Source organism: Schistocerca cancellata, chromosome 3 (genome assembly GCF_023864275.1).
Source record: "Schistocerca cancellata isolate TAMUIC-IGC-003103 chromosome 3, iqSchCanc2.1, whole genome shotgun sequence".
Taxonomy (NCBI): domain Eukaryota; kingdom Metazoa; phylum Arthropoda; class Insecta; order Orthoptera; family Acrididae; genus Schistocerca; species Schistocerca cancellata.
In genome coordinates, this window is record NC_064628.1 from 248,731,224 (window position 1) to 249,019,581 (window position 288,358).

The following is a 288,358-nucleotide window of genomic DNA, read 5'->3' on the forward strand; positions in this document are numbered from 1 at the left end:
TCAAGTGAAATTTAAAAACGTAACTTGCCAGCCACTCCTTCCACTGTTATGATATGTAGATTCAATAGCTAAGGTTTCGTTATATCTGGATAATACGTGCCTAAGATCTTATAACACAAAGAGAACACTTACTTTATGATAAATATAGATGTTGTTATGTGGATAATACAAATAACAGAGATATTTAACAGCTATCTGCTTAGCCTGCTTAAAAAAACTGATTTTCATATTAATGATATGGATATAATAGAGGGAAACATTCCACGTGGGAAAAATATATCTAAAAACAAAGATGATGTGACTTACCAAACGAAAGCGCTGGCACGTCGATAGACACACAAACAAACACAAACATACACACAAAATTCAAGCTTTTGCAATCCACGGTTGCTTCGTCAGGAAAGAGGGAAGGAGAGGGAAAGATGAAAGGATGTGGGTTTTAAGGGAGAGGGTAAGGAGTCATTCCAATCCCGGGAGCAGAAAGACTTACTTTAGGGGGAAAAAAGAACAAGTATACACTCGCACACACACCCATATCCAACCGCACATACACAGACACAAGCAGACATTTGTAATGCCTCTCCCTTAAAACCCACGTCCTTTCATCTTTCCCTCTCCTTCCTTCTTTCCTGACAAAGCAACCGTGGCTTGCGAAAGCTTGAATTTTGTGTGTATGTTTGTGTTTGTTTGTGTGTCTATCGACCTGGTTTCGTTTGGTAAGTCACATCATCTTTGTTTTTAGATATGATTTTCATATTAAATTTATTATGATAAACTTTGCATGATTAAGCACAAATAATTTATATGTTTGTGGGTATAATGCTAAATTGTGGACAATTTTGTTGCTCTGAAGCATTCAGTAGAATACGGGAAGTCGTTGTCCCATTGGGGGATAAGAGTGAATATTGTTTTCTGCCTTGATGTGGCTGAGCGAACGTGGGACATCTGTGTATTATTGAACTTTATGTTACATTAAACAATCATAATAAGCCATCGATTTCAGAAAAATGGTACTGCACACAAGCAGAATATAAGATATTGGAATTTAAGTTATTTCAGCTAGATACAATCTGACATTAAAAAGTATGTAGGACTTCTTGTACAATTGATCACAAAAACTTAGTATTTTAGATATTAAATTATTATTTTCAAACTTACTTTTTGTTACAGAACCAATATCACACAACAAAAACAACAAAACTGAACTCTAGATCTTTTACACTGTGTATTTCAAATTGTTATTTGTTTTGAAAAGAAAAATAAAGTTAATACAAAGAACTGTTATTTACAGAACAGTATTTTATGAAGATAAATATAGCCGTACATCAATTCCTGGACTTCATAGTGAACTACATAGGGAGGCCCTAGTTTGGAATGATATTTACTAACAAATGGTGTTTCTTGGACATTCTGAAAGTCCTAGTTTGTCCATAAGTTGTCATAACTGAGAAGAGAATGCTGATAATCTAGTTCTAGTTTGTTTTCCAACCTTACAATGAGATCACCAGGCAATGTTAGAGTTATGCCATACAACATCTCTGCAGCTGTCATTTTCTTCTCTCACATGGCAAGGCAGTCATAGGAGAATTGTTGGAATTATGTCACTCCGTTTATTTTTACAGTGTTCTTTGATGACTGCTTTCAATGTTCGATGGAATCTCTATGTGTTCCATTTAGATTGTTTGTGGTATGCCATAGTCTCGGATAATTCAGAACAACAAATCTTAGCTAATGCATTGAATAGCTCTGATTGGAACTATGCTCCTTGGCCAGTCAGTATTTGGTTAGGTACTCCAAATGTAGTGATCCAGTAGTTATAAAATGTTCATGCCATGGTTTCTGCTCGAGCATCACGTACGTTTACTGAACTGATCAATGCACGCTAGACACTGTATGAAACCATTTGAGGGAGGCAGGGGTCCAATTAGATCGATGTGTACCACCTTAAATCGTCAGTCCGTGCTTGGAAACTGGCCAATACCAGATTTATATGCCTAGTCATTTTTTTCTTTCGGCATGGTACACACGATTTCAACCAGCTTTGGATATCTCGATTTTTGTTCGACCAAATAAATCTGCACATGTGTAACGTCACTGAAGACTTAATACCGGGATGTGCCATACTGTGGTAGCGCTGAAAAACGGAATATCTGAATTGTTGAGGAGTATAAGGACGGACTTACTCGCTGTTACATCGTAGAGTAATAATTTTCCACCAAAGGTTTCATACTGTTTAAATTTCAGTAAGGTATGAGGATAAGCAGCAGCCAGCAGCAAGTCGCACTCTTCGCTCACTTATTTGTTTTATAGTTTAATTATTAATTTCTTTGCGTGTTTTCGGGTACTTGCATAATTTAATTCACAAATTTTGGCGTGTTATAGTATCCGAGAGTTGTAGCATCGCGTTTTAGTACCCATATAGTGTAAATTCGCGTAGTCGTCAGTCATCTGTTTGTTTTGAACAGCTTGAGAGATAAAATAAAAGAAAAAAAATTGTTAGGGGTGGATAGGGACTGCGCCTGTTGTGTATGGATTCAGGGGGAATCGGCCACCGTCCGTGAACAGCTTAAAGCTGTGTTGGCTGTGGTCGACAGGCTCCAGGCTGTTGCCCTTGGCTGTACCCTTACACCTCCGTAACAGGTTTGAGGTGCTGCCCACTGCTGAAAGTACTTCTTAGCCAGCAAGGGCGGCCTCGCCTGTTGCGGCAGTGGCCGGTCTACCTGAGAGGTCCAGACAAGAGCAGAGGATGTCTTTGGGAGCTCCAATGTTAGGCAGGTGATGGAGCCCCTTAGGGATATGGCAGTTAAGGACGGGAAGAAAGCCAATGTGCACTCCGTGTGCATACCGGGGGGGAGTCATCCAAGATGTGGAAAGGGTCCTTCCGGGTGCCATGAAGGGTACAGGGTGCAGCCAACTGCAGGTGGTGGCTCATGTTGGCACTAATGATGTGTGTCGCTGTGGACTGGAAGAGATTCTCTCTGGTTTCCGGCGGCTATCTGAGTTGTTGAAGACTACCAGTCTTGCAAGCCAGATGAAGGCAGAGCACAACATCTGCAACATCGTCGACAGGACAGATTGCGGACCTTTGGTACAGAGCCGAATGGAGCGTCTGATTCAGAGGCCTAGATGGTTATGCGACCGTGTAGACTGCAGATTCCTCAACTCACGCCATAGGGTGGTGGGGTTTCGGGTTCCGCTAAATATGTCAGGTGTCCACTACACACAGGAGGCGGCTACATGGGTAGCAGTGGCTGTGTGGCGTGGACTGGGCAGTTTTTTCGGTCAGACAGTCTCGGGAAAGATCAAAAAGGGCTCCAGTCTCAAAGGGTACAGGGCAAAGAAACAACGAGAATCGGCCAAGCAACAGTCGGTTCCAGGCTGCTATTCCAGGTGAGTTTTAAATGACTGTGCACAACGGAAAATTATAAACGCTAAAATGAAGATTTGGCCCTGTATGACTACCCCCTGAAGCAGATCTTAGGATCTCTTAATGCTCTTGAACATATAAATTCCAACATAAACAGAAATGAATAATTAAGGGAACTAATTATAATAAATGATAAACGTTGTTGCTGATTATACATTTATTGTATATTAAAAACAATCTTTATTACAAATGTTTATATTTCCTAACTAAAATTACTGATCCATAGGACAACTCCGCCCTTTTATTACGACTGCGCGATCTAATTTAAATAACGCGAAATGACTGACATCATCTAAGTACCAAGCACAAGAAGACACTACTTTTAAAGATGATCTAAAATGGAGTGCAACGTCAGTGGAAATAAATCCTACGTGATCACAGCTGTTTAGCCTTATAGCCCCTAATAAGCCAAATCAATTAGCAATATCACCGCATGTACTGAGTCCGGTGCGTCGGAGTGATGGTTCTCGTACACGTCTGTGACATTGGAAGAACTCCAGCCACAAAATGAACTGTTTCAAACAGTAGGACGGCTGAAGGTGGTCCTCTGACTATTGTAATCTAATAGTGCATTCTCCTCTCTGTGGTCTACAGACGAGGAGCGCGATCTCACAGCCACAAGTACGGAGTTCAGATAACGTCTCAACGTAAGTATAGGCAGAAGAAGTGCTCTGTATCACTGAACGGTGCACACTCAGTGACGACTTCCAACCCGGAGGCGAATTCCAGAATCGTGTAAGTTCACAACAATACAGTGCCTAACCGTTCTAACTATAAAATCTCGTGAGAGCAAAGACAGCTCAAGTCCGGCTGTCCAACAAGAAGCGGATACTGAGCGACCGTCACACACGGGAGTTCAGAATGGAAGACCGCATCTCAGCACACCTGTGTGGGCCTTCCTCCCAGGGCTTCACTTCTGCCAGCCGTTTCATTTCCACTGGCGTTCCAACCTCTACTAGTATAGGCAATCATTCATTACGCCGTTTTTACGATAAAGACACTCCATCACCTTTCATGCAATAAACGTTAACAATTATTTACAAGACGTATGTGACAATGTAAGTCTCCTTTATATATTCATATATACGATATTCAACATATCACATGATACCTAATTGTGTTTTTAAATCAGGGCAAAGTATGTGGAAGAGTGCTTGTAAGATGGAAAATGTAGCCACCTTACAATACCCTGACCGAACTACACTCCTGGAAATTGAAATAAGAACACCATGAATTCATTGTCCCAGGAAGGGGAAACTTTATTGACACATTCCTGGGGTCAGATACATCACATGATCACACTGACAGAACCACAGACACATAGACACAGGCAACAGAGCATGCACAATGTCGGCACTAGTACAGTGTATATCCACCTTTCGCAGCAATGCAGGCTGCTATTCTCCCATGGAGACGATCGTAGAGATGCTGGATGTAGTCCTGTGGAACGGCTTGCCATGCCATTTCCACCTGGCGCCTCAGTTGGACCAGCGTTCGTGCTGGACGTGCAGACCGCGTGAGACGACGCTTCATCCAGTCCCAAACATGCTCAATGGGGGACAGATCCGGAGATCTTGCTGGCCAGGGTAGTTGACTTATACCTTCTAGAGCACGTTGGGTGGCACGGGATACATGCGGACGTGCATTGTCCTGTTGGAACAGCAAGTTCCCTTGCCGGTCTAGGAATGGTAGAACGATGGGTTCGATGACGGTTTGGATGTACCGTGCACTATTCAGTGTCCCCTCGACGATCACCAGTGGTGTACAGCCAGTGTAGGAGATCGCTCCCCACACCATGTTGCCGGGTGTTGGCCCTGTGTGCCTCGGTCGTATGCAGTCCTGATTGTGGCGCTCACCTGCACGGCGCCAAACACGCATACGACCATCATTGGCACCAAGGCAGAAGCGACTCTCATCGCTGAAGACGACACGTCTCCATTCGTCCCTCCATTCACGCCTGTCGCGACACCACTGGAGGCGGGCTGCACGATGTTGGGGCGTGAGCGAAAGACGGCCTAACGGTGTGCGGGACCGTAGCCCAGCTTCATGGAGACGGTTGCGAATGGTCCTCGCCGATACCCCAGGAGCAACAGTGTCCCTAATTTGCTGGGAAGTGGCGGTGCGGTCCCCTACGGCACTGCATAGGATCCTACGGTCTTGGCGTGCATCCGTGCGTCGCTGCGGTCCGGTTCCAGGTCGACGGGCACGTGCACCTTCCGCCGACCACTGGCGACAACATCGATGTACTGTGGAGACCTCACGCCCCACGTGTTGAGCAATTCGGCGGTACGTCCACCCAGCCTCCCGCATGCCCACTATACGCCCTCGCTCAAAGTCCGTCAACTGCACATACGGTTCACGTCCACGCTGTCGCGGCATGCTACCAGTGTTAAAGACTGCGATGGAGCTCCGTATGCCACGGCAAACTGGCTGACACTGACGGCGGCGGTGCACAAATGCTGCGCAGCTAGCGCCATTCGACGGCGAACACCGCGGTTCCTGGTGTGTCCGCTGTGCCGTGCGTGTGATCATTGCTTGTACAGCCCTCTCGCAGTGTCCGGAGCAAGTATGGTGGGTCTGACACACCGGTGTCAATGTGTTCTTTTTTCCATTTCCAGGAGTGTATTTTGTACTAGGATGGGGTAATTCTTACAGTATTATCTCATCCAGTACAAAGTCATATGACCATCAATTGTTTGTATAAGCGAACTAATAAGAATAAGAGGGCAGAGGAACACTTGAATCATGATATGTCCTTCTACAGTCATTCTGCATTCATTCATGGGTTTACTGCCATAAATTTACTTATTACATGTTTATTATAATCTGTCTACCCTTTATGTTTGGGACATTTTTCCGTATGTGACAACGGGAATATACAATATCAAAAGAAAATATCTAACATAAGTTTTTTATGCTCTTTCAAAAATGGCAGTTCCCATCTTTCTTTAGACTTAAGGTCCACATTCTCTGTCATTCATCCATCCCTAAGACATAGATTTAGGTAAGAAATATTAAAGTAAAGAATCCTAATCTTTTCAAAGTGGTCTCCAATAAATTACATGTGCTTCATTTATCCATTAATTTCCAAGACAAGCAGTTACGTCAATTATTCAAGAGGTTATCTATTGTTCATTATAATTTTTACTTGGTCATATTTATGCTCTAGGCCTTAATCAAAAAAAAAAAAAAATCATTTCACAAACTGATTGACAAAGTCTAGTGTTACCCTAACATGTATACTCTTTAAACATTTCCAAAATCTTATGTTCTAAAGCGTTCTTTGACGACTGCATTTACATTTATTGTGACAAATTTGTAATAAGAGTTCGGATCGACCACCAACTTGTCTAATGTGTTTGTTCACAGTTTGTTAAATGTAATACATAAAACATTAACAACTCATAGCGTCATTAACAAAGAAATGATAAACAATAATTTTACATAAATGCATGCACAAATAAAATTCTGGAAATACGCAAATATGTAAAAACAATGAAAGACATTACATCATTATCAAAGAGAATGTCAAACAATTTACATGAATACATACACAAATATTTTCTTAAGACTACCCTGAAAAATAACTACAAAGTCTTTACACAAATGGTAGACTTCAGAAACTGTTAGTTTGTGGGTGTAGCTGTTCAGTGTTCACTACATTATGAACCCTTTTTTATCAAGAGTCACACACTGATTCGGATTTCACAAGGCACTTTCGTCTTCATTTGTGTACGGGGATGGAAGCTACAGTTTTTTGTGAAGTTTAGGACACGAAGATTGCTCGATATTGGACATGTTTCCTTTACAAGTCAGTCTTTGGACCCTCAGCCGATTGTTGATCTCATCAGATTTCCAGTCTCTCTCAGAACTGATGATGTGGAAGGATCCTCGGATTATACAGGCAGGTAAGTGAGTGTATGGTTTGAAACAGCCACGTTTTCGTTGAATTTGCCCACAGTATGAGAGAGGCAGAGTCAGGTAAGATCGTTATAGGTCATCTAGAATTCTTCTGCGTCGGCTAAGAGAAGTGTAGTTGTGCCTAGTCTTCAGTTCTTCATGTTTCTTCTTTTACTATGTTTGTGTTTCTACTCTTCTGTTCTTCATATCGCTTCTTTCTCTTGATATAACTATTATATTTTAGATAAGAATAACGGTAATTGTGGAGAGGTAGGTTATCTGTTTGGTGACACTATACATGGAACTTGAGTCGTTGTGTGTGACTCAGATTCCTCAGAAGTCAATGCCAGGTGACCGCAGAAGACGGCGGAGGACCGCAGAAGAAAGGAAATACAGTTGAGAGTTCCGTACAGCAATTAGCAGTTGCTGTAGGCTTACTTGACTGTATTTTGTGTACAATTGGTTTATCTCGTCTCCATCGTGCAGTACAACAGTGGAGACAAGTCATCAGTGGCCGTTTAAATACGCATGTTGCCCCGAACGAGCAGGGCTGTTGTGGCTGCCGCCTGTTACCTGCGCCGTCATTGTCTGCCTCCCGAGATCTTCGGGTCGCCGATGAATAGCCCAGCTGTTTGCCCACGTCCGCGACCCGGTTTTGGTTTACAGATGGCGTCCCGTTCCATCCGCACATCATGTTGTTGCTTCCAGTGAGTCTCGCAAAGTTTTTTGCGCATCCTGTGGTCACTGATACCCACAATTAGCTTCCGATTTCCAACAAATACTATACAATACATAACACAATTTATTGACATTCATGAAATATAAAATTTTAAGATGCACTCACTAGTGAGATCGTCTACCTTTACATTTATTATTGTTCTATTTGTATTATTAGCCAAGACACGTATTTACTATTATTATCTTGATAACAGTTTCATTTATCAAGTTAATGTTACTTGTAAAGTAATACACCTCTACCTAAGTCAATGAATTATTTAATATCTGTCGGCACTTGTATACCTATAAAAATACGTGTTCATTAGTTCTTCATGCAATAATAGAATTAATCCTCACCAAACCCCAATGTTAATAGTTGCAAATACTACCTGCTAAACTATTTGCTAAGCTACTTGTTAACTACTTGTTAAACTACTGGCCAGTTGGATATTTATGCTACTCTAAGAACTGCACTGTCGTGGGTATCACAAGGTCGTCCAATCTCATGGCTCTTGGTTCTGTCACGGCTGTCGCCGTGAATATCTGTGAACAATAAAGTGCACGTCTGCACACACAAACATACACAAATGAATGATTAGGTGGGCCACTTCTTCATTTCAAGCTCCTGGCGTGCTTCCTGTGGACAATCATACTACATAGCAAGTTTAGTGCAATTACTGATATCTTTTATTATAATCACGCTTTCACATACCTTTTCTCCTGGTTTTACTCAGTAATACCTTCTCTTCTCTGTCCCCCTTTTCGGATCTGCTGCTGTTACCTTTCTCTGGTGGTCTCTTCTTTTCATCTTAATAAAGTTACATTTTATTTTATTAGTGGTACCTGGAAATATAAAGATTCTAATACATTATATAAAATCACTGTTCATCAACACGACTGCCATGCCCTTTGTATTATCCTCTGTGTCCTGTGCTATGAACATAACAGCTTCGTACTTTTCCTTTATGATATTTTACGTGTCTATATCCACTTATTACACTTCCATTTCATGTCCCTGTAACACTCAAATAATATTTCGGTGCAATCTTACGGAATTCCGCAGAACAGGCCAACATGTACACAATTATTCCGTCTCTTTGGATAGCAATAAATACAACTTTCCCATACAAATAACGGTGCGTTCTCGCGTAGACACGTGGAGCTGGCCACGTATTGAACGCCCGTTTGTCTGAATAATGGAGACAAATCATACTTGGACGACACACCTGCGTGTCACCGCAAACCCTACTAGCAAGTCACTCATTTAGGATCCTATTGCTAAACATGTAAAATAGACACTCATTTCTAATTTTTTTACTTACTTTCTCTCCTGGTACGTTCCACATCAAATGGTTAACAATTTTTTTATCAATTCACACATCTTTACAACATTTTTTCAGTACCACACGTCTCTCAATTTCACTTTATTCCATCATGGACAGATAACACATCTTAAACTCTAAACAAATTTTAAAATTGTACGCTCAGCTTGCTGTGCACATAGTTATAACCTACCAAGAAATATACCCTAATTTTCTTACCTACGACATCCTGCTCTTTTATGTACTGTAGTACCTCTTTTAACATGATAATATTACGGAAAATTTGATACCCCTACAGATGCCTTCAGTGTAATACTTGATTTGATAATTATACAGGGTGGTCCACTGATAGTGACCGGGCCAAATATCTCATGAAATAAGCATCAAACGAAAAAACTACAAAGAACAAAACTCGTCTAGCTTGAAGGGGGAAACCAGATGGCCCTATAGTTGGCCCGCTAGTTAGCGCTGCCATAGGTCAAACGGATATCAACTGCGTTTTTTAAAATAGGAACCCCCATTTTTTATTACATATTCGTAAAGAAATATGAATGTTTAGTTGGACCACATTTTTCGCTTTGTGATAGATGGCGCTGTAATAGTCACAAACGTATAAGTACGTGGTATCACGTAACATTCCGCCAGTGTGGACGATATTTGCTTCGTGATACATTAGCGTGTTAAAATGGACCGTTTACCAATTGCGGAAAAGGTCGATATCGTGTTGATGTATGGCTGTCGCGATCAAAATGCCCAACGGGCGTGTGCTATGTATGCTGCTCGGTATCCTGGACGACATCATCCAAGTGTCCGGACCGTTCGCCGCATAGTTACGTTATTTATGGAAACAGGAAGTGTTCAGCCACATGTGAAACGTCAACCACGAGCTGCAAAAAATGAAGATGCCCAAGTAGGTGTTTTAGCTGCTGTCGCAGCTAATCCGCACATCAATAGCAGACAAATTGCGCGAGAATCGGGAATCTCAAAAACGTCGGTGTTGAGAATGCTGCATCAACATCAGTTGCACCCGTACCATATTTCTATGCACCAGGAATTGCATGGCGACGACTTTGAACGTCGTGTACAGTTCTGCCAATGGGCACAAGAGAAATTGCGGGACGGTGACAGATTTTTTGCACGAATTCTATTTAGCGACGCAGCGTCATTCACCAACAGCGGTAACGTAAACCGGCGTAATATGCACTATTGGGCAACGGAAAATCCACGATGGCTGCGACAAGTGGAACATCAGCGACCTTGTGGGTGATGATGTTTGGTTTGTGGGGGCGCTCAACTGCGTGGTTATCAGCGCCCGTACAATTATCCAATCTTTGCTCAGTCCAAATTCGCCACTTTCCTGGATGATGATGAAATGATGAGGACAACACAAACACCCAGTCATCTCGAGGCAGGTGAAAATCCCTGACCCCGCCGGGAATCGAACCCGGGACCCCGTGCTCGGGAAGCGAGAACGCTACCGCGAGACCACGAGCGGCGGACATCATCAGCGACCTTGGCGGGTTAATGTAAGGTGCGGCATTATGGGAGGAAGGATAATTGGCCTCCATTTTATCGATGGCAATCTAAATGGTGCAATGTATGCTTTCCTACGTAATGTTCTACCGGTGTTACTACAAGACGTTTCACTGCATGACAGAATGGCGATGTACTTCCAACATGATGTATGTCCGGCACATAGCTCGCGTGTGGTTGAAGCGGTACTGAATAGCATATTTCATGACAGGTGGATTGGTCGTCGCACGTTCACCGGATCTGACGTCCCCGGATTTCTTTTTGTGGGGAAAGTTGAAGGATATTTGCTATCGTGATCCACCGACAACGCCTGACTACATGCGTCAGCGCATTGTCAATGCATGTGCGAACATTACGGAAGGCGAAGTACTCGCTGTTGAGAGGAATGTTGTTACACGTATTGCCAAATGCATTGAGGTTTACGGACATCATTTTGAGCATTTATTGCATTAATGTGGTATTTAAAAAACCTACCTGTTACCAACTGTTCATCTAAATTTTGAGCCATATGTTTGTGACTATTACAGCGCCATCTATCACAAAGCGAAAAAAGTGGTCCAACTAAAACATTCATATTTCTTTAAGTACTACACGAATATGTAATAAAAAATGGGGGTTCCTATTTTAAAAAACGCAGTTGATATCCGTTTGACCTATGCAGCGCCATCTAGCGGGCCAACCATAGCGTCATCTGGTTTCCCCCTTCAAGCTAGACAAGTTTCGCTCTTAGTAATTTTTTCGTTTGACGCTTATTTCGTGAGATATTGGGCCCGGTCACGATCAATGGACCACGCTGTATACAATACTACACTTTTTCCATACAAGCTCCCTTCAATTCTCCCTTCTTATTCCATAAATAGCTTGAAATGGCTCACATGATGGAGTCCCGATGATTTTCCTGTTTTCACAGACTCAATTTCAACCGCATTTGCGTGCGCTAGCCTTCTTATATGTACAGGGCCGCTGTATCTCTTAAAGAACTTTTGACACAGCTTCATTTGTTTGTTGGACAACCTATAAGACTTAACTAAGACCTTTTGTCCAATTACAAATTCCCTAACATGCACCTTTTGGTCTGCGCGCACCTTGCGCTTCTCATCAGCGACCCGAGGTCTCGCGGTTCTAGGCGCGCAGTCCGGAACCACTCGACTGCTACGGTCGCAGGTTCGAATCCTGCCTCGGGCATGGATGTGTGTGATGTCCTTAGGTTAGTTAGGTTTAAGTAGTTCTAAGTTCTAGGAGACTGATGACCACAGCTGTTAAGTCCCATAGTGCTCAGAGCCATTTGAACCATTTTGAACCACCGACCCGAATATTGCGCAAAGCCTCCTCCACTGTCCTCCGCTGTCGCCGCGTCCTTTGCGGAAAATCGGTCAGTCCTCGAATTTTATCTGGAGGGTCGCTATTCTTCAGTACCGTCACAGGTGGCATCAGTGTAGTAGTGTGGGGAAGCTCGTTTATCACATCCTGAAAATCTTTAAGAAACACATCCGAGTCAGCATGATTCTTTTCGCAGAGAAACGCGGGCGGACACCCAGCCACAAGGGCGGAGTTCAGATAACGACTCAACGTAAGTATAGGCAGAAGAAGTGCCCTCAATCACTAAACGCTGCGTACTCAATGACGACTTCCAACCTGGAGGCGTAGTCCAGAATCGTATAACTTCACAACAGTGCAGTGCCTAACCGTTCTAACTATAAAATCTCGTGAGAGCAAAGACAGCAAGTCCGGCCGTACCAACAAGACGCTGATACTGAGCGACCGTCACACACGGGAGCTCAAAATGTAAGGCCGTGTCTCTTCAGTGCTGGCTTCCCATCAAGGCTTGGCTCCCCATCCTCGTATTTCCGAAAACGAATCATATTCCCGGACCACGGAATATTCTCCCTCTCTACAGTTTCTTCCGAACGCCGACCAACTATATTTTAGTCTTTTGTCGTCCAGCGCGGAAGTTTGCGAGGAAAAACATATACTCGTACAATGGTACGCTTCTGAGTAAAACTCCTTGGAAATAACTCACCAATAACCCAGGTTGCGTAGTTTCCGAGGTACTGCTCCTTCGTTCCTCTCATCTGCGTCCAAGATTTTTTGCGTTTCCGAAGTATAATCCTTCCGGTTCGGCTACAAAATTGGCCGGTCGCGACTCTATTGTGCTCCAGCGCTTAGATGCTACGACGTCCGTCTTGATAATGTCCTGTGTTTAAGCAGGACGAACACACCTGTGTGGACCTTCCACCCAGGGTTTCAGTTTCGCCAGCCGTTTCATTTCCACTGGCGTTCCAACCTCTACTAGTATAGGCAATCATTAATTACGCCGTTTTTACAATGAAGACACTCCATCACCTTTCATGCAATAAGCGTTAACGATTATTTACAAGACGTACGTGACAATGTCACTCTCCTTTATACACTCCTGGAAATTGAAATAAGAACACCGTGAATTCATTGTCCCAGGAAGGGGAAACTTTATTGACACATTCCTGGGGTCAGATACATCACATGATCACACTGACAGAACCACAGGCACATAGACACAGGCAACAGAGCATGCACAATGTCGGCACTAGTACAGTGTATATCCACCTTTCGCAGCAATGCAGGCTGCTATTCTCCCATGGAGACGATCGTAGAGATGCTGGATGTAGTCCTGTGGAACGGCTTGCCATGCCATTTCCACCTGGCGCCTCAGTTGGACCAGCGTTCGTGCTGGACGTGCAGACCGCGTGAGACGACGCTTCATCCAGTCCCAAACATGCTCAATGGGGGACAGATCCGGAGATCTTGCTGGCCAGGGTAGTTGACTTACACCTTCTAGAGCACGTTGGGTGGCACGGGATACATGCGGACGTGCATTGACCTGTTGGAACAGCAAGTTCCCTTGCCGGTCTAGGAATGGTAGAACGATGGGTTCGATGACGGTTTGGATGTACCGTGCACTATTCAGTGTCCCCTCGACGATCACCAGTGGTGTACGGCCAGTGTAGGAGATCGCTCCCCACACCATGATGCCGGGTGTTGGCCCTGTGTGCCTCGGTCGTATGCAGTCCTGATTGTGGCGCTCACCTGCACGGCGCCAAACACGCATACGACCATCATTGGCACCAAGGCAGAAGCGACTCTCATCGCTGAAGACGACACGTCTCCATTCGTCCCTCCATTCACGCCTGTCGCGACACCACTGGAGGCGGGCTGCACGATGTTGGGGCGTGAGCGGAAGACGGCCTAACGATGTGCGGTACCGTAGCCCAGCTTCATGGAGACGGTTGCGAATGGTCCTCGCCGATACCCCAGGAGCAACAGTGTCCCTAATTTGCTGGGAGGTGGCGGTGCGGTCCCCTACGGCACTGCGTAGGATCCTACGGTCTTGGCGTGCATCCGTGCGTCGCTGCGGTCCGGGCCCAGGTCGACGGGCACGTGCACCTTCCGCCGACCACTGGCGACAACATCGATGTACTGTGGAGACCTCACGCCCCACGTATTGAGCAATTCGGCGGTACGTCCACCCGGCCTCCCGCATGCCCACTATACGCCCTCGCTCAAAGTCCGTCAACTGCACATACGGTTCACGTCCACACTGTCGCGGCATGCTACCAGTGTTAAAGACTGCGATGGAGCTCCGTATGCCACGGCAAACTGGCTGACACTGACGGCGGCGGTGCACAAATGCTGCGCAGCTAGCGCCATTCGACGGCGAACACCGCGGTTCCTGGTGTGTCCGCTGTGCCGTGCGTGTGATCATTGCATATACAGCCCTCTCGCAGTGTCCGGAGCAAGTATGGTGGGTCTGACACACCGGTGTCAATGTGTTCTTTTTTCCATTTCCAGGAGTGTATATTCATATATACGATGTACAACCTATCACATGATACCTAATTGTGTTTGTAGATCATGGCAAAGTATGTGGATGAGTGCTTGTAAGGTGCGAAATTGTAGCCACCTTACACGGTATTGTAGTTGTAAATTGTCGTAGCTGTGTTAGAAAAGTACATAGCTTGAAGCGCTGATAGGAAGCGCTGAAGCTGAAATCGTTATAGCAACAGAAAGCTGACTAAAGCCGGAGATACATTCTGCCGAAATTTTTACAGAGGTGCAAACCGAAGGATAGATTAAATAAAGTAGGTGTGTCTGTTGGTAGTAGTTCATCTTGTAGTGAAGTTGAAATAGATAGTTCCTGTGAATTACTATGGGTAGGGGTTATACTCAACAGCCGTACCAAAATAATAATTGGCTCCTTCTACCGACCCCCCCCCCCCCCCTACTCAGATGATATAATAGCTGAACGCTTCAAAGAAAATTTGAATCTCATTACAAATAAGTACCCAACTCATACAGTTGTATTTGATGGAGACTTCAATCTACCCTCTATTTGTTGGCGACAATACATGTTCAAAACAGGTGGTAGACAGAAGACATCTTCCGAAATTGTACTAAATGCATTCTCTGAGAATTTCTTTGAAGAACTAGTTCATGAGCTCACACGAATTGTAAATCGTTGCGAAAACACACTTGACCTTTTAGCCACAAATAATCCTGATCTAATAGAGAGCGTCATGACGGATACAGGGATTAGTTAACACAAGGTCGTTGTAGCGAGGCTCAAAAACATATCAACCAAAACCACTAAAAGTAAACGCAGAATTTATCTATTTAAAACAGAGATAAAAATTCGCTTGATTCCTTCCTAAGAGAGAGTCTCCATTCCTTCCAAGCTAATTATGTAAATGTAGACCAGATATGGCTCAAATTGAGAGATACAGAATTGACAGCAATAGATAGATTCATACCACATAAGTTATTAAGAGACGGGACTGATCCACCATGGTACACAAAACACGTCAGAACACTGTTGCAGAAGCAACGAAAAAAGCATGCCAAATTCAGAAGAACGCAAAATCCCCAAGACTGCCTAAGTTTCACAGAAACTATAAATTTAGTGCGGACGTCAATGCGAGATGCTTTTAATAGTTTCCACAGTGAAACATTGTCTCAAAATGTGGTAGAATACCCAAAGAGATTCTGGTCGAATGTAAAGTATACTATTGGCAAGAAACAGTCAGTAGCGTCACTGCGCGACGACAATGGAAATGTAACCGATGATGGTGCCACTAAAGCGGAGTTACAAATTACAGTTTTCCGTAATTCCTTCACGAAAGAAGGAGAAAGTAAATATTCCAGAATTCTAAACCAGGACAGCTGTTAGCATGAGTGACATAAAAGTAGATATATTAGGTGTTGCGAAACGAATCACTTAAGAAAGGCAAGTCTTCTGATCCAGATGGTACACGAATCACGTTCCTTTCAGAGTATGCAGACACAATAGCGCCTTTCTTAGCGATCATATACAATTGATCACTTGACGAAAGGTCTGTTCCTAAAGGCTGGAAAGTAGCTCAGGTCACACCAATATTCAAGAAAGGAAATAGGAGTAACCCATTGAATTACAGACCCATATTACTGACCTCAATTTGCAGTGGGATTCTGGAGCATATACTGTACTCGAACGTTATGAATCACCTTGAAGAAAATGACTTATTGATACATAACCAGCACGGATTCAGAAAATATCGTTCTTGTGCAACACAGCTAGCTCTTTATTCCCATGAAGTAATGAATGCTGTCGTCAAGGGATCTCAGATCGATTCCATATTCCCAGATTTCCAGAAGGCTTTTGATACCGTTCCTCACAAGCGACTGTTAATCAAATTGCGTGCATATGGAGTATTGTCACAGTTGTGCGACTGGATTCGTGATTTCCTCTCAGAGAGGTCACAGTTCGTAGGGATGGACAGTAAATCATCGAGTAGAACAGAAGTGATATCTGGCGTACCGCAAGTTAGTGTCATAGGCCCTCTGCTGTTCCTGATTTACATGAATGATATAGGTGATAATCTGCGCAGTTCAAATGGTTCAAATGGCTCTGAGCACTATGGGACTCAACTGCTGAGGTCATTAGTCCCCTAGAACTTAGAACTAGTTAAACCTAACTAACCTAAGGACATCACAAACATCCATGCCCGAGGCAGGATTCGAACCTGCGACCGTAGCGGCCTTGCGGTTCCAGACTGCAGCGCCTTTAACCGCGCGGCCACTTCGGCCGGCTTATCTGCGCAGTCCCCTTACATTGTTTGTAGATGACGCTGTAATTTACCATCTAGTAAAATTGTCAGACGATCAATTCCCATTACAAAATTATCTAGAGAGAATTTCGATATGGTGCGAAAAGTGGCAATTGGCACTAAACAAAGAAAAGTGCGAAGCCATCCACATGGATACTAAAAGAAATCCGATAAATTTTGTGTATACGATAAATCGCTCAAATCTAAGGGCTGCCAATTTGACTAAATACCTAGGAATTACACTTACGAGCAACTTAAATTGGAAAGACCACATAGATAATATTGTGGGGAAGGCGAAACAAAGACTGCGCTTTGTTGGTAGAACACTTAGAAAATGCGACAAACCCGCTAAAGAGCCAGCCTACATTACACTTGTCCGTCCTCTGTTGGAATATTGCTGCGCTGTGTGGGATCCTTACCAGGTAGGATTGACGGAGGACATCGAAAAAGTGCAAAGAAGGGCAGCTCGTTTCGTGTTATCGCTCAATGGGGGTCAGAGTGTCACTGATTGATACGCAAGTTGGGGTGGCAGTCACTGAAACAAAGTCGGTTTTCTTTGTGGCGAGATCTATTTACGAAATTTCAATTACCAATTATCTCTTTCGAATGCGAAAATACTTTGTACGTAGGGAGAAATGATCGTCATAATAAAATTAGAGAAATTAGAGCTCGAACTGAGAGATTTAGGGGTTCCTTTTTCCCACGCGCCATTCGAGACTGGAATGGTAGGGAAGTAGTATGAAAATGGTTCGATGAACCCTCTGCCAGGCACTTAAGTGTAAATTGCAGAGTAACCATGTGGATGTAGATGTAGACTAGAACGAAGTTTCTCTCACTTGAGCATCTGCCGTCTTCTCGTAATTAATTGGCAGTGCTTCTTCCAGTCTGGATAGGTTGTCAGCCACACTACTTTCTTTTCCAGAAATGTGTCTGATATCTGTTGTAAATTGTGATGTTAATTGTAGGTGATGCAACTGCATAGAGGTTGCTTTATCTTTTCGTTGTTGAAAAGCATGTGTCAAAGCAGCATGGTCAGTACGCACTGCAAATGAACGTCTTTCAAGGAGGTGCTTAAAATACCTTATTGCCATGTACATGCTGAGAAGTTCCCTGTCGTATGTTGTATATTTCTTCTGGGATGACGAGATCTTTTTGAGTAGAAACCATTTGATTTCCATACTCCTTCTTTCTGTTGCAGCACTCCACGGATGCAAAATCTGAAAAGCGTCATCATTATTTTCATTCGGAAATGTTAAAAGAGCTGCGCTGGCAAGGTCCGTTAGCAATTCTCAAACTGTTTTATTGTGTCTTCTGTCCGCTGTATACTTCTTTCATCTTTTTTTTCTTGGTATTCTTCAAGTAATCATTTAGAATAGCTTGATGTTGTGCGGTATGTTCGAAATGCCTTCGATAAAAATCCAGTATGCCAAGGAAACGACGTGATTATGACACAATTCCTGGAACTTTGAGATTAGTTACCAGTTGAACTCGTATTGGATTTGGTTTGGTTCCTTCTAGAGTAATCACATGAGCTAAAAAATTTCTTTCTTGAACTCCAAACACGTATTTTCCAGCATTACCCGAATCCTCAAACCAAATTTGTTCAATCGTTCAAACAGGATAGTTAAACATTGAGTATGCTTTTCTCGAGATCTATAAGTTATCAATACATCATCTAAATATGCAAAACAGAAATCTAAATCACTCAGACCGTCATCAACAATCTCTGAAAGGTGCTGGGTGTGTTCCTGATGAGATCACAGCACTCTTTTCCGTATCACATTCATTTAGTGGCATTTGGTAATATGCTTCGAGGAGATCGATTTAAGAAAATATTTCCTTACCCACAAGGATGGAATTTACATAATGTACTTGCGGAAATGGACAGTGCTCAGGAAGGGCTCAGTCATTAAGACGACGGTAGTTTCCGCAAACAGGACACTGACCGTCCAGCTTTTCTACTACACTCCTGGAAATTGAAATAAGAACACCGTGAATTCATTGTCCCAGGAAGGGGAAACTTTATTGACACATTCCTGGGGTCAGATACATCACATGATCACACTGACAGAACCACAGGTACATAGACACAGGCAACAGAGCATGCACAATGTCGGCACTAGTACAGTGTATATCCACCTTTCGCAGCAATGCAGGCTGCTATTCTCCCATGGAGACGATCGTAGAGATGCTGGATGTAGTCCTGTGGAACGGCTTGCCGTCCATTTCCACCTGGCGCCTCAGTTGGACCAGCGTTCGTGTTGGACGTGCAGACCGCGTGAGACGACGCTTCATCCAGTCCCAAACATGCTCAATGGGGGACAGATCCGGAGATCTTGCTGGCCAGGGTAGTTGACTTACACCTTCTAGAGCACGTTGGGTGGCACGGGATACATGCGGACGTGCATTGTCCTGTTGGAACAGCAAGTTCCCTTGCCGGTCTAGGAATGGTAGAACGATGGGTTCGATGACGGTTTGGATGTACCGTGCACTATTCAGTGTCCCCACGACGATCACCAGTGGTGTACGGCCAGTGTAGGAGATCGCTCCCCACACCATGATGCCGGGTGTTGGCCCTGTGTGCCTCGGTCGTATGCAGTCCTGATTGTGGCGCTCACCTGCACGGCGCCAAACACGCATACGACCATCATTGGCACCAAGGCAGAAGCGACTCTCATCGCTGAAGACGACACGTCTCCATTCGTCCCTCCATTCACGCCTGTCGCGACACCACTGGAGGCGGGCTGCACGATGCTGGGGCGTGAGCGGAAGACGGCCTAACGGTGTGCGGGACCGTAGCCCAGCTTCATGGAGACGGTTGCGAATGGTCCTCGCCGATACCCCAGGAGCAACAGTGTCCCTAATTTGCTGGGAAGTGGCGGTGCGGTCCCCTACGGCACTGCGTAGGATCCTACGGTCTTGGCGTGCATCCGTGCGTCGCTGCGGTCCGGTCCCAGGTCGACGGGCACGTGCACCTTCCGCCGACCACTGGCGACAACATCGATGTACTGTGGAGACCTCACGCCCCACGTGTTGAGCAATTCGGCGGTACGTCCACCCGGCCTCCCGCATGCCCACTATACGCCCTCGCTCAAAGTCCGTCAACTGCACATACGGTTCACGTCCACGCTGTCGCGGCATGCTACCAGTGTTAAAGACTGCGATGGAGCTCCGTATGCCACGGCAAACTGGCTGACACTGACGGCGGCGGTGCACAAATGCTGCGCAGCTAGCACCATTCGACGGCCAACACCGCGCTTCCTGGTGTGTCCGCTGTGCCGTGCGTGTGATCATTGCTTGTACAGCCCTCTCGCAGTGTCCGGAGCAAGTATGGTGGGTCTGACGCACCGGTGTCAATGTGTTCTTTTTTCCATTTCCAGGAGTGTATGTGCAGCGGACCAGTTCTTTGGGATGTAGATGGGCGAATTATATTATGATTCATTAAGCTCTATTCACGCTGTCCGCCACAGCACCATCACAACACGGCACCATCACATCAAGATGTATTTACACTGTCCGTCATGTCACGGCACTTCAACCCAATTAAAGTCACACAATCTTAACTCGCATTGCTGTCCTCAACTGTTTTTTACGCGGATATTGCGATCTTCGTAAGGCGATTTTCAACTGTTTTTATGGTGGAAGTGCACATACACAATGCGGTAGCTTATATGCGTGGATGCTGGAATCTACATTTGTACGAAAATGACATTTATTGCACTCAAATAGTTTGCAGCTTGCAGGGATAGCTTGTAAATTGAGAAGGAAGACAGGAGTGTAAGGCAACACGAAATGTCACGCACCATGCAAGGGGCTCAAGGAAGATGAATCTGCAGTTTATATTTTAGAAAGTCGAAGCGTCAGTTACCTCATTCGTTACGGCAAGTTGCGCCTAGTATTACCAAAAGAAACACAGGTTATTAGCTAGCATAGTATCCCATGAAAAATGGTTTGTTCTAAGTTAAGTTTAGATGCTACCCCAGTTTATACGTTTTCATTACGTCTTGTATTTGGCTTTTTTTCTGCAAAATACTAACGCGAATTCCTTACAGACGAATGGAAAAAGTAGTAGAAGCCGACCTCGGGGAAGATCAGTTTGGGTTCCGTAGAAATATTGGAACACGTGAGGCAATACTGACCCTACGACTTATCTTAGAAGCTAGATTAAGGAAAGGAAAACCTACGTTTCTAGCATTTGTAGACTTAAAGAAAGCTTTTGACAATGATGACTGGAATACTCACTTTCAAATTCTGAAGGTGGCAGGGGTAAAATACAGGGAGCGAAAGGCTATTTACAATTTGTACAGAAACCAGATGGCAGTCATAAGAGTCGAGGGACATGAAAGGGAAGCAGTGGTTGGGAAGGGAGTGAGACAGGGTTGTAGATTCTCCACGATATTATTCAATCTGTATATTGAGCAAGCAGTGAAGGAAACAAAAGAAAAATTCGGAGTAGGTATTAAAATCCAAGCAGAAGAAATAAAAACTTTGAGGTTCGCCGATGACATTGTAATTCTGTCAGAGACAGCAAAGGACTTGGAAGAGCAGTTGAACGGAATGGATAGTGTCTTGAAAGGAGGATATAAGATGAACATCAACAAAAGCAAAACGAGGATAATGGAATGTAGTTGAATTAAGTAGGGTGATGCTGAGGGAATTAGATTAGGAAATGGGACACTTAAAGTAGTAAAGGAGTTTTGGTATTTGGGGATGATGGTCGAAGTAGAGAGGATATAAAATGTAGACTGGCAATGGCAAGGAAAGCGTTTCTAAAGAAGAGAAATTTGTTAACTTCGAGTATAGATTTAACTGTCAGGAAGTCGTTTCTGAAAGTATTTGTATGGAGTGTAGCCATGTATGGAAGTGAAACATGGACGATAAATAGTTTGGACAAGAAGAGAATAGAAGCTTTCGAAATGTGGTGCTACAGAAGAATGCTGAAGATTAGATGGGTATAACTAATGAGGAGGTATTGAATAGAATTTGGGAGAAGAGAAGTTTGTGGCACAATTTGACTAGAAAAAGGGATCGGTTGGTAGGACATGTTCTGAGGCATCAAGGGATCACCAATTTAGTATTGGAGGGCAGCGTGGAGGGTAAAAATTATAGAGGGAGACTAAGAGATGGATACACTAAGCAGATTCAGAGGGATGTAAGTTGCAGTAGGTACTGAGAGATGAAGAAGCTTGCACAGGATAGAGTAGCATGGAGAGCTGCATCAATCCAGTCTCATGACTGACGACCACAACAACAACAACATTTGGCTTTTAATAGTTCAAGTGCCTTATTTGTTCTGCGGTTAGGTAGTGTAACCACATAAATATTCAGCACCAATGCTTGCAAAACTGTTGCACGTACAATCCAGAAAGCGTTCCACAAACACATATTAAAACAAACAACTTGCAGTGTCTGAAGGTTTTAGTCCAATTCTTTAACAAGTCTACATGTTCCTGATGTTAAAATACATTCCACTTACTAATCAATCTGATTCTACTCACAGCACTTTTCTCACTTCAAACTGCACCTGCGTTGGGTGTGGGGTATCTATGAGGGTAAGTCAATTATTATCCGTAAAGTAATTATAAAATTTTATTGTAATCAAATAGGAAACTTGCAAGAACATCATTTTTCGACTATATCGTTGTACAAGCTTCCTGATGCCCTCACAAAAGAAGCTTCTCGGTTGAGCTGTGAGCTAGGAATGCATCGCTTCTCTCACTGCTTCGTCCGAGGCAAATCGACGGCCCTTAATGGCTGTTTGAGTGGAGCAAGTGATAGAAGGGGCAAGATCAGGACTATATGGAGGATGATCCAGTACTTCAAATTTGATTTTCTGGAGAGTTTCAGCGGTGTGTGCAGCATTATGCGGACGGGCATTGTCGTGCAACAACACAGTACCTTTTGACAGGAATCCTCGGCGTTTGCTTCGAATTGCAGGCCTTACCCTGGCAGTAAGCATCTCATAGTAACGTTTACTGTATATTGTTGTACCTCTTTCCCCATGTTCCAGTACTGGATCTTTTGTGTCCCAAAAAACTCCAGGCATCAGTTTTCCTGTGGACTGTTGGGTCTTGAACTTTTTCTTGCATGGCGAATTTGGATGTTTTCATTCCATACTCTGTCGTTTACTCTCCGGCTCGTAATGATGGATCCACCAAAACAGTAATGATCCTGTCTTAGAAGCTGTCCCCTTCGTTACCATAGCGATCTAAATGTTTTTGCAGATCTCCAAGCGCGTTTGTTTGTGCAACTGTGTGAGTTGTTTTGTGACCCATTTTGCACAAACTTTATGAAACCCAAGTCTGTTATAAATGATTTTGTAGGCAGAACCGTGACTAATTTGCAGACGATGTGCCACTTCGTCGACAGTTAACCACTTGTCTAAGAGAATCATTCCACGTGAACGCTCAATGGTTTCTTGAATTTGTGGCGGTAAACGGTCGTCCAATTACTTCATTGTGCGTAACACTTTTGCGACCATTTACGAACTTTTCAGTCCATTCGTAGACACTCCTTGTGGTAAAACACTGTTTGCGTACTGTACCGAAAGTCTTCGATGAATTTCGGCTCCTGATACGCCTTTCGACCACAAAAAACGGATCACTGAACGTTGCTCTTCTTTGGTGCAAATAAACAGCGGTGCAGCCATTATTAACAGCACGGCAGCGATAACGAAACTAACCTAGCAGCTTGAAAATTGCAAAGATATAACAATAAATAAACAAAGCATGCGTCATCAACGTAAAACGACAGTACTATCAAAATAAACAAAAATATAAACAAATTGCGGATAATAATTGACTTAGCATCGTATCTGGCACTGTAAAAGCGTTCAGGGGCAATCTTTGCATAATCTGCAAAAACCATACTTTTTCTGCACCAGGTGGTTGTATGTGCTGAGGTGTTTCCATTCCCGTGGCTCCCTTGGCTTTCTTGGTCACTGTTCACAATTAATGAAAATTTGTGAACAGTGACAAAGAAAGCCAAGAGAGCGACGGAAATGGAAACACCTCATCGCTTCTCAACGAGACTGCCACGCCAGAAGAACAAAGTGAGTGACCTTTACAAAACATTTTTCATGCAAACATCAGTCCAGCTTCCAAAGTGACATCGCTCCTTACTAAGTTTTCCCTTCTTCCACTGAATAACCACAGCATTTACGAAAAGACTATGTAACTTCAGTATGACCTTATTGTAAAATTGTTTTTGTAATGCCATTTAGCCTGAAGATGAGGTGTTCCCTCGAAACATGTCGCTAAATAAATAAGTAATACATTAGTCAACAAAATTTCTGGCTGGTAGCGGTAATTTAAAAAACCTTAACATATTTTTTGAGACAGTCACGGTCGAAAAATAGTCAGAATGGCTTCAATTGGCTGTTCTTTGCCTGCCATGGCAATGTCACGTCCCAAGTTCTGCTCTTTTCCAAAAGATTAATGGCTGCTGTCACTGTAAGCTATCACCACCATCATTGTTGTAATGGCGCTGTTGTGTGAGTGCAAAATTCCGATTAGCCATGAGCAACATGTCCTCTCACGTATGGCTTCATGAGAAATCATGGAAACTTGTTGTGGATGCAATTTATTTGACCATATGGACCATAGTATGTCATGCCTCACTAGTGTTGGATCAATTAAGTCGCCTAGATGCCTCCAGAACTGTAATGGCGTTCTACTGCCTAGCTTTTCAGAATAAATCATCCACTGTACCTGTTTCTCAGGTGATGTGGACAGAAGTCGTTCCTGCATCAAATCTGCTCAAGACTGAAGGTGACTGAATCATGTCACTAATTTGAAACATGTAGTCACCACATAAGCTAGAAAACTTCACTGTATCATTTACGATGTCATGGCTAGCCACAATAACAAACCACGTCCGTTAATGTTCTGACTGAAATGGAAGTAAATTAGATTGAGTCTGTCGTGGTGCCGAGACATCATGGGAAACGTGTATTAGGTTATGTGACCCCAGGATGTCATTGTACAGAAGCCCATTGATCAGATGCAGGTGAAAGAGAGCACTCGAAATTCTTGTCGTGTATACCAGCTGGTTGGCTCCTACATGACTGGCGCTGAAGCACAAAGGAATGGGTGTGAGGCATTGTCGTAATGTTGTGAACTCATACGAAAAACAGAATACAGTCTTGAACTCAATTAACCTGCTTGGAAGCTCAGAGCTTAAGTTGTGTTTGAGCAGCGCCCTCTGTCAGTTCTGGCTACCTGGAGTTTGGCTGTAAGCTGTTTAAGCAGAACAGTAGGCAGCCGGAGTCTACTCGTAAAATTTTTTCTGGTGCTCTCAAGCTTCCACATTCCAGCATGCACAGCTCACTGAGTTGTGGTTGGGCTAGTCTCCACGTGATCTGTGTTTGTTTCATTCTTTTGACGTTTCCCGCCTATAATTTCATGTACACCTGTCACGTCAAATGAAAGCAAAACTGATTTCTGTGACTGGGATCTATCAAGTGAATGAAAAGACATTCACATAACCGTGAAAGACTAAGACAATATGTTTTTAGGTTCATTTTTATTATTTAATTTTATTTCCACGTTAATAACACATTTATTGTCTTGCTAAACGTTGAAGATATTTTTGTCGGCTAGCTAAAGAAATTTGGCTTTTTTAAAAAAATCAACGAAAATGAACTGTTGTTTTTCGCTGAGGCAATTAACGTAGTCCAACAGAGGGGCATACTCCAACATAATTGGCACACTGAAACCACGCTGAAAAGCTTAATACCAGATACTTCAGAGTGAATCTGGACAATCAAATGTACACTTATAAGGCATATTATACTTTTAGTGTGGTTTATGAAAGACTGATGCTCGTGGTGTATTCTCTGATGTTTTGTTTCTTTTATGGCACAATGTAACATCTGTTGTGGTTTATGAAAGACCAATGATCGTGATGTATTCTCTGATGTTTTGTTTCTTTTATGGCACAATGTAATATCTGTTGTAGGTATACTTATGGATATCCGTAAATGTACACTTGAAGGTGACTATGTTACTCTGCTTAATATATTAACATTAAACCTATATAGGAACGCTGCGAATTTGATGATGCAGCATATTAATTTCAGCTTGAAATTACACACAGCAAAAAGAGTTTTGCATCACCTCAGTTCCGAGAGTTCCGGGACCTGTACAGAAAATTGGAATAGAAATCAACATAAACATCATTTATGTCCTTTTTATTGCTCATGAAAACCACACATTGCATGTTGTACGACTATACAGTGAGCCCTTCAGAGGTGGTGGTCCAGTTTGCTGTACACACCGGTAATTCTAATAATTCTAATACCCAGTAGCATGTCCTCTTACATTGATGCAGGCCTGTATTCCTCAACGGCGATTCGGCGTAGATCCCTCAGAGTGGTTGGTGGGTCACGTCGTCAATAAACAACCCTTTTCAATCCATCCCAGGCATGTTCGATAGGGTTCATGTCTGGAGAACATGCTGGCCACTCTAGTCGACCGATGTCTTTATCCTGAAGGAAGTCATTCACAAGTTGTGCATGATGGAGATGTGAATTGTTGTCCATGAAGACGAATGCCTCACCAATATGCTGCCGATATGGTTGCACTATTGGTCGGAGGATGGCGTAGACCTATGACACAGCCATTACAGCGCGTTCCATAACCACCAGTGGCGTACGTCGGCCCCACATAATGCCACCCCAAAACAGCAGGGAACCTGTACCTTGCTGCACTCGCTGGACAGTGTCTCTAAGGCGTTCAGCCTGACACGTCTCTGACAGTTGTCTGGTTGAAGGCATATGCGACACTCATCAGTGAAGAGAACGTGATGCCAGTCCTGAGCGGTCCATTCGGTATGTTTTTGGTCCCATCTGTACCGTGCTGCGTGGTTTCGTGGTTGCAAAGATAGACATCGCCATGGAAGTCGGGAGTGAAGTTGTGCATCATGCAGCCTATTGCACACAGTTTGATTCGTAACACGACGTCCTGTGGCTGCACGAAAAGCATTATTCAACAAGGTGACACTGCTGTCAGGGTTCCTCCGAGACATATTCCATAGGTAGCGGTCATCCACTGCAGTAGTAGCCCTTGGGTGGCCAGAGCGAGGCGTGTCTTCGACAGTTCCTGTCTCTCTGTATTTCCTCCATGCCTGAACAACATCGTTTTGGTTCATTCTGAGACATTTGGACACTTCCCTTGTTAAGAGCGCTTCCTGGCACAAAGTAACAATGCGGACGCAATCGAACCACGGTATTGACCGTCTAGGCTTGGTTGAACTACTGACAACACGAGCTGTGTACCTCTTTCCTGGTGGAATTGGAACTGATCGGCTGTCGGACCCCCTCCATCTAATAGGCGCTGCTCATGCATGGTTGTTTACATCTTTGGGCGGGTTTAGAGACATCTCTGAACAGTGAAAGGGACTGTGTCTGCGATACAATATCCACAGTCAACGTCTATCCTCAGGAGTTCTGGGAACCAGGGTGATGCAAAACCTTTTTTGATGTGTGTATGTAGAACCACTTTCCTCAACTTCAGTACCACAGAACAAAAATTAACTGTGCTTTAGTAAGTAACACAAGACCACAGATGACACTTTTCTTTGTCTGGTTTAATAGCATAATAAATGTTGTGGTTGCTCTCTCCATCTAGCTCAGACGTTGCTCTCACTCAGAGAAGAGCAGTGAGTAGCACAAAGACAACAGACGAAGTAGAAGACCTCTTTATCTCAGTATTCATCTGTTTCACATCTTGCAGTGTTTACATATCGACATAATCTGAGTCTGCTTGAACTAATAGCAAAAAAATTAAATGACCATGCTCAAAGAACAAGATAAAAAATGAATCACTGTATTCACACAACAGAAACCTTCCTTCAAAAAAGTAGCCCAGTTTATCTAGGAATTCAACTATAAAACTTGCCAACACAAATAAAATACAGGTAGAACGATGTACTCGTTATAAACATTTTCTGAAGGTATTTTATGACTAATATATACCTGCAAGCATAGGATTCATGATATATAGGATTAAAATAAGTAGTGTAGCAGCTTTGAACTCTAGCAGCATCGAAGACAGCCCAGACCTAAAACCAGGTTGCAGCAATGGTATGCTCATTGGACATGACCCCTGCTGCAGTTCAGCAGATGCTGACACTACCATATAACTGAGCTCCTGTGACAATGACCTGGGAGTAGAATAGCTTTCAGGAAGCTTCGGCAGTTTGTCTGCCTGCAGTATTAATAGCCAGACACTGTTAATCGGCATCCACTCCAGCAGTTTCTTTGTGGACTTTTCTGCAAACTCAGCAGTGGGCGACAGTATTAAAACCCCCAGCTGTAGCCTGTCCTCGCTGGCACAGCCAGGTTCTCTTATGATGTATGGCCCAAGCCAGTCATCATTGTGCCTATGCACAGCTTTGGCTGTCATAACCTGACCGTGAACCAACAATTGCCATCTGCCTGCTGGCGTCCTAGCCACCAGAACACTGCTGCTGTCTACATGATCCAGCTTGAGCTGTGATTTGTGGACATTCCAGCAATAGTCACTATGTACTGCTGCTCTTTGGACTGCAGTTCCGAGTTCACCAACTGGGTAGTCCTGCTAGGCTTGGCTGCCTAGCCATAGCTACCACCTTGCTCACTGCTGTCTGTCATCTACTGTCTGCCTGCTGCAGATGCACCAGTCTGTGCTCATGTCTGATCCTTAATGAAGGATTTTGACAACAGATTGGCTGTCTACATTGTCAGCACCTCCATCAACCTACAGCTGGTAACTGCATGCCCCAACCACACCATCCCATGGCAACAACCTATTAAATTTGGTGTCAGAAGTGGGCACAGGTGAGTCTTACTATGACATACGGCCTATTACACTTCGCGTCAGAACAACTGTTGGAGTCTGCTGTGGTAGATAAATGGAGGACAGAAACGAAGAGCATGCAGCAGCAGTGGCAATCAACTCAAGTTTTCAAGTAAGTACCGACTTTTAGATTTGGTTAGGTCTGTCAGGTTGCGCTTTTTTCCTTTCCTTTCTTTTTTGCTTGGGTTTATTGTACATGATGGTTCATAGTAAGCGAAAGTGTCTGTTGGTGGGAAAGTAACAACCCAGATGGGGCTTCAGTGTTTGGCGGATGACGCCTCTAACGTTCTTGCTGATGATGAGGCTTTGCACAACAGAATAGACGGTCTGAAGGGTGAAAAAAGTTAACAGTCAATTTTTAGTGTGTCTCCACTCACTCTCAATGATGGTACTGTCTCTTTGGTGACCCATTTTCGGGTAAATTTGGGGAAGACATTTTTGTCTTTTTTGATAGTTTACATTCATACTCGAAGTTAGGGATCTGGAGCGCAGTTGTTACGTATGGCAAGAACATATTGAGTCATTGTACAAATCGATAGATCGCGCCATGCCCCATGGAGGCTTATTTCTGGAGCATGGCCACGTGGCTTGAGAACCGATGAGGTGAGATCCTTGTATTGGAAGGCTGACGTGAGCAGTGGTGAGGACAGAGGTCACAATGAGGTGAGTGGGAAGTGTTAGGCTCGAGTGTGATGTGAATGCTGGTCATGGAGACCTGTGTTGCGAATTCTATGTTTCATTGTTGATTTGTCTCCTGAACACACTGGGCATGTTTCCGAGGAAGAAATGGTGAAGCCAGTGCATCTATATGGACACACTCTGAGGGAACAAGTGGGAGAACACCATTCAGTGCACCGCCTGATTTTCAGAAAACACCAGGATTTATTCTTCAGCTGATACCTCAAAAGATCTTCCTTGTGAGCACGTTCGTGAAGTCTCATATTTCTCGAGGCCAACTTTAACAGAACAAGGGTCATCTTTGAGTGGTGACTGCATCTCAGTGCAAAGCGTTCTTAGTGCCTCTATTATTGCAGTAGTAGCCTCCGTTTTGGTCATTACTATGTGACTTCACTTAGCAAGGTGCATTGCCTCCTGGTTCATACTTCAGCTCAGCCTCCTGATTTAGAATTTTGTGGTTGCCGCCAACGTACTGTTTCCAAATTTGAATATAAAAGTCTGCATCACTGTAAGCACTGTTTCTAACCCCTTACCAATGTGTCTCACTCGTGCCACATTTGCCTTAAAGTTTAATAAGTTATTGTCATGAAGTTTGTTAAATTTTATTGCTTTCATGTCCCCTAATGTTTTATGTATTATTATTATTGAGCTGTCAGCTTCATTTCCAGATGGGGGCTGACATGTCTCTTGAAATTTAAGTCTTACAGAATTCTTATCAATTTTTGTGAACCATAATTACTACCTCCAGGCAATAAAAGCTTTCTGGCAAAACCAGGAGAAAATTCTCTAACAAGCCTTTTTCTAGTATTTACCTACACGAGCTGAGTTCTCTCCTGCTTGCTGACACATGGATCTATTTCGGTTCAGTGCCAAAGGTGTTTGAATTTATTCTGGTCTACAGGGACCAAGTGAGCATGGTCCTTTCCAACCAGCTACATTTGTGACATGAGTTTGAGAGGTTTCCTTATTATAAATTACTGTGAGTGCATTGCTGTCATTTTATTTATTTATTATTATTATTCCCAGTGGTGTTCAATGACTGTACATGTTAGTCTCCTGATATAATTGCCTTCGGTGTTACAGAGCTGCCTGACACAGCCTCTTCTACCTCCATCCCCTGATTTCAACTTGTCTAGTTGTTAATTATATTATGTACCTACATGTAGTCACACGTGTTTCTTACATGCATTTAGAAGGTGAGAGCCAGAATTCTGAGCTGTTTGATATGTTAACTGTCCTTAGTTTGGGCCAGTGACATGGGCACTGTGGATCAATTGTCTTTATGCCGTGTTTTAAATAGGATTTAGTACTGATGGCGTTAATTCCCGGTTCTTAATGTTTGCTTCTTTTCTTTCTTGACTCGCTAGTGCAATTATTGGCTCTCAGGTTGATATTATTGTATGTTATTAATCTTGGCAGACCAGTTTAATGTTTCAATAAGCAATGAAATATTTCCTTTTTAAATTAACTGGCTTAAACAGTTTGCTTCACTTACTATCATGTTTCTGATTTGGTAAATCTTTAAGTGTTCTACTCGAACTTCATACCTTGATATGTGTCCGCCCCTAATAGCTGAACGGTCAGCGTAACGGGTTGTCAATCCTCTGGGCCCAGGTTCGATTCCCGGCTGGGTCGGAGAATTTTCTTTGCCCAGGGACTGGGTGTTGTGCTGTCATCATCATCATCCTATCATCCTCAACGACTGCAGGACGCCGAAGTGGTATCAAATTGAAAGACCAGCACCTGGTGAACGGTCTGCTCGATGGGGGGGCCCTAGCCATACGAATAAATAAATAAAAACCTTGCTCTGTGTTTTATTATATATATATCTGGATATGTTAATAAATACTGTTCTGGAACTTGTCAACATTGTGGGTGATGTTGAATCCCGCCCATTCCAGTCTTTCCAGTTGCAACCAACGGGATATGGAACCTAGCATTACAATTTGTAGCAGAGCGTGGTTTTCTCTGGAAATTGGGGGATTGATGTTCGCAGTGAAAATAATCCGTAACACAATCTTAAGTAATTTTAAAATTGAAATTGTTATTCTGTAAAATTTAATGGACTTGTGTTAATTTGTGTTATTATTGGCTTGGCAGAATCTGTTCGAGTTGAATTTTCAGGTGTACCTGGTTGCATTATGGAATGACAAGCTGTGATGGGGGCGGCTACCGACGCAAAGGGCAGACCCAATATGAAAATTGTATTTACGGCCAATCAGCAGAAGGGTATATCATGGAGCTTTCTGGGTGGCTGAACGCAGCCATAGGGCTCTGGTGGAGGTAACAGTGATGCATATTGGTCAGATGAGCACTGTGCAGAGCACTATGTTGCTTCCCTGCCCAATTTAGACCAGCATATCAGTTAGCTGGAAGGTAGTGGTCCATTGTGCACTCAGGCATACCTCATGCAGGTGCAAATTGCTCACTGGTTTTGCTGTGTCAAGGATTTAAATTTGGTAACGACTTATCCCAACTGATATTAGTGTTGATCAACTCTAGAATAGGGTCATGAATTTACAGATTAGGTTGAGTGCCTTGGAGTGGGAGCTACTGAGTTAGGAAATTTGGGCATCTTTGAAAATGTCAGAGCTTCCTCTGGGGCGAGGAGTTGAATAAGAAGAATGTGCCATCCAGTTTAGTTAAGTTGAATGTGTTACACAGAATAGTACTTGTTGCCATTGATACCCAACAGCAATTGATCAGTTTCTTGTGGATTACTACAGATTTGGAAAGGCATGTTAACATCTTCAAGGCATTGTGGGAAATGTTTTTTCAGTTGATATATCCGTTGTGTCATGACTGTCTGGCCTAGATCATAGGTGTTGTTTTAGTGGAGAGAGGGTAGTTATGGGAATTACATATGCATGTGTTAAGAGAATGGTTGTCTGCCAGGGTTAAGAGTGACTTGGTAAACCAATATTTCTTTTGGATCGAACAGGGTGACGAGACTTTGGTCGAGCACATTTGTGAAGTGCGTATGGTAGCTGTCACATTTTTTCTGGACTTGTCTGAGGGTGAGCTTCTGGGCACCATTTTACAGGGGATAAGGCCAGAGGACTGTTTGTGAGTGCTATTTGTTGAAAAGCCAACCAGCAATTTGGTCAGATTAGTCATAAACATAGAGGAGGTTAAACAAGCCAGTCAGAGGAGACGGCACAGAGAGATGCTGCTGTAATCAGGTGCAGGTCCCACTCAAAGTGCGAGGTCAGGTGGAAATACTAGTTTTGCTAAATGTGGTTGCTACTGCTATGGTCGGCAGGGTCATTTTGTTCATCAGTACTGGTTCAACAGAAAGACATGCTCAAACAGCTGACGCCAGAGAAGCCAGCAGCAGCATCTAAGTTTAGTGCTGCCAACTGGGTGTATCAGAGTGACGGAAGTAACCAGCAATCCTCTCACTACCTGCACCAGCATTAATCAAGAGCCAATGTGTGCTTTATTGGATTCTGACAGCAGTGTTTCATTATTAAGCTGTAGGTGGTATTCTAGATACAGGAAAATTTGCAAATTCCCTGATTTAAAACTTGTGCATAGAACTTGCAAGACTGTGAACAGACAGGCTCTTCCCTTGGTGAGATTGGTGAATGTTTTTCTTCACACTGGGGAGTTTTCCTGAGCCAGTCGATGTGTTGATGGCTGAGGGATTGGATTGTGGATCTTCTGTTGGGATGTGACATAGGGCTGATTTTGGATTACACTGGTGGTAAGACTTTTTGGGTTTCAACCTGAGTTAAAGTGTAGACTGTGTCAACATTCTATGTGGTCCAGAGTTTGTAATGTTGATATCGGGGGCAGAGCATTTGAAGTGGGGTATTTATCATCTGGTGAATCCCAAGCTCTCCTTGATGATTTACAGAGCTTCCACAAAGTATTGACTGAAAAGCTGGGAATGTCCAATTGAACAGAGTATTGGATTCTACTCTTTGATCTGGTGCCTGTCAGACAGTCTACGTACCATCTATTGCCTCCGAGATGAAGGATCTGCATAAGCTAGTGAACAAGATGTTGGATGAAGGAATCATTAGATCATCGATATCCTCATATTCATCACTGATATTTTTGGTCTTTAGGGCAATGGGGGAGGGGGACTTATCAGACCAATGGTTGATTACGGGCTACTCAACCGTAAGGTAGTTCTGGGGTCTCTTCCTCTTTCTGACTTGCATCACTGCTTTTTTCGGTTTTTTGGGGGTTAACTATTCTCTGCCCTACCACGTTCCTCTGGCCAAAGAATCCAAGATGGCCACCACATCTACTACTGACTGGAACTTACATCTACATCTACATGGATTCTCTAAAAAACATTTAAGTGCTTGGTAGAGCGATCATCGAACCACCTTCACAATTCTCTCTTATTCCAAACTCGTATAGCATGTGGAAAGAATGAACACCTATATCTTTCTGTACGAGCTCTGCTTTCCCTTATTTTATCGTGGTGATCGTTTCTCCCTATGTAGGTCAGTGGCAACAAAATATTTTCGCAACCGGAGGAGAAACTTGGTAATCAGAAATTCCTGAGAAGATTCCGTCAAAACGAAAAACGCCTTTCTTTTAATGATTTCCAGCCCAAATCCTGTATCATTTCAGTGACACTCTCTCCCCATATTTTGCGATAATACAAAACGTGCTGCCCTTCTTTGAACTTTTTCGATGTACTCTGTCAATCCTATCTGGTAAGGAGACCATACCACTCAGCAGTATTCTGAAAGAGGACAGACAAGTGTAGTGAAGGCGGTCTCTTAAGTAGACCTGTTACATTTTGTAAGTGTCCTGCCAATAAAATGTAGACTTTCGTTGGCCGTCCCCACAACATGTTCTTTGGGTTCCTTTCAATTTAAGTTGTTCGTAATTGTAATTCCTAGGTATTTAGTTGAATTCACGGCCTTTAGATTAGACTGATTTACTGTGTAACCTAAGTTTAACGAATTCCTTTTAGCAGTCATGTGGATGACCACACACTTTTCGATATTTAGGGTTAACTGCCAATTTTCGCACCCTACAGATATCTTTTCTAAATCGTTTTACAATTTGTTTGGATCTTCTGAACTTCATTAGTCGATAAACGACAGCGTCACCTGCAAACAAACTAAGACGGCAGCTAAGATTGTCTCCCAAATCGTTCATATAGATAAGGACCTATAACACTACGTTGGGGAACGTCAGAAATCACTTCTGTTTTACTCAATGACTTTCCGTCAATTACTTCGAACTGTGAACTGTCTGACATGGAGTCACAAATCCAGTCACATAACTGAGACGATATTCCATAAGCACGCAATTTCACTACAAGCCGCTTGTGTGGTACAATGCCAAAAGCCTTCCGGAAATCCAGAATCGACCTGAAATCCCCTGTCAATGGGACTCAACACTTCATGTGAATAAAGAGCTAGTTGTGTTTGACAAGAACGATGTTTTCTAAACCCATGTTGACTGTGTGTCAATATACCGTGTTCTTCGAGGTAATTCATTATGTTCGAACACTATATATATGTTCCGGAATCTTGCTGAAAATTGACTTTAATGACATGGGCCTGTAATTAAGTGGATTACACCTACTACCTTTCTTGAAAATTGGTGTGACCTGTGCAACTTTAGTCTAGGCTGCTGATCTTCCGTCGAGCGAGCGGTTGTACAATATATGATTATTAAGTATGGAGCTACTGTGTCAGCATACTCTGAAAGGAACCTAACTAGTATACAATCTGGACCGGAAGACGCTTTTGTTAAGTGATTTAAGTTGCTTTGCTATTCCGAGTATATCTACTTCTAAGTTACTCATGTTGGCAGCAGCTCTTGGAAGGAATTTTGGAAGGTTGTGTTTAGTAACTCTGCTTTGGCAGCACTGTCTTCGATAGTATCTCCATTGTTATCGCGCAGAGAAGGCGTTTATTGCGTCTTGGCGCTAACATACTTCACATACGACCAAAATCTCTTTGGATTTTATGCTAGGTTTCGAGACAAAGTTTCGTTGTGGAAACTGTTATAAGCGTCTCGCAATGAAGTCCACACTAAATTTAGAGCTTTTGTAAAATATCGCCAATCTCGGAGATTTTGTGTCCATTTAAATTTGGCATGTTTTTTTCGTTGCTTCTGCAACAGTATTCTGACCCGCTTTGTGTAACAAGAAGAATCAACTTCGTAGTTTGTTAATTTATTTCGTATAACTCTCTCTATTGCTGCCGATACTTTTTCTTTGAATCAAGCCACACCTTGTCTACACTTATACTGTTGATTTGGAAGGAGTGAAGATTGTCTCTCAGGAAGGCGTCAAGTGGATTTTTATCTGCTTGTTTGAATAGGTATATTTTTCGTTTATTTTTGGAGGATTTGGGGGTTACAACATTCGGTCTTTCTACGACAACCCTGTGCTCACTAATCCCTGTATCCGTTTTGATGCTCGTTATTAAGTCAGGATTATTTGTTGCTAAGAGGTCAAGTGTGTTTTCACAACCGTTTGCTATTCGCGTGGTCTCTTGAACTAACTGCTCGAAATAATTTTCAGAGAATGCGTTTAGCACAATTTCGGATGATGTTTTGTGTGTACCCCCCGGAATTGTATATGTATTTTCGCCAACTTATCGAGGGTAAATTAAAGTCACCACCAGCTATAATCGTATGAGTCAGGTACATGTTTGAAATCAAACTCAAGTTTTGTTTGAACCTTTCAGAAACTGTATCATCTGAATTTGGAGGTTGGTGAAAGGATACAATTATTATTTTATTCCGGTTGACAACAGTGACCACAGCCTACACTAACTCTCAGGAACTATCTACTTCAATTTCGTGACTAGATAAACTACTTCTAACAGCAAGAAACATACCACTGCCATGTTTAGCCTATCATTTCGGAACACCGTTAGGTTTTCCGCAAAAATTTCGGCTGATCGTATCTCTGGCTTTAGCCAGCTTTCAGTGCCTATAACGATTTGAGAATCAGTACTTTTCTATTAGGGCTTGGAGCTTTGGTACTTTCCCAACACAGCTACGGCAATTTACAACTGTTATACCGATGATTCCTGTATCTACGTTCTTCCTGTGTTTGGCCTGCACCCTTTGTGACTGAAACCCTTCTTATGTTTTCCCAAGATACTCTAACCTAAAAAACCGCCCAGTCTATTCCACACACCGCTGCTACCCGTGCAGCCGCCTCCTGTGTCTAGTGGCCTCCTGACCTATTCAGCGGAACCTGAAACCCAACCACTCTTTGGCGCAAGTCGAGGAATCTGCAGCCTAAGCAGTCGCAGAACCGTTTGAGCCTCTGATTCAGCCCTCCACTCGCCTCTGTACCAGAGGTCCACAATCGATCCTGTTGACTATGCTGGAAATGGTCAGCTCTACTTTCATCTTGCAAGCAAGACTAGCAGCCTTTACCACTTCTGTTAGCCACTCGAAACCAGAGGGAATCTCTTCTGATCCAAAGTGACACACATCATTGGTACTGACGTGAGCAATCACCTGCAGTTGGCTGCACCCTGTGCTCTTCGTGCCATCCAAGAGGACCCATTCCACATCTGGAATGAATCCACCCGGTATGCACACAGATTGCACATTGGTTTTCTTTCCATTCTTGGTAGCCATGTCCCTAAGGGCCCCCATAACGTGCCTGACGTTGGAGCTTCCAACTATCAATAATCCTACCCTCTGTGATTGTCCAGATCTTGCAGGCCGAGAGGTTTCCTCTGAGGTGACATGAGTTCAATGGGGTGCCCTTTGGTCTGTTTGCTAGACTGGCTGTGCTCTGCAGGTTGCTCAGTTTGGTGCTCAGAGGCATAAAATTTAATTTCATGTATAAATGACCAGATGACATATTAATATGCAGTGTTTTGTTTGCTGAGAAATTGAAAGATTTGTGGCAGGTTTTGGAACTTCTGAGGGAGGCAGGTTTAATTATTATGCCATCTAAAGTTCCTCTAGTGCATCGGGAGATCTCCTTTTTGGGTCATTTGGTGTCTGCTCAGAGAGTCATGACTGATCAATTTGGAACGCAGGCCATTTAGAACTTTTGCCCACCCAAGACCAAGAAGGGGGTAGCCCCATTTACCAGCATGATGAAATTTTTTTCCTAAGTTTGTGCCCAGGTTTGCTGAGCTGGCTGCAACTTTAAATGAGTTGTGCAAAAAAAGGGGTGCCATTTGTATGGACTGAAGAAGAGCAGGTAGCTTTTGACACCCTAATGACTGTCTTAAGTATGCCTCACGCTGGCAGACCTCGATTTCAATCAACCATTCGTAGTGCAGTGGGATGTCTCCAACTCAGATGTGACTGCCATGTTACTCCAGGAGCAGGTTGGTGGATGCAGGCCCTTAGCGTTTGGGTCGAGGCCTCTGTTTCCAGCAGAAAGGAAATATTGAGATGGAAGCTCTGGTCTTACTATTCACCACTGAGAAGTTCAAATACGATCTTGAACATGTTGAATTTACATTGGAACAGATAAGCAACTTAGTATTACCTATTAGGCTGTGTGCATCTTGGTGAACGGGTTCTCTATGGATGGCATATGGGGGCAAGATAACGTCATGGCCAACACACTGAGTAGGATGTTCATGGAGGATGAGGTGAGCTGTGTCCCGAAGGGCCCCAGAGGGTAGGAGAGTTGGTGAAGGCTGAGCTCACTGAGGTGCAGGCCTTGTTTGGAAACCTTCATGAGCAACAGGAGGGAGATCCAGATTTAGGCCCCATTAGGGAGGAATTGAGGTCTGATGAAGAGGTATCAAGGTATGAACTGTGGAGGGGGATTCGCTGCCACCATATGAGCCAAGATGAGAAAGTTAAGATCCGTCTGCCCAAGGTGCTGGTACTGGCCGTTTTTAATACTTCCACAGTTTGGTGATGCGTGGGCACCTAGGAGCATTTCAGACCATTCATAAGATCCAGGAATCCTTGAGCTAGCTATCACTGTGCCACATCATTTAGAAAATGTTAAACCAGTGTCAGTAGTATAAGATGGCCGAATCTAACTCTGATGTTACTTCAATCAAGTTGGGTGGAGAGGCTGATGGAGTGTCTGTTCATTGACTATGTGAGGCCTCTGCCACAATCCAGGGTAGGAAACAATATATTTTTATGTTAGTGGATTGGTTTTCTAGGTTTAGCTGTTCGGTACCTGGTGGGGGGAGCAACGGCCAAGCAAAGTATTAAACATCTGACCACAATTTTTTTCTTGTTTGGGCCCTCAAGGGTGATCATTAGTGATAATGCCCCAGTGTTTGTATTGAAGAAGTTTTGAAAATCTTTTTTGCAGTTGTCGCCTTGACACCTTACTACCTTGAACCCTCTTTTCCAAGTGGGAAAATCAGAATTTAAATTCCGCCCTCATTTTATTTCAAGCTGAGGTCCAAGCTATATGGAATAGTTTCTTACCCTGGTCAAACTTTGCCTTAAATTCTGAGAAACATGAGGCTGATAAGGCGACCCTGGCATCTGGCATCCCTTATGTTCACATATTCCCTCAATTCACCCTTGTCCAACATTTGATTGATCCAGGACCTCCTGTCCAATGAAATTAGTCCGGAGATCATAAGGACAATTGGCACATGGCTACAGTCAATATTGAGTGCCTGCACAAAAGGGAAGCGGCATGGTATGACAACAGTCAATGTCCAGGCAACACTGAGGACAGAGATATGGTTTTTGTGAAGGACTTTAGTGGTTGGGACCACACGGGAAAGGCATTGAGGAAGTTGACACCATACTTTGTGCAGCTGCACTATATGTTGGAGGTTCCTACTCCAGTCATTCTGTTTTTGTCTGTGACTTAACGTGGCAAGATAAGTTGTGTCCTAGTTCGTGATTCAGCTCAGCCTCCCGATTCAGAATTTTGTGGTTGCTGTCTGCGTACTGTCTCCAAACTTGACTGTAACAGTCTGTGTTACTGCACGAACCATTTATAACCACTTTCCAGTGGGTCATATTGATGCTGCATTTGCCTTAAAGTTTAATAACTTATTGTGGAGAAATTTGTTAAATTTTATTCTTTTCATGTCTACTTATGTTTTATATTATTATTATTATTATTATTGAAGTGTTGGACTGCTTTCCAGCTGAAATTTAAGCTTTTGGAAATTTGTGGTAAGGTCTTATGGGACCAAACTGCTGTAGTCATCGGTCTCTAAGCTTACACACTACTTACTCTAATGTAATCTAATTTATGCTAAGGACGACACACATACGCATGCCCGAGGGAAGACTCGAACCTCTGACTGGGGAAGCCGCGCAGACCATGACAAGACGCTTCAATCTGTTCAGCTACCCCGTGTGGCAAAATTTAAGTGTTGCGGCATTCTTATAATTTTCATTAATCATTAATTACTACCACCCAGTAACGAAAGCTTTCTGGCACAGCCTGGAGGAAGTTCTCTAGCAGTCCTTTTGCTAGTATTCACCACCTATACATGCTGAATTCTATCCCACATGGAGATACACAGATTTGTTTCCGTTCCATGAAAATTTAATTAACTGTTAGTGTTTGAACTTACTCCGGTCTACAGGGACCATGTGAGTAGGGTCCTTACCAACCTGCTAAATTTGTGATACCAGTTGAAAAGGTTATCTTATCTAGAAATTACTCTGATTTTATTGCTGTCAGTTGATCTATTATTGATTTTCCTAATGGTGTTCAATGACTGTGCAGTGTGAGAATAGTGTCTAGCAATGGTTCTGTAACTGGTACGCAAATACTGCAATTATCATGTCAGTCTCCAGATATAATTGCCTTTTGTGTTACAGTGGTGTCAGAGATGGGCACCTCAGTCTCAGCCCTGATTTCAACTTGTCTAATTGTTAGTTATATTATATACCTACATATAGTCACATATGTTTTCTACATGTTTTGTAGAAGGTGACAGCTAGAATTCTATACTATTTGACTTGTTAACTGTCCTGAGTTCGGCCCAGCAGTGGCAGGCACTGTGGATCAAATGTCTATATATCCTGTTTTAAACACGATTTGGTGAACAGCTTTAGTACTGATGGCATTAATTCCCAAGTCCTAATGTTAATAAGTTTTCTTTTGGACACCCTGGCGAACTTACTGAATCTCAGGTCTTGATATTATTAAATTTGTTAATCTTGGCAGACAAGTTTCATGCTTTAGTGAGCAATAAAATGTTTCCTTTTTAAATGAAATGGCCCAAATACTTTGGTGTTTTATTAAATGTCTTTGGACGTTAATAAATATTGCTCTGGAACTTGTCAATGTTCAATTCCATCCCTTCCCAGTCCTTCCACTTGCAAGCAACTAGATGTGGAATCTACCATCACACATATATAATGTGCGATAAGAGGTACCGGGATGCTCAGTGTGTTGCGGAATTTTAGGAGGGGTTAGTAGATCAATACAGAAGAAAGAATAGTTCTAGGATTTATCTTGAATAACTCAATGGTACAGAACAAAAACAGAGAGAATCAGTAGAAAATTTTGGAGACCGTATCAGGAAAATCAGTATGAATTGCATTTTTGGAAATTAACCGCAAACAGCTCTTATATGATACTTCAATAGCACTACCAGTTTCACAACACTAGAGTTGCATCTTCAGGTACATCTAAATAAAGAAGGCAAGCACATGAGAGATTTTGAAATTATAAAAAATTATGAAATGGTAAGAATCTAGGGAAAAGAAAATATAGCTTGGTATACAATACGCAACTGACAAAAACAAAACTAAGTAAAGAAGTCAACTTAGTTATTTTCAGATCATTTACATCAAAACTTGAATGCAATGGATATCCCATATTTCCCAGCCATGTTAAGATAAATTCTTCGAAATAGTGATGGCCATTCAAATTTAAAACAAGAGGAATGAAGAAAATGGCAATAATAGCAGGTCAGCTCTAAACAGAAAAATAAAGTTGTAAAACCATGAAAAGGGTTTTAAGGATGAACAGAAATATTAATTAGAAGTCACATTAAAAAGACAAGATGTACTGGAAAACACAAAAAAGGGGCTGTGGAATAAAAGTAGAATGAATAAAAGAATGGTAAAGAGATGAAAAACAATTAAAAAATGTCTTACTAGAACGGATCTGATGCATGTCAGTAAGAACCATCACGGGCAGATTCCAGCAGAATACTGAGCGTGTGTGTGAGTGACAAGTAAAGAGTGGACACGGCTTATCCGGAAGAGACAGACAGCATGTAAAATTGTAAATAATCTGAATAAGAATTTTGGGAGACTTCCTTAAAATAGAGATATAATATTATAAGGTACAATAATGACTATTTAAAAATAACATGGATTTATTTGTTACATTGTAGTGCATTACAATATTTCAACTCAGTTTGGCATGTATAAAGCTGCTGTTAATCATTGTCTCGGTACAATGATCCTTCAAAAACTTGTGGATACAGCATTTTTCATGACCCAGATTTTCATACCATTTTTGTACATAGTCCAAATTACCATGGATTTGCAATAATTCTCAATTATCAAATCTCTTCTTTGTTGTGCAGATTTGTTACCTGAAAATAAGTTTCAACATCCATTTGGACAAAACCAAACAACTTCAAAATATCACTCTGTCTAATGAATACATGCACACCAGTTTAACCCACACAAAATGCTCCAATTAGTACACTATCCATCTTTCTTGGCCTTTCAAATGACTTACACATAGAGCACAAACCACAATTTGTAATATGATGTACTGCACTACTGTTAATATACAGTTATCAAAGTCGAGTTTGTTTGTCTCCACAGAAAAACCGCTTTGCCTCACCAATAAAACTTTCTCCTCTACCTTCAAAGTATCTGCATGGCTACAATTTTTTGAACTTACCATTCATGTTATGCCAGTTGATAGCCCGGCACAGTATTTTCTTTTGTCCATGCTAAGATACTCATCTGACTGATGGCACTTTTTCTACTTCTACTAGAAGTCAACAAACAAACCCTGTGATATGCTTTTCTGATGAATGACCTTCTTTGCTGCATGAAAAAGACTTTCTATCTTTATTCCTTTTATAATGCTTCAGATGTAGTTTGATAGTGCCTTAGCTAACTCTCATTTTCATCACTGCTATAGCAACACTTATACCAACTTGATCTGTTATTCTCAATTCAGAGTTTAAACAATGTTTTAGTAACTTCAGCAGATAAAGCACGCCATGTAACACAAATATAACTTAACTCTATGGGCAAATTTTACAAAATTTATAACACTGCGCTGTCTGTGATAAAGTTATTTATTCTGCTACCAGTTTCGGTCTTAAACCAGCTTCAGAGAAACCTGTACAACATACAAGAGTGAACAATGTGACAATGCAAAATTGTTGGAATTGTGTGAACAATATATTTCGTGTGTGACAGTGCAAAGTGCACTGTGTAAAATAGACCTCTTTGGCATTGTCTAACACTCTTTCTGTGCGCTAATTATTCTATTGTGTTCGCAGTAAATTTCTTTTTGTTCTTGAATGTGCAAATATAGTTATTAGTAAAATGTCCTTTTTTTCTCCTTAATACTTATTCAGCTGCGCAAATTCCAATAAAAATAAAATAAAATCAGAAAAGAAAAAAGCCATTGAATCATTGGAAATACTCATAAAATTATCACAGATTTATCACATGTCTTACATCCTTTGACACAGGTGACTATTGCCAATAAAAATGAAAAATTATAGCAAGATTACAGTATGATGGCCCCTTGACAAAAGGACAATATGCAATGTATAGCAATACAAGTCAAAGAACTTCAAAGTCAAAGATGACAGTCTTGACCAAATCCAAAGAGTTGTCATTAAACACTTCTGTGGTAATCAGATTACAAAATTGAAATATTAACAATTCTACACTTGAATGATATTACAAACAAACATTAATAAAGTAAAGTAAAAAAATAACAGGATTAATGAATATAAGAATATACAATATTTTACAATCCAGTCACAAATGTAACCATGTAAAATTCAAGCTACAGAGCAATCCTAGAAACTACCATCAGCCAAGCCATATCGGACGAAAACACATTAAAGTAAATTAATATTAAGGATATACAATTTTCAGGAGTGAAGGAAAACAAAATTTTATGCATATGCCACAATTAAACAATTATTATAATTATAATTATTTACAAAACATGGTATACATCTAAACTGGTATTAGTTAGAAGAATTGTCATACAATGTATACACAGCAATAAAATGTGATTGAAATTCCATTTATCATATGGATAAAAATTAATAGAGAGATATGGTATGATGAAAAGTCAAGTAAAACGTATGTAAGTAAGTCCTGTACATTAAGAGACAAGAAAGTGGGTTATCACTTACATTTTGTGATTGTGTAGACACTGTATGACATTCTCTTGTAACTAATTTGTAACAGTTTAGATATATACCATGTTTCATAAAAAAAAATGTGAGACTGTGGCATATGCATCATATTCTACATTCCTTTTGTTTTCCTTCACTCTTAAAAATTGTATTTCTTTGATATTAATTTACCTGAATGTGTATTTTCATCAGATTGAGCTTGACTGATTGTAATTTCTTGGACTGCTATTTAGCCTATGTTTTACATGCTAACTTTTTTGGCTGGATTGTAAAACATTATACAGAGTGCGACAGCATTCATAGCGTAATTTGACTTGCGTAGTACAATGACGTACTGCAGGAATGAGCGCCAGCTCATGCTGCATTCATGTACTAATGAGCTGCCATTTCGAATGCGACAGTGATATGGAGCAGTGGAGTGCACAGCATCGTGCCTTTGCTGTTGAAAGTTATTTCAAGAATAATGACTCTGTTATTGCTACCCAGCATCTATTTCGGCAACATTTCAACTTGGGACATCATGGGAAAGTTAAAGATGGATGGACCATTGTGAGGTGGGTATGTCATTTCGAACAACAGGTTCTGTTTGCAGTGGCAAACCAGGAAGAAATGAAAGCATTGTGCGGTCACCAGAAGCTGTGGAAAATTTTCGTGCTGCACAATTGCATAGCCCAAATAGATCCGCTCGTCGCCATGCGCAAACTGTGCATATGTCCGATCGCTCATTCAGGAGACTATTGCACGAAGATCTCCATTTTCACCCATATAAGCTGCAGATTGTTCAGGAAATTAGGCCTCGCAATTGGGTTTCACGTGAAACATTCTGGTTAACCATTTGTGATCTCCTTTGCCAAAATCCACAAATGTTGCACACCATCCTGATGTCAGATGAAGCTCATTTCGAATTATGTGGTTCAGTGAATAAAAAGAATATGCATTATTGGAGCGATGTAAACCCACATGAACTGCACATCGAGCCCTTTCACAGTTCTTGTGTCACAGTGTGGTGTGGAGTTGCTTCCTTTGGGATTATTGGCCCTTACTTCTTTGAGGATGACAGCGGTGTGGCTGCAACTGTCACCAGTGGATGCTACCTAAAGATGCTGCAAGACTTCATTCTTCCCCAGTTAGGTATGGTCGATGTAGATGTGGAACAATTATGGTTTCAACAAGATGGAGTGACCTCCCATACAGCCAGAATTTGCACGGATTTCTTGTGACAGACATTTTCCTGTAGAGTAATTTCCTGTTTTGGTGACATTTCCTAGCTGTCTCGCTCACCTGACCTTTCATGTGCAGGCTTTTTCCTATGGGGCTACCTGAAGCATGAAGTGTTCCGAACATGTGCCACCATTCCCGAGTTGAAGGATCCCATCAGAACTGCTGTCAGAAATGTTGCAGGGAATACGTTACACTGAGTTATGGAAAGCTTCCAATACTGCCTAGATGAATGTTTTGTGCAGAGGGGGCATCATTTGACAGGAGTCATATTCAAAAAGTAATCGAAGCAATGGACAATGACTTACACATTAGTAAATGGCACACCTTTAACTATTATTTGACATAAGAGGTAATAAATAAATTACAGTTACTGCCTGATGGTGTGTTTTTATTATCTTACTATGGACGCTGCTGCACCCTGTATATTCTTACACTCATCAAACCTGTTGTTCTTTTACTTTATTTTGTTAATGTTTTTATGTAATATCAAAAAAGAGTAGAATTGTTAATATTTCAATTTTGTAATCTGATTATCACAGAAGTTTTTAATGGCAACATCTTTCGATTTGCTCAAGACTGTCATCTTTGACTTGTGTTGCTATACATCACTTGTTGTGCTTTTGTTGTCAAGCCATTGTATTGTAATCTTGCTACAATTTTTCATCATTGACAGTGATGGTTTTCAGTAGTAACTTACGTCAAAGCATGTATGACATGTGATAAATTTTTTGAGTATTTCCATTGATTCAATGTTTTTTTTTCTGTTTTGGTCTTATTTCATTTTGCATTATCACATTGTTCACTGTTGTATGTTGTACAGCTGCCATTGAAGATGGTTTAAGACCAAAACTGGTAGCAGAATAAGTAACATTGTCACACATAGCACAGTGTTACGCATTTCGTAAAATTTGTATATGCTGTTGACCAGTGCATAACAAGATGTTCTTTCGGCAAAGTTTGCAAAAATCATGTATAAAAGTCACTATCTTCAGTTGGCTTGTCTAGCAAAGGAAGTTGAGTTGGATGAAATCATCTTGGGTTATTGATCGAGTCAAGGTGTTGGTCTGCAGCAATGTTTCTACAAGTTTCATATTTGTCATCTTAAGATGAAGTGTCGAGTTCGTGTCCTGTCCGGGTCTTTATAGCTGCTGGACTGCAGGCTCCTGTGCCTCATGTGCACCGGCAGCACCAATCTCGCAGCTCCGGAAGGGGTGTAATTTTTCATGATGGGGGTGGTTGTGGCCAGTGTGGTGGGGGCACCCTGCATGCTGGCAGGCATGTCCAAACCATACGCTGCCTTCGCCGGTTTTGCATTGGAGCATTCATGTTTTATTTTTGTCACTGCTGTATTCCATGGAGTGCTAAGTTGGAAACTGCTGCCTCGGTTAACGAGATTATTGTGGACTCATATCTCCACAGCCTCTTTAAAGATCGAGTCTCAGAACCCGTTCACCCTCAACAGCAGCTTTGTTTGTTCAAAATAAAACATACAACTTTTGTTGAAATTGTGTCCTGCCACTGCAGATTTCTCCACTTGGCCTAGACGAATGCTTCTTATGTATTGTGAGCAGCACTGTGATACACATTGCTGCATTTGGCTGATGTATTGTTTGCCATACTTGCAGCCAATGTTGTTTGTTCAAAATAAAACATACAATTTTTGTTGAAATTGTGTCCTGCCACTGCAGATTTCTCCACTTGGCCTAGACGAATGCTTCTTATGTATTGTGAGCAGCACTGTGATACACATTGCTGCATTTGGCTGATGTATTGTTTGCCATACTTGCAGCCAATGTTGCAGACTCCAGGTGTGTCTATTTCTAGTTTATCCTTCACTGAACCGAGCATATTCTTGATTTTGGATGAAGGGTGAAAGATGGTTTTAATGTTGCTGTTTTCTAATATTGTGGCAATCTTTTCCATGGGTGGCCCAGCATGCAGAAGGAATGCCACATGCTTAGTATCTTCTTCAAATACATCATCTCTCTTCTTCTTGCTCAGATGGAAAGTGCATTGTATCCGCAGCTTAGAATAGCTGTTTTCACAAAAGGTTTTTCTCAAGTGCTGCAGTTCAGAAGGTAGACTCCCCTTGTCGCATATGTATTGCACTCTGTGCACCAATGTGATGAGCACGGATTTGCATTGTGTTGAATAGCAGCAGCTGTTGGCGTTAAGGTACAGGTCGGTGCGTGTCTTCTTCCTGTCTGCTTTATCATGATGTCGAGGAAAGGCAGACATTTGTTTTTTTCTATCTCCACGGTGAATTTAATACTGTCATGTATGCTTTTCAAGTGGTTAAGAAATTCTTGTAGATTTCCTTCACCAAACCATGAATGTGTCATCCACAGAGTGGCACAACATCTCTGAAGTATTCCATGTATAGGTTTGTGATACATGGCACCGGGGGGGGGGGGGGGGGGATGTGGGTTTTAAGGGAGAGGGTAAGGAGTCATTCCAATCCCGGGAGTGGAAAGACTTACCTTAGGGGGAAAAAAGGACAGGTATACACTCGCGCGCACACACACACACATATCCATCCGCATAGACACAGACCCCATAATCTGCCACCACCAAACCCCTCCTTTTAATACATCCTCACGTAGTTTTTTCGAAATTTTCCCGAATTTCTCCACCCTTTAACGTGTTTTGGCGGCAACACAACCACCTAACCTTTATGCACATCGTTATCTACCTACACAAGTTCACCACAGGATCAACATAGCCCAGCTCTAACCAACACTTTTTCGCCTTTTTTCACACCAGATCTCCATTTGCTTTCTAGTTCACCTTTATCTCTCCCCATATATTTTTATATTTATTTTCATTTTCATTTCAGCCATGTTACACTTTCCACCTTCTAGTACCATGTCACCCTCACAACACCTCCACAACGACCCCATTAAGTTTTATTTACATTCCCTCCGCAAACATGCCTTCGCCCTAGCCAGATTACACTCCATATTTTATTTTCTCAGGCTTGTCTGACATTTCGCATCACCCCCAAAGGCCTCACACTTTAAGTTCCCATCTCTGGCTGCAACCCTTCTTTCCATCAGTCCCTATACCAGTTCCAAACTGAACAATCCATTGCCCTCACCCACCTAATCCTTCACCTACACATCCACTCAGCCAATCAACACACCCGTCAACTCCATCCTTAATAAAAGTCCTCAATCTTTCCTCTCCCACATCCACACCGGCTGTTCAGAGCATCCTCCTACAGGCCAACCGCAAATTAGAACAGCATGCCACCCTACACCTTAAAAAACTATCCAATCTCCTGGTTTCCCACCTCCGGAAAGGCAACTCACCCACCCTTCACAACGTTTCCAGCAAACCTCAACCTCCTCTCATTGCACACAAACCCAGTCTCTACCATCTACTCAATCTCCCACTTCCAGCTCCACTCCCTCCAAAGCCTCAAAATTCCAATCAACACAATCTGGAACCACAACACCCTAATTCAGTAGTTAACCTTTCCTCCAAACCTCTCTCCCAATCCGAAACCTCTGTCCTATCCAAAGGCCTTACCTTCAGCCCCACTCCCAGATTTAACCAAACAGCCCTCGTCAAAGATTTACTGTCCTACACCCGTACTCTCTGCTGGAAATATCACTTTGCCACGAAGAAAAATGATCCTAATCCTACTCCTAATGATCCAACTCCCCAAGACACTATCCAAATTGAACCCTGCCTGGAACAGTTCTGTCCTCCGTCACAGCGGGACCCACCTCCTCTTCCTCAAAATCACCCTCTCCTAAACTTCCACGAATTTCTGACTTCCAGTCTTGCCTCTCAATCCTCCTCCTTTTTTAAAAAAAGGTGTCTGTGTATATGCGGATGGATATGTGTGTGTGTGCGCGAGTGTATACCTGTCCTTTTTTCCCCCTAAGGTAAGTCTTTCCGCTCCCGGGATTGGAATGACTCCTTACCCTCTCCCTTAAAACCCACATCCTTTCGTCTTTCCCTCTTTCCTGACGAGGCAAGAGGCAACCGTTGGTTGCGAAAGCTAGAATTTTGTGTGTATGTTTGTGTGTCTATCGACGTGCCAGCGCTTTCGTTTGGTAAGTCACATCATCTTTGTTTGAGAGAGAGAGAGAGAGAGAGAGAGAGAGCGCAACTTAACTACAAGAGGCTATGTACACACGACAGAGTCAAGAGTGGTAAACTGCACTTGGCAACACTGCTATCCTGACGTATGCAGTTCTTTATAAATGAGCTATTTCCATTAATTATGAAACACATACTGTAGTCCAGCAAATTCTTTGTATTTGTAGAAAAATCCAAGAACAATATAGGCTAAACTGTTGATCAGAAATTATAAGGTGTACAACTTTGCTTCCGCCGTTTGCTTTTAGGTGGCGACAATGGTAAGTAGCGGTCGGAAGAAACAGATCGCAGACGTCAGTCAGTTAGCTTGGACCTCGGTCAATAAAACCTCATTCAAACATTAGTCGATTTGTGTCTGCATCATAAAGGTGGTCTTGATTGAAAATGTCAGTTTACGAGCCTAATTCTCATCATTTGTGGGGGGTGTTACTGTTTTGTTTCAATATGAAGAAAACAGCGGCTGAGTCTCGTAAACTGCTCTCAAGTACATATGTTAAGGATGTTGTCAGTGAAAGAATGTTTCGTGAGTGGTTTCAATGCTTCAAAAATGGCGATTTTATTGTCATAGGCCGGCATAGTGGTGGAAGTGAGAATGTTTTCAAAGATGCAGAATTGGAGACATTGCTGAGTGAACACTCACATCAAACTCAAGGAAAATTGGCATGATTAGTGGGAGTGACACAGCAAGCCATTTCAAAACGTCTCAAGGCTACGGGCATGATTCAGAAACAAGGAACTTGGGTCCCGTGTGAACTGAAACCAAGAGACACTGAACAGTGTTTGTCAACAGTTGCTTCAGAGGCAAGAACGGAAGGGATTTGTGCATCACACTGTGACTGGGGACGAAAAATGGGTTCATTACGATAACCCTAAATGCAAAAAATCATGGCGATAACCTGGCCATGCTTTCACATCGAGGGCCAAACCGAATATTCACGGCTCCAAGATCATGCTCTGGATTTGGTGGGACCAACTGAGCACCGTGTACTATGAGGTGTTAAAACCATGTGAAACAATCACAGGTGCTCGTCATCGAATGCAATTAATGTGTTTGAACAGAGCATTAAAAGACAAACAGCCACAATACAGTGAGAGGCACGATAAAGTGGTTTTGCAGCATGACAACTCTCGATCCCACGTTGCAAAAAGAGGTCCAATCACACTTGGAAACGTTAAAATGGGAAGTCCTACCCCAACCGCCATATTCTCCAGAGATTGCTCCCTCTATCACCTGTTTAGATCAATGGCGCATGGCCTGGCTGATCAACACTTCCGATCCCATGAAGAAGTCACAAATTGGATCGATTCGTGGATTGTTTCAAAAGATGAACAATTTTTTCAATGTGGGAGAAAGCAGTGGCCAGTGATGGAAAATACTTTGAATGATACGTGTGTAACCAATTTCTTTCTTTAAAGCCTCAAATGTTGGGGAAAAAATGGCAGAACCAAAGTTACACACCTTGTACATAGAAACACTTTCTTAAATTATTAAAAATGCATGCAGCAGAAGACAAATTAGCCTGGTTGGCAGGTAAAAGGTATAGTCTGTTGAATGTTCGAGCCCATGGCCTTTGTTAGCAGTTGGCACACGTATCGTTTTGAGTCTTCTGCGCTAAATATTAATAAGCCCACATATTAATTCCTAAGATTATCCATCTTAATGGATTATATAATTTTATTTCTTTCCATAACGATTTTACAACCAATTATACCTCATTTGATGTTTCATTTACACATTAAAACAGCAGTTGCCTCAACAATGAACGCTGTCCTGGGCTGGAGACAAATAAATCTCTTTGAGGTGATGACCATAGCTGCTTCAAGCAGCGCCTTGTTTGAAACACTTCTCAAGTAGTCTTCCACTACTCATCAAAACTAGAAATGTCTTTGTTTCAGGTACTATATGACACTTCTTGGAAGTTACATATCCAAGTTTTACATGTACAACTGTTGTCAGATATTCTGCAGTCACTGAACAGTATAAATCACTTGGAAGACTGTTTTTGATTTAATGGATGTAGCCCTATTGTCTATTCTAAACACAAAATACACTTAAGGTTGGGGAATCAGAAATTAGAAGCTACAGGAATTTTTTATGATATACACAAATAAAAACGAAGTTTCAGCATGGTGGATGGTACAGTCTAAAGCAATGAAATGAGAACAGCAGAAAACAATCCATTTCACTAAGACAAAATTATTTAAACGTGCACGTATTACCTTTTCTTTGAATTCAATGCCTGCTATTGTAGCCAAAACCAATGGAGCATAAAAAAACTTTTAAGATTAACTTCAGCTGTAAAATCTATATGTAACACAGAATATATCATAATGTTTGGAATATACACTAAAAATTGGGTCTCTGTCAACAGGTATACAGTTTATTGGCTTTCTAACAAAGATTTTTTAAATAACTTAACAATGAAAGACTTCAGTAATACTTAAAAATGCATAACAAAAAAAAACCATATAACCATGTATGTCACAATAGTAGTAATATGGTTGTGTGGTGAAAACTCCATCGTATCCAGAATTTATACATTTCAGCTTAATTTAGGCTAGTGTTATCATGTACTGTCACTTAATTTGTCACATGCCAGGTAAGTTGTGTAGGAGCCCAGTTAATTATTTTGAAAAAATCCACTTGCAGCTTTCACTTGAAGAGGAAGCTGGAACAGCACAGAAAGTATATACATTTTTGCTGTTACTTTATGATAACATAGACATACATATTTATTGATACACTGGTGTCCAAAATTAAAGCAACAAACAGAAATTTTGCAAAGTTGTGTTTACTTTGCCACAAAACAGCATAAACAGATGATAGTAAAGTAGAAACAATGTAAAAAACACAGAAGATAAACAATTGCAACATGCATAACAGTAGAAAAAAATGTTCATTTTTTCCAAATTAACGGATTCAGCAACACATTCAGACAACTGGTTAATGTGCCCAATATGGGATGGGACCATCTCTGGCAGCAGTACAGGCATGGCAATGACGGGGAATATTGTAAATGATGTCATCAATATCATGTTGAGGCAATAGTGCCCATTCTTCCTAAAGAGCTGCTCACAGGTCTTGGAAAGTGGTTAGTAGATGGTGACGTGATGCAACTGTGTCCCTAGTGCATCCCAAACTTGCTCCATGGGATTCAAATCGGCAGGCCACGCCATTCATACAAATTCTTCCGTTTCCAAGAAAATATCAACTAGCTGTGCTCTATGTGTTCGAGCATTATCGTCCATCAATATGATGTCTGGTACCACAGCATCTCACAAGCAACCCAAATTGAGGTGCCAAGATCGCGTCACGATACATGATAGCAGTGGAATCTTGCCAATTCAACCGTACAAGTTCATGAACAGGTTTCTGATTGGTCTACATAATCCCCGCTCACACTGGTCTCTTTCCACAATGTTTGGGTCCCAAAATCATGTTCCACATTTCATCTAGATGCGAATCAGTCAAGAATCGCTCTCTAAACCAAATTGGGACTCATCTGTGAAAAGAACATTGGCCCACTGTTCGACCGTCTAGGTGACATGTTGACAGTTCCACTCTAGATGTTCCCTTCTGTGGAGGCACGACAGAGGTACATGTACAGAAGGTCTCCAACAATAAAGGCCACTCTGCCTAAGGCTTCTGTACACCATACAACATGTCCAGTGGAAGCTGCGAGGTCAGAAGCCAGTTGCCGTGCAGTGCTAAGGCAGCACCATTGTCCCCTTGCAGCCAAATAAAGATCCTCTCTTTCTGATGTTACACATGGTGGTCTCTATGAACTGTCATCACATCCTAAAAAAGAGCAGAACAATTCACATCAGGTCACATCAGTTTGCGACTGTCTTGCTTCCATTCTTCGTATGTCCCTCTACCACAGGAGTCTGGTAGGCGTCTTCACTGTACCATGCAGCACCGTCTACAACTGTGTACACAACGATTTTGGATGTGTGACTACCCAGTGAACACTACACCATTTGACAGGTGATCTGACATCATCATTGGCACGGTTGTTTGTTGACCAGAATGCCATCTTCCATGTAAACACGTCATGCGGACATCTGTTGACAGTTTGTAGGATTATATCATGAATTAGACACAGGATGGGGAAATAGTGATGTGCTGCATTAATTTTGGACACCTGCGTATTTTCATCGATTTACATTACCTCCTTGTCATGCAAAATTTCTTCCCCAAGCCTAAAGCATAAATTATTCTCTTTGTAACATTTTCTCCTGATGTATCCTACATATTCTTACATAATGACTAATGATCTATGGCTTGATTTGCATCAAATAAGGCAGTCAAGTAAAAACATTAACAGCTCATAAGTAACTTAGTGACTTAATCTGAAATGTCAATAATTTTCCTTCCAAAAGCCATACTGAATTATACATGTACAAACTTTACTGTATGGCATGGAGAGCTGCATCAAACCAGTCTCAGGACTGGAGACGACAACAACAACAACAACAACAACAACAACATTTTATCGATACAGTACACATTGGCCTGATTTTCTAATCGAATGTCATTGCCATGCAACATAATGATCTACAGAACATTTTGATAATGAGGCTGAACATCTCGGAACCAGTCGTGGGTCATTAAGTGTTAGTAAAATACATAGGAAATAAACAGCAGTAGCAACAGTTATTGCACTGATGATACAGTCAAGCCTTGGTCTGTGAGGAAATAAATTAAATGGTACAAAATTGATAAAATGTTTTAAGAAATCTACTATTATTAGCAATTCCCAAATAAATAATACTGTCACTGTGTAATAGATATAATTTAGAAGTTGCACACAATATGTATTCTAATTGTGGCAGGTATCAGACTCTCATCTCTTTCTGATTTACTGTTGCTATCTAATTATCTTGTCCTATAATAAATGTCTTTCTGATTTAACGCTCCTGTCTACCTACCTTAGGTCCACACAAGTAACTCTTCCCTGCAATTGAAATACTGTTTTTTTAAAGTAATTTATGCATAAGTCAGTATTATTTCTTTTCATTATACCTCTGTTACCAAAACCATACTCTTGGCTATGATAGTCAGACTTCTTCTGTAAACTGTTGTTGCAGTTCTGATACCTTGTAGATGATGTAATGTATGTTCTTTTTGCACTACAACTGCACCACAGTTTGATGTTCAAAGGTTCCACAATACACATCATGTTTGCTACTATCTTGACACGTTCAATGAGCTATTCTTTAAAATCACTTTACTGGTATATCTCAGTTTGTTTTTAGGCTTTACTGCATTGATCCTTTACAGGTATTTCAAATCTCTATACTAATATCCATACACTATTACTATGTTCAGTATGTGTTAAGCTACACAACTCATTATCAGTTTTGTTTTTTCTGTCATTGTACAACAGATCTGAAGATTGTCACTGTTGGCAAAAATAAGTAATCTATGGACATTTCTTTGGGAGACCAACTGGATGTAAAGAGAAAAATTTCTATACTTTCTTTGTAGCTGTGTTCTTCAGTGATACTGCTGCAATTCATAAAAATATTGCTATGGAACAAAGGAGAAATGGTTTGCCCCAATTGCAAGTGGAGTCAACAATGAGTCACCATTAATTACAATATGGTGCTACTGATCCAGAGATAGGACACCTAGATTACAGCTATCAACCTGATGCTTTAGTAGGGGAAAAACAAATGAGAATGATGTTCCAAGGTTGTGACATCATCAGTTTCACATCCTTAAGCTTCGAATTTTATATTCAATAAGTAATAAAGTAGCCAACGTAAAATGAGGAAAGATAGTATACAACAAAAGACAAGTATTCCTAACATACTGATTTGAATATAATAGAGGGAAACATTCCACATGGGAAAAATATATCTAAAAACAAAGATGATGTGACTTACCAAAAGAAAGCGTTGGCAGGTCGATAGACACACAAAAGAACACAAACATACACACAAAATTCTAGCTTTCGCAACCAACGGTTGCCTCGTCAGGAAAGACGGAAGGAGACGGAAAGACGAAAGGATGTGGGTTTTAAGGGAGAGGGTAAGGAGTCATTCCAATCCCGGGAGCGGAAAGACTTACCTTAGGGGGAAAAAAGGACGGGTATACACTCGCACACACACACATATCCATCCACACATATACAGACACAAGCAGACATATTCAAAGGCAAAGAGTTTGGGCAGAGATGTCAATCGAGGCGGAAGTGCAGAGGCAAAGATGTTGTTGAATGACAGGTGAGGTATGAGTGGCGGCAACTTGAAATTAGCGGAGATTGAGGCCTGGTGGATAACGGGAAGAGAGGATATATTGAAGGGCAAGTTCCCATCTCCGGAGTTCGGATAGGTTGGTGTTAGTGGGAAGTATCCAGATAACCCGGACGGCGTAACACTGTGCCAAGATGTGCTGGCCGTGCACCAGGGCATGTTTGGCCACAGGGTGATCCTCATTACCAACAAACACTGTCTGCCTGTGTCCATTCATGCGAATGGACAGTTTGTTGCTGGTCATTCCCACATAGAATGCGTCACAGTGTAAGCAGGTCAGTTGGTAAATCACGTGGGTGCTTTCACACGTGGCTCTGCCTTTGATCGTGTACACCTTCCGGGTTACAGGACTGGAGTAGGTGGTGGTGGGACGGTGCATGGGACAGGTTTTACACCGGGGGCAGTTACAAGGGTAGGAGCCAGAGGGTAGGGAAGGTGGTTTGGGGATTTCATAGGGATGAACTAAGAGGTTACGAAGGTTAGGTGGACGGCGGAAAGACACTCTTGGTGGAGTGGGGAGGATTTCATGAAGGATGGATCTCATTTCAGGGCAGGATTTGAGGAAGTCGTATCCCTGCTGGAGAGCCACATTAAGATTCTGATCCAGTCCCGGAAAGTATCCTGTCACAAGTTGGGCACTTTTGTGGTTCTTCTGTGGGAGGTTCTGGGTTTGAGGGGGTGAGGAAGTGGCTCTGGTTATTTTCTTCTGTACCAGGTCGGGAGGGTAGTTGCGGGATGCGAAAGCTGCTTTCAGGTTGTTGGTGTAATGGTTCATGGATTCCGGACTGGAGCAGATTCGTTTGCCACAAAGACCTAGGCTGTAGGGAAGGGACCGTTTGATGTGGAATGGGTGGCAGCTGTCGTAATGGAGGTACTGTTGCTTGTTGGTGGGTTTGCTGTGGACGGCCGTGTGAAGCTGGCCATTGGACAGGTGGAGGTCAACGTCAAGGAAAGTGGCATGGGATTTGGAGTAGGACCAGGTGAATCTGATGGAACCAAAGGAGTTGAGGTTGGAGAGGAAATTCTGGAGTTCTTCTTCACTGTGAGTCCAGATCGTGAAGATGTCATCAATAAATCTGTACCAAACTTTGGGTTGGCAGGCCTGGGTAACCAAGAAGGCTTCCTCTAAGCGACCCATGAATAGATTGGCGTACGAGGGGCCATCCTGGTACCCATGGCTGTTCCCTTTAATTGTTGGTATGTCTGGCCTTCAAAAGTGAAGAAGTTGTGGGTCAGGATCAAGCTGGCTAAGGTAATGAGGAAAGAGGTTTTAGGAAGGGTGGCAGGTGATCGGCGTGAAAGGTAGTGCGCCATCGCAGCGAGGCCCTGGATGTGCGGAATATTTGTGTATAAGGAAGTGGCATCAATGGTTACGAGGATGGTTTCCGGGGGTAACATATTGGGTAAGGATTCCAGGCATTCGAGAAAGTGGTTGGTGTCTTTGATGAAGGATGGGAGACTGCATGTAATGGGTTGAAGGTGTTGATCTACGTAGGCAGAGATACGTTCTGTGGGGGCTTGGTAACCAGCTACAATGGGGCGGCCGGGATGATTGGGCTTGCGAATTTTAGGAAGAAGGTAGAAGGTAGGGGTGCGGGGTGTCGGTGGGGTCAGGAGGTTGATGGAGTCAGGTGAAAGGTTTTGTAGGGGCCTAAGGTTCTGAGGATTCCTTGAAGCTCCGCCTGGACATCAGGAATGGGATTATCTTGGCAAACTTTGTATGTGGTGTTGTCTGAAAGCTGACGCAGTCACTCAGCCACATACTCCCGACAATCAAGTACCACGGTCATGGAACCCTTGTCCGCCGGAAGAATGACGATGGATCGGTCAGCCTTCAGATCACGGATAGCCTGGGCTTCAGCAGTGGTGATGTTGGGAGTAGGATTAAGGTTTTTTTAAGAAGGATTGAGAGGCAAGGCTGGAAGTCAGAAATTCCTGGAAGGTTTGGAGAGGGTGATTTTGAGGAAGAGGAGTTGGGTCCCGCTGTGACGGAGGATGGAACTGTTCCAGGCAGGGTTCAATTTGGATAGTGTCTTGGGAAGTTGGATCATTCATTTCAGCCTAATGTTACACTTTCCACCTTCTAATACCATGTCACCCTCACAACACCCCCCACAACGACCCCATTAAGTTTTATTTACATTCCCTCCGCAAACATGCCTTCGCCCTAGTCAGATTACGCTCCCTTATTTTATTTTCTCAGGCTTGTCTGACATTTGGCATTACCCCCAAAGGCCTCACACTTTAAGTTCCCATCTCTGGCTGCAACCCTTCTTTCCATCAGTCCCTATACCAGTTCCAAACTGAACAATCCATTGCCCACACCCACCTAATCCTTCACCTACACATCCACTCAGCCAATCAACACACCCGTCAACTCCATCCTTAATAAAAGTCCTCAATCTTTCCTCTCCCACATCCACACCGGCTGTTCAGAGCATCCTCCTACAGGCCAACCGCAAATTAGAACAGCATGCCACCCTCCACATCAAAAAACTATCCAATCTCCTGGTTTCCCACCTCCGGAAAGGCAACTCACTCACCCTTCACAACGTTTTCAGCAAACCTCAACCTCCTCTCATTGCACACAAACCCATTCTCCCCCATCTACTTAATCTCCCACTTCCAGCTCCACTCCCTCCAAAACCTCAAAATTCCAATCAACACAATCTGGAACCACAACACCCTAATTCAGTAGTTAACCTTTCCTCCAAACCTCTCTCCCAATCCGAAACCTCAGTCCTATCCAAAGGCCTCACCTTCAGCCCCACTCCCAGATTCAACCAAACAGCCCTCGTCGAAGATTTACTGTCCTACATTCGTACTCTCTGCTGGAAATATCACTTTGCCACGAAGAAAAATGATCCTAATCCTACTCCTAATGATCCAACTTCTCAAGACACTATCCAAATTGAACCCTGCCTGGAACAGTTCCGTTTCCGTCACAGTGGGACCCATCTCCTCTTCCTCAAAATCACCCTCTCCAAACCTTCCAGGAATTTCTGACTTCCAGCCTTGCCTCTCAATCCATCTTAAAAAACCTTAATCCTACTCCCAACATCACCACTGCTGAAACCCAGGCTATCCGTGATCTGAAGGCTGACCGATCCATCGTCATTCTTCCGGCGGACAAGGGTTCCACGACCGTGGTACTTGATTGTCGGGAGTATGTGGCTGAGTGACTGCGTCAGCTTTCAGACAACACCACATACAAAGTTTGCCAAGATAATCCCATTCCTGATGTCCAGGCGGAGCTTCAAGGAATCCTCAGAACCTTAGGCCCCTACAAAACCTTTCACCTGACTCCATCAACCTCCTGACCCAACCGACACCCCGCACCCCGACCTTCTACCTTCTTCCTAAAATTCACAAGCCCAATCATCTCGGCCGCCCCATTGTAGCTGGTTACCAAGCCCCCCAGAGAACGTATCTCTGCCTATGTAGATCAACACCTTCAACCCATTACATGCAGTCTCCCATCCTTCATCAAAGACACCAGCCACTTTCTCGAACGCCTGGAATCCTTACCCAATCTGTTACCCCCGGAAACCATCCTTGAAACCATTGATGCCACTTCCTTATACACAAATATTCCGCACATCCAGGGCCTCGCTGCGATGGAGCACTACCTTTCACGCCGATCACCTGCCACCCTACCTAAAACCTCTTTCCTCATTACCTTAGCCAGCTTGATCCTGACCCACAACTTCTTCACTTTTGAAGGCCAGACATACCAACAATTAAAGGGAACAGCCATGGGTACCAGGATGGCCCCCTCGAACGCCAACCTATTCATGGGTCGCTTAGAGGAAGCCTTCTTGGTTACCCAGGCCTGCCAACCCAAAGTTTGGTACAGATTTATTGATGACATCTTCACGATCTGGACTCACAGTGAAGAAGAACTCCAGAATTTCCTCTCCAACCTCAACTCCTTTGGTTCCATCAGATTCACCTGGTCCTACTCCAAATCCCATGCCACTTTCCTTGACGTTGACCTCCACCTGTCCACACGGCCGTCCACATCAAACCCACCAACAAGCAACAGTACCTCCATTATGACAGCTGCCACCCATTCCACATCAAACGGTCCCTTCCCTACAGCCTAGGTCTTTGTGGCAAACGAATCTGCTCCAGTCCGGAATCCCTGAACCATTACACCAACAACCTGAAAACAGCTTTCGCATCCCGCAACTACCCTCCCGACCTGGTACAGAAGAAAATAACCAGAGCCACTTCCTCACCCCCTCAAACCCAGAACCTCCCACAGAAGAACCACAAAAGTGCCCAACTTGCGACAGGATACTTTCCGGGACTGGATCAGACTCTTAATGTGGCTCTCCAGCAGGGATACGACTTCCTCAAATCCTGCCCTGAAATGAGATCCATCCTTCATGAAATCCTCCCCACTCCACCAAGAGTGTCTTTCCGCCGTCCACCTAACCTTCGTAACCTCTTAGTTCATCCCTATGAAATCCCCAAACCACCTTCCCTACCCTCTGGCTCCTACCCTTGTAACTGCCCCCGGTGTAAAACCTGTCCCATGCACCGTCCCACCACCACCTACTCCAGTCCTGTAACCCGGAAGGTGCACACGATCAAAGGCAGAGCCACGTGTGAAAGCACCCACGTGATTTACCAACTGACCTGCTTACACTGTGACGCATTCTATGTGGGAATGACCAGCAACAAACTGTCCATTCGCATGAATGGACACAGGCAGACAGTGTTTGTTGGTAATGAGGATCACCCTGTGGCCAAACATGCCCTGGTGCACGGCCAGCACATCTTGGCACAGTGTTACGCCGTCCGGGTTATCTGGATACTTCCCACTAACACCAACCTATCCGAACTCCGGAGATGGGAACTTGCTCTTCAATATATCCTCTCTTCCCATTATCCACCAGGCCTCAATATCCGCTAATTTCAAGTTGCTGCCACTCATACCTCACCTGTCATTCAACAACATCTTTGCCTCTGCACTTCCGCCTCAACTGACATCCTTGCCCAAACTCTTTGCCTTTGAATATGTCTGCTTGTGTCTGTATATGTGTGGATGGATGTGTGTGTGTGTGCGAGTGTATACCCGTCCTTTTTTCCCCCTAAGGTAAGTCTTTCCGCTCCCGGGATTGGAATAACTCCTTACCCTCTCCCTTAAAACCCACATCCTTTCGTCTTTCCGTCTCCTTCCCTCTTTCCTGACGAAGCAGCCGTTGGTTGCGAAAGCTAGAATTTTGTGTGTGTGTTTTTGTTTGTGTGTCTATCGACCTGCCAGCGCTTTCTTTTGGTAAGTCACATCATCTTTGTTTTTAGATATAACATACTGATTTGTTTCATTTACTTCCAATAGCACATTGCGGAGTATATCATAGATAAAAATGAAATGGAAATATATTAATTCCTGCATAAGAGGAGTATTTTTCTGACAATTATTTCAGTTAGTAAGTAATCCTGAATTATCAATGGGTATAATCCATGAATACAATAGACCAAAGTACCTAGAAAAATCATGACTAAAGTTTATACTATGTACCTGAAGAGATTCACAATTCGCTACTTTAACTTGAAACTATGTAATCGTAAAACATGAAATACGAGTTTTAATAACATTTTGCTAAAATAAAAAAGATTGATGGAATTCACATATTTACCTGTATGGGTATCCATGAGCCTTTGATCTAAACATAGACAAAATTAAACTGAAGAAAGCTGCAACAATAACGAGACCACCTATTGCAATAATTCTTCGTTTTCGAACATCTCCTTTCTGCACTGCTGCTTCTGTTATGAGCACCATGCCTAAGACCACAAATGCATCTGAACACAGCTAAGGATGAAGACGATCTTGTAACATTGTTCTAGTAAACATACAAGATAGTAATCTACTATACATTCAGTTAAAATGAATTGTTTGGCTCTTCCTATCTTCCTCGTCATTTTTCCATGCCGCTTTCCTTCTCTTAGAAATTTAATTTCCTGTCTGTCGCAATGGTACTTAATACAACTTAACTACCCGACCAATCACGGTGCTTAATCTCTAAACTTATGCTAACCTTAAAGTATGAGGCACTATAGAGAACCCAAAGTTTTTGGGCTTCGAATGGCAAGGTACTTCTTTGACAACTTTTTTTTTGAGAAATGTGACTTCAAAATTTCAAATCATTATTTTATTTTAACTTAGAGTATATTTGGATGAATTTTTGTATAAATTACTTTAACTGAGCTTAAGCTGTTTTCCTTACACGTTATTTGACACTATCATATTCTTTGTAATATGGGTAGGTTTAATCTGTAGTTTGTTAAATCTTCACTGATAAAAATAAGAAAGACATAACAAATAACAATTCTAGCTGCCTTATACAAATATTTAACCAGTTATTTTGGAATTTTTATTTCATATACAGGGTGAAGAAAAATTCACGCACTCGAACTTCATAGCATGATTTGTCACATACTTGCAATACAAAATGTCTGTCATAAAATCTTTCCAACAAGTATTTCCAGCAGAAAATGGACGTTAATAACTGGCAATCTGGCAATGCTGTAATAGCATGTACAGTAACAACCTCTGTCTGCAGATAGCAATGGTGCTGTGCAGTTGGTGCAGTGTATAGCATGCTGGAGGTTGAGGGTTCGATCCTGGGTCGAAGCATATTTGTTTTTATTTTTTATATGTAGTCTGCATGGTACTGTATCTGGCATCTTAATTGTCATATAGCGACTACAGTGTGTCCTCTACAAAACATTTGCACTTACATTCTACGAACACAGAAATACAATTGTTTTTGCCAATCAGATTTTAAAGACACCTTTTACATGTCGTAGACATGAATTGTTCCACACCACTACATCTACTAGATTCCAAACCTGTTTTCCGTGTATCATCCCCCAATGGTCCCATTGATTAGTACCAACTATTATTCTTGATACATTCAGGTCCATTACATTTCATTAGGGCCTTGTGTCACTAGTAGGGCTAGCAATGTGCTTTGCAAATAATTTCCAAACTCTGTTACCATCTGTATGTATTATCACCCTGGAACCACCAATTTCGACTTTTGGCACTGAGTCAGATAATTGCATGCTGTTTAGTAAGTATCATCTCTATGCATTACTATTATTATTGTTATTAGTATCATTGACTGAAATGTGGAAACAACACGTCCATTACCACTAGGGGAAAAGTATAATTCTAAATGAACATTTCAAAATTAGCAGTGTTGGGATGATTTGTACAGAACAAAAGCTGTAAGAGAAGTGGTGCATGGTAGGCGGACCAGCCTGCTGCGGATAATGATGTGGTTTTACTGCATGTGCTGTTCACCAGACAGGGACTATCTACTAGTGGAGTAATGTGCCAGTGACAGACTCAATGTACATTTGTACACATATCGCATTTTCTTCTTGTGGTATACTAAAACAGTGTGGCAGAAATATGGCATAGACAAGCAGTGAATATGTGGATAAGCTCCTGGTTCAAGGTACATCGGGTAACAAGGCTGGTGTTGCCACTCATGAACACACTGCTAGATCCTTGTTGACATCATCCAGATAAAAATGTGTTTCGTCATCTGGAGCTTTGCCTTCGGGAAGTCCTACAGACTGGTCAGCTCCAGCTACCGAGGAAGCTGTTCTGGAGGTCATACACCAAGACCCTAGTGAAGTACACGTAGTGCAGCAAGGCAGCACTGTCACTGACGTCTGCATGAGCGTGGTCTGCACCTGTACCATTATTCTTTAATGCAACACCTACATCCTACAGACCGCCTTCTGCCAATGCAATTCTATGAATGGTTCTAACAACAACAGTAAGCCAATGATGACTTCATAAAAACTGTAATATGATCAGCTGAAGCAGCATTCACTAATGAAGATGTCTTCGATACGCACAATGCCCATCACTGGTGTGATGTTAACCTGCATGTCACCCGCGACCATGGATATCAAGTTCACTTTGGCATCAATGTCCGGGTTGGAATACTGGGATGCAGGAGTTTGGGTTCCTAGTTGTTGCCTGACCAGTTGACTGCACAAAGGTATCACGCATTCCTCTCAAACTATCCGCCTGACTCAATGAAAGATGTTCCACATCTTGGTCGGCAGAGGTTAGCAACAATATTTAGGCAGAAAATTTCCAGAGAAATGGCTCAGATAGGGAGATCCAGTTGTATTGCCTCTGCATTCACCTGACCTAAATCCCCTTGATTTCTTCCTATGGGGACACTTGAAGGAGCACATATATTCTACTCCACTGACATATGGTAGAACTAATAGCATGTGTTCATGCTGCTCTTGTATGTGTGGGTGCAGCCTTGATGCAAAGAGTCCAGAGCTGTATGATCCAACAGGTCACACAATGTTTGATTGTTTGGACGTGAAGAGGGGTCTCTTTGAGCATTTGCTCTGAGGACAATGTATTCTTTTGTAAACTTCTTGCGATCATTAATACGGAAATTAGTATTGTCACTGGTTGTCACATCTGAAATGACGTACTGCATGTAGTATAAATGATTAGTAGATGTTGAGTTATTTAACTGTGATATCCTTTTTAGCATCTTGAAATTGATATTGTTTTTGTAGTTGTTCTGTACTATGACAGGTCATTTGTTTCAACTGTGTATTTCTGACTTGTCTGAGCACATTTCTGTTATGTTCACCATTACACAATATTGTATTATGTAAATGTCAGGTACAGGTGGCTTAAGAAATGGTGCATAGTATTATATGGCAGAACTAGCAAATAAAAACAAACATGACATGGCCCAGAATCGAACCCCCAACCTTCTGCATGCTAACCCAAAATACTATCCACTGCACAAACTGCAGAGCACTTTGCATATATGCTGACAAAGGCACATATTGTACATGTGATTACTGTGTTGCCAGATTGCCTAACTTTAACATCCATTTACTGCTGGAAATATGTGCAGGATGGAATTTTGTGAGAGGTATTTTTGTATGGTTAGTATGTGAGGAATCACACTGTGAAGTCCAAGTGGGTGAATTTTTTTATCCTTGACACTTATATATGAAAAAAACACTGGTCCCAGGACAAAATAAGCTAACTTACTGGTGAAGTACGAATTAAGTGTATGACATTCAAGGCAAAACTGACAAATAAAATTTGAACATACATTACAATTATGACAAATATTATTCAACAGCTCAGAGAGAGTAGCTTGTCACTTTAGCAACTAAACTTGATCACGTCATAAGGTACACTATTATTCAAGTGCAAAGTGTAAAATGCTGCAAGTTGTTATTTTGCAATATAAGCATAGAAATCAGTCACAAAATGCCTTTATGCAGAAGTGACTTGCTGTCAATTATCGCAACTGTCACAAAAAAAGATGCAACATGCTTCCAATATGTTAAATAATTACAAAATAACAATATGTAAAGTATCTAAGTAAACGTTCAACACAGAGTTGATTTTCCTCTTTCCCTAATAAGAAATCGTAAAATGGAAGGAGTAAAAGTAACCACTCACTGTACAGATGAGGTGTTGGGTGGTCAACAGGCGCATACACACACACACACACACACACACACACACACACACACAATGTCCATTCCCTGCTGTGTATCTTATGAGAGAGAGATTTTTAGGTGGAATGTAGAATGGGTTAGAAGAGCAAGGAAGCTTGGAAGGATTGGGAGGAGGGGGGAATGCAGATGGCCCACCAAGGTGCAAGCGTATGCAGTTCAGTGTGGCAAACATTAAATTTTTTTGGGGAGGGGGGATAGGGGTGGATATAAAACAGAGGAAGAAAGAGACAAGGAAGTTCAGTGGAGGTATGGAAACAAAAGGTAGAAGCAGGTGTGGGACAGGTGCTAGCGGAGAATGAAGGGCCAAACGATATGTTGGAATGATGTTCCAATGTACGTAATTTTGAGAGGTTGGTATGGGGCAGGGATTGGGTACTGGGGCTCCAGATAGTAAGGGATGTGAAGCAAACACTAAAGAAAGCATGTTGTGGTCAACAGAATGACCTGTCACTGGCTAGTCAACTTTGTTTCTGGTTACAGTTGGCAGTGGCCATGTACTCTGGTGGACAACTACATGGTCAGGAGTCCACTACACACAGGAGGCGGCTACACGGGTAGTGGGGGCTGTGTGGGAGGGACTGGGCAGTTTTTTAGGTTAGAGGATCTCAGGGAACCACAGAAGGGATGTCCGTCTAAAAGTGGGCAGATGAAACACAGTAAGGTAGTTGTAGAAACGATTGGTATTGTAGTTGTAAATTGTTGTAGCTGTGTTGGGAAAGAATCAAAGCTCCAAGCCCTAATAGAAAGAACTGAAGCTGAAATAGTTGTAGGTACAGAGAGCTGGCTAAGTTCAGCCAAAATTTTTTAAACAATCTAACAGTGTTCAGAAAGGATAGATTAAATACAGTTGGTGGTGGAGTATTTATTGCTCTCAGAGGTAGTTTGCCTTGTAGCGAAATTGAAGTAGATAGCTCATGTGAAATAGTGTGGGTAGAGGTTATACCCGACAATCGGATTAGACTATTAATTGGATTGTTTTAATGACCCCCTGACTCAGAAGATATAGTTGCTGCACAGGACAAAGAAAACTTGAGCCTCATTTCAAATAGGTACCCCCACTCATATAATTATAGTCAGTGGTGACTTCAATCTACCCTTGATATGCTGGAAAAATTATACATTTAAAGCTGGTGGCAGGTGTAAAACGTCATCCGAAATTGTACTGAATGCTTTCTCAGAAAATTATTTTGAACAATTAGTTCATGAGCCCACTCAAAGCATAAATGGCTGCGAAAGCATACTTGACCTTTTAGCAACAAATAATCCTGGACAAATAGTGAGTATTGTGAGGAATACAGGGATCAGCGACCACAAGGCTGCTAGGCTGAATACTGAAACACCTACAACCATAAAAAAGAAACGCAAAGTATATCTGTTTAAAGAAGCTGATAAAAATGCTCTTAATTTAAGAGACAGTCTTCACTCCTTCCGATCTGATCATGTAAGTGCAGAAAAGCTGTGGAATGTTTTCAAAGAGATAGCATCGACAGCAATTGAGAGATACATATTACATAAATTAATAAGTGATGATACTGATCCCCCATAGTACACAAAATGGGTCAGATGGTTGCTGCAGAAGCAACTAAAAAGCATGCCAAATTTAAAAGAACGCAAAATCCCCAAGATTGGCAAAGTTTTAGAGAAGTTCGAAATATAGCGCGTACTTCAATGCGAGATGCTTTTAATAATTTCCACAACGAAATTCTGTCTCAAAATCTGGCAGAGAACCCAAAGAGAATCTGGTCATACATAAAGCACATCAGTGACAAGAAGCAGTCAATACCTTCACTGCATGATAACAACGGTGAAGTCACTGATGGCAGTGCCACTAAAGCACAGTTATTAAACACAGTTTTCCGAAACTCATTCACCAAAGACGAAGTAAATATTCCTGAATTCCAATCAAGAAATGTCTAGATGAGAAACATAGAAGTAGATATCCTCAGTGTAATGAAGCAGCTTAAATCACTTAATAAAAGCAAGGCCTTCGGTCCAGATTGTGTACCAGTCAGGTTCCTCTCAGAGTATGCTGTTAAATAGCTCTATATTTAGCAATTATATACAACCACTCACTCACAGAAAGATCTGTACCCAAAGACTAGAAAATTGCTCAAAGTCACACCAATACCCAAAAAGGGAAGTAGGAGTAATCTGCTGAATTACAGGCCTATATCACAAATGTTGATTTGCAGTAGGGTTTTGGAACATATACTGCATTTGAATATTATGAAGTACCTCGAAGAAAACGATTTACTGACACATAGTCAGCACGGTTTCACAGAAAATATCATTCTTGTGAAACACAACTAGCTCTTTATACTCATGAAGTAATAAGTGCTATCCACAGGGGATGTCAAATTGATTCCATATGTTTAGATTTCCAGAAGGCTTTCGACACCGTACCTCACAAGCGTTTTCTAACCAAACTGCGCGCCTATGTAGTATCGCCTCAGTTGTACGACTGGATTTGTGATTTCCTGTCAGAAAGGTCACAGTTCGTAGTAATAGACAGAAAGTCATTGAGTAAAACAGAAGTAGTATCCCGCGTTCCCCAAGGAAATGTTACTGGCCCTCTATTGTTCCTGATCTGTATTAACGACATAGGATACAATCTGAGGAGCCATCTTAGATTTTTTGCAGATGATGCTGTCATTTACCGTCTTGTAAGGTCATTAGACGATCAAAACAACTTGCAATATGATTTATATAAGATATCTGTATGGTGTGAAAAGTTGCAATTGACTGTGAATAAGGAAAAGTGTGAAGTTACTCACATGAGTACTAAAAGAAATCAGCTAAATTTGAATACGCGATAAGTCACACAAATCTGAAGGCTGTAAATTCAACTAAATACTCAGGGATTACAATTACAAATAACATAAATTGGAACAATCACATAGATAATATTGTAGGTAGAGCAAACCAAAGACTGCGATTCACCTGCAGAACACTTAGAAGGTGCACCAGGTTTACTAAAGAGACTGCTTACACCATGCTTGTCCGCCCTATTCTGGAGTATTTCTGTGCGGTGTGGGATCCGCATCAGGTGGGACTGACGGATGACATAGAAAAAGTACAAAGAAGGGCAGCTCATTTTGTATTCTGGTGAAATAGGAGAGATAGTGTCACAGACATGATACGTGAATTAGAGTGGCAATCATTAAAACAAAGGCGTTTTTCGTTGCGACGGGATCATCTAATGAAATTTCAGTTCTCCTCTGAATGCGAAAACATTCTGTTGGCACCCACCTACATAGGGAGAAATGATCAAAATAAGCAAAATCAGGGCTCGCGCAGAAAAATTTAAGTGCTAATTTTTCCCGCGTGCCGTTCGAGAGTGGAACAATAGAGAGACAGCTTGAAGGTGGTTCACTGAACCCACTGCCAGGCACTTTATTGTGAATAGCAGAGTAATCACGTAGATGTAGACGGTGGTCATGCCCACATAAAAGGCTTTGTAGAAGTTACAGCAGAGTTGGTATATGACATCAGTGATTCACTAGTGGCCTAGAATCTGATAGGGAAGAATATGCTAGTTCAGGGACAGAGAGGGTATGCTGGATGGATGCATAGGAGATGTGTTGCATAGTGATACAACTGATAGGGGAGGGGCTTATATGTGCCAGCAGGTAGGAGCAAGATATTTTGTGCACTGGATGGGCACTGGAATACCACTTCAGGTGAAGTGGGAAGGTTGTTCCTCACCTTAGGGTATTTGGTAATTGAAGCTCTTACTGAGCATTTGGTTAAGTTGTTCCAGTTCATGGTGATATTGGGTACTGGGGGTGGGGGTGGTCCTTTGCAGCTGGTTTAGTGGTTGTTAGAGAATTTGGGGCATATGCAGATATGCCACAGGGGATCTACACTCCTGGAAACTGAAATAAGAACACCGTGAATTCATTGTCCCAGGAAGGGGAAACTTTATTGACACATTCCTGGGGTCAGATACATCACATGATCACACTGACAGAACCACAGGCACATAGACACAGGCAACAGAGCATGCACAATGTTGGCACTAGTACAGTGTATATCCACCTTTCGCAGCAATGCAGGCTGCTATTCTCCCATGGAGACGATCGTAGAGATGCTGGATGTAGTCCTGTGGAACGGCTTGCCATGCCATTTCCACCTGGCGCCTCAGTTGGACCAGCGTTCGTGCTGGACGTGCAGACCGCGTGAGACGACGCTTCATCCAGTCCCAAACATGCTCAATGGGGGACAGATCCGGAGATCTTGCTGGCCACTTACACCTTCTAGAGCACGTTGGGTGGCACGGGATACATGCGGACGTGCATTGTCCTGTTGGAACAGCAAGTTCCCTTGCCGGTCTAGGAATGGTAGAACGATGGGTTCGATGACGGTTTGGATGTACCGTGCACTATTCAGTGTCCCCTCGACGATCACCAGTGGTGTACGGCCAGTGTAGGAGATCGCTCCCCACACCATGATGCCGGGTGTTGGCCCTGTGTGCCTCGGTCGTATGCAGTCCTGATTGTGGCGCTCACCTGCACGGCGCCAAACACGCATACGACCATCATTGGCACCAAGGCAGAAGCGACTCTCATCGCTGAAGACGACACGTCTCCATTCGTCCCTCCATTCACGCCTGTCGCGACACCACTGGAGGCGGGCTGCACGATGTTGGGGCGTGAGCGGAAGACGGCCTAACGGTGTGCGGGACCGTAGCCCAGCTTCATGGAGACGGTTGCGAATGGTCCTCGCCGATACCCCAGGAGCAACAGTGTCCCTAATTTGCTGGGAAGTGGCGGTGCGGTCCCCTACGGCACTGCGTAGGATCCTACGGTCTTGGCGTGCATCCATGCGTCGCTGCGGTCCGGTCCCAGGTCGACGGGCACGTGCACCTTCCGCCGACCACTGGCGACAACATCGATGTACTGTGGAGACCTCACGCCCCACGTGTTGAGCAATTCGGCGGTACGTCCACCCGGCCTCCCGCATGCCCACTATACGCCCTCGCTCAAAGTCCGTCAACTGCACATACGGTTCATGTCCACGCTGTCGCGGCATGCTACCAGTGTTAAAGACTGCGATGGAGCTCCGTATGCCACGGCAAACTGGCTGACACTGACGGCGGCGGTACACAAATGCTGCGCAGCTAGCGCCATTCGACGGCCAACACCGCGGTTCCTGGTGTGTCCGCTGTGCCGTGCGTGTGATCATTGCTTGTACAATCCTCTCGCAGTGTCCGGAGCAAGTATGGTGGGTCTGACACACCGGTGTCAATGTGTTCTTTTTTCCATTTCCAGGAGTGTATTTGTGGACTAGGATTGGAGGGTAGTTTGTGTAGGAATACTGTGCAAGGGACTGCTTACCACAGATGATGTGACATCCACAGGTGGCCACTTGTTTTGAAGTGGAATGAATTACAGCTATCAAATTTTAGGTTCTGTGGATGGCTAGCTGTACAGAGGTTTTTACAGAGCTGTCACAGAGGTAAAGTTCATGGCTCAGTAAAGTAGCATACAGTCACAAACTCTTGTGACTGAGACCGATAATAGAAAAGGTGTCGAGTCTGTTGAGTACTGAGAATAGAATGTACTGGCTATAATTACAGGTCATTACTACACCATCAATGAACCTGTATGAGACAAGGAGTTCAAGATCTTGAAGGCTTAGAACATTCCATTTATGTGACGTATAAACAGGTTGGCATACAAGATGTATTACAAAAGAAGGGGAACTTTTGATATTTGAAAATAATTATGCAGGGTGAGTCAAAAAGGACTTTAGAACTTTGGAAACATAGATATTTATTGAGATAACTTAGATAATCGACAGATGTGTCATTTTGCAACAAACAACCTCATGTCACACTCATGCAGTGCATCAGTACCCCCATTCCAGCATCAAGATCACCAGTGTAATGCACACTTAAAACGGTTACTTTCAGTGGTGCGGAGCTTGCTCATTGTGTGTTTTGGTTTCGTGAAACAAACTCTGCAACAACTGGTTGGCATAAATTTCACATTGAATACAATAAAGAAACTCCAAGCAGGCCTACAATTTAGCTCACCTGCAAAATTGAATCTATGCAGCCGTTGCACAAGTTATGCCAGATTTTCTGAAATTAGTGTGGGAAGAAACTGATTAATGGTGGGATGTTTGTCGCTTTGCAAGTAGTAGTCACATCAAACCATGGTAATACTTGAGACTTTTATGTGAAACTTGTGGTTGTTTGTTGCAAAATGACAATCTACCAATCCTGTAAGTTATCTCAATAAATGTCTATATTGTTCCAAAGTTGCACAGTTCTTTTTGATTCATTCTGTATTTGTTGGTCTTATCATAAACTTATGCCAACACTTTTTCCAGTCTCCCAAACAGTTGCAGAACTGGGTCTTTGAGATAGCTTTTAGCTCCCTCAGCAATGTTTTTTTAGTTTTATTTAGGTTTGAAAAATTAAGCCTTTTAGTCTATTCTTTATTTTTGTAAACAGAAAAGTATCATATAGGACCACATCTGGTAAATATGGAGGCTGTACCATCATTACAGTATTTTTTTGGCCAAAAATTCATGAACAAGCAACAAACTGAGAGCAGGTGTATTATCGTGGTGAATTATTTCACCACAAATCTGGGCATTGTTTTCAGATTGCTTCAGGCAAACAGCATTGAACTTGTATGTAGGATTTCTCAGTGATAATTTGATTTTATGGCAAGAGCTCCTGGAGCACTACAGCCGTTAAAATTGAAGAACACAGTAAGCATAACCTTCACATCTGCTCCCATTTGTTGAGCTGTTTTTTCGGTCTCGGGACCCTGAATTCTTCCACAGGGAAAATTGAGACTTAATTCTCATGTCTTTGTAACCTCATGTTCTGTCACCTGTTATGACATGTTTCAATAGTTCTGCAAGAGTGTTGACTTCAACTTGTGTCTCCTGAGCAACTTCCATGCACTGCTGTTTTTGTTCCAAGTTCATCAATTTTAGAATAAATTTTGCTGTCACAGGTTTCACATCCAAAACAAACACACCCACGCACGCACGCGCGTGCGCGCACACACACACACACACACACACACACACACACACACACACACACACACACAAAAATCATGGTATGAGCCAACTGATATGCCAATAACATCAGCAACTTCTCTGATTGTGATTTCACAATCGTCCATAATCATTCCTTTCAGTTTTCCAAGATCTCAGTGATTGATATGCTGGGACATTGCAGGGTGCTTGTCATCTCCAATGGCTTCATGAGCTTCATCAAAAGATTTGCAGCACTCATAAACTTTGTTTTACTCATAGCAGACTCAATAAACCAAAATTTAACATTTTTAAAATTTTCTGCATTTCATCCCAATCTTATAGAAACATTTAACATACATTCCCTGATCCACTGTAGAGTGGAACTGAACCAGCATTGCCAATCACCATCAGACATACAACAACAGTACCAATTTCTATAGAAGCCAAAGTAATTTTACTGTAACATTTTAAATGTGGTACAACAACTGAAACAACAAAATTAAAACAAGGCTACTACTGCTCCACAGCACTGTTGATTTTCATGTTCAACAACAAATAAAACGTGAAATTACAATGAAATGCAGAACATAGCTGCTTACAGCTGTTGATAAATATCAACGGGGACAGTTGAAAATGTGCGCCCCGACCACATTTGAACCCGGGATCTCCTGCTTACATGGCAGATGCTCTACCTGACTGAGCCACCGAGGGGACACAGGATAGTGACTTATCTCTGGCATGCTCCCCATGAAACCCACACTTCTAACTTACTGTCCACACACTACATTTGTAGTGTCCCTGCCCACTATACTCATGTCCCTGCCCACTATACTCATTACTCGCAGCAGTCAATCTACCGATTCCCATAAGAGTTTGAACAATGTGAGTGCATCCGCACTTAATGAGATTATTGGCCAGTAAGCCTTATATATATGAAAATACCATCTTCATACAAATAAAACAAGCACACTGGTGGACCACAGTATTCTCATTTCTGCCAATCAGTGCTAGCAATGCACTGTTGGTCCAGTTTTAAATTAACTGCAATTTCCATAACTTTTTGTTAACACACGAATTTTGCTATCTTAAAAGTAACAAATGCATTCCCTTTGCTTCGATTGTCAGCAGTGTAATTATAGTAAACTGTAGCGATCGACAATGAATGCAAATCATAGATAGAATTCTGTTTTGATGCATGAATCTCCAAGTTCACAGTTCCTAATTAACTCATACAGGTGTTAATTTTAAGTTAATGGTGATTCATGAAGCACAGGTCATGAACAATTGTATTTACAAAGAAGTTTCGGTTTCCCAGGTGCAAATATTTGTAGGTAACTTCAGATGAAGAATAAATTCACAAGCACCAGATCTACACATATAACTTTCAGGAGACCAAAGCAGGGAAGGTTCCAGGAATTGGAACAGCATGTTACATGGTACATGAGAGAAAAGAATTTGCAATTACTTGAGAAGTTAACAGTCGTAGATGTACATGCAGATGTAAATGATGGTGCTGAAGATAAAGAAAGAAGAGTTGTCTACCATCATGAGCCACAGAATCCAAAGCGAGCATGGGCTGGGACATGAGGATAAGTTACACCAAAGAACAATGCTAGCCCAGTGTCTTCTTGCAGCACAGGATAAACAGTTGTTTTCGTTTCAGCATCCTGTAATGAGTCTCACCAATATTTGCTAGGCCATATGAGCAATGCTAATTATGGTGGTTAATTTTAATATGCTATTAACTGTTACAACTGATGTAAAGGGCATCTAAAGTGTTCTTAACAAGTTCTGCAAACAAAAAGGCCAGAATAACAGTCATTCTGAATGCTGAGACAAGTTGCAGGAAGCTGACCCCCATATATGTGTTGTAACGTCACGTTGAACAAATATATCTCTAGGACTACAAAATACATGTAAGTCACAGAGCATGTAAACAATGTAAGACAAGTGTACACTGCAACAGTCAAATCAGCGCTGAGTCCAAGTCTAGCGGCTGCTCGGCTGGCCGCTTAGGTGGCGCAGCTGCCGCATGGCTGGCAGACAGCGCCGCATGTAGAGGACGCGCGTAACTGCGCGGCGGCACTTTGAAAGATCGGCGAGTCACAACACTTTTCCCCTCTTTTTGCACTGGTCTTGATGGAGGTGGCCTGTAGATTGTTAACGTCCATAGGTGTTGTTTGACTGGCCGTAAAGTCTCAAGGAGGAGGCTTCCCGTACGGACAGAAGTGTCCCTGATGATAACGGGTCGAGATGACAGGAGACGTAGGGGTCGAATCTGCTGGGGCTCCGTGCACCAATCTGCCCGTTGTGGCAAGTCCGGTTGTTATAACAGGAGACATGGGTGATGTGTCGGCATCCGTAGGAGAAGGAGGCGAGTAGAGTTGCTCCGACAGATGATGGTCTTCCTGTTCCTACATGGGCAAGTCTCCTGGTGGCGGCCGTTCTTGTGCTGGCACCGAGATGATGGTGAGAGGGCTGCGTTGTGAGTAATGAGAGATGCCAAGATCCCGAGCGTCAGGTAGAGCCCAAGGTGGTGTAGCGGCATTTGGAATTGGCGTTGCCGGCACACAAGGCCGAAGCTGGCTCGAATGGCGCACTGCAACACCTGTGTCTGTCTGGATTTCATACAGGCGTTGGCCACGGTGTCGTAAGATGCGGCCATTTTGGCCACCTGCCATATCCCCGTACCCATACAAGGTCGCCGGCGGTGAACCAGCCAAGCGAAAGCACCCGCAGCCGTGAGGTGGAAGGCCGCAGAACATGAAGTAGCGTGCGGGGCTGTCGGCCATGTAAGAGCTCAGCCGGGCTGTGGTCGCCCATGGGGGTGAAACGGTAAGAAGCCAGAAATTGGAGAAATGCTTCATCAGCAGCAGAAGAAGTCAAGAGTTTCCTCATCTGAGCCTTAAATGTGTGGACCAGTCATTCAGCCTCACCGTTTGACTGTGGATGGAACGGAGGGACCGTGACATGCATGACGCCGTGACGTGCACAAAAATCCGCAAATTCGGAAGAGGCAAATTGCGGACCATTATCAATAACAAGAGTAGAGGGAAGGCCTTCCAAAGAGAAAATGCGAGATAGAGCATTGGTGGTTGCCGCGGTGGTAGGCAACGTGCAACGGACAATGAAAGGAAAGTTAGAGTAGGCGTCCATTACGAGTAGCCAATAAGTACCTAAAAAAGGTCCCGCGAAGTCAGCATGAATACGCTCCCAGGGCTTCTCAGGCGAAGGCCACGGTGACAAAGATGACTTCGGGGCAGCGGCCTGTGACGCACAAGGGCCGCAGGCAGCGACCACGTGTGCGATTTCAGAGTCGATGCCCGGCCAGTACACATGACGGCGCGCCAGAGATTTTGTGCGAGAGACACTCCAGTGCCCTTGGTGAAGGACGCGCAAGACCGAAGCACGCAAAGACACAGGTACCACAACACGCAGCAAAGCAATGTCATTGGAAAGGAGGATAACACCATCCCTAGCCGTGAGGCGGTAGCGCAAAGCATAGTAGTTCCACAACGGATGAGAAGTCTTAGCGGACGGACGATCTGGCCAACCCTTCTGAATACAGCGTAAAACCCGGGAAAGTGTAGGATCAGAACCCGTAGCAGCCGCCAGTCGGTCCCTGGTGATGGGGAACCCATCCACAACCCGCTGCTCGGCAACATCCCGGTGGAAACACAAAAGTTCGTCCCTATCGAATGCCAGATCAGTACCCATGGGAAGACGAGACAGTGCATCAGCATTCGCATGTTGAGCTGTCGGCCGGAAATGAATCTCATAATTGAAATGAGACAAGTAAAGAGCCCAATGCTGGAGGCGGTGTGCAGCCTTGTCGGGAAGCGACGTTGATGCATGAAACAAGGAAACAAGTGGTTTGTGGTCCGTAACAAGATGAAATTTGGTTCCATAAAGAAAAACACCAAACTTATGAAGAGCATGAATAATGGCCAAAGCTTCTTTTTAAATTTGAGAATATTTTCGTTGGGCATCTGTGAGCGTTTTGGAGGCATAAGCTATGGGTTGTTCAGAACCGTCAGAAAAACGGTTCACAAGGACTGCATCAACCCCGTATTGAGAGGCGTCTGTGGCAAGAACAAGATGTTGGCCAGGTCAATAAGTAGCCAGGCAAGGGGCCTGTTTGAGCATAGTCTTCAAGTTCCGGAATGCCACATCGCATGACGCGGACCAGTGAAAGGGCACGTTTTTATGCAACAGGCAATGCAACGGCTGAGCCACCGAAGCCGCAGACGGTAAAAACCTGTGATAGTATGCTATTTTCCCCAAGAAGGCCTGCAGTTCCTTAACAGATGTAGGGCGAGGAAGGGCACCGATCGCAGTGACAGTTTGCTGAAGCAGACGAATACCATCCCGAGAGAGTTGAAACCTCAAGTACGTGATAGATGCCTGAAAAAATTTTGTTTTCTGAAGATTACACTTAAGACCGGCAGTCTGTAAGACATGAAAAAGTGTGCAGAGATTCTGAAGAAGTTCTTCAGCGGTGGAGCCAGTGACAACAATGTAGTACATGTAATTGATACACCCAGGAACAGGGAGCAATAATTGTTCCAAGAATCGCTGGAAGAGAGCAGGGGCACTGGTAACCCTGAATGGCAATCGTTGGTATTGATAGAGGCCGAAAGGTGTGTTAAGGACCAGAAACTGCCGGGAAGCAGCGCTGAGAGGAAGTTGATGATAAGCTTCTGACAGGTCAAGTTTAGAAAAATACTGGCCTCCAGCAAGTTTAGTGAACAATTCTTCAGGACGGGGCACAGGGTAAATGTCGATGAGGCATTGAGCATTTACAGTGGCTTTGAGATCGCCACAGAGACAAATATCGCCATTGGGTTTAGCAACGACAACGACAGGAGAGGACCATTCACTGGAAGTGACAGGAAGCAAGACCCCTGAAGCAGTGACACGATCCAGCTCTCGTTTGACCCAATCACGAAGGGCCACAGGAATGGGCTGAGCCCAAAAAAACTTTGGCCAAGCAGTGGGTTTGAGTGTGATATGAGCTTCAAAGTCGTTTGCATGGCCTAACCCAGGAGAAAAAAGGGACGAAGATGTCGTCGACAAGGAATCCAATTGAGCATAAGGAATAGCATCAGAGATATTGACATCTATGGAGAACCCAAAAACGTGAAAGGCATTGTAACCAAAACGATTCTCTGCGTTACTCTGGTCGACCACAAATATGGGAACAGTGCGAACGATGGATTTGTAAGATACCTCAGCATTAAATTGTCCCAAGAGAGAACTCTTCTGTTTATTGTACGTCTAATTGCTGAGTGACAGGTGACAGGATTGGAGAACCCAACTGAAGATACGTCTGAGAATTGATGATAGTGAAGAATAACTTCCATGAAAGGGAAGAAGTACCATTGACAAACAACACAGAAGCAGAATCAGTGTCACGTTCATGAACATCAGGTATGCGGTCAGATTTGCAAACGGATGACACATGACCCTTCCTTTTGCATTTGTAACACACGGCCCAACGTTGTGGACAATCTTCTCGTGAATGTTGCGTAAAACACTGTGGACATGAAGGAGTTGTTGTGCGTTTTGCTGCAGTTTCTTAGAGGTTTGTTTACGGTTAGGCCGAGGCTGCGCTTGGGAGCGTACTGCGGCCACGTCGGCCGGCCGGGACACGCTGCACGCTTCGTCAACAGTGCACAGAGGTTTTACTTCCCCGACGTCACCCCACGCCTCTATTTGCGCCCCAGCGGCGCGTGAAATTTCAAAAGACTGAGCGATGGATAGGACTTCATCTAGAGTCGGATTTGCCAACTGAAGGCACGTTGCCTAAATTCTTTGTCGGGCGCCGATCGGATAATAGCATCCCATACCATGGATTCGGCGTAGGATTCTTTGTGAACTTCAGTAACAAATTGACACTTTCTACTGAGGCCGTGAAGTTCAGCAGCCCAAGCGCGATAGGATTGATTCGGTTGTTTTTGAAAACGATAAAAGGCAACACGAGAGGCTACCACATGCGTTAGCTTTTGAAAATAGACGGACAGAAGTGAGCACATTTCATCAAAGGACAAAGACGCAGGATCTTTCAAAGGAGCCAATTGCGACAACAACCGATACATTTGAGGTGAAATCCATGACAGGAACAGAGACTTACATGTTTGTTCGTCCGCGACATGAAATGCCAAGAAGTGCTGTCGAAGATGTTTTTCGTAATCAGACCATTCTTCCACTGTCTCGTCGTAAGGAGTAAAAGGAGGTATAGACAACGATGAGACATCGCATTTGATGCCGTGACGAAATCACGAATCGCAGATGTAAGAAGCGTTTGCTGTTCAATGAGACCCTGCAATAGTTGCTCTAAAGTAACCATGAAAACCAGTGGGTCAATGACGGAAAAGAAAAATCCACTACCTCTTTGCCAATTGTTGTAACGTCAAGTTGAACAAATATATTTCTAGGACGACACAATACATGTAAGTCACAGAGCAAGTAAACAAAGTAAGACAAGTGTACACTGTAACAGTCAAATCAGCACTGAGTCCAAGTCTAGCGGCCGGTGGCTGGCTGGCCGCTTAGGTGGCGCGGCTGCTGCCTGGCTGGCAGACAGCGCCGCGGCTGCTGCCTGGCTGGCAGACAGCGCCGCATGTAGAGGATGCGCGTAACTGCATGGCAGCACTTTGAAAGATCGGCGAGTCACAACAATATGGTCCTTGGCAGGATAACTATACCAAAAGAGAAATTTCTTGCAGGCTGATTAATTACATGACACTAAAATGAATGAAGGTTGTTTGGAAGAAAATACTGGGCTATTTTCTTAACAGAAGGAGAATTCTGACAGAGGACACCTCGACCATGATGTTAAGGATCTGATATCAAAGAATAACACAGATCTAGAAATCATTCTGGGGACATGACGCCATAACTTTTTGGATGCTGTTATGACTAGACTTTCCAAGGCTCACCCGCTACAGGTTTACAGAGGGCGACTACTCTAAGTCCATATCTTCACTTCAAAATGGATCAGGCAATTGATCATTATCACCCGGAAAAGAATCTCAAGTGAATCCATAAAGGAAGGCTTTTTTTAAAAGTGTTACATTTCAGAAGTCATGAACAGTACAGAAGATGGTATAATGTGGGAGGACTGCTAAGAAAGAAGATGAAATGGCAGCAGGCTTACAAATAAAAGTTTATTCTCTTAGATAGTAAGCAAAAATGTGTTGTTAAAGCGAGAATGCTTGTGACCTTTTTTCAAAAAATTATACTTCAATTTCTATTACCAAAACAGGAACAATTAAAAAATAATAAATGCTCACAAAAGCGAGTGTTAATCTTTTCTGGCTGATCTTAAGATATCCCATATCAGTCTGTAATTCAAAGTAGTCAGAATTGGCCAAAAATCATTAGACCTCTTTGAATTAGAAGGTTGTCTCATATTTAGGGTTGCTTATCGTCACATAAATATAGTAGTTTTAGGTAAGGATATAATATAGGATACAGAAGAGATGGATGAGGCAAAGTCTGTAACTAAGGAGAGAAGGAGGAGGCAAACCAAATAAAAATATGAAGTGAAGAAAATGAGAAACACGAAGGAGAGCCAACTGACAATAGGAGAGAGTAAGTCTGATATTGTCAAACAGCAAACAACATATTTCATAGAACATATCCAAAATCTGTTCCATTACATATTGTTCTGTCTAAAATAATTTTAGTGGGTAACACAAATTAGATTTGTATGAAACTAACACTAAACATTAACTATTACAAATACACGTTTTTTCAATACAATGTACGTTCTCTCCAGATACCTCACTCTTATGACCCTACAGAAGAAAACTTATTTATCAACTTATTCTCCCATCCATCTACATTCAAACTATATTAATATTTTTTCCCCATTTCACTACCTTCCTGCCTTCTCCTCCCTAACATTTTATTCCATTTCTTGAGGTTGGTATCACATCACATTTTTTTAGTGTTCTTTTGTCTCAAGTTTTCAGTCGAGTTAAATGTCTTGTGGATGGGAGTCATTTTTGATATAATGATACTGACTGAAGCTGCTTAATGTGAATATTTACAGTATTATCAAACTGGTGTCAGAATTAAAAATGTCGATCTTTAGTGCTGTGATAACTGCCTAGAATGCATTACTGATGTGTGCTTTACCATGTTCCATCAAAAATATGTTTGTAGTGTGTTCAGACACAGGCATGACCTAGTAAGAAAACTCTCAACTTGAAAAATACTGAAAATACTGAAGTGCACAACATGAAGAAATGAATATGAGACTTAATGTCAGTGTTAACTCAGGATATCTGTTAACCCAAAGAAGACTGTTAACTACTGGTGAGGAGTGTTGCTTAAATCCTTTAGTTACCTCCTGCAAATGAGATGGCTATAGTACAGAGATCAGCAGGTATACTTACATAGCTCGGTATACACTTCTGGTTCGTAAGATGTCACTGTTGTTTGTGCCTTTTCAGAGATTGTTTTGTGTGACACTTGCTTATATGTACACATCACACACAGCTGTGTGTAGTGTTACTCAATTGCTTGCAAGGTCTGCTTGCATACTGCCTCTGCTATGTGGAAGCTGTTACGTGTGAAGACTTTGCAACTGGAATCAAATGTGTTTCTAATGACGTAATGACAGCATACAAGCATTCACAGCATAGAATGTACACTAGGTTAACACTGATATTACATCTCAGGTTGGTTTTCCTACATGTTTTGCACTTAGTAATGTCTTCAATACCTTTTTTTTTTTTTTTTTTTTTTTTTTTAGTTGAAGAGTTTCTTACTGGAACATGGCAATGTTTGTGTCTGACCACAAACTGAATACATTCACAACAGAATTTGATAAAACACGCACAGGTAATGCATGGTATCTGTATGAATACCTTTAATCATACCAGTGACAATGGGTACAATGTGAAATACTAGTTAAGCAGCACAGCAGGTAAATATTGATATTGTTCACCTTAAGTAAACATTAGTATATCAACAATAGTCTTCACTCACAGTATACAAGCTGGTGAGCCTTCTTCTTCTTTCCGAAATGTTTCTGCTTATGCAGATCACTCACAGAGCCTCTTCCAAGCTTCTCATTTCTACCACACTGTATCATTCAGCATTTATTCTCATTGCAGTCCTCTTCAGTTCGCACCATCTTTCACCTGGGTTGGATTGTTTGGGGAAGGAGACCAGACAGCGAGGTCATTGGTCTCATTGGATTAGGCAAAGAAGGGGAAGGAAGTCGGCCATGCCCTTTCAAAGGAACCATCCCGGCATTTGCCTGGAATGATTCAGGGAAATCACGAAAAACCTAAATCAGGATGGCCTGACGCGAGATTGAACCGTCGACCACTTTCACCTGGTTTCTCCATCTTGTTTGCGGTCTTCCGTCTGGTCTCCTTCCAGATTCTGTTAATTCTAGAGTTCTTCTTGTCCTATTCTTTTAATGGAGCCAAACCATTAAAGCCTCTTGCTCTCCATAGTTCCTTTTCGGGGATGGATCTGAAAGGTTTCTCTTACTGTTTTGTTCCTTATTCTGTCCTTTCTCAACCTTCTCATTCTTTGTAGAAAGTGCATCTCTATCAATTGTATTCTGTTTACATCTTTCTTTGTCCAGATCCAACATCTGATCCACAGTTCAAAATTGACACATAATATGACTTAAATATCATGATCTTTGCTTGGCATGTATGTTCCCATTTCTAATTACATCCAATACATAATAATAAAATTGTGAACAATTTTTATCCTCTCCAAGACTTGATGCTTGATGTTTCCTTTCTTGGTTAACTCACTTCCTATATATTGGGAAGCATCTACTTTTTTAAAAATTATAACTACCATCCTTCATTTTTTTCATTTTTCCTGCTGATTTTCATTACCTTGTTTTCTGTTAAGCTGATTTCCAAGCCAGCTTCTTCAGTTCCTCTCTGCTAGGTATTTAGTTGTTCTTCCAATTTCTGCTCGTTCCCAAAACCAGCATATGCTATGATTTTCATATCATCTCCCACTAGTCCATCTGCTCGTCCACATCTTGGGAGATGGGCAATGACATCAAGTAGGAGATTGCCTGTAAGGGCAAAGTAAAGTGGGGACTGTGTGCCCTGAGACCATTACAGTAGCTGTGAAGGTCCTACAGGAGCTCTGAGGGAGTGTTTGGTGTTGGAACCACACATTTGTTTTACCAGTTACTTCACTACCTTTATCATTATTAGGTATTTGGCAAAAACAAAAATGTAACACAACACAATAAGAACTATACTTATTATAAAGGATACTCAAAAGCATAACGATGTAGGTCTCAAGCACAAACTGTCCCTGGGAAGAGCCATGAATATATGCCACACCTCCAGATGACGTTTTATGAACAAATGGAGGGCCCCGTATATGGTTCCACATTTGTCCGGAAACCATTGCGAAACAAAATGACTAGAACAAAAATATTAATAAACGATGGTATTATTACACACAACAAAACAAAAATAACAACTAGAATTACTTAAGATACAACTGTGAAACAATCCATAACTGCTAAAGACACTGTATTTCAGATGACTAGAATAAACATTTAAAACTAGTCATACAGATAGCTAACTGAAAAAAATACAATATTTTCTTGTAAGTCTATCAATGTTAATTGTTTTCTTATGTCCCTTACCACAGCAATAACTGCCCAACAGTTTTTATTGTAAAGGAAGTCTAGGTTGTTACGTCGCAAATAGATAAATCCTGCAACTAGAGCAGACAGTAATACCAGTGCAACGGTACCAGAGTAATTTGGTGGCCTAAACACCCGAATCTGGAAAAGGAAAAACAAAATTCATCAAAACAAAGCAATTAATAAAAATAATACTTACATTAATGCAAGAATAAAAGCAAAAGTAGTTCACTTAAAAGTGATTTACCTTTTCAAACATGTACTGTGTAATGTCTATACAGTTTCACAGAAATGCAGTAACATATAGGGTGTTTCAAAAATGACCGGTATATTTGAAACGGCAATAAAAACTAAACGAGCAGCGATAGAAATACACCGTTTGTTGCAATATGCTTGGGACAACAGTACATTTTCAGGTAGACAAACTTTCGAAATCACAGTAGTTACAATTTTCAACAACAGATGGCGCTGCAAGTGATGTGAAAGATATACACTCCTGGAAATGGAAAAAAGAACACATTGACACCGCTGTGTCAGACCCACCATACTTGCTCCGGACACTGCGAGAGGGCTGTACAAGCAATGATCACACGCACGGCACAGCGGACACACCAGGAACCGCGGTGTTGGCCGTCGAATGGCGCTAGCTGCGCAGCATTTGTGCACCGCCGCCGTCAGTGTCAGCCAGTTTGCCGTGGCATACGGAGCTCCATCGCAGTCTTTAACACTGGTAGCATGCCACGACAGCGTGGACGTGAACCGTATGTGCAGTTGACGGACTTTGAGCGAGGGCGTATAGTGGGCATGCGGGAGGCCGGGTGGACGTACCGCCGAATTGCTCAACACGTGGGGCGTGAGGTCTCCACAGTACATCGATGTTGTCGCCAGTGGTCGGCGGAAGGTGCATGTGCCCGTCGACCTGGGACTGGACCGCAGCGACGCACGGATGCACGCCAAGACCGTAGGATCCTACGCAGAGCCGTAGGGGACCGCACCGCCACTTCCCAGCAAATTAGGGACACTGTTGCTCCTGGGGTATCGGCGAGGACCATTCGCAACCGTCTCCATGAAGCTGGGCTACGGTCCCGCACACCGTTAGGCCGTCTTCCGCTCACGCCCCAACATCGTGCAGCCCGACTCCAGTGGTGTCGCGACAGGCGTGAATGGAGGGACGAATGGAGATGTGTCGTCTTCAGCGATGAGAGTCGCTTCTGCCTTGGTGCCAATGATGGTCGTATGCGTGTTTGGCGCCGTGCAGGTGAGCGCCACAATCAGGACTGCATACGACCGAGGCACACAGGGCCAACACCCGGCATCATGGTGTGGGGAGCGATCTCCTACACTGGCCGTACACCACTGGTGATCGTCGAGGGGACACTGAATAGTGCACGGTACATCCAAACCGTCATCGAACCCATCGTTCTACCATTCCTAGACCGGCAAGGGAACTTGCTGTTCCAACAGGACAATGCACGTCCGCATGTATCCCGTGCCACCCAACGTGCTCTAGAAGGTGTAAGTCAACTACCCTGGCCAGCAAGATCTCCGGATCTGTCCCCCATTGAGCATGTTTGGGACTGGATGAAGCGTCGTCTCACGCGGTCTGCACGTCCAGCACGAACGCTGGTCCAACTGAGGCGCCAGGTGGAAATGGCATGGCAAGCCGTTCCACAGGACTACATCCAGCATCTCTACGATCGTCTCCATGGGAGAATAGCAGCCTGCATTGCTGCGAAAGGTGGATATACACTGTACTAGTGCCAACATTGTGCATGCTCTGTTGCCTGTGTCTATGTGCCTGTGGTTCTGTCAGTGTGATCATCTGATGTATCTGACCCCAGGAATGTGTCAATAAAGTTTCCCCTTCCTGGGACAATGAATTCACGGTGTTCTTATTTCAATTTCCAGGAGTGTAGAAGACAACGCAGTCTGTGGGTGCGCCATTCTGTACGTCGTCTTTCTGCTGTAAGTGTGTGCTGTTCACAACGTGCAAGTGTGCTGTAGACAACATGGTTTATTCCTTAGAACAGAGGATTTTTCTGGTGTTGGAATTCCACCGCCTAGAACACAGTGTTGTTGCAACAAGACGAAGTTTTCAATGGAGGTTTAATGTAACCAAAGGACCGAAAAGCGATACAATAAAGGATCTGTTTGAAAAATTTCAACGGACTGGGAACGTGACGGATGAATGTGCTGGAAAGGTAGGGCGACCGCGTACGGCAACCACAGAGGGCAACGCGCAGCTAGTGCAGCAGGTGGTCCAACAGCGGCCTCGGGTTTCCGTTCGCCGTGTTGCAGCTGCGGTCCAAATGACGCCAACGTCCACGTATCGTCTCATGCGCCAGAGTTTACACCTCTATCCATACAAAATTCAAACGCGGCAACCCCTCAGCGCCGCTACCATTGCTGCATGAGAGACATTCGCTAACGATATAGTGCACAGGATTGATGACGGCGATATGCATGTGGGCAGCATTTGGTTTACTGACGAAGCTTATTTTTACCTGGACGGCTTCGTCAATAAACAGAACTGGTGCATATGGGGAACCGAAAAGCCCCATGTTGCAGTCCCATCGTCCCTGCATCCTCAAAAAGTACTGGTCTGGGCCGCCATTTCTTCCAAAGGTATCATTGGCCCATTTTTCAGATCCGAAACGATTACTGCATCACGCTTTCTGGACATTCTTCGTGAATTTGTGGTGGTACAAACTGCCTTAGACGACACTGCGAACACCTCGTGGTTTATGCAAGATGGTGCCCGGCCACATCGCACGGCCGACGTCTTTAATTTCCTGAATGAATATTTCGATGATCGTGTGATTGCTTTGGGCTATCTGAAACATATAGGAGGCGGCGTGGATTGGCCTCCCTATTCGCCAGACATGAACCCCTGTGACTTCTTTCTGTGGGGACACTTGAAAGACCAGGTGTACCGCCAGAATCCAGAAACAATTGAACAGCTGAAGCAGTACATCTCATCTGCATGTGAAGCCATTCTGCCAGACACGTTGTCAAAGCTTTGAACCATCAGTTGCTTGGATAGCTGTTTTTCATCTGCCAGCTGCTATTGGAAGCTTAATATTTACTTGATTATAATGGTATTTATCGAAGAATATATTTATCTACATCTGTAAATAATGATGTCCTATGTGCAGTACATTACTACTTGCCATGCAGCTTTACAACGAACACTGCTACTTGTCATGAGGCAAATGGAACTTTTCAATTCCTGTATCGAGATACTCAGGTGATCCATTGAAAGAGTAGGGATTCCCAATTCCTTGGGACATATTATTTGGGAGCTTGTTGAGAATCTTGCTATCAGAGTAGAAATCTCTGTTCTGAACCCTTGACAAGGAGGCCAAGTCTACATGTAAACGATTTTTGTGTCTTGTGTTGTGATTGTGAAAACTCACATGTAAACTGAAACTGATTTTCACTGTGAGCAACAAAAATCATTAAGGAGTAAATGTCTTGGGGAGAGACTGCCAGAATTCTGGGATCCTTAGAAAGGCTTTTGCAAGATATACAGTTCTCTACATGTGTGGCATTACAATAACATTGATTTATGTGGCAGACAACATTCTAAGACTCTTTGAAAATAAATAAATAAAAAATATTATTCACACATATATATATAAATTGTTTTCAGCATAAATCTCCACTCTTAGATATTGTATCCCTGCATAATATGTCTTGAAGAATTTTTGCATTTAAGTAAAACAACGTAACAATATTTCTGTACCAAAAGCAAAATTTCACATTAAACACTAATCTTAGAATGCCAGAATGTGCGAAAGTTGGGAAAATTATAGTTATTTTGGAGAGACTACTTTGACTGATGGCAAAGTGGTGGAAGCAATGCGAGTGTTGAAGGGCTAAGACACACATTGCTCAGAGTCTTTGCTGTTGGGGCAGTGCTGATCTGTGGATGTGAAGTCTAACTGGAATAAAGTAATATATCAAACAATGAAAACTCCAGGTAGGAATACCAACAAAGTAGGAAAAGATAAGATTGCTACTTACCATAAGGTAGACATGTTAAGTTGCAGAAAGGCACAATTAAAAGACACTAACATAAAGCATTTGATCACAGTCTTATCAGCAAAAGGGAAACACATACCATTAATACACACAAGCAAGCATATCTCATGCACACATGACCGACAACTCCAACAGCTCGGGCTGGAATGCAATTAGAATGTGGGATGCAAGCAGCAGGCTGGAGGCAGCGGGGAAGGGGAAGGGCAGGGTTAGTAGTGTACAGGCAGGGGTTGAGATGAACACTGTGTGGCAGAATGTGCAGGGACTAGACTGCCAACAGGTGCAGTATCAGGATGTTGTAGGGCAGGGAGACGGTGGTAAAAGGAGTGAAAAAGGAGAGGAGTGGGGAATGGGCAGGTGCTTTGCCAGAGGGTGGCACACAAAGAGCATGGGAGATGAGAATGGGGAGGAGATGGTAAGACAGAGAGGGTGGAAACTGATGGGTGGAGGGTGTAGTGACAGTATGTTACCATAGGTTGGGGCTGGGATAATTAGAGGAGCAGAGAATGCATTGTAAGGATACCTCTCATCTGTGCAGTTCAAAAAATATGGTGATTGGGGGAGAGGATTCAAATGGCTCGCATAGTGATGCAGCCTTTGAAATCAAAGATGTTATGTTCAGATGCCTGTTGTGCCACAGGGTGTTCTACTTTGCTCTTGGCCACAGTTTGGCAGTGGCTGTTCATTCTGGTGGAAAGCTGTTAGGTTGTCATACCAGTACAAAAAGATGTGCAATGATTGCAGCAGAGATGATAAAGGACTTAGCTGCTTTCACAAGTGGCATGGCCCCTGATGGGGTAGGATAAACCTGTGACAGAAATGGAACAGAAGTGCTGGGTGATTGGACTGGGCAGGTCTTGCACCTTGGACTTCCTCAGGGTTTGATCCTTGTGGCAAGGGGTTGGAATTGGAAGTTGCAAAGGGATGGACTAAGATGCTTGGAGGCTGGGTGGGCAACAGAACACCACTTTACGAGGGGTGGAATGATCTTCCCTCATTTCAGGGAATGAATCATATCATTCAATAGGCCTTTGATTACCTATAATTCCCACCTCCCTGCCCTCTTAACGTTGCATCTGTTGGCATTCTCACTCTGCCATACAGCATTTGTCTCATCCACCACCCGTACACTACTATCCCTTCCGTTTCCCCTTCCCCGTCCCCTCCAGATTGCTGCTTGCGTTCCATGTGATAGTTGCATTCCAGCCCAAGCTTCTGGAGTGGCGGTCATGTGTGCATGAGATGTGCTTGCTTGTGCATATGAACAGTGTGTGTTTCTCTTTTGCTGATGAAGGCTGTGGCTGAAAGCTTTATGTAAGTGTCCTTTATTTGTGCCTGTCTGCAGCTTAACGTGTCTTCTTTACAGTAAGTACCAATCTGTCTTTACCTACATTGTTGATAAAGTAATATATGTGTTTAACTTATTTTATTTGGCCCATCTAGCTACTTTCAGTAAACAAATCATTACCTAATGCTGACAGTGGTAAGGAACTAAGCGATATCATCCCCTAGTGAGCTAAAAAGTCAACTGAAAACATCAACGTGATTTTTGCAGTGACCAGGGCCGATTAGCATTACAAAATAGCCCTGGGAACTATAGGAGAGGAAAATTTCGATAATTATTACAAAATACATAAGGGAATTTTGTTCACAAGTGCAAACAAAATCGGTCATGAGTGGAAGTTTGGTTTTCCAGAGGACTATGTCAGTGATTTAATTCAACATGTGCACTTGAGCTATGGACACTATGGACCTCAAAAATGCACTGAAACACTAAGGGGAAGTGCTGTGTTTGATAATATGGTTACATCAGTATGGAAACAACTTGAAAGCTGTGACACCTGTCAGAGCAGCACAGTTATTGATATGTTCAATATATAATACCAGAGAAGGTCACAGATCTAGTAGCAAATAGCAATTGACCTTTTTGGGTCACTGGTAACTGGATGACACGAATATAAACAAATTTTTGTAATAGTGGACGTATTTAGTAGATATAGCAAGTGGTATGCAATTAAATGAGCAACCAGGAAGAGTCTGATTCAAAAAATGGTTCAAATGGCTCTGAGCACTATTGGACTTGACATCTGTGGTCATCAGTCCCCTAGAACTTAGAACTACTTAAACCTAACTAACCTAAGGACATCACACACATCCATGCCCGAGGCAGGATTCGAACCTGCGACCGCAGCAGTCGCGCGGTTCCGGACTGAGTGCCTAGAACCGCGAGACCACCGCGGCCAGCTAAGAGTCTGATCTCCAAGTTCACACAACATTATTTTCCTTTGATTTGTGTACCAAAATCTGTTTAAAGTGGATCCCAATTCACTAGTAATGATTGGATTTAACTTATATAGACACTGCGGGGATAAAACATATATAAATCTAAGGATATCATACCTCAAGCAATTTGGCAGAGTGATACAGGAGAGAATTGGGAAGGCTCTGCAGCACATACTGTAGCAATAAACATAGTCTTGGGTGCAAAACCTAAAAGATTTTGAAACTGTAATAAACTGTGTGAGGCATAGCTCAAAGAGGTTTTCACCATTGGAGATAGAGTTTGACTCAAAACCACCAAAGCTGATCACAGAACATGTTGATTTCCCGTCACATAAAGAGATGATGAGAGAGGAGTTGTAAACATTTGTAGGGGAGAATATCAAGAAAAGAGCAAAACAAAGAAAGCAAAGACATGATAGACAGGTGAAGGTATCAAAAATAAGATTTGGGGATCGTGTGTTGGTGAGAACACGAAGGCAAGTGAGCACAACAAGGAGACAGTTTTTTTGAATTATATATGGGCCTTTCGAAGCAATGGCAATTCTGGATCCAAATGCATACCGTTTGGTTCGCCAACAGTCAAACAAAATACTTGAGCTGGAAAATATAAATGAGATAAAGTCATACAAGAAATGAGGATTGTGGAGGAAGATGAAGTGAGAGCTAAAATACCACAGCTGAAATTATTATGCATTCTTCATGTTACTTCGAGAATTGAATCCAAAACCAAAGCTCTCATTTGTGCATTCAGTAAACTTTCATTTTCCATGATGAAGTATCACAGCACAACTTCAGTGATTGAGTTTTACTTGAATATCTTAACTTTTTTCACATTTGGGGGTCTAAATAAGTGTGTATGAAGGATGGATGAACTGGCCACAGACTGAAACTGATACTGTGTTAATTTTTTGATAAGCAGTCACATTTTGTTCATGGATGCAGAGGCAGATACTTGGAACATCAGTGAAGTGGACACTGGGATGGACATACTGACACACTTATTGGAAGAATCAAGACTGATGAAACCTGAAGAATCAGTGAGTGTTGCAAGTTCATGCTGTGAATAGTGAAAGTGAAAGCAGAGTACACAAAAGGTCATAAATGTGATTTATTGGTGTAAAGTTCAAATATGTATGTTTTATAGGGTCAAAGAAAAAAACTATTTATAAAATTGACACAAACATGTCACTTATTCATCATTTTGAGAAATTGTCAACAGCATATGAGTAACTTCATTTTAAACCCATCCATTGTATTTTTTAAAAAAAATCTTACACATTTTAAAAGGCAGATTTGCTTTTTTGGCATATGGTAATTTAACATAGTATAGAAAGTAACTTTAACTATCTCCCATATATCTCGAATATAGATTAAGATTATTGCATATTTTGTACATATTTGAGTTCTATTTACTTGTTACTTTATGTCTTATGTATTATTTACTATTCATCTATTTGTTAGTGGAACGTTCACTCGGAACACATGTATACAACGATGATTGTTTTAAGTAAACTGTAAGTAAATGTATATTTTTTAATTTCATGTCCTTCAGATTAACCATTAACAGATTTTGGCCTTTGTTTGTGATCTGACCAAAATCTCTGGGGGGTAATTATAACATTACAATAACATTGTTGTATGTGGCACACGACATCCTAGAGACTCTTTGAAAATAACTCAAATGACATTTTTCCTACATATCGATTGTTTTTACCAGAAATCTGTACTCTTCGATGTTGTATCCCCACATCAACATCTTGACGAATTTTTCTGTGTAAGTAAAACAAAGTAACGATATTTTCTTAAGAACAGAAAAATTTCACATTAAAGAATAATCATAGAAGGTCAGAATGTGTGAAAGTTGTGGATATTGTTCTAGTTTTGGAGAGACTACTTTGTCTGACAGTACTATGGTGGAAGTAGCACAAGTGGTGAGGGATCCAGACATAGATTGCTCGGGGTCTTTCCTGTTGGGGCAGTGCTGGAGTTTGGACATGAATCTCACTGGAATAAAGTAACATATGTTTTAAATTGTGATTTTAATCGACCCATCCAGCTGCATTCAGTAAACAATTCATTACATAATGCTAATACTGGCCGGGAACTAAGTGGTATCACACCTAGAGTGCTAAAAAGTTAACTGAAAATGTGACCAGGGCTGACTAATGTTACACGTCTAAAAAGACTTTTTTTTTTTTTTACCTTGGGTGCAGTACCTCACGAGATAATTTCATAAAACAGGGACTGAAAATATATAAAATAAGCAAACTCCTGCCTATAGGACAACACATAAGAGAGATACTACTATGGACAAATAACACTTGCTTCGTTTGTCTACACACTGACTCCATTTTAATTTCATATCCCAATTGCACTCCAAGGGATCTGTGTTTCATTTAGTGTGTATGCCCATAGCTGTCTACTTCTGGTGCTAAAAGAACATTCCTGCTTGTTAGAAATCAGAGATATGCATCATTTAAATTAGGAGACAGAATTGCTGGCAAGTACTACCTTCAGGAGACAAAAGTGTGGTACTACCAACAGACACACATAAAAGTAAATATGACAAGCTATCCTAGCTTTCGGAATTATGGTAAACAGCTCACTCAGACCCCACACTGCATGTGGGTCACACTCATCCTGAGGTCTCTGTGACCTGCACTTCCCTTTTAATCTTCCTCTACTTATCCCCCTCTCCTCCCATGGGACAGACTTTCTAGTTCTGAAAGCTAGGATAATGTGTCACTTTTACTTTGATATGTGTCTACTAGCAAACTGGCAACGCTTTGCAATTGCCAAATATGTATGGGAACTGGATATACATCCTAATCCTCCCCCCCCTCCCCTCATTACCACTCCTCCCACTCTCTCACTCCATCTCCTTCTTTCCCCTCTCAATGTCCATTTCCCCTGCCCCCATTCTCTGTCAATCTCCTATTCTCCCTCTCTCTGAACTTGATCCCTGTTTACTGTTACTGGAAACAAAACTTTGATTGAGAACTGATGTCAATTAGAGTGAATTGGCAAATGGGTTGGGATCACTGATATATGGGGTTTGAGAGAGACCTCTCCTACTGCTAGCTCTGTGATGACAGCAGCTCAAATGACAGTATAGTTCATTCTGCAAACATTTGGGATTATAAACTTTTGGACATTTCAGATGCCGTGGTAGTATTCTAATCCAATGCGAATATGCAATAAACAGCAATTTTCAGTATCCTGTTAATACCAACTGCAAGGAAGAAAACAAAACAGCATATTGTTGTGTACAAAAGTTTTGCCTTTAAACTATGTATAAGTAAAAGAAATACATAAAGGAGAAACAATTTGTCTATGGTTTAAATGAGTTGTGATCACAGTTAAAACTGACTACAGAAAAAAAAAAACCTGCACTTCTTCACACCACAGCATTTTTTTTTCTTGCAGCTGGTTGGCAAGTGGGGTGCACTCAGCCCATATGAGATAAACTGAGGAGCTACTTGATTGGGATGTAGTGGCTCCATTCTCCACAACTGACCTATGGCCAGGACAGCAGTGTGCTAACTACATGTCCCTCCATATCTGCATCCATTGACACCTGTGGGCTGAGGATGACATGGTGGCAGGTTGATACAGTTGGGCTTTCACAGATTGTTGGGGTGGAATTTAGTTTTTTTTCCCCCTATATCTGTCTGATTATATATTAGAATATCATGTAAAAATTTGTGTGAATCTGTCAAGAACTATTCAAGGTTTTTCTAACAATGTTTTCCCTTTATATATTATATATATTTAAAAAAATATGTAACCTATGTTCACCTGAATGTTTATTAGAGTAGCATGTAAAATTTTGAAGTAAATTGGTCACGAGCTTTTCAAGATCTTTGCTACCAATGTGTCCATATTATATATTTATATTTACGTTCCATAGATGGTACTCCAGTAGATGTATAAAAACGCACATATTCTAATGCAACATTGTGTCAAAATTTTAGAACAATTGGTGAAGAACTTTCAGAGATTCATTTTGAACAAATGAACATTTGCATTTCTGTTTTCAAACAATGGAATGCACAATGGATTGTAACAATATAATGAAAAGGATAGTTGCTACTCATCATAAAGTAGAGATGCTGAGTCGCAGAAAGGCACAACAAAAAGATTGTTGGAAAGTTACCTTTCGGCCAACAAGGCCTTTGTCAAAAATAACCACCACACACACACACACACACACACACACACACACACACACACACACACACACACAGAGAGAGAGAGAGAGAGAGAGAGAGAGAGAGAGAGAGAGAGAGAGAGAGAGTCGTGTTTGCACGAGTGTGTGTATTTTGTCCATTTTTGACAAAAGCCTAGTTGGCCGAAAGCAAGATTTCCAACAGTCTTGTTATTGTGCCTTCCTATGACTCAGCATCTCCTCTTTACTTTGAGTAGCAACTACATTTTCATTTTTATAGTTTGGCAGTACTTGCCAACAACTCTGACCCATAATTTGTTGTTAGGAACTGCAACATATAATACACAGCTGTACTTATCAGGTTTCTCGATTGAATTTTCCTTTTATACAATTCATGTCTTTGCAAGATTAAGATTAAAGCTTTTAGTCTGTTGACCTGTTCTGCTATCATCTGAGCTGTCTCTATTAAGACTGAGTTTGGACCTCAATTAGTATGATTGTGTCATCAGTAAGCATAGCAGCTTTTGAATTCCACTTTAAAGTTACTGGAAGATCCTTGATGTAGGTTAAGAACAAAAGTGGACCCAGTACTGTTCATTGTGGAACTCCACATATTTACTTCCCCCATTCTCAGATTCGTTTCATGTCTGAGACATAGTCTGTCAATGAGACACTGTACTTTAAGTCACGAAGATTTCAGCCATGAAAGATGGATGCTGTTAATGACACAACACTTCAGTTTGCCAAGTAAAATTTTGTGATCCACATAATGAAAGGCCTTATAGTCCTTAAACTCAGACCGAGTGAGGTGGCGCAGTGGTTAGCACACTGGACTTGCATTCGGGAGGACGACGGTTCAATCCCGCATCCGGCCATCCTGATTTAGGTTTTCCGTGATTTCCCTAAAACGCTCCAGGCAAATGTCGGGATGGTTCCTTCTAAAGGGCACGGCCGACTTCCTTCCCTGTCCTTCCCTAATCCGATGAGACTGATGATCTCGCTGTCTGGTCTCCTCCCCGAAACAACCCCCAACCCCTTAAACTCATGAGCGAGTCACCACTCTGCCCACCCAGCTACGTCACAAGGCTCTTCTACATGTTGTTTCACATAACTGTACTGGGTCTGTCGTGGTGTACGGTTTACAAATCTGCGGCTATGCAGTGTACAGATATGTCCAGGCAGCATTTACATTTTGATAAATGCTTTAACAACATACGGAATACAAAAGACAATAACCTTCTGCTGGAACACGACATTACAGAGTAAATTGTATTAATGTTGAAATGGAAGTCAGGATTCATATACCTACTAGAAACATAGAACCAAACAGATGTTCATCTGAATGCATTCTCTTCTACTATCTCCTAAAATGATGGATATGTTCTTGCAGAATTTTCAACACCATATAGTTCAATTACTCTGCAGAATTTAAGGCATATTATTACTCTCTGTTTCTACTAAGAGAGAGAAATTTTCTTTTAAGGGCAGCATTGAAACAAAACAATTCTTGCTACATGAGAAGCGTCTAAAAAGTAACAAGGAATTTGAATATTCTATTAGATCAATTTGCACCAATTTTTTGTCACTGTGCCAGTGAAGATGCTTGCAAAATGGAAGGTTTATTTAAACCCTTCCTTCTTGCAGCTGACCAATTGACTGTTTATTATTTCTTCAAGAAGATTTCATAGTACAGTTGCTTCTCCAGCAATGTACAAAATTTTAAAATGCCTTAAAAGTACCTGCACAATGTTAGGGATGTTGGATATTTAATCTGTTCTCGGCTGTCAAACAGGTTGCAAGTGTTTTGGTTGTATCAGCAATTATTTATTTTGTATAAAAATGTGTCAGAGAATTTGTACTAAATTTTGTTATAAGAACAGAATAAAGTGTACCAAAGTTTTAGAAATGTTAAATACTGCTTTTTGTGAGTCTTCTATGAGTAAAATAAGAGTTCACAAGTGGTATAAGTGTTTCAAAGAAAGCAGTGAGGACATTGAAGATGAAGAGTACCCTGGACTCCAAGCACATCAACTGATAGAATAACGGAAAAAGTGAGAGAAATGATTATGAAACATCATCAAACCACTATCTAAAGAGTCAGTGATGATGCTGACATATCAAGTAGCTTGTGCCATGAAATTGTTTTGGATATTTCGGGTAAAAAAACTTCTGAAATTGTTTAATAATGAACAAATACAATGGCAATTGCAAGTTGCTCAGGAGTCACTAGATTAAGTCAACAGCAATACTGACCAATTGAAATGAGGCACAATAGATAATAAAACTTGAGTTGATGGCTATGATGTTGAAATTAAAGCTGGATCATCCCAACAGAAGCCGGATTGACAGAACCAAAAAATGCTCGATGTGTGTGGTCAACTGTGAAGGTATGTGGTTATGCTCATGGTGTTCTTTGATTTTAACAATATAGTGTAAACGAGTTCTTGTCACAAGGTGACACGAACAATAAGGAGTACCACTTACAAGCTACACATTGTCTGCATGAAGTAATCTGAAAAAAGCTTGTGTGTGTGGTGGAGGAATCCACAGTTTTTGCGCCACGATATACAGCATTTTGTTGCTTGTTTGTGAATTTTTGCCCAAAAATAATACTCTAATAATGCCCAAACCACCATATTTGCTCCATGTGATTACTGTTTTTATTCCCAAAAATAAAGGAAACCTTGAAGCACAATTTATTACAAGCATACATAAGATTAAAAACGCATCACTGAGGGGATTAAAAGCTGTCCCAAAGATAAGAGTTACAGAAGCGTTTCAAGTTCTGGAAAAAAAGGCTGACATAAGTGTGTAATATGTAACAGGGAATATTTAGAAGAGAATACTATTGATGTAGACTACTAAATGAACCCAGCATTATATCTAATATTCACCGCAACAATCATGTTGATTCCACTAACATTGTCAGCAACAGTGCAAGGACCCAGATAACATTTTCTATAAATAATGTTGTTTTCCACCCAATTTTGTCAGTATAAAAGGACTTTCCACCTTACTCACTTAATGTCCTTACTTATAAAAAGCCAGTCAATTTCATCAGTTCTTTCTAGCAGAATCTTTCTTTTACTTACACATCTCCTCCAAAGAAATCCCATTTCATACCAGGTCTTGCGCAAAACAACTTTCTGCCAAGGAAAACATTTTTTTTTTTGCTTTAGTGCAATAAGTAATTTTTGTAATGTCGGCATTACCTTTTTTTAAAATGATACAATAGTTCTCTATCATTTGCTGAATTTCCAATTTTTATAGCTGTCTATAATAATGGGTTTTCTCCCAAAATGCTTCGCACTTTTTCTTGGCAATTCGAGTAAACCATACGTTTATTTTCACATTTATTTCTGAGGTGCTCTACTGTGGCAAGGCTGACTTTTGTATATACAGCAGCCATTTGTATGGGACTGGAAACATTGACCAATAGTTCTTGTTTCCATTACTGAATATAAGTTATAATTATGTTAGAGATGACTGGATGCTCTTTACTCCACAAATACCTCTCCTTTGTATTGTGTACATTTTCTACCGATGTAGTATATGCCTATCCATCGCTTCTGAATAACTAATTATACCATAAAATATATAAAATGAACACGGCTACAAAATATATCAAAAGGAGATTTGTTTCTTATTTAGCTTTATCAACACTTTATTTGTGCAGACTTGTATGGTTTTTTTCCTGTGGAGAATACAGTGCTCAAACTAATACGATAACACCTACCAAGTTAAATGAATCAGTAGACCACTTTCTGAAAGACTTTTGAAGAGACTGGTTACAGTGAAATAGGTCTAAAATTGTTTGACAATCTGGAGTTAGTACAATTATTTAAGTCGGTCATGAAATGTGTACACAGTTAAAGGATTACAAAGACAGCTTAAGGTAATCCACCCAAGTCGTTATAAGATTTTAATAGTGTACTATGAGCTCCATCATCGCCAGCACATTTACTGCTTTTTAGTGTTCTGATGATATTTTTAACTTCTTTAAGATCTGTATTTTTAAGACTAATGTCTCTTGGTGGTACACGTAGTTTCTGCACAACTAAATATAATGCATCTCAATTCATTTGCTTATTAGAGGGTGCAAAGTTTGTGTGGTGTTGAAAAAATGACCGTTTAAAACTGATACCAATATTTTAATTATGAATAATTGGTATTTTTTGGTATTCATCTACTCATCATTTTTTGAGAAAAGCAGTGAACAGTGGACAGGCTAAGTTTTATTTTATTTGCCTATATAACTTAATATTTTGAATCTTTAAATCTTGAAACTAAGACAGTTGAAGTCTTTCAGTCTTTGTTCATTTTGTACATTTATTACAGGAAATAAAGGGAATAAAAAACTAGAAAATGGTTATTTAAGAAACTGGTTATTTTGAGTGGTTTTAACAGTTAAGGTAAACGTGTGTGTGGGGGGGACGACAGAACTGAAAAACGGTTGTTTCAGGGATAACAGCCATCCATAGTTGGTACCTCACAATGGCACCACAAGCTGCAGACAGTTGCTGGCAGATGCAGCCACAAATGATAGTTCTGACAGGCTCTCACAAGGTCCATACGCTGCTGCTGGAAGACTACTTATGTCAGAGCACAGCACCGCTCGTTCAGTCTGTGATCGTCAATGAAGGTAACAGCATCAACATATCTCAAATCCGGCACAGCTAGCATTATTAGCCATAAGTGAGTATCAAAGTTTAAAGTTAAATTAATAGGTGACTGTCCTTCAGTGCTAGTCAAGTATAACTGGTATTCTTCTACCCATTGAAAGTAATAAATATGAAATGTCATTCTAGTGGACAAGGACTTCATTCAAGTTATGTATTAGGGATTGAAGTGTTTTACTCAAGTTACTCATATTTTATGTGTGTTGTAACCGCTTGATCTCCTCCTGAGGTAAATTTTGGCTCACTATGATATATAAAAGTTTGCTGACAGGAAGTAACTGTTGGATTTGCTGGTCAGCAGATTTGAAAGTGTCGCTGTTGGAGCTATTTTCTAGGGGTTTCAAATTCATTTGGGCCACTATTTTGATTTGTTTCTTGTTTATAAATATTTCAAATTGTATATGTTTAAGAAAGAGTTAAATTTTCCATCTACACTGTCTGCTTTACAAATTTCTCCACACCATTCCCCCTATAATTTCTCCCTAAACACTGTTACTGTGAGATTGTTTATGATCCTAAGCTATAGTACTTTTGTTCTACAATGTGCAGCTAACTGAATGGTATATTTTATTGATTTTACAGCTAAATCATTGCATGCTGCTGGGGTGAAAAACAAATTGTCTATGACTGTGGGACCATTTCTTGCATTTATAGATGCTGCAGCTTTTTTCAATTTGTTTCTACAGAAGTGTGATATTAACTTCTGCTGAAATTTCATCTGTCCTATTATTTTCCTGTATAAACATGAAAAGTTTATCCTTTTTATTGACTGCCCAATAGTGTGACACAGTCAGCATATTTCAGTTCCCACAGTATAGATTGTTCTCTTGAAAGAACTTCTGCTCCAAGTTCTTACAGTATATGACTGCATCACAATCAGGAGGCGACATCACATATAAGGAAAACTTATGAAAGAATGAAGCAGACATGTGAAAAACAGGTAAGCTCCCCTCTTCCGATGCAGTATAACAACTTGCTTTGTCGTATGCCACATCTGTTTGTAAGAAGTCTGTAAATATTTGGTTGCATTGTGCTGCTTTTGTCAAATTAGAATGGCTTGTATTTTTACTGAGACTGATGCTGAAATTTGAAGATTGTACATGGACATTCAAAATTTATGATGAGATGAACCTACACCAATGTTTTTATTCAATTTGTATGGATTGACAGTTGCACCTTTACAGGATCATGGATATTATATGCAGCTTTTATTGGGGGCTGCCCATTTACAGAAAAAGTTCCAGCATACTGTGATAAATTGTTATTTTTATATTATAACGGTTATGTTGAATGTGCAACACTATTGACTGTAACATCTGCGAACACAGTTTTTGTGTCTCTGTGAGATTTGAAGTTTTGTTGCTTGGTGACATTGCAGTTATGGTTTCTCTTGTGATACCAATCTGTTCTTATAATTTGTGTTAATATCCCTTGGCTTTCAAAACAGAAAAGAGAAAGGAGAAGGGACATGATCAGACACGGCTGTGGTGTAAGAGCACTACAGCACATAAACACCCTAACTATTGACACACTGCAGATTTATTGCCTATTTTTCTTTCAGCGCCGTTAAATGTAACACAGATCAGGTAATCTGAAATCCATGGCACTAAATCTACTGTGCTATGCTACACTGTTACTCCTCTAGATTCTGTGAAACTTGGCATCAGGGTCATGGGCACATCTTCAGTTGTGCACATTTTTAGGAGCTCTTGCGCATACGCAACTGCCATGACATTATTGTCTTAAGGGCCAAATACATATGGATATGATACACAGCATGCACGGTTCATGGTGTGCACAGCTAGCTCTTACCACCAAACTACAAGATATATCAATGCCACCAGGTGGAAGCACACTGCAGCAGACTTTTATCCCATTTGCTTGGCATAAATCCTGCTAGACAGTAGCACACTCCTCCGTTATGTCAGTTCACTCATTATATAGTAAAATTAGATTGAACATCAACATATGTTATAGCTACACTGAAAGAAAAACCTATTTTGTTGGGCTCTGAATGGGATAGTATATTAAGTGTTAGATTTTATCATATAGTAATCCATTTGAGGCACTAAGAATCAAAGTACATCATCGACGGTTGTGAGACTGCAGCATTTATTCATGTTTCTGATATCTGTTGATCTTATGGTGAGTCAGGTTTATCTGTGCCGAGGCCCACACTGTATATATGAACATTTACAAAAAGCTGTCCCGCTTGTTTCTTTGATGTTGACTTAAATGTGGGAATGACAACGGTGTGCTTTTGGCCCCTTTGGTTCTCAGTACCTTATTTTTATTCTAGTCCAGACTTGAATTTAATCATTTAATCAAACGGCAGTTTGTATTTGGAGTTGGTTGTTTACCGTGCAGGAATCTGCTTTCATGTGTAGTGTCAACACGACATCTGTTGATTCTGTTTTAAGTGCTAACAGAAAAAAAAATTATCAGGAAAAGTTATCTGCAAAGGAACTAGGGCCTCCCAGATCAGATCCACTGACAGAGAAAGTGCTAAAATCAAATAAGCATGACTACAAGTAAATAAAGAAGTATATAATAAGCCTAAGTAGTTGTGTGAGTGAAATGTAAGAATACCTGACTTTCAGCCTACAAGTTAATTCATTAACTAATACAAATACTAACAAAGAGATAGAGGGGCTGGCCAGTACTTACCTCAGCTCAGTACAGCCGATAGATACACATAAAACAGAACCGAAAATTTACATTCCTAGCTTTCGGAACAAATGTTCCTTCATCAGGGAGGAGAGAGGGGAAAGAAAGGGAAGAAGGGAAAGGAGATTCAGTTACTCACAACCCAGGCTATGAGGCAACAGGGAAAGAAAAATAGGGAGGGTAGCAAGGATGGAGGCATGGTTGTCAGAGGGAAGCCAAAGATATTCTACTGTAAGTACTGTGCCAGCTTCAAACCAAAGAGGATGCATATAGAAGTAAAGAGGTATATAGTATAAAGATAAACACAACTATGTAGGATGAAAAGATGCGTGAATGGCTAAAGAGGAAAGGGAAAGAGGAGAAGACTGAAGAGTAAATGGGAGTGAGGTTGTTTAACGTAGGTTCAGTCCAGGGGGATGGCGGGATGAAAGGATGTGTTGGAGTGCAAGTTCCCAACTCCGCAGTTCAGAGGGACTGGTGTTGGGTGGGAGAAGCCAAATGGCACATACGATGTAGCAGGTTCCTAGGTACCTAGAATTATGCTGGAGGGCATGCTCCGCTACTGGGTATTGGGCATCTCCTAGGGGGACAGTTCGTCTGTGTCCGTTCATGCGCTCAGCCAGTTTAGTTGTTGTCATGCCGATGTAAAAGGCTGTGCAGTGCAGGCATGTCAGTTGATAAATGACATGTGTAGTTTCGCACGTGGCCCTGCCTTGAATTGTGTATGTTTTACCAGTAACGGGGCTGGAGTAGGTGGTTGTGGGGGGATGCATGGGGCAGGTTTTGCAGCGGGGTCGGTTACAGGGGTAGGAACCGCTGGGTAGAGAAGGTAGTCTGGGAATATTGTAGGGTTTAACAAGGATGTTACGGAGGTTAGGGGGGCGACGAAAGGCAACTCTGGGTGGTGTGGGGAGAATTTTGTCAAGGGATGATCTCATTTCAGGGGTTGACTTGAGAAAGTCATATCCCTGGCGGAGTAATTTGTTGATGTTTTCGAGGCCAGGATAATATTGGGTGACAAGGGGGATGCTTCTGTGTGGTCTGGGGGTAGGAACATTGTTGTTGGACGGGGAGGAATGTATTGCTCGGGAGATCTGTTTGTGGACAAGGTCTGCAGGATAGTTGCGGGAGAGGAAAGCACTGGTCAGGTTATTGGTGTAATTGTTGAGGGATTCATCACTGGAGCAGATGCATTTGCCACGAATACCTAGGCTGTAGGGAAGGGAGCGTTTGATGTGGAATGGATGCCAGCTATCGAAGTGAAGGTACTGTTGTTTGTTTGTGGGTTTGATATGGACAGAGGTGTGGATGTGAGCTTCAACAAGATGAAGGTCAACATCCAGGAAGGTGGCTTGGGTTTTGGAGAAGGACCAGGTGAAATTCAGATTCGAAAAGGAATTGAGGTTATGGAGGAAATTAAGGAGTGTTTCTTCACCATGAGTCCAGACCACAAAGATGTCATCTATAAACCTATACCAGGCCAGGGGAAGCAGCTGTTGGGTCTTCAGGAAAGCCTCCTCCATGCGGCCCATGAAGAGGTTGGCATAGGACGGAGCCATCCTGGTTCCCATGGCCGTTCCCCTGATTTGTTTGTAGGTCTGGCCTTCAAAAGTGAAGTAGTTATGGGTGAGGATGAAGTTGGTAAGTGTGATAAGGAACGAGGTTTTTGGAAGATCTTCGGGTGGGCGTTGGGAGAGGTAGTGCTCAAGGGCAGAGAGACCATGGGTATGTATCCCCCTTGTCACCCAATATTATCCTGGCCTCGAAAACATCAACAAATTACTCCGCCAGGGATATGACTTTCTCAAGTCAACCCCTGAAATGAGATCATCCCTTGACAAAATTCTCCCCACACCACCCAGAGTTGCCTTTCGTCGCCCCCCTAACCTCCGTAACATCCTTGTTAAACCCTACAATATTCCCAGACTACCTTCTCTACCCAGCGGTTCCTACCCCTGTAACCGACCCCGCTGCAAAACCTGCCCCATGCATCCCCCCACAACCACCTACTCCAGCCCCGTTACTGGTAAAACATACACAATTCAAGGCAGGGCCACGTGCGAAACTACACATGTCATTTATCAACTGATATGCCTGCACTGCACAGCCTTTTACATCGGCATGACAACAACTAAACTGGCTGAGCGCATGAACGGACACAGACGAACTGTCCGCCTAGGAGATGCCCAATACCCAGTAGCGGAGCATGCCCTCCAGCATAATTCTAGGGACCTAGGAACCTGCTACACCGTATGTGCCATTTGGCTTCTCCCACCCAACACCAGTCCCTCTGAACTGCGGAGATGGGAACTTGCACTCCAACACATCCTTTCATCCTGCCATCCCCCTGGACTGAACCTACGTTAAACAACCTCACTCCCATTTACTCTTCAGTCTTCTCCTCTTTCCCTTTCCTCTTTAGCCATTCACGCATCTTTTCATCCTACATAGTTGTGTTTATCTTTATACTATATACCTCTTTACTTCTGTATGCATCCTCTTTGGTTTGAAGCTGGCACAGTACTTACAGTAGAATATCTTTGGCTTCCCTCTGACAACCATGCCTCCATCCTTGCTACCCTCCCTATTTTCCTTTCCCTGTTGCTTCATAGCCTGGGTTGTGAGTAACTGAATCTCCTTTCCCTTCTTCCCTTTCTTTCCCCTCTCTCCACCCTGATGAAGGAACATTTGTTCCGAAAGCTAGGAATGTAAATTTTCGGTTCTGTTTTATGTGTATCTATCGGCTGTACTGAGCTGAGGTAAGTACTGGCCAGCCCCTCTATCTCTTTGTTAGTATTTGTTTCACATCTTTATATGAGATTTTCCATTAGTCATTAACTAATACGTGTGTTATGGGTCTTGTACATTTGTCCGAAAAAATATAAAAGCACAAAAACTCCCACTTACATGAAAATGTAAAATGGAAAGCAATGAAAGCCCAAACGTTATTTCGTTCTTGTCCTAAACTGCACTTAGTTATGTACAAAACAACAAAATTCCCCCAAAACAATTCTTTCTTTTTTGAGACACGTAATGTTTATTATTATTATTATTTTTGGCAGTGGCTGTAGTTGTATAAATATGTTGACAAGCGTAACTGTTATACAGCAAATGCTATATTAATCTCACACTCTTCATATTTATCTGAATCCAAAAATTTGTGAACATCCAGACTGTATACTCACAAGCCACCAACAGACATGATGTCTTAGCTATATGAATGCTGCTGTTAGTAGCAATTCTCTGTGTTCCATAACCACTCTGATAAAGGATACACCACTTACAGCTGGTTTCAATAAAAATAATGGAAGCAGTAAGTTCAGTTGAGGCACTTTTGTTGACAAGCACGTAAAAAAATTATTGTCACTGTTGACCTTTCAGGCAATGTTATCTTTCACAGCTCACACACATAAACCCCGACAATTATACAGTCTTAAAGCTGCAGGTTTGGATGAAGACACTTGTGCGAAAACTCAATAATGTCTCTTTTTTTTGATGGCTTCATGTCCCATACATACAACTGGTGGTTACCTTCACTCTTTTCATTATTTGCATTCCATCCAACTAGCTGATGTAATGGAGACTATTCATTACACAGCTAATTATTCATCCATTTCAATGTGTCACACACATTAATTCACTAAGAATTTTAATATAAGACTCAATGCTTGAAATAATGCACTTGTGACGGAGATGGTACTTTCAGAAATAACTTGTAAGATATGCTTAGGAGTCTCTTTTCCAAACTGCTTGGGATGCTCCTTAGATATTCACACAAGTGAGAATACAAGGGAGTTCCAGTTCTGTGTTATCCTATGAAGAGAAAGAGAGGCACAGACCATTGTGATTTGACTTGTTCTTCATCATGGTGTCTACAGACAATGTTTGAATAAACATATGAATGAGTGAATGAAGACTTGATGATGTGTCTGGTGATGGACCATCCATTCCCTATTCTTCCTCACCACTGACTAACAGCATGAGAAGCCTTAGCAGTAAATGATTAATCGAGCATACAAGTAACAGACATCTGAGGACAGACATATGAGTATATCAAAATAACATTATTACATAACATTATTACATAACTGGTCTGTATATGTGTGGATGGATATGTGTGTGTGTGCGAGTGTATACCCGTCCTTTTTTCCCCCTAAGGTAAGTCTTTCCGCTCCCGGGACTGGAATGACTCCTTACCCTCTCCCTTAAAACCCACATCCTTTCGTCTTTCCCTCTCCTTCCCTCTTTCCTGATGAGGCAACAGTTTGTTGCGAAAGCTTGAATTTTGTGTGTATGTTTGTGTTCGTTTGTGTGTCTGTCGACCTGCCAGCACTTTCGTTTGGTAAGTCACATCATCTTTGTTTTTAGGTATATTATTACATAACTTGTAAGACGTGCCACAGGCTAATGCTAGTTGACTGTTTAAGGAGACCAAAGAGTGAAGGTTGCAGTCTCCTAGTCAACCTCCTTGCCCCTACCCCTGCCCTCCTCCCACAGCAGTAGCAGTGTACCCAGTCTACCTGTGTACAGAGAAAATTCCATGTGCAAGTGTGAAAACGTGTTCCTATATATTTGAGTAGCAAGTATCTGAGGCAGAACTTGGGAACCAGCCTGTTCATCTAGTGGAATGTGGGAACTGCCTAAAAGCAATATCCAAGCTGACTGGCACACCGACCCATCATCGTTAATCCGGCAGACGAATTCAATCTGATGAGGGTCATTATGTCCTGTTATCAAGATTAACTTAATGCATTCCCTGACAAAAATGTGAAGCACCCAGAAGGGAAGGAGGAGACGGAAAGAAACTTCTTTATAAAAATTTTCAAGTATGACTGCACTTACCAGCAAAATATTACACTTCCTGTAACCTGGATACATACACTGATTCAGTTGCGAAGGGTGTCATAAAGCTGTTGTATCCTCTCCTGAGTCAAGCTGGTGCACAACTGTTGTAACTGATCCTCAGCATACCAGATACTAGCAAAGGGTTGGAGTTGACACCTGAGTTGGTCCCACACATATTCTCTCGGGGACAGATCTGGGGAGCTTGTTGGTCACAAGAGTACCTCAACATGACACAGACAATTCATAGAGACAAGTGACACAGTGACACATGCCAATGAGCAAAGTTCTATTGAAAAATGGCACAACAATACTGTTGCATGAGAGGCAAGAACTCTGTGGTGTGTAAAGGGATTGTAAATTGTGCTCTGGTGAAGTATGTGCCAAGTAAATGGATTAAGGACAGAAAAGACTAACCATGGTTTAACAATGAAATTTAGAAAATGCTGGAGGAGCAAAGGCTGTTCCACTCTCGATTCAAAAGAGAACACGCAAATGATGACAGGCAAAAGTTAATAGAAATTCATGCATCTGTAAAAAATATTGATGTGCAAAGCATATAGCAACTACCACTGTCACACCTTAGCAAAATATCTTGCTGAGAACATAAAAAAAAATTGTGGTCTTACGTAAAATCGCTAAGTGGGTCTAAGACTTCTATCCAGTCACTGTTGACCAGTCTTGCGTGGCAGCAGAACATAGTAAAAGGAAAGACAAAGTTTTAAATTTCACATTTAATAAATTGTTCGTGAACAAAAGTCAAACAAACATACCATCATTTGAACATTACACAGACTCCTGTATGGATGACTTAGTATAAGCATCCCTGGCGTAGAGAAACAACTGAAAGAGCTGAAAGCATTGGCTCCTTATTTTGGTTGCAAGCTTGCTTTTAACACAAAGCGGTGCAAAGACCCAAGTAAGTGGAAAGAAATGCAGGTGACTCCTGTATATAAGAAGGATAAAAGAACAGACCCGCAAAATTACAGATCAATATCCTTAATACCAGTTTGCACTAGAATTATTCAACATGTTTTCAGGCTGAACATACTAAATTTCTTTGAGACGAAAAAGCTTCTGTCATATCAGCAGGGTCATGGAAAGCACTGCTCATGCGAAACTCAGCTTGTTCTTTTGTCATGTGATATCCCGTGAACTATGCATGAATGGCAACACGCGGATTCCATATTCCTATTTAAAAAAAAATCATTTGACACGGTACCCCACAGCAGACTGTTAACAAAGGTACGAGTGTACGGAATAGGTTCTCAGGTATCCAAGTGGCTTTAAGACTTCTTAAGTAAAGAAGCTAGTACATTGTCCTCGATGGTGAGTGTTTATCAGAAAAAGGAGTATTGACAGGAGTGCCCCGGGAGGTGAGATAGAACTGCTGTTATTTTCTGTATACATAAATGATCTGGTGGCCAGTGTGAACAGCTATCTGCAGCTGTTTGCTGATGATGCTGTGGTGTACAGGAAGGTTTTGTCACTGAGTGACTGCAGAAGGATGCAAGATGACTTATCCACAACAGGTCAGATTAAATGAAGACATTGAAGCAATTCAGAGGCAGGCTGCTAGATTCGTTGCTGGTAGGTATGAACAACATGCACGTATTATGGAGAAGCTTTGGGAACTCAAATGGTAATCCTTGGAAGGAAGGTGACATTCTTCTCGAGGAACACTGCTGAGAAAATTAACAGAACTGACACTTGAAACTGACCTCAGAATGATTCTATTGGCACCAGTGTACATTTTGCTATGGACCATGAAGATAAGATAAGAAAGATTAGGACCATAACGACATGATAAGAGAGATTAGGGCTTGTACAGAGGGATATAGGCAGTTGTTTTTCCCTCGCTCTCAGAGTACCCTCAATCACTACCAGCCATATCTAAAATCATACTCGATGACCCGAAACTGTGAGAACAGGAGTAACATCACAGTGCCTCTCCAAAACATTGGAGGAATGGGACATTTTCCCAGGTTGCAGTCAACTGGCTGACGAAGGTCATTCAAGGTAATGCAGAACGGGGATTCATGGCTAAATACAACACCAGGACACACGTAAGCAGTCCATGCTTTCTCATCAAGGCTCCACTCCAGATGCAGATCTTTGCATTATGGGAGGGAAATTCCAAACTCTGAACATCTGCTAATCTCTGAACAATAGCACAGGAAGATGCAGAATGGTGAACAGAGTCCATTACTTGTTCTCAGATGTAAGATGCAGGTGTGAAGGGGTTATGGTGTGTTTTGTGCATGATGTGGTGACCTCCCTTGCAGTGGTTAGACGTGGTCAACAAGAACCTTGACCCTTCACTCTTGGACTCGTGCAGTCCAATAGTCAACCACCGTCACAGCTTAGTGCCTCACAAATCTAGGCATTGCAGCATCCAGTCAGCAGACCAAGTGGAATCCTACAATTAGGCCTCTTTCAAATACTGTCAGGTGCTAATAAATGTATATCACATCACTATGCAGCATCTCTGTGTCACCCACAGTGATCACTCAACATCTGTCACTGTTCAACCCCATATGTAACATACCAGATCTGCTAACAATACTAAACTTGAACAACACTAATGCACTCTGGTAGCTGTTGTACGTCGCACATAGAACTGGAACTCAAATCATTTACATACAAGGTGATGGTATCTGTGTACACAATTACGTCAATATCTGACCATGTCTTCTGGATGCTTTACTTTTTGTTATAAATTTTGATTTTCATATTGATGTCTATTTGAACAGCAATGTGAGTACTGTAGTGTTATTGTCATTAAAACAGGTAATTTTAATGAAAGAAAATGAAGACAACCTGAATATCTGTCCTTTCACCAATCCACTTAGCTATCGCTTCTGCAGCAAAACCAACTCGTTGGATATCCATTGTATCACTCTGCTTAGGTTTGCCTTTGGGTGGAAAATGCATAAATACAGGAGCTGTATTCAGACGAAGCTGAAAAATGGGAGCAACTCAGTTAGGAATCTGTCAGATAGTTTAAAACAATAAGACAGGCATATAGCTACAAATTTTACCATTTGAAACACATCTGGACCTTCATCAAAATCTACTAAGGCAAAGAACAGCTTATTCGAATAGATCTGTGAATAACGGAAAGAGTTTGCAACAATTTGGAATTCATCATTGGCATGCCTGAAACACACAAGAACATGCAACAAAATTTTATGATTATGTTGAGTACTATATTACATTAAATATAATGATGTCAAAGGAAGTAACTGCAGAAAAAAATTTAACTACCTGCAAATTGCACATTGTCTTTGTGGTGCCATTGCTGTAAACATGACAATTACAGAATAATTTCGAGGCGTTGCTTTAACAAAATCTCGAAATCTGTTTCCATTGAATCGTATGACAGATCTCTTGAGATTCATATCAGTCAGTTGTTGAACCCTCTCTCCCAGACTGAGAGCCTGTAAAATGAAAGGAGTTGAACACTGAAGCTGCAACAAATAATTTAATATGTAGGTACTCACACATACTTAGAAATAATACCAACCTTTTTTGAAAATCTCCTACTGTTTTGTGTGTATGTACAAGTAGAAGCATATTTACTGGATGATATATCATTCCTCTTTCAGAACTTTGCGACACCCTGTACCCATTGTCTATAGTATCTCTCACAACTCTGAGTAATAGATTATTTTCCACTGAAATTTGTAAAAGGTTAAAACTACGAGTTGAGCTGGGATTTTAATCTGACCTTTGCCTTTCGCATGTAACATGCACAATGAAACACACAAACATATCACAAAACAAACTATATTCTGGGCAGCCGCAGCTGTTGAAATGCATGATATTAGGAGTACTTCCTAACATTATGCATCACAAAACTTTGGTAACGACAGTTCTGGTGTTAATTGTAGTCTTGCAGGGTGACTAGTTCAACTTCGGGGGAAAAAAAAAAAAATCCTTGAGAGGAGAAAGATGGCATCATAAGACGTTCCTGATATTTATGGTAAGTGGGAGGGATAGGGAGGACAGGTGAGCGTCGATAATTTATGTGGAATAATACTCATATAATTAATATCGGGCTACTTTGAAATACTAAGTGTTTTAAATTTTGTAATTCATATAAAACTCAATAACATTAAATTCCAATACTAGGTTGAAAACACAGAATTCCCTGAGGTTTTACAAAATTCCCTGAGATTTCCCTGATTTTTCCAGGTAAAACATAATTCCCAGTTCTCCAGAAGACTTGCCACCCTGTCCCTAACACTGTATTAATCTATCACGAAATTTCATGACTGTGTACAACCCACAGTATAGTAGAGGGTTCATTTTGGAAACAACTCCTCGGCTGCTGCTAAGTTGTTTGCTGCTATATTTTTTCCTCCCAAGAATGCAAGTCCAACAAAATAAGTTGAAGAACTTATGTGGGAATTGAATGTGTCGAGTTACAGATGGATTGAGGCTTTGAGTTAGGTTCATGTACAGATGACTCAGTTGTAACAAACATTACCGACAAAATGTTAAGATCTAGGTTTGAGACCCACTTCCGTGCAGATTTTGAGCTTGGTTGAATGTTTAATTATGGTGTACACTCCAGTACAGAGTTAGGTGTAATGTTCTAGCTACCTCCATATATGGAAGACACACAACTCGCAGTAGGCCTATAGGATTCCTACTACAAAAAAGTTGAGGCTATCACCTATTCCACAGAACTTATCAAAAGGTGATAGTAGGCCTGCTTCTTTATATATACACCTAGTATACAATCGTATTACACATTGACCGACAGAGCGAGGTGGTGCAGTGGTTAAAACACTGGACTCAGATTCGAGAGGCCAACGGTTCAAACCCACGTTCAACCATCCTGATTTAGGTTTTCAGTGATTTCCCTAAGGCACTTCAGGCAAATGCTGTGATGGTTCCTTTGAAAGGGCACGGCTAACTTTCTTCCCCATCCTTCCCTAACCCAAAGGGACTGATGACCTCTTTGTTTAGTCCCTCTCCCAAATCAATCAATACTGGCTTGCTGTACCATCTAGTAGCAAGAGGGTACCAATAACAGAGATGGTGAAGGAGGAACTCTTATTAGACTTGTGGAAAGGAGGAGGGTGTGGAGACAAAGCACATTATCTTATAAAATAAAACAAGACCTACTGAAAACTGACGTTTATTTGTTATTGAACATACTAATGTGGGCACACTGGACTTAACAAAGATTAGTGAGGAGGAGGGGGGGGGGGGGGGGGGAGGAAAAGTGGTAATAGCTCTCCCATGCCCCTCAACAGGGTACATCATTGCCTAGTACGCATCAAACCTATAGGATGTTTTTCCTATTACATTAATGATGGCACAGTGAAAGAGATGATATTTATAATATCTGGAATACTTGATACTTTATCATAATCTTTAAATTTTTTTGTGATTGGCATATACTGGCTGCATGTTTGATGTTGGTATTGGAGATTAGAGTCTTGTGTTTTCTGTATAGTTGTTCGTTCTGCATAATCTGTCATCTAAATGAGATAACTTGGATGCCCACCCGGGTCATTACAATTTACGTACCTACGATTATAACCACACAGAGCAACGGAGCGTCAGGTATATCTACGTTACAGCATCGAATGACCATGCGCATTAACTGCATTAACACTACAAAACCATTGAATTTGGTAATTTAGCAACCGAGATAGCAAAGCCTGAAAGGATATCGACATATTTTGTTCTCAGGATTCGACTGTGTCTACGTGTATGCGTGAATCCATGTAGTATGTGTATTAAAGGGCACACTCTGTGATTCTGGTCACGTTCCCAACCACTTAATCTAATCTTCGATGAAGTTCAAATAACACACAAAAATATCTCCCGAAGGAAACGAGGACATGGATCGAAGGTGACAATGTCAACATGGATGAAGCATAGCTTTTGTGTTCTGTTATACATACCTCTTTTTTCCGTGCTTGAGCCTCTACCGAATGAACAACACATATTGCTCCTATAACACATACTATTACTATTATTTTTGAACACTTCATGTTTCCCATACTTTGTTTACGTGTCCGGCGTGAAACTAACAGCTGATGGTCGCCATATTTATCTTTTGCGAGCCAATGCAAAGCTACCATCGTTTCGATTGGCCACAACTACGCGCAGATGCGTGCCGCCAAAGTACTGGATGGATGGAAGTGGTAAAAGCATTTAAGTTTGAAAGCAGGCCGTTGAAGACGGAGAGCGAGCTAGTGAATAATCTTGTTTAATTGTGCGTTGACGGAGAGTTGAGATCAGGAAATGTCTTTTCCGCGAGCGAAACGATTTACGGAAAAACCAAGTAAGTTTTTAATTCAATTGTGTATTGCCTTCTATCTCAAAACATGCAGCAATTGAATTCAGAAATAATGATATATCATCTGTTTTATTACATCTCATGAACTTTACCGAAAGTGTGTATCAGACAAATTGTTTTTTGTAAGACAGTTCAAAGTGTGTTTTATTGGAAAAGCCTGTTCTTGACAGCTGTCAGCAATGTTGTCGATTTCTTTAAAGGACACTTTGACGAGGCACTCGGTATTCACCTCAGTCGTCTACTAAGCCATCCATTTTTATTTTTATTTTTTGAATATCAGCTGCGGTTATTTCCCCAGACAAATAATATGTTATGAATTGCCTATTTCTATGTTTGCTACGTATACGTTTATCACTCCACAGCGTGTTATTTACAATTCATGTTACTGTACTGCGGTACATCGCAACCGCGTTTCTTGCCGCAAATGAATTCTTGTATTATGAAAACCAATTTCAACATATGGATTTTCGCCTGACATATGAATAAGCGCAAGAAATAAACAACTTGTGATACTCGTAAGTTGACAGACCTACGGATACCGAACGAAAATAGAGTAGGGTAACCTAGTAGTATTTAACAACAGAAAATTGGGTATACAAATAACTGTACAGATGATGATTTGTTTAAATGAATCATATTGGTAGAACATATTACACGCACCTAAGGAATTCTTCATCGAAACTGTTACCAGAATTTTATATTAACCACTAGTGCAGCTCTTTGCAAGTCTAATAGGTTTTATTTGCTAAATATGCACGACTTGGAAATATATGATTTTGAACATTTGGTGAACAGGCAAACAAAATGAAATATTATTCTTGTGCACTCAGGAATGGTTTTCTTAAGAGCTACAACTTGAATAATGGGCAAACTTTCATTTACTTCTGACACCTCCCAAGTGCATAGTGATTAACTGTCGTTTGTTGCACTTCACCCACTCATCCTGAAAAACTACTAAGATACAGTTAAGAAGGAAGATGTGAATTATGTTTTACTTGTTCTAGAATACTGGTACTTAGTAGTAGACACACTGTGCAGAGTAAAATGGTCTTCGCTGCTCAGCAAAGGATGGATAATGACTATAAAAGAACTTCTCACCTCCCTGACATGTAGCCTGACTTTCAGGCTGACCATATTTTTTGTCAGTGTGTACGTAAGATAATACTTAAATGCTTTAAAGACTAGTAATTTAATGTCATCTCATTCTAGAAGAATTACTAGAAGTAGCTACTGGTATTCTTAGCTACTAAAGTGAATCATTCCAGGTGATCACTTGTGACTTATCTCAAGAGTCTCATGAACCTACAGTAGATTCCAGAGATGTCGTAGAGAACCTTGGAACGTAAATTCTAATATTATGCAACTTCTGTGTAATAAAACCATCAGGAATTAAAACACCTAACACACATTACTTGAGCAAAGATTTGTTGGGTGTTATAGAAATCAACAATGTGTTGTTCTTCACAACATACACACGCACACACACCAAATAACCAGAAAAGCATTTAGCAGTGTCGGATGGTAAAAGATGGTTGAAATTCTGAGAAAAATAGGGATAAGCTGTAAGGAAAGACGGGTGATCTACATCCATACTCCGCGGAGGGTACTTTGAGTACCTCTATCGGTTCTCCCTTCTATTCCAGTCTCATATTGTTCGTGGAGAGAAAGATTGTCGGTATGCCTCTGTGTGGGCTCTAATCTCTCTGATTTTATCCTCATGGACTCATCATGAGATATATGTAGGAGGGCGCAATATACTGCTTGACTCCTCGGTGAAAGTATGTTCTCGAAACTTCAACAAAAGCTTGTACTGAGCTACTGAGCTTCTCTCCTGCAGAATCTTCCACTGGAGTTTATGTATCATCTCTGTAATGCTTTCGCAATTACTAAATGATCCGGTAATGAAGTGCACTGCTCTCCGTTGGATCTTGTCTATCACTTCTACCAACCCTTTCTGGTTCGGATCCCACACTGCTGAGCAATATTGAAGCAGTGGGTGAACAAGTGTACTGTAACCTACTTCCTTTGTTTTCGGATTACATTTCCTTAGGATTCTTCCAATGAATCTGTCTGGCATCTGCTTTACCAACGATCAACTTTATATGATCATTCCATTTTAAATCACTCTTAATGCCTACTCCCAGATAATTTATGGAATTAACTGCTTCCAGTTGCTATATTGTAGCTAAATGATAAAGGATCTTTCTTTCTATGTATTCGCAGCACATTACACTTGTCTACATTGAGATTCAATTGCCATTCCCTGCACCATGCGTCAATTCGTTGCAGATCCTGCAGTTCAGTACAATTTTCCATTGTTACAACCTCTTGATATACCACAGCATCATCCGCAAAAAGCTTCAGTGAACTCCCTATGTTATCCACAAGGTTGTTTATGTATATTGTGAATAGCAACAGTCCTACAACACTCCCCTGCGGCACACCTGAAATCACTCTTACTTCGGAAGACTTCTCTCCATTGAGAATGACATGCTGCATTCTGTTATCTTGGAACTCTTTAATTCAATCACACAATTGGTCTGATAGTCCATATGCTCTTACTTTGTTCATTAAACGACTGTGGGGGAACAGTATCGAACGCCTTGTGGAAGTCAAGAAACACAGCATCTACCTGGGAACCCATGTCTTTGGTCCTCTGAGTCTCGTGGACGCAGAGCGCAAGCTGGGTTTCACACGATTGTCTTTTTCGAAACCCATGCTGATTCCTACAGAGTAGATTTCTAGTCTCCAGAAAAGTCATTATACTCGAACATAATACATGTTCCAAAATTCTACAATATGTACAAGAGCTAAGAGGGAAGAAAAAGAGCGCAAGACCAGAAACAAACTATTTGGATTAAAATGGGTATATGACAATGATGTAGTCTTTCACCTGTACTGTTTGATCTATACACTGAAGAAGCAGCAACAGAAATAAAAGAAAGGTTCAGGAGTGGAATTAAAATTAAAGATGAGAGGATATCAATGATAAGATTCGGTGATGACATTGCTATCCTCAGTGAAAGTGAAGAAGAATTACAGGATTTTCTGAATTGAATGAAGAGTCTAATGAGCACAGAATACGGATTGAGAGTAAGTCAAAGAAAGACAAAAGTAATGACAAGCAGCAAAAATGAAACGGAGAGGGTCTTAACATCAGGACTGATGGTCATGATGTAGAAGTAGTTAAGGAATTCTGCTACCGAGGCAGCAAAAAAACCAATGATGGACGGAGCAATGAAGATGTCAAAAGCAGACTAGCACTCCCAAATAGGGCATCCCTGGCCAAGAGAAGTCTACTAGTTTAAACATAGGCCTTAATTTGAGGAAGAAATTTCTGAGAATGTACTTTCGGAGCACAGCATTGCATGATAGTGAAACATTGTCTCTGGGAAAACTGGAAAAGAAGAGAATCAAATCATTTGAGATGTGGTGCTACAGAAGAATGTTGAAAATTATGTGGACCGATAAGGGGTGAGGAGGAATTTACGAGAAAAGAGTATATGGAAAACACTGAAAATATCAAGGAACAGGATAGTAGAACATTCGTTAAGACATCAGGGAATAACTTCTCGTGTACTACAGGGAGCTGTAGAGGGTAAAAACTGTAGAGAAAGACAGATACTGGAATACATCCAGTAAATAATTGAGGTCACAGTTTGTAAGTGCTACTCTGAGATGAAGAGGTTGGTACAGGAGAGGAATTTGTGGCAGGCCACATCAAACCAGTTGGAAGACTGTTGGCTCGAAAGAAAGAAGAAAAGGGAAAAAAGAGAAAAGGTGGTGTTCAGTATGTGAATCTTGTGCTTGTGAAGCAACATTGATAGCGTAAGTTAGATCTGAATGTTTCCAGTGTAAAATACAAGAGACTACCAATAATCCCTGCATCATTGTCTTTTGGATATGCATTTTGATTAATCGCCGCACAATTTCCAAATCTTTGGCTTTGAAAAACTAGATAGCAGTCCATTTTGTTTACCACATTATCAAACTACTCTTGTAATTGTTTGGTGCAATTATTAATCATTTCGTCAGATCCCATTATCCACATGAAATAAAAAGATAAGATTTTCATTGAAACACATACGTGGATCAGCACTGCTCTCCTGTAAGTTGGATTTCGTAAGATATTCTGTCACACACTTATACCAATATTTTACTGATTTTCAATCTGTACAAGTGTTAAAGCAATCTTCACAGACGACCTGTACCATCATCATAACCCTGTATCTGTTACATGTAAATTTCTTTCTCCAAAGAACCATTCTGGAATGCCATTTTGACGCAGTGAAAGAGATGATATGTATAATATCTGGAATACTTGACACTTTATCATAATGTTCCAATTTTGGTGAACAGCAACACATCAAAATGCTGTCATTGTTTCATACCTAACCTCAAGGCTAAATGTTTCAGAAAAATAGACTCCTGACTAAACCCTTTTGCAACTGATCTTGCCTTGTGGCAGATGAAGCTATTGTTGTTATCCAATTTTGTTGCAAACACTCATCAACCCAGCTGACTAGTTTCCAGATGCAAAACTTTTAATGTGAGTGCATTTCTTCATCCATTGCAGCTTTCCTATTTTCTGCATCTGAAGGGTTCGCTGCTTTGTCATAATCATTTGTATCTTTCCTCAATATCAGCACATTTGGTTGCTCAGATTTATCTTGGTGATGTATTGGCCTTCTAATCATGTGACTGTTTTGCAAAACTTGACATCCATCTGTATTTTCAGCTCCACTTGGAGGTCATTTACATCTTCAGTCACTTCATTATGATCATGATGATATTAGATGGTGTCACACTTGTAAAATCATCCACAGTTGAGATGTCAGTTAACTTAGCAATATCATTCTTCAGTGGTGGTTGTAAATCTTACGTCTTGACTGACAATGTCTGAATGTCTGTCAGGAAGGTATATAAGACAGCCACAGTCGTTATAGCCAAAGATTTGGCATCTAATTTCTTCCAATCCTGTGCTGCAATCCAGACAAAACATTCTGTCCCAAATACTTTCAGATGATCAGGCTGTCTCTTCTTTCTTAAAACTAAACTTTCCCTTAAACACTTGATGACCTGTTAGGTCAAGAGTATGAGATGCAACAAGTACAGCTTCACCCCACAAGGCTTTTGGAGTATACCTTGCTGACTGAAGTCACGAATGTACCATCTCACACAGAATCCTGTTCTTGTTTTCAGCTACTAAATTTTGCTGTGGTGTATACGGCACAGGCAGAAATGTTTCAACTTGATTGACTCGGTATATCTTTTTACATCATAGTTATCAGCCTCATTGCCACCATCAGTTTGCAGTTCTTTAATATTCACTTGAGCTTCTGTTTTTATTGTCTGAATGAATATTGGTAACTTATGTCTGTCATCTTTTTGCCACAAAAGATGTCACCCTTAAACCAGGAACTTCATCCTTAAAAACAAGAAAATATCATAGCTAGCGAAATCCTTTTCTTCCATTGGACCACAGACTTCGGCAAAGACTAAATCTCCTGGGCTAGTTGATTTATGGTCTGTTACTGAAAACTAGTAGACATTGTTTACGTTACACACAATCCTCACAAAATTCACCATTGACTTTTTTATCACTACTATATGCTGACACTAGTGATTGTACATGACATTTATTCTGATGCCCAAATCTCTCATGCTACATTTGAAGAATATCAGTAGCTCCTTTTACAACAAGACTTTTCATGCTGAATCACTGGTAAATGTTTTTACATTGTTGGTGGTTTGTTTTTGCATGACATGTAGATGTTAATGGTGTGATAATTAATCAGGAAGTGAAGACAGCCAATCAGGAGTCAGATGCAGATAGCCAAATAAGATTCTGCTTCATTTGTTTTGCTGTGTAAATAAATGCACATTCTAGCTATTCTTTCAACAAGATTGTAATACCAGACACTGTAAGTGCACTTCAACATAAATATGATTGAAGCTGTGCTATTATGTTCCTGAAAGACCTTATCATTGAAAAGAAATCATTGAAGGATATCCCACAAGCTATGCATTAATTGACATCATTCTCATTGGGTGTCAACAGTTCACTCATGATTGGCCATCTTTATTTCTCGGAATTCATCTACACATTGTGCAAAAACTGCCAATGTGCATTTTGACCAAATAACTGTCACTGCTAAACAGTAAAGTTCATTCTTGCTTTCAGATAGAGCTACAACAATTGGTATGTTGACCCTGTATAACCACATATCTTACTATAGTTTTGATATTTTCATCAATACTTGTTTTGCATCCTTTCTAACAGAGAGTAAATTACAAGCATCATCTGGACAGCACCACAGATCTTTGAAATATTGCCTAGTCCACTATCCCCAACAAAAGTTTCAATATCAGTATGACCACTTCCAAATTCTTTGATGTGCACATTATTCTTAGTGCTGACCATTTTATTTAGTGCATCAAACGGATTCTACAAAACATACCAATCGCAACAGTTAGTTGCATGATGTGTAGCATGTCTGTTAATAGACCGTTTGTCATACACTGATATACCTACACTTGTAGCTAAATCAGACATTATGGACATCATCGCCGGCTGAAGTGGCCGTGTGGTTAAAGGCGCTGCAGTCTGGAACCGCATGGCCGCTACGGTCGCAGGTTCGAATCCTGCCTCGGGCATGGATGTTTGTGATGTCCTTAGGTTAGTTAGGTTTAACTAGTTCTAAGTTCTAGGGGACTAATGACCTCAGCAGTTAAGTCCCATAGTGCTCAGAGCCATTTGAACCATGGACATCATCTTTCTTGGACTGAATTCTAATATTTTCATCCTCAATAACATTGCAGAACCACCATGACTAGGACTGTTTGTGGATAAATCGACCATTACATTTGCGTTTAAAAGACACAAAACACTATTTTATTTTTGCCCCGATGCTTTGATGGTATACTTCCCTTGGATTTTAGAAACACTGCAGATGCTACATTTGTTTAATTCTCTCCCTTGTATTCGCAACTTGTAATTCAGACATATTTTCTACAAACAATGGAAAATCCAGGATGGAATAATGACAACATTCATAAAGGACAGTTTCCACCCACTCGATTCTATCACCTCCTTCCCCTTCTCACCTCCCATGCTCTTTGTTTGCAACCCTCTCCAATGGAACTGCCCATCTTTCCCTGCTCCTCTCCCTTTTCGCTCCCTACTCCCCCCACCCCAACTCCCTGTCCACAATCTCCCTAATGCTACACCTGTGTGCATTCCAGTCTCTGCACATTCTGCAACACAGAGTTCACCTCATCCCCCACCCATACACTACTATCCTTTCCTCTTCCTCGCCCTCTCCTGATTGTTGCCTGCTTCCCACATGATAGTTGCATTCCGGCTCGAGCTGCTGGAGTTGGCGGTCATATGTGCTCAAGATGTGCTTGCCTGTGTGTGTGAGAAGTGTGTTTTTCCCTTTTACTGATGAAGGCTGTGGCTGAAAGCTTTATGTAAGTGTCCTAATTGTGCCTGTCTGCAGCTTGACACATCTTTACAGTAAGTAACAATCTCTGTTTTTGTACATTGTTGATCATACACTAAATTCAGTTCATCACAGTCCTCCGGAATTCTGAGCCTCCATAAACAAAAACTGACATTTTTCAACTAAGATTTCTGCCATGAGCTAAAACATGAATCAACACACAAGTTCAGTATATTCTCCAATCGACAATCCCACTTTATAGCACCATAATGGAGAAAGGATGTCACTAATCTCTGCAGTGATAGACAAAAACATCTAGAAATGGACATATCAAGATCACCTGTTCCTTCCGCAAGGACATTCAAATTGAAACTCATTTCTTAAAAAATTGCACTGGTCCATAAAAAGATTTGAAAAGTTTAACAGTGGAACTTCCTGAGTGATTAAAAATATGGACTGGACCATAATTCAAAACCAGGACCTTTGCCTTTCATGGGCAAGTGCTCTACCAACTGAGCAACCCAAGCACAACTCATCACAGACCCTAGAGCTTGGGTTGGTTGAGAGTCAAGCTTGGATATATCAGTCGTTAGAACATTTGCCCGTGAAAGGCGAAGGACCCAGGTTCTACTTCCGTTCTGGCACACAGTTTCAGTTTGCCAGGAAGATTCAAATCGGTGAACACTCCACTGCAGAGTGAAAATTTGTTCAGTCTTTCACAACATAAATAAAAACAGTCACAAAATTGCGATAATCCTGTAATCATTAATAGACAAATCTTGTGTGTTGCTTCGAAGCCATAAGTTTCTCAGGTCAATTACATTCCATCTTAGGATTTATTATCTAGTCTCCACAGCACCTCAAGTTGAACTGGAGGTAATGAAACCAGTAATGAAAACAATCCACCAATGGAGAAAGTGCTGAAAGCAACAATGATTTTTCAGTACAAGCACTCTTACTTTTCTCACTGGTATGATAAGTTAACCCTTCTGGAGATTGGAGGTCCATAAACCATATTCACAAACCACTGCACCTGTCAGCAGAATGCTGCTGAGCTATCTGAACATGCAATCAGTCTTATATACAGGATGTATAGAAATGTAAAATAGTTTGGATTCAGACAAATTCCTAGTTATACATGGGTTTAGCAGCGGTGTCACTGAAGGCCATTTTTCTGCTAAGCAGCCTTTTACGTACATGAAGTTTCTCTGCATTGAGTATCACACAGGTTACAGCACACTGTGTCAAACATTTGAGCAGGTTATCCAAGATATGACAGGTTCATGATAGCACCAAGCTATCACACAAATGGTGACCTGTCTCCAATTACTTCAAGGGAAATGCTGGGTTGGTACTGATCAATATCTCTTGAGAACCCATTTCTAGTTTGCTGCAACTCAACTTACCTGGGCACTTCAGTTTAGTTAACCCCTCAACACTTTGTACTAGGTACATCATTAATAACTTAACTAACCACTCTCAATAATAATCTACACCACATACACACTCTGCAACACAGAATAAATCTCTGCTTAAGCAGCACATTTGTTAGATATTTTAATTTCTGACATGGTAGCAGATGTGCACAGTTCTGCTAAGCACATTAGTTTCATTGATAATAGAGATGTTTAATTAAATAAGGTGTCCTGCCAGATGAGGAATTCACACAGGCAGCTTGTGATGTTACATTGTTGTTGACAGTTTACAGTCACTCATCATATCTCTCTCTCTCTCTCTCTCTCTCTCTCTCTCTCTCTCTCTGTCTGTCTGTCTGTGTGTGTGTGTGTGTGTGTGTGTGTGTGTGTGTGTGTGTATGTGTGTGTGTGTGATATAAAGACAGGAAGGGAAAAAGGACTTCAAGTGATGTAGGTGAAAATTAATTGGTGAAGAAAACTGCATAACCTAGTGTATTCTCATGTAGGTTACTTTGGAACATGATGCAGTTTGTGACATGGTAAGTGGTATTTTAAGCCAACCAGAAGCAAATGTTGAAAATCACATTGCAAAATTAGCTACATGAATGCAAGCAAATGCCAAAGTGAAAAACTGTCTCTTTTGCCACTAGATACAAAACCATCACTTTGATTTGCCACACACGAAACTGTGAAATATGTATAGGATAATTTGCACCAGATCAATGATAGTCAATCTGTGTGTTCCATAATACTGAATGGTGTGCAAAGTGATTCAGCAAAATTTGATAAAAGTCTAAACAAAGATGTCTATGCTAAATAAACCAACAGATGAAGCTGATTTGTGTACACATTTACTTCAGACATTGTCAAAAGGATTTGATCACATTTACATGATTTAGCTTGGTCTTTCACTAGATCTGCTAAATACATAAGCTTTTGGCCAAAAGCCCTTCTGAACTGGAAAACACACATACAACATTTACACAATTGCAACTCTCACAGACAATGTGTGTGTGTGTGTGTGTTGTGTTAGCATGAATGACTGTATATGTATGTTAGCTGATTCAGAAGAAGGCCTTTTGGCAGAAAGCTTACTTGTTGACGGGTCTTTTTGTTGGGCCTTTGCCTGCAACTCAACATCTCCACTACATGGTGATTAGCTGCAGACAGGCACAATTAGGACACTTACATAAAGCTTTCAGCCACAGCCTTTGTCAGTAAAAGGGAAAAACACACTTCTCACACACACAGGCAAGCACATCTTGAGCACATATGACCGCCAACTCCAGCAGCTCGAGCCGGAATGCAACTATCATGTGGGAAGCAGGCAGCAATCAGGAGAGGGCGAGGAAGAGGAAGTGGAAAGGATAGTAATGTATGGGTGGGGGACGAGGTGAACTCTGTGTTGCAGAATGTGCAGAGACTGGAATGCACACAGGTGCAGCATTAGGGAGATTGTGGGCAGGGAGTTGGGGTGGGGGGAGTAGGGAGCGAAAAGGGAGAGGAGCAGGGAAAGATGGGCAGTTCCATTGGAGAGGGTTGCAAACAAAGAGCATGGGAGGTGAGAATGGGAAGGAGGTGATAGAATCGAGTGGGTGGAAACTGTTGGGTGGAGGGTGTGGGGACAATATGTTACCATAGGTTGGGGCTGGGGTAATTAGAGGAGTGGAGAATGTGTTGTAAGGAAAACTCCCATCTACGCAATTCAGAAAATCTGGTGGTTGGGGCAGAGGATTCAGATGGCTTGTGTAGTGATGCAGCCTTTGAAATCAAAAATGTTATGTTCAGCTGCCTGTTGTGCCACAGGGTGGTCTACTTTGCTCTTTGCTACAGTTTGGCAGTGGCTGTTTATCCGGGTGGACAGCTGTTAGGTCGTCGTACCAGTATAAAAAGATGTGCAATGATTGCAGCAGAGATGATAAAGGACATGGCTGCTTTCACAGGTGGCATGGCCCATGATGGGGTAGGATAAACCTGTGAGAGGACGGGAACAGAAGTGCTGGGTGGTTGGACTGGGCAGGTCTTGCACCTTGGACTTCCACAGAGTTTGATTCTTGTGGCAAGTAGTTGGGATTGGAAGTGGCATAAGGTTGGATTAGGATGTAGTGGAGGTTGGCTGGTCCTCAGAAACCTGGTACTGCAAAAACACGTCTCCATGGCACAGGCATCCCAGAACCACCTCTGCTCTCTCCCCAAGATACTACTACTCTGCAATGTGTATTCCATACATCACATCTCTGAAACTGAATCCCTTGCTCTCCAGCACTTGGAGGAGCATTCTAGACACCAACTCCATAAGTTATCCAACCTGCTGACATCCTACTGCCACCTTAGGGCACATATGTCCATCACCTATCGTACCCACACTGTTCCTCTTTGTCCACCCCTCATGGCAGAAAAATCCTACCTAACTGACTTTTTCAAGTTGCCAAATCCTCCAAAACTCCCTACCAACTCTCCACCAAATCCATAGCCAAAACATTCCTGAAACACTGTTGTTAACCTCTTCACCAAAACCCTCAGCTCCACGGAGGCTCCTATCCAGTCCTCACCTTTAGCTCTGCACCCAAATTTAACCTCACTGGGCTTGTCAAAGCCCTACTCTCCTTCTCCTGATCCCTGCAATGGAAGCACTTATTTGCTGCCAATCCCTCCAACCAAAACCAGACTAATTTCAGGACTGAACCCTGTCTTCCAGTTTGTATCACTATCCAACCATGATCTCCCCCCCCCCCCCCCCCCCACCACTTCCCCCATAACCACCCACTGGTCACCTTCCAGGAATTCCTTACCTCCAGCTTAGCCTCACCATCCTTCCCCAGGTCCCTTCCTCAAAACACCAACCTTTCTGTAGAAGAAAGAACAGCCATACATAACCTCAAATCTGACTTAATCATCCTACTTGTTATGAACTGCAGTGACTACCTGGCAGAAGGCCTCTGCTATTTATCTGGCTCCTCCACCTACAAACCCTGCCATGCTGATCCTATCCCAGAAGTTCAATGTAAACTCCAGTCCCTGCTTCAAGGCTTAGGCCCTTCCCAGAACCTCTCCTGCGAATCCATTTCTATCCTCATCCCTATGTCAGTCCACACACCCACCTTCTACACGCTTCCCAAAATCCACAAACTCAACAATTCTGGATGTCCCATTTCATTGTGGCTAGTTATTGTGCCGCCACTGAAAGAATTTTGGATCTTACTGGCAAACACCTCCAACTAATTGCCCCTAATCAAACCTCACATGTCAAAGACACCAACCACTTCCTTCACCAACTCTCCACCATCCCCACCGCTTTACCTCCTAGATCCCTACTCACCATGGTTGATGCCACCTCCTTATACACCAACATCCCTCATGCCCATGGTCTTACCGCCATTGCACACTGCCTTTTCCAGTGTCTTCAGACTAAAAACCCTCTACCTCATTCACCTTACTAACTTTAATCTAACCCACAGCTACTTCTCATTTGAAGGGAAGGTGTATAAACAAATCTGTGGCAAGGCAGTGGGCACCCGCATGGCACCCTCCTATGCCAATGTTTTTATGGGCCCTCTAGAGGAGACCTTCATAGTCTCCCAAAATACAAAGCCCCTTGTCTGGTACAGGTTCACTGATGATATCTTGATGATCTGAACTCTGAGCCAAGACACCTTATCGTCAGTGCTTCACAACATCAACACCTTCTCTCCCAGCCACTTGACATGGTCCTCCTTGACAAAACGTGCCACCTTTCTGGATGTTGACCTCCTCTCTGATGGCTCCTTCTGCACCTCTGTCCACATTAAACCCACCAGTCACCAACAGTACTTGCATTTTGACAGCTGTGATCCTTTTCCCACTAAAAAATTCTCCCCCCCCCCCCCCCCCCCCAATACAGCCTGGCCATTCAGGGATGGCGTATCTGCAGTGACAGAAACTCCCTTACTCAGTATACTGAGTGTGTAACAAAGACCTTGAGACAGGCACTATCCCCAAGACCTAGTCAGCAATGCTACAAGGATCATATTGCTGTGGAAGACCCAGGTGCAAAACTTACCCAGTTCACCTACCCAGCACCTCCTATTCCAGACCTGTCACAGGTTTATCCTAAACCAGGGGCCAGGCTACCTGTGAAAGCAGCCATGACATTTACCAGATCTGCTTCAATCATTGCACAGCTTTTTATATTGGTATGACTACCAACCAGCCATCCACCAGGATGAACAGTGACCGTCAAACTGTGGCCGAGAACAAAGTACACCAGTCAGTGGCACAACTTGCAGCTGAGCATAAAACACTTGCTTTCAGTTGCTTCTTCAATATTTGAGCCATCTGGATCCTTCCCTGCACCACCAGATTTTCTGAATTATGTGGATGGGAGTTTTCCATACAACACATCTCCTCTCCAGTAATCATCCCAGCCTCAGCCTGTGGTAACATACTCTACCCACACCCTCCATCCAACAATTTCCACCCCATCTGTCCTCATCTCCACCTCATTCTCATCTCCCATGCTCTTTGTGTGTCACCCTCTGGCAATGCGCCCACCCACTAGGGACTCCCCTCTCCTCTTCTTTTTCACTCCTTTTTTTTTTCACCGTCTCCATGCCCCATAACATACTGAAAATGCACCTGTTAGCATTCCAATCCCTGCACATTCTGCCACACAGAATTTGTCTTGGCTGCCCACCCAAACACTACTATCCCTTCCCTGCTCCCTCTAGATTGCTGCTTGTGTCCCACCTGATAGCTACATTCAGAACCAAGCTGCTGGAGTTGGCATTCATGTGCCTACTTGTGTGTGTGGTGTGTGTGGTGTGTGTGGTGTGTGTGGTGTGTGTGGTGTGTGTGGTGTGTGTGGTGTGTGTGGTGTGTGTGGTGTGTGTGGTGTGTGTGGTGTGTGTTTTACTGATGAAGGCTGTGGCCAAAAGCTTTATGTAAGTGTCTTAATTGTGCCTGTCTGCAGCTTGATGCGTTAAAGTAAGTAGTAATCTATCTTTTCCTACAGTGTTGATATTGCTACCTGGAGTTTCCGTTGTTTGATTAGTGGATGATCACATTTTTTGAGCCCAACTCTACTGGGGTTCCTGTTGCAGTACTGATATGTGTGGTAAAAAGTGGTAGCATGTGTTGATATCCACTAATTCTGCAAGAAAAGACAGTTTTGCTGTTGAGCTTCTGGATGTAATATATAGATTATGTTGTATTATAAATTGGGATGAATAGCTACAAAACCTGGAAATTCATGTAGGTACAATAATACACATGCACGCCAAGTCTGCAAAACTAAATCTACGAAGTGGGATGATGCAGTGGTTGACAGTAAACTCATTATTGGACAGAATTCAGTTCCCTATTTGGGTGTCCATATTAATATTTCTCTAAACCACTTCCCAGCAAATGCTGAGATGGTTTCTTTGAATAGACTAGATCTTATTTCATTCCCAGTCTTTTTACAACTGAACATATGCATAGTCTCTAATGACCCTACAGCCAGTGGTTCAGTAAACTTTAAACTTCAGCAAGATTTTATGTTAGGTCATTAGGTAGAACTTCACATAAGGTGAGGAATCTAACAGAGAATTTCCTTGGTCCATTATCAGTACATCATCTCTTTGTCCACACCTTATGCCATAATTCGCTTTGCAATACTCAAATTCTATCGTCATTTTTACTTGATTGTCTTCTGTTTTTCTCTTTACTCTGACAAAAATTGTTCCTATCACCCACTATGCGTCAAACCTTTCTATGACTTATACCTTAAGTCAGTTCTTGCTGTAAACTGAGAATTAATTTTCCAATACAGAATCAATTTTCCCAGAACTTAATTGATTCAGTCTTCTGCTTGTTTCTAGGCCCTCAGGTTCATGACCTTGATGGATATGTGTGTGTGGAAAGCCTGGTGCCCCAAGCCATTACAGTGCTCCTTCTGTACTGTAATTTCCACACTCCTGATGACCGGTGGCCTGGTGCAAGTCTTTTTAGTTGACGCCACTACAGCGACTTGCGTGTTGGTGGGGATGATATGATAATGAAGACAACACAACATCCAGTTCCTGAGCGGAGAAACTCTCCGACCCAGCCAGGAATCGAACCCAGGCCCCTTCACCCAGCATTCCGCTGCACTGACCACTGAGCTATCGAGGTGGACACTCTCCTGGTGACAACCTAGCGGTCACGTGGATCTTTTCTTGGCATGTTCTTGGACTCCTTGCATTACTTAATATCTTCATTAGCTTTCTTTTGGTCACCACCCAGGTTTGACCGTGATTCTTTTTCAAATTTCTCCGAAGTGCAAATTTTGTAAAAGGTGCAGCCAATGCAGTACATGTCTTATCTGCCTAGACGTGACCACTCTGACACTCAGTTCTTGGCACATTACATGCCAAGGCTAAAACATATCATGGTAGACAGTCCATATAGAGTCGGGTGAATTGCCATGTACTTGCACAGTTCTAGGCCTAGCAGTCTCTTCAGGTTGGAGCTCTCACTATGATACTTGCCAGTATAGCCTCTTCACAATGCCATGCAAGAGGACAACAATGTTGATACAGGGATCTCTAGTCACTACAGTATTTAGTCTACACTAGAATGGTTGGCGAGACCTCAATAACATCCAAATCTCAATTCTTCGTGAAACACAATGGAGGTAAGTTGAGTGGTGGCAACATTGCAGGAGACATCGAGCATCTCCATCCAGATCAGGAAGGAAAATTGCGCTTTGTCTCCAGCTGGCTTTGCATGTCCTGGGAATATAGTCCCTTTTTAAGTTAAAATAAATAATGCAGTATCAACTATAATGTTTTGGCTCCTTCTGGATTTGGCATCTGAATTGCCCTTGTCATTGGTCCAGATTGCCTCGTAGTTCATGTGAATGCAATATCAAATCCCAGCAAAAGATAATGCGCTGTTTTTTGTTTAAACTAATATGGAGAGTAAAAGAATGTGGAATATTGCCTACACAAATACATGAAAATAAGGCTGGAGACAAAGCGGAATTAGCTTGATTAGCCGCTGAGGAGTGGATATTGACTCGGATCATATTTTGGTAAGAATCAAAACCTTAGAAAGGATTGCATTTAAAGCCAGAAGGGCTGGGTTGGAGAAAAGTAAGGTCTACAATGTGGAGATGATCAAAGATCAGACGAAAAAGGAAGTGTATAGGAACAAAGTGCAAGAGAAGTTGCAAAAGGTAAGTGGGATGGAGGGAAAGGATATCAATGTACTATGGGATGAAACTAAGATTGCTTTAAATACAACAGCTCAAGATGTCCTTGGAGAAAGAGAAAAACAGAAAAGAAATGGATGGTTTGGTGAGGAGATGTCAAAGGCATTAGATGATAGAAATCAAGCTCGACAATGTTACAGAGACCTACACAAAATAATGTGGCTATGTTTAAAGAGAAGAGAAGGATAGCTAAGAATTTAGCACAGATTAAAAAGAGAGTACAGGAAAGGGAAAGGATAGATGAAATACAGAAGAACTTCGAAAATAAGGAGGGGAGGAAATTCTTTTATGGGGTGGGACAGACAGATAGAGAGAGGATATCAGCCAAGGATGGATATGCTGAAAGATGAGACAGGCAGTTTGATAGTTGGAAAGGAAACAATAATAGAAGCATGGGCACAACATTTTGAAATGTTACTGTCAGACACATTGTAATTGAAGAAATAAATGGAGGGGCTGGAGAAGAAACTGAAGAACAAGAGGTGGAGAGAGATGGAGAGAGATGATGATGCAATGGACACAGAACCACCATCGATAGAAGAGCTAAGAGTAATTATAAAGCAACTTGGGAATAACAAAGCTCCTGGACACGACCTGGTAATGGCGGAGATGATAAAACACGGAAGTGAAATATAAGTACGGAGGATACATAAAATAATTACAAAGGCCTGGGAAACAGAAAATGCCAGAGGTCTGGAAGTTAGCAACCATCTGCCCTATACATAAGAAAGGATCACACATGCAGTGTAAGAACTACCAAGACATATCTCTGGTTAGTATTGTCTACAAAATCCTTTCTACGGCTATAACAAGGAGAGTAAGTAGAAGAGCAGAAAAAATTCTAGGCAAGTACAAGGCAGGTTTTAGAGCTGGGAGGTCTACAGCTGACCATATCTTTACAGCACATATGATGCTGGAGAAGACTTACGAATATATGGGCAATTCCACAGTTACGGGTGTTACATGTGCACACCTTAAAATCAGGAAAAATAATGTAAGGAAAAATATTTATTGAATTTAATATTGAAAACTTTTAAGGCTTGCATTATATTTCATGTTAGAAATGTTTATACTGGAATTGTTTTATTGTTCTCCTGGTTATTAATCAAAAAAGTAGTGTTACGGGTGTTACCAAAAGTAGACCTGGCCCCTTATATGAGTTAGGGAATTCTCTAATTTCTGCAAACTTGATGAAGCTTTTATTCTTGTAAAACAACTGTTAAGAGGTATTGCCTCAAATTTTATTTTGAAATATAAATGTTTATTTTTTTGGACATCATAACTCAGTATATATATATTTTTTGCTGTTACGGGTGTTACATTAAATGTTACGGGTGTTACATAGATGCATCAGATTTGATTCTTGAAGGAATAAATTTACCTCTTACAATTGCATAAAAAGAAAAGAAGTATTGTAGTTTATTTGGAATAAAAGTATGTACTTAAGAAAACATATTTGAAGGATAAAGGTATTTATTACACAAAAAATTTTGTTACAATTTTATACTACAGCTAGGCCAAGATATCGTAACTTACTTAACATTTACCTCATTTTGTAGGCCTAATAAATTTATGACAAAAATGTTTTCTTATTATTGATTGGTTTAAAAACTTCATTTAATAATCTTTTTCAGCAACATCCAACTCAAAATTGAACTCTTAGTACAAACGGTTACCTTGTTGTTTGATTTCTGGTGTTGTTATCTTAGATAGTACTTGACTGAATTTCACAAAACAAACATCAGTTTCATCTAGTTTAAAAAGTGTTTTACTTTTTCCTACTGACTTCAGAAACATTATTTTCACATCCTCCTCTTCATCAACCTCACTCTGGCAGATTCCCAAGTAACGGTATTGAGTTTTGGATAGGGTTGGCTTCTTTTTGTCACTTGGAATGTCAACCAAGACAAATAACCCAAATTTTAAATCAGACTTTTCAATTTTATTAGTTAGGCTTAACTCACAAGCACTTCCAATATTGTCTTGTGATTCAGATAGTGAAACAGTCTCCTGATCTGAATCATCAGAACTGCACACTTCATAGAAGTTTATGCATCTTTTGCATGTAATGTTTCAACTTTGGCCTCCTCAGTAATAAATGCTTACACCCTTGTCATTAATGACTGCGGTTTTTGAAACCAGCAAATCAGTTGTGTTATAAGGCCGAAAGTGATGGCAGCCCTGGATTTGAGGAATTGCTTGTAAATTTTTCCACCTTTCATCCAAAATAGGAATGTTATGCTCCACTGTTATTTTATCGACCCATAGTACTTTAATTTTAGAAAAACTCGTCAGTGTGTAGTCATAAAAGTCAATTGCATTGTTAATAATAACTTTCCTAGATCTAACAGCTGTCCACACGCTCCTCTTCAGTGCCCCTCCAATGCCATCCATGGCTCCTTTACCATGTGAACTGGCAAAAAAAAATCCACTCAACTGTCAATCCAAAGTCTCTCTCAAAATAACATAGATTGGACAAAGTATATTTATTTTTGAACTGCCCAGCACAGTTGTCAGAAAATGTAAAAACTCTTAACTTTAGGAAACGCTTTTTTAATCTTCGTTATAACAGTTTTAAGAAAAGTCCACACAAAATATTTTGTGTGTGAAAGGTCGTTACTGATGACTGCATAGGACCTGACTTCGTGGTTTGCAAACCAAATGCAGAAAGTGCAAATAGTTATTTGTGAATGCGCCCAGTGTGCACTCTGTACCTCATCTTGTGTAATTAGAGCATAATTCTCTGCAAAGTCCATTTGAAGAACACATTCTTCGACATCAAGGCTGTTTTTCTTTCCTTGGAAGAAATCACTCTGCTTTATCTTAATGTAGCAATGTTTTTTAAACTGAAGCAATTTGTCAACCAGTGATGCTAAGGCATCATCACAGCTCCCTGAATGTTCACTAAGACAAGGACGATGTTTCGTATCATTTTCCCACTGCTGCCAGACAATCTTTTTAGTTAAGTCAAAGCCTTCTGGGATAAATTTTCTCAATTTAATTTGACATTCCTGGCATGACCCAAAAACAGTCTTTGTTCTGTGAATTACAACTTAATTCGTTCAATAATTCCTTGTGATTGCTTGGAATAGACGGAACAGCTTTTCTCAAAGACTCAAGTATGCTTATGAAATTGTAGGCTCTTTTGAATGACTAGAATTTGCCTCAATAAGCAGTTTACTGGGCCTATATAAAAATTAAAACTGAGGTTAGCAATATTGTTGTTCTTGGAAAAGTTAGAATGGAAAACATAAACTATATGTAATCTAAAGAATTTTGGGCTTAATTAACTTTTTAGGAGAATGTCAATTGAGTCAGGTTAATGCCCCAATTAACTTTTATAATGTAGGTGTAGTGCTCAAACAAGTGTATGCAGAGGAATAAAAATTTTTGTTTTCATGCTTAAAACTGATTTAATATGTAATAAACATAGTTAAAAAACTTTTTTCATTCTTAATAATACCCTTTGGTTATAATTTAAATGTAGGGCCTAGGCCTACTAAAGATGAAGGTGGCATTAAACCTTCCAATTCAAGTTACGGGTGTTACACATGTCTTAAGTAACACCCGAAACAAAAATTAGTAACACCCGTAACAGCTCTAAGAGTGTTAAATAAGATTTCAAAATGCCATGTAATGGTATGATATTGTAAAACATGTGCATAACCTCACTTTTACAGAAAGGTATTGTACAGAACAAATTTACTAGATTACAAATTAAACTTTTGTATCTTTTTTGTTACGGGTGTTACAAACTGCACATATATTATAAAACTAACAAAATAAAGAAATGCAATTAGCTTAGCTCAACAAAACAAATTATTATGAGCTATAACAACGTTGACTTCAATATTCTTTGCAACAATAGAACAATCAGCCATAGATAACACAACTAATACTCATCTGGAAATAGCATAAAACATACCTCTCTGTGGCGCCACAGAGTAGTGCACTTTAAACACTTAGTGAAGGTACAAATTTAATTTTTTTATAGTCATGATTACTTTGCAATGAACAAATGTACTTTTAACTTGGCATTTTGAAGATTATATTTGAAATATTGTCTTTAACATGAAATGACCCATATCGTAAGATTAGAACATCTGTTTATAGACTTTAAACAAGCCTATGACAGAGTTAAAAGATCAGCACTGTGGGAAACAATGCAGACATTCAAATTTCATAGGAAGCTAATAAAATTAACTAAGGTAACTCTGGAAAACAGCAAAAGTCAGGTTAAAGTTCAGGGATGTCTGTTGAGATGGTTCCCAATGGAAGGAGGATTAAGACAGGGAGACTCATTATCTCCAGTACTATTCAACCTGGTATTAGAGAATGCAAGAAGATAAATAACCACAAACCCAGGAGGCAATATTTACAATAGACTTCTATGCATATGATATAGTAATAAGTGCTAGAAGTACAGAGGTGCTCACATCAGCCTTCAAAGAGTTTGAAGCTGCTGCCAAGAACCTTGGCTTTGAAATTAGTGAGACAAAATCTAAGTATATGGTAACTGAGAGAGATAGAAGAAACAGATGATCTATAGTTAGAAGGGTACGTCTTTGAAACAGTAGATAGCTTTATTTATCTTGGCTCCGGGGACATGTCTAGAGCTCCAGATGATGATGATGATGATGATGATGATGATGATTGAAGAAAGAGAGGACGACCGCAGTTGAAATGGCTGGAAGATGTGGAAGCCGACCTGAGATCAGTGGAGTGAGGAGGTGGCACAGGCATGCTGAAGACAGAGATGATTGGGAATCTGTGATTGAGGAGGTCAAGGTCCTCAAAGGACCGTAGTGTCATGGAGTCAGTCAGTCAGTCAGTCAAAAGAAAGGATATTTGAAGATCTATGTCTTCTTCGTAGGAATGCATACTAAGATTTATTTACATATATTTGAAATGACACTAATATAAGTCCCCACTAGTAATCTAGAATCCCTAATCCACAAATAATGGCCATATGGTTGTTGATTGTCCAGGGTTGCAGATCCCCATGTCCTTTTTGATATGATCTTCACTTCATCAATAACAAACAAAAAAAAACTTTGAATAATGTTTGTTACTGTTCAGTACGAAAGAAAGAGTCGTGCACTGAAGTATCTCAATCCATCAGTGTTGCCACCTTCATGCTAGGAACACACAATGCAGTGCAATTTTCAAGAATACACACATCTGTAGTTGTTCTACCTGTCAACAGCATGCGTGGACTCTTAACAGCTGCTGCTTCCCACCTTGAGTTGAGACTGCTTCTTTTATTGTGATGCCTTGTGACATTATTCTCATGGAATCCAACAAGCCCTAAGTCCAAAATAAGGTGTTTTTTAAGATTCAAATTAAGTTTTAGAAAATTTTAAGTCATGGTGATGGTATATTAGATAGACAAGTCAGACAACTAAATGGTGTTAGGAGTCCTTCACAACTTACCAATTCTGCTGTTTGTATGCAAATTGTGGTTTCAATCTGTTGATGAACCATGTCAGAACTGTCAAAACAAAAATCAATGTTATTGTGTTGTATATCAATCATTTGGTCACAGGATTATAAAATTAAAATTAGATTTTGTATTGGTAAATTATTGAGAGACACTCAACAGGCAACAATGTTGACACCAGAGCATTCACCTGACTTTTGAGGATGATTGGCATCCAGAAGTGGTAAAAATCTTGTTTAACTGCTGAGTTCTGAAATTGTGTTTCCCACCCCTGACGTGGTGCTTTAAATGCCAATGCTTTGGTCATGTCTCTTCCCAGTGTACTTATGAACCAGTTTGTGAAGACTGGCTGGTCACTAAATGAAAATTCATCATGTGTGGTAACATCTGTCAATTATAGGAATGACTGCCCTCTCTGGTACCCGAAGTGTGCTACCCTGAATAAGAAACACAAGGTCAGGATCAGAAGTCTCTGATCGCCTCTCAAAATTTGAAGCTCAGAAAAAATACTATTGTTAATATCCTGTCTCCATGATAGCACCTTTTGCCTCTACTGTGGTCAGGTTGTCTGCAGTACCTGGCATCTTCAATCTGGCTGGAGAAGCAGTTTGCTCCTCCAGTGTCTACCAGTGGCAGCTTAATTTTGAAGGGCCATGCAACATCTGAAGTGATATCCTTCGCAGACTTCCCTTGTCACTTTTAAGCATCTTCATGCTAAGGTCCATTATCTAACTAAACACAGTAGTAGTGAATGCTGGGAGTGCAAAGTCTCCTCCTTGGGAATGAATACCTCTTCATAACAGGTGTAGGCCAAGCTCCTTAGTCTACTATTCTGCTAGAGATAAAAAAATGTTGTGTCCTTGTTGACACGGTAGAGTCTTGTACCATAGGAACAAAGGGATATGATGTTTTTTGATGGCCTGTATCCTCCTCCTACAAAACTGCACACTGTTCTTTATTTACATGAACGGGAAGCTACTTAACTTCAAGTCCATGTGTTGTGCTACAAGCTGTTCACTAATGATCCACATTAGCCTCACAGCTGGTGAGGTACAAGTCCTGCTATGCGATGAATGACATACGCCAAACTAGAATGCAAGTTAATGTGCCAGTGACTGAGACTGAGGCCGGCTGCTGTGGTCGAGCGGTTATAGGCGCTTCAGTCCGGAACCGCACTGCTGCTACAGTTGCAGGTTCGAATCCTGCCTCAGGCAGGATGTGTGTGGTGTCCATAGGTTACTTAGGTTTAAGTAGTTCTAAGTCTATGGGACTGATGACCTCAGATGTTAAGTCCCATAGTGCTTAGAGCCATTTTTGAACTGAGACTGAGCCCATTATTCCATGGCATTAATCTTAATACGTGTGGGCGAGAGGGCATTTGCGGTGTATTACTTGAGAGTCTGTCTTTGGCCTCTCTCCTGATAGGCGTGCTTGATCCAGTGCCTACTATTGATCTTCATGCTACATCTTTGTGGACCAGTGTACCGACGACAGCTTACCCCAGCACATTCCCCCCCTCCTCGAAATGCTGCGCCGATCCTCCCCAAAATGCTGCGCCGATGTGTTGTAGGGAGGATTCGAACGACAACAGGGAGGGAGGACGCTGGTTGTAGAGATGAGTTGGGAGCCATGACTGTGGCGGATGGCCTGCTCCCTACCATACCCCGCTATCTGGCTTGCGAGACAACAGGAACATCCTCCAGAAAACTGCTGCCAGGGCACATGTCCAGACCTGAGGGCGTGTCAAAGGGCAATGACGGTGATGGTGGGTCCAAGTTCATTGGGTCGGTGAGTGAGGACAGCGGGGGCAAGGCTGCAGCGTTAATCCCCTCTACCTGGGGTGCCCTGGTGGCACCACCGAGCAGCTGTGAGGGCCACGCAGTCCTGTTAGGTGGTGAATCTGGGGGAAGAAAAGCAGCAGAATCATGGGGCAAATGACGTGCATGAATTTGGTTCTAGTGGCAGCACTGCAAATCATCAGGACATGCAAAAGTATGTAAGTGCCAATGCATTCCTGGATCACACCTCTTCCCCAACAACCGCCGTAGCCATAAAACCTGAAACGAACAAGATAGCATGGCGCAAAGTGATACTTCAGGACCATTTGGCAGTGCTGGATGCTGCAGTGGGTATAGCAGCGTCCGATAGTGGCGGCCATGCAGAATTTCCATTAGTGATGGTCTGTCTCGTGGGTGGGGGTGATAGGAGGTGACAAAAAGTTGCAGCGCCTGTTCCTGTGTGTGGGTGGTGTGAAGCTTGGCCATCTGTTGTTTGAAAGTGCGTACAAAGCGTTCTGCTTCTCTGTTGGACTGGGAGTGAAACAGAGCACTTGTTAGATGACAAATGCCATTTTGTTCACAAAACTGTTCAAAATTACATGAAGTGAACTGTGGTCCATTGTCCGACACAATTATTTCTGGCAAACCTTCTATGCAAAACATGTAGGACAGTGCTTGAATGGTGCTATGTGATGTGGTAGAAGTCATAGGCACTGCAAATAGGAATATGCAAAAAGCCAACGAGTGTTCCAAAATGGTCCTGCAAAGTCAATGTGCACTTGTCGCCATGGCAATTGAATTGTAGGCCAAGCTGCAAATGTCTGCGGTGGAGCAGATTGGTTTTCCGCACATGTGCGACACAGTGACGTCATGTGTTCATTATGGGCATCCATGCCCTGCCAAGTACAGTGCCGTCACGCTAGCTATTTAGTGTGAACGATTCCCCAGTGTCCTTGGTGGAGCAATCGCAATGCATCCTTTTGCAGTACTTTGGTAATAAGCACACATGACTGCCCCCTTTCATTTTAAACTAGAATCATACCTTGTTGAACGGAAATGTTATGTTGACGTGCAAAATATCGGTGCACAGCTGAGTTCTGGATACTGTTCAATGAACTAGGCCATTACATGTACAATGTAATGCATCAAAATCACGAGATCTGGGACTACTTCTGTGGCCTGTACAATTTTTCTGTAGTACAAGGGAAAAGATTCCAGCAATTCAGAGTTCTGCCCATCAATTTGGCAACAAGATGCATAAAAATCAGAGTCTGGCCCAATTGGAAGGTGAGCTAGGGCATCTGCATTGACATGCTTTGCCATATGTCTGCACAGCATTTCATACTGATACTGTGAAAGCAACAAAGCACACAATTGCAATTTTTGAGCAGTTCGTGTAGGAACTGGCTTTGACAGGTGAAACAAGGACTGCAAAGGTTTGTGATCTGTCACTAAAAAGAACTTGTGACCATGCATATAGTGATAGAATTTTGTCACACCATACCCAATAGTGAGAGCCACATTTTCTATTTGAGAATAATTGCACTGAGTTTGAGTGAGCAACTTTGAGGCAAAAGCAATGGGTCTGTCTTGTGCATAAATTCTGTGCGAAAGCACAGTGCTGATTCTGTAGGAAGAAGTGTCAACTTACAAAACTACCTGCTTGGCAGGGGCAAAATGCACTGAGCAAAGCATTCCTGAGTTTCTGACATTCATTTTGCCAGTCTTTAGTCATCACAAAAGGTACATTTTTTTGATGCAAGTGATGTAATGGAGCCACGATCTGAGCGACATTCGGTATGAGCCCAATGTAGTGTGTCATCTTGCCTTGTACTGACTGCAGTTGAGACACACTGTGAGGAACAGGCAGCTCACAGATTGCAAACAAATGAGATTGGAGGGGGTGCACACCCTGTCTATCACATGACCTAAGTACTGTAGTTCATTTTGAAAAAAGCCACACTTTTCAAGACAACACTTGAATCCTGCTTCTGAGAACACTTGAAAAAGAATAGGCAAATTCGCAATGTGTTCCTCTGGTGTATGGCCTGAGACGACAATATTGTCAAGGTAGTTTGAACAAAATGGCACTTTTGCAGTCAGCTGTTCCAAGTAACATTGAAAAATGGCTGTTGCGGAAGCACTGTCGAAGGTCAAATGCAAATACTTGAACTGTCCTAAGTATGTAGTTACACCAACACTTTCCGTGATTTTCATCCAGTGGATTTTGCAAGTAGGTATCATGTAAATATATCTTAGAAAAGTAACGTCCTGCACCAAACCTGTTCATGAGTTCATCATGGCGAGTTAACGGATAAGTGTCAACTACAGTCTGTGGACTGACTGTTGACTTGAAGTCAACACAAATGCTAATGCGACCAGAAGGCTCAGGCAACAAAATGAGAGGATTTACCCATTGACTAGTGTGAATGGGAGCAACTACACCATTATCGTGCTATTCTTTCCGTTCACAGGCTACTTTGTCTCTTAAAGCAGTCGGAACGGGGCAGGCCCGGAAAAACTTACGTTGTGCATTATCTTTTAATGTAAGATGCACTACAGTGTTCTTAGCTTTTCCCATGCCTTCTGAAAATAGCTCAGGAAATTTTGTAAGCTAGCTAGCGACAGTGTCTTTTGGTACACAGGCCGATACTTCAGTCCGGAACCGTGCGACCGGTATGGTCCTGCCTCAGGCATGGATGTGTGTGATGTCCTTAGGTTAGTTAGGTTTAATTAGTTCTAAGTTCTAGGGGACTGATGACCTCAGCAGTTAACTCCCATAGTGCTCAGAGCCATTTGAACCGGCCGATACTGAAAGTACATTGTCTTGGATGTTAATACTAAACAAATCAAAGGCATCTAAACCAAATATGTTCTCACTGTCTCTTGATTTCATCACAGTAAAATTCACTTTCCTAGTGTGAGATTTGTAAGTGGCAGCCAAACTACACTGTCCAAGCACTGGAATTTCCTGTCCATTGTAAGCAGTGAGCTGCTTACTAGATTAAGAAAGGCATGGTGAGACTAAATGTTTGTATGTGGCATGATTAAGCAAAGTTACTGAGGCACCTGTGTGTAACTGAAAGTTCACATGACAGCCAGGAATTCTTAATGAGACAAATAGTTTGTTAGAATGGTTTTGCACAGCACTAGGTCAAGGAGGTGGCACAACCTTAATCTAACTTTTGTCAGAACCTGTCATAGGTTTTGAAAACACAGTGTTCATTGCATGTGCACGACCCTGTTTATTCTGGGAGCGGGGAAACTTGATGTTTTTGTGCTGCTGCAAACTAACTGCTTGGACATGGCCTTTTTTCCCATACGTGTAACATGTTGCATTACGTGATGAGCAAGACTTCACTAAGTTCACAGGTCTGTTTACCTGTCTATGTGGTGATCCTTGCAGTTGTGTATGCGCTCGTTGTTGTGGCTGCTTGGGGTGAGCAAGGAGCAACTCGACCTGACAAATCGGGGCCTTGTCCAACTTCTCGGCTGCTATGACACTCTATTCATATTTCTCTCTAAGATTTGCAGTACTTGAGGAAGTCACGAATTGGAGTACTTTAAGATTTATTCCCATATTCAACGGTGTGGGACATTGAATATTGTTGCATCCCTTATCATTAAATCACTGTAAAAATTGCCCCAACTACATTTAAATTTACACTTCCTAGTCGTGGCCGTTAATTCTGTGTACCATTGTCGGTATGTCTGTTCCGGCTTTTTCTGCAAACGAAAGAACTGATACCTGGCTGCAGCTACTTGAACTTGCTGGTCATAGTACTGAGTTAATGCAACGATTACTTCGTCATAGCTGAGTTCGTTGGGAGATGCCGTTGGAAATGGTTTTTGGATTAACCTGAACACTGTGGACCCGGCAACTGAAAGGAAGTGTTGTAACTCTACAGTACCTTGAACATGATGAACTTGACAACGTGCATGGGACTGAGTCAGATATTTGAGCCATTCTTCTTCTGTGTTGCTAATTGCCGGAATGGTGATATGCTGGTCGCCGGCACTAGTTCAGCTGGTTGGTTGGTTGGTTGGTTGGTTGGTTGTGTGGTCGGCACAGCTTGTGCAGCCAGTAGTTGTTGTACTGTCATCAGTAAAGCAGCAATTTGTTGGTTCTGAAACTGAAAAGCTTGTGTTAGATCCATCACAGTGGCCAGCTGCAGCTGAGGTGGAGGGCAGGGGGGTGGAGGGGGCAGGGTAATCATGGATTACACAAATATGTTACAGCAAAAAGGTAAGCAAAGCCTCTAAAAGAGATATTTGATTAGTTCTGCAGCTCCCCTTGTGGAATACGTGCAAGAACACAACAAAAAATTAGCAAAATGATCACCCCTGCAAGTTAAAACACAACAGAAGCAAGCAAAATCTTAGGCCAAGTTGATAATCTTCAATCTGCACTGAATTATCCTCGTTGCCACTGTTGTGCCCTTGTTGACACTGTAGAGTCTTGTACCATAGGAACCGAGGGAGAGAATGTTGTTTGGTGGCCGGTATCCTCTTTCTGCTACACAACTGCACACAGGGTTATTTATTTACGGAAACAGGAAGATACTTAACTTTGAGTCCATGTGTTGTGGTACAAGCTTTTCACTGATAGTCCACGTTAGCCTCACTGCTGGTGAAGTAAAAGTCCTTGCTATGCGATAAATAAGAACGCCAAACTAGAATTAGAGTTAGTGCGCCAGTGACTGAGCCCACTGGTCCGTGGTGTTGATCTAAATACTTGTGGTTCAGAGGGCATTTGCGGTGTATGGCGTGCTTGATCCAGCTTACGACAGCACAAAAAACTCTTCTGGGTATCCTCCTTGGATCGGTTCTGGCGAATACATTGTGACCAATTTTGTGACAGTGTCTGTGTGCGCTCCTTACCTGGCTATTTTTTTTAACACATACAACAAGTTTGATGTCTCCCTATCCTTTACCCCCATCACACCAAATCATATAATGAACCTTTCTCTGATTGGAAACTCCTTCAGGCCCTTGATTCTGAGGCATAGCGCTGTATACCGATCTTGCCTTGGAGGCGGTTAAGTGGGAGATGTGTCTCAGAGCTGGATAGTGACAGATGGTGACGCGAGACTGGACGCGCATGTAGTTTATGTATCAGCTGAAAGAGGACAATATTGGATAGGAGGATTGTGATTTTAGTTTAGATTGTGCCCACTAGAGTGCACTAAAGTAATAGAATGTTTTTCATAAACTGTTCTAGTATTTTCATAAAGTGTTGTTATGTCTTTTTGTGCATGTAAAATGCTATAAATGTGTTTTAGCAGTATGAATGATGTGTGAGTGTGGTTTAAGGTTAATATGAAGATAATTGTTTAATGAGTTACGTAGTGGGATTTTATGTGGGAACATTTCGAAGAAGTATGGATGTGGACAAAGGGAATTTTTGTAGAATAGATTTGTAAAGTAAGTATATGGTAAAGGGAAAGTTAATTCAGGTATAAATAACAATAGTAAATAACTTTATGCATAAACAAAACTTCAGCATATTAGATCATTATGTCGGTAAAAAGTGCAGTCGTTAGGTTTACTATTTTGCGATTGGTTATTGATGAAAAGCGCGGACTGACGCGGGAGAATGTTGTTTTGCTATTGGCTGTTGAGCAAAGTGACCAATGGTAAAGCAATATTCTTTGCGCATCTTTCTCTGGTGGTAGAGAAAATTTAGAGTATTCTAGAGAAGAGTGGGAGCCTAGCCATGAAAGAGTTCGGACGTGTGTAGTAGTAGTAGTTCTGATGAAAACAATAAGTTGCCCGATCTAGCAGTGTTTTATACATCAAAAGTGTGGTAAAGTGATGGCAAAATTATTCCGATGGGCGTGTAGAAATTTTGGAATTTCTAAGTGAATTTTGTGACGAGAAAAGTCATAAATTCTGCGTGGCGTATTTAGCAGGTCGGTGGCTGAAAACTGTGACTGCATTTGGTGCCGACAGACGTAATATTTGGCGAGCATTATCAATCAAAAACAATCAGTATTTTTGTAGCTATTACGTTTTCGGGAAATGAAACACCATAAACTTGCTTACGTGAGAGAAAGGGATTGTGAGTGACTGTGTTAAGACTAGCACGGGCCTGGCAGTGATACTTGTTCACCTAAGTTTCAGAATATATTAATTGAGGACAAAATTTCCAACCTTTCATTTCGTGTGAAAACTCTTCCGAAACGTAGATTAGTGACTTTAATTGCAGCCTGGTTCATGTCGAAGTACAGTAGGTTTTGCTCGGCTTACCTACTGATGATATGCTGAGACAATGTTCACAGGTAGGTGCAGGTTCGTAGTAAAGGGACGGAAAGAAACGCGCCGCTGCAATTCGTCACATGATATGGTCCCAGGCCCTAATTGGACGCATAATCAGATGATCCAACATCTGAATGTTACTCAAAAACTGCATGTGCTCAGGATCTTCAACTGTATTTGGGTACCTGTTTTCCTTTACAGTGGCAAGATAGTATCCTCATCTCAGTCTTGAAACCAGATGAAAACTCAGTGTTCGGAACCAATTAGCCTCAACAACAAACACTGAAAACTGCTTGAAAGGGGGGTGGCCTATCGATTATGCCGGGTTCTCAAATCATGGGGCCTTCTGTCCCCTTATCAATTCACTTTGTGATAGGGATAGTCTAAAACTAATCATCTTGATACGCTGGAAACAGCAATCTGACAGGCTTTTTCTAAATGCCAACATCTCATTGCAGTCATTTTTTCCCCACATGAGGCAGGCATATGGCACTGCTTACCTTCTACAACTGGTGCTTTAGAGGCTGCTTACTGTATTTACTTGAATCTAAGCCGTACTTTTTTCCGATTTTTGTAATCCAAAAAACCGCCTGCAGCTTGGAATCGAGTGCAAAGTAAGCGGAAGCTCTGTAAAATGTTGGTAGCTGCCGCCACAACTAACTTCTGCCGTCGAATATATGTAGCGCTACACAGGCATGCTTTGCAGGCACAAAGATAAATAATGGCGCCAAAACCTCTGAGTCAGTAAATAAATTAAAAAAAAAAGGTGGAAGACAAGCTTTTTTTCTCCACCCCGAGTTTCGACCACTGCATTTTCATACATTATCCAACAAAGTAAATACAAATTCCGTATTATTCATCATCGAATGTAGCAGCCTTTCAATGTACTACGAAAATCCGACTGGGAAGACTATTTGGGATGTTGGTCAATATGGCCAACTTTACGTTCTGAAATTTTTCCTACCTGTGACAAGAGATGGTTGCTAATAGTAACTTTTATGAATTGTAAAGCTTAACTGCTAAGCTTACTACTCAAACCAAACTACTGTAGCTGTATCGTCATTCATTCGACCTAAATTGTGTCTCATATTACAATGGACCAACTTTGTTTCGATTTGGAGGTGCGGCCTAAAACTTTTCTCCCCCCTTGAATTTCGAGTCTCAAATTTCAGGTGCGGCTTAGATTCGGGAATTTTTTTTTTCCCTCGATTTCGATTCTCATTTTTCAGGTGCGGCTTAGATTCGAGTAAATACCGTACTAATTTTTGTTAGCTTTCATCACACTTGCTGTTAGAGGTTAGGGTTGGTACATCACTCAGTCCCCATCCCATGGGTCCAAGAGAACAGCATGCTTCATTGCTCCATTCTGATGTTACTTTTCCTCATCGCCATCAGTGGACTAGTTTCTTTGGTCAGACCAGTGATCATGCCTGTGCTGTTTTTTATGTCGATCATTTCACTGCATTTGGTACAGCTCCCAATCTGCAGCCCCAGTTCCAAAATGCCGTCCAAAGGACCTCTGCCTTAGCCCTCTCCCATGGCTTTCATTTCTGTCATCATATTTTGGTCAAAAAAATCTACTTGTGTACCCAGTTCTTGGACATTGTTGTGCAATTTCCACTTTTGGAACTACTCTCTGATGAAAAGCTGACACGGCTACCCCACATTTGTCAACTACGAGGGTCATTTCAAAAGTTCTGCACAGTGCGCTTGCACAACTGTTACGGTGGCGTGATCAAGTTGAAATTCATGTCAGTTGTGAGTGAGACCTTACATGTGACAATCTCATATGTGGATGCTGGTTTGCATGTCTGTGTCATGAATAATTCAGTTTTAAAATGCAAGCTGAAGCCGTCAAGTTTGAGTATATGTAGTGACCAGATTTTCTACATCAAAATTGAATCCCTACATGAAAAGAACCCAACAGAAATTTTCAATGCTGGAGAGGTGTGTGGGAATAGTATAGTGGCTCGTAGCACAGTATCATGGTGGTTTGCTCCCTGTTTCTATGAACTGGAAGGCCGTCAACTGCAACAGGCTATGCCTCTCAGGCCATTGTTACTGATGGTCTGAGAGGATCTATGAGAAACGTATGAAGAAATTGCATATGAGGCCACAATGTCTATCACTTCGGTTGACAGAATCATAACTGAAAAATTAAAGATGAGAAAAGCTATTGCTAGGTGGGTTCCATATGAGCTGACTGAAGACCAGAAAGCAGGTCACAAAAGAAACACAGGAGAATTGCTTCAGTGTTATCGAACAGGAGGAGGACAGTTTCTGAAAAGGATTGTTGCACTTGATGAAACCTGGACACAAGATTTTGAGCGAGAACTGGAATCTGTCGTCACAGTGGAAAAGTTCTGACTCTTCATGCCAGAAGAAATTCTGCCAACAATGAAAGGTGAAAATAATCAACATTGTGTATGACATGAATGGGGTCATAGCTATAGCTACAAATAGTGCCCCCAGGGGACTTATGTAATAGACATATGCTACAATCTCTTTCTGCCGAATTTTTTGGAGCTGAAAATTTATCATAGAAGACTTGACATACTTGCAGCTAGTGTCCTCATTTTGCATCATAATGCAAGACTGCATATTGCACTAGACTCAACAAATATGAATGGGAAACATCCCCCCCCCCCCCCCCCCCTTTACCTCCCTCACTATACAGTTCTGATGCGAGCCCAACAGACTTTTCCCAATTTGAAAGAACTACTCCATGGAACACATTTTGATAAAATTAATGAAGCTTCCAGTGAAGTGAGCTGAGTAATCAGACAACCCAGCAATGAAGGTGTCCCTTTTGGAATACAGAAGTTGCAAAAATACTGGGAAGCTGTCATAAACAAGAATGGATATTATACAGAATGACTGTAAATGCATTTTGTAAGATAGTTTTCTTCAATCCTATCTTACAGTGTGCAAAACTTTGAAATGACACTCGTAAAAATTAACTGAGTGTGAAGCCTGAACCCAATCTGCTTCCTTGTTCACACCTCTTGTGTTTGGATTGTGCTACTGTACTTCATATTTACTGAATTCTGATCTCCTCATGACAGGATTATGGTCGCCACATTTATGGCTCAGTGGTACCTTTGCCTTTGAAGTTACTGGATGTAGTCCATATTGTGGAGTAAGACTGGCCACTGGTAATTTTCTGACTGGTCCTGTAGTCTCCTTGCTGAAGTGGGGATCGTACCTCTTCTGTTGAGTTAGTATCAACTCCACTCACTCAGTCAATCACCATACAATAATTTCCTATTCATTGAGCTTTTCTTTTTTTCTTTTTGCATACAAGGGGTATCAAGCCTGATACCTGCCCATTGGTGGAATTACCAGTTGGAATGTGCCTTGAGCCTCTCTACCAGGACCTCTGTATAATTCTGCATGTTAAGTGTGGCCTTCACTTCTAATACTGGCAGGAAACATACTGATGGTTTTTTATTTTTTTAAGAAAGTGGTTTTTATTCTCAGATACAAGGTTTTTTAATATTTTCAGGTTGGGGGCAGGGCGATTAAGGTTGGGGTGCCTCCTGCCATGTGCTGGTTCTGGGCAGACTATTGACTCTACCTCTGCGAGCTGCCTTGGTCATCCCTCTTTTACTTCATTTTAATTACCTGTAGATGTGGTTTTCCCTTTTCTCTTGCTGATATCTTAGATTTTACGGATAGCACTATTTGCACCACTGATATTGTCTGTGAGGTCATTAATATACAACATGAACAGCGAGGGTCCCAGCACACTTCCCTTAGGGCAAACCTGAAGTTACTTCTACATCTTATGATGACTCTCCATCCAGGATAACACGCTGTGTCCTCCCTACCAAAAAGTCCTCAGTCCAGTAACAAATTACCTTTATATCCCATATGATGATACTTTCGACAATAAGTGTAGGTGTGATACTGAGTCAAATGTTTTTTGGAAATAAAGAGATGCTGCATCTACCTGACTGCCTTGATCCAACCAAAACATCAGGATGTCATGTGAGAAAAGTAAGTGTTCGGTTTCACATGATGGCTGTTTTCTGAATCGATGCAGGTTTATATGGAGGAGGTTGCTCTGTTGAAGACACCTCATTATGTTTGAACAGACAATATGTTATAAGATTTTACAACAAATCAGTTTCAAAGATATTGGACATTAGTTTTGTGGACCACTTCTACCACCTCCCCCTGTGGGTCCGGGTCTTAGAATAGGCCAAAGGTATTCCTGCCTGTTGTAAGAGGCAACTAAAAGGAGTCTCTCACATTTCGGCCTTTATGTGATGGTCCCTTGTAGGGTTTGACCTCCATTTTTCAAAATTTTCCATAACAGTCAGCCAATTGCGGAAGGGCGCCTTACATGGTGCTTCGTGTCCATCATGCGCTGAGACCTATCGCATCCTTCATCGACGTGTATCTGCACTTCTGCTCATTCTCCAACTGTTGGGTGAGGTCACCCTCCTGGGTGTGTGTTTTTCCATCAATTGCACAACATTGTTTTCTACGCTGATGATGATAAAGGACTTGTTTGCTTGATTGCACTTGATATCCAGAATGGTAGCCAGTCCGTTGTGGTTGGGCTGCCATGTACCCTGTTGGTTGTAGCCCTCTGACCACACAGGGATCGCTCTGCTGATGCCTGCGCTGTTAACTCCCCACGTATGCCAAGTAGTAGATGCCCGTCACCCTGGGGCATCAGGACTCCCGGCAATGGCCATGCTGCTAGGTGGCCCTTGCTGCGGCTGGGTGGTGCCCTTGCGGAGGTCCCCTCGTCGGAGTGGGTGGCATCAGTGCGGATGACACGCAATGAAGCGTAGTACATCATCTCTTGCTGGTGGTCAATGCATAGAAGTACGACCCCAAATTGTTCCCCTCCCTGGCCACACCATGGGAGGAATGTCACGCTAAGGATGGCGGCTCTTATTTGCTCCGGTAACTTCTATGTTTGAGAGCTGATGGGGAATCTTTCATGATGATGAAACCTCAGTTTTTTGTTGAGCATTTAGAGGACAAGTTTGGGGAGGTGTACAGCTTCTGCCCAGTCACAGGCATTAGCCACTTGTGACAAGCTGGCGGATGTTTCTGTTACCATCGCACCCCGTAAGAGCTTAAATATGGTCCAGGGTACCATATTTCACAGAGACCTGCTTTTGCAGTCTGACAATGAGTTGCACGCAAAATTAGAGCGGCGAGGTGTACATTTCGTTCACCATGTCCACCGGGGAACGAGGGATAATCAGGTTGCCACTGGTGCCTTCATTTTGGCCTTCGAGGGTGACACATTGCCCGAGAAGGTCAAGGTGGTGATCTACCACTATGACGTCAAGCCCTATGTCCCTCCCCCAATACGGTGCTTTAAATGCTGGAAGTTCGGCCATACGTCTTGCCGCTGTACTTCCAGCGTCACATGTCGAGATTGCGAATGCCCATCACATCCCAATACTCCATGTGCCCCGCCTCCCATCTGTGTCAACTGCGGAGAGCACCATTTGCCTTGCGTGTTTGCAGGATTCTCCAGAAAGGAAAATCATGGAGTACAAGACCCTGGACCGACTGACCTACACTGAGGCTAAGAGTAAAGTTGAAAGCCCACATCCTGCACGTAAGACATCGTCTTAACTCCGCTGTTACAATAATTCTAGCCCCATTGGCTCCGCCGACCCCTGTCACCTCCTGCACCACCTACTTTGGAAACAACAGTCACCGCCATTTCTGTGCCGGAGAAGCATAAGTAGTCTTCCAGCTCCTCTCAGTAGGAAGGGGTCCTTTGGGTCACTCCCTTCCCAGGTTTCTGCTAGTGGGAAAGATGACACCCGCCAGTGGCTGAAGAGCTCAAAAGCAGCTGGTCATAGGGCTTCATGCTCATCCTCAGTCCCGGAGATTGAATCAGGGAAGTCCTCCCAGTCAGGGAAACCGAAGGAGTAGTGAGAGAAATCCAAAACGAGGATTCCCAAGACCAAGGAATGTGTGGTGGCGTCCACACTACCGCTGCCTACAAGCTCTGCATCTGCAGATGAGGTGGAGATTCTGGCGTCCGCTGAGGACCTGGATCTCGCCAGACCCTAAGACACAATGGATATAGACTGCTCAGGCAATAATTTGGTGGTAGCAGGTGACCCTGAGGTGTAAACTGCCTCATTGAATGTTCCATGAATTCCCAGTCCCATGACAATGTCATCCTCCAGTGGAATTGCGGTGGTTTTTACCACCGTTGGGCTGAGCTACGGCAACTGTTAAGCTTTACCTGTTTTCTCCATTGCCCTCCACGAAACCTGGTTCCTGGCAATGCAGACCACTGCCCTCCACAGCTATAAGGGATATTTCAGGAACAGTAGCGACTATAATAAAGTGTCAGGTGGAGCTTGCGTTTGTCCTAGACTAAGTCTTTAGTGAAACTGTGCTCCTTCAAACCCCTCTTGAAGCTGTGGCTATCAGAATAAGGACGACGCAGGAAGTAACTGTCTGCAATGTATATTTCCCTCCGGATGGTGCAGTACCCCTGAATGTATTAGCTCCACTGATTGATCAACTCCCTAAACCTTTCCTACTTTTGGAAGATTTTAATGCCCATAACCCCTTGTGGGGTGGCACCATGCGTACTGGCCGAGGCAGAGATGTCAGAACATTACTGTCTCAGTTCGACCTCCGCCTCTTAAAAACTGGAGCCGCCACACATCTCAGGTGGCTCATGGTAGTTACTCGGCCATTGATTTATCAATTTGCAGCCCAGGACTTCTATCCACTGGAGAGCACATGACGACCTGTGTGGTGGTGACCACTTACCATCTTCCTGTCACTGCCCCATCGTCAGGTGCATGGCGGCTGCCCAGATGGGCTTCAAACAAGGCAGACTTGGAAACTTACACATCTGCTGTCACTGTTGTATCTCCCCCACACGGTAACATTGATGTGATGGTTGAGCAATTGACTACAAAAATCCTTTCTGTGGCAGAAAACGTGATCCCTCGCTCTTCAGGGTGCCTCTGGTGAAAGGCAGACCCTTGGTGGTCACCGGAAGTCACTGAAGCAATTAAGGAGTGTCGGCAAGCTCTACAGTGGCATAAGCTGCACCTTTCCCTGGAGCACGTCATAGCCTTAAAACGGCTCCGTGCCCGCATTCGCCAACTTGTCAAACGACGGAAGCAGGAATGTTGGGAGAGATATGTCTTGACAATTGGGTGCCATACGTCACCTTCCCAAGTCTGGGCAAAGATCAGATGTGTTTTCAGGTACCAGGTTCCCGGTGTTAACATAAATGGCGTGTTATCTACCAATGCAAACGTGATTGCCGAGAACTTTGCTGAGCATTATGCTCAAGCCTCTCCATCAGGGAATTAACCCCCCCCCCCCCCCCCCAGCCTTTCGCACTCTCAAACAGCGGCTGAAGGGGAAAGTCACTACATGCCACAGTGAATCCTATAACGCCCCATTTACAGAGTGGGAGCTACTCAGTGCCCTTGCACATTGCCCCGACACTGCTGCTGGGTCAGATCAGATCCACAGTCACATGATTAAACATCTCTCATCTGACTACAAGCGACAGCTCCTCGTCGTCTTCAATCAGATCTGGTGTGATGGCATCTTTCCATCGCAGTGGCGGGAGAGCACCATCATTCTGGTGCTCAAACCTGATAAAAACCCTCTTGATGTAGATAGCTATCTGCTCATCAGCCTCACCAACGTTCTTTGTAAGCTGCTGGAATGTATGTTGTCAGCAGTTGGGTTGGGTCCTGGAGTCACATGGCCTACTGGCTCCATGTCAGAGTGGCTTCTGCCAGGGTCGCTCTACCACTGATAATCTTGTGTCCCTCGAGTCTGCCATCCAAACAGCCTTTTCCAGACGCTATCCTATCCTTGCCACATTATACAAGTGGGGTCTGCGAGGCCGCTCCTGATCTTTATCCAAAATTTCCTGTCGCTTCGTACTTTCTATCCCCAAGGTGGTACCTCTCATAGTTCCCCCCATATCCAGGAGTATGGGATCCTGCAGGGATCTGTATTGAGGGTATCTCTGTTTTTAGTGGCCATTAATGATCTAGCAGCAGCTGTAGGGCAGTCCGTGTCACCTTTTCTGTATACAGACAACTTCTGCATTTAGTACTGCTCCACCAGTACTGCTGTTCTGTGCGACGCCTACAGGAAGCCATACACAAGGCGCAGTTATGGGCTGTAGTCCATGTTTTCCAGTTTTCGGCCACAGTCATGTGTTGTGCACTTCTGTCAGAATTGTACCGTTCATCTGGAACCAGAACTATAGCTTAATGATGATCCACTGTCTGTAGTGGAGACCTATTGATTTACAAAACTGGTTTTCGACGCCCGATTGACTTGGTTTCCTCACCTTTGTCAGCTTAAGCGGAAGTGCTGGCAGCACCTCAATGCCCTCCGCTGCCTGAGCAGCACCAACTGGGGTGCAGATCGCTCAATGCTGCTGCAGTTCTACAGAGCCCTTGTTCAATCCTGCCTTGACTATAGGAGTCTGGTTTATGGTTCAGTGGCACCCTCAGCATTGCGTTTACTCTACCCAGAGCACCACTGTGGTGTTCGCCCATGTCAAGAGCTTTTAGGACGAGTCCGGTGACCAGTGTCCTGGTACAGGCTGGAGTTCCTCCGTTGCAGGTTAGGCGTGCACAACTGCTGGCCAGTTACATTGCACACATTAATAGTTCTCCTGCCCATCCGAATTATTGTCTCCTTTTCCCACCCACAGCCGGTTCATATCCTGCATTGGCGGCCCAGGTCAGGGGTTCCAGTTGCTGTTCATGTCTGATCCCTTCTTTCCGAACTGGAGTCTTTGCCTTTACCACATATACTTGAGGCTCCATGGTGTACACCTAGGCCGCGGCTTCACCTGGTCCTTTCACATAGCTTGAGGACTCAGTTAACCCCGTGGCTCTCCACTGCCACTTCCTCTAGATTGTTGACAAGTACTGAGGCCATGAAGGGATCTGGCTCGATGGCTGATGATTACGTCTGCTTCGCTTGTGTCCATGGAGGACATATTGAACAGCATTTGTTGCCCGACGGCTGCAGTGTTTTCACTGCCGAGCCAGTGGTTATATTTCGTGCTCTTGAGCACATCCGTTCATGCCCTGGGGAGTCGTTTCTTCTTTGTTGACTCCTTGAGCAGCCTACAAGCTATTGACAAGTGTACCCTCATCATCCTTTGGTAGTGACCATCCAGGAGTCCATCTATGCCTTGGAACGGTCCAGTCGTTCAGTGGTGTTTGTCTGGAGCCCAGGTCATGTTGGAATCCCAGGTGTCGAACCTGCTGACAAGCTGGCCAAACAGGCTATGCGGAAACCGCTTATGGAGAGTGGCTTCTGCAACTGACCGTGGTTGAAAATCTCCCAGTGTCACGATAGCATTCCAGTCTCCTCCTCCTCCTCCTCCTCCTCCTCCTCCTCCTCCTCCAGCTGTGCAACATGCCACTAAATTTTTGCCTTGTGCTGTGAAATCCCTTGCTACACAACCAGCAGGCTGGAGAGGACAGTCACAGTACTGGCGTAAATACTTTTTACACTTTCCAGCCAATAAACATCTGAATTTCATTTGCCAACTGCAAAGGCTCCAAGAAATCATACAAAGGCAAACGGTCTTCTCCCTCAACGACTTGGAGATCCTGTGCAACGGTGTCACCGGGCGATAGCCTCCCCGTTTGACCTCCATTTTCCCAGTGAGCAGCACCAGCCATTTTTCTGCCCTGGAATCGGCAGACTGACCAAGGAAGAAAGCCGATGCCTCAGTAAGTTTCATGCAGCAGGATCCTCTAGCCTCTGCATCCTGTAGCAGTGTCTCTTTGAAGGCTAGCACTCGGCAACTGCCAACATGATGCCCCTTCATTATATCCCTCCTCCCCTTTCCCCATCATAACTCTCTTCCAGTGGAATGGTCAGTGCGTTAGATCCAACAAGGAAGAATTATGGCTGCTCCTGGAATCGCGGGGTCCACTTATTCTCTGCCTCTAGGAAATGCAATTGTCTTCACAACTGCTTTGACCTCTCACATTTCTTTCTGGTCTTTTTTGACCTTCCCTCCGAGGGCAGCATTCCATCTCACAGGGGAGTCAGGCTACTCATCTGGGTTGACATTGAGTCAAACCATCTTGCTGAATACTCGGCTGCAAGCTGTTAGTCGCCCTTTTCCATCTTCACTTCCTTTTCTCTTTGTACCGTTTACATCCCTCTGTCATTCATTGTCGCCAGGGCAGTCTTTCTTGAGCTAATTGGACAACTCCCACACCCCTTTTTGGTGCTCGGTGACTTTTATGCACGCCATCCCCTTTGGGGCTCTCCCAGAACCTGTCAGAGAGGTGCCCTCTTGACTGACAATCTCAATCAACTCAACTTCATTTGCCTTAACACTGGAGCACCCATGTTCTTTCCAGACTCCATGCACACGTAGTCCCATTGGACATCATGTGCAGGATTGCACATTGTCTCAAGTGATCCATTCTCTCTGAAGTGTACTCGAGTGACACCATGCCCCTTGTACTATCCATTTGCTGACTCCTATATCACCTACTCGTAAACTCAACTGAAAGTATCGTAAGACTGGCGGGAGGCTTTACTCCTCCCTGGCAATCTTTGACAAACATCATCTCGCTAGTTGTGATCCCAGGTAGAATACGTTACAAATGTTACCATTAGCACCATAGAATGTTCCATTCCTCGCACTTCAGCTTCACCGCACTGTGTGCCAGCCTCTTGGTGGACTGTGTCATGCCACGACGCAGTGTGCGTGTGGAGACATGATCTCCTCATTTTTAAACATCATCCTAAGACGGCAAATTGTATCAGTTATAAACAGTTGCATGCACAGTATTGTCGCATTCTTCAGGATAGCAAAAAAGCTAGCTTTATTTCATTGACTAGTTCTTTTAACAGTTCCATTCACTCTTCTGTAGCATGGGCCAACCTCCAGCGGCTCACTGGGACCAAAGTCCAATCCCCAGTTTCGGGCCTGACTGTAGCAGATTATGTCATTATGCATCTTATTCCTATCTCCAACACCTTTGGCTGCTATTTTGCAAAGATTTCGAGCTCCACTCACTATCGCCCTGCTTTCCCCCACTGGAAATGAGTGGAAGTATCTCGGATGATACCCTTCTTGTCTGCGAATCATGAATGCTACAATGCCACCTTTACAGTGCAGGAGCTAGATCAGCTCTCACTTACTCATGATCTTCAGCCACAGGGATGAACGATGTTCATATTCAGATGTTGTAGAATCTTTCTCTTGTGCACAAGCACTTCCTCCTCCATATGTACAATCACATCTGGGCAGATGGCTCATTTCCCAGACGGTGGTGTGGAGCCACTGTCGTACCCATTCCTAAGCCCGGTAAGAACAAACACCTTCCTTCTAGCTACTTGCCCATTTGTCTTACCAGCTGTGTTTGCCCGGCTTGTGTGGTGGCTCGAGTCGCGCGATCTACTAACCATTGCATAATGTGGATTTAGAGTGCTCCATTCTGCAGCAGACCATCTCATAACTTTCTCAACCAGTGTCATGAATGGTTTTCTGAGGAAATACCAGACTGGCCATATATTTTGATTTGTAGAAAGCCAAGAAAACCTGTTGGAGGACTGGTATCCTCCATACTCTCTACACACAGGTCTCCCGAGGCTGCCTGGCCTATTTCCTTCAGGAATTTTTAAGACAGTTTTCAAGGTACTTGTGGGTTCTCCTCGTCGCACACCTTTATGCAAGAAAATGATGTGCCTCAGGTTTCCGTCCTGAGCGTCATCCACTTTGCTATCCCCATGAACCCTATTATGACCTGTCACCCGCCTCCGGCTCCCTTTTCATTCACGATTTTTCGATATATTGCAGTTATTGCTGACTTGTCTCCTTGAGTGGCATCTTCAACAATGTCTCGATCGTCTTTATTCGTGGAGCATCAACAGTGGCTTTCCCTTTTTCCACTAACAAAACTGTTTCTATGATAATGCTTGATAGGAAACTTTCTTGGTCCTCTATACATGGTCCGTCAATGTCCTATGTATCCTGAGCAGTACCTCCTGGGGAGTGGATTGGACCACCGTGCTCCATTTTTACTGGTATGAAGGAGAAAGTGCTTGCCCACAAGAGAGAGGTTCTATAAAATCTGAATATGAACATTGTTTGTCCCTGTGGATGAAGATTATGGGGAAGCGAGAGCATGATCTAGGTCCCATAGCACCATAGAAAGTTCCATTCCTCGCACTTCACCTTTACCTTACAAGACTATGGGTGTTTTGTTTGTGCATCTGCACGTCGCTCCATCTTACACAATCTAAATACAATCCACCATTGTGGCATCTGTTTGGCCACTGGTGCCTTGTACACTAGTACAGTTGAGAGTCTGTATGCAGAAGCTGTCAAATACCACTGTCATACTGACTCGACTTTCTCGTCAGCAATTACGTATGCCATTTGTCTGCCATGCCTGGCCACCCATCCTATGAGTCCTTTAACTCCCAGGAGGGGGCGTGTTCCTCTTCTGTTACCTCCTGGAATTTGCTTTTGGCTATTGATTTTGGCAGCAGAACTGTACACTATGTGCCACTTTCCCAATGGGCGTGAACCCTTGACCACATTCTCTTTGTGCGGCGGCCCTTGTTCACCTTGAACTTCATTTGCTTCCTAAGGACACTACTCCAGACTCACCGTATCGCCCTAAGCTTCTCAGAACTTCGCGATAGTACCTTTGTGTAAACTGATATCTCTCGGACTGACTGTTGTTGGGTGTGCCTTCACCATTGGCACCGACAATTTTTGGTATCGGCTTCCAGAACACTGCTCAGTATTTACAGAATCCCTCTTTGCCCTGTATCAGGCCATGCAGAACATCCGACAACAAATGTTTTTCAATTGTCATCGTCATCCGACTCTCTCAATGCCCTTTGTAGCCTCTGTGAGCTGTACACCAGCCATCCCTTAGTGCAATGGGTCCAGGAAAGTTTTCACTTGCTCACTCTTGATGGAGCAACTGTGATGTTAGTGTGGGTCCCTGGTCACAGTGGTCTGACTGGAAACAAGGCTGCTGATGCTGCTGCAGTCCTAGTACCTCAGCCTGCTACTTCTTTCATTCCCTCCGATATTCTCTATGTTGATGTCCGTCGGCAGATGTCACCGTGGCATCACCACTGGTCTTCCCTTCATGGGAACAAGCTCCAAGGAATTAAACCTCTCTCAGCAGCTTGGCTGACTTCATCTTGGGCCATTCACCACGAGGTCATTTTAGCTAGATTGCATATTGGGTGCTGTCTTTGTAGCCATCACAATTTAAGTGCTGATCCCCCACCACTTTGTGATCATTGTCATCAAACATTGATGGTTCACCATTTCGTAACAGAATGCAATTTTTCTGACCACTTATGTTCTAATTTATATTTGCTGTCTGAGTTAAGAGTCATTTTAGCGAACAACACGTGGGCTGTCGACCACATTTTACTTTTTATCCATCGTAGTAATATGGCGAAGAACATTTAATCTTTAGTTCAGAACTTTTGTTTTTTTTCTGCAGCGTATTTTATGGACTTTTTCCGAGAGAATGCCCCTGGTTTTAGCTGTCTTTCCTCCCGTTAATTGGGATTAACATGTAGTTGTTTTTAGCTCCTTTTTCATCTTTGTGTTCCAAGTTTCTTACAGGGGCACGTATGAGCTTACCGTATTTACTCGAATCCAAGCCGCACTCGAATGTAAGCCGCACCTGAAAAATGAGACTCGAAATCAAGGAAAAAAAATTTCCCGAATCTAAGCCGCACCTGAAATTTGAGACTCGAAATTCAAGGGGAGAGAAAAAGTTTTAGGCCGCATCTCCAAATCGAAACAAAGTTGGTCCATTGTAATATGAGAGACAATTTAGGTCGAATGAATGACGATACAGCTACAGTAGTTTGGTTCGAGTCGTAAGCTTAGCAGTTAAGCTTTACCAGGTAGCCATTGCTATGCGTCAGGCGCTCCGTTGGTATTTATACGGGTACCCTTCCTTTTTCACGTGCTTCGTCTGGTTTGAATTGATTGCGTATTTTTCTTTGATCTGATAAGTGCCGTTTTCTTTGTTATAGGTGTTTACGTCACTCTAAGCTGAAAATGCATTACTGTACTGTGTCACGCATTGTTTGTCGCATTGTGATGTGCGTGTTTACGGCCTGACGCCGTTCGCGGCATGGGCTTGCTTTTGTGCGCGCTACCGCCGCTTACAATTAAAAAAAAAAAAAGAGAGGGGAAACTTCTCATTAGCGATACAATAGCAAGAGACTGCTATTTGTTTTTACTTACACTGCTGCTTTCTTTGATAATGATCAACAAGAACCAAATAATAGACTGCGTATGACAGATGATGTTCTGAATGAGAGTTTAGCGAAAATTTTTCTCCGTTTGAAAATCTTTGCAGGCGCCTCTTTAGTACATTAAATTCTGCACAGAAATTAGTCATCTTAGATTTAAAAATCTAGTCAATTGCTGTGCTTCATTTCTGACTGTAACACTAATAGGCATAAGAATAATACGAATATAAACATGACATGATATGTATATTCTTCCGCGTTTGCTATTGTCTCACTCTAGTTTCGTACTTTATTAGGCAGACAGGATTTTAATGAGATAGCAGCAAACACAAAAGAATACATGGCAAAATGTTTATATTCGTGTTATTCTTATGGTGAAGAGAATACTGCAAGTGATTCACTATTCATAACGTTCCTATTAGCAACAATCTCTTCTCACAGGTAGGAAAAAATTCATAACGTAGAGTTGGCCATATTGACAAGTAGAGTTGGCCATATTGACAAACATCCCAAACAGTCTTGCCAGTTGGATTTTCGTAGTACATTGAAATGCTGCTACATTCGAAGATGAACAATACGGAATTTGTATTTACTTCGTTGGATAATGTATGAAAATGCAGTGGTCGAAACTCGGGGCGGAGAAAAAAAGCTCGTCTTCCACCTTTTTTTTTTTTAATTTATTTACTGGCGCAGAGGATTTGGTGCCAGTATTTATCTTTGTGCCTACAAAGCATGCCTGTGTAGCGCTACATATATTCGACGGCAGAAGTTAGTTGTGGCGCCACCCACCAACATTTTTCAGAACTTCCGCTTGCTTTGCACTCGATTCTCAGCCGCAGGCGGTTTTTTGGATTACAAAAACCAGAAAAAAAGTGTGGCTTAGATTCGAGTAAATACGGTAATTGTTTTTGCACCCTAAAACAAAACAAAACAAAACCTGTAATAAGGGATTGTTTGGTAGACTACTCACTTGCTGCTGCTCTTAGTCCCCTTCAGTTAGTACAAACTAGATACTCTCTTACTATACCTAACTTTTAAAACCAGCTTAATTTTTGTTGTTGAAATTAATGCATTGTGAATTTTTCTTATTCTCTTTTCAATTGGCCAGCTTGTGAAAACTATTGAAGACTACTCATGTGAGATATTGATTTTATTGCTTCTTTACACCTTACCAATTCTTGTGAATTAAAACAATTGTATTGCTCTAAATGTTGAGCATTACTTGCTTTAATAGATGTTATGTGAATAATTGTTTATTTCATGTTCACTAGATCTTTTTCTTTTTAACTGTATCTATTATCTGGCATTTCCTGCTATTTTTCTATTTGTCATGTGTCGTATTGCTTTATCTCCATAAAGATCTCCTGACAGGTTTTTTTTTCCACTTCCATTAATTTTATTTTGTTTAATGTCTTATTTCTGAGTGGTATTGTTTTTCCTTAAATGCTTATTTATTATCACATTAGCATAGCTATGGGAGAATTATGTATAACTTTGTAATATGTTTGCAGGTTGTGCACCACCACCAGGAAGTTATGATCCAAAATTTGATTCTAAAGTCAAGGGGTTGGTCATAGAGAAAAGTGAAAGATTTACTGATCTCAAACCACAAGTTGCAGGAGCTGAAAATCCCAACACTTCAATAAAAAACTGCAGTTCATCCTCACTGCCTGTGTTTCGTACTGTAAGTAATGTCATGGAAGTGAGAATACTGGTTAAGAGCTTTTTGTGTGCAGAATTTTTTGACATTATTGTTGCTCATACCATAATACTCATTTAAAGCAAAAATAGATTTCCTTATCATAGTGTGGGGGTGATGGAATAAGTACATCATATGTACTTCTTAAGAATAACAGCTCTCTCTCATAATGTTTTTGACATTCTGTGATCTAGAAGTTAAAATGTCTACAGGCACTAATGTCTAGTTTGTGTATTTCATAAATAAATAGGTTGCGATTCAGTACATAAGGTTCTACAGTGGTGTCAGGTAAGAAAACTGTTCATGAATGTGATATATTCAACATTTATAATGATAGTGTTGGCCTACTCTTAATTGGACTACATAGTTAGACAACATTTGATCTGACTTACTAAGTCATTTTTAATATGTCTTTGTTCAGTTGAAGAGGGAGGGAAATAATTTCAGTGGTAACCATGTGGCTATATTTACAAATGAACGTGTAACATGAATGTAAATTGTCTCATTCCACATCATTATGATTAATCATGCAAATGAGCCACATAACATGAAATGAACTAATAAGTGGAGGGAGAGGGCAAAAGAGTGAAGAATGTTGAAGATAATTCGAATTGCAGATGTCTATAATTTATATAGTGTGGCAAGTAATGTTTGGTTTCACACTTTTGTTTAGTCATCCTGCATTTTTTGTTATTGCTCCTTTTGTAAAGTGGAAGTTCTGTTCTGTTGTGAGATTTGTTCTCTGAGGATCTGCAGTAAGTCTTAATATTTGTTTGGTGATTTTTATGAGATGATTTGCAAAATTGTTGTGTGTACCTATTATTTTTTAAAAGCTCAAACAATGGAAAATCCAGAATGGAATGTAACAATATTATGAAAAGGAAAGTCATTACTCACCATATAGTGGAGATGCTGAGACGCAGATAGGCACAACAAAAAGAATATCACAACTGTGAGAGTCTCTTTGTTGTGCCTATCTGCGACTTGGCATCTCCGCTGTATGGTGAGTAGCAACTTTCCTTTCCACAGTATTTTTAAAACCTCAGGTGGTTACAGTATTCACCAGCATGTTTGGCATGTATTCACTGACAGGCATAAATGACAATTTAACAGGTAAATTGTTCTAACCCTATAGTGTGAGTACACTTAATCAAAGGTGATAAAAGTGGCTCAATGGCTGGCCTAGAGAGATTTCCTTACAACCTGGACAGACGGCGTAATAAGCGATGTGTCGTGTGCACAAAAGCCATACTTATTGTATGTTCTCCTACAAGACTGTATATTGACGTGTTCTACATTTGAGACTTTGTACTGTTTCACACTTCGTTCAGTGTTATTGTGAATCTCTTCATGTGGAAGCAGAATAAAACTTATATGTGTACTTCTGATATTGTATCTGTAAAATGATACAAAATACTTCGTGACAAGTGTGTTATTCTCCTCATGTTTCATTTCTTGGTTCAATATACGGTCAGCAAGTCAGTGGAAAAAATTCTTCAATCTCTTGTTTAACAACAATGAGCTCTCTCCGACCAGCATTAGGCTGTCTCTATGGCACTATACACTTTGTCAGCCTCGTCAATGTGCCAGGTTCCACCATCATTGACACAACCCCCACCATTTCCTCTATATGATTATTCTGCGGAAGGTTGGGATTCATATGAAAAACACCATCGGCAACATTTTCAAGCTTTTTCAATCACTGACACCAACTTGTGTAAGATTTGTATTTTTGTCAAGGGTTTCTCCTCGTGTTTATCACCTTCTGTGTCAGCTAGCTCCTCTTCAGGAACCTGCCAGTCTCTCTTTTGATGAAATGTGTCGGTTGTTCTCCAATTTTGATTGCAAATGTACAAAAGTTATTGCTGCTTGTGGTGAGTTGTACCGTTGTTAAAAATGGCTGCAACAGTCGTACAGAGCTTTGGCAGCGAAACTTCATGAACTTAGCTGTTGTTCCTAGTTTGTTATGAGACCCACTGGGACACATGCTGATTCTAGGGTTCATGATGATATAATACACCTAGCCCCAGATAGGGAAATTTTTGAACATGCTTTTCAATATGAAAATCACCAAATATTCAGCAACCAGTCGAAAAATCATGTTTTATTTATTCATTTTTGCAAACCAGGGCACATATTGGTTGAAAGCACCAATGATGACTGTTAATCAGTTGAAATCGATTTGCAAAAGTGAATAAATAAAACATGATTTTGTGACTGGTTGCTGCATATTTGGTAATTTTATGGTTTATGGTCGCTGCACGACTTGGGAACCACATGGAGCCCACCATTCACAATGTGAAAATCCCTCTCTCACAGATGTTCTGAACATTGATAAGCCTTTTGAAGTATCTAGGACAACAGGAAATCAAGTAGAAGTGTGGTGTAAAGTAGCCACTGTTGCTTCTCCTCCTCCTTGACCATTATCAGTAAGCTCATGGTGGGTAACACGATGTTGCAGCTATGTTAATGCGGCCTTTTGTTTTGTTCAATATGAGTGGACCGCATGCCCAAAGTGTTGGGCAGTGAATAACCATTATTTTTTTTAAAAAGGGACAATGCTGCGACTGTGTGCAAAGCTCGGTCATCCTTCACCAGACATGAACGTGGATGTGATCAATGTTTCCCAAGTGATGGTAACCCCAAACTAACCCTACATTGAAGTACATGTTATGGACAAGATGTCAAAAATGCTAGTGGACAAGAGGGCAGCTGTTACTTTGTTAAAGTCTCAAACCTATGTGAATCTGGGCTTACTAGTTTTGTACCTGTTGCTCATTAGTTGGAGTTACAACAAACATTAAATACTAATATTGTGACAGTTTCCTACTTCCATAATGTACAAAACAGTGGTTCAACTTTTGACCTTTCTTGCAGTGCACGATTCAGACACTGAAAATTTATTTGAGAACAAAAATTATGAAGGTGCCTAACCTTCATTATGAAGGTGCCTAACCTTCATAATTTTTGGTTTCTCTACTAATGACAAAATGCATCTGGTATTTGATTAATTTTATACCAACAACTGGACAATGTCAGCTCAGAATATTCCTCCCTAATTTTGGAAGCTTTTGGGGATGCTACTGATTTCGAGGCTCACATCACTATGCAACCGACGGCACAGCCCCATTTTTTTCATGCCTGCCCAGGCCCAGTGGCTTTATGGGAGTAAGTCATGTTGGAACTAGATCGACTTGCATCTTAGGGTCCTATCATGCCTGTCCTGTTGAGTGAATGGTCTACTCCACTGATAATTGTCAAAAAATCTGATGGCACCCTTCGGCTCTTTGGTGATTTTAAAGTGTTTGTAAATTCACAGTCTGTTGTCGATATCTCTTACCCCGTACAGATGAACTCTTAGCACGGCTTTCTGGGGTCAACATTTTTCCAAAATAAGTTGTCAGAAGTCTGCTTAAGACTGTGTCTGGGTAATAATTTCTAAATGTGACCTCATAGTAATCACTTCCATTGGGTTATATTAATACCAGCACCTGCTTTTTAGTGTGATTAGCACCTATGCAATGTATTAAACGACTTTTGGAGCAACTCACATGTGCGGGAATGCATTAACTACCTGGGTGGATACGTGATCTAAGGTTCCTCAGTAGATGAACATTTGTAGAACCGTAGTGCCTTGTTCATGGTGCTGTAGGCTGCTGGTTTGAAATGTAACTTGGTCAAATCACATTTGTATTTTTTTTAGCTGTCTGTGTAGCTCGGTTTTGGAGTCTCATATGTTGACATCAAGCATTTAAGCCAGCATGTTGAAGCTTTGTCATGTCCTACCAGTGTCAAGAGTTGCAAGCCTTCCTTGGAAAGATTGCATACTACCATAAATTTCCTCCTGGTATATCCTCATTGGCCTACCCACTTAATGCTCTCTTACATAAAGATGTTCCTTTCCACTGGTAGCCCACCTGTGAGTGTACCCATGCCCTATTAAGATCACAGGTGCTGATAACCGCGCAGTTGAGTGCCCCACAAACCAAACATCATCAAGATCAAAATTACACTCGGCACTTTGCTTGATTATCTTCCAACCAGGCCAACATCTTCGTTTGGCCTCACACTCCTCCCAGTATGGCCTTGAGGCCATTCTTGCACACAAATATGCGGACAGTTCTGAACACCCTATTGCGTTTGCTTCCAAAACTCTGAATCAGGCGTAACATCGCTACTTGCAGATAGAAAAAGAAGCCCTTGCTGGTGTGTGTGTGTGTGTGTGTGTGTGTGTGTGTGTGTGTGTGTGTGTGTGTGTGTGTGTGTGTGTGTGTGCGCGTGCGTGCGCGTGCTCAAAAATTTCACTTTTCCTTATATGGTTCTAAGTTTCATGTGACTACTGATCATAAACCTCTGGTTGCTCTTTCCAGTCCTTCAGCATCTTTACTGGACAAAGCAGCCCATCACGTGCAATACTGGATTCTGTTTTTGTCACGCTATAACTATTGGATTCATTTCCGACCCACAGCACTAGAAGCTGATACAGCTGCTCTTCCTCAATTGCTGATAGGCCCTGATCTAGCATTTGGTCAAGAGAAACTGTTGTTTCCATTTAGATGTCAAAGCCCAAAACACTGTGGATCTGTGGAAGCTTTTCTGCATCTCATCTACATTTATACTCCACAAGCCACCCAACAGTGTGTGGTGGAGGGAACTTTGCGTTCCACTGTCATTACCTCCTTTTCCTGTTCCGGTCGCATATGGTTCGCGGGAAGAACGACTGCCGGAAAGCCTCCTTGCGTGCTCGAATCTCTCTAATTTTACATTCGTGATCTCCTCGGGAGGTATAAGTAGGGGGAAGCAATATATTAGATACCTCATCCAGAAATGCACCCTCTCGAAACCTGGACAGCAAGCTACACCGCGATGCAGAGTGCCTCTCTTGCAGAGTTTGTCACTTGAGTTTGCTAAACATCTTTGTAATGCTATCACGCTTACCAAATAACCCTGTTACTAAACGCGCCGCTCTTCCCTGGATCTTCTCTATCTACTCTGTCAACCCGACCCGGTGCGGATCCCACACTGATGAGCAATACTCAAGTATAGGTCGAACGAGTGTTTTGTAAGCCACCTCCTTTGTTGCTGGACTACATTTTCTAAGGACTCTCCCAATGAATCTCAACCTGGTACCTGCCTTACCAACAATTAATTTTATATGATCATTCCACTTCAAATCATTCCGTACGCATACTCCCAGATATTTTACAGTAGTAACTGCTACCAGTGTTTGTTCCACTATCATATAATTGTACAATAAATGATCCTTTTTTCTATGTATTCGCAATACATTACATTTGTCTATGTTAAGAGTCAGTTGCCACTCCATGCACCAAGTGCCTATGTGCTGCAGATCTTCTTGCATTTCGCTGCAATTTTCTAATGCTTCAAATTCTCTGTATACTACAGCATTATCTACAGAAAGCCGCATGGAACTTCCGACACTATCTACTAGGTCATTTATATATATTGTGAAAAGCAATGGTCCCATAACCAGTTGTCAGATTTCGGTGGCTGTCATGTCCGACCCCGTCTTACGTCATCTTGTTCGGTTTGTCTACAATGGCTGGCTTGGGCCGAGCCTCAGACCATTTGCTATATTATTTTGCTCTCCATCACCACCTCTCAGTTCTTAATGATGTGTTACTGATGGCTCATGAAGAGTTGGCATCCAGGGTTATGATCCCATGCGCATTGTGCATTCTCCACCCAGACCATGGGGTGTTTCTCTTACAAAATTCCTGGCCAGTCACCACATGTTTAGGCCCACTAATGACAATGTTGATATGTGTGTGGCCAAAAAGGGTTTGAAGGTTTTGTCCTTTAAAGTCATATGCAGTACTTTTCTCAATTGCTAATTAAAGGTTCCTGTTAACAACTCGATCCCAATGTTTCTCTGGGTGCAATGGTGAAGTGATGAGATGTTTAATACAGCTTCTGTAATAGAAAGATACAAACCGAGTTAATGTCAATTGTGTATTTTCTAAATCAAGGGTTTTAGGGGCCAGTTTGGTGGCAATAATGATTCTCAGAACTTTGATGATGATTGCTGCAATTGTGGCGAACACCATTGAGGAGTCACATGTAGTAAACTGGTAAAGGTGTCCACCATAAAGAGTGATATAATATGTGTGGACACCCTCCCATGGATCCTGTGGGAACAGATGTAGTGAGTAGTGGTGTTGTGCCAAAGACTGGTTACATCCACAGATTAAGCCTGCACAGTCTAATTGTCTTCTCAGTTTTTACATGGATGCCAGACTGATATGCATAATGTTAAAGTTCTTCAGTTGTACCATCCTGAAGTGTGACAAATGTAGTGCAGTGCATTGAAGTGATGACAGAATTAGTTATTTGTGTATTCCATGGATCATAAGTGTAAGTAATATCTTGCTCTGATGTTGAATGAGTCTGTTTACACTTGCAGTACTGTTCCTCTGTACAAAATAGAGCAACATACTGACCATTTACTTGCGAGTAAGTCATTTATTCTCTGTTCAATTCTTCAGGTCACAAGGTAAATGGTCAAAGATTTTATGGCAGAATACCTTACTTCTTTCTCTGCCACATTACAACTGAGTGGTGGATGGTGTAAATAATTTGTTTCTCCAGTATTATATCTGTTACCGTTAGTGCTTTTGAAGTGACAAACTTCATACTGGAGTAAAGTTACTGTGAGGCTGTTGTCACATTGCCAAACTATTTAAAGGACAGTTCTGTACATCACAGATTTTCCTTGCCGCATTCTTCTGTGCAGATTGCTACAGCAGTTAAGTATTATCACAGATGGTTATGCTGTAAAACTTTTTTTTTATGTCATCACTCTTCTGACTGGTTTGATGCAGCTGCCACAATTTCCTCTAGAGTGCTAACCTCTTCATCTTGGAGTAACACTTGCACCCTATGTCCCCTACAGTTTTCACCCTCCATAGCTCCTTCTAGTATCACGGAGATTATACCGTGAAGTTTGAAGACATGTCCTATCATTCTTTCCCTTCTCCCTGTGTTTCCTGCATGTCACTTTCTTCCCTGATTCTTCAGAAAAGCTCCTCATTCCCTACCTTATCAGTCCACCTAAGTTTCAACATTATTCTGTAGCTCCACATTTCAAATTCTGAGATTCTCTTCTGTTCTGGTAAAACATTTGTGAATGATCTGAAGTCTGCTGCTATTGGTGATGCGTAAGTTACAGAGCTTAAACGTTTCATGTGACTTGCACCATGTGACTTGCAGTTCATATCAGTATAAACATATGAGAATTTGGAGCATTCTGTTTAATTTATGGTTCTTCCTTGTGCATTATTTCTAAAGGTGTGGCTGGACCATGTGTAGTTAATGGCATGTATTGTGTTACATTTCTTTTAATGACAGTCAATTTGCATATAACCCATTATTAATTTCAAGAAAAGTTTAAGTATTACAGTTCATCCATTAGGCTTATTACAGTACTTGCACTGTCATAAAAGAAAACTGCTTCTTCTTGTAAGCACAACACAGATAATTAGATTAAAAAAACCCAAAAGAGTGAGGCCTTATTGACCACTGTGATACACTTTGTATTTTATTCTGAAGACCGTTGTTTTGTATCCATTCCCTAGATTATTTAATGCAGCACTCTGCATTCTAACAGCGGTATCCCTGAAAGCAAAATATTTTAGCTTCTATAGGGGAATACTGTGAACAACATAATGAAATGTTTTTGACAAGTAACAGAAAATACCGATTTGCAACAGATTCTCATTTAAATTTTGTATAATCTGATTTTTGAACTAAAAAAATAGTGTGTTACGTGGAGAGCTCTTTACAAAATCCCAAATTGAAACTAATTAATTTATATTGGGATGAATATTTTAGCATTATTGTTTACATAATTGTTCCTAATACTTTAAAGGAGCTGCTCATCAGTGAGACTGGTCGGAAATTAGTAATCTGTATGACTAACTTTCTTGTAAAGCAGTCTGACAATAACACATTTCAGCCACTCTCAAAATATGTCAGGTTTGTCTGGAAAGTAATGCGTCACAATTTATATAGATATCTCCATTCCTCCCTTCTCCCCGATCGAATAGGTTAACTGGAAATTCTTAGAAGTATGAACCTTCTCATCAGTAAATTTTTTCCAGTTTGATTTCCATGCCTCATAAGTTTTCTGGAACTTCAGTCCTGTTCATGGAAGCCATCTTAGTAGCTTGCATTTTGTCCACCAACTGAAGATGCTTTCCTTTGAGGTCCCTACTCAGCCAAGGAAGCAAGAAAGGTCCACCGGGGTCAGGACGGGACTATAGGGTGGCTGCAACACCATTATTATATCGATCTGGGTCAGGTAGGCCATAGCAACAAAGGAAATGTGAGTGGACACATTGTCCTGGTGCAGTTTCCATGAGTTACAGAACTCTTTTTGAATGTGGGCAACCCTATGATTAAGTCTTTGGAGCACTTCCTTGTAAAATTGAGCAGTCTTGTCAAGGGGTACAAACTTGTGGCTAACTACATTGACAGGTGTTCTGCGTGGACCTCATCGGTGACCTCCTCTTGACTTTCTTTAAACATCGTGTGCCACTTATCTGACTGCGATCTGGAAAGGCAATCACCCTCGAAATCTTCTATAAACATCCCAAAAGTTTCCAGTGGCATGTTGTTGAGCGTCAAGCAAAACTTTATCGCATAATGATGCTCTAAAGTTTTCTCGATTGTAAGTTTGACACACACTGTGAGGAGGTTTGTGGAAGAAGCTGTTCTAACCCTCCAAGAGCACAGAGGCAATTGAGCAACCTATCGCTGGAAAGTAATTCCCACCCCACCCCAGCCCATTTAACTATTCTGCGGCGTACAGTCACGTCACAAAAAAAAAAGTAACACATTACTTTCCTGACACAACCTGTAATCTGTTCTAATGATGTATTGTATGTGAGACTGAATACATGGTCTATATATGAAGACTAGGACTTAAATAATTTATTTTTGATACTACTAATTGTATGATAAACCCCATATGAAAATTTACAGGAGGGTACCAGAAAGAAACCAAACTTTTTTTAAACTTATTTATTCACATTTTAAGCACAAACCTTCAGTGCTCTCCACTTGCTCTAATACACTTCTCTAATCTTCTATTCCTTTTTTTAAAACAGTGTTTAAAGTCATCTTATGTGATGCTTGACATTGACTTCATTTTTTTCTTCACCCCAACAACATCAACAGAACACTTACAAGTCTCTATTTATTCTAGGAAAAAATGTGACAGGGGTCAAGCTCAGGTGAATATGAGAGGTGAGGAGCAGGGGTCATACCATTCTTGTTCAAGAATTGTCGTACAGATAGGGATGTGTGAGCAGGGGCATTGTCATGATGGCAAAAACAGTTACCCGACTGACACAAATCAGGTTGCTTCTGCCACATACTGTTGTGCAGTCTCCAAAACTTCCAAGCAGAAAGCCTGGTTAACTGCCTGACCCTGGGTTGTGGGTACTCCCTCATATTTGTAGGAAGATGGTCTTGCCACCCCTCACTGGATATAGGTGAGAACCTGTGAGAGAAATGTTTTCTTGATAATGGCAGGAAAATCATTCACAGACAGATTTAAGTTTTGGGCTAACTAAAAGCACAGTATTTGTTAAAGAAGCAATCAGTATTTCGACCCATTGAAAAATGTGATAAAGCATTGGTATTGAAGTAGGTGATGATAAAATGAACATTGAGAAATGGAGAATTGATTTCGGCAATCGTTCAGTCTCTCCCCCTCCCCCCCGTACAGATGTATGGCACAAGTGGGGGCAATAATGAGAGGTTTGTGATGTGTTACCAAATGAAATTTAGTGCCATGTTACAAAAATGTAAATTTCTGGATGCTGTAGATGATGGCTAAAGCTTCTTGCTCAGTTTGGGTATAATTAATAGGGGTTGCTGTTAACAATGTTGATGTAATTGCTATTGGTTATTCTGAGCTATCCCTATTTTAGAATGTAGGCTTTCACGGCCATTATTTACAGTATTGCTGATATCTGATTGTAGACATCAGAGGCTCGTATGTATCCATGGAACTATCTGTTCGTGATGTCATCAGAACTCTGCCTAAGATCGCAGAGTCGCACCAAAGTAAGTTATAGAGGGGGAGAGTTGGTGCTGTCTGTTCTATTTAACACTAGGGCCCACAATTTGTCTAATTTCAATTGTACCTCTTTTCCGCTTCTGAATTTCTTATGATGTCTCTGCATATCATAATGTGGTAATTATTAGATCTTACAAAAACTACAGTGTCAGAGAAACAAATTTGGTTTTTTCCTGGTCCTAGTTTGTGACTTGCTGCTGCTGATTTATCCATTTTGCCCACACAACATCAGGAAATTACTCAAAAAATATGATACAAACAAAAAAGGTGCGAGATATTCAAACACTGAACAGAACTTATGCCCACCACTTGCCACAGCAGCAGTATGTAAAATCCCATGCACTTGTCGCTAACTGTACATAAGAAATATACGAAGAAGCATTAACCTTTGCCTCAAAGAACGTGAGCAGTCATTGCCAGACAGTTAAATCTGCAGTAGCAGACCATGTTCTAGGACCAGGAAACAACCAAATTCGTTTTTCTCATACTGTGGTTTTAGCAAGATCTAATAGTTACTACACTAGTATATCAATGAAAAGAATCAATTTTTGAAATTGCATTATAATTACTGTCTTAGCATATAAAAAGGGAGTCCCTATAAATTTGGAAGCAGAAAAATAGTTCCAACAGAAGAGGAGGAGGATTGAAATTAGAAAAGTTGTGGACCCTGAGTGCTAAATAAAACGGTTTCGGGACATACGTCCCGTCCTCGGGTGCCTATTAAAATGTGAGTCCATAAAGGACACATAACTAAGGTTAAAATGTGTTAAGAGTGTATCACTGGTACATGATATGCAAGAGAATATTCTCTTCAATCCTTGTTCTGCCAAGAGGCCCCTCACAGAGGACTAAGAAGAAGAAGAAGAAGAAGAAGAAAATGTTTACAAGTGTAACAAATTTTATCACTGACAATATATTCATTTGACCTAAAGTAGGCTGTTAGGTGAGGTTTGATATTAAATTTGCACTAGCTGATAAAAATATTTATTTATAAATTATAGAGCACAGCAATCAGTTGTCCTTTTATTGTAGGTTTTATTACGCAAATCCAAATTTCGGCTCGTGCCTAGCCATTATCAATGCTAAAAATACAAGAAGCACATGGATAGATTATGCAATAAAATGTTACAGCTCATGACATAACCTCTATGGCTTATATATTAGATTACATACCAACATTTTCTAATCTCTATGCGTGTTAGTTCCCTGTTGTTTGGGCATCAGTCACAGTTCTTTGAATACTACTTGATAAAGGAGGTAGGTTGTGTGGGGAACACATCACTTGGTTGTATTGCGCCCTCTATATGAACTACGTATATAGCATTTAAAGGAGAGTAAAAAAATTCAAATACGCATGGGAATTACATAAAATAAACCATAAATAAAATTCTTTACATTGCTGTCTGACATATTTCACATTTTCCAGTAAACATGGAAAATATAAGAATTTCCAGGTTCACTCCTTGTGAGTCAGTTGTTTTATTCTTTAAACACTCATGTAATGTCAGATGAGTAAAACCTTTTTCTAAATTATTTATAAGACACAAGGAGGCACCTGCTATATGCAACTATCAGAACTGATCTCATTAAAATGCTTTTATCATTGTATTATTTTTTCTCTTTATTTAAACGTCCTGACAGGTGTGTTGCTCCTCTTATCAACTGAATAGCTCATAGATGGTGCCAAATGTCAGCCAGATGGATGGTTGGTGTGACTTGGTATTCCATTACAGATGTAGAGTGTACTAGACTGTGCCACTTCAAACAGATTTTACCTGTAAATACAATAAAACCAATATACTGAATTGCTGTTGTTAAAGATGTACATGCATCTAAGCTAACATACCGTGGAGTAAGTTCTGTAGTTTCATTGTTATAACGATCATACTCGTACAGTCTTATGCTAATGGCTGCTACTTATTGGCATGATGGCAGGAGCCACTTTGTTCCCCCTGGGTCAAACCTTACACTGTTTCCTAGCAACAAGTTTTCAAACAGTTCCCAGAACAGTGCCTTTTTCGTAACAACCTGATCATTAATCAGGTTGTTGTCAGCAATCTTGTGATGGCAGATGATGTCCAGCTCAGGAGGTCGAGGAATCTGCTCTTCTCACATTTATGCAGCAACCTCACATTAGATGTCAAAGTCGGCACCTTATGTTTCATTGTAAGTAAATGAGCAGCCGTACTCTATTTCTCCGTGGTATCTTTTCTGCCCAACGCGATGTGTTCCCCAAATCTAATTTCCAACCTCCTTCCTGTTTGGCCAACATAACCAGATGGTTTGAAGTGAAATCCACAATGCCATCAGTGCAAGTCTATTTGTGAAAGATATCAAATGTGTGCCTGCCATTTTCATTCTGAATTGAGAGCTCTAGCAAAGTGATAGATTTAATTTGTTTCAGTCTCACATGAAAATTTAATCGTTTGATGCAAGTTATTAAATTTGGCTACTGTACTGTTGATGACATCGTCGTTAACCCCTATTAGCTGCAGTGTGTGATCTACGTACCTCATCATCAGTTATCTGCTATAATAGCGGGTCCTTTGCCTCTCCATTTTTCTGTGATCCATTGCTTCCTTCTTAAGGCTGCTGTATGTTGTACTGTCCATCATGTCATCCAGTATCTGGAATCTCTTCCTGCCTTGTTTCCTTTTCCCTTCTAAATAACCTTCTAAAACTTTTTTTATCAGTCCGTCATTCTTTCTTAATATATGCCCAATCCAATTTCTTTTTTTTCTTTTTATTGCATCTAGTACCTGTCTTTTCTCTCCCACTCTGCTCAATACCTCTTCATTTTTTACTCTGTCCATCCAACATATTCTTTCCACCCTCCGCCATGTCCACGTCTCCAAAGCCTTCAGCCTTTCTCTGTCTTTCTTCCTCAAAGTCCATGTTTCAGCACCATATAGAACAACACTCCGTGCAAGACGTTTTATGAGTCTCTTCTTGAGTTCTCTGTCCAGACTGCTGCAGAAAATTCTCCTTTTCGTATAAAACGCCTCTTTTGCCATTGCTATCCTCGTTTTAATTTCTGTGGTGCACTAAAAGTCGGTGTCTATCCTGCTTCCAAGATACTTAAAATTTTGCACCTGTTCTAGTATTTCTCCATTCAGCATAATTTTTATTTCTTTATTTCCTCCTAGTGCCAATACTTTTGTTTTCTTTGTGTTAATTTTCATTCCATAATTTTTGCGTTAGGTTCAATGGTGTCCACCAAATCCTGTAATTTTTTTTCCCTTGTGGCTAGAAGGACCATGTCATCAGCAAACCTCAAACACCCTACTCTTCTTCCTCCTCCAATTTTTACTTCTTTGTCATCTAATGAGCATTGGTCAATCATATTTTCCAAGTAGAGGTTGAAAAGAGTAGGTGATAGACAGCATCCTTGTCTTACTCCTTTTCCTAGTCTGATCTATTTTGTACTTTCTCCTCTCACTTTAACTGAGGCTTGTTGATTAAGATAAAATGAGTTTACAAGTCTTTTGGTTTTCCAGTCCACTCTCTCTTTCCCTCATAATTGCCAGCTTGTCCCAAACCACATTTTCAAATGCCTTTTCTAGGTCGATGAAGCACATATGTAGGCCTCTTCCTTTTTCAATAAACCTTTCTCCCAAGATTCATAGGAGCCCTATTGCATCTGTGGTGCTCGTATTCCATCTGAAGCCACACCCCCCACTCTCATTATAAGCAAATACAGCCACTGGTTTGGCAATATATTTGTTTCTTACTTTCTGTGTTAGACGTCTGCATGCTGTCCACTATCCACAATGCAAAAATACTCTCTTATCTTTCCATTTCAGTGCAGTCAGTTTACCTCACTGGAATGCTGCAACCTCCCCTTTCTTCAGTTTCTTGGTCCGGAAAGGTGGTATTTCTTTTCTTGTAGGAAGCACAGTGCCATACATATCTGTTCTTTTTGTTAGTAGGAGGTCAGCAAGCTGGGGAGAACTGTAATAATTATCTAGAGTCAAGCAGTATCCCATATTTAGCAAGGGTTGCATTAGTGTCATTACAATTTGTGACGACATTGGCAGATCCTTGTATTCTTCAAATGTAGTGCCCTTGTCAGTGTAAATAATTAGGGACAAAACATATCCAGTCTGTGACTCACACAACACTAATGTTTTTATGCCAAACCTAGCTCTCTTGAGCGGCAAATATTGGATCCATCCCAGTAGCCCTTTATATAACAGGCTTTCATCTACATGACATCTCTTTCTGGAACACAGCTGTTTCTAAATTTAGCCAACAGGTAGCTCACAGTAGGCCATACTTCATTCAGTTTGGGTTGTGGATGGCTTTCTGCATTATAGATTGCATTGCCCGAAAAATGCAAATTCTTCTTCAAATTGACAAACCTCTTGGATGGTAGAACCTGTCTAAAAATTGCTGTGGCTAATGTAGCTCTTTTTGTCCAATACATCTGATATGTGGGTTTTTTCACAATGCTTTGTAACAATATTACAGCAACAAATATGTACAGCTCATCAATTGTTGTTGGCTTCCATGCCGGGACGTTTGTTTGTGTTGCATATTTGTTGGTATCGGTAACCAAAATTAGCATGTATCCATCATCAATGAACTGTCTAAAATAATGCAAGACATTTTCAATACAGGGTTCACAATTAATATGAGGTTTACCTGTAAAAGGAAAACGTGGTGGAGTAGGTGGCAGTGGCTTAGATGGATCTATCTCGCACCACACTCAGAAGAAACTGACTCATCACTTCCTTCTTCCTAACTCTCTTCATAGCTATCTTCAGAACTCTGACCCACTAAATTCAATATGAAACTCATCTTCACTCTCCATTTTCATAAAATGTGAGGAAATAACAGGCAAACTGCAAGAACAGATTGTAGAGTGACTGCTAGTACAACTGCCAGATTCAGAGACATCTCTTGACAGAAATATACACTTAAGAGTAACACACCACAGTGACATCTACCGAAAATATCAAAGAACTTCCAAAACACGAGATAGAACGAGTAAATTCGGCCTTTTAAAACTTGTGCCAGTCGGAAATGATAAGCCTGAGTATACTCGGTGTTTTATTATTTCGTCAGAATTAAAAAAAAAAGTATACTCGGGATTTTATGTTAAGCGGTTAAGTACATTCTTTTTTGATTATATTCTCAAAGTGACACCATATCTCCAGGCACTTTGACTAACTCTTTATCGCTGCTTTTGAAATTCTTCATTTGAAATGTCTGTACATCTCCGCTGAGGATTTTCAGCCTCATTGGGCTTGCTGTTCGTCACTCCAAAGCATAAAAACTCACTTGCTGTCTCTTCATCGCCCTCTTGTTAAGTCATTTCATTCCCAGAAAAAGAGGAGAGATATTAAGGGTGTTCTTATCTTTCTAGTGATTTACTTCCTCTGAAAAACCTATTGTGTACACTTCAGCTATTGATCCAGCAGGAGCAGAAAATAAACCTTAAGCTTCCAAGCAGAAATGTTCTGACACTTGATGCATAATGCAGAAACAAATCTAATTTGGAAATGTAAGATAATATTGTCACATTACTGTGAATAAAAACTGAAATAGAATGTGCAAGAGAAAATTAATGGAACACCAATAAAATTGTAAGTAAATCAATCACAATAAAACCAAATGGAACAGCACAATATGCCCACGCATACTATCTACTTGAATAAAGTTTGAAAATAACTAAAAACCTGGTAAGGCATGCTACTTAAGTATGTTATTTCTAACAATGGTTGCCATGTTGACTATTTGTAGGGCGCCTGTCTCGAAATCACTTCATAACCAGGGCAGTTAGAGGTTGTAATGTTCTCTTCTGTATTAGCATAAAACTAGTAAAATTTGATGGTAACAGTGATTCACAAACTTCAATGGAACAATGTGTGCTTCACTAAAGAAATTATCACTGTTTTGAGAACACAAAAGCGGATAAATTAGATGTTTCTTGGTAAAAACATTCAACATTTGTAATAGTTCTTTTCTACGTAGCTTTTCTTCTTCTTCTTCTTTGTAGATATGTCAGTGTTTCTCGTTGGCACAGCATATCTTGAGGCACATTTTCTGCTTTAAGGAAAAAATCCAGTGTCATGTTTAGTTATATGTATTACTATGAATAAAATGCTGCAAATATTTTTGTATTGAATTTGCACATTTTAACAAACTTTTCAAAATAACTACTCACAGAATATAGGTTGAGTCAGAAAGGACTTCACAAATTTCGAATCATACTGAAATTTATTGAGATAACTTACAGAATCGGTAGGTGCATCATTTTGTAACAGACAACCTCAAGTTCGAGTCATGTAGTTTATCAGTACCCCATTTCTCCACCAGGAGCGCCAGTGTAGTGTATTGTTAAAATGGCTACTTTCACCGGTGCGGAGTGTGCTGGTAATGTGTTTTCGTTTCATGTAATTAATTCTGCAACAACCGTTTGGAGTAAATTTTGCACCGAATTTGCTAAAGAACTTAATGAAAGTAGGTTTACAATTTACTATTGGCACTGACAAGCACTTTGTTGAGACAGGTTGTTCAATGCGATATGAGAAATCACCAGGTCATCCATGAGTTGATTATTAAGTCAAACAGGCTAAGGAGAGCTTTGCCTGCAGTCCACAAAAATCAGTGGCATGGTGAACACCCACAACTGCAAAATTGGGTGCAGCGAAAATCCACATGCAACCCTGGAAAACATTCGTGAGAGCCCCAAAGTTAGTGTGTTTTCTATCCTTCGTAAATTGAAAGTGTGTATGGCCCTTTCTTCTTCATGAGAAAACTGGCATTGGTATTTTCTATCTGGATATGCTCAAAAACTTTTTATTTCCACAGATTGATGAAGATGGTAGAAATTGATTGTGCACCAGCTCATTTCCTCATGGAAGTTCCAGGTTACCTTGATAATCGCTTCCCAGGTCAGTGGATAGGCCTTGAAGGGCCAGTCGCATGGCCGCCTTGCTTCAAAGACTTAACTACACTGGATTTCCTTCTCCGGGGTTTCATTTAAGACTGTTGTCTTATTCCATATTGGTGCAACAATTATGGGAAGAAATTGATTACCAGTGGGATGTTTGCCATGTCACAAATGGTGTTCACATAGAACAAAACTGACATAGACACCTATGTGCAACGTAAGGTTCTTTGCTACAAAAGAACACATCCAACGATTCTGTAAACTACCCCAATAAATTTCTATATCATTCTAAAGTGCTTTTTGACTCTCTGTATACATTGATTCAAAATAACATTAGTCTATCCCTCAAACATGTCTTTGAGGATCGACATTGAAACTGGTATCAGTGATCATTACACAGTTCTGGCAATAATGAACACAAAGGACAACTACAACCAGCAAAAAGATAAATATGTTCAGTAAAAGAGATAAAAAAATATCTCAGCACAGGGCAGGAACATGGCTCAAATTTAAAAGAATAGTTGACAGTGGACTGGATAGATGGATCCAGTAGAACAGTTCTTAATGGGAGGGCGCCTCTGTGGTATACAGCACCATAAAGGACCCCGCCCTCTCACCAGATGCTCACCACTCTTCGGCGAGTTTGTGCTTGGCTACCATGGGACCACAGCCTTTGCAGCATCTTTTCCTTTCCCTGCTGCATGTGTCTCCTCTTGCCATTCTTTTTTCCCCACCCTTGGGGAAAATGACTGGGATGTTTCTGGGAATGTGTTTTTGTTTTTACAGTATCATGACATTAGAAAGTCACTCCACTGTTTTTTGTTCTTTTTATTCTTTCTTCTTGCCCTTCTTCTATCCTTCCTCCACACCGGCATTTGAGGTATGTCTTTTTCTTCATCCTCTCTATGCGCTCTTGAAGGCCGCCCAACGCATCTGCCGCGTAATAGGTGACTGTATAATGTGTAATTCCCAGCCTCGGGTCGACAGGTAGGCTTCGCACATAACCCCCAGAATAGGCCTGGCTCAGGAAGGGATGATTGCCTGAGCTTTTACATTCCCAAATTGCCAATTGGTCATGCTTTCAGGTATTCGGGAGGTGTGACTTGATGTGTGAACAATCACCTAAGGCAAATGCTCCCCTCTCTGAGGGGAGCCCCCAATTGGAAGGAGCAGCCACTGGAGATGCTGTCAGTCATGTGGGATTTTCTCACAATGAATCACCATCTCACTCTACATCTACTAAATGTAAATGGAATGAGGCTAAAGATTCAAAGAATCTCCCAGCTGCACCTTGGTTCCTTGTGGTTTTACGTATTGAAGGAGATCAGTCTTTTGCTACGGTTTGTCTGTTTATTATTCAGAAAGGTGTTGACGCATTTGCAGACCCTGCAAAATCCTGCTCTCTTTTATGCAAGTTTAGTTTGCTTTTGGAGACTACCTGTGATTCTCGAGCACAACTGCTGGCAGCTTCACTCCGCCACAGCTATCCTGTTCGTGTCAAGGTCCATTGAACAGTGAATTCTTTGAGTGGTGTTATTTACACTTAGGTGCTTGATGGTCTGACCAAGGCAGAAATCCAAACTTACTACTCAGATCATGGCATTGCTGCCGTCCATCAGGTGATGAAAAAGGTAGATGCATTCTTAGTGCTCACACAGACTCATTTCCTCACATTTGATAGATTAGTGCTTCCATCAAAGACAAAAGCAGGCTATGAAGTTATCATGGTCTGACTATACATTCCAAACCTGATGCGCAGCTACCAGTGTCATTGTTACAACCACACTCGAATGTCCTGTTGACACTCAGCCAAATATGTAACTTGTGGTAGGGATGGTCACAAGGGTGATTGTAGACGTCCTTCTCCCTGCTGCATTAATTGCAATGGCAACCATACAACTTCCTCCCGAGATTGTCACTCGTATCTCAATGAGTGCGCCATCCAGGAGATCTGGATGAAAAAAAATGCCTTACCCAGTGGCTCACAAATTTTTGGCTAGTTGGAAACACTGCATTTTACCATTTGACACAGTACTGTTCTTCCTACATCTCATTCCATGAAGGACATGGCCATGCCGACATGAGACTTCAAATTCAGCACCACGGTTATAAAATCTCCCAGTGTCACAGTAGCATTCCGGCCTGCTTCTCCTCCTCCAGCTGCGTAACGTGCCACTAAATTTTTGCCACGGACAGCAAAATCCCCTACTACACAACCAGCAGGCTGGAAAGGAAAGGAAAGGAAAGAAGGAATACTTCCGCGAAGACTTTTTACGTATCTCCAGCCAACAAATATCTGAGTCTTCATCTGCCATCCGCAAAGGCTCCAAGAAATCAAACGCAGACAAATGGTCGTCTATTTTGCTGATTTGGAGATCCTATTAAACGGTGTCGCTGCATTATATCCTCACCTGGCCAACATCCTTGTTGACGGTGTGCACCGCCAATCGTTTTTCCGACCTGGAATCCGCAGACTGACCAAGGAAGAAAGCTGGTCCCTCTGCAGGATCCTGCGGCCTGTGCACCCTGCAGCAGAATGTTTTTGAAGGCCGGCACTCAGCAGCCACCGATGTGACCCCCTTCGTTTTCTCCTTTCTCCTCTTTCCTCGTCATGGCTCTCCTCCCATGGTACATGCGTGCCCTTACATCAAACCAGGAGGAATTACGGCTGGTCTTGGAATCGCAGTATCCATTTGTTCTCTGCATCCAGGAAACAGAACTGCATCCTCACTACCACTTTGACTTTTTGCGTTTCTCTCTGGTCCGTTTTGACCTTCCCTCCTGAGGACGGCATTCCCTGTCCTGGGGAAGTCATGCTGCTCATCTGGGATGACGTTCATAGTCATACCATCTTGCTGAACATCCGGCTGCAAGCTGTTGGATTCCGCATTTTCTTTCCTCACTTCACCTTTTCCCTTTGTACCATCTACATCACTCTGTCATTCGTTGTCACCAGGGCAGGCTTTCCCCAGCTTATTGGGCAACTCCCACACCCATTTTTGGTGCCTGATGACTTTAATGCACAACATCCCCTTTGGGGCTCTCAGAGAACCTGTCGGGCAGATGCCCTCTTGGCTGACCTCAGTCAGTTCAACCTCATCTGCCTTAACACTGGAACACCCACATTCTTATCTGACTCCACGCACACCTAGTCCCATTTGGACCTCTTTTTTTCTGCACTGTCCAGCTTGCCCATTCTCTATAGTGATCTATTCTCTCTGAAATGTACTTGAGTGACCATTTCCCTTGTGCTATCAGTTTGCTGACTCCTACCCCACCTACGTGCAAACCCAAATGGCAGCTTTCTAAGGGTGACTGGAGGCTTTACTCCTCGCTGGCGACATTCAGGGAACAGCTTTTCCCCAGTTTTGAAGACCAAGTAGAATACCTTACCAATGTTATGGTTACTGCTGTAGAGTATTCCCTTCCTTGTACTTCATCTCTATTGTGCCTTGTTCTGGTCCCTTAGTGGACTGAGGCATACTGCAAAGCAGTTCGTGTGCAGAGAAGTGCTCTCCATGCTTTTATCAGTCATCCTAAGATTGTGAACTGCATTCGTCATAAACAGTTTTCTGTGCAGTGTTGTTGCATTCTTTAGGATAGCAAAAAAGCTAATTGGATTTCATTTATTAGTTCTTTTAATACTTCCAATCTGTCTTCCATTGTATGGGCAAACCTCGGACAGCTCTCTGTGACCAAGGTCTGTTCCCCAATTTCTGGCCTGACCATAGCAGATGTTGTCATAGTGGGCCCTATTGCTATGTCCAACACCTTGGGTTGCTGTTATGCAGAGATTTCGAGCTCCACAAACTATCACCCTGGTTTCCTCCTTTGGAAATGAGTAGCGGAGGCTCGGGCGATACCCTTTCTTCTCAGAATCGAGAGTGCTACAATGTTCACATTCAGATGTTGTAGAATCTTCCTCTTGTGGGCAAGCACTTTCTCCTGGTGTGAAGCCACTGTCATACCCATAACTAAGCCTGGTGAGGACAAACACCTTCCTTCTAGCTACTGCCCCATTTCTCTCACCAGCTGTGTTTGCAAGGTGATGGAACATAAGACACCCAGCTGGTGTTGTGGCTCGAGTCACATGATCTACTAACCACTGCCCAACATGGATTCAGTGTGAACCATTCTGCAGTTGAGCTTTTCATAACTTTCTCAATCCATGTCACGAATGGTTTTCTGTAGAAATACCAGACTGCGGCCATGCTTTTAGATTTAGAGAAAGCCTGTGATAACTGCTGGAGGACTGGTATCCTCTGTACACTCTACACACGGGGCTTCAGAGGCGGCCTGCCCCATTTTCTTCAGGGATTTTTAAGAGAGTTTAAGGTACATGTAAGTTCTCCTCGTCGCACACCTCTATCCAGGAAAATGTTGTGCCTCAGGTTTCTGTCCTGAGCATCATCCACTTTGCTATCGCCATTAACCCTATCAAGACCTGTCACCCGCATCCAGTTCCCTTTTTGTTCACAATTTTGTGATTTATTGCAGTTTTCCACTCACTTGTCTCCTTGAGTGGCATCTTCAGCAATGTCTCGATAGTCTTTATTTGTGGAGAATCAACAGTGGCTTTCACTTATCCACTGACAAAACTGTTTCTGTGCTCATGCTTGATAGGAAACTTTCTTGGTCCTCTGTACATGGTCTGTCAATGTCCTGTGTATCCTGAGCAGTACTTCCTGGGGAGTGGTTTGGACCACCGTGCTCCATTTTTTACTGGTATGAAGGAGAAAATGCTTGCCCACAAGAGAGAGGTTCTATAAAATCTGAATATGAACATTGTTTGTCCCTGTGGCTGAAGATCGTGAGGAAGCGAGAGCATGATCTAGGTCCCATAGCACCATAAAGTTCCATTCCTCGCACTTCACCTTTACCTTACAAGACTATGGGTGTTTCGTTTGTGCATCTGCACGTCGCTCCATCTTACACAATCTAAATACAATCCACCATTGTGGCATCTGTTTGGCCACTGGCGCCTTGTACACTAGTACAGTTGAGAGTCTGTATGCAGAAGCTGTCAAATACCACTGTCATACTGACTCGACTTTCTCGTCAGCAATTACGCATGCCATTTGTCTGCCATGCCTGGCCACCCATCCTATGAGTCCTTTAACTCCCAGGAGGGGGCGTGTTCCTCTTCTCTGTTACCTCCTGGAATTTGCTTTTGGCTATTGATTTTGGCAGCAGAACTGTACACTATGTGCCACTTTCCCAATGGGCGTAAACCCTTGACCACATTCTCTTTGTGCGGCGGCCCTTGTTCACCTTGAACTTCATTTGCTTCCTAAGGACACTACTCCAGACTCACCGTATCGCCCTAAGCTTCTCAGAACTTCGCGATAGTACCTTTGTGTAAACTGATGTCTCTCGGACTGACTGTTGTTGGGTGTGCCTTCACCATTGGCACCGACAATTTTTGGTATCGGCTTCCAGAACACTGCTCAGTATTTACAGAATCCCTCTTTGCCCTGTATCAGGCCATGCAGAACATCCGGCAACACAGGCTTTTCAATTGTCAACGTCATCCGACTCTCTCAGTGCCCTTTGTAGCCTCTGTGAGCTGTACACCAGCCATCCCTTAGTGCAATGGGTCCAGGAAAGCTTTCACTTGCTCACTCTTGATGGAGCAACTGTGATGTTAGTATGGGTCCCTGGTCACAGTGGTCTGACTGGAAACAAGGCTGCTGATGCTGCTGCAGTCCTAGTACCTCAGTCTGCTACTTCTTCCTTTCCCTCCGATATTCTCTATGTTGATGTCTGTCAGCAGATGTCACCGTGGCATCACCACTGGTCTTCCCTTCATGGGAACAAGCTCCAAGGAAATAAACCTCTCTCAGCAGCTTGGCTGACTTCATCTTGGGCCATTCACCACGAGGTCATTTTAGCTAGATTGCATATTGGGTGCTGTCTTTGTAGCCATCATAATTTGTTAAGTGCTGATCCCCCACCACTTTGTGATCATTGTCATCAACCATTGATGGTTCACCATTTCGTAACAGAATGCAATTTATCTAACCACTTATGTTCTAATTTATGTTCGCTGTCTGAGTTATGAGCCATTTTAGCGAACAACACTTGGGCTGTCGACCACATTTTACTTTTTATCCATCATAGCAATATGGCGAAGGACATTTAATCTTTAGTTCAGACTTTTGTTTTTTTCTGCAGCTTATTTTATGGACGTTTTTCCAAGAGAAATCCCCTGGTTTTAGCTGTCTTTCCTTCCGTCAATTGGGCTTCATGTGTAGTTGCTGTAACTCCTTTTTCGTTTTCGTGTTTTACAGTTCTGACATGGGCTCATATAACCTTAGTTTTTTTTCACACTATAAAAAAATACTAAAGAAGCAGAAACTACCAAATAACAGCCATAAAACAAAGTGTAGTGCTATATATAGGGATGCTGGATGAAACTTGTTTGGCTATCAAGATACACTCCTGGAAATGGAAAAAAGAACAAATTGACACCGGTGTGTCAGACCCACCATACTTGCTCCGGACACTGCGAGAGGGCTGTACAAGCAATGATCACACGCACGGCACAGCGGACACACCAGGAACCGCGGTGTTGGCCGTCGAATGGCGCTAGCTGCGCAGCATTTGTGCACCGCCGCCGTCAGTGTCAGCCAGTTTGCCGTGGCATACGGAGCTCCATCGCAGTCTTTAACACTGGTAGCATGCCGCGACAGTGTGGACGTGAACCGTATGTGCAGTTGACGGACTTTGAGCGAGGGCGTATAGTGGGCATGCAGGAGGCCGGGTGGATGTACCGCCGAATTGCTCAACACGTGGGGCGTGAGGTCTCAACAGTACATCGATGTTGTCGCCAGTGGTCGGCGGAAGGTGCACGTGCCCGTCGACCTGGGACCGGACCGCAGCGACGCACGGATGCATGCCAAGACCATAGGATCCTACGCAGTGCTGTAGGGGACTGCACCGCCACTTCCCAGCAAATTAGGGACACTGTTGCTCCTGGGGTATCGGCGAGGACCATTCGCAACCGTCTCCATGAAGCTGGGCTACGGTCCCGCACACCGTTAGGCCGTCTTCCGCTCACGCCCTAACATCGTGCAGCCCGCCTCCAGTGGTGTCGCGACAGGCATGAATGGAGGGACGAATGGAGACGTGTCATCTTCAGCGATGAGTCGCTTCTGCCTTGGTGCCAATGATGGTCGTATGCGTGTTTGGCGCCGTGCAGGTGAGCGCCACAATCAGGACTGTATACGACCGAGGCACACAGGGCCAACACCCGGCATCATGGTGTGGGGAGCGATCTCCTACACTGGCCGTACACCACTGGTGATCGTCGAGGGGACACTGAATAGTGCACGGTACATCCAAACCGTCATCGAACCCATCGTTCTACCATTCCTAGACCGGCAAGGGAACTTGCTGTTCCAACAGGACAATGCACGTCCGCATGTATCCCGTGCCACCCAACGTGCTCTAGAAGGTGTAAGTCAACTACCCTGGCCAGCAAGATCTCCAGATCTGTCCCCCATTGAGCATGTTTGGGACTGGATGAAGCGTCGTCTCACGCGGTCTGCACGTCCAGCACAAATGCTGGTCCAACTGAGGCACCAGGTGGAAATGGCATGGCAAGCCGTTCCACAGGACTACATCCAGCATCTCTACGATCGTCTCCATGGGAGAATAGCAGCCTGCATTGCTGCGAAAGGTGGATATACACTGTACTAGTGCCAACATTGTGCATGCTCTGTTGCCTGTGTCTATGTGCCTGTGGATCTGTCAGTGTGATCATGTGATGTATCTGACCCCAGGAATGTGTCAATAAAGTTTCCCCTTCCTGGGACAATGAATTCACGGTGTTCTTATTTCAATTTCCAGGAGTGTAGTAATGCCTGATGCTTTCAGTAACTACTGTTGCAGAATGTTGTCATATGATCTTTCGCAAAACCCAAAGTAATTGTGGTTGTACATAAAGGTTGTTAGTGGCACTAAAGTTAGTGTCCAGTCCCTAGCTAATGAAATGGGAACTGAAATTGGGAGTAGAAAAGCTAAATCTGAAATGCTTAACTCCATTCAAATGTTCTTATAAAAAGGATGACACAGGAGAATTGCCCCAATTTAGTCCTTGTTCCACTGAAAAGGTGATTGAAATATATATTAGTGCCAGTAGTGTTGAGAAACAGCTGGATCATTAAAACTGCATAAAGCTCCATGGCCCGATGAAATTCCTCTCAGATTCTGTATCGAATTTATGGCTGAGTTAGTTCCTCTTGTAACTATATTCCATCGCAGGTCTCTTGAACAAAAAACCATGCCCAGTAATTGGAAAAAAGCTTGGTAACACGCATCTACAAGATGGGTGGTAGAAGTAGTCCTCAGAACTAGGATCCAGTATCTTTGACATTGATTTGTTGTAGAACTTAGAACATACTGTCTGTTCAAACATAAGGAGGCATCTTAAACAGAATGACTTCTTCCATACCAACCAGCATTGATTCAGAAAATGTTGATCATGTGAAACTCAACTTGCATTTTTCTCTTGTGACATCCTGAAAGTTTTGATTGGATCAAGGCAGTCAGGTAGATGTAGCACTTCTTGGTTTCTGAAAAGCATTTGACTCAGTACCACACCTATGCTTATTGTCAAAAGTACGATCAGATGAAGTATCGAGTGTAATTTGTGACTGGGCTGAGAACTTTTTGGTAAGAAGGACACAGCATATTATCTTGCATGCAGAGTCATCGTCAGATGTAGAAGTAACTTCAGTTGTGTCCCAGGGAAATGTGTTGGGACACTTGCTGTTCATGCTGTATATTAATGACCCAAATGAAACTTTCACTGTACAACAGTGTGTGCGCTGATATGAAACTTCCTGGAAGATTAAAACTGTGTGCCGGACCGAGACTTGAACTCAGGACCTTTGGCTCTTGCAGGCAAGTGCTCTACAAACCTGAGCTACACAAGCACGACTCACTACCCGTCCTCACAGCTTTACTTCTGCCAGTACCTCATCTCCTACATTCCAAACTTCACAGAAGTTCTTCTGCAGACCTTGTTTATGTGGTAGAGCACTTGCCCACGAAAGGCAAAGTTCTAGTCTTAGTCTCGGTCCAGCACACAATTTTAATCTGCCAGCAAATTTTTATTAATGACCTTGCAGCCAATAATAATAGCCACTTCAGGGTTTTACAGGTGATGCAGTTATCTGTAATGAAATGCTGTCTGAAAGAAGCTGCATAAATATTTAGTAAGATCTTGATAAGATTTCAAAGTGGTGCAAAGATTGCCAACTTGCTTTAAAAGTTCAGAAATGTAAAATTGAGCACTTCACAAAAGGAAAAAATGCATAGTCTCCTGTAATATCAATGAGTCACTGTAGAAATTGACCAGCTCGTGCAAATATCTGGGTTAACACTTTGTAGGGATATGAAATGGAATGATCAAATAGGCTCAGTAATGGGTAAAGCAGGTGATAGTCTTCAAAGGAGATTGCTTACAAACCCCTCATGCGACCAGTTCTAGAATATTGCTCAAGTGTCTGGGGGCCATACGAGATAGGACTAACAGGGAATATTGAATGTATACAGAGAAGAGAAGCATGAATTTTCACTGGTTTGTTTGATTGGTGGGAAAAGTCTCTGAGATACTGAAGGAACTGAACTGGCAGATTCTTGAAGATAGACGTAAACTATCCTGGGGAAGTCTCTTAACAAAGTTTCAAGAACCGACATTAAATTATGTCTCTATGAATATACATAATCTCCTGTGTATCGCTCATATAATGAGCGTGAGGATAAGATTAAGTACTGTATACACACACACACACACACACACACACACACACACACACACACACACACACACACAGGCATTCAATCAATCATTCTTCCTGTGTTACATCTGTGAATGAAATCCTAATAACCGGTACGATGTGATGTACACTCTGACAGGCACTTCTAAGTGGTTTGCAAGATGTAGATGCAGATGATGTCCATCTCACAGGCAGCTTGCAATTGTAAGTGAGACAGCAGTTTATTGGTGCAGCTCTGGAGTTTTTGTTAAAAAGGAGAAATGAAATTTTTGACACTGTGATGGCATTTCAAACAGTTGGTATTCCTGTTTCCAAATGCAGCAATCCCATTGGGAAATAGTATCTTGAGAAATATACTCAGAAGTATGTTCCCAGTGAGGATACTTGGAGAATTTTACTAACTTCAGCCACTGTAGAAAGAAAACGTGCTGCATCAGATGAATAGTAGCTGATGACCTAGAGTATTTTCCTCTGGAAGAAAGCACTGACAGGTAGAACAGGTATCTACTGAATATTTTAGTGAAACCTCCGAATGGAGAAAAACTAATGTTTATGGACTTGATAACTTACTTTCTTCTGAAAACATGCAATGGGCCCATGTTTAGGTTGTGCATGTTTTGCTATGTGACCTGATGGAGTAAAATATGATCGGTTCAGCCAGAGCATATAGATCCAGCTTCTTGCATGTTTCTTGTTTTTTTTCCAATTTAAAGTGCATGTTCTGTAACTGAAATTTCATAACATGCAATTTGCACCCTACTCATAACTTTGAAACATTAAAAGAGAAATATTCCTATGTGAAGAAATTTGTATCTTCCATTTAGAAAATTATGAAAATTACTGTCAGTATACAAAAGTACATTCAGATTTCAGAATTTTTTTCCCCACCTACCCCACCATTACTAGATGGGGTACTTGGTTGAAAGTCGCAATGTTTGTTTGTTATTTTCGGATTCTGTGGAGATCAATAGATGTTTCGTCACATGACTCATCAGCTGTAAGGAAAGCTAAACAGCTATCAGGTACACAAGAATTTCTGGACAGTTCTACTGCTGGAAAGTGCCATCACCACTGAGGAAGACATAAAGCATGAAGGGATGCAGATGGTCTATAGTAATGTTCACGTAGTAAACCGCCGTTGGGTTGCCTTAGATTTCTGCTACAGCTCCCATCCACAGTCAGACAAATGTCCTTCATATCATGCTGATCACACTATAATACTTCCTCCACTGGCCTACAGCCATAGTACAGTGCATGTTTTGAGCAGCCGTTGTGTTGGATGACTGAATATCTGGACAATACCATTGATCTAATGTAATAAGAAATGTGATTTATCTGACTAGGGGACATGCTGCCATTGATCTAACATCCAACCTTGATGATCCCAAGTGCTCTGCAGTCATAATTGAAGATGTTGTTGAATTGACAAGGGAACAAGTAGAGGCTGTGGAGCCTCATGTTCAACAATGTGTTCTGATCATTGTGAGCTCCAAATGCGTGTGTCTGCACAAGTTCTGTCACCAGATCTACCACAGTTTGCTGCTTGGCTTGCTTTACAGAGCTGACAAGCCTCCAACTGCACATATTGTGTGATGAAATGCAGAAATCCAACACCTTGTCATCTACCACGAATTCACTGTTCTTAAACCACCTTCCACAGATGCTCAAGACAGTAGGACATGAACAGCTGATGATCTTTGCATTTTCAGAGAAGCTTGTTCCCAGAAGTCAGGCCATAACAGTCTGGCCTCTGAAATAACAATATTATGGAAAGGACAGATTGCTACTCACCTTACAGAAGAGATGTTGGGTTGCAGACAGGCACAACGGAAAGATTGGTAAACACTTAAGCTCTCAACCAAAAGGCCTTATTTCAAAGTGGAAAACACTTACAGTCCAGCCAGAGACAGTGCTTTTGTGTGCGTGTGGGCTGGTAGTCCAGCCACTTTGAACAGTGTGTGTGTGTGTGTGTGTGTGTGTGTGTGTGTACTTTGGAACAAATTCTTTTGGCCAAAAGTTTAAATTTAAATGTATAGCAGTCTTTCTGTTGTGCCTGTTTTAGCAATATATCCTTTTCGTAATAAGTTGCGTATGTTGTTGGGTGCAATGTGATATTCGATGATAAATAAGAATTTTTGCATTAAGGTTCACATGTTAAATATTTTTGTTTCCTCAATGACTGGTTTTGACAGACTAGCTGTCATCTTTGGGTCTTCTGGAAATAAGTCATATGATTTTTGAAGCCAGAATTGCATGTTGAAACATCTTTGCTTCCTCAGTGACTGTAAAAAGCAGTCTGTCATCTTCAGATCTTCTGGAACCAACAGTAATATTATTTCCAGATGATCTGAAGATATCGGCTAGGCTCTGTCAGAAGTGGTCATTGAGGAAATAAAAATATTTCAACATGCAATTTTGGCTGCAAAAATTCTTATCTTTTCGCAATATTGTTGTCATTCCATCCTAGAGTTTATGATTTTTGATTTTGCCATATGTGAATTGCTTATGCCAGTAGATTTCCATCTTTGCAGACCATGTCACTAGTAGAATGATTCTCTGTATGTTCTCCTCTTACATGCTTTCCTTACCATGCCATGTACCTGCAGTGTCATCAGGCAGCATTCAGTCTCATTGTGGGCAGGAATCATAACGTTTTGGCTCATCAGTGTATCTGTGAGAGATAGATAGTAATGGCATGAGGCCGCACCCTATGGATGCAATTGATGTGAAGACTTAGAAATGTTGAGTTGCCCTGGCACCCAAAAGCCCAAAGGAATTTTGCTTGCTGGCCAGAGTGGCCGAGCAGTTCTAGGCGCTACAGTCTGGACCTGCGTGTTGCTGCGGTCGCAGGTTCGAATCCTGCCTCGGGCATGTATGTGTGTGATGTCCTTAGGTTAGTTAGATTTGAGTAGTTCTAAGTTCTAGGGGACTGATGACCTGAGAAGTTAAGTCCCATAGTGCTCAGAGCCATTTGAACCATTTTTTTGAATTTTTCTTTCACCATTGCTTGCGGAATAGAATTTTGTCTTGCATTGATTTCTTGTACACAGATATGAAAAGTCAGGATTTTTTTGTCTTGGTTTTCTTTTGTGAATGGTTGTGTACACACAGTGTTACGACCTAGGACTACACATATTTTAGATGTTCAGTAAATATTGCGACAGTCGTGAGGGCAGGGCCAATATGTGAAGATATTGCAGGAGAAAGAAGTGGCATATGTATTGTAGTAGTATATGGAAGTCTGGGAAATTGTAGAGGTTAGTATGCCCCGTTAGGATAGGAAATTTGGTGCCCTTCTAGAGTGCTGTTAATAGTTATTGCAGAAGAACAGCAGTAAACTGTCATAAAAATTGACATGGTGAAGATTTGGTGCCTGTGAGCAGTATGATGTAATTGGTGTAATCTGCTTCACTGGTGATCAAATGAAACTTAAAGGCAGTTACAAAGTGGAATATTCCACTCTTTGCTACTTCGTCAAATAATGATACTCAAGGAAAATGGAGGCTGTTATGTGACATAGAATGTTAATAAAATACAGCAGTAACCAGACACAATTTGAATTTTATAACAATTCTGCAACAAATTTTTATTTTTATTTGGATTATTTATTGTTTAGATACAGGTTTTTAATGTTGAGAAAGATGGAGTAATAATTTTCTAAATAGTTGTGCTCTACTTATACTCATTATGAATCTGCTGATTTTCAGTGTGTTCTGAGAGTAGTAGAACATGCTACAATGTATAATACTTAGAAAACAAATGCTGTTATATTCTCCTTCACTAAAACTTCATACTTCAACTGTGTGTAACTGTTTGTTGAAAGGTATTTGTCATCAAGACTTAAAATATTGAACAATCTTGCATTGGTTATTGACTCTGAATCATTTGTTAATAAATTTCTTATACTGTGTTGTTAAATTGTATTGAAATATAAAAAGTTTATTTCTTTCTGTAACTACACACTGCATTTTTCTGACATATTACTTTTGCAAAACTCTCATCACATAATGTTTAAGTCACTATAAATGAAATAATATCAAGAAATTTCAGCAACTTATTTATATGGTTTCCTGAAATTACTTCAGAATCTTTAAATGGTTACTTTGAAAAGGACACAACCAATTTCCTTCTCACGTCATTTTCCAGTATGTGGTTTTGCTACATCCCTAATGATAAAATTGTCGATGAGATGATAACTCTAATCTTTCATCCTGTTAGCTATCTTTTACCACGTTAAGCAAAGGTAAACAAGATGGACACAAGAACCATTGTAGCAGGGTGAGCAAGTCTACAAATATAGAAACAGCTGAATCTCTAGTTTCACACTTTTATGTTACTTGCTCTGATAAAAGGAAATTCAAAGCAAGCAGTTGGTTATTAAAACATTGGCTAGGATCAAAACACCAGTGCACTACCAGCACTAACATATTGGTAACAATTAGGTCAGAAATTGCAGGTGAGCTTCAGTTGTTAGTGAGAAGCAATCTGAAACAAGTGCTTCTTATATTTTAGCCCTTTCCTGGAGGTGTCAAACCACCCAAAATCATTGACAAAATGTTCCACAATCTGATTTAAATCGAATTGAAAACTAATCTCAACAATTTTCATATTGTGGCTTTTCAAGCTTTCCCGGCGGATATGTTGTAAATAGTCTCGGGTTTGCTGCCGGATCACTTTGTGCAAATATTTCCTGAAACTGTCAGACATCTTCAGGTGGTTCAACCTTGCTGGTGGCTAGGTATGAATGACGGTATCTGCACGTTGATGCCCTATTCCTAGAACACGTGTGTGAAGAATGCACAGGTGCAAAAATCACGCATGTGCAATGATTTGCAGATAGATGCCCTCTGCCGAAAATCGCAGAGCGTCTCTCGTCCCTCCTGTGCGTGCATTTGACGCTGTGTATATTGACAGTGCAGCCAGACGTTTCTCAGTAAGAAATCATACTAGACCAATGATGGGTCTGTCATTGAAAAATCTTGATTTTTCACGTCGTGATTTAATAGCAGCCAATGCAGGGTTCCAGGCTGATGTCATTGCAGTGTTCTTGTACTGTCCAGAATGTCTGGCCTGTATATGCTTCCCCACATTGACAAGGAATCTTGTGCCCACCACGTTGGTCTTTTTGCCATATTTCGGTGCCATGTCATCAAGAACCGGAAGAGTCCTCGGAAGATATGGCATTAAGTGGATTTTTTGACCATCTGAAAAACTGAGAAACCTGTTGGGTTTGGTCAAGTATGATCTTGGCCTGAGGAAATGAGGTGTGTACAAGATTCCTTGTCACTGTGGGGCAGCATATATAGGCCAGACATGTCGCACAGTAAAAGAACACAGCAATGACATCAGCGTCATACACGCCTTTGTCAACTGGGAAAGTCAACAATTTCAGAACACAGTCTGAGTACAGGACATCACATGATTTATGAAAAAGCAGAAGTTTTATCCCCGGCATCATCTTTCTGGGATTGCGTTATTAAGGAAGCAATACATATGCATACAGCCGATAATCTCGTCAACAGGGATGCAGGATCTCAACTGACCACAGCCTGGAACCCTGCATTGGCTGCTATTAAATCAAGACTAGTAACGTCTGGCCACACTGTTAGTAAACCCAGCGTACAGTGCACGCATAGGAGAGCCGCTTTGTGATTTCCGGCAGAGGACATTTAAGTATGGCACTATCTATTTGCAAATCATTGCACATTCACGATTTCTGCACCTGTGAATTCTTCTTGCGCATGTTCTAGAAACGAGGCATCAACGTGCAAATACCATCAGTCGTACCTAGCCACCAGCAAGCTTGAACCACCTGAAGATGTTGGACAGTTGCTCCAAGGAAATATTGTGGTATTTGCACAATGTGATCCAGTGGCAAATCCATGAAGAGGATTTTCATATTATATGGAGTCACAGTAAAATGGAATCTAAATGGTAATGCTTTCACCATTTGAATTTTATTTCCTTTATATGATGGAAGCGTTATCATTTAGATAATCTCAATGACATTGTAAAACATCTTGGCTGTGCTGGTCTTGTGGTGATTCTAGAGAAAAGTTTCTTTATAAATAACATCAGCTAATCGCACAACCAATCGGGAAATTTTAAAGATTTCGAAAGTACACCTACCTTATTAATCGAAATGAGCACTTGTCTCAGTTAACATATTTTCTCAACAGCTTGTCTCAGTGAACTCAAATTTTTGTGCAGACTTTGGTTTGTTGTCGCATACAAAACAAACAATGTATGTGGTGTTCAAATACAATTTATAATATAATTATTAATTGCAAATTAATATTTTTTTTACCTTGTGTTCATGGAACTACCCCTTCCGTTGAACTTTATAGTTTCTGTTGAATATTGCTGTCTTTGTGCTTGCTACTTAATTTGTGGATGATTTGAGCATTATAGGATTTCATGGAGCCTTGCATTTGTACACGAAACAAGAGTTTTAAATTGAGAGTTTCAATAAATTTATCATTTATGTTTGGTTAGGTCAGTAAATCCTTAAACTTTTTAGTGCTGGAGATTCATGCTCCAGAGTAATATATGTTCCTCTGGTCTACCTCAATACTGTGATTGGATGCTTTTTCTTCTTCATTTTTTGCCAATGTCTGGGTTGGATGCTTTTTATTTCTTCATTTTTTGCCAATATCTTCATACTCTGTGTGAAATATACTTTATAAGAATGGATTGTATTCATTGAGCAGATTTCTGACTGCACGTCAGAACAAACAATAGTGTTCCCTGCTATAAGTTTGAGCTACTGTCTGTTTTCTCTCTTCCCCAAGAAGCAATGGGGCACTCAGAGTATCGTAATGCCTTGATGAGGGTTCGCTGCACTAAACTTTAAGAAATATGTCTGTTCACAGAATTCTTGCCTAATCTTCCAAATTTGAAGTTATCCATTATGCAAGAAGTGTCACGTATTTCAACACCCAACCTTTGCAATGCAGTCAATTTAAAGCAATGGTCTGTGAGTAGAATTACTGATGGTACAGTTTATTAACATCTTGTGGGAATATTGTTGGTAATTTATCAATAAGACTATGTCAGAAATATTATAATGAGAAATATGATGGAAATCATCTGTCTCACTTGGATCACACCATACAATACTAATACATTAAGACTCTATAGACAGACTCAGCTGATCATCAATGTACATATCACATATTATTTCTGCTTCAAGCTTTCACTGTTACTATATTTTATTCGTATTGTTCAGACCAATATTGAAAGATTTGTGTTTGGACATGAAATAAATCACAGCTGGTATTTTAGTGCAGGCATTTATTCTAAACTGAATTCTTTATTTTCAGCCACAACCACCAAGGAAACTAAGAGAGAATTCCCAGAGATCCAGGTCCCAAACCACTGGATTGCAGCATGCTGGTAAAAAGGACAGTGCAACAGATACAGAAGACATTGACACACAGTCAGATGATGGCTGCTTCAACTGTGATGGCAAAAGGAGATTGCGATTTGATAGCATGGACAGATCATTTACCAGTGAAAAAACTGAGGAATTGTCAAGAGAATTGAAAGAATGTAGAAGTAGGTGTCTGTCATTAGAGGTTGCAATTTCTCAATTGGAAATTGACAAAAAGAATTTAAGCAGTATTCAAAATGAAATAACTGAAGAGTTATCCAAAAATAAATTGTCCCTACAGATAAGTCAAGATAAATGTTGCGTTTTGAATAATGAGCTTGAACTGATGAAAGAAACATTGCAAGCCGAAAAGATAAAATATGAGGAACTCAAGAATTCATATGATAAAGAGTACAGGATGCTGGAAGAATCCCACAGGAGACTTAATGAAACTTTCAATGATCTTAAACAGGGTTCAGAAAAATTGCAACGTGACTGGGAATCTCAAGTGTTGGAAGAGAAAGCTATAAATTCTGACTTATCATCAAAGGTTGCACAAAAACAGCAGATGATACTTATGTTACAGGGTGAACTTTCATCATTGGAAGTTGAGTTTGAGGACTGCAAAGCAGAACGTGATAAAATGGTCAGTGAGCATAACATAGAAAAGGCTGCATTGCTGTGTGAATATAGCAAAAATATTGAAAAGCTTGAAAAACAGATAGAACAGATAGAAAGCAGGCATTCTGTAGAAAAGCTTGCTCTTGAGGAACAGCTTAGGAACTTGGAGACAGATTGCACAGAATATAAGATGGCAAAAACTAGTTTGGAAGCTGTGCTGAGTGCCAAGGAAATGGAAGTCTCAGAGTTGATTGCAGAGTGTGAAATCCAGAAAGCAGAGTATGCTGACATGAAACTGAAACATGATAAAGATTTTAAGATGTTATTAGAGCAGTTTCAGAACTTAGACGATACATTTTCGTATATAAATAGATTTTCTGAGGAATGTGCACTCAAACTAAAAGAAATAAGTTTAAAGTATGAAACATTGATAAAGCACATTTTGCAACTGCATAGCAATAAAGTCAAGGAGCTGGAGAATTATATGGACTTGAAGATAGAAGGTATGAAGAGAGACTCAGAAAAAACAATTTCTGATTTAGAGGAATCAGTTTTGCTGTTAAAAAAAGAAAAAGTTGATACTGAGGACAAGTTAGCCTTGAAAACTGAAGAACTCAATAGAATATCTGCTGCTTTAGCTGTGTTACAGGATGAAATAGGTCAGATTACAGCCACACGAGATGAACTTAGAGTTTCAAATGTTGAGCAGCAGGTAACAATAGCAGAACTGAAAGACAAATTGGATTTTGTAAGTGTGGAGCACAACCTGTGTAAAGAATCGATGGCAACTCTGAAATGCTCCTTAGAAGCATCCGAGGATCAGAATCGTAAATTTGAAGTTGGCAATAGAAATCTTAGAGACAGCTTGCAGGCTCTAGGTGTTCGTCTTTTAGAAAGTGAGAAAGATGTGGAGCAACTGACTGCGACAAGGGACCAGCTTGAAGCAGAAAAAGAAGAATTAATTGCAGAAGTGGCAGGCTACAAGGAGAAACTGATCACACAAGAGGAAGAATTACAAAAGATTGAAAAAGAAAATCTGAGGCAGATAGAACAAATCCGAAATGAGCTGCTTGAGAAAATAGATACTTTAAAATGTAAATCAGTACTGAAAACTCAGAATATGCAGAGTATGAGACATGACGTAGATTCATTTGCTGGTCAACTTTCTATGTTTACAGAAAAATTGCATCAAGTAAATGAATATGTTGTACAATTAGAAACTGCATCACAAGAGCAAGATGCAAACATTCAAGAACTCCAGATACGATTGCAGGCAAGTGAAAAAGAACTCTTACAAACTCAAAGTTCTTTGGAGCTACAGGCAAAGTCCTACGAAGAACGCATATCCGAGCTAGAGGATGCACTGAAGCGGTCAGAAGCAGAGATTGATGTTATTGCTGAGAAATTGGACCACCACAAAGAATGTGCTCAGAAACAGATTGGTCAGCTTATGCAGGAACTTGAAGTAAACAGAGACTTTTCTCAGAAATCAGCACAGCATATAGTTGATTTAACAACATTAAATGCAGATATTCAAGCTTGTGTAGATAATTTGTCAGTGCAAAACATGGATCTTAAAAGAAATGTGGAAGTTAGTGGTAATGAAATAATGGACATAACTCTTCAATTGAACTGTGCCTTACTAAAACAAAGCCAGTGTGAGACTGAACTTAATAAATTAAAACTGGAGAGAGACGAAATCACAGTAAATTTATCAACACTGAAAAAATGCAGTGAAGAACATTTGAAGCAAATATCTAATCTCGAAAATATAAAGATTATCAAAGAAAAGGAAATAGAAGAAGCTGAGAGTAATATAGTCAGACTTCAGTGTGAAGTTGCTTCAAAAGATGAGGCAATTAGAGAGCTGAAATCAGAGTTGGATGAATTTAAAGAAAGATACAGTCCAGAAAAGTTTGAAGCTGCAGAAAAAAAGTTACTTGAAGCAGAAAATACTAAGTCACAGCTGATGTCTCAAATTCAGCAGCTTAAAGATGAAATTTCAGGTTCACTGTCAGAGCTTTCAACAAACAAGTTACTACTCGAAGAAAAATCTCAAGAGCTTGAGAAACTGCAACTGACAATTCAAGATATGCAAAATATTTTGAATGACAAGCAGCATGAAATTGATTGCCTTAGCCAAGAGAAGAATGACCTCCAGCAGTGTAAGATTTTGGCTGACAAAGAGTTGGCAAAAGCAGAACAAGAAATAAAGTTTCTGAAATTGTCAGTTAAGAAACTTGAAGCAGAAACAAAAAATAAGACTGATAAATGTAAACTTGCTGAGCTTGAAAACACTGTGGTGGAATTGAGATTGAAGTTGACGACTGCAGAGGACCAATTTAACAGGTATTTTTGAGACTTGTTCTTGTTTTTCCTTCACTGCAGACATTAAAGTTGTTTTTCTCTGTGCAAAACAATTCTTACTCCTCATACGTGGACTACTGAATTGCAGAGGAAAGAAAGGGGAGTATGTAAGCAAAATTTGGTACTCTTGCCAAATAAGGTTGCTGACAGGATCTAGGTTGGCAGTTATTTTTGCAGTATAAAACATTTCAGATAAGGAGTCAAGACTGCTACTTAAGGAAGTGCTTGATTACATATATTTGTGGCAGTTATGATTTCACTTATAGCAAAATGTAGTGGCAAAACCAAGCACCATGAAAATCGATACTGCATTAAACAGACCTGTTGCCTCCCCATCAACACCTACTCCTACAACTCACTTGGCCAGTCATTTCTCTTTCAGGGGGCAGGGTGAGGTATAGTCTCCCATAGAACCAGGCCTAGTAAAGCACTGTTGTGTTCAAAGCCTCCTTTGAGGTACGGAAATTTCATTTCTACTCAATGCAGGCACAGCTGTGTACATATTGCGACACTTGACTGGCTTTTTTTACTGCCCTAATGTACGGTTACTGTTGCTATATTAGACCGTCCAAATTTTTACATTTTAGGTTTACTGTTATGTTTTTAAAAAAGCCAGCAACACTTTGTGGTTTCTTCATATTTGGTTGCAATCACTGACAGTGTTGCACTAACAGTCACACCCTTCATTGTTGGTTCTTCCCATGTGCCCTCATTACCAATGCAACTCTATCTCAGCCATGTTGCCAGCTAATGGGTGGTTATAATTAAAGTGCAGCTATCCACATAGCTCCATTAAGGGCTGTAATTATTATATGCCAGTGGAACATGGTAGATATTCTAATGTGTTAATGCTGAACTGATTTAGGCTGGAAAAAAATTGGCTCCAATTTTATCCACCAGGTGCAAATTGGTGATGTTAATGCAAGAAAGATGTATGGAAATGTTTCCATATGTAATGGATTAGGAACAGGATGTGGGCAGGATAGGTCAAACAAATGACAAAGGCATAATGTTGATTTTTTTAAATATTATTATTAACTGCCACTTACCCAGTTTGTTCAGTATGAGCACCAGAGAGGTCAATGAGATGCTCTATTCTTAAAACAACATAATCAACAGTCCAACAATGTAGCAAAAGACAGATCGCTACTTATTGTACAGAAGACTTGTTAAGTTGCAGACAGTCACAATTAAGACAATTACATAAAAATTTTGGCCACAGCCTTCATCAGCAAAAGAGAAACACACACCATTCATACATATAAGCAAACGCGTCTCATGCCACAACTGCCAACTCCAGCATGTCGGGCCAGGATGCATGGTGTGTTTCTCTTTTGCTGATGAAGGCTGTGGCTGGAAGTTTTGTATAAGTTACTTTTAATTGTGTCTGTCTGCAACTTAACATGTCTTCTTTGCAGTAAGTAGCAATCTGTCATTTCCTGCATTGTTAATATTCCTACATGGAGTTTCCATTGTTTGTAATCAACAGTTGCTCGCAACAGTTCTGGTAGAATCTGAGCAATGTGTTCCTGTATACTTTCCTTCAGATCAGGTAGAGATTGAATGTTCCCTGGTAAATGCATTCTTTTTTACTTACCTGGAGTGAAAGGTCACGAAAATGCAGATCAGGTGACCTTGCAACCATGCAACCGGATAACCTCACATTTGTGGAAGGTTATATTAAGCAGATTTTTCACTGTTCAATTGACAAGAGGTGTTGCCCTATCTTTCATGAAAATGGTGGCTTCCACACAGTTCCACTTTTCCAAAGCAGTAATCATATTCTGTACAGTAAGGTCTTGATAATGTGCAGATGTCACGGTACACCTGACAGGCGCTCTGGGTGTATTATCTCAAGGAAGAATGGACCAAGAATAAAGGTGCTTATGAATCCACACTACAGTCACATACTGCAAGTGCAGTGGCTCTTTGTGCACAACAAGCAGTTTAACAGTACCACAAATTTGGCACTTCTGTGTACTTATTGCAGCCTGTTGTGTAAAATGTGCTTCGTCAGTCCATAAAATGTTGCTTGGCCGCATGTAATTAACGTCAGCCTGTACCAGAAAGCAAACAGGAAGTTCAGAATGTTGCTGCAGCTCATGGGATTTCAGTTGCTGCACTGTCTGGATCTTGTACAGGTACCAGTGTAAGATAGATCATAAACCTGTCTGTACTATTGACCATAGGATGGACAATTCTCGTGACACAGTGCAATCACTAGTACTCCTCAGGTCACATGCTGCACAGTCAGTTACAGAAACACAACCTCGTCAATAACTTCCACCAGGATAGGGTGCCTTCCTCTTCTAGGTGCCTCATGAAGCTCACCTGGGTATTCAAATTTCATTACCACGTTCTTTAAACTATTTCAGAAGTTGGAAATACCGCTTCAGCTGTAAATTTCTGTTATAAATTTCTTTTTATAAAAGAAATTTACAACTGAAGCAGTATTTTCAACCTCTGATATAATGCTCAGTTGCGTATGTTCTTCCAACAGGATTGTTTGTTTAAACTATTTATTAACATTAGTCAGCAATACTCTATCAGTGCATTACTGTAATTGCTGCCATTCACTTAACAGTATCACTAACAGTGCACAGTCTCTCTTCTCAATAGCTATATTTTTAACTCATTTATGGTGTGTAAAATGATGGCATGGACTTCGTACTGTCATACAAACTGTGTACAGTGCCAGACTTGCACCTGGTGACCAAAATTGGGACTAACTTTTTTCCCAGCGTAAATCAGTTGCACATTAATGCTTTGGCATATATACCAAGTTTTGCTGCCATACAATAATTACAGCCCACAATGGGCCTCTGTGAGTTGCTACATTTTAATTGTAACCATCCAGTACAAGCAGAAATTGAGCAGTTGTCATTCAGTAAAAGCCAAATGATACATTCTTTCTTTTATTAGAGTAACAAACCACTTGCTTACCTGTTTTGTGCACAGCTCTGACTGCTTCCTGGGGAGCCCTTGTTCTCAAGACCACTTGACTAGCCACTGACAAGGATGCAAAATACACCTTTTCCCCCCTTCTTTTCTCCTCTAAACAGATTACGAAGTATTTGCTATGTTCATAACAGCTAAATTTAGTGTTCGCTTAAGTCCAGTAACAATAGGCATATAGCTTCTCACACAGTTGCCTTACCTCTAGAGTAAAGTGCTCATCACAGAGTATTTGTACTTGAATTTCGACCAACACCGAAAAGTGAACTGACATTGCAGAGAATGTCGGACCAACACAACACAACACAACACAACCCAAATACATCACAGAAAATATAAATGTTACTAATGACTAATGCAAGTGCCCAGGACAAAATGTTCAAAGAACATGGAATTAAAGCTTTTACTGTTGTTTTAAGATGTGGGCACAGTTAATATATTGAACTTGAAGATATGTCAGTGATTAAATTACTTGGAAAGTAAACTGGACACTGTCTCAACTGACAGCTTAATTCATATACTCACACTATCTCTGAAAGACGATGTAGCTATTGATGAGTTATGCCTGGTTTTCATCACAGTTATGATTGAAACAAGTTAAACCACTTACCTTACTAATGGAAGTTGGCTTCTGGTTCCTGATATCTTTAGTTAAATCGTCACTCTGAAGGCTTTCCCGGCATAATAAATGATAATATTCTTCTCGGGTATGCAGCCGGATCATAACGTCTTCATGACACAATATTTCCGCGGTCCAACTGGCCGCCATCTTCAGTTGAGAGTGCTGGTGCACGATCTCGCTGGAACTGACTTGCTAGCGCAAGCTGCGGCCCCTATATAGGCCGCAGAAGACCCACAACGCGTGCGCGAGAAGGTGCCGTAACTGCCCTCTAGCGCGGTAAACATACCGCGCCGCCAGTGGTGGAAATAGGCGAAATCGAGATATCGCTGTCAAAAATTAAAAAAAAAAATTTTATTCCGACGATCGAAACACAGACCGTTGTTTTTTAATGTCAGATAACACCGGGTCCCAAGTCTTACTTAAAAGATAGCCCTTGTCTCTATTAATAAGATTGTCAGATAAACGAATCTCTATGGATTCTTTTGAAACACAGTCCCAATAGCGAGATGCAGGGGCAACCATTTGTGTCTTTGTCATAGAGCATTCTGTGTCCCTTGGTGAGACAGTGCTCCGCCACTGCAGATTTCTCAGCTTGAAGCAGCCGTGTGTGCCGCTGATGCTCAACACATCGGTCCTGAATGGTGTGGATTGTCTGCCCAATATAAGCCTTCCCACAGTGGCAAGGGATCTTGTACACACCGGGCTTCCTCAAACCCAAGTCATCCTTTACAGAGCCAAGGAGCGCTCTAATCTTGGCTGGCGGACGAAAAATACTTTTGATATGGTATCTTTCCAGAATTCTTCCTATCTTCAAGGAAATGCTCCCAGCAAAAGGCAGAAAAGCCACCGATTTGCAGGTACCTTCTGGTGGTTCAGGCGAAGGTCCAAACTGGAAAGCACGACGGATCTGTTTATCTGTATAGCCATTCTGCTTGAACGCAACCTTAAGATGGTCAAATTCTTGTGTCAAGCTTTCTCCATCTGAAATGACATAAGCTAGAGGACAGTTACGGCACCTTCTCGTGCACGCGTTGTAGGTCTTCTGCGGCCTATATAGGGGCCGCAGCTTGCGCCAGCAAGTCAGTTCCGGCGAGATCGTGCACCAGCACTCTCACCTGAAGATGGCGGCCAGTTGGACCGCGGAAATATTGTCTCATGAAAACGTTTTGATCCGGCTGCATACCCGAGAAGAATATTATAAATCGTCACTCGTTAGACAATTGACAGTGATTTGGGTTTGGAGCATTTTGCAACACTCCAGTGTAGTTCACAAAAAGGGCAAACAAGTTTGTCATGTCATTATTTACACTTAATTTTAATTAGGGTAAAATCTTCTTTGAGTGTCATGTAAGATTGTATTTCTGTTTGTGAACGTGTTTACGTATTTTGAAAGGAAAGAATGTGGAAACTTCTTGTTTCTCAAATAATACTGGTAAGTTGGAATTTCAAACCATATGTACAAACATTGTTTTAGGGGTTATGAATATCATTTTTCACCAGTTATACTAATAAGCAACTATGACATGCAAAATAGCCAGAGTTGTCTTGGAACAAAATAAATTTACCACATAATAACAGTAAATGTTTGCCTAACAAATTTGTTTCCCGTGGCTTAAGTAGTTTCAGGAAAGTAGACAGAAGAGCAATATTTTTAGCATGAGACAGTGTTCTCTGCCATTCAGCACTGACTTTATTTTGAGCTATTGCTGACATGTTCTGTAAATTTCACAGTATTTCAGTTTTGTTGCTTGTTTAGAAGGAAATTTTTGTATGGATGTGCAAGGCCAGTTGCTAACGTTGAAGTTGTAATAGATGCAGTCTGTTGTAACCAGTCAGTTTGCATGTCACCTTTAGGTAGTGCAAGTGGTAATCACGTTTTAACTACTGTGAAGTTAGTGCTGAAAACTGAGATGGCCAAGTGTTCTATGGTGGGGGGACACATGTTGAACTATGCTATCAAAGGAACCTTCAGAGAAAGGAAATACCAAGGAACAAACACTGAAGTTAAGTAAATGTGCAGCAACTGTTAAGAGAGTATAGGTGGTGCAGTGGGACTCCACAAAAAGATTAAAGTCCTATGAGAGGCGTAGTGCTACCAGGCCTAATTGCAGGGAGGAAAGCTGTAGAAATCCAAAGTTCTGCATTGGAGATAGTCACTGGTTTGACATTCGCATGACTTGTCCCGAGTCTACACTCCGTTCAAAAAATGTAGGGATTTATAGGCAAGGAATCTCTTCAGCTTCACATGTGGTAGGGACAGTCTGCCAATCCTGTGTGTCAGATTTCATTGAGCATCACAGAACTGTTTGAAGTGCGCCCACCTCCCTTTGTGTATGGTCGCAAGTGAAGGTTCCTTGCATTTACTGGTGTACATAATAATAATAATAATAATAATAATAATAATAAAATAAAAATATTAACTTCAGTCATTACACAGAAATTGACACATACAACACAGAACAAAATTATAAATGAAGAACAAAAAGGCTGCTGCAAAGGAGCACGAGGATGTAAAGAGCAACTGATAATAGATACAGAGGTGACATATCAAGCTAAAACTAAACAAAGGTCACTACACTATGCATACATTGATTACCAAAAAGCTTTTGATAGTGTACCCCACTCATGGTTACTGCAGATATTGGAAATATACAAAGTAGATCCTAAATTGATACAGTTCCTAAACATAGTTATGAAAAACTGGAAAACCACACTTAATATCCAAACTAACTCTAATAATATCACATCACAGCCAATACAGATTAAGCGTGGAATATACCAAGGAGACTCATTAAGTCCTTTCTGGTTCTGCCTTGCTCTGAACCCACTATCCAACATGCTAAATAATACAAATTATGGATATAATATTACTGGAACATACCAACACAAAATCACACATTTGCTATACATGGATGATCTAAAACTACTGGCAGCAACCAATCAACAACTCAGCCAATTACTAAAGATAACAGAAGTATTCAGCAATGATATAAATATGGCTTTTGGAACAGACAAATGTAAGAAAAATAGCATAGTCAAGGGAAAACACACTAAACAAGATGATTACATATTGAATAACCACAGTGACTCCATAGAAGCAATGGAAAAAACAGATGCCTATAAATATCTAGGATACAGACAAAAAATAGGAATAGATAATACAAATATTAAAGAAGAACTAAAAGAAAAATATAGACAAAGACTAACAAAAATACTGAAAACAGAATTGACAGCAAGAAACAAGACAAAAGCTATAAATACTTATGCTATACCAATATTGACCTACTCATTTGTAGTAGTGAAATGGAGTAACACAGACCTAGAAGCACTCAATACACTTACACGTTCACAATGCCACAAATATAGAATACATCACATACATTCAGCAACTGAAAGATTCACATTAAGCAGAAAGGAAGGAGGAAGGGGATTTATCAACATAAAAAAACCTACATTATGGACAAGTAGACAATTTAACAAAATGTTTTATAGAACGAGCAGAAACTAGCAAAATACACAAAGCAATCACTCATATAAGTACATCGGCTACACCACTGCAATTTCATAACCACTTCTACAACCCTTTAGATCACATAACATCAACAGATACGAAGAAAGTAAATTGGAAAAAGAAAACACTACATGGCAAGCACCCCTATCATCTAACACAGCCACACATCGATCAAGACGCATTCAACACATGGCTAAGAAAAGGCAATATATACAGTGAGACGGAAGGATTCATGATTGCAATACAGGATCAAACAATAAAAACCAGATATTACAGCAAGCATATTATTAAAGGTCCCAATACCACAACAGATAAATGCAGACTTCGCAAACAACAAATAGAAACAGTAGATCACATCACAAGTGGATGTACAATACTAGCAAATATAGAATGCCCCAGAAGACATGACAATGTAGCAAAAATAATACATCAACAACTTGCCATAAAACATAAACTAATAAAACAACACGTTCCCACATACAAGTATGCACCACAAAAAGTACTGGAGAATGACGAATACAAATTATACTGGAACAGAACCATTATAACAGATAAAACAACACCACGTAACAAACCTGACATCATATTCACCAATAAAAAGAAGAAATTAACACAACTAATCGAAATATCCATACCCAATACAACAAATATACAAAAGAAAACAGGAGAAAAAATTGAAAAATACATCCAACTGGCTGAGGAAGTCAAGGACATGTGGCATCAGGATAAAGTTGACATTATACCGATAACACTATCAACTACAGGAGTCATACCACACAATATCCACCAGTACATCAACGCAATACAGCTACATCCAAATGTATATATACAACTACAGAAATCCGTAATTATTGATACGTGTTCAACAACCCGAAAGTTCCTAAATACAATGTAACATATACCGTACAGTTAAAAGGAAGTCACGCTTGATGAAGGTCTGCGTCACTTTCCATTTTTAACCAGACCTAAGGTCTGAGAAAAATAGAAATAATAATAATAATAATAATAATAATAATAATAATAGTTGTCTGTGCGATGTTTGGTGGGCTGGGGCTGGCTGTTGCTATTCCTGCCTTACTGGAGTGTGAGTCCATCTGTTCAAAAGTATTCCTTCAGCATTGCCAGGTATAGGTAACACCATGAGCTATGAATTGTAGGAGGGTGAGTTAAGACCCTCTCACACAGGGTAACGTTCACTGCAAGTTTGCTAGATGGTGCGACTGTTGGCTTGCAGATGGGGGTGACGGCTACCTCACATGCTGAATCTCTATCATGGTGTATGATATGAGGCAGAAGCTTGCTGGTTGGTGTGACTCCATGAATGGTAAGGTGCCAAGCTGGCCAAACCACAGTCTTTCTCAAACTACAGTAAAAATTAAAAAAAAAAAACTGTGGTAAAAAATTTGATTCTTCCACATATCATTGCTTCATGATGAACTGTCTGGCATTTTTGTTAGTGGGCATATTTATTGTGATATTTTAGGATTAAGTAAAATACTGCAAGAATTTCGGAAAGTTTGCAGTGAAAAATAGAGGTTGCTATGAATTTGCGTTTGGTGCGTGTTAAGTCATATGTTGCTGCATATAAAATGTAGCTAATGTGTTGAATTTTTCTGTAAACTTTGAAAAATATTGCTATATATTACCAGTCTCAAGAAAATGAATCGTATATAAAGCACTTTGTCTGGAACTTGGGTGCCACCGATGAAGCCAGAATAAAATATTCACAGAATTTCTCGTATCTTGTAAATGGTTTCAGATATTGAAACAAGATTTTGGCAAATGATAGTATGCAAAGAAGAGAGGATTTCACCATATATTAATATGTGTAACTTCCATATGTACTGCAATAATAAAGCCAGTACAAATTTTTTCACTGAAATGGTGTAATATTGAAGTGCCATTGATAGCTGGTGAAACAAGTATTACTGTAGGTGTGGAATAACACGTGAAGAAATTTTATTTTATATTTATAGCAAGAAAGGGCATTTACATAAACTGTTGGCTTGTCTTTCCATCAGTTGCTATTTTATGATTTTGTTGCAATTTCAACTGTTAGAATAACACGGAGATAAATTTTTATAAACTTTGCTTTATTTTCGTGAAAGGAGGAGATACTAATGTGCAAACAAAGGAAATTTAAAATTATGTATTATTCAAAATATGTCACTGATAATGTTTCCAAGAAGAAAAATAATGGGAATAAGAAGTCTGGTGAGATAAATTGCTACTTCTATTGAAATTTCAGCGGAATCCTGTACTAGAGTGCGTTTTTAATAATGAATGATATGGACTGGCACTGGCCAAAGAATTGTTTTTCTGCATCTCTGAGTTAAAAAATATGAAAACATTTAAATCTCCAAAATCCACTCAACTACCCATCAAATTTTAAACAGAGTTCCAATACCTTTGTTAAACTAAAAGATGATTGTGATGGAAAAGGTACAGTCCCTCATTCTGCATACAGATAGGAAAGAAAAAATGGTATGCTATGTTTTCATATATATCTTAGGTTACTGAGATACAGAAACAAAATCCATTGTTCAGTTTCAGTCCACATAATTTGTTAGTAAAAATACACTGGGGTATAGAACTCTGTTGAGACTTCAGTAGAAGCAGCGATTTGTTTTGTTCAGAGACAAGTTATCAGTGACGAGTTCTGAGTAGCATGTTAGTATCCTATTTGCCACATTAATCAGTTTCTTTCCTCAAAATACAGCTGAGTTTATAAATATTCATCTCACTAATATTCTAATGCAGTTGAAAATGCAGCAAAATCAGAAAATAGCAACTGATGGAAAGAAAGTCAATAGTTTGTGAAAATGTCCATTCTTCTTAGAAGAATAAACAAAAATTTCTTCACATACAGGGTGTTTCAAAAATGACCGGTATATTTGAAACGGCAATAAAAAGTAAACGAGCAGCAATAGAAATACACTATTTGTTGCAATATGCTTGGGACAACAGTACATTTTCAGGCAGACAAACTTTCGAAATTACAGTAGTTACAATTTTCAACAACAGATGGCGCTGCGGTCTGGGAAACTCTATAGTACGATATTTTCCACATATCCACCATGCGTAGCAATAATATGGCGTAGTCTCTGAATGAAATTACCCGAAACCTTTGACAATGTGTCTGGCGGAATGGCTTCACATGCAGATGAGATGTACTGCTTCAGCTGTTCAATTGTTTCTGGATTCTGGTGGTACACCTGGTCTTTCAAGTGTCCCCACAGAAAGAAGTCACAGGGGTTCATGTCTGGCGAATAGGGAGGCCAATCCACGCCGCCTCCTGTATGTTTCTGATAGCCCAAAGCAATCACACGGTCATCGAAATAGTCATTCAGGAAATTAAAGACGTCGGCCGTGCGATGTGGCCGGGCACCATCTTGCATAAACCATGAGGTGTTCGCAGTGTCGTCTAAGGCAGTTTGAACCGCCACAAATTCACGAAGAATGTCCAGATAGCGTGATGCAGTAATCGTTTCGGATCTGAAAAATGGGCCAATGATTCCTTTGGAAGAAATGGCGGCCCAGACCAGTACTTTTTGAGAATGCAGGGACGATGGGACTGCAACATGGGGCTTTTCGGTTCCCCATATGCGCCAGTTCTGTTTATTGATGAAGCCGTCCAGGTAAAAATAAGCTTCGTCAGTAAACCAAATGCTGCCCACATGCATATCGCCGTCATCAATCCTGTGCACTATATCGTTAGCGAATGTCTCTCGTGCAGCAATGGTAGCGGCGCTGAGGGGTTGCCGCGTTTGAATTTTGTATGGATAGAGGTGTAAACTCTGGCGCATGAGACGATACGTGGACGTTGGCGTCATTTGGACCGCAGCTGCAACATGGCGAACGGAAACCCGAGGCCGCTGTTGGATCACCTGCTGCACTAGCTGCGCGTTGCCCTCTGTAGTTGCCATACGCGGTCGCCCTACCTTTCCAGCACATTCATCCGTCACGTTCCCAGTCCGTTGAAATTTTTCAAACAGATCCTTTATTGTATCGCTTTTCGGTCCTTTGGTTACATTAAACCTCCGTTGAAAACTTCGTCTTGTTGCAACAACACTGTGTTCTAGGCGGTGGAATTCCAACACCAGAAAAATCTTCTGTTCTAAGGAATAAACCATGTTGTCTACAGCACACTTGCACGTTGTGAACAGCACACGCTTACAGCAGAAAGACGACGTACAGAATGGCGCACCCACAGACTGCGTTGTCTTCTATATCGTTCACATCATTTGCAGCGCCATCTGTTGTTGAAAATTGTAACTACTGTAATTTCGAAAGTTTGTCCGCCTGAAAATGTACTGTTGTCCCAAGCATATTGCAACAAATAGTGTATTTCTATCGCTGCTCGTTTAGTTTTTATTGCCGTTTCAAATATACCAGTCATTTTTGAAACACCCTGTATATTAGTCCACAGCCATATAGTTCTCATTCATCAGCTATCGATGGCTCTTAAATATTACATCATTTTAGTGAAAAAATCCTTAGTGACTTGAATATTGTGTATATGGAAGTAACTCCTATTAATCTTAAGGTGAAATACTCTCTTCTTTGCGTACTAGCATTCGCCAAAATCACGTTTCAATATCTGAAACATTTTGAGAGATACAAGAAATGCTGTGAATATTTCATTTTGGCTTTCTGGGTGGCGTATGAGCTAGAGACAAAGGGCTTTATATACGATCCATTTTCTCTACACCTACATCTAAATCTCCATCTATACTCTGCAAACCACAATGAGGTTCATGGCAGAGGATACGTCCCATTGTACCAGTTACTAGGATTTCTTCCTGTTCCATTCACGTAAGGTGTGTCGGAAGAATGACTGAATGCCTCTGTGTGTGCAGTAATTATTCTGATGTTATTCTCATGAACACTATGTGAGCAATACACAGGGAATTGTAGTATATTCCTAGAGTTGCCATTTAAAGCTGGGTCTTGAAACCTGTTTAACCCTTTAACTGCTCTGGACATGTTAACACGTGCGCCTTTGTACATGTCCCTGTGTGCTCTGAACGTGTTTATGCGCACTACCTGGTACCAGGTAGAAGGACTGGTGGCATGCGTAAACACATTCAGAGCACACATGGGCAGGTACAAAGGTGAGCGCATTAACACGTCCAGAGCAGTTAAAGGGTTAATAGACTTTCTCGGGTGATTACGCCTATCTTCTGGAATCTTCCACTTAAGTTCCTTCAGTATCTCTGTGACACTTTCCCATGGATTAAACAAACCTGTGATCATCTCTGCTGTCCTGCTCTGTACACATTCTATATCCCCTGTTAGTTCTATTTGGTACGGGTCCCATATAATTCAGCAATATTCTAGGATGGGTCGCACGACTGATTTGCAGACTGATTGCATTTCCCCAATATACTACCAATAAACCAAAGTCTACAACCTGCTTTATCCACAACTGAGCCTATGTGATTACTCCATTTCATATCCCTAGAAAATGTTACACCCAGGTAATCATATGAGTAGGTAGATTCCAATGATGACTCATTGATATTACAGTCATAGGATACTATGCTTTTTCTTTTTGTGAAGTGTACAATTTTACATTTCTTAACTTGTAAAGCAAGTTGGCAATCTTTGCACCACTGTGATATCTTATCATTATTTGACTAAATAGCCCCATGCGGGTCCGATGGTTAGGATAGGCCTGAGGTATTACTGCCTGTCGTAAGAGGGACTAAAAGAAGTCTCTCACGTTTCAGCCATTATGTGAAGGTCACCTGTCGGGTTTGACCTCCATCTTCCTAAATTTTCCCTAAGAGCGAGCCAATTGGGGAAGGGTGCCTAACATGGTGCATTGTGTCCATTGTGCATTGAGATCTTTAGCCCACTTTCTTGTTGTCACATTGCAGTCCCATTCATTCTCCATCTCTTGGGCGAGGACACCTTCCTGGGTGCATTTTCCACCATGCACTATGCAGTGTTGGTTTCTGCGCCGATGATGACCATGGACTTCTTAGCACCTCATATCAAGCATGGTAGCCAGTCCATTGTGGTTGGGCCGCCATGTATCCTGTTGGTTGTAGCCTCTTGACAACACAGGGATCACTCTGCTAATGCCTGCGCTGTTAACTCCCCATGTATGCCATGGAGTAGATGCCCGTCTCTCTGGGGCATTGGGACTCCCAGCAATGTCCATCCTGCCAAGTGGCCCTTGCCGAGGCTGGGTGGCGCCCTTGGGGAGGGACCCTGGACTGAGTGGGTGGCATCAGGGTGGATGACATTCCATGAAGCTTAGTACATCATCTCTTATTGGTGCTGTATCTCGTGCTCTTGAGCGCATCCGTTCACACCCTCTCGAGTCATTTCTTCAGTGTACTGACTTCTTGAGCAGACTACAAGCTGTCGATCAGTGCTACCCTCGTCAGTCTTCGGTAGCGACCATCAAGGAGTCCATTTATGCCCTGGAACGGTCCAGTCGTTCAGTGGTGTTTGTCTGGACCCCAGGTCATGTCAGAATCCCAGCAACGAAATTGCCGACAAGCTGGTCAAACAGCTACATGGAAACTGCTTATTCAGATCGCCTTCTCTGCAACTAACCTGCGTTCAGTACTACGCTACAAGGTTTTGTGGCTTTGGGAGACGAAATGGCATAAGCTCAGCATGCACAACAAACTGCGTGCCATTAAGGAGACTACGAATGTGTGGCAGTCCTCCATGCAGGCCTCTCGCAGGGACTCCGTGGTTCTCTGCCGGCTCCACATTGGCCACGCTTGGGTGACACACAGCTACCTCCTGCGCCGTGATGACCCACCTCAGTGTCGGTGCTGTGCCCGGCTGACAGTGGCCCATATCTTGGTGAGGTGTTGTTAACTTGGCAGGATTGGTGAGGAAGGGAAAGCAGTGGGCACCCATTGAGGTGAAAAATCAAACATATTTTAAATGCATGGATGTTTAATGCTGTAAAATGGAAAGGCAGGCCTAGAGAAGCCGCTGAAACTGAATTGACAGTTACTATGGGGCTCCTGCGAAGGACGGCCTCCCTCTGCGGGTCCGGGGTAAGAATAGGCCGGAGGTATTCCTGCCTGTTGTAAGAGGCAACTAAAAGGAGTTTCAACCGTTTCGGCCTTCCATGTGATGGTCCCCATCTGCACCTACGATCATGATGGACTTTCCATGGCACCCGAAATCCAGCACGGTAGCCAGCCCGTTGTGGTGCGGTTGTCATGTACCCTCTAGGTTGTAGCCCCCTGACAACACAGGGATCGTGCTGCCGATACCTCAGCTGCACCCTCCCCACGTCGGCCAAGGAGTAGATGCCTGTCTCCGTGGGGCATCGGGACTCCCGGCAATGGTCATCCTGCCAGGTGGCCCTTGCTGAGGCTGGGTGGCGCCCGTGGGGAGAGCCCCTGGTCGGAGTGGGTGGTATCGGGGCGGACGTTTCGCAGATGAAACGTCAACATGTATCAGGTCGCTCTGTGGCCGAGTCTTTTAAAAAGAAAGGTACTGTCTCTGGTTCTGGTTTTCCTGCCCTTTCCCCCTTGGCCACTCCCTGGGAGGAAGGACAGGCCCGCCGGCTTGGGGCGAAGTACTTCCCCCGCTATTTAGTCTGTTCTCGGACGGATGGGGGGACGTTCGCCACCTCCAAGCCCATGTTCTTTGTCCAGCACATAGAGGACATCTTCGGGGAAATCGAGGCTCTCAGTAAAATGTGTTCGGGGTCCGTTCTTATAAAGACCACCTCCACTACACAGTCGGCGGCGCTCCATGCATGTGACCGACTAGGGGACATCCCAGTGTCTGTTGTCCCGCATCTGTCACTGAATAGGACGCAGGGGGTTATTTTTCATCGGGACCTCCTGCTGCAATCTGATGAGGAGCTCAGGGCCAACCTGGAGCGCCGAGGCGTGCATTTCGTCCAGCGAGTTCAGCGCGGCCCCAAAGACCGTCGCATCGACACTGGAGCCTTTATCCTCGCCTTCGAGGGGGACGTTCTCCCGCAGAAGGTAAAGGTGATGTGCTACCGGTGCGATGTGCGACCTTACGTCCCGCCTCCTATGCACTGCTTTCGGTGTTTGCGCTTTGGGCACATGTCGTCACGGTGTGAGGCTGAGCCCCTTTGTGGCGATTGCGGACGTCCTCTTCATGAGGAACATACATGCACCCCACCACCTCGGTGCATCAATTGTCCTGGCATCCACTCGCCTAGATCTTTAGACTGCCCCGCGTATCAGAAGGAGAAGAAAATTCAAGAATTAAAAACTTTGCATCGTCTCTCTTATTCTGAGGCCAGGAAGAAGTATGACCGCCTCCATCCCGTGCCGTTGACAACTTCATTTGCCTCAGTTGTGTCCACTCCTTCCAAGTCTCCTCACCCCTATCCTGTTCCCCCTCCACCTCTTGACCACATCCGGGGTCTATGCCTCCGCCTCCCAAATCCCTCCCTTCTAAATCCTCCTCCCTCGCGGCCCTTGCCCCCTCTGCCCCGGGGGCCACCCTTCCTCCTCCTCCCCCTCCGCTGCCTGAGAAGCGATCCTCTTCTCAGGCGTCCATTGGGGAAATGTTCCGGACCCCGGCTTCCGAGGTCTGGCGTTCCAAAACAGACCCTGTGCGTGAGGACCTTCTTCGGGTCCAGCCCACCATCCCCGTGCCTCATCGGACTGCCAAGAAGGCCTCCAAGAAGAAATCTATATCCCCCTCTCCACCCCGGCGCGTTTCGTCTGAAGCTCCACCCGTGAGTCGCTGCTCCCGGCCGTCCTCAGTTTCGCCGGGACGCTCTGCTGCCAGGCGCTCAGCTGGCCTCTCATCGGCGAATGATGCTGCCCCTCCTACGCAACCCGGGAAAGCGGCCGCCGCTGGCGACGACTCGATGGAACAGGATCCGCCTCCTGCCGGTTGTAGCGTTGTTCCCTCGCCACCTGGTACTCTGCGGCCGTCGAGGTGACCAACTCTTCACCCTTTTCGTTCCCCCTCTTTTCTGACTAGCGATGGCTTTGTTACATTGGAACATAAGAGGTATTCGATCTAATCGGGAGGAATTGCAACTGTTCCTCCGCCTGCACTGTCCGCTCGTCCTTGGTCTCCAGGAAACCAAGTTGCGCCCAACAGACCGTATTGCTTTTACCCACTATACCTCGGAGCGGTCTGAGCTCCCCCCTGTGGACGGTATTCCAGCTCATGATGGGGTCATGTTGCTCGTTCGGGACGATGTCTATTCCCATCCCCTCCCATTGACCATCCCACTCCAAGCAATAGCTGTCTGTATTACTCTTTCTGCCTTTACTTTTTCCGTTTGTACCGTCTACACTCCAACGTCATCCGCAGTTAGTCGGGCTGACATGATGCTCCTGATTGTTCAGCTTCCTCCGCCGTTTTTATTGTTTGGCGACTTCAATGCCCATCATCCCCTTTGGGGCTCTCCTGCATCCTGTCAGAGAGGCTCCCTCTTGGAGGATGTCTTCAACCATCTCAATCTTGTCTGCCTCAATACTGGCGCCCCGACTTTCCTCTCGGCCTCTACTCATACATACTCCCACTTGGACCTCTCGATCTGTTCTACCACTCTTGCCTGTCTGTTCGAGTGGTATGTCCTTTCTGACACCTATTCGAGCGACCACTTCGCCTGTGTTGTTCGTCTCCTGCACCACACCCCATCCCCACGTCCTTCGAGCTGGAACATACCGAAAGCTGACTGGGGACTTTACTCTTCCCTGGCGACCTTTCCGCACCACGATTTTCTCAGTTGTGACAGTCAGGTTGAATACCTCACGGCTGTTATCATCAATGCTGCCGAACGTTCCATTCCTCGTACTGCCTCTTCTTCACGTCGCGTTTCTGTCCCCTGGTGGACTGAGGCTTGTCGAGACGCTATCCGTGCTCGACGACGTGCTTTACGCACCTTTCGCTGCCATCCTACGTTGGCAAATTGTATTGGATACAAACGACTCCGAGTGCAATGCCGTAGAGTCATCAAAGACAGCAAAAAAGCTTGTTGGGCCTCTTTCACCAGCTCCTTTAACAATTTTACTCCCTCTTCTGTCGTCTGGGGTGGCCTGCGCCGGCTGTCGGGCATTAAGGCCCACTCCTCGGTACCTGGCCTGACTTCAGGTGATGAGGTCCTTGTTGATCCTGTGGGTATCTCCAACGCCTTCGGCTGCTTTTTCGCGGAGGTTTCAAGCTCCGCCCATTACCACCCTGCCTTCCTTCCCAGGAAAGAGGCAGAAGAGGCTTGGCGACCTTCCTTCCACTCGCTGAATCTGGAAAATTATAATGCCCCCTTTACTATGTGGGAACTCGAACGTGCACTTGCACTGTCCCGGTCCTCTGCTCCGGGGCCAGATGCCATTCACGTTCAGATGCTGGCACACCTTTCTCCGGCAGGCAAAAGCTTCCTTCTTCGTACCTACAATCGTGTCTGGACCGAAGGTCAAGTCCCCATGCGTTGGTGCGACGCCGTCGTTGTTCCTATACCCAAACCCGGGAAGGAGACACCTTCCTTCTAGTTACCGCCCCATTTCTCTTACAAGCTGTGTCTGTAAGGTGATGGAGCGCATGGTTAACGCTCGGTTAGTTAGGATTCTTGAATCTCGACGGCTACTTACCAATGTTCAATGCGGCTTTCGTCGCCGCCGCCGCTCCGCTGTTGACGACCTTGTGACCTTGTCGACATTCATCATGAACAACTTTTTGCGAAAGTGCCAAACGGTCGCCATGTTCTTCGATTTGGAGAAGGCTTATGATACCTGTTGGAGAGGAGGTATCCTCCGCACTGTGCACAGGTGGGGTCTACGCGGTCGCCTGCCCCTTTTTATTGATTCCTTTTTAACAGATCGAAAGTTTAGGGTACGTGTGGGTTCCGTATTGTCAGACGTCTTCCTCCAGGAGAACGGAGTGCCTCAGGGCTCCGTCTTGAGCGTAGCCCTTTTGCCATAGCGATCAATCCAGTTATGGATTGCATTCCACCTAATGTCTCAGGCTCTCTTTTTGTCGATGACTTCGCGATCTACTGCAGTGCCCAGCGAACATGCCTCCTGGAGCGCTGCCTTCAGCGTTGTCTAGATGGCCTATACTCATGGAGCGTGGCAAATGGCTTCCGGTTCTCTGAAGAGAAGACGGTTTGCATCAACTTTTGGCGATATAAAGCGTTCCTTCCGCCATCCTTACATCTCGGTCCCGTTGTTCTCCCATTCGTGGAAACAATTAAGTTTCTAGGGCTCACACTGGACAGGAAACTTTGTTGGTCTCCGCACGTCTCTTATTTGGCTGCTCGTTGTACACGTTCCCTTAATGTCCTCAGAGTTCTTAGTGGTTCATCTTGGGGAGCGGATCGCACTGTCCTGCTTCGCTTGTATCGGTCCATAGTCCGATCAAAGCTGGATTATGGGAGCCTCGTCTACTCGTCTGCTCGGCCATCCCTCTTACGCCATCTCAACTCCATCCACCATAGGGGGTTACGTCTTGCGACCGGAGCTTTCTACACTAGTCCCGTCGAGAGTATTTATGCTGAAGCTGCCGAATTACCATTGACCTACCGGCGCGACGTACTGCTTTGTCGGTATGCCTGCCGGCTGTTGTCAATGCCCGACCACCCCTCTTATCAGTCCTTCTTCGCCGATTCTCTCGACCGTCGGTATGGGTTGTATGTGTCTGCCCTGCTGCCCCCTGGAGACCGCTTTCGTCGCCTGCTTCGACAATTGGATTTTGCCCTCCCTACCACCTTCAGAGAGGGTGAGAGCCCGACACCACCTTGGCTCCAGGCTCCCGTTCATGTTTATCTCGACCTCAGCTCGCTCCCGAAGGAGGGTACTCCGGCTGCAGTGTATTGCTCACGGTTTGTCGAACTTCGTGCGTGACTTGCCAGTCACACCTTTATTTACACTGATGGCTCCAAAACTGACGATGGTGTCGGCTGTGCCTTTGTCGTCGGGGCCGTCACCTTTAAATACCGGCTCCTCGACCTGTGTTCCAGCTTTACGGCCGAGCTTTTTGCTCTTCATCAGGCCGTTCAGTATGCCCACCGCCACCGCCATTCATCGTATGTACTCTGCTCTGATTCACTCAATGCTCTTCAGAGCCTTGGAGCTCCATCTCCGGTCCATCCCTTGGTGCAATGGATCCAGCAGCCCCTCCATTCTTTTGCTGAGGGTGGCTCTCCTGTCAGCTTTCTGTGGGTTCCCGGCCATGTAGGAGTGCCTGGGAATGAGGCTGCTGATGCTGCAGCCAAGGCTGCAGTCCTCCTGCCTCAGCCAGCCTCCCATTGTGTCCCATCATCTGACGTTAGTGGGGTTGTTTGTAAGAGGCTTCTGTCCTTGTGGTGGGATACTTGGTCCTCACTTCAAGGAAACAAGCTCCGGGCACTAAAACCATTCCCAACTGCTTGGACAACCTCCTCCCGACCATCTCGGCGAGAAGAGGTCCTTCTGACCAGGTTGCGGATTGGGCATTGTCGGTTTAGCCACCGCTACCTGCTATCCGGTGACCCAGTCCCGCAGTGCCCTTGTGGTCACGCATTAACAGTGCGCCATGTTTTATTGTCATGTCCCCGTTTTAGTCAATCTCGTGTTGTCCTGTCTCTGCCATCTACTTTACAGGATATTTTAGCGGATGACGCTCGGGCAGCTGCTAGTGTTCATCGTTTCATTACTTTGAGTGGATTGTCCAAAGACATCTAACCCTTTCACTTATTTTGTCTGCATCTTTGTAAGAACTCCCTGGTGCCTTCCCCTCCACCCCCCCCCCCCACCCCTTGAGTTTTACTAGATTCTATGTGCTCTAACAATTGTGACTGGGTACTGATGACCTCAGTAGTTGAGCACCCTTAAACCCCCCCCCCCCACCCCCACCCCCAAAAAAAAAAAATAAAATAAAAATAAAAATAAAAAAAAGGGCGGCCTTACGTAATTTTGACAATACTTTTTTCTGTTTTTAAATTTGCATTGATAGAATGACAATAATTTCGTGATTGCTTATAGAATCTTGGTGAAAAAATTTGGACGGCGGCGGATGGCGTGGTGGTGGTGGTGTGAGGCGCTGTGAATGGCAGCACAAGGTGCAGTGATCAGCAGTCGCTGCTGGCAGCGGCGTAGGTCGCTGACCGCAGAGGGTAGCAGCGCGCTGTGGCACACTGCAACTTCTGCTGGATTGTATAAGTTGGGGGGGGGGGGGGTGTCTGGAAGGGGCGATGCACAGATCACAAGGGGGGAAGGGGGTAAACATTTTGGCACCACTTCACACCTACACGGTGGTGCACTATCACTTACATTTAAAGGAGGGCCATGCCTTTTCCTTTTGAGGGTATTTTAATTATTTACTATTTCCTTTCTCTCCACATGGCACTCAGACCAGACTACAAAAATTAAGCTTCATATTCCCCAGAAGGTTGCTGTTGAGGGACAGCAGGAAGGGGCAACTGAAGTCACGCAAAATGTCCTTTCCTAAAGGCTACCCATAGCAGTAAACCCATTAGGGTAATTACTAGAGGGGAACATACAGAACTAGGAATAACTATACAACTGAGATACTGGTAGTGGTGCTGCCAATACGTGATGTGCGTGGTGGCACGGTGTAGCGTAATTTGCACAAACTACTGTGACATTGTGCAGTGAAAACTTTTATTCATTTGGGTGGAAGTCTCTTGCTAACTATATATCCAACAAGATAAAACATTACTGTGCTTGGGTGCTGACGTCACGTCATGGATGCTAATCATCAACAATCTAGTGCTTATTTCAGCGGGTGCTTCAATCATATTACGTCATGGGTGTGATTGTTTGAATAAACAACTGGGTGTCTCTCACTCATATGGCGGAGCACTGTATGCAAATGGTAGCAGTACTGATTTCTGTGCACGCTCATAGCATCTTCATTTCATCATAAAATTACTTCATAAGAAGTAGGGCTAACAATAACAAAACTTTTGTTTGTCTGGGTGAACTCTTAAATGTGCAAGATGCATGTGGGGTGTGAACTACAATCCGTCACTTACTTTGGTGAAACTTAATTACTTTTAGCCTATCACAAAATCTATTTCACTTACCGCTCTGCAGCGAGAGGGTAACATGTCTTCTCAACTTCAGGGAAATATTCAACTCTTCTCTGTTGAGTATCTTAGATAACTTGGGTGCTTCACTTTCTTCTAAACATATCAGTCCGGCTCTGGGCATGAACATTGCGCATAATGGGATTCCGGAATTGCTAACTCATAAATCCTGTATAACAACAGAAGGGGAATCTTACGTAATGGGAGTGTTGCTATTGTGCAACATATACAGAATTCAGGGCTGTGGTGGGCCTTTAAATACTGGGGTCATAAATATAAAATAAAAATCAATATTGAACAAAACAAATGCATAAATTATAAAAATACTAACATGATATAACATAGAGGGTATAGCAAGGGCTTTGCTGCACAGCAAAATGACTGTGAATTGCTTAAATGTAACACAAAGTCATAAGGGGAGAAAAAATACAATTTCTCCCCTTATGACTTTGTGTTACATTTAAGCATGAATTAAAATACATTCGCATAATTATGGCAGGCTAAAATTGTTAATAGTTTGATTTTATTTCCACCTTTGACAGTCAGCCATTAATCGTCTTACAGAACAATGAAGTTATTTGCTAAAGAGATTTGGCTTTTATTAATCCTTTCTACGGAGGCAGTCAATTTATTTGAAACGAAGTGTTTAATTTCACACCATTGGCTAGTTTCAACTGCCAAAATGGTGATTTTCCTCATCGAGATGGATGGTTTGCATTCTGTAATCTACTACACTCTGATAGTGGTGGAGGAAATCACTCTCCAGGATGGCGTCAAAATCTCGCCTTTGTTTTCGAATTACATTCATGTCAAAAGGGTCCGATTTTCACATTGGCATGCCTGCTCATATTAAAAAATTGGATGCGTTTGTTCGTTTGGATGCACCGAACTGGCAATAAAATGCGCCACCTCCTCTTGCAACTTCGCGAGTTGTGTGGCATCATGCAACGAGGCAGGTGATTGTATCTTTACCTCTCCTACATATGGGTCGATTCCATGTGTAAATAAGTCAATCAAGTGGGCCTCCGCCTGCTCAATTAACACCTCATTATGGACGAGATCCGAATCCACAGTGTAAGTGCGGCAAGCCACAGTGTAAGGCAAGCCACAGTGTAAGTGCGGCAAGCCACAATGCGGACTTGGTCAGCAAATGACTCTACATCCTCCCCTTGCTTCTGGCAGGGGATGGACAACTTGTCCCTGTAATAGCAGGTGTCACGTCTGTCCAAATATCTCTTTCAACCCGCTTCTAACGTGGCAAGAGGTGGTGTCCCTAAGGGTGTGAACTGATTCCATATAGGTACGGTTGTCACCTGACAATTTAAGGCGGAGTACAGCTAATAGGAAATCGTTTAGCCAAGCGCAAGTGCACCCTCCATCTCGGACAGTTTATAGAAAGGAATTTATTTGTTCATTGGGTTTCTCGGAAAACGTCGGGATAAAGTTGACTGCAGGGAAACTGTTAGCCAAAGTTGCAATGTATGGCTGGGGTACTATGCTACTGGAGGTGCTTGTAGCCATCATTTGTGGCGCAGCAGGGTGTGTTTGTGACTTATATTGGCAAACTTGGTTTGAGCCAATTTTTGAAATTCTTCTGTTAATTCTATCTTCCTTGACAATCTATGGCTGCACATCGTTGGATGACAGTGGCAGGAAACGGTGGTGAAGGTGATGTTGGTAGTGTCGACAGCTGTGTAATGTGCCTCAGGTAGTCAGCCGGAACATGCAAGTTTCCTGGATTGCGGCACGTGGCCAGAACATGCCCCCACGGTTCATCGGAGCGGCTTGGACGCCGACTACCCGCGCCGTGCGTAGCACCAGACTGCCTGGAAGCGCCGCGGCTGGCTGTGTGGTGCAGCGAAGTGCTTGGCCACGCAAGCGACCTGAGGTTCGCTGCGGCAGCTGTTTGGAAAGAACGCCGAGACGGCTAAAGGCTGCGTGGCAAACACGTATGCGTGTCTTATTGCACATTGCATCTATCGCATAAAGCATGAAGCACTACTGGCAGCTCCATTGGGTATGGCAGTTAGACGGGCCTAACGGTGAGCTATTCCACTCCCTGGCACCAGGTGTTAACGTGTCAGGATTGGCGTGGAAGGGAATGCAGTGGGCACCCTTTGATGTGAAAAATCAAACATATTTTAAATGCATGGATGTTTAATTCTGTAAAAAGGAAAGACAGGCCTAGAGAAGCTGCCGAAACTGAATGGGCTGCTGCACAAGAGGGCAGAAGAGGAGAGAATCTGGTCGGGTCAGAAACTGCCAGCAGAAGAGAGCGGACGGCGTGTCCACTCCCGGTGGCTGGTCATGATTCCACCCCCATGCGACCATCTCCAAACCTCCCTATTGGTCGGCCAAATTGTAGGTGCGCATTCGGTAGCATTACCTCATCAGCAACACGTGAGTTTAGCTGCTGATGGTTCAACACATAGCTTGAAAGTGGTTCTGTCCAGTTTTGCAACATGACTGATCTGCGGCAACTGGCCACCAGGCAGAAGGCACTGACAGGCATCAAGTGAGAAATAAAAATCAAATTTTATACTATTAAATTCATTCAGTATCAGGCCCCCACTATACACATATCTCGGTGAGCTGTCCTCCTTTGGCTCGCCTGCGACAGACTCTTCAGTTACTGGACTTGTTGCCATTAACATTTATTCTCTTTTTTTTTTTTTTTTGTTAAAAAAAAAAAGACATAACATACTTTTTAAGAATATTTGTGGAGAAAGTGAGAGCGTTGATGACCCTAGTTGTCCGGCTTGGAAACTAAGAAGCCTGCTGACAAATTACAATACACACAATGATTTAAATATTGAAGAAATGGAACTGTTTTCAAGTGACTTCCTGATTGCATATCAACCTCTAAAGATAATAAATGTCTTGGTGGAAAACATAGCAAGGAAAGAATAATGCTTATGTTTCAAGGGTACCAGATCATTTTCTGGGTCTTAATGATGCAACTAAAAAGTGTTTGGCAACAGAACTGTTTCATATCTGTCTGTTGAACTTTTAAAAAGACATGAAAAACAAAGTAAAGAGGATACTTTTTCTTGACAGTAATATATTCGCAATACCCCACTGCCTGGTTTATGTGGAGTCTTATATATATATATATATATATATATATATATATATATATATATGGGAACATCACTTCAAAATTATAACTGCTTGACCAAGAAGTAATATAGAATTTTAAAAACTTTGTACTGCCAAGAAATTGTGGTGATCGTGATAGATAACATTTAAGAGGCCTAACAGAACAGTTTCAGCAGTGATATCCATGCCTGATAAAGCATGTAAGAATGTTACTCAGATGACGATTTCAAACTGTTTCACGAAATGCGGCTTCATCATGGAGCCATTCAATCAACTGCAAGAAAAGGAGGGTGGAAATGGACTAGTTTCGATACCTGAGACCTTCTTCCTGACTCAGGAGAAAACGTGACGTGATGATTTAATATATTTTGACAGTCATGTGCAAGTCTGCGGTCTTCTGGGTTTGGTAGCAACTGAAAATGCGCTTGACAAAATATACTGGAAGTCACTAAGGCAGGAAAAGATCAGCATTCTGTGCAAAATGTAATTGAAGTTTTTTTATATATATTTTGACATTTGTACATGCCTTTCGTTTGAAAGGTTAAAATAAATGAAACTGAATAAAACACACAAAAATAAACTTCCTTGTGCATTTAGTTGTTTTTTAGTGAAGTAGGATGAATGTTGTTGAAACTACAGTAATATTATTAACTCCATTTTTTTGAGGGGATAGCCTTATTTCAACTTCCTCACGATTCCTTCTTGGTCAGTTAAACTTTCATTAAATCAAGCTCTCAGTCTCTCCTGAACTTACTCTAAAGTCCTTAAACACTTCAAATTATCGATAGTTGACTCAAGCTGAAAGTTACGTAATGACTGAGACTTTCACAGCCAGTTCTTGACGTACTGCTGATGTTTAGTGTTCTTAGACTGTTGGCTTTTAGATTGAGAATACCAGACACTGGGTGAAATTTCAAAGTATGAAAGAATTATCCTCCATTGCTCATGGTGGATGGTCCAAAACATACCTTCAGGCAATATGACATGCTGAACACTAGCAAGAAAAATCAATTCAAAGTGCAACAAAACTAGAAACTTAATAGCTGCAAGATTACACTTTAACAGAGGTGAAACAACAGGTCTTTGTGACTGCATTTTGCATTCTCTATGTGACATTTGCTCTTTCATGTAAAGATGAACAGAATGGTACTTCTGACATTCGACTGTTTTTCGAAGAAAATGGTTTATTCATGTTTTCTTAAGTTTCATTTCATTTGTTCCATGTGTTCTTGCAGTATGTGCTGTGATATGAAGGCCATGACAGGAGCTTGTTTTGTGAACCAGTTAAAATAAATTGGACACTGTCTTGAGAAAAGGATTCCCAGGAACACTGAGGCTCTTTTCCATTCTTTGGAATCGCTCTTGGAATCAGTCAGTCCAAGCTTCTTGCATAATTTCATTCAGGAATGATTGTCAGATGTCGCTAGTTTTCTGGAAGTAGGTGTTTACCATTTTGAACCCACAGCTGCAATTATGTTTAATATTGGTGGGCAGGCCTTTCTTAGGAAAGTGTGACAACGTATTCTTATGTTGTTTTAGGTTCATAGTGTATGACCTTGTCTCATTGCCAAAAACTGTTGTGCAGACTCTTTGTGTACTTAAATTTTTTGTGGACAGTACTCTGTGCCAACGTGCTGTGCCCCCCCCCCCCCCCCCCTTGCATGCACCTTTGTCTTTTTTTGACAAAGGCCTTGTTGACTGAGAGCTTATGTTGTGACAGCCTTTTTGTTGTGTCTATCTGCAACCCAGCATCTACGCTATATGGTGAGTAGGAACTATACTTTTCATAATATTGTTACATTCCTTCCTGTATTTTCCATTGTTTGTTTATAAGGATTGCTTTTTTAGCAGCGAAGAAACGGTGATGTAATTTAGTTGCAGATAGCAAGCAGCTCACATGGATGAGAGCTACTGAATTTCACCATTTCAGCTTTGTACTGTAAAGTCTTTCAGACCAACTGGAAGTACTGTCTTAGTTGGAACACGCATGATTTGTGCGCGGTGAATCAGTAGCTACAGCTGCAAGAAGTGTTTGATGTTGTTTGCATAAGATTTTGCTGTTGTGAGGAACCTGAAAAGGAAATGTGGAAGTATTGGTCTGTTTCTCCATAATATTTCCAAGAGGGTAGCGCATATGATCAGATAGCTGAATATGGCCCCAGACTGACCTGCTCATGATGTCAAACCAACCATGATACGTTGTCAACAGTGTCATTGCCCTCATCAAAGTATAAAATAAAGTATATACTCCTGTGTAGCCTCTCAGTATCACTGGCCAGAGTGGCCGAGCGGTTCTAGGCACTTCAGTCTGGAACTGCGCGACTGCTACAGTCGCGGATTCGAATCCTGCCTCGGGCATGGATGTGTGTGATGTCCTTAGGTCAGTTAGGTTTAAGTAGTTCTAAGTTCTAGTGGGCTGATGACCTCAGATGTTAAGTCCCATAGTGTTGTTTGCTCAACTGTGTGTGAAATCTTATGGGACTTAACTGCCAAGGTCATCAGTCCCTAAGCTTTCACACTGCTTAACCTAAATGATCCTAAGGACAAGCGCGCGCGCGCGCGCGCGCGCGCACACACACACACACACACACACACACACACACACACACACACGTGCCCGAGGGAGGACTCAAACCTCCGCCGGGACCAGCCGCACAGTCCACGACTGCAGCGCCTTAGACCGCGCGGCTAAGTCCCATAGTGCTCAGAGCCATTTGAACCTCCCAGTATCAAGCGCCTGCCTCCATGTGCTGCTGTGTCTGTAGCCCCACATCTGTTAGTTGCAGTAGCTCGATCTAATTTTCATGGCCTCTTTTGATGACACCTTGTACCTGTAATTTGAAGTGTTGGATGTAACATGTCTCTCCAAATGAGATCTTGTACTTACTTACGATGCTATGTTTGACCACTGCTGCATTATTTAGATTTCTGTATTTGATGATCCACTAGCAGAACAATGAAGCAGTTAAAGTAAAAAGTCCCATGCAGCTGCTACGTTGTCTGTTATACATTTATACATCTTTGCTTCCTAAGCAGATGAGATAGTTGTGTATGAGTACAGTCACAGCTGCTGACTGGTTTTTTTTTAATTTTTATTTGTTGTTTGTGAATGTGATAGCATTTATGTGGGAACAGTCTATTCAGATGTTAGCAACACACAACTCACAAAATACAAAAATCTATATAAATCAGTGTTAGTGAAATCAACATTGTGAGTGAATACAAAATCTTGTTTGAGGAGACACAGCCTGGGCTTAAAGATCTGCAGGAGAAATCTGTAAAATTTGTAATGTAGGAGAGATATTTTATGCAAATTAGAGGCAAATAAGTCAGCTCTAGATAGCTCGGTCAGTAAGAGCATAGCTTGTGGGAAGCAACTTTGCAGTTTGAAACAGTAATGTCAGATACTATGTTCCTGTGAGTTAGTAGATTAACACATACAAATTACCAAAATGCAAACTGCAAAACAGGGGCCACAAAACATGGGTTTATAAAAGATATTTAATACGAGGCTGGCAGCAACCTCATGTTAATCCTGAACTTCCAGACCACCTCCCCCCTCCCCTTTTCTTTTTTTAAAACCCTCTTTTTCTGAAGCTGGAAACTTGGGAGAAATAGAAAAACATTAGGTTTGATTCCATAATGAAACAGTTGTGCCCAGGGAATGTATTTATTTCGAGTAGTAAAGGGTACAGCAATCTGTTGTTAATGATTACTATATCCTTTACTACTTGATGGAAAAATATGACACAAATTTATAATGGGAAGAATAGGTTGCTATGAATATGTCAGAAGAAACACTTTGTAATTGAGATTCTGAAAGTTACATGACATTGTTGTTCTAACCCAGGAACATTAACTTTATAACATGAAACGGCAGAAAACACATGAGGAACAAAGTACATATGACAGCAACACACAAGTGTCCAGCAGAGACTTGCTTTGCTGCAGCAAATGTGGTCATTAGCTCTAACAAGGAGTGCAGCTGGCAGGCTGTGCAGACAGCTGCTGTGATACTAGCATGCTGGGGCCGTCTAGTGGCTGCATTGAGCACAACCTTCATGCACAAACTATGAAGTGGCACACTCCCAAATTTAGTAATTACAGCAGTCCTCTCCTTTTGTGAAGAAATGAGCACTGTGCTCTTGGCCATTCTTCTGTTATCGAACTTGGTTGTTGAGTTCTCTAACGCGCTGCCATCGATACGTTGGACTGGAAATGACATGAAATGACATGCCCCCTGTGAGAGACCATATGGTAGGACAGGTAATAATGTTGCGGCTTCCATTTTCAAGTCCTAGTCCAGCTCTGTCAAAGAAGGCTGCAATGGAGGTGGCAGCGGAAGAGGCATCCACTGCGACGGAACAGGAGCTGGATCCTGCCTTGGCCCCCAACAGCTGAAGGGAGCACCCACGGCAGAGGAGAGAGTTGCAAAGGCACCTGCAGCAGAGAAGGCGAAGGCACCAAATCATGATGTAGGAGACGGCTAGGCAGATGGAGGATGTGAGGGTGGCAGGGTGCTCCTGGCATGCAGCCGCCCAGGTCATAGCTGGTTGAAGTTTCGCAACGCCCTCTCCTCAGCAGTGTGGATGATGCAGGGCTCTAGGTTACAGTGACTCTTGATCATCGCCAGTACCCGGTCCGGTTGGTGGCCAAAACTATGAACCAAATGGTTATGCCAGGTCAGAAGCATTGTGGCTCTGATGTTTGTAGATGTCCCTGTGTCCTGTTAAGCAGATGTAGCAGAGTTCGATGCTGACAGCTGTGCAAAACTCTGCTAGACTCTTTATTTCAAGCAGCAGTAAACCTATAAGAACTGAGGAAGTGGTAAAGAGCCACTTCTGGTGACACATTCAAAATGTGTTTCTTCATCTGAGTCTTAAATGTGTGTACTAGTTGTTCTGCTTCTCTCTTTGATTCATGATGGAAAGCAAGAGCCATGACAAGATGAACACTCTCTCTCTCTCTCTCTCTCTCTCTCTCTCTCTCTCTCTCTCTCTCTCTCTCTGTGTGTATGCATAAATTTTGAAATTCCTGAGACACGAAATGGGGGTCGTTGTCTGTAACGTATGTATACAGAAGACATTCCATTGCAAAAATTTTTCAACTGAGCTGAAATTGTTGTCACCGCAGAAATAGACAGACAATGCACCACATACATAAATTTAGAATATGCTTCAGTTATAACAAGCTAGCAGAAATTCCAAAAAGATCCCATAAAATCTGCATAAATTTGCATTCAAGGCTGTTGTGGAGCTGGTCATGGTGACAAAGATGCATGGGGGCCATCTGATGTGTGGTACACTGGGCAGGCTGTAACATCCCATCCTATTTCATCGTTAATTCCTGGCCAAAAAACATGCCTCTGTGACCCCAGAGGTCCAAAAGTAATAAACACACAACCTCATGCCAAAGGGCGGACAGGAATACAACCCAGAGAGTGGTGTCCACTGTAGGTGGCAGCAGAACTACGTCCCAGACAGAAAAACGATATTGTAATACAAAATCATTTCGTAAAAGATCAAAAGCAATGGCTGGAGGTTTGACCAGCCAGCCATGTTGCACAAAGGAAACAAGTTCGTTTAAAACTGGATGCACGGCTACAATTCTAGTGCAAGTAAAAGGAAAACCATCACCATCATTTTTGAGCTTCCCAGTTCCTCTCTATCAAATTCTCGATCCTAACCAATTGGCAAATGTGACAAAGCCATCATCATTTGCATGTTGCACCATAGCTTGAAAATGTAAATCATATTGTATCCTGACAATAAAAGAGACCATCACTGTAGGTTATGTGCAGCTTTATCTGGCAAGGATAAGATGGGTTAAAAAGAGACACCAGTGGTTTGTGATCAGGTGAAAGTTCAACCCGAATAGCAAACATGAAATTCTTTTAGATTGCTAAAGCTTCTTTATCTACCTTGTTGCATTGAATTTAAGGTTTGGAGGTGTATCCAATAGGGCGTTCTGATCGTTCCTCATATTTATTAGCAAGGATGGCGCCAAGGCTGAACTGAGATATGTCTGGCTAACACAAGATGCTGCAAATGTTCTGCTGTAGGGGCACCAGACACTACAATGTTATCTAAATAGTTGATGCAGCCAGGAATGGAAGCAATAAGCTGGTGTGCTTGCCACGCCAAAAGGTAAACTCTAGTATCGATAAAGCACAGATGATGTATTGATAAGTAGAAGGCGTTTAGATTGCTCATCTGGCAGCAGCTGTAAATATACAACTGCCAAGTCAATCTTTGAAAAATAATGACCCCAATAATATTGCTAGCAGCTCGTCGGGGCGCTGTAAAGGATAGGTATCAATGATTGTCTGTGCATTAATTGATTTTTAAAAATCTCCACAGAGGTGTAATTTACCCATAGGTTTTTGTACCATCCATTGGAAGAAATAGGTCTAATAACATCAAGGGGATTTGAAATACGTAGTCTTGCGGTGGCGTTCTCGCTTCCCGTGCACGAGGTCCCGGGTTTGATTCCCGGTGTGGTCAGTGATTTTTCCTGCCTCATTATGACTGGGTGTTGTCGTCGTCGTCGTCGTCGTCGTCGTCGTCGTCGTCGTCATCATCATCATCATAATCATCAACATCATCAGCATCAAGGGATTGATGATCTAATTCTGCTTTTACTTGATCCTATAAAGCTACTATTATTGGGCATGCCTGAAAAACGGGCAAACTATTTAATTGTAATACGAGCCTGAAATTCTGTTGCACAACCCAGTGCTGGAGAAAATAGGGAGGGAGATTCTGCACAGAGAGCATCTAGCATCTAAAAGTAAATATAAAACTTGATCAGAAACCAGATGCACTTCGTCATTGATGGAGAACCCAAAAAGTTTAAATGTGTCCAAACCAAATAAATATTCAGTGTAAGCATAGTCCACAACTAGGAATGTTAATAAACGAACCGCAGCCTCGTAAGTCACAGGTGCAGAAAACTGTCCAAGAATGGGAATCTGTTGTTTGTTATAACTGACCAGCCCTGTGACACTGGAGCCAGAGGGGGAGAAACCAAATAAGTTTGAGAATTCATGAAAATTGCTACTGCACCAATGTCCACCTGCATTCTTAGTGGTTTGTTAAACACACACCCTTAAGTTTGCACTTGCTTGGAGAGACAATCACTGCTGACATGCAGTTCACACCCATGTTCGTTTCATCCTCACTCAGGTTCGGAAGAGTTACACACAGAAGCAATGTGTCCCTTTTTTGTGGCACCTATTATAAGTTTCCTGGTGCTTGGTTCATGTGGTCCATTTGTGTTGAATGAAACTGTATGGGTATGAAGGCAGTGGAGCACGAGGCTGTGGCTGTTATGATGCGGACTGTTGTTGTTGCGGACGACGACTACCTGTATGATGCTGAGATGTCTTGGGGACTGCTGCAATGGTGTCTCTGTTCCTTTGTGAACCGACTCATTGCTGGAGGGGGAGAGATGAACTGTTTTCTGAAACTGTGGACCAGGCTCCTGTCTGACTACCTGCAGCCCGTGAAACTTCACATGACTGAGCTGCATTTACTACTCCGTGAGCATAGGATTTTCACATGAGAGGTTGTTCTAGAACCTCCCTGTCAAGAGAAAGATGTACGATTGCATCTCGAATCATTCCTTATGAACATTTGTCACAAAATTACGATTACGTTGTTGATGACTAAGTCCATGTAGTTCTACTGCCTGTGCCCTGCATGACTGTTTTGGCAATGGTAAAACCCCACACGACCATCAGTAACATGAGTACTTTGTGATAGATAGAAGGTAACTTGCACATCTGATCAAGAGAGACTTGAAGGGTCTTATAAGGGGGTGAGCTGACACAACAACTGATACACACGAGGTGAGATGCGTGATAAAAAACAGCCTTGCACAAGTTTACATTCGTTACCTTAAATGCCTGGAAACATTGTCACATGCACTTTTCGTAAGCATCCCAGTCTTCTGCTGCATGGTCTGATCACCACCACCCTCTTGTTACCCAAAATGGATTTATTAATTTTTGAATTAAGTTAGTAATTTGGGCAGCTGGTCTCATTTTCATAGCACGTGCCACAGTGAGACACTGCAGTGAGAGATAGTGACAGTCGAATTTAAATAACAAGTTTTATTAATAAAACTCATCTTTTTTGTTGCTCTTCTTTGTTGTGGAGTGATGGCTCGATATCTATTTCTTTTCTTTGGTTTAGCTTTTTATGATTATTAAAAAAAAGGATGATCAGGTTGCTTCTATGAAAGTTGTGTGTACACTGGTGGACTTTCTGGAGGCATTTCACTTCACAATACGAATCAGCAAAACACACACAACCTGTACTCCATCCTCGCACTTCAAACTTATATAATCAACTGAATTAAAAAACAAAGATTTACCTCAGGCATTTCACTTCACAATACAAATCAGCAAAACGCACACAACCTGTACTCCATCCTCGCACTTCAAACTTATATAATCAACTGAATTAAAAAACAAAGATTTACCTCTAACAACAAGTAGCAAAGAAATTATCATCATATACTGATCTATTTTTGCAAAATGATCTTTCAAACATAAGTGTCATACACAAAATTCTGAAAAATTGTTTATCTTTTTTTAAAAGTCCATAATCATCATTGTAATTACATTAAATGTATATAGAAGTTGCCATTTCAACATTTTCGCATAGCTATATAGTAGTGGATTTTTGGTTTTTCTGTCTTCAATATGGTATTGGTCACTGCATATGATCCAAGATCGGTAAGTACATTTAGCTCATCGTCAGTTTTATTATGGTAGTCATATGCAGGGAATGGTGACAGGTATGTTGTTGGCGGCACTATGTGTTGTACTGGTGTAGTTGTTAAATGGAAATAGCAACTGTCAGTGCTTGCTGTTGCTCAAGAAGAGATTTAAGCACTGCCTCCAAATTAAACTCAAAGGACCAATGGTGGAAGTGAAACATGCAGAATTGAATCCTGTCCTCATCGCCAAAGTGTCCTAACCCGAAAACACTAACTTTATTACACGAAAAATCATAAAACACATGAGAGGCAAAGTATATACAACAGACAACACAAAAGTGGCCAGCAGAACCTTGCAGTCCAGCCTATATAGTAACTAGTTCCAACAGGGGGCGCAGCTGACAAACTGCGCACATAACTGCTGTCTACTAGCAGGCCAGGGGGACTCTAGTGGCCAAATCAAGCACAAATGTCACGCACAAACTATGAAGCCGCACACACACAAATTGTCACTTGCAGGTCCTACCACTTGTGTGTTGTATCTTACAATCAATTTTACATCCCTGTGTAATCTCTTTGAGCAGGAATTTAATGGCATGTAAACAAAGTTCTAGTTGGAGTTTGTCCTTACGAACATTCATTCTTAGGCAACAATAGGCACTTTCTTGTGTTAGAGTTTCTGTTTCATTGTTTACACTGATTATGTGGCAAGTGGTGAGCTGAAGGTGAAGAAGTCTCTCTGTGAGGTTCAGATAGAACTTCGTAGGACAATGATATTCTCTCCTCCATTCAGAAACAACTTAAACAGAAGTCATTTCCCAGGAAAAAATGGGTAACAAAATGAGAATGCCAACCACCATAAAAAAATAAGAGAGAACTGATTTGACAAAGTTTTATTTATAAGTTGTTGAATTGGACTTGGTGCAGGAACAGTATTTTAAACATTTTATCAAAATAAAATTGTACTGGTTAACCTCAGTTGTGACCTGCACAAGTATTTTTGTTTTGAACTTATTTCTGCAATGAAACTGAAGTTTACTGCATAGTCTGATATTTAATGTTAGAGTACGCTGTTAGAGAGAAGAAAAAGAAAAAAGTGAAGAAAAGACTGACCGAGAAAGAATTATCCAAATGCTTTGGAAATCAGTGAATGTGATGTGCTTGTACAGACAAATAAATGATTTCAATTTTAGAAAAATTGGATGGTTATTCAAGAGAAAGAACTTTACAGATAGATCAAGTCAATAATGCACTGGTCCACCTCTGGCCCTTATCCAAACACTTACTGGCCTGGCCATTGACTGACAGAGTTGTTGGATGTCCTCCCAAGGGATACTGTGCAAAATTCTGTCCAATTTGACACATTAGAGCATCAGAATCATGAGATGGTTGGAGGGCCCATCCCATAATGCACCAAATGCTCTCATTTGGAGGGGGGATATCCAGCAACCTTGCTGGCCAAGGTAAGGTTTGTAAATTATGAAGTCATGAATACAAGCAGCAGAAACTCTCACTGTGTGTGTGTGTGTGTGTGTGTGTGTGTGTGTGTTTCTTTTTGGGCTTTATCATGCTGAAATGTCAGCCGTGCTTGGACTGCCATGGAGGGCAACAAAACGGGGTGTAGAATATTGTTGACATACCGCAGTACTGTTAGGGTGCTGCGGATGACTACCAAAGGGTCCTGCTGTTAAAAGAAATGGCATCCCAGGCCCTCACTCCAGATTGTTGGCTGTATGGCTAGTAAGTCATATTGGTATCCAACCACTGTCTGGGACTTCTCCACACAGGTCTTTGGTGGTCACTGTGGCTCAGTTTGAAGTGGGACTCATCACTAAAGACAGTTCTACTCCAGTCAGAGATTCCAGGTCAAAGACGTTTCTGGAGACGCTCTGCATAGTGGTGGGATGCCAATCTGACTGTCGTCTGCCCTATGGCCCGAAAATCAGAAGTGATATTCTGGGATGCCATTTCTTTTTATAGCAGAACCCTTTGATTGTCGTATGTAGCACCCTTACAGCACAGTGGTATGTTGACAATATTCTATGCCTCATTTTGTGGCCATTCGTGGCAAGCCATCCTGGGCTTACGTTTCAGGAAGGTAACGCTCATACAGGGCAAGAGTTTCTACTGCTTGTCTTCGTGCTTGCCAAACGATATCTTGGCCATCAAGTATGCCAGTCCTCTGCCCAATTATGAACATTTGGAGTATTATGGGCAGAGCCCTGCAACCAACTCAGGAATTTGATGATCTAACATGCCAGTTGGACATAATTTGGTACAATATCCCTCAGTAGGACATCCGACAATTCTTATCAATCAACGCCAAGTCGGGTAATTGCTTGGATAAGGGCCAGAGGGGGACCAGTGCTTTATTGACATGCCCAATTTGTGAAGTTCTTTCTCCTGAATAATCATCCATTTTTTCTGAAATTATAATCATTTGTTTGCCTGCACGTCTACATCACATATATTGAATTCCATCCCATTTGGATAATTCCCTTGTGGTGGATCCTTGTTTTTGTGTTAGTTTTTCTGTCATCATAATCAGTGTATTTATTTGGGATATCAGATGTGTGTATTCCCTTCCAGGATTTGTGATCTGTTTCTTCAGTGAGTGTGCTTTTTTCTTTTTTTCTTTTTTTTTTTTTTTTTTTTTTTTTTTTTACGAAGTATTTTTAATGCTAACACTCATCTACTTTGTCGAATGTTTTAGTCGTCGTCATCATCATTTGTAGGTTAACTCGTTTCTGAGTGTCATGATCTCATTTCTGTAATCATTTCTTAAGTAAGTGAATCTTCTTCAACTAGACATCTCCATCCAGTGATCTCCAGCTCTTTAATGTGATGTGAAGTAATAGCCTGGTAATCTTCTTCACTTTATCCAATCATCTACATACCATTCTTCACTGTGGTCTTCTGCTTTTGAATTTGTGTTGCAAGGTAGTTTCTTCTGAATTATTCCCATCTCTTCTCAAAATGTGCCACAGGAACTGGCAGTGTGATAAAGAAATATAAACTTCTTGTGATGCTAAGTTCTGCTGTAATGGAAGCATTGGTTCTTTCTGTCCGTGATACATGTAAAATTTTCTGCCAACACAAACCTATATTAATATTAACAATACCTTTAATGTTTTTATGGTACTGCCTATTACTCTCACAGGCACTCCCCACCTTTCTTTATGAGCGCCACATTTCCATTTTTACTCCCGTTGTTCTTCTTTGCTAATGGTCATTTTGGCTTGTCACTAGCTTTCATGATCCAGGTCCTGCAACTATACAAGAACACAGGAAACGCCGATTCCAGCAGGTGCAGCTTCATTGTTTTGGATATTACCTGGTTCTGCCAGATCTTAGTGAGTTTAAACATTGGGGTTTGACCAAGTTGGATTGTTCTTTGCATTTCTTTGTTGCACTTGTTTTGGTAAAAGGAGATTGATTCTGATTATAAAAAAGAAAGACTCTCATTTTAAGAAACCATTTAATTTTCAATGATTAAAATACATGGAATGCTTTGAGTGTCAGCAGAAGTAAGGGATTGTAGGCAACCAGTCAGATGCATCATCAATAGCGAACAAGAAAAACAGAAGCAAAACTGGAAATCTGGTGCTCTTAAAGAAAGATGGTGAGTGTCAGTGCAAATCACAGGCAGTAGCATAAAAACATGAAACCTGTTGTAAACAGGAATATCAGTTCGAGATTCTTGGTACATAACAGTAACTTAGATTTTTTCCTGTACAGAGTCATTCTTCCAGGTACCCCTACTACAATTTTCCAGTAAACCTTTGTTTTATATTTTTTATTGCGGTTTATTGTTGTATTTGTCTGTGTAGTGGTTACTGGTTTCATTCAATGAGAATGCAGGATTTCTCAACGAATCCGAGATTTTTTTGGGTTATCAGCCAAGTCAAGGCATCATTCTGATGAAACATTTCGACAAGTTTGCTACTCGTCAGCTTCAGGCCTGAAGGTGATGAGTAGGAAACTTGTCGAAACATTGCTGCAGGATGATGCCTTGACTCTGCTGATAATCTGAGGAAACTTCATCGTAGTTTCATTCAAATTTCAAATGCCTTCCTCTCTGTCAAAACAAATAAGACATGCTTAGTGTAATTTTACGTAACTAATCCGAAAACACCTGTGATAAATATAAAAGTGGGTATAATACCTATTTTAGTGCCAGAGTAACTTGTCAGTTATATATGCTTTTGCAGCTTCCCTATCAGGATTTACACATGAGGGTGGGCCCAGGATTTACACATGAGGGTGGGCAAGATTGTTAGGTCATGTTGCCTTCTGTAATATATGTGGCACATCAAGAAGGTGGTCATTGTGTTAAAACAGCGAGAAAGATAAAATGAAATACACTTTTGTTATGGACACACAGCAATTAATGTCACTTTAGCCAACTTCTTGAAATTAATTGTTCATGTTTCAGCTGTCTTACTTCCACCTTTTTCTTGCGTTTGATACTTGTTTCCCTGCCTAGCACCACGTATCTGCAGTCCAAAAGAACAGACACCACGCATTCATAAAATTGATTTGCTTCAATGGGCAATGAATCCACCACCTTCAGTGCAAATGCACAATTTCATTCGACCTTCTGCGGGAAACTCCAAGTAGCGAGTATGGAGGTCATGGATGGGGACTACAGATTGGTGGTGCTAGGTGGGAATGTGGGTCAGCCAAGAGGTGTGCTGAGCTAGTCTACGCAATTGCGATAAACATTTTGTACGGATGGTGCAGTGGTTAATGCAATGGCCTAGTAAGCAGGAGATTGCTGGTTCAAATCCAGGTCCACCACACAATTTCACTTGTCGCTGATTCTGGATGACGTCCCAATCCAGTTGACATCAATAGTTCCTTTCCTTCCCTTTCCATTCCTCTCTCCCCTTCCTCCTTTAATTTACAGAATAATTAAACTTCTGCCTTTTCTGTCTCTTTGAGTCTATCCAAGTTCAGTGTTGCAGTTTGCAATTAGTAGGTTGGCATTTTCATTCTGTCTTGTATTTAAAGTACAGAAATTAATTAATACCATCCAAGTGAAAGGTGTTGATTTTATCATGTTTATTCACTGTATGACTTCTTTCCTATTTTTCCCCCTCTGAAAAAGAAAAGAGTAGCTGAAGGCAATCATGTAAATAGTCAGCACGTTGCCATATTTTTTTCGGCTAGAAAGTGTCTTCTGATTGTACTAACTGTAGATCTGACTTCTTAGGCATCTTAATGAGAGGTCACAATTACAATCCAGGGAACTTGCAAATAACTGCCCTTAGACGTTATTGCCATATGGAATTCCAGAAACATAATCTGTTGTTTTCACAGTTTTCACAATTGGCACCTGTTGGTTTCTTTGTTGCAATAAGCCCTTGAAGCAATTGTAAACATACATGGTTACTCCACTGATGCTTGTTCTCTTTTTTCAATGTCTCCAATAGGCTACCTTTCTTTATGTTGTCTTCAAAGGTTTCTCATGCTCTTTTTGTGTTGAAATATTTGACGTTTTCTTGTAACGTTGGTGATGCAATTGCTCCCTGAATAAACCTGAAAGGGAGTCAGTGAGGATATAAATAAAGAACTGCACAATAATGTATCAGTGTTACTCAACATACGTGTATCTGAACTTTATTCTGTGTAATTATAAATTAATTAGAATTTTGAAATGTCAGATGAAAAAGTTTGTTTTGACACTTTTATGCTTTTTTGTTTGCTTTGGACACTTACAATTAAAGACTTGATGTTCGTATGATTTTTTTATGATACCTACATGTGTTATTCATAGATAATGCAAGTATTAAAGATACCCAGTCACCATACTGTTGAGTGTTTGAGCAGTTGACGGTGCACAAGCAAGGCTGAAAATTGTTGCTGAGCTTTGATAATATCTTCCTCCTGAGCTAACTGTTGAGAAAGCAGGTCAGCAGGAAAACATACCGTGAGCGTGTGTACGTTTGCATGCCTTTGTTGTATCAGTTAATTTTGAAGGGTCACTTTGTCTTGAGGATCTGCAATGTTTTCCATTTTGTATATATCCGTGGCTATTTGCTCAGTTCCTCAAAGTTTTCGAGAGTGGATAGCTTTACTCATTGCATTATTTGTATTCTATTCAAGACTTTCCAGTATCATTTTGTCACCATGAATAATGAGAATATTTGTAAATAATGCACTTCCCAACAGATAATTGTAAATTCTTGGTTATATGTTTTCATTCCCTTTCAAAAATAAGTGTTAACTTTTCAGGCAGTTGCAAGAATATGAAGAAAGAGCTCTACGTGCAGAGAGACAGTGTTGTCAGCTAGAAGCTCTAGTGGGACCATTCAGAAAGCAGTTGGAGAGTTTTCTGGCAGAACGAGGGGAAATTCTACGAGGAAAAGATGAAACAGAGAATGAACTGCGAAATCTAGCTCTGAAATACGCTAATCTACTTGGTCATCAGAATCACAAACAGAAAGTAAAATATGTTGTTCAGTTACAAGAGAAGAATATGGAACTTCGTGAGGTAAGATGATCATTAATCTTGAGTTCGTAAAGTTGCTACATTATGTTCATGAATATTTTAATGTTCAATATTAAATATCCATGAATATACAGCTTCTTAATATACAAAGTGTCCCAACAAGAATTATCAGCTTTCAGGGCTGTGTCATGAAGTGTCATTCAAAGCAAAAAAGTGGAGTAAACATGGGCTCTGCAATGCATATGTTAAGAGCTGTGAGCTCTCGTTCAAGAGCTGTGAGCTCTCGTTCAAGAGCTGTGAGCTCTCGTTCAAGAGCTGTGAGCTCTCGTTCAAGAGCTGTGAGCTCTCGTTCAAGAGCTGTGAGCTCTCGTTCAAGAGCTGTGAGCTCTCGTTCAAGAGCTGTGAGCTCTCGTTCAAGAGCTGTGAGCTCTCGTTCAAGAGCTGTGAGCTCTCGTTCAAGAGCTGTGAGCTCTCGTTCAAGAGCTGTGAGCTCTCGTTCAAGAGCTGTGAGCTCTCGTTCAAGAGCTGTGAGCTCTCGTTCAAGAGCTGTGAGCTCTCGTTCAAGAGCTGTGAGCTCTCGTTCAAGAGCTGTGAGCTCTCGTTCAAGAGCTGTGAGCTCTCGTTCAAGAGCTGTGAGCTCTCGTTCAAGAGCTGTGAGCTCTCGTTCAAGAGCTGTGAGCTCTCGTTCGTTGTTGCTACTGTGAAACACATCTTTTCTGTTGAACAAGTGCTCGTAGCTCTTTTAAGGTATGCATTTGAGTCCATTTACTACACATGCTTCCTGTGACTAATCATTCCATCCATATCTGAATGTTGACCATTCCTTCTGGGACAAGTGCAGGGAAGAGAAAAAGAAATCGTTCATTCTGATTGTTCGAATGCTTGAATGAGAAGGGCTAATGTTTGCTCCCTCTTTATCTGGTGCCCATAATAAAAAGGAAGTAAGATTCATAGTAATCTCAAATACAATTATTTTAACAAATGAATGACCATCCATAAAAGCTCCATACTAGTGTATGCAGATACATTTCAGCAAATGGGTAACTAGCAAAATATTTCTTTTTGCTTTCAATTCTGGATTATATGGAATACAAAGATACAAATATGTAAACAACATCGGTAACTGTCTATTACACTGAAAGATTTAAAGGAAAGAATAATCGGTAGATTATGTCCAAATGACTGTGTAAAAGAATGTGCAGAGTGCCTGCAGCAGCTTAAAGGAAAGTCTCATAGTGAATAACAGAATACTACTACTACTACTACTACTACTACTACTACTACTACTACTACTAATAATAATAATAATAATAATAATAATAATAAAATAAAAGCTTTTGATACTGTACCCCACTCATGGTTACTACAAATATTGGAAATATACAAAGTAGATCCTAAATTGATACAGTTCCTAAACATTGTAATGAAAAATTGGAAAACCACACTTGATATCAAAACAAATTCAAATAATATCACATCACAATTACTAAAGATAACAGAAGTATTCAGCAATGATATAAATATGGCTTTTGGAATGGACAAATGTAAGAAAAATAGCATAGTCAAGGGAAAATACACTAAACAAGATTACATATTGGATAGCCACAGTGACTGCATAGAAGCAATGGAAGAAACAGATGCCTATAAATATCTAGGATACAGACAAAAAATAGGAATAGATAATACAAATATTAAAGAAGAACTAAAAGAAAAATATAGACAAAGACTAACAAAAATACTGAAAACAGAATTGACAGCAAGAAACAAGACAAAAGCTATAAATACTTATGCTATACCAATATTGACCTACTCATTTGGAGTAGTGAAATGGAGTAACACAGACCTAGAAGCACTCGATACACTTACACGATCACAATGCCACAAATATAGAATACATCACATACATTCAGCAACTGAAAGATTCACATTAAGCAGAAAGGAAGGAGGAAGGGGATTTATCGACATAAAAAACCTGCCTTATGGACAGGTAGACAATTTAAGAAAATTCTTTATAGAATGAGCAGAAACTAGCAAAATACACAAAGCAATCACTCATATAAATACATCGGCTACACCACTGCAATTTCATAACCGCTTCTACAGCCCTCTAGATCACATAACATCAACAGATACGAAGACATACTGGATATACTGGAACAGAACCATTATAACAGATAAAACACCACCACATCTAACAGAGCCACACATTGATCAAGACGCATCCAACACATGGCTAAGAAAAGGCAATATATACAGTGAGACGGAAGGATTCATGATTGCAATACAGGATCAAACAATAAAAACCAGATATTACAGCAAGCATATTATTAAAGGTCCCAATACCACAACAGATAAATGCAGACTTTGCAAACAACAAATAGAAACATTAGATCACATCACAAGCAGATGTACAATACTAGCAAATACATCAACAGCTTGCCTTACAACATAAACTTATAAAACAACACGTTCCCACATACAAGTATGCACCACAAAATGTACTGGAGAATGATGAATACAAATTATACTGAAACAGAACCATTATAACAGATAAAACACCACCACATAACAAACCTGACATCATACTCACCAATAAAAAGAAGAAATTAACACAACTAATTGAAATATCCATATCCAATACAACAAATATACAGAAGAAAACAGGAGAAAAAATTGAAAAATACATCCAACTGCTGAGGAAGTCAAAGACATGTGGCATCAGGATAAAGTTGACATACCAATTATACTATCAACTACAGGAGTCATACCACACAATATCCACCAGTACATCAATGCAATACAGCTACATCCAAACTTATATATACAACTACAGAAATCCGTAATTATTGATAAATGTTCAATGACCCGAAAGTTCCTAAATGCAATATAACATATACCGTACAATTAAAAGGAAATCACGCTTGATCAAGGTCCGCGTCAATTTCCATTTTTAACCAGACCTAAGGTCTGAGAAAGGAAAGAAGATGATAATAATAATAGTGCCGCATGTTATTCCTGTCTTGAATTTCTTAACCTCTTCGCTCACCTTCCACTTAAGTACATGTGCATCTTATGTATATGAATCTGTCACGCCAGCATCCTTAAAGTACTTTCTAGCTTTGTTGATGTACCTCACATTCTTAATGCTTTCTGTGTAGTCAAATATCCGGTTAGTGTCTTGCGTGTCGGACATTCTCATGACATGCCCATAAAATTTCAGCTGAAATTTCTTCAAATTATATACTATGTTAGGTATCTGTTCAGTCTCTCCTCCTGTCTCAGTAGCCCTGGGATTTTTCTGATGATTCTTCCCATTAATTTTCTGATATTTTGTAGTGCACCTTTCCAATCCATGACTGATGTTTCTGATTAACATAAGTTTTCTGGTTTTATGAGTGTTGTAAAATCTTGCTTTTATTTTACACGGTTGGTATGATTTGTTGCAGATGCTTTCGCTCTTTCAGAATGCTTTAGTCATCACTTTATGTCTTTGTTCATGAGCTTCTTTCTCTATCCCTTTTGCCTGTATCATCTCCCCAAGGTGCCTGAATTTGTGAACTTTTTTGATCTTGCTGTATTTTGTCATAATGTTTTTCATGCATCTTTTTGGTTTTGACAGATATTCTATTTGCTTGTAGTCTCACCTTTTCAGCCTTCTCTTTCAGTATCTGCATTTACTTTACCTCTGTTTTTGTGTTATCTGTTCGGCGAGGTGTTAATCGAATGCCACTCAGTCAATATCTAGTCCTTTGCTATTTCTTCCTAGCCTGATTGGTTTATAAAGTCCTTGTACTAAATTCTTTTTCTCGTTTCCTGACAGTTTTGTTAAATAATTTGTTGAACTATAGTAGTGAAACACCATCACCTTGTCTCTCTTCATGATCCCTTTGCAAACGATATGTAAGGGGGTTGCAGTATATTCCTAGTTGTCATTTAAAGCTGGTTCCTGAAATTTTGTAAGAAGGCTTTCTCAGGATAGTTTACATTTGTCTCAGAGTCCACCAGTTCAATTTTTTAATCATCTCTGTGACACTCCTGTGGGTCGTACAAAACCTGTGACCACTTGTGTTGTCTGTCTCTGTACCTGTTCAATATCCCCTGTTGGTACTTTTGGTACCGCCTCCTCCCTAGCAAAAAACATAAATACAGCCAAACTTCCCTTGATATGCCATACGATCATACTTTAGATAATAAGTGAATGTATGGTACTGAGTCGAGTGCTTTCCAGAAACAGAGAAATACTGCATCTACTTGACTGCCTTGATCCATGACTTTCAGGATGCAAGGCAAGAAAAGTGCAAGTTGGGTTTCACGGTATAAATGTTGTTTGAATCCATCCTGGTTGGCATGGGGGAGGTCATTATATTAGAGAGACCTCACTGTGTTTGAGCTCATACTATATTCTTAGGCTCTACAGCACATGGAGGCCAGTGATACTGGATTGTAATTTTGTGGATCACTTCTGCTACCCTTTTTGTAGATGTTATGATGTGTGCTTTCTTCTAACTACTAGGCACAATTTTTTTTTATTTGAGGGATCTAAACTAGATATATTTAACAGAGGGGCTCATTCACCTTCAGTTCTGTTCTCTCTTTGCACCCTTTCTTTCTTGTTAAGATACTGTGTCCAGCATGGTAGCCATTCCATTGTGGGAAGGGGGTTTGGGGCTGTGATCAAGTACCTGCATGGTGGTAGCCCCCTGACCATACAGGGATTGCACTGTTGGTGTCGGAGGTGGAAACTTTCCACACATGCCAAGGAGTATGTGCCCATTGTGTGTGGGGTGCGGGGAACCCGGGCAATGTAATTGTTGCTGTAGCTGGGTGGTGCCTGTGGGGAGAGCCCTCATTTGGAATGGGTGTTGCCATAGAGGAAGACTCGTACATGAAGCAAATAAAACTCTTTCCTTTTTGGTGGCCACACGGCACCAGCAGTCTCTTCTGAAGGTGAGACTTGCTGTAGCACAGAGTATATGACCCCAAAATGTTTCCTTCTCTGACTACGCCATGGAAGGAACGTATGGCTGAGAAACAAGGTGAGACAATCTCTTCCCAATATTTAGGCTGTTCTAGGACCGACGGGGATTCCTTTTTGACTACAGAGCCACTTTTCTTCAATAAACGCCTCGAGGACAGGTTTGGGGACATAGCAGCAATTTCAAAAATGAGAAGTGGCTCCATTCTGATTAAAACAGTCTCCCTTGCTGAGTGCTGAGTCAATGGTGCTGCTTGCCTGTGACAAGCTGGATGCCATTCCTGTAACTATAACTCCCCATAAGATTCCCAGTATGATACAGGTTATCACCTTCAACCATGATCTCCTTTTACAGACCAATGATGAGTTACATGGCAGTTTGAAGTGGTAATGCATGGATTTTGTCCATTGTGTGCAGTGGGGGCCAATGGACAATAGTTCATACTGGAGGTGGGAGCTTTCTTCGCCTTTGAAGGTGACTTGTTTCCTGAAAAGAATGAGGGATGTTGACTCCCCACCTACTGGGAATGTTATTCCCAACCCCAGCCAGAGAAGCAACAGGTTCCTCCAACATCTCTTATGAGGAAGGGGTCCCTCAGGATGCCCCCTTCCCAGTAATCTACTGATCTGCAACAGCATGCCAGCCAGTGGCAGGAGGAGCCACAGTTTGGAGGTCATAGAACTTCATGTTCCTCCTCTGTGGCAGACAAGCTCTCACAAACAGCTAAATCGTCTAATGAGAAAGACAACTAGTAGTCCTCAAAGAAAGAGGTGGTCCCGGTGGCCTCTATGCCACCTGTTCTGCCGCCATCCCAGAGATGGCATCACTGATGCCCGCTCCCCCCGTCCTCCCCACACGCACACAGCCTTGGTTTAGAACCAATGTGCATTGACACTGTATCCTTGTAGGTGGTGGCAGCAGGTGGCCCTGAGGCACGACCTGCCTTCTTGGTCCCTCCATGCCCTCACTGTAAACTGATAGCGTGATCCTCCAGTGGAAATGTAGCAGTTTTTTCCACCTGGCTGGGCTATGATATCTCTTTGTTTCCCACACTTTTTGTATGATCCTTCAGGAAACTAGGTTCCCAGCAATGCAGACCCCCTACCCTTCATTGCTGTTCAGCTCTTTTAAGAATCACACTGACTATGAATGTGTTGGGCAGTGTTTGAACATACATTCTGGACTCTGTCTACAGCAAACGCATGCCACTTGATATGTCTTTGCAAGTTGTGGCTGTTCTTGTGAGGACTTCTCTGTAATTTAGTAGATAAAGTTGTATCCCAAAGCTATATTAAGTAAGTAGAGATACACACGTAGAAACATTGAAGGATATAATGAGCAATCTACAGCATCACCAGATAAAATTAGAAATCCGACACTGTCAGAAAGTGAAACCTCTGTATTATGAACTTTTAGTCTGTAATTTGAAACACTTAAAGATAAAGGGAATAAGTGATATGTAGTGTGTAATAGGACTAATGAGAGGATGCATGTGAGATGGAGTTGAGAGAGGAATGCAAGTTCCAACAATGGGGGAATTAAAGAATAAGGAAGCTCTGAATATCAGGCTCACAGTGTGTGATAAATTCCAGTGAATGGCGTCGACAAATTTAGGTAAATGAAAATGTGAAGGTGCGAGCAGATAGATAAGTTCACCTGCTGCTTAAGCTATATTTTATTGTCTCAAGGTATACAACAGTGTCATAAGCAGATCATTTCCTTTTGTGTACTGTATCATATGCAAATCATTTTAATTACAGGAAGTGGAAAAACTGAGATCACAGGCTCGTGCTCAGAAGGCTACAGTGGACAAATTGAAGTCTGAATTGACAGCCTCAGCCCGTAAAAAAGTGGGTACTACTACTGCAGCCAGGCAAATTCTTAAGAATAGAGATAACAGTCCCGGGAAGAAACCTCCAAAGGGAAAAGATGGTGGTGATGTAAGTCCTGCACGGCATGTACCTGTGGGAAAAGAGAACAGCCCCATTCATACTAACTTCGTAAGAAGTAAAGAAAATGGTTCATCAAACATGTCACCTGTTGCAACGTCTACACCGAAAGCATTCATAGACAGAGGAAATAATGCGTAAAAGTAATCTGAGCTAATCAATTTTGTATCATGCACTTGATGTGTAAATTTTTTTGCTCACAAATGTTATTTATTTTAATTTTTATTCAGTTGCTGAGGTTGAATTGTGGTGGCTTAGTGCTAAAAATTTCATTTAATTTAATGGATGATTTTGTTCTTGTAAAAGAAGGCAGACGTTAACGACTTCATTCAGCAATTAGCTGTCTTTGTACTTTTCAGGTGACAGTTCTTGTAACATCTCTAGTTGCCAAAAATTTATGACTCAATTCTTCAAAAGAAATGAGGTGTCTCGGCTTAGCAATAGAATAATTTGCTTTGAAGAAAACAAATACTCAATAAAAAAATAAAAAATGGAGTAACTACCACAATTCACCAATTGCAAAATATTTAAAGTGTGGTGTAATTTTAATATTAGAATTATCAGACTGTTTCTGTGTGTGTGTGTGTGTGTGTGTGTGTGTGTGTGTGTGTGTGTGTGTGTGTGTGTGTGTGTGTTTAAAGGAAAAAAGACTGACAACTTGCTTCCATAAATTTACTGTGTCATTTACTTTACATTCCAGTGTAACAACTGGTTTTGTTATATGCCAAATTAGTGTGTAAGAATTCTGTGTAAATACTTGACTGCATTGTGCTGTATTTACCAAATCATAGTGGCACATATTTTTACTGAGATTGACGCTGTCATTTGAAGCTTGTAAATGGGCGTTAAGATATTAGCATCAGACAAACCTACAATGTTGGTTTTTAGTAAATTTGTATGTGTTGATAGTTGTACATTTAAGTGATCATGGACGTTCAAATGTAACTTTTACTGGAGGCTGCCCATTCAAAGAAAAAGTTCCAGCATAGTATGATAAGTTTTTATTTTTATATTGTAATAAATTTGTTGAATGCGCGGCTGTATTGGCTGTGACATCAGTGTATACAATTTTTTGTGTCTTTGTATTTTTTATTTGATATATCTTGTTTCTGTGTGTGGTCTGGGAGTGAGAATCAAATCTTTAAGTCACATTACAGTGATGGTAATTTGGTTTGTGATAACAGTCCATTTTCATAATGTGTGCTAATGTTTCTTGGCTTTCAATAAAGAAGGAAAAAGAAGAAGTGACATAATGTCTGTACGAATGCTGCTGTTGGCAACACATTTCATTTTAATTGTAGCAGTATGTCAGAGGCTGCAAAAGAATTACATCATTTCACTAGATTTATATGACAGCAGTTTATAAAAGGTGGAATTGCCACAACAATGTGTTCTGTAACCACACTTACTTGAGTACTCCTATTTATCACTAGAGCCAATGGAAAATAATGGAAATAGTCAAGATAACCTCTTAGGTGAGTGAAGTTGAGCCACTGAACTGTTGGACAAGCTCACAAACAAATTGGACACTGGTAACCTTTCGGACAAGTAATGCTTAAGAGCTCACACACACAATCTTTCCCAATTAGTCTTATTATTGCATCTTTGGATGAGGACTCTGTGGGAAGACTCAGTGTTCATAATTTTGTTTATTCCAGTATCAAACTAAATTCAGTATTTTGTTTTTAAGACATTGACATCTACCAGCTGGTCTATCAAAGATGTTGTTCATTACATAGCTAACTATTCATCCATTTCAATAAATGTGTTCCATTTATTATTGGAAGTGATTAATTTAATATTTATAATATGCCTGCAATAGCTGAACATCAGTAAGAGAAGGTTCTATAAAATATGCTACTAAAAAACCTTTTTCTAGCTTTTCCCCTTCACATTTAAGATACATAAAAGCTGTAAAAGTAATTATATTTTGCATATTCTGCAGCAGACGTCAAAGACGAAAGATGAGGAGATTCCATAATTCTCAGGTGTAACTCTCACAAGTACACTTGCATTCCATTTAGCTTATTGCTTATTTGAAAGATGTGGTTTAATCTTATTTAATGTGAATATAAATGTACTTCGTTAAAATTACTGCTGTTTTTTTAGCAAAACATTAATCTTCTGATAAATGCTTCTGCTTCATTTTCTTATTCTTCAGGAGTACATCACAGACAGTGAATGGGGTTTGTGAGTCTCCAGTCTGTCACATCTTAGCACTTCATAACCAAATGAGAGGTCTGCTTGCTATTACATTATTTCTGGTATGTGGCTTAAGTGTTCTTCACTGGACAAATAAAAATCAAGAACAGAAGCGTTTACTGCTTCCTGTAGTATAAGCAGATAATTGTTGTATATTTGGAGCACATCAATCAAAATCTTCTATTAATGGCTAATGTGTATAGAAGATTTTGATTGATGCGATCTACAGGATGAAGCGAAATTTGTGCACTCGGGCTTCACAGTGCGACTCCTCACATGCCAGCGATAAAAAAAAAAAAAAAAAAAAAAAAAAGTCACAAAATTTCGACTGGCGAGTAAACCTGGCAGAAAAAGGAAAAAGTGGTAGTCTGGCAACACTAGGTTCGTTTGAGCAGTTACCAGAAAGCGCCAGACAACAGGCTGTAGTGTGCATGCGCAGCTACGATGACGTAGGCAGCCCGTGCTTGGTGCTTGCTCTGCTCATACGCTTTTCGTCGGTGAGGCATCACGTGACCATGTGTAGCCGTGCCGCCCGTGCAGCATGTTGTTGAGAGGACATACTGAGTTGTACTTAAAGCAATTGTTTTATCATATTCCACACAGATAAAGGATGCAAATAAGGAAGCAGTTCTTGGCAAAATATCATTTCAAAATAAGACTCCACAGCTCGAAGTACCATAAAATTGACAGTTTTTTTTTTTTTTTTTTTTTTGTTTTTAAATTCACACTCTGCAATATTGCTATGTAGCATTTCCAACAGGTTTACATCTACACGGCACTGCAAAAAGCTACTAGGATGGAATGCAAATTACTTGCAACAAAAAGAGACAGTTTCTTGTGTAGCTTACACCGGAATAAAGGACAATAAATTTCATGACTATTTCAAAATGTGAAAAAATTGACTTGGTTGTCTGTGAGGCAAAGAAACTGTACAACTGACAGTTTATACACTCCTGGAAATGGAATAAAGAACACATTGACACCGGTGTGTCAGACCCACCATACTTGCTCCGGACACTGCGAGAGGCCTGTACAAGCAATGATCACACGCACGGCACAGCGGACACACCAGGAACCGTGGTGTTGGCCGTCGAATGGCGCTAGCTGCGCAGCATTTGTGCACCGCCGCCGTCAGTGTCAGCCAGTTTGCCGTGGCATACGGAGCTCCATCGCAGTCTTTAACACTGGTAGCATGCCGCGACAGCGTGGACGTGAACCGTATGTGCAGTTGAGGGACTTTGAGCGAGGGCGTATAGTGGGCATGCGGGAGGCCGGGTGGACGTACCGCCGAATTGCTCAACACGTGGGGCGTGAGGTCTCCACAGTACATCGATGTTGTCGCCAGTGATCGGCGGAAGGTGCACGTGCACGTCGACCTGGGACCGGACCGCAGCGACGCACGGATGCACGCCAAGACCGTAGGATCCTAGCCGTAGGGGACCGCACCGCCACTTCCCAGAAAATTAGGGACACTGTTGCTCCTGGGGTATCGGCGAGGACCATTCGCAACCCTCTCCATGAAGCTGGGCTACGGTCCCGCACACCGTTAGGCCGTCTTCCGCTCACGCCCCAACATCGTGCAGCCCGCCTCCAGTGGTGTCGCGACAAGCGTGAATGGAGGGACGAATGGAGACGTGTCGTCTTCAGCGATGAGAGTCGCTTCTGCCTTGGTGCCAATGATGGTCGTATGCGTGTTTGGCGCCGTGCAGGTGAGCGCCACAATCAGGACTGCATACGACCGAGGCACACAGGGCCAACACCCGGCATCGTGGTGTGGGGAGCGATCTCCTACACTGGCCGTACACCACTGGTGATCGTCGAGGGGACACTGAATAGTGCACGGTACATCCAAACCGTCATCGAACCCATCGTTCTACCATTCCTAGACCGGCAAGGGAACTTGCTGTTCCAACAGGACAATGCACGTCCGCATGTATCCCGTGCCACCCAACGTGCTCTAGAAGGTGTAAGTCAACTACCCCGGCCAGCAAGATCTCCGGATCTGTCCCCCATTGAGCATGTTTGGGACTGGATGAAGCGTCGTCTCACGCGGTCTGCACGTCCAGCACGAACGCTGGTCCAACTGAGGCGCCAGGTGGAAATGGCATGGCAAGCCGTTCCACAGGACTACATCCAGCATCTCTACGATCGTCTCCATGGGAGAATAGCAGCCTGCATTGCTGCGAAAGGTGGATATACACTGTACTAGTGCCGACATTGTGCATGCTCTGTTGCCTGTGTCTATGTGCCTGTGGTTCTGTCAGTGTGATCATGTGATGTATCTGACCCCAGGAATGTGTCAATAAAGTTTCCCCTTCCTGGGACAACGAATTCACGGTGTTCTTATTTCAATTTCCAGCAGTGTATTCTACTCTAGGAATAAATATGAAGCCATGTGGGGAGTTAAAACAATAAAACATGGTAAGCTGCCAGTCTAAAATTTAGCATAGAATGGCATTCTATAAATTTAAGACGTAAACACAAATTAAGAAATACCTTCAGGCATAGAGGAAGTTCTAGACAAGTGCCTTGTGATCGAAAAACACTTTCACAGAAGGCGTATCTATAAAATTCTGCTACAACTGTCATTATATTTGAAACAAAATATTTAGTTCAAGACTACTGACAAAATTTGCCTACGTAGCTTCAAGTCAATGTTTACGTATGTTCGTACGTATATAGCATTAAGAGATCTTTCAGTGTCATAAAAGGAACACGAAATCAGAGACTACTCCAGCAGCATCGGAATTTAATAAACCATACTAAAATGCTTCATTCCGCTCTAATTGTTCATTTCTATGTCCAGATGGACTCTGAAGTACCTGATATTCAGCTTTTCATGTGGTTCTCATGATACCAATTTTCTTGGAGGTCCAGTACTGTATTCTCATGTTTGGTTCTTTATTATGGTATAACGTCATTCGTCCCAGAAAGTGAAAATTTGCACTTTAAATTGAACGAGGTTGAAAGTAGCCAATAGCGCGGAATGGAACACTTCGTTTCAAATAAACTAACTGCATCAGTGGAAAAAAAGAATTTACTGAAGCAAATTTCTCTATAAAACAGACAGAAATAGCTTTATTAAGACATTAATGGTTGATTTCTAATACCGTATTTACTCGAATCTAAGCCGCACTTTTTTTCCGGTTCCTGTAATCCAAAAAACCGCCTGCGGCTTAGAATCGAGTGCAAAGTAAGTGGAAGTTCTGAAAAATGTTGGTAGGTGCCGCCACAACTAACTTCTGCCTTCGAATATGTGTAGCGCTACACGGGCATGCTTTTGCAGGCACAGAGATAAATACTGGTGCCAAAACCTCTGCATCAGTAAAAAAATTTAAAAAAGGTGGAAGACGAGCTTTTTCTCCGCCCCGAGTTTCGAACCACTGCATTTTCGTACATTATCCGACGAAGTAAATACAAATTCCGTATTGTTCATCTTCGAATGTAGCATAATTGCAATGTACTACGAAAATCCGACTGGCAAGATTGTTAGGGATGTTTGTCAATATGGCCAACTCTACGTTCTGAATTTTTTCCTACCTGTCAGAAGAGATGGTTGCTAATAGGAACTTTCATGAATTGTGAATCACACGCAGTATTTTCTTCACCATAAGAATAATACGAATATAAACATTTTGCCATGCATTCTTTCGTATTTGCTGCTATCGCATTTAAATCCTGTCTGCCTAACAAACTACGAAACTAGAGTGAGACAACAACAAATGCGGAAGAATATACATATCGTGTAATGTTTATATTCGTATTATTCTTATGCCTAATAGTGATACAGTCAGAATTGAAGCACGGCAATTGACTAGATTTTTAAATCTAAGATGACTAATTTCTGTGCAGAATATAATGTACTAAAGAGGCGTCTGCAAAGATTTTCAAACGGAGAAAAATTTTCGCTAAACTCTCGTTCAGAACATCTCCTATCATACGCAGCTTATTATTTGGTTCTTGTTGATCATTACCAAAGAAAGCAGCAGTGTAAGTAACAACAAATAGCAGTCTCTTGCCATTGTTTCGATAATGAGACGATTACTCTCTCTTTTTTTAAAAATTGTAAGCGGCGGTAGCGCGCACAAAAGCAAGCCATGCCGCGAACGGTGACAGGTCGTAAACACTCATTATCAGAATGCGACAAACAATGCATGACAGTACAGTAATGCATTTTCAGCTTAGAGTGACGTAAACACCTATAACAAAGAGAACGGCACTTATCAGATCAAAGAAAAATAAGCAATCAATTCAAACCAGACGAAGCACGTGAAAAAGGAAGGGTACCCGTATAAATACGGACGGGGCGACTGACGCATAGCAATGGCTACCTGGTGCAGCTTAACTGCTAAGCTTATGACTCGAACCAAACTACTGTAGCTGTATCGTCATTTATTCGACCTAAATTGTGTCTCATATTACAATGGACCAACTTTGTTTCGATTTGGAGGTGTGGTCTAAAACTTTTCTCTCCCCTTGAATTTCGAGTCTCAAACTTCAGATGCGGCTTAGATTCGAGTGCGGCTTAGATTCGAGTAAATACGGTAACGTGGAAATAATATAAAATCAGAGAATTGAAACTACTAACTTATTTTGGTCTTTCATGGTATTGAGAATGTATATTAATGATATGAATATAATAGAGGGAAACATTCCACGTGGGAAAAATATATTTAAAAAGAAAGATGATGAGACTTACCAAACAAAAGCGCTGGCAGGTCGATAGAAACACAAACAAACACAAACATACACACAAAATCTAGCTTTCGCAACCAACGGTTGCCTCGTCAGGAAAGAGGGAGGGAGAAGGAAAGACAAAAGGATATGGGTTTTAAGGGAGAGGGTAAGGAGTCATTCCAATCCCGGGAGCGGAAAGACTTACCTTAGGGGGAAAAAAGGACAGGTATACACTCGCACACACACACATATCCATCCATACATACAAGACACAAGCAGACATTTTTCCCCCTAAGGTAAGTCTTTCCGCTCCCGGGATTGGAATGACTCCTTACCCTCTCCCTTAAAACCCATATCCTTTTGTCTTTCCTTCTCCTTCCCTCTTTCCTGACGAGGCAACCGTTGGTTGCGAAAGCTAGATTTTGTGTGTATGTTTGTGTTTGTTTGTGTTTCTATCGACCTGCCAGCGCTTTTGTTTGGTAAGTCTCATCATCTTTCTTTTTAAATATATGAGAATGTATATTAATTCACTTGATGGCTCCCGGCCGCAGAAATCTGTTTTGTTTTCATTTGACGTGGGAGCTGTAAACGAAGACACAAAACACACACACATACACATACACGGCCACGTGTCACGTGGGGAATGACCCCCCCCCCCCCCCCCCCCCCCCCACTATAACTCAGCTTGCTCTGCCCATGCGTGAATCTGGCAGCTTGGGCGTGCCAGGAAAATTTTTCCGGGTAGCTTCTGGCTACTTGCTGCTACTGCTCATACACCAAACAGCCACGCTCCAAGTAGCCAGAAGCGGGAGGAAGGCACTGTTCATACGCGAAATCAGCTCTGCGCATGCACACCAGCCCGCTGGCAACTGCTCATACGAACCTACTGTAACCACGTGTGGTAACTACCTCTGTCAGCTCATGTTAGTTGTGCTGTAAAGTTGGTGCAGTAGATAGTTTTGGGTTGGCATGCAGGAGGTCGAGGGTTGGATCCTGGATTTGGGTGCCTTTTTCTTTATTTGCCAATTTCATTCTGACATTTCGTACTGTAATATACACAGTTTCTTACATCACATGTCTTCTAATTTTACAACATTTTGTAATGCTGAACATAACAAATACATGGTCAGACGAATAAGAAAGACATTTCAAACAAATGACCTGTCATAGGACAGAATGACTAAAAAAACAATATCAATTTTGAGATAGTAAAGATTATAGCACAGTGCAATAACACAACACTACTTGTCATTTATACTAAATGTAATACAAGTGCTCGGATGCCACACATTAGCAACCAGTGACGACAATAATAATGTCCATATTAATGATCACAAGACATTCACAACAGTATACGTTGTCATCAGAATAACAGATGCTCAAAGCAATCTCCCTGCATGTCCAAACATTGCACAACCCGCCGGATCATACAGCTCTGGACCCTTTGCAGCAAAGCTGCGTCCAACGTAACAAGAGCAGCATGAACATGCGCTACCAATTCTTCCACATTCGTCAGCGGAGTAGAGTACATGTGCTCCTTTAGGTGTCCCCACAAGAAGAAATGCAGGGGATTTAGGTCAGGTGAATGAATGCAATGGCCATACAACTGGACCTCCATGTCTGAGCCATTTGTCTGGAAATGTTCTGTCCAAATACTGTCGCATATTAATTCCAGAGTGTGGAGGTGCACTGTCATGTTGGAACCATATCCTCTGCTGAACATGTAGTGGAACGTCTTCCAGTGCATCAGGCAGATAGTTATGGAGGAATGCATGGTACCTTCATGCAGTCTACCAGTCTGGCAACAATTAGGTGCCCAAACATCTGTCACCCAATATTCCGGCCCAGGCGTTGATACCAAAGCAAACTTGATATCCATGGTTGCGGGTGATGTTCAGGTTAATTTCACACCAATGGTCGGCATTGTGCATATTGAAGACACCCTTACAAGTGAATGCGGCTTCATCCGACCATAATACAGTGATCACGAAGTCATCGTTGACTTCCTGTTGTTATAACCATTCACAGAATTACATCCCCTGATGGCAATCTGCAGGATGCAGGTGTTGCGTGAAAGCATGATGATAGTGGTGCATCCCATGCTCGTGCAGCATGTTAATGACTGTGCATTGCGAGACACACAGCTGCCTTGCTACACTACGTGTACTTCGCTGAGGTTCTTGGTGTATGACCTCCAGAATAGCTTCCTCTGTAGCTGGAGTACGAGTCCTTGGATGACTTCTGTCATGCGATGGTGGAAGAAGAGAACCTGAGCCTGAAGGCGTGGCTCTAGACGACGAAACACATTTTTATCTGGATGACTTTGACAAAGATTTCTAGCAGCATATTCATGAGCGGCAACATCAGCCCGGTTGTCAGACACACCAAGGACCAGAAACATATCCACATATTCATCGTTAGTGTATGCCATATGTGTGCCACACTGGTTTAGAGGTGTACAGTGAGTAAATTTTATATGTGTACACATGTGCATTAGAGTCCGTCGTAGTTGTGTTACTCCACTTGGAACTAGTTCGTCTGGTGGACTTCGCATGCAGTAAACGCAGTCCTACGCGCTGTTCCACCTAAGGAATATTACTCCTCTGACATATATTGTTCTGCATGATTGATCCTGACACCGCTAATTGTGAAATGTTGGATTTCAAATTACACAGTTCCCCCTTTGGTAATAGACGTGACATTTCCACGGCCCCATCAATAGGATGATGATGATGATGATGATGATACACCATAACAGGCATGCACGGTGAATACAAGCAGAAACACACATACAAGATGATACCACAAATGCCTGAAGGGATAATTTTGCAACATGAAGTCACCCAAGCAATTAATTCTACTCACAATTGGAAAGCCCCTGGAAAAGATAAAATAGCAAATTTATGGCTAAAGTAGTTCACCTCAACACATTCACGTCTAACTAAATTATTTAACAGTTACATTGCAGACCCATACACATTCCCTGATACACTTACACATGGAATAACTTATCTGAAACCTAAAGATCAAGCAGACACAGAAAACCCAGCAAAATATCGCCCCATAACATGCCTACTAACAACATACAAAATATTAACTTCAGTCATTACACAGAAATTAATGACACATACAACACAGAACAAAATTATAAATGAACAAAAAGGCTGTTGCAAAGGAGCACAAGGATGTAAAGAGCAACTGATAATAGATGCAGTGGTGACATACCAAGCTAAAACAAAACAAAGGTCGCTACACTACGCATACATTGATTAACAAAAAGCTTTTGATAGTGTACCCCACTCATGGTTACTACAAATATACAAAGTAGATCCTAAATTGATACAGTTCCTAAACATAGTAATGAAAAATTGGAAAACCACACTTAATATACAAACAAATTCAAATAATATCACATCACAGCCAATACAGATTAAGCGTGGAATATACCAAGGAGACTCATTAAGTCCTTTCTGGTTCTGCCTTGCTCTGAACCCACTATCCAACATGCTAAATAATACAAATTATGGATATAATATTACTGGAACATACCCACACAAAATCACACATTTGCTACACATGGATGATCTAAAACTACTGGCAGCAACAACTCAACCAATTACTAAATATAACAGAAGTATTCAGCAATGATATAAATATGGCTTTTGGAATGGACAAATGTAAGAAAAATAGCATAGTCAAGGGAAAATACACTAAACAAGAAGATTACATATTGGATAACCACAGCAACTGCATAGAAGCGATGGAAAAAACAGATGCCTATAAATATCTAGGATACAGACAAAAAATAGGAATAGATAATACAAATATTAAAGAAGAACTAAAAGAAAAATATAGACAAAGACTAACAAAAATACTGAAAACAGAATTGACAGCAAGAAACAAGACAAAAGCTATAAATACTTATGCTATACCAATATTGACCTACTCATTTGGAGTAGTGAAATGGAGTAACACAGACCTGGAAGCACTCAATACACTTACACGATCACAATGCCACAAATATAGAACACATCACATACATTCAGCAACTGAAAGATTCACATTAAGCAGAAAGGAAGGAGGAAGGGGATTTATCGACATAAAAAACCTGCCTTATGGACAGGTAGACAATTTAAGAAAATTCTTTATAGAACGAGCAGAAACTAGCAAAATACACAAAGCAATCACTCATATAAATACATTCGCTACACCACTACAATTTCATAACCACCTCTACAACCCTTTAGACCACATAACATCAACAGATACGAAGAAATTAAATTGGAAAAAGAAAACACTACATGGCAAGCACCCGTATCATCTAACAGAGCCACACATTGATCAAGACGCATTCAACACATGGCTAAGAAAAGGCAATATATACAGTGAGACGGAAAGATTCATGATTGCAATACGGGATCAAACAATAAACACCAGGTATTACAGCAAGCATATTATTATAGATCCCAGTACCACAACAGATAAATGCAGACTTTGCAAACAACAAATAGAAACATTAGATCACATCACAAGCGGATGTACAATACTAGCAAATACAGAATACACCAGAAGACATGACAATGTAGCAAAAATAATACGTCAACAACTCGCCATACAACATAAACTCATAAAACAACACGTTCCCACATACAAGTATGCACCACAAAATGTACTGGAGAATCATGAATACAAATTATACTGGAACAGAACCATTATAACAGATAAAACAACACCATATAACAATCCTGACATCATACTCACCAATAAAAAGAAGAAATTAACACAGCTAATCGAAATATCCATATCCAATACAACAAATATACAAAAGAAAACAGGAGAAAAAATTGAAAAATATATCCAACTGGCTGAGGAAGTCAAAGACATGTGGCATCAGGATAAAGTTGACATTATACCAATTATACTATCAACTACAGGAGTCATACCACACAATATCCACCAGTACATCAATGCAATACAGCTACATCCAAACATATACAGGGTGTTTCAAAAATGACCGGTATATTTGAAACGGCAATAAAAACTAAACGAGCAGCGATAGAAATACACCGTTTGTTGCAATATGCTTGGGACAACAGTACATTTTCAGGCAGACAAACTTTCGAAATTACAGTAGTTACAATTTTCAACAACAGATGGCGCTGCGGTTTGGGAAACTCTATAGTATGATATTTTCCACATATCCACCATGCGTAGCAATACTATGGCGTAGTCTCTGAATGAAATTACCCGAAACCTTTGACAATGTGTCTGGCGGAATGGCTTCACATGCAGATGAGATGTACTGCTTCAGCTGTTCAATTGTTTCTGGATTCTGGTGGTACACCTGGTCTTTCAAGTGTCCCCACAGAAAGAAGTCACAGGGGTTCATGTCTGGCGAATAGGGAGGCCAATCCACGCCGCCTCCTGTATGTTTCGGATAGCCCAAAGCAATCACACGATCATTGAAATATTCATTCAGGAAATTAAAGACGTCGGCCGTGCGATGTGGCCGGGCACCATCTTGCTTAAACCACGAGGTGTTCGCAGTGTCGTCTAAGGCAGTTTGTACCGCCACAAATTCACGAAGAATGTCCAGATAGCGTGATGCAGTAATCGTTTCGGATCTGAAAAATGGGCCAATGATTCCTTTGGAAGAAATGGCGGCCCAGACCAGTACTTTTTGAGAATGCAGGGACGATGGGACTGCAACATGGGGCTTTTCGGTTCCCCATATGCGCCAGTTCTGTTTATTGACGAAGCCGTCCAGGTAAAAATAAGCTTCATCAGTAAACCAAATGCTGCCCACATGCATATCGCCGTCATCAATCCTGTGCACTATATCGTTAGCGAATGTCTCTCGTGCAGCAATGGTAGCGGCGCTGAGGGGTTGCCGCGTTTTAATTTTGTATGGATAGAGGTGTAAACTCTGGCGCATGAGACGATTCGTGGACGTTGGCGTCATTTGGACCGCAGCTGCAACACGGCGAGCGGAAACCCGAGGCCGCTGTTGGATCACCTGCTGCACTAGCTGCGCGTTGCCCTCTGTAGTTGCCGTACGCGGTCGCCCTACCTTTCCAGCACGTTCACCCATCACGTTCATCCATCACGTTCCCAGTCCGTTGAAATTTTTCAAACAGATCCTTTATTGTATCGCTTTTCGGTCCTTTGGTTACATTAAACCTCCGTTGAAAACTTCGTCTTGTTGCAACAACACTGTGTTCTAGGTGGTGGAATTCCAACACCAGAAAAATCCTCTGTTCTATGGAGTAAACCATGTTGTCTACAGCACACTTGCACGTTGTGAACAGCACACGCTTACAGCAGAAAGACGACGTACAGAATGGCGCACCCACAGACTGCGTTGTCTTCTATATCTTTCACATCACTTGCAGCGCCATCTGTTGTTGAAAATTGTAACTACTGTAATTTCGAAAGTTTGTCCGCCTGAAAATGTACTGTTGCCCCAAGCATATTGCATCAAACGGTGTATTTCTATCGCTGCTCGTTTAGTTTTTATTGCCGTTTCAAATATACCGGTCATTTTTGAAACACCCTGTATATTCAACTACAGAAATCCATAATTATTGATACATTGTTCAATTACCCGAAAGTTCCTAAATGCAATATAACATATACCGTAAAGTTAAAAGGAAGTCACGCTTGATCAACAGCTGCGTCACTTTCCATTTTTAACCAGACATAACGTCTGAGAAAGGAAAGACATAATAACAACAACAACAACGACGACGACGACGACGACGATGATGATGATGATGATGATGATGATGCACTGAACATTGAGATTACATACTAAATAGTATGCGGTTACCAGACTTAGTGTTGAAAGGGATAATTAGTGGGACCATGGTGATAACACATACAAATAGTAACCAAGTTTGGACATTATTTGCAAAGCACATTGCAAGTCCCAGTGGTTATGTAAGGCACCAATGAAATGTAATGGACCTGAATGAGGCAAGAATAATAGTTTGTACTAATCTTTGGGACCGTTGAAGGAGGGTACAAATAAAACAGGTTTTGCATCTCATAGATGAAGTGGTCCGAATAAATTTACACCCATGACGGGGAAAGGGCTTCTGTCAAAGCTGATGAATCTTCCATTTCTATGATTGTTGTATGTAAGTGCAAATGTTTTCTAGAGGACTCGCTGCAATCGCTGTTGATGATTAAGATGCCAGATACTGTACCACCTGGACTACATTTACCAAATAAAAAACATATGCCTCAGCCCAGGATCGAACCATCAATCTCTTGCATGCTAACCCAAAACCGTATCCTCTGGACCAACTGTAGAGCATGACTAATACATGCTGACAGATAGTTACCATACATTTGGTTACAGTGTTGTCAGATTGCCAGTCTTTAACGTCCTTTTCATTCCAGATGTAGGCATCAGACGAAATTTTTAGTGAGGCATTTTTATCGCTGGCATGTAAGGAGTCACGCTGTGAGGCTCGAGTGCGCGAATTTTACTTCACCCTGTATATGTCAGCAGTTACTAAAAAACATTTTATTATTATTATATGATAGAAATGCAACAATTTAGATTGATCTTGGCTTTAGTTTACGGTCTAAGATTGAATGTGCAAGTGATTGAAAGCATACAGTAACTTCCCCTCCCTACTATCCATTGATAGGGGTGATCGCAATGTTCCTTAAAAAGATACACAATTCTAACTTTTTTTTTTAGTGTATTTATTATACATAGTGTTTTAGTGGTGGGCCAAGAGAAGTGTGCCAGCTAAATAAATAATGTTTGGGACAAAAAATGGACGAAATATACTCAAAACAATTGGAAATGGTAGTGAAAATGTTAATTTACATTTATTTATACAGGGTGAGTCACCTAAAGTTACCGCTGGATATATTTCGTAAACCACATCAAATACTGATGAACCGATTCCACAGACCGAACGTGAGGAGAGGGGCTAGTGTAATTGTTTAATACAAACCATACAAAAATGCATGGAAGTATGTTTTTTAACACAAACCTACGTTTTTAAAATGGAACCACATTAGTTTTGTTTGCACATCTGAACATTTAAACAAATATGTAATCAGTGTCATTTGTTGCATTGTAAAATGTTAATTACATCCGGAGATATTGTAACCTAAAGTTGACGCTTGAAACCTCCGACGTTCAGTTGCGTGTTGTAACAAACACGGGTCACGGTCGGCGAGCAGCATCTGCAGGGACATGTTTACGATGACGACCGTGTTTATGAGTGTGGCTGTAGTGCACTGTTGTGGTTTGGTCTAGCTGTCGCAGTGTCCGCATGTAGCACTTGCTGCTATTGTTATTCTGCATTCATCTCCGCACGCAGACCAACTGTAGCACACCATGTTACCAGACGTCTCTGATCGTGTAGTGTTGTAGGAACTGTGACCATGGTGTATTCGAACTCTGAAAAGACGGAGATGATACTCATCTATGGCGAGTGTCGACAAAATGCAGCTGAAGCCTGCAGGGTGTATGCAGAACGGTACCCAGACAGAGAGCATCCAATGTGCCTCACATTGCAAAACATCTACCACCAACTGTATGCAACAGGTATGGTCGTAGCACGCAAACGGGTCCATAACAGGCCCGTCACAAGAGAAGCGGGTGCAGTTGGTGTGTTAGCTGCTGTTGCCATGAACCCACACATGAGTACACGGGACATTGCGAGAGGCGGTGGACTGAGTCAAAGTAGTGTCATGCGCATACTGCATCGTCACTGCTTTCACCCGTTTCATGTGTCGCTACATCAGCAATTACATGGTGATGACTTTAAGCATCGAGTGCAATTCTGTAAATGGGCATTAACAGAGAATGCGTTGCAGTTCTACCTGTTTACCGATGAAGCGGGTTTCACAAACCGCAGGGCAGTGAATCTACGGAACATGCATTACTGGTCCGTGGACAATCCTCGCTGGCTCAGACAGGTAGAGCGACAGCGACCATGGACTGTAAATGTATGGTGCGGAATCATTGGTGACCACCTCATTGGTCCTCACTTCATTGCATTGCCCAAACAGCTGCAACATACATCGCGTTTCTACAGAATGATCTGCAACGTTGCTCGAAAATGTCCCACTGGAAACGCGTCGACGTATGTGGTATCAGCATGATGGTGCACCTGCACATTCCGCAATTGGCCAGCCTGTTCTCCTGATCTTACACCTCTGGACTTCTTTCTGTGGGGTACGTTAAAGGAGAATGTGTACCGTGATGTGCCTTCAACCCCAGAGGATATGAAACAACGTATTGTGGCAGCCTGCGGCGACATTACACCAGATGTACTGCGACGTGTACGACATTCATCACGCCAGAGATTGCAATTGTGTGCAGCAAACGATGGCCACCACATTGAACATCTATTAGCCTGACATGTCGGGACACACTCTATTCCACTCCGTAATTGAAAACGGAAACCACGTGTGTACGTGTACCTCACCCCTCATGGTAATGTACATGTGCGTCAGTGAAAAAGACCAATAAAAAGGTGTTAGCATGTGGACGTAATGTGCTGCTCCAGTCTCTTCTGTACCTAAGGTCCATCACCGTTCCCTTTGGATCCCTACATAATTCGGTGCTCTCCAATACACACGATCGAACAGCGGAGGAGTGGTACTCAAGCGTCAACTTTAGGTTACAATATCTCCGGATGTAATTAACATTTTACAATGCAACAAATGGCACTGATTACGTATTTGTTTATATGTTCAGATGTGCTAACAAAACTAACGGGGTTCCATTTTAAAAAATGTAGGTTTGTGTTAAAAAACATACTTCCGTGCATTTTTTTATGGTTTGTATTAACCAATTACACTAGCCCCTCTCCTCGCATTCAGTCTGTGGAATCGATTCGTCAGTATTTGATGTGGCTTACGAAATATATCCAGCGGTAATGTTAGGTGACTCACCCTGTATACAAATAACATTTAATAAGTAAACTTGTATTAGAATCTAGTTCAGCTTCCTCACCATCCCTCAGTTAATATTTGTTCATGAATTTGAAGGACAAATTTAGGAAATACATCTTCTAGGTCACACTATTCATCTGCAAAAGTACAGAAGATTGTATCATGCATGTAAAACTTGATAGTAGCAAATATTACACATATTTGCATTAATATAATCTGATTGATTAGGAAATGTATCATATTTTTTTCATTCATACTTCATCTGTGTAATTAGTGCTGTATATCTATTCTGTGCTGTTCTGTATATACTTTTTCCTGCTTAGTACATAGAGTGGTAAGTTTCACAAGAGTATTATACATTTTGCCCACTTGTTTGTCAGCACAATGGTACTTAATGCCACAAATTTTCAATTTCCTGTCCTGTTCTAAGGTCTGACTATTTAATAGGATTTAAGTCTCATGTGACACCCTCAGAAACAATGTTTTGGCTTTATTTCAATTACAGTAGTTACTTCCAGGTTTCCGTCTTTGATGCTATCCTACCATTTACACAAGAGTTATTTTCTAGTGACTTTATAAATGCTTTTAGACCATGTTGTTTTAGATACAGTGATCTTGTGACTGGTCTTTGGGTCATGTAGTAATGAAGATTTTGGAGGAATTGTTCAGGTACCTCATCAAAATCCAGAGATTGTTAAAGCTAACACTTGAAGTACACAGGGGCAAAGTGACAAAACAACTAACAGGTAGGTGGGAGGGCTTGGGAAATCCATATATTTATCCTCCTTTCGAAGCAGTATTATCAATGCTTACTTCGTACACAATGGGATACCACAGGAAGAAACCATGACAAGTATCAACTCCTCTGGCAGAACAGCTAAGATAATATTTTCTCATTTTATTTTGTAAATACTTGTCCTCATGAGTGATATGCCATATTGTTTTTAAATAACTCATAACTTAATTATTTAATTGGATAGATAAAAAAATCTACTCACCAAGCAGTGGCAGAACACACACATAGAAGACTGTTGTGATTGGCAAGCTTTCAGAACCAGTGGATCCTCCTTCAGGCAGAAGGGTTGAAGGGGAAGGAAGAAGGGTCAAGGAAAAGGACTGGAGAGGTCTAGGAAAAGGGATAAACTTTGGGAAAGTCACCCAGAACCATAGGTCAAGAGAGACTTACCATATGGGATGAGAAGGAAAGCATTTCCTGCAGTTTTGGGTGACTTTCCCAAAATCTATCCCTTTCCCTTGACCTCTCCAGTCCTTTCCTTCACCCTTCTTCTTTTCCCTTCAACCCTTCTGCCTGAAGGAGGAACCACTTGACTCCGAAAGCTTGCCAATCACGGCAGTCTTTTGTGTGTATGTTCTGCTGCCACTTGGTGAGTAGATGTTTTTATCCATCCAATTAAATAATTTTCTCAATAATTGATTGTTTTTGGTGTTATATTATCACAGCTTAATTATTTAGAATTTCTCCAGACAAAGACATATAAATCATTATGATCAGCATTATTAGCCAACAGGCATAGCTCTCACAGTTATTGTTAGATGTATATATTAGAAACTGTATGCAACATATCCTTGAAGTATAAATCTGTAACATCAGCAGCAGTAACATTAATGACTACATATGATCAAACTTTGTATTCCTTTATGCAAAGGTATCCAGTGTGCAAAGCGTATCATTCTGATCCAAAGCAATTTCCAAACTTCATTGTGGCACTTCATGTAAGATAAAAGCTATGTACTGGTCTGGGACTCAAACCCAAACCTTAGTGTTTTGCAGATAATGCTTTTGCTGATGGCTTTCAAAACACAGCTCAAGATTTCACTCCAAAACCTCAGCAGAGTTAAAACAGAGTTCAAAAACTATGAGAAACAGTGTTAAGTCAACAATGTAAAGTGTATTTGGGTAGCTTGGTAAGAGCGTGGCCCTCAAAGATTGGGATCTTAGTTTGTGTTCCAATGAAGCATTAAATTTTAATTCATTAGGAATCTTTGTAGTAACTGTGTAAACTCTGCTGCAGAGGGAGATAGTTTTTTTTTTTTAATAAATAACTTCATTTTTAGGTAGATATAAAGTGGAGATCCATTTAGGATTTACGGAAAGTGGCTTAGACGTGCACTTGAAATTCAAGTACAACCTTCATTTGTATGTTTGCTTTGTGGCAAAGGAGAATTGAGAATTTCATGTGGTAAGTTGGAAATGTAAGTATAACCAAGAAAATTGTCTGTATATATTTTGTCAGTCCATACAGTCAGTATGAAATAAGTTTGTACTGTCCCCAAAATGTTTTGCGACAGTACTCAAGAAAGGTGAAAGTGCCACTCTGGGAAGAAAAAATTCTATTGGAAATAGAAATGTAACTTAGATATTCTCATGAATTTCCTTTCCCATGACCATTTCATCTTAGGCTGTAAAAGATTGCTGGTAAGATCTTTTCCTCACATGCTTAAACTGAGGCCTATAAGTGTTATAACGCCAGTTTAACACATATATTTCAGAATGACACAACACATATAAGTCACAGAGTAAGTTGACAAGCAAGACATGTGTACACGTTAGCATTCGAATGAGCACTGAGTCCCAGTCTAGCGGCCGCTGCTCGGCTGGCCGCTTAGGTGGCGCAGCTGCTGCATGGCTGGCAGACAGTGCCGCACGTAGAGGACGCGCGTAATTGCTCGGCGGCGCTTTGAATGATCGGCGAGTCACAACACTTTTCCCCCCGTTTGAAATTGTTGCACTGGTGTTGATGGAGGTGTCCTGGAGATGGCTAACGTCCATAGGCGTTGTTTGACTCGCCGTAAAGTCTTGAGGAGGAGGTTTCCCGTACGGACGGAAGTGTCCCCGATGATAACGGGTCGAATCTGCTGGGGCCCCATGCACCAATCTGCCCATTGCGGCAAGTCCAGTTGATATGACAGGAGACATGGGCGATGTGTCAGCGTCCGTTGGAGGAGGAGGCGAGTAGATTTGCTCTGACAAAGGATGGTCATCCGGTTCCTGCATGGGCACGTCTCCTGGTGGCGTCCGTTCTTGTGCTGGCATCGCGATGATGATGGTGAGAGGGCTGCGTTGTGAGTATTGAGAGATGCCAAGATCCCGAGCGTCGGGTAGAGCCAAAGGTGGTGTAGCAGCATTCGGAACAGGCGTTGCTGGCACACAAGGCCGAAGCTGGTCTGAATGACGCACTGCAACACCCGTGTCCGTCTGGATTTCATACAGGCGTCTGCCAGGGTGTCTTAAGATGTGGCCCGGGCTCCATTTTGGCCGCCTGCCATATCCCCGTACCCAGACGAGGTCGTCAGCGGTGAACCGGCCAAGTGAAGACACCCGCGGCCGTGAGGTGGAAGGCTGCAGAAGATGAAGTAACGTACGGGCATGTTGGCCATGTAAGAGCTCAGCCGGGCTGTGGTCGCCCATGGGGGTGAAACGGTAAGACGCCAGAAACTGGAGAAGCACATCATCAGCAGCAGAAGAAGTCAGAAGTTTCCGCATCTGAGCCTTAAATGTGCGGACCAGTCGTTGGACCACCGTTGGATTGTGGATGGAATGGCGGGGCCGTGACATGCATAACGCCGTGACGAGCACAAAAATCCGCAAATTCGGAAGAGGCAAATTACGGACCATTATCAGTAACAAGAGTAGAGGGGAGGCCTTCCAAAGAAAAAATGCGGGCGAGAGCACTGGTGGTTGCTGCGGTGGTAGGCGACGTGCAACGGACAATGAAAGGAAAGTTAGAGTAGGCGTCAATTACGAGGAGCCAATAAGTACCTAAAAAGGGTCCCGCAAAGTCAGCATGAATGCACTCCCAGGGCTTCTTAGGCGAAGGCCACTGTGACAAAGATGACTTCGGGGCAGCGGCCTGTGTCACACAAGGGCCGCAGGCAGGACCATGTGTGCTATTTCAGAGTTGATGCCAGGCCAGTACACATGACGGCGCCCCAGAGATTTTGTGCGAGACACACCCCAGTGCCCTTGGTGAAGGAGGCGCAAGACCGAAGCACGCAAAGACGCAGGTACCACAACACACGGCGAAGCATTGTCAGTGGAGAGGAGGATAACACCATCCCTAGCCGTGAGGCGGTAGCGCAAAGCGTAGTAGTTCTGCAATGGATCGGAAGTCTTAGTGGACGGGCGATCTGGCCAACCCTTCTGAATACAGCGTAAAACCTGGGAGAGGGTAGGGTCAGAACCCGTAGCAGCCGTCAGCCTGTCCCCAGTGATGGGGAACCCGTCCACAACCCGCTGCTCGGCAACATGCAGGTGGAAACACAAAAGTTCTTCCCTATCGAATGCCTGATCAGGACCCATGGGAAGGCGAGACAGAGCATCAGCATTTGCATGTTGAGCCGTTGGCCAGAAATGAATCTCATAATTGAAACGAGACAAGTAAAGAGCCCAACGCTGGAGGCAGTGTGCAGCCTTGTCGGGAAGTGACTTTGATGGATGAAACAAGGAAACAAGTGGTTTGTGATTCGTAACAAGATGAAATTTTGAGCCATAGAGAAAAACACCAAACTTATGAAGAGCATAAATAATGGCCAAAGCTTCTTTCTCAATTTGAGAATACTTTTGTTGGGCATCCGTGAGCATTTTGGAAGCATAAGCAATGGGTTGTTCCGAATCGTCAGAAAAACGGTTCGCAGGGACTGCACCGACCCTGAGAGGCGTCTGTGGCAAGAACAAGATGTTGGCCAGGTCGACAAGTAGCCAGGCACATGGCCTGTTTCAGCATAGTCTTCAATTTCTGGAAAGCCGCTTCGCAAGACGCGGGCCAGTGGAAAGGCACGTTTTTATGCAACAGGCGATGCAACGGCTGAGCCACCGAAGCCGCAGATGGTAAAAACTTGTGATAGTATGCTATTTTCCCCAAGAAGGCCTGCAGTTCATTAACAGATGTAGGGCGATGAAGGGCATCGATCGCAGCGACAGTTTGCTGAAGCGGACGAATACCATCCCGAGAGAGTTGAAACCCCAAGTACGTGATAGATGCCTGAAAAAATTGTGATTTCTGAAGATTACACTTAAGACATGAAAAAGTGTGTGGAGATTTTGAAGATGTTCTTCAGTGGTGGAGCCTGTGACAACAATGTCGTCCATGTAATTGATACACCCAGGGACAGGGAGCAATAATTGTTCCAAGAATCGCTGAAAGAGAGCAGGGGCGCTAGCAACCCTGAATGGCAAGCGTTGGTATTGATATAGGCCGAAAGGCGTGTTAAGGACCAGAAACTGCCGGGAAGCAGCATCGAGAGGAAGTTGATGCTAGGCTTCTGATAGGTCAATTTTAGAAAAATACTGGCCTCCAGCAAGTTTAGTGAACAGTTCTTCAGGATGGGGCATAGGGTAAGTGTCGATGAGGCATTGAGCATTTACAGTGGCTTTGAAATCGCCACAGAGACGAATATCACCATTTGGCTTAGCAACGACAACAACAGGAGAGGACCACTCACTGGAAGTGACAGGAAGCAAGACCCCTGAAGCAGTGACACGATCCAGCTCTCGTTTGACCCAATCACGAAGGGCCACAGGAATGGGCCGAGCCCGAAAAAACTTAGGCTGAGCAGTGGGTTTGAGCGTGATATGAGCTTCAAAGTCGTTTGCACGGCCTAACCCAGGAGAAAAAGGAGACGAAAATGTCGTCGACAAGGAATCCAGTTGAGCATAAGGAATAGCATCAGAGACAATATTGACAGAGTCATCTATGGAGAACCCAAAAACGCGAAAGGCATCGAAACCAAAAAGATTTTCTGCATTGCTCTGGTCGACCACAAATATGGGTACAGTGTGAACGACGGATTTGTAAGATACCTCAGCATTAAACTGTCCAAAGAGAGAAATCTTCTGTTTATTGTACGTCCGTAATTGCCGAGTGACAGGTGACAGGAGTGGAGAACCCAACTGAAGATACGTCTGAGAATTAATTATAGTGGCAGCAGAACCGGTATCCACTTGCATGCAAACATCTCGACCAAGGATTTGGACAGTGAGGAATAACTTCCCTGAAAGGGAAGAAGTGCAATTGACAGACAACACAGAATCAGAATCAGCGTCATGTTCATGAACATCATGTATGCGGTCGGATTTGCAAACGGAAGACACATGACCTTTCTTTTTGCAATTGTGACACACAGCCCAACGTTGGGGACAATCCTCGCGTGAATGTTTTGTAAAACACCGCGGACATGAAGGAAGTTGCTGGGGGTTTTGCTGCAGTTTCTTAGCGGGTTGTTTACGGCTAGGCCGAGGCTGCGCGTGGGAGCGCACTGCGGCCTCGTCGGCCGGCGGGGACGTGCTACACGCGTCGTCAACAGCGCACAAAGGTTGTATTTCCCCGACATCATCCCACGCCTCTATTTGTGCCCCAGCGGCGCGAGAAATTTCGAAAGGCTGTGCAATGGAGAGAACTTCATCTAGAGTCGGATTCGCCAACTGAAGGGCACGTTGCCAAACTTCTTTGTCGGGCGCCGACCGGATAATAGCATCCCGTACCATGGAATCAGCATAGGATTCTTTGTGAACGTCAGTAACAAATTGACACTTTCGACTGAGGCCGTGAAGTTCAGTAGCCCAAGCGCGATAGGATTGATGTGGCTGTTTTTGACAATGATAAAAGGCAACACGAGAGGCTACCACATGCGTTTGCTTTTGAAAATAGACAGACAGAAGTGAGCACATTTCAGGAAAGGACAAAGACGCAGGATCCTTCAAAGGAGCCAATTGCGACAACAGCCGATACATTTGAGGTGAAATCCAGGAAAGGAACAGAGACTTACATGGTTGTTCGTCCATGACATGAAATGCCAAGAAGTGCTGTCGAAGACGTTTTTCATAATCAGACCAGTCTTCCTCCGTCTCGTCGTAAGGAGGAAACAGAGGTATAGCCAACGACGAGAAATGCCCCGCATTTGATGCCGCGACGAAATCGCGAATCACCGCAGTAGTTGCTCGACAGTAGCCATGGAATCCTGTGGATTAATGGTGAAAAGGAAAAATCCCATCCTCGTCGCCAATTGTTACAATGTCAAGTTTAACACATATATTTCAGAATGACACAACACATATAAGTCACAGAGTAAGTTAACAAGCAACACATGTGTACACGTTAGCATTCGAATGAGGACTGAGTCCCAGTCTAGCGGCCGCTGCTCGGCTGGCCGCTTAGGTGGCGCAGCTGCTGCATGGCTGGAAGACAGCGCCGTACATAGAGGACGCGCGTAATTGCGCGGCGGCGCTTTGAATGATCGGCTAGTCACAACAATAAGGATACACACATTCTTAAAGGACCAAACAGAAATTATCTCAGAGTTATATCCAGTTATGTGATTGCACTATCAAATTTTCATGTAGTTGTTTACTTGTTTACAGCTGTTATGTTTATCATTAGATTGTAAACAAATTGTTCACACGTGCTGGAAAGAATACCAAAATCCTCATATAAAACTTGAACAGCTAATCAGTTTGTTGAATACTGTCAACCCATGTGTGAAAAGTAGCAGTGTGCACTAACAGAGGGAATACTACTAGAGAAGTTTTACAGTGAAGTACCTAGATGTACTAATCATAACTTATTTCTGTTCATCTTTTTTTACTCGTTTACAATGTTCTATGGATTATAAACTAGAGTGGCTCATGACAATCTATTGACTGATTAGCATAATGAGATGCAACAACTGAAGAAGGAAATTCCTTTATAAATTCTCTTCTCCGTCCCCTTTTTGAGGAGTGGCAGTTCACAAGAACTTGGACACCATCCAAATTGCTCTGCCATATTCAGATGTTACAGATAATTTGAAGGATTATGTCAAGGTTGAAGAGGTTCCCCTATAAGCTAGACTCTCATACATCTCTTAATATAACTGCCTGATTTGGGGGTGCTTTTCCTACTTAGGGGATTGAGTTACTAGGAGCATTGCTAACATCACAGTGGCTTAGTTGGCTGGCAGTCGCATGCATTTTAGCATGGCTACTGGGTCATCATCAGCTGTAGGCATCTCATTCTGCTTTCCAATCCTTGCAGATTATGTGAAGTAGAAAGTTAATGGTGACTTTCATTCCAGTTCCATGTATCACTTAGCCAAAAGTTTACATATTGTATCTTCTTTGTGTTTCATAGTCTACAAAATAACATCAACAGCTAACTAGAAAAAGAAATCTATAGTTAGCATATTTTGGACAATTTATGACTAGAAATTGTCCTAAAATGCATTTCAGAGAGAGTTTTAATGCTGCGTGTAAGCTTCGCTGCATGCTTAATGTTTTTCATGTTTCCAATTCTAAATTTTTGTAAACATTTAAATTTTGTGTGTATTCAGTGCACAGTATTTGCATTTGTATGCTGTTGCTGTGATGTTTCCATGGTGTCAAGGATCTTGTGCTGTGATTGTGATTTTTAGATGAATAAGTAAGTACTGAAATGCAATCGAATCAGCAATATGGCGTATGTTCTCTAGCAGTTTTACACAGTGGAACAAACTCACTCTTTCTCAAGAGAGCTCTTACACATACATAACACCTATTATCACAGAACATACTTCTATTAAATTAGTTAGATAGTCCTGGAATTTTTCAGAAAACACAGAGGTGAGGATGTGAACCCAAGACTGTGGCAATACACAAACTGCTACCATAAACTCCTGACAGTCATGTCTCATTTTATATGATCCCCTTTTTGCCAATATGTTGTTGAGGGTGGATGTAAGTAGAATTGATAAAAGATGTTGGAATGAGGGTTGGCATGCTGGCCAATCTGGATGTAACTTTTAGGCAGTTTCCTACAACCCACTAGGTGAGTAACAGGCTGGTACCAAAGTCCTGTCTCTGTTCCACTATTCACATACGTTTGGGAAACTTTCACTAGCTTCCACATGAGTGACACTACATGGAGACATTGGGGAACGCATTCTGTCCCAGGGATAGGACAAGAAGGGTATCCTGCCAAACCTTAAACTAACTATGCCAAATCTGTTAATATCCCTGCTATCCATATGCGGATGCTGGACAAAGGCACAGGGAGGAGGAGGAAGAGGAATAAGAACAACAACTCATGCTACAAATGACATAAAGTCTGTCTCCATAATAACAAGTAGTAGTGCCAAACCCTCTTTCCTGTACAGCTTGGTTCTTGTTTACGATGTTGTGTTACTTCCTGCCATCAGAGAAGCATCTGCTCAGGTTTTCATTAAGTTGTTGGCTATAATGTGGTTTTTAAGGACATTGCTGAATGGATTTAAAGTATAGTCTATCACATGAGTAACATTTTCTCAAATGATACTTTATCACTTTCCCTGCATGATAGGTTATTTTTAGTAATTAGATAAATAAATCTGTGTACCAGTTTCTTATTATCAGTCTTACAATTCTCAAAATGCTTTTTTAAATTTGTGTGTAGGGTACATAGGAATTTTTACTTCACAAAAATTTAAATAAATTTGGCAGTAATGCTCTTTGAAAAATTTTGTTCCCTAGGTTAATGTTTTACAATATGTACTGTCTGTAGCAAATTTCACCTTTCTATCTGCAAAGGTTCACTAAATAATGTACCTTTTATACTGAGAAATGAAAGTTGCAGGAAATGTGAAAAGAAGATTCTATTAGCATTCATGCCATAACCAAATGCCTCAATGTTCAGTGATGCACTGGAAGAATCAGGTTGTTATGTGACTAAGATATGATGCAGGTTGCTTCACTGAAAACCTGTTGAAGGAGATTGATAATGTCTGTTTCTAGTTCTGAAATGGTGGTGAAGAATATTGCCAAAAGAGCTTGGCAGACTAGAAGAAAAGAGCTACTTGAAGACTAAATGTATTGTTATGACCATATTGTCATATGGTTACAATTATCATTCAAAATTTCATAAAAATATTGGCAGATAGAGGTACCGGAAATCAGGTAGAGTGTATAGGGCTGAGAATAAAAATGGCCAGAAAATATTTACAGTAAGGCTGATAAAGGATTGACCCATGTTAATCACAGGAGATTCTGGAAATGGCCAACTTTGATGTTGATGCAGTGCTGTGCTCAATTTATCTGTGACACACATTTAGCAGCAATGGTGTTTTCAGTGTTCTGCTATAGCTCTTCCAGTGTGGGGGAGTATATGAGTACACTTGATACTTTAGTTCACCCCACAGGGAGATTTCACTGCCTCCACCAGTTGTCCTCTCCTCACTGAAAACTGTGTGCACTGCTGACAAGGTTGTCAAGGTAGTCTTAGATGTTGTTTCATCTTGCTTAAAATATCCATACAGTCATTCACCTTATGTGAGTTATTCAATATACGAACAAGCAGTTTCTGGACATATCAGTTACCATTAAAAGTTTTATTTTCTGATGAATAATGGTGCATGTTATGCTATTTCATGTACCCTGACAGGCTTAATGAGGTCTCTCTCTTAATGAAAACAAGGTCCTGATTCCACTTCACATGGACACCACCTGTTCAACTTGTCATGCAAAAGTGTGTCTGGATGTTTCCCTCATGCACAATAATAAATTTGTAAAGATACGAATGTGATTCCTTTTTGATAATGTTTAGACATGATGACCTCTTAATTCTCACTTACACAGATACAGTGGAGAGATCTCAGACTTTGTTATAGGCTGTCCTCCATTTGACCAATGTTTCTTGATGTTTGACCTCTTTTTCAGATAGTTAAGCTAAAGAGCCTATTTCGCACCATTTTGCCACTAAGTTACGCATTGCAGACTTTCGTGGAGGTTGTGGCAAAGCACTTTCAGTCTCAAACTCTTGCACAAAAAGTTCTCCACACATTTACCATGAATGGTGCTTTGCATAACACTTGACAATGAACACACAAATTCTTGAGTACCGTATTGTGTTGCAGTCAACTGATCTCTGACAATTTGCTTTTCTCTCTCTCTTAAATTTTAATGATACAGTGAAGCACTTTGAGACAAATCATGTGAGACATGTGCATTTGCAGTCTTGGCAGTAACCAATTAGCGCATTGAAATCATGATGTGTAGCATTTTCTGTTATGGACAGTTCCCCTGTTAATTAACGAGGGTCGATGCCAAGTTGTTGTATAAATATTTTCTGCGCTACTTTTTTTTTGCCAGCTCTGTGTAATTGTAAGACAAATTTGGAAATTAGATTATAAAATGCTAAGCATTTCCAGTAGCAGATGTGGACTCAGTCAATAATTGATTGGTTATCAACTGCAAAATAACTGCAGAAAGAAATGGAATTAAGGAGGTAGGGGACCTGAATAGATCTAAAGGATCAGCAGTTGGCAGTTTCAGAGGCAACAGTTGACTGAAACATGGGAAAGGAATACAAGAGAAGACAAATAGATCAATTTGACAGATGAAATAGTGCGGGTACCAGAGGACCAGACAGGTAAAATGACAAGGACCAGTACAAATTCTTGGATAATTCAAGGAATATTGAATTTAATTGGTACAAGGATGAGGCAAGTGAATGGAATACACATGTCTAAAAAATGAGATAGACCAAAAGTGCAAAATCGTTAAGTAAGAACAACCAATGGAAGCTGTAAAAACATTCCTGCCAAGGGGAAAGACAGATGCCGCTTACAGGAAAATTACAGAAACCTTTTAAAGAAAAGAGAAGCAGTTGTATGAATATTAAGAGTTTCATTGAAAAGCCATTGCTGAGTAAAAAAGGAGAGGCTGGAAGGTGGAAGGAATATGTACAACGAAGCGCCAAAGAAATTGGTATAGGCATGTGTATTCAAATACAGAGATACATAAACAGGCAGAATATGGCGCTGCGGTTGACAATGCCTATATAGGACAACAAGTGTCCGGCACAGTAGTTAGTTCGGTTACTGCTGCTACAATGGCAGGCTATCAAGATTTAAGGGAATTTGAACATGGTGTTACAGTTGACATATGAGTGATGGGACACAGTTTCTCTGAGGTAGCAGTGAAGTGGGGATTTTCCTGCACGGCCATTTCACAAGTGTAGTGTGAATATCAGAAATCCGGTAAAACATCCAATCGCAGTCATCGCCGCGGCTGGAAAAAAATCTTGCAAGAATGAGACTGCAGATTACTCGAGAGAATCATTCAACATGACAGAAGTACAAACCTCTACAAATTGCTGCATATTTCAATGCTGGGCCATCAACAAGTGTCAGCATGTGAACCATTCAAAGAGACATCATCGATATGGGCTTTTGGAGCCGAAGGCCCACTCATGTACCCTTGATGATGGCACAACACAAAGCTTTACGCCTTGCCTGGGCCGGTCAATACCGACACTGTTGCTGACTGGAAACATGTTGCTTGGTCAGACGAGTCTCGTTTCAAATTGTATCGAGTGGATGGAGGTGTACGGGTATGGAGACAAAATGATGAATCAATAGACCCTGCATGTCGACAGGGGCCTGTTCAAGCTGGTACAGGCTCTGTAATGGTGTGGGGCGTGCACAGTTGGAGTGATATGGGGCCCTTGATAAGTTTAGATAAGACTCTGACAGGTGACACATATGTAAGCATCCTGTCGGATCACCTGCGTCGATTCATGTCCATTGTGCATTACAATGGACTTGGCAATTCCAGCAGGACAATGTGACGCACCACATATCCTGAATTGCTACAGACTGGCTCCAGGAACTCACTTCTGAGTTTAAACACTTCTGCTGGCCATCAAACTCCCCAGACATAAACATTATTGAGCATATCTGGGATGCCTTGCAGTGTGCCATTCAGAAGAGATCTCCACCTAATCGTACTCCTACAGATTTGTGGACAGCCCTGCAGCATTCATGGTGTCAATTCCCTCCAGCACTACTTCAGACATTATATGAAGATGGTATCTGTTCTTTTGGACATGTCCAAAAGAACAGTTATCATCTTCATATAGATAAGGCATACCAGCCAATGATCTTCTTCAGTGCGGATGCATTCACATTGCTCAAGCTCTTATGGGAATCAGTAGATTGACTGCTATGAGTTATGAGTAAAGTGGGCAGGGGCACTTCAGACTTACTGTCCACACACTACATTTGTAATGTGGGTCTCGTGGGGAGCTTGCCAGAGATAAGTCCCTGCAGTCTGCAGTCGCACTATCCTCTGTGTCCTCAGTGGCTCAGTCAGATAGAGCATCTGCCTTGTAAGCAGATGATCTCGAGTTCGAGTTTTGGTTGGGGCACAAATTTTCAACAGCCCCCATCGATATTTATCAATGCCTCTAAGCAGTTAATGGTCTGGATTTCATTGTAATTTCATACTTGAGACATTAGTTGAGTCTATACCACATCGTGTTGTGGCAGTTCTACATGCTTATGGGGGCCCTACACAATATTAGGCAGGTGTATCAATTTCCGTGGCTCTTCAGCATAAAAGAGCTATACAAAGGAAACAGATATTGTGGAGAGGGAACATGAAGCAATTGAAGTTGTGGTGGTGATATACTGTGAGGAGAAGTTGAGTACTGAAAGACCTAGCTCACAAGAAGACATCTAAGGTAGACAACAAGCCCTCAAAAGTAAGATCTTTGAGAAACCAATCATGACAGAACCCTTCCAGTTTGGGACAAGTGAAATACTCTTTTGGTTCAAGAAGAATGAAATAATCCCAATTTCAAAGAAAGCATGTGCTGATGAGGTGAATATTACTAAACTATCACATCAATAAGCCATTTCTGCAAAATACTTGCAAAAGTTATTTCAAGAAAAATTTAAATACATTATGTGGCGTATTGCTGCTACTGAAGATCTTGCACCTCATTCGCAATTTCTAGATGAGCAAATAAATGATCACAGGGAAACAAAGTAGCAGGTCTTTCGGATCCCACTGGGTAGTTGAGGTCCCTCTCAAAATGGGGTATGAGTTGCAACTTGCTATGGAAAAACACTTGGGTACACATATCTGGAGACCTAATTCAATCTTCAGTGACTAGTGAAGGTGTAGTGCTAGCTGTTGCAGAAGCTGCATGCAAAGCACAGCTAGAAACAGACAGAAAAGCAAAAGACTTGTTTTTATCGAAAGATCCCACTGACCTGAAGTAAGTAAAAGATAGCATTACATCACATCAGAAACAATTTAAACTAGAACAAATTTATTCATCTAAAGGACCTGCTTGCAAAGTAATGCAAGATTTGTTTTGCAATGTTGTAGATGACCACATCAGATGGTGTCAAGTGTGTTTTATTCAACATAAAAGAAAAGTTGTCGACAAATTTGTTGCATTTATCCTCAGACAGACAAGAATACAGTAGTGTCTAACAGTTGCATATGCACTGCAGCAGAAAGGTGTTGCCAAATGAAAGAATCACCCATCCATCGAAGTGGCTAATTGCATGCTGCTAGGGTCAGAATACCACCGTCATTTTGGACTGAAGTAATCAACACAGCTAACTAGATATGAAATTTATGGTTAACTAGAGGACTATCTGATAGAATTCCATATGAGAAGTGGCTGAAGAGAGAACCTGACCTGTATCAATCATCGTGTATTTGACGAAAAGGTTCTTGTACTGGGTAAACGGTCAAAGGGAAGTTCAATCCACAAGATAAAGAAGGGATTTTTGGAGACTAGTCCCTGTTTGTAACTCTATTATGTGTGGGTACCAAGAAATCACAGGCAGCACATTTTAAGAGAAGTGAGATTCCATGACCACAACAGTTTTGGGCCCAAACAAAGTTATGCAGGCTTCTATGAAGATGAACCAAATCATCACCAAAGTGGACACACCAAAAAAAAATTCTGTGGGAGGAGATTTCAATGGTGATACAGACACTGAATCAGAGCCATCATCAGGTGATGAATAATTTCATGCAGCTTTGAAGAACATGGGCTTCGAACCACTAAAGGCCTATAATTCATTTCGTGTGATAACTTACCATGTGATGAAGACAAAATAATTCTTAAAACGTTCACCCACCTGCTCAACAGCTTATGTTGAATGTAGAATCATCATATGTTTAAATTTATGATACAAACTTCATTGTAAATGCAGTGGAGATCAATGTCAGTATGAATTACGTGGCTTAGTTCATAGAGAGTGGTTCGAGGCAATACATGATGAAATCAGGTTACTTGTGAAAAATGATACCTTGGACACTGTCAACTGGCTAACAAGAATAGATATGAAAGATATGGAGAAAGATAATCAAGAAGGCAAGTGATATGATCTTAACATTGAAATTCATGATAAAGTGCATACACTTTGAAAAGCCATTTAGGAGCTATGCCAAGCTGGTTGACACTGCATGCCAAGTTGAATGTAAAGCTAACGTGAATTGGATTGCAACCCACAAATGCAGATCCGGTTTATTTGTAGACAGTTTAGGAAAATGACTAGTCTTTGTACTCATTTATGTAGATGACATTATAATCGTTATAGCAGACCCAGAGAGGACAAAACAAATAAAGGAGGAGTTGTCTGCCATATTTGATGTCAAGAATACTGCAAGATGCTATATGGATATTGAAGTAAATAACTCTGTTGACAAGACTGCATTATGTCAAAATGGCTATGTCATAAGTTTTACACCAATTCAGTAGGGATGACTGGAAGAAGTTAAGCACTTCCGTGGCAACTGGGAGCAAACTGGATGCACAGCTATGAATACAAAAGATGGCATTCATTATCCATTCAGAGAACTGGTTGGAGGACTGATGTATATATGCTATGCAGTCAGTAAGCTAAACCAGTACAAAAACAGCCATAATTTTGTTCATTGGCAAGTGGCTAAGCAAATCCTTAGGTACCACAAAGGAACCATAGACAAGAAACTGATCTACTTCAAGGATAATGGAGGAATCTTTGGTTTCACAGATACTGATTGGGAGAGTTCTGATACTGATAGGAAGTCGTATACACAATATAACTTCGCATTATGTATAACAGCAATCTCATGGTGTTCATGCAAGCACAGAAATGTTGCTCTTTCATTAACTGAAGCTAAATACATGAGCCTCATTGAAGCAACAGAGGAAGCATTTCACCTGTCAATATTCATGAAGGAGCTGGATTTAGGGAAACTTTCAAACATAACCTTGTTCAATGACAACCAGTCAGCTCTGTAGTTAGCACACAGCCTAGTTTTTCACTCAGACACAAAGCACATTCATATAAAATGCCACTTCATACATGAAACTTTACAAGAGCATTCACTGAAACTGGTATATCGGCCAACAGAATATATGATAGCAGATGTACTGATGAAGGCTCTTCCTGCCCTGAAGAATGAGAAATGTGACTTGGCCTTCAGTCCTAGAGCCGTGAACTTAAGACTCAATTATTAATTTATACCTGTCTGTAAAAACTGAAGGGGTGTGCTGTGATTCAAATTTTACCATTACATAATTTCTTTGGTGTCTATTGATGTCACTATGCACATTTTCAAGTATGTTGTTCTGTGGTTCTGAGTTCTGTGTGATTCTCTGTAGAGTGAGTTATGAATAAAGTTGTTTGTGATTACGTTTTGTGTCTGTATTTTCATACCACATCCCAACAGTACTGGTGATAGGAAAGACATTCCTGCATTGAATCTGGAGGTATTAATAATGTGGCTTACAACCAAAAGAAAAATGAGATGATCTGGTTTTATCCAGTAAGGTTAATACAACATTGAGTATTGGCAATCTAAACACTGAAAATTATGAAAAGCCTAAGATTTTTTTTTTTCCTGGAGAAAGTTGAAGAGTGATCTGCATTACCATTTTGTGCATGACTAGCACAAAGAGCCTGGATGTATAGTGTAACATGTTCCTTTTAGCCAAGAATCAACAAGTTTACATGCCAATAACCCCCCCCCCCCCTGTGGGTTCAGGGATTAGAATAGGCCTGAAGTATTACTGCCTGTCGTAAGAGACGACTAAAAGGTGTCTCAAACATTTCGGCCTATATGTGATGGACCCCTCTCGAGTTTGACCTCCATATTTCCAAATTCTACTGAAGAGCGAGCCAATTGGGGAAGTGCGCCTTACATGGTGCATTGTGTCCATAGTGCATTGAGACCTTTAGCCTGCTTTCTCATCATCGCATTGCAGTCCTGCTCGTTCTCCATCTCTTGGGCGAGGATACATTCCTGGGTGCGATTTCCACCATGCACTGTGCAGTGTTGCTTTCTGCAGAGACGACGACCATGGACTTCGTTGCACTTAATATCCAGCACGGTAGCCAGTCTGTTGTGGTGGGGCCACCATGTACCCTGTTGGTTGTAGCTCCTTGACAACACGGGGATCGCTCTACTGATGCCTGCACTGTTAACTCCCCATGTATGCTAAGGAGTGGATGCCTATCTTCCTGGGGCATCGGGACATCCGGCAATGGCCATCCTGCCAGGTGGCCCTTGCTGTGGCTGGGTAGCACCCGTGGGGAGGGCCCTTGGTTGGAGTGGGTGGCATTAGGTTGACACGCAATGAAGTGTGGTACATCATCTCTTGCTGGTGGCCAGCCGCCAGCAGTCTCTAAGCGTTCCAGGGCTCACTTTAATGCAAACATGTATGACCTCAAATCGTTTCCCTCCCTGGCCTTACCATGGGAGGAGCGCAAGTCTAAGGATGACAGTGTAGCTTATTCGCCCCACTATCTAGTATGTATGAGAGCTGATGAGGAATCCTTTGCTTCCATGAAGCCTCAATTCTTTGTAGAGCATTTAGAGGACAAGTTTGGGGAGGTGGAGAGCTTGTCCAAAATGCGCTCTGGTTCAGTTCTGATAAAAACAGCTTCCACTGCCCAGTCACGAAGGCTACTCGAATGTGATAAGTTGGGGGATGTTTCAGTTACCATCATGCCCCATAAGAGTTTAAATATGGTCCAGTATACACTGGACAGGGACCTTCTTTTGCAATCTGATGACGAGCTGCGTGCCAATTTAGAGTAGCGGGGCGTACATTTCGTCCGGCATGTTCATTGGGGTCCAAGGGATAATCAGGTTACCACTGGTGCCTTCATCTTGGCCTTCGAGGGTGATAAATTACCTGAGAAGGTCAAGGTGATGGTCTGCTGATGTGACGTCAAGCCCTATATCCCTCCCCTGATGCGGAGCTTTAAGTGTTGGAAGTTCGGCCATATGTCTTCCCACTGTACTTCCAGCCTCATATGTAGAGATTGCCGACACCCATCACATCCCAATACTCCATGTGCCCTGCCTCCTATCTGTGTCTACTGCGGAGAGCATCATTCACCTTGCTCGCCAGACTGCAGGATCCTCCAGAAAGAGTGGAAAATCACGGAATATAAGACCCTGGACCGACTGACCTACACTGAGGCTAAGCAGAAATTTTAATGCCTCCATCCTGTTCGCATGACTGTCACTTACGCCGCTGCTACCACTGTTCTAGCTCCATCAGCTCCACCTCCAACAATCACCTCTCAGAACTGGAAATCTACACCTGCCCCCTTGATCGTGGAGGGGAGGGGGCGGGGGAGCGGCTCCCCTCCCCCCCCACCACACACACACACACACACACACACACAACACCACCAGCACCACCACCACTATCGGGGACACCAGTCCCCACTTCTAAGCCAGAGAAGCGTAAGTGTTCTTCAGTTTCTCTCACTAGGAAGGGATTTCTTGGGTCACTCCCTTCCCATGTGACAGTGTGACAGACACCCACCAGTGACAGAAGAAGCCACAGGTTGCTGGTCATAGGGCTACACAGCCCTCTTCGGTCTCGGAGATTGAATCAAAAAAGCCCTCCCAGCTAGGGCAACCAAAGAAACGAGAAATTGCAGTCAAAGATCCCTAAGAACAAGGAAATTGTGGCGGCATCCACTCCACTGCTACCTACAAGCTCTGCGTCTGAGGATGGGGTGGAGATTCTGGCGTCTGCTGAGTACCTAGATCTAGCTAGTCCCTCAGACCCTCAATCGGTGGTAGCAGGTGACCCAGTGGTGTAATCTGCTCCTCGGTCCCTTCACACCTTCCTCAGCCATGGACAATGTCATCCTCCTGTGGAACTGCAGCGGTTTTTCCACCATCTTGCTGAGCTCCGCCAACTTCTCAGCCTTCACCCTTTCATCTGCATTGCTCTTCAGGAAACTTTGTTTCTGGCTATGCGAACCCCCACCCTCCGTGGCTACCGGGGTTATTATAAGAACCGGGCAGTTTATGAGGGGGTATCTGGTGGTGTCTGCATCTATGTCCTTCACTCTCTTTACAGCGAGTGTGTCCCTCTACAAACACCTTTAGAGACTGTCGCTGTTTGGGTGTGGATGCCTCAGGCTGTTACTGTGTGCAGTCTATATCTTCCGCTAGATGGTGGTGTCCCGCAGCATGTCCTGGCTGCGCTGATAGCCCAATTGCCGACACCTTTTCTGTTACTGGGTGACTTCAATGCCCATAACCCTCTTTGGGGTGGATCAGTGGCAACAGGCCGAGGCAGCGTCATTTAGCAAGTGTTGGCACAGCTGGACCTTTCTCTTTGAAATAATGGTGGCGGCACACATTTCAATGTGGCGCATGACATGTACTCAGCTATCGACCTTTTGATCTGCAGCCCTAGCCTATTACCATCTGTCCAATGGAGTGTGCCTGATGACTTGTGCGGTAGTGACCACTTTCCAATCTTTCTGTCACTGCCACAGCGTCACTCTTCTGGGCGCCCCTGTAGATGGGCAATGAATAAGGCTGACTGGGACTTGTTCACCTCCATTGCCACTATTGAGTCTCTTTCCAATGATGCCACTGACGCAGTGGTTCACTCAGTCACCACTGGCATCGTTACTGACGCAGAATCTGACATTCCCTGTTCTTCTGGGTCCCCTCAGCGGCGGACTGTGCCTTGGTGGTCGCCCGTGATCGCTAAGGTCAAAGATGATTAAAGATCACAGGCGGGCTCTCCAGTGTCACAAGCGGCGTCCCTCATTGGAACACCTCATTGCCTTTAAATGGCTCTGTGCGCAAGCCCACTGCCTCATTCATCGACACAAGCAGGAGTGCTGGGAAAGGTATGTCTCTACCATTGGTCTCCGTATCTCTCCATCACAGGTTTGGGGCAAGATTAGGCGACTCTATGGCTATCGGACCCCCATCAGCGCACCTGCTCTTTCGCCGAATGAAGTGGTCTGTACTGACTCTGACACAATTGCGAACCACTTATCGGAGCATTTTGCTCAGAGTTCCACTTCTGCGAATTACCCGCTGGCCTTCTGCTCCCTGAAAGAGCAGTTGGAATGTTGAAGCCTTTCATTTCACATGCGCCACCCTGAATCGTACAATGCTCTGTTCAGTGAGTGGGAATTCCAAAGTGCCCTAGCTGCTTGCCCTGATACGGCTCCCGGGCCAGATCACATCCACTGTTAGATGCTCAAACACCTCTCTGTGGACTGCCAGCAACAACTCCTAGACCTTTTCAACCATATCTGGGTTGAGGATGAGTTCCTGTTGCAATGGCGGGAAAGCATCATAATCCCTGTGTTGAAACCTGGCAAGAACCTACTGGAGGTGGACAGCTACCACCCTATTAGCCTCACCAGCGTTCTTTGCAAGTTGCTCGAATGCATTGTGAGCTAGAGGTTGAGTTGGCTACTTGAGTCTCAGGGCCTTCTGGCTCCATCTCAGAGTGGGTTCCATAAGGGCCGCTCTGCCACCGATAATCTGGTGTACCTGGAGTCTGCCATCCATACGGCCTTTGCCTGCAGTCAACATGTGGTCGCCGTCTTTTTTGACATGCAGAGGCGTACGATATGACATGGCGACATCACATCCTCTCTACACTTCTTGGTTGGGGTCTTCGGGGTCTGCTCCCGATTCTCATACACAATTTTCTGTTGCTTCGTTCCTTCCATGTGCAAGTTGCGGCCTTCCTTAGTTCCTCCTGAGTTCAGGAGAATTGGATACCACAAGGATCTGTCTTAAGTGTCTTTCTTTAACTGCCACTAATGGGCTCACGGCAGTAGTGGGAATGTCTGTCTCAGCTTCCTTGTATGCTGACAACTTCTGTCTATACTATAGCTCCACTGGCATTGCAGCTGCTGAACAGCAGCTGCAGGGTGCCATCTGCAAGGCGCAGTCTTGGGCTGTAGTGCATGGCTTCCAGTTTTCGACTGCCAAGACCTGCGTTACGCTTTCTGCCGGCATCGTGCTGTTCACCTGTTATCTTGACAGTGAACCCCTTGCTATGGTGGAGACGCATCATTAAACATATGTGCTGGTGGCATCTTAATGCTCTTTGTTGCTTGAGTCATGCCAGCTGGGGTGCCGATCGGTCTACCCTTCCACGTCTCTGTCAGGCATTAATTCAGTCCCACCTAGATTATGGGAGCCTGGCTTATGGTTCGGCATCACCTTCTGCGTAGTGGTTGCTTGACCCATCCTTCACAGCAGGATTTGACTCGCCACTGGAGCTTTCCGGACAAGCCCTATCAACAGCATGCTCATGGAGGCTGATGCCCCTCGATTGCAGATCTGGTGCCAACGATTACTCGCCACTTGCACTGCCCATGTGTGTAGCTCGCCCGGGCATCCCAATTACCGTCTGCTGTTCCCCACTTCGATTGTCCTTCTTCCCGAACAGCGGCCCCGGTCGGGGTGTACAATCACGGTTCGTGTCAGTGCTCTTCTCTCTGGGCTTAAGGTTTTCCCTCTTCCACCTCTTTTCCAGGCCCCTCTACATCTTCCCCTGTGGTGTGTGCTCCGCCCATGCCTGTGGCTTGAACTGGCACAGGACCCGAAGGAGTCAGTCCATCCTGAGGCCCCCTGCCGCGACTTTCTTTCAATACTTGTCACGTTTCGAGGATGTGACGTGGACTATACCAATGGTTCAATGGTTGCTCATTGCGTCGGTTATGCTCTTACTCTGGGAGACCATTATGAACAACGCTCGTTGCTGGATGGCTGCAGTGTTTTCACTGCTGAGCTGGTCGCCATCTCTCGTGCTCTAGAGCATATCTGCTCCTGCTCAGGTGAATCCTTCATTATCTGTAGTGACTCCCTGAGCAGTTTACGAGCTATTGACCAGTGTTTTCCTTGCTCTCATCTGGTGATGGCTATCCAGGACTCCCTCCATACTCTTGCCCGTTGCGGCCGCTCCGCGGTCTTTGTGTGGACCCCGGGTCATGTCGGCATACCAGGAAATGAACGTGTTGACATGCTGGCCAAACAGGCTATTGGTGCACCAGCCTTGGAGATTGGCCTTTTGGAGAGTGACCTCAGGTCAGTTATGCGGCAGAAGGTACTTGGCACCTGGGGTGAAGAATGGCGCACCCTGTCTTCACCCAACAAACTTCGGGCCGTCAAGGAGGCTACTGGTGTGTGGCGCTCCTCCTTGTGAGCCTCCCGCAAGGACTCTGTTGTCCTCTGCCAGCTACGCATTGGCCACACCTGGATGACGCACAGTTATTTATTGTGCCGCGAGGACCCACCTTTATGTTGTTGCGGGTCAGCTTTGACGGTGGTCCACATCTTATTGGACTGCCTGCTTCTAACTCCGCTCAGGCAGACGTTTGTGCTAGTCTCTGTCTGTGCCTTTTTTGTCCTATGTCATCTCTTGTCATCTCCATAGTTTGTTTTTATTCTTTGTGGGTGTTTAAAGTTCATGGAAAAAGGGACCGATGGCCCTTGTAGTGTGGTCCCTTCAATCCCACAAACCAACCAACCAGCAAATAAAACCAAAACTACGCATCCACACTTTATATCCAGAAGAAGGCCGTCCCCCTCCTTCCCACACACATCCCTCTCTCCACCTTTGCACACAAATTTTATAATTAAAATCAAAATTTATTGTAATAATGCAATAAATTAATTCTATTAAATAGTGCTTTAGGAACAGTAGCAGTTCTTGCATTTTCTTGCTCCAAGTCTGCTATGGTTCACATGGTCTAAAGTTTCTGCCATTGAATAGAAGCAATGATCTAAAAGAAAATGCCCTTAAGGAATTATAAAACAGTGAAACAAGAAATAACTATTATTTTATGTGGCAGACCATTGTACCTTTGTATAGCAGTATTTGTAGTGGAGGTTTTAAAGGCTGATATCTTTATTGGCTAGTCATGGATTGTTTCTTTTTGTCTGGTATAATCTTTATGCATATTAAAGTTTTTATTTACCGTATTTACTCGAATCTAAGACGCACTCGAATCTAAGCCGCACCCGAAAAATGAGACTCGAAATCGAGGAAAAAAATTTTCCCGAATCTAAGCCGCACCTGAAATTTGAGACTCGAAATTCAAGGGGAGAGAAAAGTTTTAGGCCGCACCTCCAAATCAAAACAAAGTTGGTCCATTGTAATACGAGACACAATTTAGGTCGAATGAATGACGATACAGCTACAGGAGTTTGGTTCGAGTCGTAAGCTTAACAGTTAAGTTTTACCAGGTAGCCATTGCTATACGTCAGGCGCTCCGCCCGTATTTATACGGGTATCCTTCCTTTTCACGTGCTTCGTCTGGTTTGAATCGATTGCTTATTTTGCTTTGATCTGATAAGTGCCGTTTTCTTTGTTATAGGTGTTAACGTCACTCTGAGCTGAAAATGCATTACTGTACTGTGTAATGCAGTGTTTGTCTCATTCTGATAGTGCGTGTTTACGGCCTGTCGCCGCGCGCGGCATGGCTTGCTTTTGTGCGCGCTACCGCCGCTTACAATTAAAAAAAAAGAAAAGAGAGGAATCGTCTCACTAGCGAAACAATGGCAAGAGACTGCTGTTTGTTGTTACTTACACTGCTTTCTTTGATAATGATCAACAAGAACCAAATAATAGACTGCATATGATAGAATATGTTCTGAACGAGAGTTAGGCGAAAATTTTTCTCCGTTTGAAAATCTTTGCGGCCGCTTTTCTAGTACGTCAAATTCTGCACAGGAATTAGTCATCTTAGATTTAAAAATCTAATCAGTTGCCGTGCTTAATTTCTGACTGTATCACTATTAGGCATAAGAAAAATACGAATGTAAACATGACACGATACGTAAATTCTTCCGCGTTTGCTGTTGTCTCACTCTAGTTTCGTAGTTTATTAGGCAGATAGGATTTAAATGAAATAGCAGCAAACACGAAAGAATACGTGGCATAATGTTTACATTCATATTATTCTTATGGTGAAGAGAATACTGCATGTGATTCACATTTCGTCAGGTTCCTATTAGCAACCACCTCTTCTCACAGGTAGTAAAAAATTCAACACGTAGAGTTGGCCATATTGACAAACATCCCAAACAGTCTGGCCAGTCGGATTTTCGTAGTACATTGAAATTCTGCTACATTCGAAGATGAACAATACGGAATTTGTATTTACTTCGTTGGATAATGTACGAAAATGCAGTGGTCGAAACTCGGGGCGGAGAAAAAAGCTCGTCTTCCACCTTTTTTTTTTTAATTTATTTACTGACGCAGAGATTTTGGCGCCAGTATTTATCTCTGTGCCTACAAAGCATCCCCTTGTAGCGCTACATATATTCGACGGCAGAAGTTAGTTGTGGCGGCACCTACCAACATTTTTCAGAACTTCCGCTTGCTTTGCACTCGATTCTAAGCCGCAGGCGGTTTTTTGGATTACAAAAACCGGAAAAAAAGTGCGGCTTAGATTCGAGTAAATATGGTATCTCTCTTAAATTCTTTCCATGTTGTTGTTGTTGTCGTCTTCAGTCCTGAGACTGGTTTGATGCAGCTCTCCATGCTACTCTATCCTGTGCAAGCTTCTTCATCTCCCAGTATTTACTGCAACCTACATCCTTCTGAATCTGCTTAATGTATTCATCTCTTGGTCTCCCAATACAATTTTTACCATCCACGCTGCCCTCCAATGCTAAATTTGTGATCCCTTGATGCCTCAGAACATGCCCTACCAACCGGTCCCTTCTTCTTGTCAAGTTGTGCCACAAACTCCTCTTCTCCCCTATTCTATTCAATACCTCCTCATTTGTTACGTGATCTACCCATCTAATCTTCAGCATTCTTCTGTAGCACCACATTTTGAAAGCTTCTATTCTCTTCCTCTCCAAACTATTTATTGTCCGTTTCACTTCCATACATGGCTACACTCCATACAAATACTTTCAGAAAAGACTTCCTGACACTTAAATCTATACTCGATGTTAACAAATTCCTCTTCTTCAGAAACACTTTCCTTGCCATTGCCAGTCTACATTTTATATCCTCTCTACTTCGACCATCATCAGTTATTTTGCTCCCCAAATAGCAAAACTCATTTACTACTTTAAGCATCTCATTTCCTAATTTAATTCCTTCAGCATCACCCAACTTAATTTGACTACATTCCATGATCCTCATTTTGCTTTTGTTGATGTTCATCTTATATCCTCCTTTCAAGACACTGTCCATTCCATTCAACTGCTCTTCCAAGTCCTCTGCTGTCTCTGACAGAATTACAATGTCATCGGCGAACCTCAAAGTTTTTATTTCTTCTCCATGGATTTTAATACCTACTCCAAATTTTTTCTTTTGTTTCCTTTACTGCTTGCTCAATATACAGATTGAATAACATTGGGGAGAGGCTACAACCCTGACTCACTCCCTTCCCAACCGCTGCTTCCCTTTCATGCCCCTTGACTCTTATAACTGCCATCTGGTTTCTGTACAAATTGTAAATAGCCTTTTGCACCCTGTATTTTACCCCTGCCACATTCAGAATTTGAAAAAGAGTATTCCAGCCAACATTGTCAAAAGCTTTTTCTATGTCTACAAATGCTAGAAACATAGGTTTGCCTTTCCTTACTCTTTCTTCTAAGATAAGGCATAAGGTCATTATTGCCTCACGTGTTCCAACATTTCTACGGAATCCAAACTGATCTTCCCCGAGGTCGACTTCTACCAGTTTTTCCATTCGTCTATAAAGAATTCGCATTAGTGTTTTGCAGCTGTGACTTATTAAACTGATAGTTCGGTAATTTTCACATCTGTCAACACCTGCTTTCTTTGGGATTGGAATTATTATATTCTTCTTGAAGTGTGAGGATATTTCACCTGTCTCATACATCTTGCTCACCAGATGGTAGAGTTTTGTCAGGACTGGCTCTCCCAAGGCCGTCAGTAGTTCTAATGGAATGTTGTCTACTCCCAGGGCCTTGTTTCGACTCAGGTCTTTCAGCACTCTGTCAAACTCTTCACGCAGTATCGTATCTCCCATTTCATCTTCGTCTACATCCTCTTCCATTTCCATAATATTGTCCTTAAGTACATCGCCCTTGTATAGACCCACTATATACTCCTTTCACCTTTCTGCTTTCCCTTCTTTGCTTAGAACTGGGTTTCCATCTGAGCTCTTGATATTCATAGAAGTGGCTCTCTTTTCTCCAAAGGTCTCTTTAATTTTCCTGTAGGCAGTATCTATCTTACCCCTAGTGAGATAAGCCTCTACATCCTTACATTTGTCCTCTAGCCACCCCTGCTTAGCAGTTTTGCACTTCCTGTCAATCTCATTTTTGCCTGCTTCATTTACTGCATTTTTAAATTTTCTCCTTTCATCAATTAAATTCAATATTTCTTCTGTTACCCAAGGATTTCTACCAGCCCTTGTCTTTTTACCTACTTGATCATCTGCTACCTTCACTACTTCATCCTTCAGAGCTACCCATTCTTCTTCTACTGTATTTCTTTCCCCCATTCCTGTCAATTGTTTCCTTATGCTCTCCCTGAAACTCTCTACAACTTCTGGTTTAATCAGTTTATCAAGGTCCCATCTCCTTAAATTCCCACCTTTTTGCAGTTTCTTCAGTTTTAATCTACAGTTCATAACCAATAGATTGTGGTCAGAGTCCACATCTGCCGCTGGAAACGTCTTACAATTTAAAACCTGGTTCCTAAATCTCTGTCTTACCATTATATAATCTATCTCATACCTGTTAGTATCTCCAGGGTTCTTCCATGTATACAACCTTCTTTCATGATTCTTGAGCCAAGTGTTAGCTATGATTAATTTATGCTTTGTGCAAAATTCTACCAGACGGCTTCCTCTTTCATTTCTTACCCCTGATCCATATTCACCTACTATGTTTCCTTCTCTCCCTTTTCCTACTCTCGAATTCCAATCACCCATGACTATTGAATTTTCATCTCCCTTCACTACCTAAATAATTTCTTTCATCTCATCATACATTACATCAATTTCTTCATCTTCTGCAGAGCTAGTTGGCATATAAATTGGTACTACTGTAGTAGGCGTGGGCTTTGTGTATATCTTGGCCACAATGCTATTTGTAGTAGCTTACCTGCACTCCTATTTTTTTATTCATTATTAAACCTACTCCTGCATTACCCCTATTTGATTTTGTATTTATAACCTTGTATTCACCTGACCAAAAGTGTTGTTCCTCCTGCCACCAAACTTCACTAATTCCCACTATATCTAACTTTAACCTATCCATTTCCCTTTTTAAATTTTCTAACCTACCTGCCCGATTTAGGGATCTGATATTCCACGCTCCGATCCGCAGAACACCAATTTTCTTTCTCCTGATAACGACGTGCTCCTGAGTAGTCCCCGCCCGGAGATCCGAATGGGGGACTTTCCATGTATTTATCTATTTCTAGTCTAAAAATGCAGCAGAATGGGAGAATAGAAAACTTGTAAAAGTGGGGTCTGCAGGAATCCATTTGTCGTGTGTGGTGCATTGCTCTTATAGCTCTTTTTTGGGGCAAGATGATGACGAAGCTAGCAGTTGTGCTACTGCAGATTATAATCCCATACTGCAGAACGACAAAGTATGCAGTTCAGTGTGGAAGCGTGAGTAAATGTAGGCTGTAGCATACTTTCTTCAGTGTCGTGTGTGTGTGTGTGTGTGTGTGTGTGTGTGTGTGTGTGTGTGTGAGATTTAAAATCATTTTGAAGCCTAGCCTTCAAACCAGTCATTAGCTGAACTGCCGCTTTATTTATGTTTGCTTATAGTTGTCTTCAGGTTTTCTGTGTAAGAAGGATGCTACTGTCATCTGCAAACAAGGTATTTATTTGTGATTCAGAGCTTAGATCTAGGTTGTTTGTATACAGAAGAAAAAGAAGAGGCCCAAAATGGCTCCTTGAGGCTTCTTATTATTCTTGTATCACAAAAATATGTTCTAGAGCTATCATTTAGTTCATTTATTACTTGTACCAGTGCTTGTATGGTTTATAATACTAACAATCATTGTGTTGATCCACAACTTACTATTTAAACATTTTGAAAATTTTATTAGGGGAATGATAGAAAACAGCTGAATCATGAAGAAAACAAAACAAAAAATTATATTGGGTAGAAATCACATTTCATGATTTAAGGTGATGCAGGCTACAGTAACTAAAAACAATGAACAAATTACACAAGCATTCAGCTAGGTCTTTAAATATTAGTTTCTTTCAGGAGATGAACAAGAGCACACGTAATTAAAAATGAAAACATTGACATTCATAAAATAATGCCAGATGAGGTGTATAACACCATTTCAAGTGTGAAAAAACGAAGAGAGTCATTATAAATGATTAAATCCAAATGGAAAACAGTACACAAGGGGCTTGCAAAACTTTACCCAATGTTTATGAAAGTAAACTGTCCCTTTAAAATAACTGAAAGACTGTGTGATGTAACTGTTCTACATCACAAGAGAATGTTATGATGGTACAATGATTAAGACAATGGACTTGTATTCAGGAGAACAGTGGTTCAGAACTATGTCTGGGTAACCATGTTCAGGTTATCTGAGATGTTCCTTTGAAAGGACAAGGCAGAGTGTAGCATAATGGACCATTTTACAGAAATTATGGATTGGAGGAATAAATATTAACTGCCATTTGTATGTGGTTCTTGGATTTTGAGAAAACCTTTGAGTCAGTTTCAACAAAATCTGTAGCAGCACCAATCAAGAAACAAGCCACTGACACGAATTACCTAAGTAGGCTAGATTTTATGGACAGAATTGCATCTCAATCTACATCAGTACTCTGAAGTTCACTTTTAAGTGCCTGGCAGAGGGTTCTTCAAACCACTTTGGGACCATTTCTCTACAATTCCATTCTCTAACAGTATGTGGGAAAAATTATTGCTTAAATCTTTCTGAATGAGCTCTGATTTCTCTTATTTTATTATGATGATCATTTCTCCCTATGTACATTGGAAACTGTAAAATACACTGGTGTCCAAAGTTAAAGCAAAAAACGACTGTTTCCCCATCTTGTGTCTAATTCATGATGTAATCATACAGACTGTGAACCAGATGTCCATACGGTCATTTTCTGCATGGAAGATGGCATTCCGGTCAACGGACAACCATGCCACCGATGACATCAGGGCACCTAAGAAACGAGATAGTGTTTACCGGGTAGCCCCAAATCCACAATTGCAGTGCACACAATCACAGACAGTGCAGTATGACACAGAGAAGATGCCTACCAGACTCTGAGATGGAGGGCCAGAAAAGAAAGAAAGCAGGACAGTCATGAACTGACGTGGCCTGATGGTTTAGTGTGAATCATTCTGTCTTTTCTTGGATGTGGTGACAGTGTATAGAAACTGAAATGTATCCCGAAGACCAGGGTAGGGCCAACCACGTGTGACTTCACACAAAAGAACCATTATTAGGCTGTAAGGGCATGACAGTACCACCTTAGTACTGCAAGGCAACTGGCATGTGACTTTGCAGCATCCACTGGACATGTCGTATTGAAGCAAACGGTGATCAGAAGGCTTCGGCAGAGTGGCCTCTATAGTCGGAGACTGCTCTATGTCTACTTCTGATGTGCTTTCACAGAAGGGAACATCAAGAGTGGGTTCATTAATATGCCATCTGGACGGTCAAAGAGTGGGCCAATGTTTTTTTCACAGATGAGTTCCAGTTTAGTCTGGAGAGTGATTCTTAATGGATTTGCATCTGGGGGGAATGTGGAACTCGATTTTGGGACCCAGACATTGTGGAAAGAGACCAATATCGAGGAGGATCCCTAATGATGTGGGCAGAGATTATGTTTACCACTCAAACTGCTCTTCAAGAAATTGTATGAGTGGTCTGGCAAATGTTAATGTTGTAAGGTATCATGATGAGATCTTGGGACCTCATTTGCGGGTGTTGCGAGGTGCTGTGGGCCCAGACTTTGTATTGATAGACAATACATCTCAACGTCATAGAGCACAAGTATCTGATGTTTTTCTGGGAATGGAAGCTATTGCATGCATGGTGCGGCCAGCTCACTCTCCTGATTTGAACCCCATTGAGCACGTCTAGGATGCACTAGGGAAACAGCTTGCATCACGTCGGCCTCCACCAACCACTCTCCAAAACCGCGAGCAGCTTTCCAGGAAGAAAGTGTGTTATTGCCTGTTAAGTTGGAAAAAACAAAGCGCAATTTTGTCTACCATTATGCATGTTGCAGTTGTTTATGTTCTTTATTCATTACATTGTTTCTACTTTACTATCATCTGTTTGTAGTGTTTTGTAGCTAAATAAACACAGCCTTGCAAAATTTCCATTTGCTGCTTTAATTTTGGACTCCAGTGTCTTTTCACATTCAGATTTGAAAGTTGGTGATTGATTTTTCATAAAAAGATCTCACTGCAACAAAAATGTCTTTGTTTTAATTATTGCCACCCCAACTTGTTTATTATATCTGTGACACTATCTCCCTTGTTTCATGATAATACAAAATGAGCTGCCCTTCTTTGGGATTTTTTGATGTCCTCCATTAATCCTATCTGGGAAGAATACAATACCCCACAGCAACATTCTAGTTGAGGACAAACAGGCATAGTATACGCAGTCGCTTTAGTAGGCTTGTTGCATCTTCTGAGAGTTCTACCAATAATTATTTAAAGGGTATATTGCTACTAACAGTGAAGATGGCACATTGACCTGCAGACAGTCACAACAAGAAGACTGTTTCACATTAAGCTTTTGATCAAAGCCATCATCAGAAAAGAAAAACATACGCATTCACACAGTTGTGTGAGAGATGTGCTTGCTTGTGAGAGTGCGTGTGTGTGTTTCTTTTGTGATGAAGGCTTTGGTCAAAAGCTTAATGTGTAACAGTATTTTTATTGTGCCTGTCTGCAACTCAATGCGTCATCTTCACGGCGAGTAAGAATCTATCCTTTCCATAATTGTCGATGTTCCAACTTGGA

At 41.9% G+C, this 288,358-nt stretch overlaps 2 protein-coding genes across 2 annotated transcripts; one reads left to right on the forward strand and one right to left on the reverse strand.

Moving 5' to 3' along the window:
* Positions 1 to 51,490: 51,490 nt before the first annotated feature.
* Positions 51,491 to 111,362, reverse strand: LOC126174887 (tumor suppressor candidate 3). The gene is made up of 8 exons (XM_049921310.1): positions 111,199 to 111,362; positions 108,542 to 108,714; positions 108,316 to 108,433; positions 108,095 to 108,235; positions 82,592 to 82,732; positions 82,212 to 82,362; positions 61,041 to 61,206; positions 51,491 to 51,800 (listed from the first exon to the last, which is right to left on the reverse strand). Exons 1-8 carry the CDS (start codon positions 111,295 to 111,297, stop codon positions 51,785 to 51,787), a joined length of 1,005 nt encoding a protein of 334 aa, XP_049777267.1. The 5' UTR covers positions 111,298 to 111,362; the 3' UTR covers positions 51,491 to 51,784.
* Positions 111,363 to 111,416: 54 nt separating this feature from the next.
* Positions 111,417 to 241,796, forward strand: LOC126174886 (hyaluronan mediated motility receptor-like). The gene is made up of 5 exons (XM_049921309.1): positions 111,417 to 111,581; positions 156,919 to 157,091; positions 191,217 to 194,236; positions 233,411 to 233,669; positions 240,364 to 241,796. Exons 1-5 carry the CDS (start codon positions 111,542 to 111,544, stop codon positions 240,691 to 240,693), a joined length of 3,822 nt encoding a protein of 1,273 aa, XP_049777266.1. The 5' UTR covers positions 111,417 to 111,541; the 3' UTR covers positions 240,694 to 241,796.
* Positions 241,797 to 288,358: the final 46,562 nt, after the last annotated feature.

Bases quoted from the DNA above. Each gene is read 5' to 3' on its own strand.
- LOC126174887 (XM_049921310.1), bottom strand. From the start codon at position 111,297: ATGGGAAACATGAAGTGTTCAAAAATAATAGTAATAGTATGTGTTATA. The intron at 108,715-111,198 runs GTATGTATAACA...TTCATTTTACAG, and splicing joins CTCAAGCACGGAAAAAAGAG to GCTCTCAGTCTGGGAGAGAG. The intron at 61,207-82,211 runs GTATCCTTTATA...AGCTGTGTTCAG, and splicing joins CTACATCGTTATGCTTTTGA to ATGCATTTGTGGTCTTAGGC.
- LOC126174886 (XM_049921309.1), top strand. From the start codon at position 111,542: ATGTCTTTTCCGCGAGCGAAACGATTTACGGAAAAACCAA. The intron at 111,582-156,918 runs GTAAGTTTTTAA...ATATGTTTGCAG, and splicing joins ACGATTTACGGAAAAACCAA to GTTGTGCACCACCACCAGGA. The intron at 157,092-191,216 runs GTAAGTAATGTC...CTTTATTTTCAG, and splicing joins CACTGCCTGTGTTTCGTACT to CCACAACCACCAAGGAAACT.